Below are 288,358 nucleotides of genomic sequence, written 5' to 3' on the forward strand. Positions count from 1 at the left end.
TTCAATCTGAACCGGCGGGATTCAAACAGAGCAGGGCACTCCCAGCAAGGTGAATTTGTACAAGATAGGTCTCCTAATCCCAATAACGATGCGCGCCAACAAATGACAGACAATGACTTGCACCACAGGCAGCCATGTGCGCTGGCTGGCTCAGAGATAAATTACATAGGCGCTAACCTTGAGAAAAATTCCAGTATTCTGTACCGACGTATACCGCATGATAACTGCATTCAAGTTGAAACTCTCCACACTAGAAAAGGTAAAAGATTGCACCACATTTCACATGTAAAACCGTTTATTGAGAGATAATCTGCTTTTTAACTTAGTCTTTGCTATAAAATTTTTCACTTCACATTACTAGTACGCTTTGACACACTTAGAAACTGTTAACATGCGACAATGATTTAAAGTTAACTATCCAGTCAAGAACCTGGGCAACTTATTTAGATAGTAATTACGAATGCATTGTTGTAGTGAACAGACGACACAGTGGTATTGTGTGTGTACATTCTTGCTTGTTAGTTGCACGATTACGTAACGATTATAAGGCTTACATACTTAGAGCATATACTACTAATGAGATTTTAATGCAACATTTTGGTTTACTTGAAAATACATTCTGGGTTTAAAGTACTTTCTGAGAGATACCAGATGACACAGTGGTTAGTTTATTTGACAGCTACACGATTATATCACGACGCTACTAATGTGTGACACAATTTAGATTGTTGCTTTTGTGGTGTATCTGTTTTATATCTGCACAGTTTTTCTGAATTCTTCTGGAAAGGAAAACATGTTTCAATAGTAACTTATGCGGTATAGCTACAACGAGACAGCCTTTTTCGTAGCACAACAATACATTACAGTATAGTACTTTCTTGATCACGGTACTGTACGTAATAACTTACGATATCTATAAGCATAGCATTTCACTTTTGTTTATTACGAGGTAAGTACACTGACTTCTACAGAATTTTGCTTAAGGACGACGATAATTACGACACTTGGCACATTTTTTTACCCTTAAGTAATGACAGAGGTTATCTTACTACAAGACGCACAGTTTAGCGCTACAGTATACGTATTTGAGTGATTAAATTTGTAGTCAAAACATTTATTTTTAAAGATTTTTGAATTACAAAGATACAATGGTTTTCTGTGATACATTTAATTCCGTTGCCGTAATCTGTAACACTTGAGTGTATAATTTCATTAATTCTTAAGGGGGTACACTCCTATTTTGTGTACTGAGTGTGTAGCGAGCGCTAGGAGCCATAGCTAATATGGTATTTGCTTATACAACTTTTCTCATCGGTACCATATTTCTCTGGGATCATGATTTTTAAAGTACGTTTGAGGTAGATGACACTATTGAAATGAGCAGAGAATTTTTTTTTTTAGGTTTTGAAATTATTGCAGAAATCTACGACGTTCTTGAGATGTGGTTGAGGTTTTATGGTGTTATTATTACAACTATGATGTGTATTATGCTGTTGAGGTATGTTTATGATCAATAAGCTGATGCTATATGAGGAATTTGATTATGCTACGTATTTATTATGATGAAATATTGAACAAGTGTCAACGAATATGTATATCTGTAATAAGGTAAGGAATAATGAGTAGTGGTTAGGGACTCTGATTTGAGAAAATGGATGTTGGAAACCAAGAACCGTACTTTAAGAGTTACGAAATGTGTGTAAATGCGTGAATGTATCACAATGCCGACAAAAAATTTTTGGACACTGTCATATTTATAGGATTTTGTTTCTACACATTTGTAACGCAAATTCTCGACCTGTGAAATTTTTTATATGTGACTGTCACTCTAGCGCAAACTGCTGGCGTAAATATTTCGGTAAGAAAGCTAAGTGACCTTGATGTAATGCATTGTGGGCTCCCAGCTGGGCCAGCCACCTGGAGAAAAAGCCATTAGGTGTAGAAAAAAGAGGCCATTAACCTCGATATTGACATTCCTTTGTAGAAAGCATCGCAAATATGACACACTATTACTTGTAAACATATGATTATACTGTGGAGCACATACTTCGTGCTACTTACTGAAATGCTTATGAATTGATGGGAAATATTCTTACACCTGCACAGCTGATTATGACAAGTGTCTTTCTACGGGAGTTGAGAGAATTTCTGCTGACTTATGAAATGCCACATGGCTATTGAATGATGTTTTTATACTTTGCTTTACATAGTTGCTTATTTCATTTGATATCTGGTTTCCAGCTGTGTTGCAGCATTGGTTTTATAAAATAAAATTAAATGCATTTGCTTATGTGAACACTTTCTGTCAACAGATCTGTTAAATAATAATTTTATGATCCACATTCTTCGAGAATGGAGCACTTGGAAAGGAAAGAACAATAAAAAGGGACTAATAACATTTCTGTTGGTCATAGTATATGGACAATATGTGAGAAGTTGGGACTGTTAGTGTTTGAATATGTGTTAATAATTCAGCAAGGGACTGGTTAACAGCATTGCTGGTTCTAAGGTTCTAAGGTTCGTGAGTGCACAAGTGGTGGTTTATGGACTTGCTATATTGTCCGCAAGACTCTTCGATGGTGATTGTACACCTGCACAATCGCAACAGATGGCTGCTGGCCATCTCTACAAGGACTGCAGTGGGTCTGTACCTTTGATGGTCCACCAATACCATACTCTCTACCAGGACTACAGTGGGTCTGCTCTGTGATGACCTACTTACCAATATTCTTTAACTTCGACTGACTCTGCTGTGGGTTTGCTCTGTTGTGAACCATTACCTGTCTGCATGTCAAGAGTCAGCGTTATCTTTCTGTTGGAAGGACAACACTACTTCTTCAAGACTGCATGGAAATCCACTACTTCCGTGTGCATTTTCTTTTACTGCTCAGACTATGTGCATAAAATTGTAATACATACTGTGATGAATGATCAGGACTGTCTTCATGGACTGTGAGAAAATTTTAACTTTTGACCAACATTGTATCAATAAGTGTGTGCATTTGATTTCTTTGTTATTGTAATTATGAAAAATTTCTTCAAATCTGTATTGGCCAATGCCCAAAACAAATTGTAAAATTTTTTGTAGGGAGCATAGGGGCTACGTAAGTAGGCTGTTTAGGTTCTTATGTTGGTAACGCCATATAGTGCTCTATGTGAAAATCACTGACTGTGCTGTGTGCAGTTTGTGGCTGGTTGGCATTGTTCAAATATTCGCTATTGTAGTGTTGGGCAGTTGGCTGTTAACAGCGTGTAGTGTTGCACAGGTGGAGGTGAGCCACCAGCAGTGGTGGATGTGGGGAGAGAGATGGCGGAGTTTTGAGAGCAGATGATCTGGATGTGTGTCCATCAGAGACAGTAAATTTGTTAGACCAGATGTCATGAACTGATATATATGTTATGACTTCTGAACACTATTAAGATAAACACATTGTTTGTTCTCTATCAAAATCTTTCATTTGATAACTATGCCTATCAGTAGTTAGTGACTTCAGTTGTTAGAATCTTTTATTTAGCTGGCAGTATTGGCGCTCGCTGTATTGCAGTAGTTCGAGTGACAAAGATTTTTGTGAGGTAAGTGATTCATGAAAGGTATAGGTTATTGTTAGTCAGGGCCATTCTTTCGTAGGGATTATTGAAAGTCAGATTGTGTTGCGCTAAAAATATTGTGTCAGTTTATTGATGATCTGAATAAGTAAAGAGAGAAATGACTGTGCACGTTCAGTTTCGCTTAGCTCTTTGAAAATCAAATAACATAAGGGGTTTATCAGCACACTCATTCATAGATTTTTCTAAGGGGAGGTTTCACTGTACCTAATAGCTCCAAAGTTATTGGCCCAATCAATTATTCATAAAACTAATTTCCTCATAAGACCTAATGTTAATGCTGTAAACTATCCTGGCTACAAAGGTATGTGGAAGCTACATTAAATATTACAAAACGAATACAATTTTCAAACCACTTTTTCAGTAAAACTCTGTTAGGAAACAATTCATGCCACTAAATAACACTCGATGCCAGTTAGTGCAAATTTTACTACCTTAATCACAGAAAACTTGTACAGCAGCATACGTATCAAAGACCCCATACATATAATTAAATAGAATTTATTAAAAGATCAGACTATGTCCAGAACTGAAATAGTTAATTATTTCAATATTTAATTATTTCAATAATTATTATTTCAATAGTTCAATAGTTAATTATTTCACATTCTGTGAAAAAATGTATAAACAGGATTTGTGTCTAGCAATGGCTGATCCACTCACTGGGATCACTGCAGAAATTCTGTCTAATCGCCTTAAAAATTGTCCACTACTGGAGGCATATAGTAACAGTGTTGAGCAGATTCAATACTTACGTATTCACTTCACCATAAGCAATAGAAATATAAGAAAACAATTTTTTTAAGCATAACAATAACCAACACACCAGGCCTTGAACATCAGTGTGCACAGAAAACCAGCCAACATAGACACTGTCACTGATGAAGCCTCCCCACTCTGCAACACGAGTAAACAATCTGCATTCATACCTTTCTTAAACAGAAAGCTGAAATTCCAACTGAATATGAGACAGAAATATTCACCATCAAATACACTGCAGATAACAATGCCTACCAATGACAAGAAATAGATGCTCTTTCACAACACATAACTAAAAAAAAGAAAACAAATCGACACAGCCAACACCTACAGCATTTAAAAATCCAAGTACGTAATTATATCATATTTACGAGTCAATTTAGACAAAATAGCCAAGCTGTTTAAGAACACAGTTACCAGGATCACTTTTGCCACTTACAGCTGAAGGGAGAATCTGGTTCAAGACCTCTAACAACCAAAAGAGAAACTGAGCAAATCAAGAGTTTATAAAATTCAATAGTATCATTGTGATAAGTAGTACATTGGTCAATGGGCAGACATTTTAAGACTCATTTTAAAGAACACATTGACTGCTTTAGGCTTGTTAAAGCTTACAGTGAAACACAAAACAAAGCTGGACACAATGGTTCAATAGACAACGATCTTAAAGCACTGCATAGTTAAGGAGAGCTGCAAAATCAATACCTTCGAGGAAATGGAAATTCGCATTTGATCAAAAGAGGAAAATTGAGATCTTAAAGAAAATGATGGGGGTTTAAGAACTCACATTTTTTCAATAATTTCAATACAATATTCTTAAAAAAGAAAATACATAAAAATTTAAATTATGTATGAATCTAGGTTGCAGCAATATCTTTGTAATTCTTTAAAAGAAATTTCTATACTGTCATTTATTTTGTAATACCTTTTTCGACAAACATCAGTGATGTGATAGCAAGATGTTTGGAAGACGTTGCAGATAGCTGATAACACCACAACTATCATGACGATGTTTAAATCGAAACAAGCTCTGTTTTGACTACCATCTTGTTTTTCTGCACTGTTATGTTCAAAGAGTGTAAATGAAATAGAGCAGCTTAACTCCGCCATGTCTGAAGGAAACTGAATTCCCTTCCACCATTTTTCTATAATCAGGTGTCCTCTTTCTCATGCCTCCTTGAAATTAATGTAAATAACTTCATATACCTCATGCTAGCTTAGTTTTGTCCATACAACAGTAAACACCGGCAATTTCTGTGCACACTGACTGGATAAACTTTTCTATGCAGATAAAACAGCAATATGAACCAAAACATGTTTGTCTACTTATGATAACTTCTTGTCGCTCACAAACTGAATGCAAACTGAGTGCATTTTTGACAAGTACTACCTGATGTTATAGTTAGTTACAAACACTGACTGTCATAGAAATCACAATCTCAAAAACGAGCTCACTATAGTCGAAAACGTATTTAAAAATTGTGTGTCACATATAGTTAACACAAGCAGTTCAATAATAATAATGACTTAAAAGATAGTTAAATAATTTCTTGGCGTTTCATTTGTGCAATGTTTTCAGTGGTATTCGATTTTTGTAATGATTTCAGTTACCAATAAATAAAATATGTTTGGCATATAGCTGTCTTGCTATTTTATCTCTTTGCTCAAAAGATTTAGATTTACATAATGATTTATTCTGCAGATAAAGTAATGCTTCAGGTGCAGATTTATGTTTCACATAAAGCACTTCTTTCCCAAATTTAGTAGCTGTAAAAAGATGACCACTGTTTATAAACTAGGAATTTCCCAGTAACTGCAGTGAAACGTTTCTGGGTCAGATAATTTCAGGAACTTTCATTATACACCTTAGCAAAATGAAAATTTAATGTCAGAGACAGCCTCCTTGTTTTCTGGGAATGTTATGATACTTTACCACCAGCTTGAGTTTCAAAGCATTCTTCAACAGATCCGTTACGTTTATACTATTTAACGTATAAGAAACTGAATTACATAGCCTTTTTTTATATAACCAACAAGTCACGTCTCTAACTGCACTATTACTCTTATGTGTCACACACTAAGTTGTTTAATATGCTTCTCTGCCTATACTCTGTAGACTTAAAGACCCTAGCTGTGATCATCATAAACAGGTGTGCTAGATACCAAAAGAGTGAAAGTCCATCATAAGAGTTTAATAATTATTTCACTGCATTATCACGATCTGTCGGTGTATCGAAACTTAATGAAAACCACGAATTGATGAGCCTGGTTTTAGCTCTTTGATGTTATCCACACTACGAGATATTAACTAGCTGGTTATTTGTTTGTGACATCGTGTTTCAGATTACTTTAGGAGATTGTTAACAAGTGCTAACTAGCAGATTAAAACCGTGTGCCCGACCGAGACTCGAACTCGGGATCTTTGCCTTTCGCGGGCAAGTGCTCTACCAACTGAGCTACCGAAGCACGACTCACGCCCGGTACTCACAGCTTTACTTCTGCCAGTACCTCGTCTCCTACCTTCCAAACTTTACAGAAGCTCTCCTGCGAACCTTGCAGAACTAGCACTCCTGAAAGAAAGGATATTGCGGAAACATGGCTTAGCCACAGCCTGGGCTAAGTTCGAGTTCGAGTCTCGGTCGGGCACACGGTTTTAATCTGCCAGGAAGTTTCATATCAACGCACACTCCGCTGCAGAGTGAAAATCTCATTCTGGAAGTGCTAACTAGTTCTAAAGAGACGTAGAAACAGTGGATGGTGAACATATTTCAAAGGCACATCTGCGTGAAGAGCACACTTTATCTAGAAAATACTTAAAACGCCTGCAGGACAAACCGCAGAACAAATGTAGAATTACGCCCTTCAGTTATTTTTGTGAAGGGGATGGCACATTTTTAGTTTTAGAAGTGAGCCATGATGGACACTTTCCTGTGGTTACGGCAGATTTATATGGCGCACCGCCATTATCATTTATATTTTGCTTAATGTAAGTCTCACTGCAAATTTATTAATTATGTGTGACAGTAAAATTAATTAATATTTGTTTCCTTTTATATTAAAAGTTATCCACAGCTCTACAGCGTCTTGAAATGGCAAAAGGTTCAGTGTTCTTTAAATGCACATGAATAGTTCAGTATGAAATATTTCTTGGGTGAGTTAATATTTTCGAAGTCCAATAAAAGACGTTTTCGTTTGAAGAGGTATCCACGGTCGAGTAAAATAACCAGGACGGGCCCACCCACGAAGCCACTGTCAAGTGCGCCAAAGAAGAGAAATGAATTAACAAAAATTATTTATCTTAGAAATTACTTAATTATTTTAGTAAGTGTGTCTCACCCCCTAGCATTTATACAATCGTGATCCTGTCATAATTAATAATAAAAGAAACTTAAAAACATTTTAACGTGACAGCGACGCCAACAGAACAAAGAAAGTGAATATTTAAAATTTTTCATACGAATAGCATACCAACATAGAGACATCGTTTCTTATCAGATTATTATTCTCTTTCTGCACAGAATAATCACAGCACATGCCGAGACCATACAAAAGAAAACTTTAATATATATGGGCACTAACGTTAAATGTCTTCGTATCATGACTGTATCCAGATGATGAGGTCTGACGTTGCAACATGTTGCTAATTACGTAATTTAGATAGTCAGAAGATTTTGTGACTGATAGCAGCATTTCCAACCTTACTGTCTTTGATTGCAGGTTATTGGCGTGCATGAAGCAGCAAATGCAGAAATTTTTCCAGCAACTAGCATAAGACCTTTCCAAAATAGCTCAGGCTCAATGAAATTCTGTTATTGGCTGTCTCATACAGCGTAAAATTGAAGTCCATTTGCAACGGTGACCACACAGAAATCTCTTGACTTGTTAATTGGATCTTCAGTCGGTTTGTTGTAGAAAAACATTATTATAAATGAAAGGCGCTAGTCTGTTTTCGTTCCACAGCATTAGTTTATTGTGTTAATCCGTTTTCGGCTTACATTTACTGAGTATTGTCAGCAAAGAAGTTACAATCTTTATGAACAACATTGGAAGAGAAGTTGCACATCTAGATTGAAGCAGAAAAGTACAGGAAATAACATCTTTGACAATCGTATAGTCACAAATCGTGTAAGTGGAAAGTGATTAAACATATTATTCACTAATCATACGTTACTTAAATTGACAAATGTAGGCTCCTCGTCCTCTGTGTGTGTAAAATCTATGCTCCAAGCGGGTCTGAAAGGAACTTGAAAGTCGCTTGCCCAGTGTCGTCGGATGAATACGATATTGCACTGCCTTTGTTATTGCGAGTTACGATTCAATGTTCCTTCGAACTTGCATGCATCGTAATACGGAAAAAACACAGGCACTGGACAGACGTATTTATCCGCCGACACCAGGCAAGCAACTTTCAAAGAAAATATCTGCTCTGCACAGGAATATACAGGGCTATTACAAATGATTGAAGCGATTTCATAAATTCACTGTAGCTCCATTCATTGACCTATGGTCACGACACGCTACAGATACGTAGAAAAACTCATAAAGTTTTGACGGCTGAAGCCGCACTTCAGGTTTCTGCTGCCAGAGCGCTCGAGAGCGCAGTGAGACAAAATGACGACAGGAGCCGAGAAAGCGTATGTCGTGCTTGAAATGCACTCACATCAGTCAATCATAACAGTGCAACAACACTTCAGGACGAAGTTCAACAAAGATCCACCAACTGCTAACTCCATTCGGCGATGGTATGCGCAGTTTAAAGCTTCTGGATGCCTCTGTAAGGGGAAATCAACGGGTCAGCCAGCAGTGAGCGAAGAAATGGTTGAACGTGTGCGGGCAAGTTTCACGCGTAGCCCGCGGAAGTCGACGAATAAAGCAAGCAGGGAGCTAAACGTACCACAGCCGACGGTTTGGAAAATCTTACGGAAAAGGCTAAAGCAGAAGCATTTCTTAAACAGGAGATTGGAAAACCGATGGATCGGTCGTGGTGGAGATCATGATCAACAATTCATGTCATGGCCTCCACGCTCTCTCGACTTAACCCCATGCGATTTCTTTCTCTGGGGTTATGTGAAAGATTCAGTGTTTAAACCTCCTCTACCAAGAAACGTGCCAGAACTGCGAGCTCGAATCAACGATGCTTTCGAACTCATTGATGGGGACATGCTGCGCCGAGTGTGGGAGGAACTTGATTATCGGCTTCATGTCTGCCGAATCACTAAAGGGGCACATATCGAACATGTGTGAATGCCTAAAAAAACTTTTTGAGTTTTTGTATGTGTGTGCAAAGCATTGTGAAAATATCTCAAATAATAAAGTTATTGTAGAGCTGTGAAATCGCTTCAATCATTTGTAATAACCCTGTACATAATGAATGTACGGATACAGGTTACGGACACATCGTTTACGGCATGTGAAAGTTTGGGCCTGGCGATGAGTCGTGTTCGGGTAGCCAAATGGTAAGGCGACCTCTTGCGACAACCACGAAGTCTGGGTTCGAGTCCCGGTCTGGGACAAATATTCACTGTCGGTATTCCATTATGCAGCTGATGGTTGTCCATATTCGCAACTGCTAATACGTTTCATTTATTTCACGACGGATATAGTCGCCACAATGTCTGTTCCTTTGGACATGCTTGCATTTCTAAAGGAACAGGCACTGCAACGCAGTTCAGACAATGCAAAACCGTATTTTTCGTTAATGGTCATGTTCTTTTGGAGCGAGGAAAGACAGGTCATAATTTCTTCCATTCATGGGAAAATACTATTCATTAGCTATAAATAATGCAACGGACTTGCAGGTCCTTCTCATTCTACCATACGTATGAGATATCATTCATCCAACACATTTGCTGTTTTGTCACTGGGCATTGATGAAGACAATAAAATATAGCAAAAAAGGCAGATAAGCGAGATGATCTTCTAGACTGAATCTTGAACGCTGCTACCCTTCTCCTCCCCCCCCCCCCTCCTTCCCCCTCCCCCCAATATAGGAACCTTGGAATGCTCTATGACCAGGCACACAACATATTATCCTGAGAGTAGAAAAGTTCATTGAATTTGGTCGTGGTCTTTCGAAAAATATAGCACGAACTGTATAAAATCTGTTGTCAAATGGCGTAGATTAATTGTGACTGCTTAAGCTAAGGAAAATCATATTTTAAAAAATACAACTGTCATTAGCACTTAGTTAAGCAAGTTGAAACGTGGTACTCCATTTGCACCATAGCAGGTACAAATTCAGTGAAAGGACTCTTCTGCGAAAAAATTTACGGATTAGCATCTTGCCGGTGCGCTATTCTAACGGCCGCAACAGCAGAGAAATCACTATATCCAATGTAATATTTAAAAAGAATTAAAATTTCCGAATTTGTCTCGTATGATCCGCTCTTCTGACACAAAAATTACCATACTGCTATCTGAGAAACTAAGCTAATGTCTCTATTTCTTTGATTAATGTAGGTGCCAACCCCGCTGGTCACTACTCACAAATCGTGTAAGTGAAAAGAGATTAAACATATTTTTAACTAATCATATGTTACTTGAAGTGACAAATGTAGGCTTCTCATCCTGTGCGTGTGTAAAATCTATGCTCCAAGCGGCAGTTATCCACGGTATTCACGTTATCCACATTTTCTTCCCGCGTAAATGTGTCACTGAGACTACAGTCGCTTACATTGTTGCCGTCTACAGAGAAGGCAGCGTTTATCCCGGAGGAAATACACTGAAGCGCCAAAGAATTTGGTATTGGCACGCGTACTCAAATAAAGGGATATGTAAACAGGCAGAGTACGGGGCTGCTTTCGGCAACGCCGATGGAAAATGAGCGTTTGGCGTCATTGGCGGGGAGGCCCCTTACGGGGCAGATCCGGCCGCCTTCGTGCAGGTCTTATTACATTCGACGCCACATAGGGCGACCTGCTCGCCAGATGGGGAAGAAATGATGATGAAGGCAACACAACACACAGTCCCTGATCGGAGAAAATCCCCGACCCAGCCGGGAATCGAACCCGGGCCCGTAGGACGACAATCCATCACGCTGACTACTCAGCTATAGGGGCGGACAGCAACGCCTATATCAGACAACAAGTGCCTGGCGCAGTTGTTAGATCGGTTACTGCTGCTACAATCGTAGGTAATCAAGATGTAAGTGAGTTTGGACATGGTGTTATAGTCGGCGCACGAACGTTGGGACACAACATCTCCGAGGTAGCGATGAGGTAGGCATTTTCCCGTACGACCATTTCACGGGCGTACCGTGAATATCAGGAATCCGCTAAAACATCAAATCTCCGTTTTCACTGGGGCCGGGAATAGATTCTGCAAGAACGGGACCAACGACGACTGAAGAAAATCATTCAACGTGACAGAAGTGCAACTCTTTCGCAAACTGCTGCAGATTTCAGTGTTGGGCCATCAATAAGTGTAGCGTGCGAACGATTCCCCGTCAACAACGACATTGCACGGTTGCTCACTGGAAACATGTTGCCTGGTGGGACGGGTCCCGTTTCAAATTGTAAAATTGTATCGAGGGGATGGACGTGCACGGGTATGGAGACAACCTTATGAATCCATGGACCCTGCATGTCAGCAGGGGACTGTTCAAGCTGGTGGAGGCTCTGTAATGCTCTGAGGATTATCCAGTTGGAGTGATATAGGGCCCCTGATACGTCTAGATACGAATCTGACATCTGACATGTACGTAAAAATGCTGTCTGATCACCTGCATCCATTCATGTCCACTGTGCATTCCGACGAACTTGGTCAATTCCAGCATGACAATGCGACACCCCACACGTACAGAATCGCTACTGAGTGGATCCAGGAACACTCTTCTGAGTTTAAACATTTCCGCTGTCCACCAGACGCCCTAGACATGAACATTATTGAGCGTATCTGGGATGCCTTGGAGTGTGCTGTTCAGAAGAGACCTCCACCCCCTCATACTCTTAGGGATTTATGGCCAGACCTGATGGATTCATGGTGTCAGTTTCCTCCAGCAGTAATTCAAACATTAGTCGAGTCCACGCCATGTCGTGTTGCGGCACTTCTGCATCCTCGCGGGGGCCCTATACGATATTAGGCAGGTGTAAGAGTGTCTTTGGTTCTTCAGTTTAATGTAAAAAAGCGGGAAGAGATGGAGGAAAGGTAAGAGTATTTTTCTCAGAAATTTTAGTGCGTTTCGTTCTGCTCCTCTGAGCTTTTCGCAGTAGGCGGTACAGTCATTCTCCACTGTAAAAGCAGGTAGTTAATGATGTCCGTCTCGAAATAAGGTAGCTGTGGCAGCATCACGTAAACTACTCTCTCCCACAGGCCAGGAATCCGCCGCACCTGAAACAACGAAAACCAGGCAAGAGTTACTAAACATTTTAAACGATAGCCTTGTAACATGGCTACGGAGCACTCGTCGATATTTTTAAAGTATTGCAGGTGATCATGTTCCAGTTTAGTCTTAAGTGCCAGCTACTGCATGATAATATTGTCAGAACTTCGGCCAGAGTTCAGAAATTTATCCATCACGAAGATAAACGAAGGAGTACCACCAAACTAGTGGAAATAGCTTGTTTATTACTTTATTCATTACAAGGACTGAATAAATGTGACGCAGTATTTTGCTAGCGGGTGGTACGCTCTTCCCTGGCGCACACCCGAAGTTATTTCTACATCTGTCGACAACTCTCCATCCAAGGTAACAACATACTGCGTCCTCTCTACCAACAAATCGCCCATCCAGTCGCAAACTTCGTTTGATACTCAGTACGATCGCACATTTGATAATAACTGGAGGTGTGGTACTGAGTGAAATTTTGAATCTACCTCGCTGCACTAATCTGTTGCGTCGAGGCTGTTACGCAAGAAAAGTGCAAGTTCGATGTTTTCGGAACCGTTAGTATGGAAAGGTCATTCCGTTCGAGCTCAGAATACGTTTTAATATTCTACAACAAAGAGATGGCAAAGATGCTGGACGGTAGTTCTATCGATAACTTCTACTACCCTTCTTCCAAATGGGCGTCACCTAGGTTTTCTTCCAACCACTGAGCACTGTTTGCTGTTCGAAGGACCTGCGATAGACTATTGTTAAAAGAAGAGCTAACTCAGCCGTAAAATCGTTATTGAATCTGATGTTTAGTTTTAGCGAATTCAGCTGTTTTTCAACACCACTGACACTAATATCTGTATCACTCATCTTTGCAGTGGTGAGAGAATTAAATTAGGGAAATACTCCTGCATTTTCATTTGTGAAGGAACGGTTGAAAACGAGGTTCGGAGTTTTTCTTTTGCTTTGATACCTTCAATTTCAGTCCATATGATCAGACTTTCTTTGGATTTATTGTGAGATCAATCGATAACAATCTGCTACGGTAGTCGCCTTCTTGACAGCCAAATATGCTTCGTTCATGGTCTCCCTATCTATAGCCCTTCACTTTTTTCATTCCTACATCGCAGCAGCATCTGCTTCTATAGAACTGTACAGTGACTTTATAGCTACCTTAGAGGGTGCCTCCCATCATGAACTATTGTACTAGGTACATATTTGTTAAGTGCATGGTCAGCCAATTTGTGAACCCAAACCACAGTTCTTCTGTGCGCTCCTGCCTAGAGCTAAATGTTTCGCGTACCTTATTGAGGTGTGACACTACTGCGTCTTTATCTAGTTTGTTGAACACACAAACCTTATAATTGTTCTAGTTGCCTTTTGTACTTGGTAACTGTTGCTACCATGTCTCATGGACATTGATACTAAGTTCGTCCTCAAAGAGGTCAGATCTATTTGTCCCTATAAGAACCGTTATGTTTTCATCACTAGTGGGATTTAGAGCAGTCTTTTCTAGGCAGTTCTCATAGAAAACAGTGAGTGATGTTTCGAAGGAAGTCTTGACACGCATATCACTTATATAGCTACCATTTTCTCAGTTGATGGTTGGATGATTGAAGTCTTCTCCAGTGACGACAGTGTGATCGGACAACTTACGTACTAGTGCACTACGTACACAGTTAGATGTGGAGGAAATTCTGGTGGCCAATAGAAGGATCCGGTATGTTTTGTCTGATACTGAATCTTGCCATCATACTGTCACTGGGTGTGATTTTTTGTCTCTTGCGAACAGAAACCAGACTATCGCCATGTTTTCTTTAATTATGTGTCTACTATGTTACTTGCCTGATTCCTGTGTATTTTATTAACATTGCCAACCCCTTTGCTTTCTGTTTTAACTTTCCCCATTTTTCCGCCATTTTACACTTTAAGTCACCGTTTCATCGCCTGTTTTTCTTGTTTCTTTTCTTCTTCCGTTTTTAAAAAAGTCTGTAGGCTACAGATCAGCGTACTAAGCTGCTGCCAGCCCGCCCCCTTCGGGGGAATTGAAAATCAATAAAGGAAAAAAAAAGCCAAAGGCAGTTCGGAAGGATACAGCAGCCTCAGCCAGACACCTCTTCTAGCTGTCCGATCTCTTGGTGTAATCGACGAACCTCTTGACATTGTAGAACGGTTTGTATTCGCTCCCTGTGAAGAGTCAGGTCTTTTATTATTATTATTATTATTGTTGTTGTTGTTTTGTACTTGTGGCCGGCAGGAGTGGCCAAGTGGTTCTAGGCGCTACAGTCTGGAACCGCGCGACCACTATGGTCGCAGGTTCGAATCCTGCCTCGGGCATGGATGTGTGTGATGTCCTTAGGTTACTTAGCTTTAAGAAGTTCTAGTTTCAAGGGGACTGATGTACTCAGAAGTTAAGTCCCATAGTTCTCAGAGCCATTTGAACCATTATTTTTTTTTTGTACTTGTGTCGATCCGCAGTTGGGATGGAGTCGGTTGTTCTTTTGCATACTGTATTATTGTTTCGTTTTGGTGAATCCAATAAATTGTTTTCGGACTTGTGTTTTCCGCATTTCTATTTTGCTAGCAGTTCTTTTCATTCAGCCATCAAAGCCTATGGGGTACTTCCTATTGACCAAATACCATGAAATTTGGCAAGAAGCAAGATTTCATAGTGCAAGTGCAAGGAAAAACTCCGAGAATAGTTAATTTTCACTTGTATCACATAAATTTTTTTTTGTCGTTTCTTGTCGGTCTGTCTGTCCATCTGGATGTTAAGAGCCCATTTTCTCAGGGACGGGAAGAGTTGTCAAGTTGAAATTTATGTCAAATGTCGAGGTCTACTGCTCCTTGGGGCCGTAAAAAATTTAAGCTTCTAAGTCAATATAGCAAAGATTCAGTCGTTCATATCACATCTTTTGACGTTTGGAAAGTTACTCATTGAAGTCTATAGATGAAGTATCTATACACATGTATGACCTGGTGGTCTAGTGGTAAGGCGCGTGCTTGGATACCAGAAGGTCGCAAGATTGAACCTCGTTTGGACCACGGGCATTTTCAGTGGCCACTGCTGTCTCCATGTTGCCCACAACAGGAAGAGAAAAGCCAGACTCGTTGTCTGTGATGGGATGCCACCTTGAAGAAAGGATAGCGTTAAAGCAGTAATCGCTAGCTGTACGTAAGACCTAAGGCTGTCGTTTATGGCCGGTTGGCAGCTCAGCCCCTGTCTTGACGTACCTGGAAATACCTTCCGATGCAGGCGTCGACGAGCTCGTGGATCACTTTGTCGATACTGGGATTCCTTTTAGCGAGGAACGTCAGTAAAGACATACTTTTCTGTAAAAAAAGGGAAACAAAACAAAAATCACAGACGAAAATGATAACAGTGATTCGATGATACATAGATGTTAGGCGAAACAAGCGCTGTGTCATTGTAAAAAGTACAGGGGCGAGCGAGTGTGTCATGGCAGGGCATACTCCAGTTCACTACTACTAGCGCCACGTTATCATAATGCGCCTGTAGAGGATTGCGCCACAAACTAAGAGTGAAATTAAACATGAAAATAACTTTTACAAACTTTGTCAATGTATGCTTCAGCATATTAATGCTGACATTACGAAGTCTCGGAATGATCATGTGAATACGTTTCACTAAATATATTATTTTAAGAAAAAGTAAGTGGCGCTAAATGAAGAAGTTAAAAAGCTAAAAGTTATTCAGAATGTGCAAACGTATATCACAGTCAAAAGTTTCAAGTCTCAACTTGATCGGAGCAATATTTTGGTCAAAACTGGAGTTTTAACGAAAAATTGAAGGCGCTAAATACTGAACTGACAAAGATAAAAATTCATTCATAGGTTCAGTTTAATCAAAAAACCTAATATCTGAAACACCTATAAGCTACCTCTACTAGTTTTCACGTTATCTACGGAAAACCAAATTTGGGACAAACGTGTCCTTGTTCATAATAGATTAGGTATGATTTGTATTTGTTAATAGAATGCTCTAATTACAGCACTTGACTACATTCATTAAATAAATCAGCTGTACCAGGTTTCAAGACTTTATTGTAAATTACAATCATTACAAGGAGTTTTAAAGAGGCAGTTCAGAAGTCATGTTCTACTGTTCGTTCCGTTCTAAAAATTCCAGCCAACAAAATGTAAATGCAGTCGAGCTAAAACTTTTTCGGTAACTAAAGCTAACTTAACTCTAATTATAGACGACATTTATTCACGATTAATGAGGTCCTTAGGAGCTATAGCCATGGTAAAATTATTCCGTCTAATATGCTTGATATATAAAAAGGGCAAAATATCCTCGGACTTCAAGAAGAATGTAGTAATTTCCATTCCAAAGATGCCAAGTGCTGACTAGTGTCATAAGTGATTTGTAAGGGCACTCGTAACTGCTGTGTTAAGCACGCCAACAAACAAAAACGCTTATAGCAGTAACTGTAGTTTTAGAAAAAGTGTTGAACAGAAAGCAAGATTCGATTTCCGAACCTAGCACAGGTAAACTACAGGGGGTCATCAACAACTTGTATTGAAGATAGACTGCAGCTTTAAGAGTCGAAGAATATATAAGGGGCCATCAAACGAAAACGAGACAAACGGAGAAAAATGTAAGCAAGATGTTTATTATTTCAAAAGTAATCTTCATAACTGTTAATACAATTGCCCCATTGTGAGATAAGATGGTCAGTGCCTTCATGGAAAAATGTTTCTGGCTGCCTACGTAATAATATTTGTACCCAAGCCCGTGCCTCTTCGTACGAAGCAAATCGCCGGCCACAAATACCTTTCCTCAGGGCTCCAAAAATATGGAAACCGCAAGTGGAGAAATCGGGACTCTCTGGAGGACTGTGTGCGGGGTTCCCAGAAAAAAACTTGTGCAGCGTGCTCGAAACAATATTGCCAACTGTCCCGTATAGTAGTGTAAGGAGTACTGCTATATTTTTCTGTTATGACATAGTCTACGGGACTCTTCACGCATCTTTGGTTTCTGGAACTTTCGCAGCTGAGGATGATTTTGTGTGGGGGTGCATTGTCTGACTATTTAGATTCAACACTGCCTAAGTGCTACTGAGCATGCGCGGGTTTGCGCCGCGTGGAGCCGTGTCGTGCATAGATTGAAGAATACGCTAAATAGTTGGTTGCGAGTTTAAACTATTACGTAGGTTCTTCGGGTAAAAGTAAGAATTTGTTTTCTTGGCGGAAAGGCACATTGTTAACTGGTTAGTAGTTAGTTACGCAACGTAATGGAACTTGAACAGATACGAAACGACTTCCGCGAAGAGTGATAACTGAAAAATTATCGGAAGGCAGCAATGGTTACTTCACTGTGAACGGAAAAAAATGAACTTAACTGTCAATACAAGAGTGGGTTAACCTAGGCCTTGTTAGAAAGCGTGTGACACGCCAAAATGGCAATCTAAAGAATTAATATTGATCTGTACTGTTGTTGGCAACGGCCTTGCCGCAGTAGTACACCGGTTCCCATCAGATCACAGAAGTTAAGCGCTGTCGGGCGGGGCCGGCACTTGGATGGGTGACCGTCCGGGCCGCCACGCGCAGTTGCCATTTTTCGTGGTGCACTCAGCGTCGTGTTGCCAATTGAGGAGCTACTCGACCGAAGAGTAGCCTCTCCGGTCGAAGAAAACCAGGAGAGTGGTGTGCTTACCACACACCCCTCCTATCTGCATTCTCAGCAGAGGATGACACGGCGGTCGGATGGTCACTTGTGGCCTGAAGACGGAGTGCTGCTTTTTGTACTGTTATTATTTCAAAGTGACATTCTTTCCTTTTTTAACTGAAAGGCTATAGTATCTGCAACTGTAAGAAACGCATGTTTGTATTAGGCAGATGGTCAGGTTTATTTAGTAACGAAGCGTGATCTTTCTCTAAAGCTCCACTACTCGAGCCCGTTTGCCATAAAACAGGGTAGCTCACTGTTTATCTGGAAATCAGCTTAAATGGTTAATTATGTCATTTCATGCTCATAACATGATTTTTCCTCAAGAATTTCAGTATTAAAAAACCTGGAAATGAAATTCAAATAATTTAAAAACGCACTACAACAGTCCATTTGAGTCGCGTGTTGCCTGTGACGTCACCCACTACCATGCTGCTCCTACTGTCGTAAAGGTCATTCACAGTGGTATCTTGTTTTACACTCCGGAAAGTGGGCTACATATGGTGTGTAGTACCACATTGTACAAATACATCTATAAAAACACCAGAAAATGATTTTTGAGTGTTCTAAAGAATGGAAAGATGCGTAAAATGTGTTTTAGCTCGCCCCTAGAGATCCAGGTGTGATATTGGTCACAACGTGTGTGTTTTTGTGAGGATGATTTTGATGTAAGTAAACACTCTAAATGTACACGACGTCGCTTACAGCGTAATAGGTAGCGTACTGGACATCTAAATGCAATGTTCGCAAGACTGATCCTCGCTCATAACAACTCGGTTTTTTTTTTTCTTTTCGCTTTAAACCGCTGTTTTCTGAACACCCGTGTTCTAGGGGTAGCGTCTTTGGTTAGTGATAAAAAAATCCTCGGTACTGGGCTCGAAACGCGCCACCGCTTAAATTTTGACTAATAAGCAGCATTGGCGGCCGAAGACTTCCGGCACAGGAAGTCACCCTCATTCTGCCTTATCAAAGAGGGCGGAGGAGTGGAAAGAGCTTCAGGCGACTCCATTGTCCTTGGAGTGGGAAACTGCTTCTTAAGGCGGAAGAATCAGCATTGATCAACGGCATGAAGATGCAGAAGGCAATGAAAACCACTGCATTAAAAACACATATCGTTTATCCACAGGACATGTGGCCTGTAATTGAAAAAGTGTCATGTTGATCTCTCTATTGACATAAAAGACCGGAATAGTCTCCCTTTCGGATCTTCGGGAAGGGGGAGGTGACCATGAGAAAATGATTGAATAATCAACGAAAGGATAACGTTCTACGAATCGGGGCGTGGAATGTCAGAAGCTTGAACATGGTAGGGAAGCTAGAAAATCTGAAAAAGGAAATTCAAAGGCTCAATCCAGATATGGTAATGGTCACTGAAGTGAAATGGAAAGAAGACAAGGATTTCTGGTCAGATGAGCATAGGTAACTATGAATAGAAAGGTAGAGCAAAGAGTGTGTTACAGTGAACAGTTCAGTGATAGGGTTGTTCTTGTCAGAATCGTTAGCAATCCAATACCGACAAAGATAGTTCAGGTATACATGCCGACGTTACAAGCTGAAGATGTAGAGAAAGTATATGAAGATATTGAAAGAGTAATACAGTATATGAAGGGAGATGAAAATCTAATAGTCATGGGGGACTGGGATGCAGTTCTAGGGGAAGAAGTACGGTAGAAGAAAAGGTGATGGGACAAGGAATGAGAGAGCAGAAAGACTCATTGAGCACTGTAATAAATTTCAGCTAATTACAGCGAATACTCTCTTTAAGAACGTCCGCAGCTCGTGGTCTAGAGACTAGCGTTGCTGCCTCTGGATCATGGGGTCCTGGGCTCGATTCTTGGCCAGGTTACGGATTTTCTCTGGCCAGGGAATGGGTGTTTGTGTTGTCCTCATCATTTCAGCATCATCATCATCATCATCATCATTCGTGATAGATGCTAGATTGGGCTGAGTAAAACAATGGAGTGTCAAAACACTGGGACTTTGTGCGGGCGCTGTTGACCGCGCAGTTGAATGTCCCACAAACCAAACATCATCATCATCATCTCTTCAAGAATCACAGGAGGAGTAGGTATACTTGGAAAATACCGGGTGATACAGGAAGATTTCATTTAGACTACATCATGGTCAGACAGAGATTCCGAATTGAGATACTGAATTGTAAGGTATACCCAGGCCGTGACTGATGAGTAGTTGGCTGAAGTTCAACAGATTAGTCAGGAAGAATCAATACGCAAAGAAGAAAGAAGTAGGACACAGATGTGCTAAGAGATGACGATACACACTTGAAGTTCTCTAAGGCTATAGATACAGCAATAGGGATTAGCTCAGTAGGTAGTACAGTTGAAGAGGAATAGTCATCTCTAAAAAAGGGCAATCACAGAGAAGAAATACTTCAGTTGATCGATGAAAGAAGAAAGTGAAAAAATGTTCAGGGAAATTCAGGAATACAGAGATGCCAGTCGCTGAGGAATGATATAAATAGGAAGTGCACGGAAGTTAAGACGAAATGGCTGCACAAAAAATGTGAAGAAATCGAAAAAGAAATGAGAGTAGGAAGGACTGACGCAGCTTACAAGGAATGAACGGGAATTCCACTGTTAAATGCAGATGAGAGATCGGATAGGTGGAAAGAGTACAATGAAGGCCTCTAACGGGGAAAGATTTGTCTGATGTCATAGAAGAAGAAACAGGAGTCGATTTAGAAAACATAAGGAATCGAATATTAGAACAGAATTTAATAGAGGTTTGAGGACTTCAGATCAAATAAGATCACCAGAATTCCAAAAATCATTGGGAGAAGAGACAACGTTCGTGTGTAGAATGTATGTGTCTCTCGACATACCATCTGACTTTCGGAAAAATATCACACATACAATTCCGAAGACGACAAGAACTGACAAGTGCCAGAACTATTACATAATCACCTTAACAGCTCACGCATTCAATTTGCTGACGTTAATACTACACACACGAACAAACAAAAAAATTTTGTATCGCCCCGGTTCTCAGAACTCCTGAAGATAGACGATGACTGTGGATATTGTATAACAGACACAGTCCCTTTGATTGTTCAGAGATCTCACTAAAAGCGCCCAAAGATGTAAACAACCATGCATGAGCAGCTCCTATTAGACAGAGGGGGTCCGACAGTCGATCAGTTCCAGTCATTCCACCAGCAAGGAGGTACACGGCTGGTGTTGTCTGTAGTTCAACCATTAATAGACTGTCAATATCGCGGTTCGATCACGTCCGCAATGTTACTTCGTGTCAGGAAGGGCTCTCAACAAGGTAAGTGTCCTTGCGTCTCGGAGTGAACCAAAGCGATGTTGTTCGGACATGGAGGAGATACAGAGAGACAGGAACTGTCGGCGATATGCCTCGCTCAGGCCACCCAAGGGCTACTACTGCAGTGGATGACCACTACCTTTGGATTACAGTTCCGAGGAACCTTGATGGCAACAGCACCATGTTGAATAACGCTTTTCGTGCAGCCAAAGTGCGTCGTGTTACGACTTAAACTGTGCGCAATAGGCTGCATGATGAGCGACTTTCCCGACGTCCATGGCGAGGTCCATCTTTGCAACCACAACACCACGCAGCGCGATACAGATGGGCCCAACAACATGCCGAATGGACCGTCCAGGACTAGCATCACGTTCTCTTCGCCGATGAGTGTCGAATATGCCTTCAGCCAGACAATCGTCGGAGACGTGTTTGGAAGCGACCCGCTTCAGACACACTGTCCAACGAATGCAGCAAGGTGGAGATTCACTGCTGTTTTGGGGTGGTATTATGTGGGGCCGACGTACGCCGCTGGTGGTCATGGAAGGCGCCGTAACGGCTGTACGATACGTGAACGCCGTCCTCCAGTCTGGACCAACACTGCCTTGATGAACTTGTGGATAGTATGCCACGATGAATACAGACAAGCATCAATGCAAGAGGAACTGCAACTGGGTATTAGAGGTACCGCTGTTTACAGCAATCTGGACCACGATCTCTGAAGGTCTCGCTGCATGGTGGTACAACATGCAATGTATGGTTTTCCTGAGCAATAAAAAGGGCGGAAATGATGTTTATGTTGATCTCTATCCCAATTTTCTGTACAGGTTCCGGACCTATCGCATCCGAGGAGATGCAAAACATTTTTTTGATGTGTGTATGTAGAAGAACGGAAAAGAAAATTGAGGATGTGCTAGGTGACGATCAGTTAGGCTTTAAAAAAGGTAAAGGCATCAGAGAGGCAATTCTGACGTTGTGGTTAATAACGGAAGCAAGACTAAAGAAAAATCAAGACACGTTCATAAGATTTGTCGACCTGGAAAATGCGTTCGACAACTTAAAATGGTGCACGATGTTCGAAATAGTGAGAAAAATAGGGTTAAGCTATAGGGAGAGACGGTTAATATACAATATGTACGAGAGCCAAGAAGGAATATTAAGAGTGGACGACCAAGAACGAAGTGCTCGTATGAAAAAGGGTGTAAGACAGCAACGTAGTCTTTCGTCCCTACTGTTCAATCTGTATATCAAAGAAGCAGTGATGGAAATAAAAAGAAAGGTTTGGAGTGGAATTAAAATTCAAAGTGAAAAGGTATCATACGATTCGCTGATGACAATGCTGTCCTGACTGAAAGTGGAGAAGGGTTAAATAATAGAGTGAACAGAGTAAACCATCTAATGAGTATAGAATGTGGGTCGAGAGTAAATCAAAGAAAGACGAATGTAATGAGAAGTAGCAGAGATGAGAACAGCGAGAAACTTAACATCAGGATTGATGGTCACGAAGTCAATGAAGTTAAGGTAATTATGCTATTAGGCAGCAGATAACTAATGACGGACAGGGCAAGGAGCACATCAAAAGCAGACTAGCTCCGGCAAAAGGAGCATTCCTGTCCGAGAGAAGTCTACTAGTATGAAAAACAGACCTTAATTTGAAGAATAAATTTCTGAGAATGTGCGTTTGGAGCACAGGGTTCTGTGGTAGTGAAATATGGACTGTGGGAAAAGCGGAAGAGAAAAGAATCGAAGTATTTGAGATGTGGTGCTACAGGAGAACGTTGAAAATTAGGTGGACTGATAAGGTAAGGAATGAGGAGGTTCTGCGTAAAAACGAAGAGGAAAAGAGTATGTGTAAAACACTGACAAGGAGAAGGGACAGGACGATAGGACATCTGTCAAGACATCAGGGAATGACTTCCACGGTGCTAGAGGGAGCCGTAGAGGGGAAAAAACTGTAGAGGAAGGCAGAGATTGGAAAACATGCACTAAATAATTAAGCACGTAGTTTCAAGTGCTACTCTGGGATGAAGAGGTTGGTACAGGAGAGGAATTCGTAGCAGCCCGCATCAAAACAGTCAGAAGACTTATGACCGAAAAAAAACTACTGATTTCTCGAGAAAAATCTGGAACGGCCTCAGTCGCATCAGAAATGCGAACAGAAGTTGCCGAGCACATTCCTTGTGAGTGGGGCTCCATACACAGACCTAAATGTAACCCTGGCACAATAGAGCAAAAAGTAAAGCATATTATTTGTAAATACCCAATAATTTCAAAGAGGTTGGAACGACATGATAAAGAGCTCTCCAAAGGCTATAGATGATTAAGTTCGTCCGACATGGAGCTCTGATGGAACTGTGAAATTGGTAACGTGTCTGAGTGTTCACATGCTATAACTTTATACTAGTTTGTTATTGTTTTCGTAAGTATGTTTCATGCCTTACTTTCCTGTTGTACGTGTATCATATTTTTGTGTAGTTTTGCCATACGTTGAAGAAGTAAACAATAATAACTGTCTACCGACCATTTAGCCTATAGATGATGTCACGTATCAAAAGAAAGTATTTAGTGTAGTAGTAGAAGTAGGCTAGGAAAGCAGTACTTTTGTATTAAAAAAGCTAGGAGTTTTTAAATAAAAATTCGTCCAAGGAACAGAAGTTTGATGTGAAATTTTGGATGTGACTCACCGTGCACTTATCATCGTAATCAAGTCCGTAAGCCTCTCTCACACTGAGTGGGCGCGTCTGAAAATTCTTCGAAATTGTTGCCTTGAAATGGTCGGGATTGTTCAGACCACTCCTGAAAAAAGAACATTTTTTTAAGGGAATCATCATGCTTATTCATCGTCCGATGATAACTTACTAACTCTTGGATATGTAGTAAAAACATTTGTTAAAACCACAGGATTACAAATATCATATTTCACATCAAAAGAAAAAACAAAAATCCGTTGCGTCTGAAGAAAGGACAAAGTGGCTGAACTATTGTTGTACACACACACACACACACACACACACACACACACACACACAAACACACACACACATACACACACAGACACATTAGATTCTGTAAACAAAACAATCCGCATGTATAAAACATCTTCAAACGTCTAATTAATTTAAAATGAGTTAATGAGTTTAGCTAGTTTACACGCATTTTAATGTTTATGATGTAGGTACATCCTGAACTAAGCATCATACAGTGTTATAATTTAACAGTCCTGTCTGGAGCCTGTGTATCGGCAGAATGACTCATTCTTACAAAGTGACAGATGGTCTGAAGTGGATTCAGTCGAGTACGTAGTTCTACTTTTCATCCACCAGAGCACAGTAGCAGACAGAGACATTCAAGAAACAGGTCAAAAGAATGTTTTTCTGAATTGTTCTGTATATTTCTTGAAGGCTTTTTGTTTATTTGTACAGTATTGTGCAGTATTGTAGATGTTTATAGTGGTGTGAATGATGCGTGATTGTGGTCTAAAGTAAATATGTAGATCATTATTACACAGACAAGCGCTGTACGAACTAGCGTGAGAAATTTTTAAGACAGTGTGAATGCAGACGACGGGAAATTTTGTATCATAATATGTTAAGTAAGTTTATGGTAAAAGGAAAGCTAATTCCAGTGCAAATGAAAATAGTTAATAACGTAAACTAAATAAAATATCAGGAGGTTAAATATTTATTTCGGGAAAAAGTACAATTCGAAAGTGTGTTATTTGTTGATTGGTTATTCATGAAAAGCGCAGACAAACGCGGGAGAATAATCTTTTTCTATTGGCCTTAGACAAAACTGATCAGTCAGAACGGAGTATTCTGCGCGTGTCTTTTCTCTTGGAGACTGACAATGCTTGCAGCAATCTAAAATAGTCGGAGCCCAGCCTTTCAATGGTACGGTCGTTTGTAGTATAAGCTCCGAAGGAAGTTACAGTTTGCCGGTTTTAATGGTGCCGCATGCCTCAAAAGTGCTTTAAAGTGAAGACGAATTTATTTCGGTGCTTTTTTTTTTTTTTTTAGAAATTACGGATTTTTAAGTAATTTTGTGAATGAGAAAAGACAGTAATTCTGCGTGGCATATTGAGCAGATCGGTGACCAAAAACTTGAGTGCTTTAGACATCAATAAACTTAATAGTATGGCGACAATTTTCATTTAAGATCAATTCGTATTTAGTAGCTGTTCAGATTTCGGGAAATACGTTACCATAAATTTGCCAACGTGAATGAAAGTGTTTGTGCATGACTGTGTTAGGATTAGCACGTGCTTGGCAGTGAACTTGTAATTCTAATGTGGCCGAGTGGTCCTAGGCGCTTCAGTCTGGAACCGCGCGACAGCTACGGTCGCAGGTTCGAATCCAGCCTCGGGCATGGATGTGTGTGATGTCCTTAGGTTAATTAGGTTTAAGTAGCTCTAACTTCTAGGGGACTGATGACTTCAGATGTTAAGTTCCATAGTGCTCAGAGCCATTTGAACCATTTTTTTGTAATCCTAAACTCCAGAATATACCGAAATTTTGCCAGTATTTGCACCTTTCATTCAAAATTAAGACCCTTTCCCGATTGTTAGAATAGTTACGTTGTATGCAGCCTGGTGCGAGTCGCAGTACAGTAGGTTTCTCCTTGACTATTCTACGGGGGATCTGCTGCAACGAGTTCACAGAGAGGTGCTGGTTTAATTCCAGAAAGGAACCGCGCCGCCGCACTTGATGCTGAAATTTTACTGCATGGACAGAGAAAATGTAGTAAGCAATAACCTTTTTTCCGTTCATTATGTTATGGGAGCTATCAGCAAGAAATTGTTTGAAGAAGGTTTGAAATCATGTGCACAATTTGCTGGAGGCTCTCAAGTGCCGGAGGAATATGCGCTGTGCTGCGCTACAGGCGTGGATTTGGGGAATTCTTGTAAATCTCGCGCAGCTATGGCTGGAAGGCTGTAGTTACGGGACTGATTGGCACATCGGAGGGCAGGTGTGGACGATGTTGATATTTTGCAAACAATCCTGCGACGCAGGTTTACGTCACCGTTCGTAGGCTAGAAGACACGGCCCGGTGGGCACTGTACACAAATGTGCAGTAGTCACAGCGACTATGAAGAGCACATTCTTCAGTTTCTCCCGGCTTATTTCTTGCTCGAACAGTCCACGGGTATACTGCCGGTTCACAGTGTCCAACGGGCACAATATTTCGGAGATCAGACATGTCGCCATCGTCAGGTACACTGACGAACTGAGCTCCTGTGGGCGGGCGGCCGACTTAAATCCCGTCCCCCCGCGTCCCGCTCTCTTCGCCGTCCGCGCCCGCGCGCCGGCGGTCGCGAAGACCTGGGCGTCGGAATTTGTCGTAGCGTCGATGTGCTTGCTACGTCCGCCCTGGTCGCCAGTTCGTACTTCTTGCTGAGAGTCTTCTGAATTACATTCAATGCCGGGACCCAAGCCTTGCTGAGATTGTAGCCTCCCTTATAACGCTGTTCCAATATTTAGAGGTCTGAGCCAGGATCTTGGTACGCTCATAATCCATCTCGTGTTTGTCGGACAAACAGTGCTCTGCTACCGCCTACTTATTTGGATATTTCAGTCGAGTGTGCCTTTGATGTTCTCCGCAACGATCTTCGATTGTGCGTACTGTTTGTCCGATATAAGTCTTCCCACACTCACAGGGAATTTGGTACATGCCGGCCTTCCACAAACCGAGGTCATCTTTCACACTTCCCAGTAATGCCCGTGTTTTATTGGGCGGGCAAAAGACGGTTTTAACTCGGTGTTTCTTTAATATACGGCCGATTTTCACCGATAGTGCGCCATTGTACGGAATAAAGGCAGTGGCTACCTCTTTTTCCGTGACTTCATCCGTCTCCACAGGTTGTGCTGTGGTCGTGGGACGGAGAGCGCGTCTAATCTGCCATCCCGAGTACCCGTTTTTTCGGGGAAAATCGGCTCCGCGCAGGCCACGAACTTGGGATAACGCAGCAAACCGTGTGGAAAATCAGCCTGGTGACTTCAGTTTTGCACCTCAGTAAACGAAGCACTCAAGGATGGACCTTTCGCCTCCAAGCTGATACTCAGCGACGAAGAAACCTTCACCTTACCTAGAGAGGTTAGTCGCCACACATGGGGCAGTGAACATCCTCATGAAATTGTGGCGCATGAACGAGATTCACCAAATGTTAGTGTTTTCTGTACAGTATCACATATCATTCTCTTTGGGCTGTTTTTCTTCCGTGAGAAGACTGTGCCAGGTACCTCTTACCTTCATTTGTTGCGCTTAAGGATGTTTTCACAACTGACGGCTGATTCCGAGAATTTCACCTTCCAACAAGACGGGTGCACCCCCTCCTTAGCATCATCGACGTTCGTCGATACCTAAACGACGAACTTTCGCATCCTCGGATTGGACGTAGTGGTGAAGATGATGTGGTTCTGTTCCCTTGGACCACAGGTCGTCTGACCTGACGCCTTGTAACTTTTTCCTTTGGTGGTCCATTAAGGACACTGTTTACATACCGCCACTGACAAGAAAAGTGCAACAGTTCAGAGAACGTGTCAGTGTTACTCGCCTGGGCTCGTCAACACCGACATTCGAGTGTTGATGACTGGAAACAAGTTGCGTGGTCGGACGAGTCTCGTTTCAAATTGTATCGAGCGTATGGACGTGTACCGATATGGAGACAGCTTAATGAATTCATGGACCCAGCTTGTCCGCAGGGAACTGTTCAAGGTGGTGGAGGCTCTGTAATAGTGTGGGGCGTGTGCATTTGGGCCCCCTGATACCTGTAGATACGGCTTTGACAGGTGACACGTACGTAAGCATCCTGTCTGATCACCTGCATCAATTCACGTTCATTGTGCGTTCCGATGGACTTGGGCAATTCCAGCAGGACAATGTGACACTGCACACGTCCAGAATTGCTACAGAGTGCCTCCTGGCACGCTCTTCCGAGTTTAAACAGTTCCGCTGGCCACCAAACTCCCCAGACATGAACATTATTGAGCATATCTGGGATGCATTGCAACGTGCTGTTCTGAAGAGATCTCCATCCCTTCGTATTCTTACGGATTCATGGTGTCCATTCCCTCCAGCACTACTTCAGACATTAGTCGAGTCAAGCCACGTCGTGTTGCGGCACTTCTGCTTGCTCGGGGGGGGGGGGGGCAGGGTCCCTCCCTACACGATATTAGGCAGCCAGGTGCGCCAATTTCTTTGGCCCTTCAGTCTATGCTACATAGTGCTGTACATTCACTGTATCTCTCGATCGACCTTCTAATGGATTTGTCTTTTTTGAAGAGACTCTTGTGTGAACGTCAAATGTGAACCCTCATATGTGATGAGGAATTACTGTCGATATAATTATTATTAACACATACGCGTAAATGAAAGTCGATATTGAAACTTACTGGCAGATTAAAACTGTATGCAGACCGAGACTCGAACTCGGGACTTTTGCCTTTCTCGGGCAAGTTTCATATCAGCGCACACTCCACTGCAGAGTGAAAATCTCATTCTGAAAGTCGATATTAGTTGAAGTGTAATTATTGTTAGCAAAGAAGCCCAGTTATTGTAAACAAGGAAGTATCTAGGGGCATATATGAAGTTATTCTTTAACTGAAGATCATATACCACATTCTTGGTGTACTTTTCCTGCTGATCCCTCAGCAGTCGAGCTTACATGTAGCTGGACGGCTCCACCGTGCACACGGAGACGCCCCACTTCTTCATCTCGACACGCAGAGCGTCGCAGTACGAGATGACGGCACTCTTGGACATGCAGTACGGGGACAGTATCGGCATTGCTGTCCTGCCTGTGGAATGAAAAATTGACGACAAATGTACAGAAACTATAAACCGATACAAAAAGACATAGACACTTCAAGTTTCAGAATTAATTTCAATCATCATTTACGTAATCAGGAAGTTTATTTCGCTTTACCGGGTTCAACAGATTAATCTGTCATCGTCAGAAACTTACAAAATTTTGGGTGTTATATGGCATTAGAACTTGGCCATAAATGTGTGTAAAATATAAGAAGTGTATTACAAAAACGTACTTAAGATATGTTTGGTAGACGTCATGATCTTCTTGACTGAAACATAATACCACGACGTACCGAAAAGTGTACATATTGTATCTGATAATTGTAACCATATATTCATAATTTACAGTAAATGATTCACGTTTATGTACTTAGCTTAGTTGTGGTGCTACCTGGAAGAAACATACATAAAAGCATGTTGTTGTTGTTGTTGTTGTTGTTGTGATCTTCAGTCCTGAGACTGGTTTGATGCAGCTCTCCGTGCTCCTCTATCCTGTGCAAGCCTCTTCATCTCAGAGTAACTACTGCAACCTACATCCTTCTGAATCTGCTTAGTGTACTCATCTCTTGAGCTCGCTCTCCGATTTTTACCCTCCACGCTGCCCTCGAATACTAAACTGGTGATCGCTTGATCCCTCAGAACGTGTCCTATCACCCGATCCCTTCTTCTAGTCTAGTTGTTCCACAAATTCCTCACCTCCCCAATTCTATTCAGTACCTCCTCGTTAGTTATGTGATCTACCCTTCCAATTCTCAGCATTCTTCTGCAGCATCACATTTCAAAAGCTTCTGTCCTCTTCTTGCTTGAACTATTTATCTCCATGTTCCATTTCCATGTATGGTTACACTCCATACAAATACTTCAGAAACGACTTCCTGACGCTTAAATCTATACTCGATGTTAACAAACTTCTCTTCTTCACAAACGCTTTCCTTGCTATCGCCAGTCTCCATTTTATATCCTCTCTACTTCGACCATCATCAGTTATTTTGCTGGTCAAATAGCAAAACTCATCTACTACTTTTAAGTGTCTCATTTCCTAATCTAATTCCCTCATCATCACCTGTTTTAATTCGAATATATCCCATTATCATTGCTGATGTTCTTCTTATATCCTCCTTTCAAGATACTGTCAAATCCGTTCAACTGGTCTTCCAAGTCCAACATTTCATCATCATCCATGAAAGTGGCGAGATTATACTAGTAAAGATTGGGACTTTGTACGGGCGCTGATAACCGCGCAGTTGAGCGCCCCACAAACCAAACATCGTCAACATCAAAACGTACAAGTAATCTATATAAAGAAAGTTATGTAAAATAAGTACGAAAACATGGTGCACAGTACTAAGTCAGTTACTGCTGATATTAACGTCTAAAGGAAATTGGCTGACTTTCACCGTTTCACAACAGAGGCTATATAATCAAAATAGTTTTTGTTGTTCAAAACACGCTAATCGTTGGACAAATCACTGGAATTTAGGTAGGAATGTTTAAATATTTCGAGCTCTTATGAGAGTTTCATGTCGTAGCCCTCGTCAATTACATGCAAAATTTAGATATTAAGCAAAGAGGGAGGAGGAAGAGTGTGTTTCTCGATTTTGAGATATTTTGCGAAAGTCGAATTATTTGAATTTTCACGGTCTTTGTTGAGGAAGTTCTCACGAAAGAGGATTTTAAGTGCCTTCCCATTTGGTCCCTACAAAAACTCGGGCACATATTACACAGAATTTTTGTGTGCTCCACATTTGAGAAAGAGCAGTGTAAAGAGCAGCTTGGTGACATTGGTGGTAAAGGACACAGTGATGGCATGATTTTTAAACAAATAAATTGTCGATCTGTGCTTATAATTTTCACATACAATATGTACATTTTCGTAGATGTCAAGGCATTATGCTTCTGTGTAGAAGATATTGACATTTTCTAGACCAATATTAAGTAAATTTTTTAGCAGGTTTTTTGTGCTTTACACATATCTATGGCCAAGTTCTAATGATTTATAATGTCTCAGATTTTGTAGGTTTCTGGAGATGACCGGTGATTAAATGAAACAACAAGTTTACTGTTACCAGTCACTGTTTATTTATCTCCAAGACGCGTTCCAAAGGTTTAAACATCCATCATCAGTTGGATTTACATTTGTTACTATGACATGTGTGTTTGTGTTGTATTAGTAATTTTTGGAGGAACTTGTCATATTGTCTCTAGTGGTCACTGGTTCCTATCATTGCCGTAACATATCACATGTATACTGTCATATTTTGTAAACAAATATGGCGTCGGGAAACCAACCTGTGTTAGGATTCTTCTTCAGGAGTGAACGGAGTCCTTGGACGGTTGAACACTATCGATAGACAGTATCGCGTTCACTTATAAAAGGCGTTCTCCCGTGCTTTTTCGGAGAGGTGGAGATAATGAGTAAAAATCTTCGCGCTGAAGTTCGTCACTGGGTTACTACTGAAGGGGTGTACTGAAAGAGAGGGAGAATTCAAAATATTATTCTTGTTGTACCGCCTCGGTTATTTCCTACCATTTGTTTACGTTCCTCGTCCGGCGTTGTTAGGTGTTTGCCTCCTTGATAGCGAGTAGCCATAAAGCCGGCAGCGTGCAGCTGTCCTCTCTATTGAAACCGCGCTCATTCTTAGATATTTTAACTGTTTCCTCGTCTTTCTTCTATAAATATTACTTTCTCTGTTTAAGGCTCGTAACTTCAATGCTAATTAACTCAGAAACGACGCAACGTACGGATTTTTTTAAACAAATATTTCTCAGCCCATCCTACCCTGCAACACCCTTACAATCTTTTACATACTGTTCCTGACCACCCCCTAAATGCTTTGCCAGAGCCGCGTGTCACTTCATAGATTCCCACAGTCTGGAGGCCGACAGGAACGCCCATTTTAAGTCGGAAGAAGTTTCTTTTATCTCGTGTTGGCTCAAAAATGTGGTCGTTATTACATTCTTCTGAAGCTTTCTGCCTATGCTGTCAGTTACGCTAGCAACAAACGGCAGACTTACGGGGGGAGGGAGTTCACTGTGTGGACTTATGTAGAAGAACGTATCTGTTGTATACATAGTTCCGCGTAGTCAGCGCGTACACAACTTTCCCTCTAGAGCACAACAGCGCAGGCACAGCACTCATCCGTCTCCGCACTACGAGATGGCGCTGCCTTAGAGACGGACCAAATTCTGCTTCCGCCGATCCGTGTATTAATATGTAACGCAGCCAATGAGATTGCTGCTAACGTGGAACCTTTTCTCCTCGCGGATCACACTCGCGCAGTGATACCTGAATGCGCGAGGTATTATAATGAGTGTACAGATCTCCGATTAGTCAATCTGCATTTGTCTGCACCAGTATGTACCAGTCTGCATTAGTCTGTACCAGTCTATAGTCAAGTTTCAGTCTGCACCTAATAAGATTACCATATTCCTGTACATAGCCATGAAGATAAATGTATAGACACTTTGTCAAGTATCAGAGATATGTGAGAATAAAATTAACGTACCAAGACCAAATGAACTTCAGATTGTCTATTGTAAACAGCATCCAGAATCAAGTTACGTAATGTTTATGCTTTTTATTATTTTAATAAATGTGTGTGAAAATTAATCAAGTTCTGTTTAAAGTTAGTCACCGTCAATCTGCTACTCTAAGCGTGCAAGTGGCACTTCTATCGTCTGACCTAATGGCAGAAGATAAACACGCCACGATAAGACCACGAGATATATTGCTGACACTCGCCTATTTCGTTAGAGCGACAAGTCAAGAAATCTGATGGTGTGTGTACCAAAGGTCTTACAGTACGCGCACCACAGTATCTAAGAATTGGAAGCCGACTTCATTCTCTGTATCCGAAGTGAAGATAGATTCAGTTCTGTGTAACTTACTGTCTTTTGCTCTAAATGCTCCATGAAAATATCAGCTGCTACTATCGAACAGAGAAGAAGGCTGAAGTGGAACACGACGCAGCCAGAAGACTCACAAGGTTTTGCTGTCAATGACAACCACTACAAAAGTGTGCAGACTTACAAAGGTTGGTTAAAATAAAACTGGCCCAGAAAATATTTCCCACCCCAGGTAATGTTAAGTTGGGTTGCCTACCTAAGAGTGTATGAAATATTTTCCGACCAATTTCATTTTTGTCACCCTGTGTAAACTTCAGGGAGGTGTAAAGGATATCTTGAGGAGCAAACTGAGCGTAGGAACCCACCCTTTGGAACGCCATCCACCGATCCACCGACACTACAGGCTAGTAATGAAAACAACCTGATGGAAACAATCGTTTTCGCAGCTCTTTCAAAAACAATGGAATTATTCAGTTGTAGGTTTAAGCATCAGTTGTCGCTTGAATCATTCAATCAGCCATTTGACTGAAGCCAATCTAGTTGAGCAGCCAAATGAAAAAAATCGTTTCAGGCAGGTACAGCTTCACTTATGGTTGAACTATTAATTTTGAGTGAAAACAATTTGTGTAAGCAACGGAATGGATACTGCCGATTAAGTTGGCTGCTCTTTTATGCATCGCTTCGCTTATTATTCATTCATTTCTTTGGAGCGAAATCAGAATGTGAGAACAATCCAATGAAAACATTCGATTGTTTTGACAGTGTTAAATAATTATTATTGTTGACATCACTCCGTTATAGCCTTTCGTAGCTGTTACTGCCATTCCAATACATGTTTTTTTTTAACTATGTGCCAATAAGTAGCTTCTAATCCAGTTTTTCGTCCATGCTTATGAGTAGGTGTTCACTTAATAGTGAAATTTGTCTCGATCAATGTGCAAAAACGCTAAGTGGTGCGGCAATGGAAGAAACATTTGACACGATAGAAAATATCATCAATATTAATTCAGTTCGACATACAGAATATGCAAGAATGATTCATATTCTGAAAATGTGTAGCTTTAGAACATTCCAAGAAAATTAAGGAATGATACAAAAAATTTCTCATGAAAAAGATGCTTCCGACAAGTGACAGTCTGTGCTTAAACAGCATTTGATATAGTCACCAAACAATTAAAAAAATATATGATTTGATTTCCGTTCACGTCACCTTAGCATCTACTGAAAGAGAACTTCGGTAATGGGTGCAAACTAATGGGAGGAGGGAGACAGAACTTCAATAAATTTGTATAAAAAGTAATAGTCCTTTTACTTAATCGTAAATTTATAATGTAGTATCATTTACAAACAATTTAAAGCCAACAAAAAATTCATATTTAATGCCAGAAATGCGCAAAATTCGTATTTAAGTAAATGATATAATTCTTGAAGACTCAAGTTTGCCCAAGTCGCTAGTAATTTTTTTTATTACTATTTCCGATTTCGATATATCTATGCTGTCATCATCGGATCTTGTAACATTTCATACACTATACAGAGTGTTTCACAATTCCTTTTACACTCTTCTAGGGTTTGTAGAGCGGTTCGATTTGCAGAATGACCTGCAAAGGATTGATGAATGGGGCAGGCTGTGGCAGTTGACCTTGAACATAAAATAAATGAAATATATAGCGCATAGACCGGAAAAGAAATCGACTATATCTAATACTGTTACAGGATCCAATGATGACAGCGTAGATCTATCGAAACCGATAATACTAGTAATAACAATTACTTGTGACCTTGGCAAACTTGATTCTCGAAGAATAATATGGTTTTCAGACTGTCGCAGTGTGGAACATCTATTAAATAAATAGATACTTAACTTCTGAAAATATTTAATTTTTAGAAATATACTTTTAATTTATCTCTCCTCGAAATTAAATACCTTTTCTGTCTTCATAAAAGTTGGTATTCCAAGTCATAGTTTATATATAACCGAAAAGGTTGAGAAACCTTGTAAGTGAAATAACGTAAACCCAGAGACCGAGTGAAAGCATTCATACAGTTGATCAAACCGCAGGGGCTTGTTTCATTCGTCTGTTCTATCGATAATCCATAGCGTCCAAGTTGCAGGAATCAACGCCTGGTTATAGAGACAGGTGTGTAGGTTTCTAAAGCTATACTGAATACTGTCAGGAACATCGCAAGAATTTCTGCTTCCAGTCCTTCACTTAGAAACTCAAGTCTGCTGCCCGACAGATGGCCTAGTGAAGGTCACTGGCTCCTAACATCATTCTTTGTGATGTCATTGACGTTTCTGGACATGGGTTTCTATCCTCAATTTGTTCCTGTATTTATCTGCTGCAAATAATAAAATATCATCAGTTTTGGTTCTACTCTGATTTGTCGAAAGGTTTTGACTGTGTCAATGACTTGTATTTGAAGAGGGATAATATTTCATTAGAGATGTCAAGTTTCTGTGGAATACATAATTCAGCACATGCGTCGTTTAGTTTTTATTTCAGAAACAAAATGCAGAAAGTAACAGTAGCTTGTCCGAGTAAAACAAAGAGAGACGGCATATCAACTGCAGGGGGGAGAGTCTACAATGGCAGTCCTACAGGGTTCGATAATTGGCCCAATGCACTCGTACGTTCTTAAATTAAAGTGTGGTTTACTATCTTTTGATTCAAAAAATCAATTTTTTTAAATTGCATATTTGTATCCATAAAAGTGTTTAGAATCCACCACTAAAACGGTTTTTCCGAATACGGAACGGAAATGTTTGTTATTCGAGGTTGAACCAAAAAATGGACCTGCCTGAAATTGACCTTTTTCACGCACCGGTTTTTTTCTTTCAGAGGACGAGTTATTGTACCGGTGCTTGGGAGGAAACAAACAACATTCAAATGAAAGTTTGAACGCGCGTGTTTGGAAGTTAGCCCCCAAGCATTTGCATTCTGGTCCGAAGACTCTGGAGATTGCGACTTTCCTGGCAGTGAGTAGCTTCAACGAAGGGTATTCAGCAATTCTGAAGACCATGAAAACGATGGACGTCACTCTGGGACTCTATTCGATGGAGTTCGCCAAGCATTCGGACGACCACCGGACTCAAGCGGCCGAAAACCATTTGTCACCGGCCGTACGAGCGGCTCTGGAGCAGTGCAGGATGGCCAAGATCGAGCAGAACGCCTTCTATGAGGAAGAGGAAGGACTAGTTTATGGATCCGGAATAGCAGATTGAACGTACGTTTCATAATATTGCATTTATGTGTAGTCAAAACTTCGAACGTGTTTTCCTCGAAATGACTTTTTTCATGGTAACTTCAAATCTACTGAACCGATTGGCATGATTCTTTGTTTCCGAAAACGCTAACTAAATTGTCTAGGAGTTGTACTGCTTTTATTCCGATCCATCGGCTATAAATATTTTTACTTGGCCGGCGAATTCGAAAAATCAATAAAAACGATAAAAAAACGTATTTTTTCAAATGGCCGCCATTTTGTTTCCTATGGTACAAATAACTTAAGCGAGGTACAACTCCTAAGGAATTTCATATACTTCGCTAACGTCAACTCAATTTTGATTTCAGACGAGCTGGCTAGCCTGTGACATACCGTGCGTGGAGGTCTACATCGAGATTTTATTTCGTTACGACGGCACTTCCGCCACTGCTCTTCGACATTTCCGGTCGAAAAAATTCCAGTTTTGTAGAGGAGATACCAATAAACATTTTGACATATTTTGATATCGATATCTATAAAACATCCCGAGAAAAAAATTCTCAAAGAACATGCTTTTTCCGGGCCAAAGATAGTAAACCTCCCCTTAATGATGTGGCATTTTATTCGAATCCGAAGAGAGAGAATCAGCCCTGTTTGCAGGTGATACTATGACGAAATTGGAAATGAAAATATTTCACTATATACTAGAAACTAGCCTGACCTAAACGACAGTGTCAGCATAAAGACAGGAATCACAATGACGCTGGTTACTAAAGTTAATAAATCCAGAAAGAACGCTAGGAGAGTATTTTTGCTAGAAAGAGCAGATAAGTAGTTGTTAGCATTCCACTTAGGGAATGAATTGACACCACTTATCTCCAATATGATGAGTGTAGAGGAATTATGGGGCAAGTTTAAACGGATTGTAAATCGAGCTCTTGGGAAGTATTCTGGTGTCCAAAATTGATGCAATAAACTGCTACTTCCCTATCCATTGTCTAATTCTCGATATAGCACGCAAGATGGCATTCTCATTGACGGACAACGACGCCACCTATCAAACGGATTAGTTTTTGCCGGGTAGCCCCGCAACCACAATCGCTGTCTACATAGTCACAAACAGTGCAGTACGGTACAGACAGGACACTTACCAGACTCTCTACGGTGAAGAGTCACAGGAAGAATGGAAGCAGCCAGTCATAAACTGATGTGGCCCGATGGTTCTGTTGCTTCTCGGGTGTGGTGACGGTTCATAGAGACCGAAGCTGTATTCCGAAGACCAGGGCAGGGCCGACCTCATGTTTCATCAGAAAGGGAGGGCCGTTATTTACATGTAAGAGCACGACAGTGCCGCCTTAGTACTGCACAGAAACTGACATTTGACCTCGCAGCATCCACTGGACGTGTTGTATCGAGGCAAACGATGTACAGAAAGCTTCGGCAGAGTGGCCTTTATAGTCGACATTGTTGTATGTGCACCTCTGACATGTCTTCACAGAAGGGAAAGTCTAGAGTGGAATCGTCAGCTTGCCACCTGGACAGTCGAACAGTGGGCCAATCTTCTTTTCACAGATGGGTCCCGAATTGGTCTAGAGAGTGATTCACGCAGATTCGCATCTGGGGGGAGCGTGGAACGCGATTTCTCGACCCGAAAATTGTAGAGAAAGACCGATATCGAGGAGGATCCCTAACGATGTTGGCATAGATTATGCTGACCACTCAAATATCTCTTCATGAAATTGAACAGGTGAATCGGCAAGGTTTAACTGCGGTCAGGTATCGCGACGAGATCTTGGGACCCATGTGCGGTTGTTGCGAGGTGCTGTGGGCTCAGAATTCGTAGTGATGGACGATAACGACCCGATCTCATAGAGCACAGGTGGCTGATGTTTTCTTGCGAGAGGATGTTATGGCACGCATGGCGTGGCTTGCTCGCTCTGCCTATTCGAATCCCATAGACCATGTCTGGGATGCACCTGGGAGACAGGCTGCGTTGCGTCAGCATCCACCAACCACTCTCCAAGACTTGCGAGCAGCTCTGCAGGGAGAATGGGCGTTACTGCCTTGACATAAGACTTATTACATGATCCACAGCATGCCCCGTCGTTGTCAGGCCTGTATTTCTGACAGAGGCGAACACACTCCATACTGAACACATTAACCAGTTCTCGGAATGCATGTGCAAATATGTTAGATTGTGAAAAACAAATAACATTTTTGTCTGCCACTATGCATGTTGCAGTTGTTTACGTTCTTCATTCCTTACATTGTTTCTACTTTATTATCACCTGTTTATACTGCTTTGTGACAAAATAAATGCAACCTTGCAAATTTTCCGTTCGTTGCTTTAATTTTGGACACCAGTATATGTGCTGAGTAAGATCGACAGGAAGCGCAAAATAGCTAAGCAGGGATGGCTAGAGGACAAATGTAAGGATGTAGAGGCTTATCTCGCTAGGGGTAAGATAGATACTGCCTACAGGAAACTTAAACAGACCTTTGGAGAGAAGGGAACCACTTGTTTGAACATCAAGAGCTCAGATGGAAACACAGTCCTAAGCAAAGAAGAGAAAGCAGAAAGGTGGAAGGATTATATACAGGGTCAATACAAGGGCGATGTTCTCGAGGCCAATATTATGGAAATGGAAGAGGATGCAGATGAAAATAAAATGGGAGATATGATACTGCGTGAAGAGTTTGACAGAGCACTGAAAGACCTGAGTCGAAACAAGGCCCCGGGAGTAGACAACATTCCATTAGAACTACTGACGGCCTTGGGAGAGCCAGTCCTGACAAAACTCTACCATTTGGTGAGCAAGATGTATCAGACAGGCGAAATACCCTCAGACTTCAAGAATAATATAATAATTCCAATCCCAAAGAAAGCAGGTGTTGACAGATGTGAAAATAACAGAACTATCAGTTTAGTAAGTCACAGCTACAGAATAATAACACGAATTCTTTACAGACGGATGGAAAAACTGATAGAAGCCGACCTCGGGGAGGATCAGTTTGGATTTCGTAGAAATGTTGGAACACGTGAGGCAATACTGACCCTACGACTTATCTTAGAAGAAAGATTAAGGATAGGCAAACCTACGTTTCTAGCATTTGTAGACTTAGAGAAAGCTTTTGACAATGTTGACTGAAATACTCTCTTTCAAATTCTGAAGGTGGCAGGGTAAAATACAGGGAGCGAAAGGCTATTTACAATTTGTGCAGAAACCAGATGGCAGTTGTAAGAGTCGAGGGGCATGAAAGGGAAGCAGTGGTTGGGAAGGGAGTGAGACAGGGTTGTAGCCTCTCCCCGATGTTATTCAATCTGTATATTGAGCAAGCAGTAAAGGAAACAAAAGAAAAATTCGGATTAGGTATTAAAATCCACGGAGAAGAAATAAAAACTTTAAGGTACGCCGATGACATTGTAAATCTATCAGAGACAGCAAAGGACTTGGAAGAGCAGTTAAATGGAATGGACAGTGTCTTGAAAGGAGGTATAAGATGAACATCAACAAAATCAAAATGACGATAATGGAATGAAGTCGAATTAAGTCGGGTAATGCTGAGAGAATTAGATTAAGGAATGAGACTCTTAAAGTAGTAAAGGAGTTTTGCTATTTGGGGAGCAAAATAACTGATGATGGTCGAAGTAGAGAGGATATAAAATGTAGACTGGCAATGGATAGAAAGCGTTTCTGAAGAAGAGGAATTTGTTAACATCGAGTATAGATTTAAGTGTCAGGAAGTCGTTTCTGAAAGTATTTGTATGGAGTGTAGCCATGTATGGAAATGAAACATGGACGATAAATAGTTTAGAGAAGAAGAGAATAGAAGCTTTCGAAATGTGGTGCTACAGAAGAATGCTTAAGATTAGATGGGTAGATCACATAACTAATGAGGAGGTATTGAATAGAGCCGGCTGGAGTGACCGAGCGGTTCTAGGCGCTACAGTCTGGAACCGCGCGACCGGTACGGTCGCAGGTTCGAATCCTGCTTCGGGCATGGATGTGTGTGATGTCGTTAGGTTAGTTATTTTTAAGTAGTCCGAAGTTCTAGGGGACTGATGACCTCAGAATTTAAGTCCCATAGTGCTCAGAGCCATTTGAGGTATAGAATAGAATTGGGGAGAAGAGGAGTTTGTGACACTTTGACAAGAAGAAGGGACCGGTTGGTAGGACATGTTCTGAGGCATCAAGGGATCACAAATTTAGCGTTGGGTGGCAGCGTGGAGGGTAAAAATCGTAGAGGGAGACCAAGAGATGAATACACTAAACAGATTCAGAAGGGTGTTGATTGCAGTAGGTACCGGGAGATGAAGAAACTTGCACAGGATAGAGTAGAATGGAGAGCTGCATCAAACCAGTCTCAGGACTGAAGACCACAACAACAACAACAACATGTTGATTTATGATGAATTCCCACCGTGGTTTAATAAATAAATTCGGAAAATACCCGAGCACGGAGAAACTGTTGCACTCCAGGTTCAAAAAAGGGCGCACAAATGACGGCAGTCAAAAGTTAGCAGAAATTTGTGCGTCTGGAAAAAGATCGATGTGGTGAGCATACAACAATATTCACCGTCATACGATAGGAAAAGGTCTTGCTGAGAACTTGAGAAAATTCTGGTCCCAGGTAAGCTTGTTGAAGGCTTCTATCCAGTCGCTCGTCGATCAGTCTAGCGTGGCTGTAGAAAACAGCGAAAGGAAAGCTTTAAATTTCGCGTTTAAGAAATCGTTCAGACAGGTGGATCGGACATACCGTCGATTTGGCGTTACAAGACTCCCGTATGGATGACATAGTTATAGGCTTCCCTGGTATAGTCAGGCAGCTGAAAGAGTTGAAAACAAGTCGCCAGGTCCGAATGGAATCCAAATTCGGTTTTAGAGACAGTGCTATACGACATTGGCTTCTTAATTAGCTTAACCCACAATTACTATCGTGGGGTCATTTTTGACCACAGCATAAACATTACCTTATTTATTTCTGTAATGACGCCGCTCTTGTGCCAAAGATTGTATGTATTCTAATAGAAGTCAATTGTTTGCAAGGAAACGCGTCAGTGCAAGTCGTGACATTGTTTGTTATAGAGTAATTGGATTTTGGGGTCACTGAAGACCGCAGGATAGTACTTACGTGCACATTATTTCTGAATATCCCACTGTGTTTTCTGAGTTGTGTGTGTGATTTTACAATGAGTAGTGAATCTATTCGCATCGACGGACATGTTATGACGGCGGAAGAGGTTATGGACTATTTAGATAACACAGAAAATGAATATGCAGAAGAAGAACGAAGCCAGGGGCATGCTTCCGATACAAGTGATTGTGAAAGTAAACACAGTGCTCACAATGAACACACAATAATTTCTCATTTGGATGTCTCAGAAGACGAAATCTCGGAAAATGATTACGGTAGTTACTACTATGGGAAAAACAGGTTCAAATGGTCGCGTAACCTTTCCAGTAGTTCTAGAACGAGAAAATCTAATATTATTGATCAATTACCGGGATTGATTCGACCTGCTCGGGAATGTAAGCCTTCTATTCCATTTGAAGCATGGTCACTGCTTACTACAGATGATATGCTAAACACTACAGTAGGTCACACAAACGCACAAATTCCTAAAGTGAGTGTAAATTACGGTGTGACTGGGACTAGTGTTGATCATGCGTCTCCAGAAGAAATGCGAGCTTTTTCGGATTGATTTATCTCACAGGTGCTTGTAAATCTAATCATGAGAGTGCAGACCCGGTTTTTGCTACGGAGCTAACAGGAAGACCAATATTTAGAGCAACAATGTCCCAGGAACGGTTTCTTTTTCTTCTGTCTGTTATCAGATCTGATAGCCGAGCAACAAGAGAACGAAGAAAACAATCAAGTGAGAAGTTGGCAGCTATTTCTGAATTGCGTAACAAGTTTACATCCAATTCCGCAGCAAATTAGAGCTGCTCACAATTTGCAACAGTTGATGAAATACTAGTAGGTTTTCGTGGAATCTGTTCATTTATAGTATATCTGAAAAACAAACCACAACAAATAGGTTAAAAATTATGTATTTGTGTTGTGCAAAATCCCACCATCTGCTAAACGCTTTTATTTATTCAGGGAGGGCAACAACGCCAAATCCATCGAAACCAAGCATCCCAACACAATCTGTTCTTAAGCTGGTTCAGCCTATTGTTAAGACAAACAGAAATGTAAGTGGAGAGAACTTGTTCACCTCTGTAGAACTGGCTAGTGTGTTACAAAAGATTAGCCTGACATACGTCGGTACACTTCGAAAACAGATACGTGAAATTCTGGCAGAATTCTTGTCCAACGAATCATATGAAGTGGAACATACAAAATTTTGTTTCACAAAGGGTGACAATGTTCTGATACGTCCCCAAGAAAAGTAAATCAGTAGACATGCTATCACCAATGCATCATGAGAAGCGCATTGATCAGGTGAGTGGTAAACCTGATATTATTCTATTTTACAATTCTACAAAGGGGGCCGCGGATGTTCTTGATCAGAAGTGTGCTCTCTATAAATGTGGAAGGAGATGTAAAAGGTGGCCACTAACCATATGGTAGGCTGTAATGGATATTGCTATTGTTAACAGTTACGTAATATGGCATTACTCTAATCCTAACAGAAAGATGTCACGTTGTCAATTTATGAAAGACCTGTCAACAACTCTAACTGAAAAGCACATGAAACAACGTACTACTATATGAATTCTATCAACACGTTTGAAAACATAAATTAGTTCAGCATTTCGTTTGGAAGAGCAGTTCCAACCATCAAATCCATGTGGACCTAAAAAGCGCCAAAGGTGTAACTTTTGCTCAAGAAATAAATGACAAAAAAGTGTCGGTGACTTGTTCAAGATGCAACAAATCTGTCTGCAAAAACCACTCTCAACAGAAGACATTATGTGTACAATGCAACAAAGAGTAACTTTATTACGAACAACAATACCTTAGAAACTGAAATTTTTGTTAAGTAAAGTAATGGCTGTTTATTTCTTTACTATGTATTAAAAATTACATTTCCCCTTTCAGAGATTAATTTGGACCTTAATCAACCAGGGCAGGCAGATGAAGCAAAAATGGTTCAAATGGTTCAAATGGCTCTGAGCACTATGGGACTCAACTGCTGAGGTCATTAGTCCCCTAGAACTTAGAACTAGTTAAACCTAACTAACCTAAGGACATCACAAACATCCATGCCCGAGGCAGGATTCGAACCTGCGACCGTAGCGGTCTTGCGGTTCCAGACTGCAGCGCCTTTAACCGCACGGCCACTTCGGCCGGCATGAAGCAAAAAAGAAGAGTTACTACTAAAATGACAAATTTGTTACTTTAAAATTACCTCTGCATTGAGAATTTAAAAAAAAAATGTAGACATTAAAATGTTACTTTAAAATTACCTCTGCATTGAGAATTTTAAAAAAAATGTAGACATTAAAATAAATATGTTTTTATGAGTTTCTGGGTTACCTCATATTTAGGTTAAAGTGGTTGTAAACGAATTGAAATGAATGTATATAAAACAATTACCATGAACAATTGAATCAAAGTTAACGGAGATACTAATAATCATGATAGTCAAAAATATTGATAGTAACTCAGGGTTAACATCGGTGTGCTGCAGAGTTCTTTAACATATTCTCAGTTTGAATAAAATAAATTTCTTTCAGACGGAAAAGAAGGACGATGCAATTCCCTCGAGCATGCACAGGTACTGCAACGTCGTATTTATTCGGCGATACCAGGCAGCGACTTTCAATTAAAATTTCCTCCCCTATACGGGAATTACGTAATGTGTATACGAGTACATCTTACTGAGCAGGAACAACTACAGACCGTAAGTTGTGCACGGATAGCCCAAGCGATAAGACGACCAATAGCATAAAACGGGAAACCCGGTTTCGAGTCCCAGTCTTGCATAAATTTTCACTGTCGTCACTACCATTTATATCGGATGGTTGTTCCTATTTCCAACTGTGAATACATTTCATGTACTATACGGGGTGTTTCACAATTCCTGTTACAGGCTTCTACGGGTTGTGGAGAGGATCGATTTGCATAATGACCTGTAGAGGAGTAATGAATTGTGCAGGCTCTCACAAGGGCCCTGAACGTAAAGTAATTTTAATATGAAGTTGATGCATAGGAAAAGAAATGCACACCTATGAAACTACACTACTGATGACAAACAGCCGTAAAATATCTACGAGAAACTATCCAGAGTGACTTTGAGTGGAGTGACCATATAAAAATAAAAGTAGGAAAAGAAGATGACAGAGGTATTGAAGGATGAACCATATGGAAATGCAACTCATTCACGAAGTAAGTGACTTACAAGGTGCTTGTTCGATCGATCCTTGAGTATTGTTCATCAGTCTGGGATCCTTACCAGATATGACTGACAGAAATATAGAAGATCCAAAGAAGAGAGGCGCGTTTTGTCACAAGATCGTTTAGTCCGCGAGAGAACTTTACAGAGATGTTCAACAAACTCCAGTATGGCAGAAGCTATAAGAGAGGCGCTGAACATCGTGGGGGGGGGGGGGGGGTTGCTACTGAAATTTCGAGAGAGCGCTTACCGGGAAGAGTCAGACAACATATTACTCCCTCCGCCTACATCTCGCGAAGTGACCAAGGACAGAAATTCCGAGATATTAGAGCTATACAAAGGCTTACCGACAATGTTCTTCCTACACGTCACTCGCGAGTGGAACAGGAAGGAAGGGGTCAGTTAGTATAATCAGAACTTCCCTCCATCACACAATTGTAGGTAGCTTGCGGAGTATGACATAGTTGTTGATGTAGATGTAGACTTGAAGGGAGACCGCGACTGCATGTCATCACAGATTTCGTTCAGATTTATAGAAGATGCGCAAATCAAAGAAGCGGTAGCTTCAGATGGCCAAGCATTGGGGAAAATAGCATTTTTTGGCTCGAGTCCGGCGAGACATGAGCCATTTATGTCATCGGAGTTTCCAGGCACGGCGGGCGCTGAGGAAAGGGTGCAAAGCGGTAATCCGAAGGTTTTGGGAGCGAATTCCCATCCCGAAACTTTTTTGTAATTTTCACTGCAAATGAACCAAAACAATGCTTATATATTGTATTTATTCATATTTTCCATAAATGCATGAAAAGGGAAGGCACAGAAAATTTGAGATTGCAAATAAATTTCCAAGAAAGGATTTTACTTACAGCACACACGAGGAATCTGCAAATAACTTTTGCAGACGGTCTTCGAATTAAAATGTCCAACAAACAGGTACGTTGCGAATTCTCATTCGTCGATGTCAATCTAAATGCTCTTTTTAACGTCATGTATAATAAAATATTTACGTTCGTATGCTCCCTTGCTTGGTTACCGTACCATTTGACTTATAACCGAACCCTAGACCATCGAGGGGCAAAAAACGTTCTCGTGAGATGACGTGATATGAACAACGTAACTCTCTGGACTATGCCGCAATATGTGATAAAGCTTTCTGGAAAATTATTGCTGACAGTCTACATATGACTACAAGAGATACTGTCCCATATGGACAGAGGATTCAAAATATGATGGACGAGTACGCGTCAAAGTGGAAAACTTAGAACAACCCCATACAAAGACTTATTGACGATGTACTCAGGCCCTACTTGCAGGAGAAAAAAATTCTTGTGTTAATTGAGTCGTGGGAAGGAGAAACGAAAACTCAATTATACGACGAGATTTTTCAAGTTGAAGAAGGATTGTTGCTGTGCATTGACTGGTTCTTTGCTAGAACAAAACTGCATTGTCTATTTTTATAGTCAGATAAATAGTACGACCAAAACGCTTCAAAACTGCTCTTATCTCATTTACAGAAAAAAAGACATCACTTACCCAGAAAACTGGATCAAAATACATTCCACTGTACATCACCAGTTATCGTTGCCAATATATGGAAAAATAATGCGTTACGCGTGGTTTACTGCTTAGCTATGGTATGAGAGAGATCCTTTTATGAACGTAAGCCATGTTTGTTTTTCTATAGCAACTTTAAAACAACAATGTAATGCCGCTTTTATAACGGATCCAAGATGCCGAGAAAGTTATTACTCCCCTAGTTTTACGATATCACCCGAGCACTTGTATGCCATGAACTGTAAAGTAATAAAAATATCTAATTTTATACACCAAGTTCTCGTGTACAATCCTTTCCTGAAAATTTATGTGCAATCCCAATTTATCGTTCATCTTTCCTTTTGAAGCATTTTATGAAAACATTAAAAATACAATATACTGAACATTATTGAAGTTTATTTGCAGCATACGTAACGCAGGAATTTAAACATAAATATGTTTCCACAGGACGACTCGACCCCATGACCCTTGGGTCACACTTTCCGTTGCCCTAAACGTAGCCAGGAAACTACGGTAACCAAATTAGTTGACGCCTCCTCGAACCCGGGCCACCTGAAACTCCCACCTCTGTCACTTACATATCTGACCTAGCGCTGTATATACCATAAATTTGAAGAGAATCGGACATGACAAGCAGGTGCGGTTCCCTTGTTAGTATACAACTTTTGCTAAGGAATCGAAGTCCGGAAACGGTCCTGTTTGTATATAAAATCAATGTGAAAAGCGGATCACTTTGCACTCCTCCGTTTCACAGTACACACACATACTGAGAAGAGGGCGCCTTCGTCAGTCCTTGTTGTAATTATGTCGTCACACACCATTTTCTTGCGACTACAACGACTGCGAGAAACTGGTACTTAGGCTACTAGGAGGGTTGATTTTGATGCATCACGGACGTGCCGAACTCTCGACTCTGAAGAGGACGTCCCTTGACACGAAGAAGAGAATCCGACTTTGTGTATGCGAAACATTAGCCATACCATGAAGTTCTGCAGAGCACACAGATTAGGGCTCATTGTCCCCTTTGTCTGCGTACTGTGCGGCGGGAGATTTGAAAGTGATCAGGGTTTACATCCAAGCACCAAACGGTACATTTCCAATGATCGGTTCCATTATGAAAACTTTATCTACCAACTCACGTCTACAACACCTAGAAACCTGCCGTAGGAATTATCTAACACCCTGAGTACTTTTTTCGAAAGAACCGTACCCAGCAGATTTCGAAACAACTCAAGGTGGTGCTTTTGTCATGGCAAAACTCGGTTACATGTGCCGCGATCTGCTGGCGTTAAGTGACAGAAAAATCAAGCAAATACTTAATACAAAATGTGCACAACCATTCTGGGCCGACTAGGAGTAAGACGAGCGAATGTCTAGCATAAAAGAGTTAAATCCTAAGGATGTGTGTATGTGTTCTTGTGTGTGTGCGTGTGTCCAGCATCTCCTCCTAAAACACTGAATCAATTTCAACCAAATTGATTCACTTACCGCTTGCTATAAGACAATCAGAATCAGCACTGTCGGTGTCAGAACTTAACTCCCATAGGAGCAGGGATATGGGCAAAAAAAGTTTTCGTATCTCTGAAATATAGGCTACCCTCCATGACAGGCATGTTGTGTGAGTAGTATTGGCATGCCTTACAGGTGCTGCACATGCTGATATGGACAGCTGAGCAGATGGAGGGGGAGGAGAGGAGATGGATAATGAGAGAGGGGGAGAGAATGAGGTAGACAGGTAAGGGGGGAAGAGGAGGCGGACAGAGAGAGTGTGGAGGAGGCTGAGACGGAGGGGCAGGCAGAGTAAATGGATAGAAAGCGTGGAGAGGAGGATATGGAGAGATGGACATGGGAGGAGGTGTGTTGTGTCGGTAATATCAGCATATCTTGCAGGAACTACATCTATGGATGGACATATCTGAGCAGAGGGTCAAGGGGGGGGAGGGGGAGGAGATGTATAGAGAGAAAGGGAGAATGAGATGGACAGAGGAGAAAGGTGAAGAGAAGATGCACAGATAGTGCGGCAGAAAGAGGAGATGGACGGAGAAAGGTGCTAAGAGGATATACAGGGTGTTACAAAAAGGTACGGCCAAACTTTCAGGAAACGTTCCTCACACGCAAAGAAAGAAAATATGTTATGTGGACATGTGTCCGGAAACGCTTACTTTCCATGTTAGAGCTCATTTTATTACTTCTCTTCAAATCACATTAATCATGGAATGGAAACACACAGCAACAGATCGTACCAGCGTGACCTCAAACACTTTGTTACAGGAAATGTTCAAAATGTCCTCCGTTAGCGAGGATACATGCATCCACCCTCCGTCGCATGGAATCCCTGATGCGCCGATACAGTCCTGGAGAATGGCGTATTCTATCACAGCCGTCTACAATACGAGCACGAAGAGTCTTTACATTTGGTACCGGGGTTGCGTAGACAAGAGCTTTCAAATGCCCCCATAAATAAAAGTCAAGAGGGTTGAGATCAGGAGAGCGTGGAGGCCATGGAATTGGTCCGCCTCTACCAATTCATCGGTCACCGAATCTGTTGTTGAGAAGCGTACGAACACTTCGACTGAAATGTGCTGGCGTTCCATCGTGCATGAACCACATGTTGTGTCGTACTTGTAAAGGCACATGTTCTAGCAGCACAGGTAGAGTATCCCGTATGAAATCATGATAACGTGCTCCATTGAGCGTAGGTGGAAGAACATGGGGCCCAATCAAGACATCACCAACAATGCCTGCCCAAACGTTCACAGAAAATCTGTGTTGATGACGTGATTGCACAATTACGTGCGGATTCTCGTCAGCCCACACATGTTGATTGTGAAAATTTACAATTTGATCACGTTGGAATGAATCCTCATCCGTAAAGAGAACATTTGCACTGAAATGAGGATTGACACATTGTTGGATGAACCAATCGCAGAAGTGTACCCGTGGAGGCCAATCAGCTGCTGACAGTGCCTGCACACGCTGTAAACGGTACGGAAACAACTGGTTCTCCCGTAGCACTCTCCATACAGTGACGTGGTCAACGTTACCTTGTACAGCAGCAACTTCTCTGACGCTGACATTAGGATTATCGTCAACTGCACGAAGAATTGCCTCGTCCATTGCGGGTGTCCTCGTCGTTCTAGGTCTTCCCCAGTCGCGAGTCATAGGCTGGAATGTTCCGTGATCCCTAAGACGCCGATCAATTGCTTCGAACGTCTTCCTGTCGGGACACCTTCGTTCTGGAAATCTGTCTCGATGCAAACGTACCGTGCCACGGCTATTGCCCCGTGCTAATCTATACATCAAATGGGCATCTGCCAACTCCGCATTTGTAAACATTGCACTGAATGCAAAACCACGTTCGTGATCAACACTAACCTGTTGATGCTACGTGCTGATGTGCTTGATGCTAGTACTGTAGAGCAATGAGTCGCATGTCAACACAAGCACCGAAGTCGACATTACCTTCCTTCAATTGGGCCAACTGGCGGTGAATCGAGGAAGTAGAGTACATACTGACGAAACTAAAATGAGCTCTAACATGGAAATTAAGCGTTTCCGGACACATGTCCACATAACATCTTTTCTTTATTTGTGTGTGAGGAATGTTTCCTGAAAGTTTGGCGTACCTTTTTGTAACACCCTATTGGCAGAGTGGAGGATGATGAGATGGACAGAGAGAGAGAGTGGAGGAGGATGAGATGGAGAGAGAGATTGGGAAGGAGGGTTATGGTGGAAGAGGCTAGAGAGAGAGAGAGAGAGACAGCATTTTGGTGGTGTAGGTATCCAGCAGTCATTCGCAATGGGTTGGTTTGGTCAGATCGAGGCTACATAGTGTTGGGATGCAAAACAATGTTAGACCAGTTAGTGGCGCTACGCTACGAGCTCGCCGCAGCTGCTGTGCTGTTGTTTTCCGCTGCAGTGGTTTACGTACCCAGAGGACTGGCGACGGTGATGATGCGGCCCTTGGCCTGCCGGATGAGTGGCAGACAGGCCTGTGTGACGCGCACCACGCCCAATGTGTTGACGGCCAGCGTACGCTCGAACACCTCCAGGGGCACCAGCTCCGCCTCCCCTATGTCCGACATCCCCGCGTTGTTCACCAGCGCCCACAGCTCTGCGGAACACACAGTCAGTCCTCACTCAAGGCTTCTGCCGGTCTGCAGGGCCACTCTGAGCAACCAATAGCGAAGCCATTTCAAGGTTTATCTCTTACTACACTGTGGAGCAGATATTCCCAATTTGGTGGGCGCGCCCCCTGGAGGGGGGGGGGGGGCGTGATGATGTTGCAAGGGGGGCGCGGGTGGAGTTAGCGGTATAAACTTAATATTTCTTTTTAATATCGATATTTTAATAAAAATGAATGTGCAGGTATTAATGATAGATTATGATGCTAAATGCAATCGTTTGGCGTCCCACTTCCCGCAATCCTATCTCAATAACCTGTCCTAGAACATACAGCTTTTGAAGATCACGTTTAGAATGTCACGCTTAGAATGTCACACACAGAAACTCTCAAAATTACGAATACGATATGCGTTAATTCTAATATATCAGTTTTGTAAACAACTTACTTCTGACAATTGGAAAACAAATGGCTCTGAGCACTATGGGACTTAACTTCTAAGGTCATCAGTCCCCTAGAACTTAGAACTACTTAAACCTAACGACATCACACACATCCATGCCCGAGGCAGGATTCAACCTGCGACCGTAGCGGTCACGCGGCTCCAGACTGTAGCGCCTTTAACCGCTTGGCCAACCCGGCCGGCAATTGGCAAACAGAAAAGTCAGTTATTAACTACTCCGTACATCTGTACACATGAACTGAACGGAATCATGTTATAACTTTTAGCCGTAGTAGGCTATGTTCATCAGAGTAATAAGCACTTATACTGCGTAACTGCAAAAATGCCTTTTTATTACCCTGTCAACCCGCTGATCCCCATGTGATGCGATTACAGTGACTTTAACAGACTGCATACGCTTCAAATGAACTAGCGGTTTCGTAATTTGGACGCCAGGGTTATGCCCTTTGTCACCAGAAAAATGTGCACGACGTGTATGCGAAACCACCGAGCGAGGTGGCGTAGTGGTTAGCACACTGGATTCGCATTCGGGAGGACGACGGTTCAATCCAGCGTCCGGCCATTCTGATTTAGGTTTTTCCGTGATTTCCCTAGATCACTTCAGGCAAATGCCGGGATGGTTCCTCCGAAAGGGCGCGGCCGACTTCCTTCCCCATCCTTCCCTAATCCGAACTTGTGCTCCGTCTCTAATGACCTCGTTGTCGACGGAACGTTAAACACTAATCTCCTCCTCCTGAATGCGAAAATAGTACAAGTGTTCGTTCTGAGGAGAGTACTTCACGCCGTTCTGGAAACATTGCCCTGAGTGCTAACAATGTAACATAACCCAGCTAGGTAGACAATGAAGTCCATTAGTGAGGCTGTTTTTTTTTTTTTTTCGAACGGTCAGTACTACAGCTCTTTCATTCGGATTACTTATCTGACGAAATAGTTATTTTTCTTCTGCCTTTTTGAAATACGGCATAATTTCGTTTGAAATTAGTGTACGTTATTTGCTGCGACGGCTTCTTTTGGTACGAATACAGAGATAACTGCTTGGCACTGTGCACAGTTTCCAGCGATGTGTGAGGTGTATCCATGATCTTACTTAATTACTGTGAAATTTGACAACAAATTCATTGATGTTGTCTCAAAACTTGTAACGTTACATTTATAAGTAACGAACGATAGGGGCATGAAAACGATTTTCGCATAAAATCCCAGGCTGCACTGCTCAGAACAGCACCGCAGAACAGGTAGCAAATTCTTAGGGTGCCTGTGGGCTGTTTCCGCCCTAATCCAGGAAAAGCCCGTTTCTCCCAGCAAGAGCCCTGCTCGGCCACCAGGTCGCAGACTAGTGGTGGGCAGGAAATCGCGTATCTGTTAGAAATCACAGTGATTGAGAAGTCACAGATATCACAATAACAACTTTAAAAAATCTAACTGCGATTTCAGTCACAGTTAGCAGTCGCAAGTAGCATTTCACATTCAACGCCGTGAGCCATCTGTTGGCCGAATTCCATGCTCCTGTCTGCGATTTCAGTGACAAGTCGCGGCTAGAAGTCGCAAGTAGCAACTAAAAAGCGCAGTTAACAGTGCCATCTGTTGGCCAAAGTTCGTACTACGCTCATCTCTGCGACACGCTATCGAGTCCAACTGCGATTTCTGTGACAAGTCCCAACTAAGAGTCGCAAGTAGCAACTAAAAAGCGCAGTTAACAGTGCCATCTGTTGGTCAAAGTTCGTACTACGCTCATCTCTGCGACACGCTATCGAGTCCAATTGCGATTTCTGTGACAAGTTGCAACAAAGAGTCGCAAGTAGCAACTAAAAAGCGCAGTAAGCACTGCCATCTGTTGATCAAAGTTCATACTACGCTATTCGCTACCGAGTCAAACTGCGATTTCTGTGACAAATCGCAACTAAGAGTTGCAAGTAGCAACTAAAAAGCGCAGTTAACATACTTTTCCTAGTGCTACCTGTTGACCGACGTACGTACCTCGTTATGAGAGCCTTGTGCCTCACGAGATCGATGTGCTGTGTGTGCATATCAAGGGCTTATTTCAATACTGGTACAAGTCCATTTTTGTTCATTTTGAGATACAGAGTCATAAAGTTAAATGAGTGCAGAAAAATCTGCAGTTGAGATACCAGAAATATTCAAGCTTCTGGCTTCTTGCTAGAGATGAACCTTCATTTATGTTTGTTTGGATCATTAATTTCAGAAGCGTTATAGGCAGAAAAGTGGAGGTAATGGATTTGTACCACTATTGAAATAAGCCCTTCATATTATATGACGACATGCACATTCGGCATCAGTTATCATTGGTCAAACACTGCTGTGACTCTGAATGTATTACATTAATAAGAAACAACATTGCCTTTTTCTCCTGAGAATATCAACTAACGTAACAAATGTGTTTGATTCTGCTTCCAACATGACAGTTTTGGTTAATACTCCACACGCCTACAGGACTTTGCAATGTTAACACAGCAGAACTCAGACATCTGTGTAAGTGTAGTGAAATGAAAACAGTATTATTGAGTCATATGAATGCCTCACTTTTGTTCCGACACAGTTCAAGACTCGGGAGAAAAGTTTTACACCTGTGTAAGTGTAGTGAAATGAAAACAGTATTATTGAGTCATACGAATGCCTCACTTTTGTTCCGACTCAGTTCAAGAGTCGGGAGAAAAGTTTTACACCTGGTGTTCTACATGGCAACTTCACACGCAAGAACTTTTTGCCGACACTACTACCACCTACACAAGTAAGCTTTTCCTGTGTTACTTTCAAGTAATGCACTAAAGCTATTCCTGATTTAACTGGAAGATCTGTACTTCCCACTTTCATATCAACAGCCTCAAAATGCATATTGTAGACTTCGGGAAATGTTACAGGTCAGTGTCACACCAAGATTGTGGAGAAAGAGGGGGGGGGGGGGGGGGCGGCATGTCACTCTCCAACAAGTGTTTACCAATAAGTAAGTGGCGGAAAATTACGGGTATTGGACGGCTTAACATGTGGAAAATGAGATTTTCATTATTCACTTACTGTATTTAACATTTATTATCCCTTTTAAATCGCACAACAACTTCAATGAAACACAGTTTAATCACGCACACACTTATTTCACAATTATTTCACTTTTAAACTGCAAATCCTCTAAGAGCTGTCTTGAATCTTCACGAGTCTCTCTCAACAGCCTTGATGTGGATAGATACGTACAGCAACCAGTAATCAGAGTCAGAACTGCGTCTGCAAAAACACAAGGATTATTACACAATTTTTGCTGTCACTAATTACTAGCTATATAATTGACAGCAATATAACTGAGTGTGCTCCGTGCCGCCGTTGGATGGGCGGCTGCAGCAGCAAGTCGTATACTCCTGGCTCACTCATTTGCTACATGGTTTGGTTCTTAATTTCTTTGCGTGTTTTTGGTGCTTGCATTGTCTAATTCATGAATTTCTGGCGTATTGTAGTGTTTGAGAGTTGTAGCGTCGCGCTTTGGTGCCTGAATGGTGTAAATTCGCATAGTCGTTTGTCTTCTGTTTTTGTTTTGAACGGCCAGTGTCGGTTGGTCACAGTCAGTGTGCTCCGTGCCGCCGTTGGATAAGCAGCTGTAGCAGCAAGTCGTATACTCCTAGCTCACTCATTTGCTACATAGTTTAATTCTTCATTTTTTTGCGTGTTTTTGATACTTGCATTGTCTAATTCATAAATTTCTGGCGTATTATAGTATTTGAGAGTTGTAGCATCGCGTTTTAGTACCTGAATAGTGTAAAATCGCGTAGTCTCCTTCCGCCGCCGAGCAGTGTGTCAGCAGTGCGCAAGTAGCAGCATTACTGCACTTACTAGGCAATCTTGTATTTTAATAACCGTTTAAATTTTGTGTCGATTTGTTTGCGCTCTCTGTAGATTAGTTCAGACGTTCTTTGCACCACAGTTTTTAGCATGGATAGGGACTGTAACTGCTGTGTTCGGATGCAGGCTGAGTTGGCATCCCTTCGCTCCCAGCTTCAGGCAGTGTTGGCTTCGGTCACACAGCTTGAGGCTGTTGCCAATGGGCATCACTGTGGGGTTCCGGATGGGGGTTTGTCGGGGACGGCCAGCTCGTCCCACGCATCCCCCGATCGGACTACGACTGTGATTGCCCGGGATACTGCCCGCATTGAGGCTGATCCCTCACCTGTGGTAGAGTGGGAGGTCGTCTCAAGGTGTGGCAGGGGGCGAAAGACATTACGGAGGGCTGAACGGAAGGCCTCTCCAGTTTGTCTGACGAACCGGTTTCAGGCTCTGTCTCAGGCTGATACTGATCTTCGGCCTGACATGGCTGCTTGTCCTGTTCCAGAGGTTGCCCCTCAGTCTGCAAGATCTGTGCGGTCGCAGAGGGTGGGCTTACTGGTAGTTGGGAGCTCCAACGTCAGGCGCGTAGTGGGGCCCCTTAGGGATATGGCAGCAAGAGGGGGGAAGAAAACCAATGTGCACTCCGTGTGCATACCGGGGGGAGTCATTCCAGATGTGGAAAGGGTCCTTCCGGATGCCATGAAGGGTATGGGGTGCACCCATCTGCAGGTGGTCGCTCATGTCGGCACCAATGATGTGTGTCGCTATGGATCCGAGGAAATCCTCTCTGGCTTCCGGCGGCTATCTGATTTGGTGAAGACTGCCAGTCTCGCTAGCGGGATGAAAGCAGAGCTCACCATCTGCAGCATCGTCGACAGGACTGACTGCGGACCTTTGGCACAGAGCCGAGTGGAGGGTCTGAATCAGAGGCTGAGACGGTTCTGCGACCGTGTGGGCTGCAGATTCCTCGACTTGTGCCATAGGGTGGTGGGGTTTCGGGTTCCGCTGGATAGGTCAGGAGTCCACTACACGCAACAAGCGGCTACACGGGTAGCAGGGGTTGTGTGGCGTGGGCTGGGCGGTATTTTAGGTTAGATGGCCTTGGGCAAGTACAGAAAGGGCAACAGCCTCAACGGCTGCAGGGCAAAGTCAGGACATGCGGGGACCAAGCAGCAATCGGTATTGCAATTGTAAACTGTCGAAGCTGCGTTGGTAAAGTACCGGAACTTCAAGCGCTGATAGAAAGCACCGATGCCGAAATCGTTATAGGTACAGAAAGCTGGCTGAAGCCAGAGATAAATTCTGCCGAAATTTTTACAAAGGTACAGACGGTGTTTAGAAAGGATAGATTGCATGCAACCGGTGGTGGAGTGTTCGTCGCTGTTAGTAGTAGTTTATCCTGTAGTGAAATAGAAGTGGATAGTTCCTGTGAATTATTATGGGGGGAGGTTACACTCAACAATCGAGCTAGGTTAATAATTGGCTCCTTTTACCGACCTCCCGACTCAGCAGCATTAGTGGCAGAACAACTGAGAGAAAATTTGGAACACATTTCACATAAATTTTCTCAGCGTGTTATAGTCTTAGGTGGAGATTTCAATTTACCAGATATAGACTGGGACACTCAGATGTTTAGGACGGGTGGTAGGGACAGAGGATCGAGTGACATTATACTGAGTGCAATATCCGAAAATTACCTCGAGCAATTAAACAGAGAACCAACTCGTGGAGATAACATCTTGGACCTACTGATAACAAACAGACCCGAACTTTTCGACTCTGTATGTACAGAACAGGGAATCAGTTATCATAAGGCCGTTGCAGCATCCCTGAATATGGAAGTTAGTAGGAATATAAAAAAAGGGAGGAAGGTTTATCTGTTTAGCAAGAGTAATAGAAGGCAGATTTCAGACTACCTAACAGATCAAAACGAAAATTTCTGTTCCGACACTGACAATGTTGAGTGTTTATGGAAAAAGTTCAAGGTAATCGTAAAATGCGTTTTAGGCAGGTACGTGCCGAGTAAAACTGTGAGGGACGGGAAAAACCCACCGTGGTACAACAACAAAGTTAGGAAACTACTGCGAAAGCAAAGAGAGCTTCACTCTAAGTTTAAACGCAGCCAAAACCTCTCAGACAAACAGAAGCTAAACGATGTCAAAGTTAGCGTAAGGAGGGCTATGCGTGAAGCGTTCAGTGAATTCGAAAGTAAAATTCTATGTACCGACTTGACAGAAAATCCTAGGAAGTTCTGGTCTCACGTTAAATCAGTAGGTGGCTCGAAACAGCATATCCAGACACTCCGGCATGATTATGGCATTGAAACAGAGGATGACACGTGTAAAGCTGAAATACTAAACACCATTTTCCAAAGGTGTTTCACAGAGGAAGACCGCACTGCAGTTCCTTCTCTAAATCCTCGCACAAACGAAAAAATGGCTGACATCGAAATAAGTGTCCAAGGAATAGAAAAGCAACTGGAATCACTCAACAGAGGAAAGTCCACTGGACCTGACGGGATACCAATTCGATTCTACACAGAGTACGCGAAAGAACTTGCCCCCCTTCTAACAGCCGCGTACCGCAAGTCTCTAGAGGAACGGAAGGTTCCAAATGATTGGAAAAGAGCACAGGTAGTCCCAGTCTTCAAGAAGGGTCGTCGAGCAGATGCGCAAAACTATAGACCTATATCTCTGACGTCGATCTGTTGTAGAATTTTAGAACATGTTTTTTGCTCGAGTATCATGTCGTTTTTGGAAACTCAGAATCTACTATGTAGGAATCAACATGGATTCCGGAAACAGCGATCGTGTGAGACCCAACTCGCTTTATTTGTTCATGAGACCCAGAAAATATTAGATACAGGCTCCCAGGTAGATGCTATTTTTCTTGACTTCCGGAAGGCGTTCGATACAGTTCCGCACTGTCGCCTGATAAACAAAATAAGAGCCTACGGAATATCAGACCAGCTGTGTGGCTGGATTGGAGAGTTTTTAGCAAACAGAACACAGCATGTTGTTATCAATGGAGAGACGTCTACAGACGTTAAAGTAACCTCTGGCGTGCCACAGGGGAGTGTTATGGGACCATTGCTTTTCACAATATATATAAATGACCTAGTAGATAGTGTCGGAAGTCCCATGCGGCTTTTCGCGGATGATGCTGTAGTATACAGGGAAGTTGCAGCATTAGAAAATTGTAGCGAAATGCAGGAAGATCTGCAGCGGATAGGCACTTGGTGCAGGGAGTGGCAACTGACCCTTAACATAGACAAATGTAATGTATTGCGAATACATAGAAAGAAGGATCCTTTATTGTATGATTATATGATAGCGGAACAAACATTGGTGGCAGTTACTTCTGTAAAATATCTGGGAGTATGCGTGCGGAACGATTTGAAGTGGAATGATCAAATAAAATTAATTGTTGGTAAGGCGGGTACCAGGTTGAGATTCATTGGGAGAGTCCTTAGAAAATGTAGTCCATCAACAAAGGAGGTGGCTTACAAAACACTCGTTCCACCTGTACTTGAGTATTGCTCATCAGGGTGGGATCCGTACCAGATCGGGTTGACAAAGGAGATAGAGAAGATCCAAAGAAGAGCGGCGGGTTTCGTCACAGGGTTATTTGGTAACCGTGATAGCGTTACGGAGATGTTTAACGAACTCAAGTGGCAGACTCTGCAAGAGAGGCGCTCTGCATCGCGGTGTAGCTTGCTCGCCAGGTTTCGAGAGGGTGCGTTTCTGGATGAGGTATCGAATATATTGCTTCCCCCTACTAATACCTCCCGAGGAGATCACGAATGTAAAATTAGAGAGATTAGAGCGCACACGGAGGCTTTCAGGCAGTCGTTCTTCCCGCGAACCATACGCGACTGGAACAGGAAAGGGAGGTAATGACAGTGGCACGTAAAGTGTCCTCCGCCACACACCGTTGGGTGGCTTGCGGAGTATAAATATAGATGTAGATGTAGATGTAGACAGAGTAGATTGCTAATATTTGCTGTAATGAATATCACATTTCCAAGAACGATCTCACTGAAGTAATTAAGTCCATCGAAACGCTTGGAAACTAACCTCTCGTCTGACGAAAACGGTCTAAAGACGCAGTGGCAATTTCTTCAGATCTGCTGACAATGATATTTTGAGTTATCACTTTACTGAGTGACTGAAATGTAGTTCAGGTACCTGTGAACATAACAATATGTTAGAATTCATTTTCTAAACACGAACTATTACGGTACTGTATGGCTACTTACATATTAATTACACTATTAATATTTTCACAGTTGATTCTTTAATAGAAAATTAAAGCCAACGGAAGAAAAAACGTAAAAAATACTTACCAATGACAGGTTTGTTGAGATGCAATTTTCTGTGTGGACAGATGTAACTTTTTCATACGGTGGTAGGTCACAGAAATCGCAGAAGTCGCAGAAATCGCGGAAGCAGCAGAAATTGCAGAAATAGCAGTGGCGGAGGGATACACGACCTATGTTCCTCAACTGCGACTCTTAACTGCGACAAATCACAGTTAAGAATAACAGATACTGAAAAGTAGCATTCACAGAAATCACTGATATCGGAAAATCGTAGTTTAGCCCATCACTATCGCAGACAGACAGTGCGCTGACTACCTGCGCTGCGGCTGGGCTTCCCCGTTATTCGCCCCACCCCTCACAGGCAGTCATCTGAGGTGCCGACAGATGACAGTAGCTTTCCTTTATTTCAGTTGGTTGCTTGCAGTTGTTGACACATCTGATGTATTGGATTTTGCTGAAATCGTGTTGAATCTTTCACAGCTGTGCCTCAGTAAAATCAGTGTTAGTGCGAAGTTATACGGTTAACTTCTTGTTTTCTTTTTACTTCACCATGAGTGGCGTGAAAAAACGTAAATATAGTGATGATTATATCAAATACGGTTTTGCTTCTACACAAAAGAATGGTGTTGACCAGCGGCAATGTGTTATTTGGTATGAGGTATTGAGCAATGATTCCATGAGACCTTCTCGTCTGGAACGCCATTTGTGGGCAAAGCATGGACCATTGAAGGAGAAGCCGAAGGAATTTTTTGCTGCAAAATGTGATAATTTGAAACGGATGAAGTTGGACACTGCTGGATCCTTCGCTCAGACATCAGAAAAGGTACTGGCAGCCTCGTATGAGTTATCGCTACTTATTTCAAGGGCCAAGAAAAATCATATAATCGGAGAGACACTAGTCAAACCCTGTTTGTTGAAAGCTGCTGATATTGTTCTTGGGTCAGAAAGTAAACAAAAACTTTCACAAATACCGCTTTCTGACAATACTGTGAAACGTCGGATTGATGAAATGGCCGAAGACATACAAAATCAATTAGTTACAGCCGTCAAACAATTGCAGTTTTTCGCAATACAGTTAGACAAGAGTACCGACGTTGCGAATTGTTGCCAACTGCTAGCTTTCGTTCGCTATATAGAAAATGAAGCAATTAAAGAAGAGTTACTGTTTTCTACAGAGTTAAAGACAACTTCAAAAGCAATTCATATAATGGCAGCCGTCTCTGAATTCTTTTGTAAAAATGACTTATCATGGCAGAAACTGATAGGCGTATGCACAGACGGTGCTCCATCAATGCTTGGATGTCGCTCAGGATTCGTGCAGATGGTCAGAGAAGAAAACCCTAGTGGTACTGCTATCCACTGTGTAATACACCGTCAAGCATTGGCAGCTAAGACACTTCTAAAGGAACTCAATAATGTCTTGAAATTGTGGATCAAAATCGTGAATCATATTAAAAAGGGTGCGTTAAATTCCAGATTATTTACGGCTCTTTGTGAAGACTTGGGAGCAGAGTATAAAACATTTTTATTTCATACAGAAGTACGCTGGCTCTCAAAAGGTAATGTGCTAGGAAGATTATTTGAACTTCGAGACGAAGTGATGCAGTTTTCGGGAAAATAACAAACAAACTGCATTATATGTGGAATTTAGAAAGCCCAGTGTACATGTTGCATTGGCTTATCTGTCAGATATTTTCGAATCTTTAAAGACATTGAATTTGAAAATACAAGGTGGAGAGTCAAACATAATTTTTCATTGGGATGCCATCAAAGCGTTTACTGATGAGTTGCAACTATGGAAACGTAAAATTTTAGCCTGCAATTATTCCTGCGTTCCCAGATTGTTTGGAATCCTGGAAGAAGCCCGATTTCACAACGATTTTAAGGATACTAATACTAAGAGAGATTACATCATGGTCAGACAGAGATTCCGAAATCAGATAATGGATTGTAAGGCGTACCCAGGAGCTGATATAGACTCAGATCACAATATAGTAGTGATGAAGAGTAGGCTGAAGTTCAAGACATTAGTCAGGAAGAATCAATACGCAAAGAAGTGGGATACGGAAGTACTAAGGAATGACGAGATACGTTTGAAGTTCTCTAACGCTATAGATACAGCAATAAGGAATAGCGCAGTAAGCAGTACAGTTGAAGAGGAATGGACATCTCTAAAAAGGGCCATCACAGAAGTTGGGAAGGAAAACATAGGTACAAAGAAGGTAGCTCCGAAGAAACCATGGGTAACAGAAGAAATACTTCAGTTGATTGATGAAAGGAGGAAGTACAAACATGTTCCGGGAAAATCAGGAATACAGAAATCCAAGTCGCTGAGGAATGAAATAAATAGGAAGTGCTGGGAAGCTAAGACGCTATGGCTGCAGGAAAAATGTGAAGACATCGAAAAAGGTATGATTGTCGGAAGGACAGACTCAGCATACAGGAAAGTCAAAACAACCTTTGGTGACATTAAAAGCAACGGTGGTAACATTAAGAGTGCAACGGGAATTCCACTGTTAAATGCAGAGGAGAGAGCAGATAGGTGGAAAGAATACATTAAAAGCCTCTATGAGGGTGAAGATTTGTCTGATGTGATAGAAGAAGAAACAGGAGTCGATTTAGAAGAGATTGCGGATCCAGTATTAGAATCGGAATTTAAAAGAGCTCTGGAGGACTTACGGTCAAATAAGGCAGAAGGAATAGATAACATTCCATCAGAGTTTCTAAAATCATTGGGGGAAGTGGCAACAAAACGACTATTCACGTTGGTGTGTAGAATATATGAGTCTGGCGATATATCATCTGAATTTCGGAAAAGCATCATCCACACAATTCCGAAGACGGCAAGAGCTAACAAGTGCGATAATTATCGCACAATCAGCTTAACAGCTCATGCATCGAAGCTGCTTACAAGAATAATATACGGAAGAATGGAAAAGAAAATTGAGAATGCGCTAGGTGACGATCAGTTTGGCTTTAGGAAAAGTAAAGGGACGAGAGAGGCAATTCTGACGTTACGGCTAATAATGGAAGCAAGGCTAAAGAAAAATCAAGACACTTTCATAGGATTTGTCGATCTGGAAAATGCGTTCGACAATATGAAATGGTGCAAGCTGTTCGAGATTCTGAAAAAAGTAGGGGTAAGCTATAGGGAGAGACGGGTCACATGCAATATGTACAACAACCAAGAGGGAATAATAAGAGTGGACGATCAAGAACGAAGTGCTCGTATTAAGAAGGGTGTAAGACTAGGCTGTAGCCTTTCGCCCCTACTCTTCAATCTGTACATCGAGGAAGCAATGATGGAAATAAAAGAAAGGTTCAGGAGTGGAATTAAAATACAAGGTGAAAGGATATCAATGATACGATTCGCTGGTGACATTGCTATCCTGAGTGAAAGTGAAGAAGAATTAAATGATCTGCTGAACGGAATGAACAGTCTAATGAGTACACAGTATGGTTTGAGAGTAAATCGGAGAAAGGCGAAGGTAATGGGAAGTAGTAGAAATGAGAACAGCGAGAAACTTAACATCAGGATTGATGGTCACGAAGTCAATGAAGTTAAGGAATTCTGCTACCTAGGCAGTAAAATAACCAATGACGGACGGAGCAAGGAGGAATCAAAAGCAGACTCGCTATGGCAAAAAAGGCATTTCTGGCCAAGAGAAGTCTACTAATATCAAATACCGGCCTTAATTTGAGGAAGAAATTTCTGAGGATGTACGTCTGGAGTACAGCATTGTATGGTAGTGAAACATGGACTGTGGGAAAACCGGAACAGAAGAGAATCGAAGCATTTGAGATGTGATGCTATAGACGAATGTTGAAAATTAGGTGGACTGATAAGGTAAGGAATGAGGAGGTTCTACGCAGAATCGGAGAGGAAAGGAATATGTGGAAAACACTGATAAGGAGAAGGGACAGGATGATAGGACATCTGCTAAGACATGAGGGAATGACTTCCATGGTACTAGAGGGAGCTGTAGAGGGCAAAAACTGTAGAGGAAGACAGAGATTGGAATACGTCAAGCAAATAATTGAGGACGTAGGTTGCAAGTGCTACTCTGAGATGAAGAGGTTAGCACAGGAAAGGAATTCGTGGCGGGCCGCATCAAACCAGTCAGTAGACTGATGAAAAAAAAATACTAAGAGTAAAATATCGAACCATTTGCAGCACGTTATTGATGAAGTCGAACGATACTTCCCTAACAGTTGTGGTGATAAAATTTATTATAGGTTAGCGACGGATCCATTTCACGTTGACGTGGATGTGTTGGCAGACAGACTACAAGAGGAAGTCTTAGAAATTAAAAACGATTCTGCAGCGAAGTATGACTTTGAGAAGATGGATAAGCCTTTATTTTGGGTGAAATATCTCACGGTGTATCCCAGCACAGCAGAACAAGCACTGAAACTGTATTTACTATTTTCATGCACTTATTTGTGCGAAAGAGCATTTTCAGCGGTAGTGGCGATAAAAAAAAGCTTAGAAGCAAACTCACTATTGCCAATGACTTACGTTGCGCAGTTTCTACTATTCAGCCAAGAATTCAAAATCTTGTAAAAAATATGCGAGCTCATCTTTCACATTGATTTATTTGTTTGTTTCTTGCCATATGTTTGTGGAAATAATATTTTTATAATAAATACGTCACCTTATAAGAGAACTTGTTATTTTTCTCCTAACTATCCTTACATGTAGGTAATACTGTAAAATTATAAAAAACTACTTCGAAGAATCAATATAAAATAATCATAGTGATTCTGATTTAGATATAAATACTGCGTGTGATCTTTATGGATTCTGATGTTACGTGTGGTATGTTATTTCAACTAATAATAGTATTTCTTCTGGATGAAGACACAGCGAAAGTTTATGCTAGGTATGGCAAGCGAAGAGTAGTCCTAAAATCGTATACTGGTGAAGAAATTGTGTCCAGCAAGGGGATGTAATCAAGGTAAGGAAGTGGTTTTATTCATATTTTTTAAAGTTCCGTATAGTCTGCAAAATTATTTCGTAAAACTTATTTTTTATTTTTTGTTTGGTTCTGAGAACTAGGCGTTTGTAGCCGTTCGGTAACTGTCGTCGTTGACATAAATGCCAACCTATGCGCAATGGCAATGGGGAACGCTATAGGTGTAGAAATCAGTGATGTTCGTTAACACCGTGACTGAGTGACTATTTTTGATAATGAGTGAAAGTAATAAGCTACACTCAACTTAAAGTAATGCCCGCATCCACTAATCTGCAAAGGTCGCAAATATTTTTCCTTGTTTACCAAGGACTTTCTTTACTTTAGGAGTGGCTTATAATCACTAGACTAGACTGATGACGTAATAACTGTGACTCGATACATTAACAGCCACCATGTTACATGACGTCACCATCACACATTTTTCAATAGTTTCTTGATAATTGATAAAAATCTCTATATTTTTAGGGGGGGGGGGGCATCATAGCTAACACTTGGTTCAAGAATCATGAAAGAAGGTTGTATACATGGAAGAATCCTGGAGATACTAAAAGGTATCAGATAGATTATATAATGGTAAGACAGAGATTTAGGAACCAGGTTTTAAATTGTAAGACATTTCCTGGGGCAGATGTGGATTCTGACCACAATCTATTGGTTATGAACTGCAGATTGAAACTGAAGAAACTGCAAAAGGGTGGGAATTTAAGGAGATGGGACCTGGATAAACTGAAAGAACCAGAGGTTGTAGAGAGTTTCAGGGAGAGCATAAGGGAACAATTGACAGGAATGGGGGAAAGAAATACAGTAGAAGAAGAATGGGTAGCTCTGGGGGATGAAGTGGTGAAGGCAGCATACGATCAAGTAGGTAAAAAGACGAGGGCTAATAGAAATCCTTGGGTAACAGAAGAAATATTGAATTTAATTGATGAAAGGAGAAAATATAAAAATGCAGTAAATGAAGCAGGCAAAAAGGAATACAAACGTCTCAAAAATGAGATAGACACGAAGTGCAAAATGGCTAAGCAGGGATGGTTAGAGGACAAATGTAATGATGTAGAGGCTTGTCTCACTGGGGGTAAAATAGATACTGCCTACAGGAAAATTAAAGAGACCTTTCGAGAGAAGAGAACCACTTGTAACAATATCAAGAGCTCAGATGGCAACCCAGTTCTAAGCAAAGAAGGGAAGGCAGAAAGGTGGAAGGAGTATATAGAGGGTTTATACAAGGGCGATGTACTTGAGGACAATATTATGGAAATGGGAGAGGATGTAGATGAAGACGAAATGGGAGATAAGATACTGCGTGAAGAGTTTGACAGAGCACTGAAAGATCTGAGTCGAAACAAGGCCCCGGGAGTAGACAACATTCCATTAGAACTACTGATGGCCTCGGGAGAGCCAGTCTTGACAAAACTCTACCATCTGGTGAGCACGATGTATGAGACAGGCGAAATACCCTCAGACTTCAAGAAGAATATAATAATTCCAATCCCAAAGAAAGCAGGTGTTGACAGATGTGAAAATTACCGAACTATCAGTTTAATAAGTCACAGCTGCAAAATACTAACGCAAATTCTTTACAGACGAATGGAAAAACTGGTAGAAGCCGACCTCGGGGAAGATCAGTTTGGATTCCGTAGAAATGTTGCAACACGTGAGGCAATACTGACCTTACGACTTATCTTGGAACAAAGATTAAGAAAAGGCAAACCTACGTTTCTAGCATTTGTAGACTTAGAGAAAGCTTTTGACAATGTTGACTGGAATACTCTCTTTCAAATTCTGAAGGTGGCAGGAGTAAAATACAGGGAGCGAAAGGCTATTTACAATTTGTACAGAAACCAGGTGGCAGTTATAAGAGTCGAGGGGCATGAAAGGGAAGCAGTGGTTGGGAAAGGAGTGAGACAGGGTTGTAGCCTCTCCCCGATGTTATTCAATCTGTATATTGAGCAAGCAGTAAAGGAAACAAAAGAAAAATTCGGAGTAGGAATTAAAATTCATGGAGAAGAAGTAAAATCTTTGAGGTTTGCCGATGACATTGTAATTCTGTCAGAGACAGCAAAGGACTTGGAAGAGCAGTTGAACGGAATGGACAGTGTCTTGAAAGGAGGATATAAGATGAACATCAACAAAAGCAAAACGAGGATAATGGAATGTAGTCAAATTAAGTCGGGTGATGCTGAGGGAATTAGATTAGGAAATGAGACACTTAAAGTAGTAAAGGAGTTTTGCTATTTAGGGAGTAAAATAACCAATGATGGTCGAAGCAGAGAGGATATAAAATGTAGACTGGCAATGGCAAGGAAAGCGTTTCTCAAGAAGAGAAATTTGTTAACATCGAGTATAGATTTAGGTGTCAGGAAGTCGTTTCTGAAAATATTTGTATGGAGTGTAGCCATGTATGGAAGTGAGACATGGACGATAACTAGTTTGGACAAGAAGAGAATAGAAGCTTTCGAAATGTGGTGCTACAGAAGAATGCTGAAGATAAGGTGGGTAGATCACGTAACTAATGAGGAGGTATTGAATAGGATTGGGGAGAAGAGAAGTTTGTGGCACAACTTGACTAGAAGAAGGGATCGGTTGGTAGGACATGTTTTGAGGCATCAAGGGATCACAAATTTAGCATTGGAGGGCAGCGTGGAGGGTAAAAATCGTAGAGGGAGACCAAGAGATGGATACACTAAGCAGATTCAGAAGGATGTAGGTTGCAGTAGGTACTGGGAGATGAAGAAGCTTGCACAGGATGGAGTAGCATGGAGAGCTGCATCAAACCAGTCTCAGGACTGAAGACCACAACAACAACAACTGTGTCATTAGGCGTTTGATTCTCTTTCTGTGTTAGGCTTTTGTTATATTCACATTTGTTGTTTATTAATACCGTTAATAACAGTAGTTACTTCCCTTGTAGAGTAAGTTTGTGATTATTGTAGTCAGGTTTTTAACATCTTCTTATTGTAGTAGCGGAACTTAGAAAATGGAAAATTTTACCATGAGTGAGAAGTGTGGGCTTTGCCGTAGGTTCGTGAGTAGTGGATTGCGGTGTGAGACTTGTTCGAACTATTTTCACTGGGGGGAATGCAGTGGGGAAGCCAGTTGGCATTCTGGTGAGATCCTCTCCTGGAACTGCAGGTTACGTAGGAAGAGTAAGTTGATAGAGGAGCAGGAGCGTAAGACCTGTGCCCTTCAGGTGCAGTTGAAAAACGCACAGGAGGAGCTAGATAGGATGAGGAGGGAGAAAGGTGTTGGGGAATGGGAGCTGGCTGTTGGCAAGAGATCTGCTAGGAGAAGAAGATTTTTAGATAGTTTTACTATTGGTGTTTATAATAGATATGACCAAGTGTCAGAGTCTAGTGGAGAGGAATCTCTAGTAGCTGTAGATGTAGGAAGTATGCAGCAGACCTCAGTAGTTATGGCGGCTAGAACAGTTGCAAAGTCGAAGAGGAAGAAGAAGGTTCTGCTGTTAGGTAGTTCTTATGGCAGAGGTGTAGGCCAGCATTTGCAGGAAGTGCTGGGGAGTGAGAACCAGGTCACCAGCATTGTGAAGCCTAATGCAGGATTGGCTCAGGTGACTGTTAACATAGGGGGGTTATGTAGGGATTTTACTAAAGATGATCAGGTAGTGATTGTGGGTGGGGCTGGTAATAGTATTGACAGGGATGGTGAGTATGACATAGATGGTGACCTGGAAAAGATAGCCACTCAGACTGGCAACACGAATGTGCATTTCGTGGAACTGTTTCAGCGTCACGATCGGCCTCATCTTAATACAGCCGTCAGGCGTAATAACTTGGGGGTGCGCTGATGACAGAAAGCATGGGTCACATTTCGGTGGTGTCGGTGGAGTCTATCAGCAGGACGTGTTTCACTAGACATGGCCTGCACCTCAACAGGTATGGGAAGGGGAGGTTGGCAAAGCTTATAGGTGACAGCATAGGTGGGGTTGGTGGGATCACTCATGGGAAAATTCCTGCAGTAGTGGGTGTTAGAGCTGCACCCTTTTTTAGATTGAAGTCAGCTGATAGGTATTCCTGCTTATGGGAAAGTTAGTGAACTGCTTATAGATGTTGACTCTGAAATTATTGGTATATCTGAACACTTCTTAAATAAGGAGATAATTCAGAGGCTTCCTTTACCAGGATACAGGTTGGCTGGCAGCGTTTCGAAGAGCTCTTTGCGGTGTGGGGGAGAAGCCATGTATGTGAAAAACGGCATCCCATTTGAGTCAATTGATGTTTCAAAGTACTGCGCTGAAAAGGTGTTTGAATGCTGTGCAGGTGTGATTAAATTTAACGGAGTTAAACTTCTAACTGTTGATATTTATAGATCCCCAGACTCCGATTTCACAACATTTTTGCTAAAGCTAGAGGAGGTTCTTGGTTCACTTTATAGGAAATACAAAAAGTTAGTTATATGTGGTGACTTCAATATTAATTGTATAAGTGATTGTGCAAGGAAGAGGATGCTGGTAGACCTCCTTAATTCATATAATCTTATGCAAACCGTATTCTTTCCAACGAGAGTGCAAGGGAACAGTAGAACAACCATAGACAACATTTTTGTTCATTTCTCATTACTAGAAGGGCATTCTGTTAGCAAAATGGTAAATGGCCTTTCAGATCATGATGCACAAATTTTAACTCTAAAAGATTTTTGTGCTGCAACACGTGTTAAATATAGTCATCAGCTGTTTAGGAAAGCTGATCCAGTTGCTGTAGAGACCTTTGTAAACCTTATCAAGGAACAAGAGTGGCAAGATGTTTATAGCGCTGATACAGTAGACGATAAATATAATGCTTTTCTCAAGACTTTTCTCGTGCTCTTTGAAAGTTTCTTTCCGTTAGAACGTTCAAAACAGGGTACTAACACAAACAGGCAGCCTGGGTGGCTGATTAGAGGGATAAGAATGTCTTGTAGAACAAAGTGGCAATTATATCAAAACGTTAGAAACAGTCAAAATCTAAATACAGCAGCCCATTACAAACAGTATTGTAAGGTGCTTGAAAATGTTATTAGGAAGGCAAAAAGTATGTGGTATGCAGATACAATAGCTAAGTCTCAGGATAAAATTAAAACCATATGGTCAGACATAAAGGAAGTGGCTGGTCTGCAGAGACAGGTCGAGGTTATAGAATCAGTGTGTAGTGGGAATGTCTGTGTTACTGATATGTCGCATATATGTACAGTATTTAATAATCACTTTCTGAATATAGCAGGTGAACTAAATAGAAACCTAGTCCTAACAGGGAATCATATAGCGCTCTTAGAAAAAAGTGTTCCGAGACTGTTACCTGAAATGCTCCTCCATGATACTGACAAGAGGGAGATTGAGTTAATAATTAAATCACTAAAGACCAAGAACTCTAATGGATATGACGGGGTATCTAGCAGAATACTGAAGTATTGTTCTATGAATGTTAGCCCAGTACTTAGCCATATCTGTAACTTTTCCTTTAGGAGTAATCGGTTTCCTGACCGATTAAAGTACTCGGTAGTGAAGCCACTTTATAAAAAGGAAGACATTGTTAATGTTGACAATTTTAGACCTATTTCTATGCCATCGGTGTTTGCTAAAGTTATCGAAAAGGTTGTATATACAAGGTTACTGGAGCATTTAAATTCACATAATTTGCTGTCAAATGTTCATTTTGGTTTTAGAAATGGTTTAACAACTGAAAATGCTATATTCTCTTTTCCCTGTGAGGTTTTGGACGGATTAAATAAAAGGTTGCGAACGCTAGGTGTTTTCTTTGATTTAACGAAGGCTTTTGACTTTGTTGACCACAAAATATTACTGCAGAAGTTGGACCATTATGGAGTAAGGGGAGTACCTTACAATTGGTTCGTCTCTTACTTTAAGAACAGAAAGCTGAAGGTAATTCTCAGCAACATTGAAAGTGGTAGTGATGTTCAGTCCCAATGGGGCACTGTTAAGTGGGGCGTTCCCCAAGGGTCGGTGTTGGGGCCACTGCTGTTTCTTATTTATATAAATGATATGCCTTCTAGTATTACAGGTGATTCAAAAATATTTCTGTTTGCTGATGACACCAGCTTGATAGTGAAGGATCTTGTGTGTAATATTGAAACAGTGTCAAATAATGTAGTTCATGAAATAAGTTCGTGGCTTGTGGAAAATAATTTGATGCTAAATCACAGTAAGACTCAGTTTTTACAGTTTCTAACTCACAATTCAACAAGAACCGATATTTTGATCAGAGAGAATGGGCATATTATAAGCGAGACGGAACAGTTCAAGTTCCTAGACGTTCGGATAGATAGTAAGCTGTTGTGGAAACCCCATGTCCAGGATCTTGTTCAGAAACTAAATGCTGCTTTATTTACCATTAGAACAGCATCTGAAATAAGTGACACTTCAACACGAAAAGTAGTTTACTTCGCATATTTTCATATGCTTATGTCATATCGTATTATTTTTTGGGGTAATTCTTCTGATTCAAAAAAGGTATTTTTGGCTGAAAAACGGGCTGTTCGAGCTATATGTGGTGTAAGTTCGAGAACCTCTTGTCGACCCCTATTCAATAGTCTGGGAATTCTGACATTGCCCTCACAGTATTTATTTTCTTTAATATCGTTTGTTGTTAGCAATATTATCCTATTCCCAAGAGTTAGCAGCTTTCACTCAGTTAATACTAGGCAGAAATCCAATCTGCACGTGGAATGCACTTCCTTGACTCTTGTGAAGAAAGGAGTGCAGTATGCAGTATTTTGCTGCATCCATTTTCAATAAGCTACCACAAGAACTCAAAAATCTTAGCAGTAGAACAAACTCTTTTAAGTCTAAACTGAAGAGTTTCCTCATGGCTCTTTCCTTCTATTCTGTCGAGGAGCTCCTGGAAGGGCTAAAAACTTGAACAAATTCCAGTGTTACATTGTTGATTTTCTTTATTTAAACTTACGACTTGTCACCTGAATATGTTTTTTTTATATTTCATTTTATCTGTTTCTAATATCGTGTTATAATTTCATGTATTGACTCGTTCCATGACCATGGAGACTTCTCCTTAATTTGGTCTCACGGAACAATAAATAAATAAATAAATAAATAAAATGACATGGCTCGATCAGGCCGCCAAGGGCTAATACTGCAGTGGATGACCGCTACCTACGCATTATGGCTCGGATTAACCCTGACAGCAATGCCACCATGTTGAATAATGCTTTTCGTGCAGTTACAGGACGGCGTGTTACAACTCCAACTGTGCGCAATAGCCTGTATGATGAGCAACTTTACTCCAGACGTCCATGGCGATGTCCATCTTTGCAATCACGACACCATGCAGCGTCGTACAGATGGGCCCATCAACATGACGAATGGACCGCTCGGGATTTGCATCACGTTCTCTTCACCGATGAGTGTCGCATATGCCTTCAACCGGACAATCGTCGGAGACGTGTTTGGAGGCAACCCGGTCAGGCTGAGCGCATTAGACACACTGTCCAGTGAGTGCAGCTGGGTGGAGGTTCCCTGCTGTCTTGGATGGCATTATGTGCGGCTGACGTACGCTGCTGGTGGTCATTAAAGGTGTCGTAACGGCTGTACGTGAATGCCATCTTCCAACCGACAGTGCAACCATATCGGCAGCATATTGGCGAGGCATTCGTCTTCATGGACGACAATTCGCACCCCCATCATGCAAATCTAGTGAATGACGTCCTTCAGGATAACGACTGAAATGTGATTTCGCAGGACAGAAAGGACCAGACTGTGGAAGGGGCCCAAATCAGTTGCTGCTAGTTGCACAAACATACCTACTTTATTTGCTAAAAACACTTAATCACACATGTGATTAAAAGAATTCAGAAACAATACGCTGAAGGCCAGAACACGAGTTATTAAATTTTCTTTAAGGAATGCACACGGCTGAAGGCCTTAGTTACAAAACTGAAGAACTGAGGGCTTAAGACCTGAATAACAAGGACTCCAGAAAGGAAATTTTAAAAATTTTAGACAAAGACCTTTCTAATTTTAATTTAAGTAGGCTGAAGGCCTTATCTTAAAATATTTCACATAAGGTTTGGCTGAAGGCCATATACTGATCATGGAACAACTCAAGGCTTAGGACCTGGGTAACAAAATTAAGATAGAGAGAAAATTTTCAAATTTTCATATTATGATTTTTTTTCAGACGGCTGAAGGCCATATCTTAAAATACTTTACATAAAGCTCGGCTGAAGGCCACATACTGAATATTAAAACAAACTACATCAATACACGGCTGAAGGCCTCGCCACTAAAGAAAATCGCAATCTCAAACAACAGAACAGTGGTGTTCAAAAGTGTTTCAAGGGTCAGCCTGGGGAGGAAACTCTAACGACAGGTTAGGTGAGACAGGCAGCCAAATGGAAAACACTAAAAATCAGGTGGCAGCACGACCAACCGACAATCCAATCAATTCCCTTCCATCCAACGAATGGCACGACAACCGAAAATATCAGCGGGAACGAAGATCGCAGCAGCACTAAGTCTTGACAATTGGCTTCTAAACACAGTCAAGGCACAATAACCACTCAAAGAAGAAAACACTGAACAACATCAAAGCTGTCGAACTACGTGCCATGCCAGACAGCATCAACACGGTGAGGAAAACACACTGCAGGAAAAGTACGTTAACAAACAGAGCATATAACCGGAATGTTAACGGCCACAAGGCAGAAGATACCACTCGCGCACTTCACCAATAAGTTACAATCATTTCAATAGTTAAACACCATACAGGAAGATGGCTGCAATATTTTGCTGACTACAGCACACCATACGTTGCTGCTTGCGGGGAAGGCCCAGAAAGCAACAACTTGCAATGAACAAAGAGATTTCACAGCAGTTGAGGTTACATAACAGGTTAACTGACTACTCAACACCAGTATCGAGGTTCGGTGGGCGACGAACTTTGCAGCTCTGGCAGCTACCGCCTCACAGCTCCGACCGCGCTTGCACGCCGCCAGTGGCCCTGGCCTGACCACATGCCGCAGAGACTTCCTCGCTGCTCTGCCGCAACCAACCGACTCCTACTCCAGTACGCAGACAGCATTCATAAATCCTCAGTGGAAATCACAGAAGCTAAAGACAGTTCCACGTAAACACTTGCACCAAGAACTCCGACAATCCTAAAACGAGTCACTGTGGAACAACAAGGAGAAATCACAAGTCGACACACAGAGTTTCCACAAGCGGTCGGCGACCAAATACACGTCGCACGATGAGACGACCGACCGAACGACCAACCCAGGTCGTCCCTACTCAAACTATGTGTGTCGGCAACGGTTAGGGCGAGTCTTGGCTGTCCGGAGCCCACAGCAGCTGCAACCCGACTCAACTAGATGTCCGTTCGGAACTCGGAAACACGGTGACCCGGGCACACTGGCTTGGACCCAAACATGCAGAGGTAACTCTTGCCTGCACGAGGAAGAAACCGACACTCCTCCGGCAATACGACCAACTCACGAGGCCCAGAAATGGTCAATTGAAGGGGTCGCTGTAAGAAAATGCTAGCCATCAATCAAGGATTAAACTGAACTTTATCTGTTGTTTCCTAACACACAGCGTTCTGGGAGATAGTAGTTTCATGTCATAATGCACTGCCTACTCTGTTTATGTCCTTGTCTTTAAAATTAACGAAACATGTGACATACAATAATTCAGAACATGATGTTAACTAGCACTTTCTTCCGCCATCTGCTTCAGTGTCGTATGCTATTTTACACCTGACGTGCCTTAGAAGAAAAAGAAACTGCTGTCATTTCTTACAGCTCGACAGCTTTTAGTGCCTGGAAATTTTCAGCATCCAGAACTGTGTTAAGCGCAAAAAACTTTCATGATACTATATCTGACACAGCTGAAAACAGTAAATGCTTCCCATTTTTTCTCGAGATAACAAATCTCCTCGCAGTAATTTCATTTGTAATAAAGCTCGACCGTCTTAACGTCTTCACTGTCTTATATATATCTGTTCCTAAAACGGTGTTAGCTCAACGATTTGCCGAAAGGCGGAGTTGACGCTAAGTGCCTCGCCTGAATTGCGTGACGTCATAGTTGAGTTGTGATGGCTTGTCCTTTAGGTGGCGACGACGTGTGACATCAGAAGTGGACGACCTGTACTTGGTTGTATGGGCACAACCGTACCGCCTAAATACTGGACGGCAATTGGCATCTTACCTTGCAGCATCGCCTGAACGTGTTATATCGTGGCATACGGTAGAGTGCCCTGGTGTATGTGTTCCTCTAACGTGTCTTCAGAAAAGGTGTGGGGCGGCGGGTGTAAATTATTACTGTTGTATATACACTCCTGGAAATGGAAAAAAGAACACATTGACACCGGTGTGTCAGACCCACCATACTTGCTCCGGACAGTGCGAGAGGGCTGTACAAGCAATGATCACACGCACGGCACAGCGGACACACCAGGAACCGCGGTGTTGGCCGTCGAATGGCGCTAGCTGCGCAGCATTTGTGCACCGCCGCCGTCAGTGTCAGCCAGTTTGCCGTGGCATACGGAGCTCCATCGCAGTCTTTAACACTGGTAGCATGCCGCGACAGCGTGGACGTGAACCGTATGTGCAGTTGATGGACTTTGAGCGAGGGCGTATAGTGGGCATGCGGGAGGCCGGGTGGACGTACCGCCGAATTGCTCAACACGTGGGGCGTGAGGTCTCCACAGTACATCGATGTTGTCGCCAGTGGTCGGCGGAAGGTGCACGTGCCCGTCGACCTGGGACCGGACCGCAGCGACGCACGGATGCACGCCAAGACCGTAGGATCCTACGCAGTGCCGTAGGGGACCGCACCGCCACTTCCCAGCAAATTAGGGACACTGTTGCTCCTGGGGTATCGGCGAGGACCATTCGCAACCGTCTCCATGAAGCTGGGCTACGGTCCCGCACACCGTTAGGCCGTCTTCCGCTCACGCCCCAACATCGTGCAGCCCGCCTCCAGTGGTGTCGCGGCAGGCGTGAATGGAGGGACGAATGGAGACGTGTCGTCTTCAGCGATGAGAGTCGCTTCTGCCTTGGTGCCAATGATGGTCGTATGCGTGTTTGGCGCCGTGCAGGTGAGCGCCACAATCAGAACTGCATACGACCGAGGCACACAGGGCCAACACCCGGCATCATGGTGTGGGGAGCGATCTCCTACACTGGCCGTAAACCACTGATGATCGTCGAGAGGACACTGAATAGTGCACGGTACATCCAAACCGTCATCGAACCCATCGTTCTACCATTCCTAGACCGGCAAGGGAACTTGCTGTTCCAACAGGACAATGCACGTCCGCATGTATCCCGTGCCACCCAACGTGCTCTAGAAGGTGTAAGTCAACTACCCTGGCCAGCAAGATCTCCGGATCTGTCCCCCATTGAGCATGTTTGGGACTGGATGAAGCGTCGTCTCACGCGGTCTGCACGTCCAGCACGAACGCTGGTCCAACTGAGGCGCCAGGTGGAAATGGCATGGCAAGCCGTCCCACAGGACTACATCCAGCATCTCTACGATCGTCTCCATGGGAGAATAGCAGCCTGCATTGCTGCGAAAGGTGGATATACACTGTACTAGTGCCGACATTGTGCATGCTCTGTTGCCTGTGTCTATGTGCCTGTGGCTCTGTCAGTGTGATCATGTGATGTATCTGACCCCAGGAATGTGTCAATAAAGTTTCCCCTTCCTGGGACAATGAATTCACGGTGTTCTTATTTCAATTTCCAGGAGTGTATAAATGTTTGGTTTGTAGAATGTAAAACCAGTTCCTATTATTTAGAATGTTATTTATGCTGTCTTTCGCCGTTCTCAACACTGGCTCTCTAACTACAATATTGGCAACCAGAAAGTGATTAGCAAAACGTGAAGCCTGTAATTAGAATTCCTAGTGCCCACTTCATCTGAGAATACACTTATAGTTACAGCTTATAGCTCTGAGGAATTAGGAGATTGTCTGGGATTTCTAATCAAAAACAGTCGTGAAAAAACGGTCTGTATTCTGAAAGTCACAGATGAAAACAAAAGAATCCACACAATCTAACTAACAGAGCAGTTCAGAGTCCAATGCGCTGATGCCACTATAACTGTCCAAATTAAATATTTAAATGAATGCTCGCCATAATTTGGTGATAATGTTTCATCAAACGCCACGCTAAATAATGGTAGAATGTCTGTCCCGCAGCGGCACGTGAAAATACACTCCTGGAAATTGAAATAAGAACACCGTGAATTCATTGTCCCAGGAAGGGCAAACTTTATTGACACATTCCTGGGGTCAGATACATCACATGATCACACTGACAGAACCACAGGCACATAGACACAGGCAACAGAGCATGCACAATGTCGGCACTAGTACAGTGTATATCCACCTTTCGCAGCAATGCAGGCTGCTATTCTCCCATGGAGACGATCGTAGAGATGCTGGATGTAGTCCTGTGGAACGGCTTGCCATGCCATTTCCACCTGGCGCCTCAGTTGGACCAGCGGTCGTGCTGGACGTGCAGACCGCGTGAGACGACGCTTCATCCGGTCCCAAACATGCTCAATGGGGGACAGATCCGGAGATCTTGCTGGTCAGGGTAGTTGACTTACACCTTCTAGAGCACGTTGGGTGGCACGGGATACATGCGGACGTGCATTGTCCTGTTGGAACAGCAAGTTCCCTTGCCGGTCTAGGAATGGTAGAACGATGGGTTCGATGACGGTTTGGATGTACCGTGCACTATTCAGTGTCCCCTCGACGATCACCAGTGGTGTAAGGCCAGTGTAGGAGATCGCTCCCCACACCATGATGCCGGGTGTTGGCCCTGTGTGCCTCGGTCGTATGCAGTCCTGATTGTGGCGCTCACCTGCACGGCGCCAAACACGCATACGACCATCATTGGCACCAAGGCAGACTCTCATCGCTGAAGACGACACGTCTCCATTCGTCCCTCCATTCACGCCTGTCGCGACACCACTGGAGGCGGGCTGCATGATGTTGGGGCGTGAGCGGAAGACGGCCTAACGGTGTGCGGGACCGTAGCCCAGCTTCATGGAGACGGTTGCGAATGGTCCTCGCCGATACCCCAGGAGCAACAGTGTCCCTAATTTGCTGGGAAGTGGCGGTGCGGTCCCCTACGGCACTGCGTAGGATCCTACGGTCTTGGCGTGCATCCGTGCGTCGCTGCGGTCCGGTCCCAGGTCGACGGGCACGTGCACCTTCCGCCGACCACTGGCGACAACATCGATGTACTGTGGAGACCTCACGCCCCACGTGTTGAGCAATTCGGCGGTACGTCCACCCGGCCTCCCGCATGCCCACTATACGCCCTCGCTCAAAGTCCGTCAACTGCACTTACGGTTCACGTCCACGCTGTCGCGGCATGCTACCAGTGTTAAAGACTGCGATGGAGCTCCGTATGCCACGGCAGACTGGCTGACACTGACGGCGGTGGTGCACAAATGGTGCGCAGCTAGCGCCATTCGACGGCCAACACCGCGGTTCCTGGTGTGTCCGCTGTGCCGTGCGTGTGATCATTGCTTGTACAGCCCTCTCGCAGTGTCCGGAGCAAGTATGGTGGGTCTGACACACCGGTGTCAATGTGTTCTTTTTTCCATTTCCAGGAGTGTACGACATACGCAAACTGAAAATAGATAATTAAAGTCAACCCAGAATTAACACTTCACTCGAAAATGATTTCATGGTTACGCGTATTCCGAGTAACTTAATACGGCACCCGAGGCTGTTTGTAGCAATGATACCGACGCGACGTGACTCCCGATACAGATGGTGTGCTATTCAGCGTCTGGAGAAAACTGGGGCCTTGCTTCCTCGCGCAGCGTTCTTATATATAAGAACGCCTGATCAAATCGGCTCTCCCGACTAGCCGCTGGACTAGTAATGCACCACTTTAGGTTACTGAATAAATCATAGCTTCTTTTGCTGATGGCTGATGAAGCTCTTAATTTAAATGTGCATTCAGCACACAGGTAAGTAATCATGATAAAAGTTTGACGTGGCTAAGTTAAATATTTTGGGCGAGAGAATTAATTTAATTACATTGCACGCAGTAGACGAGCTCTGAACTGGCCCTTTGGAGATACGCTATCGCTATAGTTTTATAGGTATTCAAATGAAACTTCTCACATCTTTATGATTATAGCGGATCTCCATTCTACTTAAATATAAACATCCTAGCCTTATTTATTAGCCTACTTAATCTATCTTGCTTCCTTAATTTTTAAGACAAAACCAGAAAATCATGAATTTCCACTAAAATTTTAATTTGTGAAATCCAAAGTACTGTTTTTATTAAATTATTATGAAAGGGGAATCTAAATATAAATTTTTAACTCTCTATCTCTTTTCTGTTGCGCCAATAATTTTTACAGAAAAACGTCCAAATTTCGAAAATGGTTAAAGTTATCGAACTGATATTCAACACATGTTGATTTAGTATTACTCCTGACATGCTGGAAATGTTTTAGGTTATTTGCTTGATTTTTAAAGTATTGCGCAACATTTATGACGTCAGAGCTAGTTACAGCGGACTGGCTGGCACACAATGGAAAGACTGATGTGCATTTATTACGGCGTGAGTAGGCTGCTTCCCTACAAAGGGAACCTTTACGATGGAGCCGACAACATACCACCTGGGTGTTAGAACAGTGGATCAGTGTTTTTTTCACAGCTAACTCTCTATTTTGTCTGAAAAGTGATTCTCGACGGATTCGCGTCTGGAGGGAGCGTGGAACACAACTTCGGTGCCCAGACATTGAGGAAAGAGACCGATATCGAGGATGATCCCTAATGGTGTGGGCAGAGATCGAGAATGATCCCTAACCGTGTGGGCAGAGATTATGTTGACCTCTCGAACACGTCAGCATGAAATTGTGTGGGTAAATCGGCAAGGTTTATCTGCTGTCAGGTATCGTGGCGAGATCATGGGACCTCATGTGCGGCTGTTGCGAGTTGCTGTGGGCTCAGACATGACCCAGGGAACCACTACAACGTACACGTCTAAATAACGGTGTATTTGCACAAAACATGCAACAGTGTCCATACATTTTAATGTGAGGCGGACATGTTACACCGTCAACAAAATAAGGTGCTTTAGAAATCATATAAATTTTACAGTGTGGTAGTATACGTTGTAGTGATTCACCAACAAATTTGTGCAAACAAAGCTCACAAATGTGCCAAATTATTAATTAAATGCAATTTCATAAAACTGAACACAAATTTTAAACCCACTTTGCCAAAATGAACAACGGCCGAAATTCGACATTGTCAGCAAACACATTCTCCGCCATGGAATTCGTTCATTTAGTTTAATTTTTCCGCCAGCGTGAATTGCATCACAAACTATTTCCTTAATCATTGGAACATTGGCACTGTTGGTATACAACATTCTGATAACTGAATCGCTCTTAACACTGACTTCATTCTGACAATTCTAAAATTGCTTACAATATCTTCTTCTATGAGATGTGGCACACCAAGTTCAAATGCATCAATAGCATTATCTTGTCGACCACAGAAGACACCACGTGCAAGTTTTATACAAAGACTCCATTATTGAAAAGTGTAATTACTGTAGCAGATTCTTGGTTGAACAGTGTAGAGGTTCCATTAGAAGCGCACGACATTATGTGAAAACGAGAATTTGACGTCCCTTATATACTTCATATTTCACGTTGTTGCTAGGGCACATCCTTATCTGCCACTGCATAACACTCACATTTCAAAATTTCTGCACGTGCCAACCTTTTGCTGGCGTGGATGCTTGCCCAGATAATGTCCTAACCGGACTATTATCTCAGCGGGACAGTGACGCCGCCATGCTGACCTCAGTTGACCCCGGTCAACGACCTTGGGTGTCGAAACATGAAACATGGCACTGCGTGCAATTTCGTTTCATGACACCCAAGGCACGCCATATTTATAGGGTTTCCAGGCCCAACATAATCGCTACCTGGTAACGTTAATCCTTTATTTTTCACTCTTTCAATTAATTTCGTTGTCCTGTATGCTACTCCAGTACCTGCTGAAGCTGTTACACCATCAGCGCCAGCTATTTGTGCAGTTGATAACCTCATAGAACACAGGCGGTTGAACTTTTCTTGGAAATGGAAGACACAGAACACATGGAATGGGCTGCTCGCTCTCCCTGTTTGAATCCCGTAGAGTATGCCTGGCATGCACTAGGCAGCACCACGTCAGCATCCACCTACAGGTCTCCACGAGTTGCGAGCAGCTGTGTGGGAAGATGCGTGTTCTTGCCTCAACATGAGATTGATGTCATTATTCACAGCATGCCTCATTGTCGTCATGCCAGAGGTGCTCACACCCCATACTGAGTACATTCAACAGTTGTCGGAATGTGCATGCAAATCCGTGAAGTTAGAAACAACTAAGAACATTTTTGTATACCGTTATGAGTGTTGCAGTTGTTTACGTTCTGTATCCTTTACATTGTTTCTACTTTACTATCATCTGTTTATTCTGTTTTGTGGCAAAATAAAAGCAACCTTGCAAATTTCCGGATGTTGGTTTAATTTTGGACACCAGTTTATTTCAGGGTGGCATTTTTTAGCTGGCCTGTATAGTGTCCTCACTGCGTCACAAGCCTGCAACGCAGGCCGTTGTGGCCGAGCAGTTCAAGGCGCTTCCGTCTGGAACCGCGCGACTGCTACGGTCGCAGGTTCGAATCCTGCCTCTGGCATGGATGTGTGTGATGTCCTTAGGTTAGTCAGGTTTAAGTACCGTATTTACTCGAATCTAAGCCGCACTCGAATCTAAACCGCACCTGAAAAATGAGTCTCGAAAGCAAGGGAAAAAAAAATTTCCCGAATCTAAGGTGCACCTGAAATTTCAGACTCGAAATTCAAGGGGAGAGAAAAGTTTTAGACCGCACTTCCAAATCGGTACAAAGTTGGTCCATTGTAACATGAGACACAATTTATTTCGAATGGATGAAGATACAGCTACAGTAGTTTGGTTCGAGTCGTAAGCTTAACATTTAAGCTTTACCAAGTCTTGTGACAGCCAGAGCGAGAGCACCAGCAGCAGCGAGTACTGTTTGTATAAAGCGTTTATTTTGCATTTTGTTTACGACCTTCCACTAAGGAAGGGATTCTATTTGTGTTTATCTGCTCTGCATAGTAACTAACAGTTCTTGATAAAACTTTACGTAGTTTTCGTGTTAGATTTCTTAGTGTTTTCTTGATCGTTTAGAACAGAAAGCGCCCTAAAACCGTCTTTTGTTTGTTTCGCGGCCGTTAGCCACTAGTCACTTGAATCAGCAGTTGTCTTGTGACAGCCAGAGCGAGAGCACCAGCAGCAGCGAGTACTGTTTGTATAAAGCGTTTTTGTACTTATTTGCTGCTCTTAGCTTTTAAATAGTTTTTCTGGGAAAACCTAGCGTAGTTTTCGCGTCTCGTATTTCAGTGAGTGTTTCTTGATTATCAGAGTAGCTCATCAGAAGATTATCTTGGGAATTTGTCACCGTATAGAGTAGGGTAAACATAGTCATGTGTAGGGACTGTGGTTGTTGTGAGCGGACGCAAGGAGAATTGGCCACTCTTCGGGGGCAGGTGGAGGCTTTGTCTGTTAGGCTCATCAAGCTCGAGGCGCAGGCGTCGGCTCGTAGTGGCGTTGGGGCAACTGTGGTGAGACCTATGCCTACTTCGGTGGCCTTGGAATCACATGGAACCCCTGATGTCGCTGCGTCTTCCGGCAGTGAGCATCTTACCGGTCAGCCATCACTCCAGGGTGAATGGCGGACAGTGGTGGGCTCGCGCGTGCCTGGCCGAAAGGCGAAGGTGGGATCTGGCCGCGTGGCAGCTGCCTTACCCCTTTCCAACAGGTACGGGGTGCTTCCTAGTGGTGATGACATCGTTTCCGAGCCACCACAGGATGCCTCGCCTGTTGGGCCAGTGGCCGATTCTCCGGCAAGGTCCCGACAGTCACAGAGGGCGGGCCTATTAGTTATAGGGAGCTCCAACGTTAGGCGGGTTATGGAGCCCCTCAGGAAAATAGCGGGTAGGTCGGGGAAGAATGCCAGTGTGCACTCGGTGTGCTTGCCGGGGGGTCTCGTCCGTGATGTGGAGGAGGCCCTTCCGGCAGCTATTGAACGCACTGGGTGTGACCGGCTGCAGATAGTAGCACATGTCGGAACGAATGACGCCTGCCGCTTGGGTTCTGAGGCCATCCTTGGTTCCTTCCGGCGGCTGGCTGATTTAGTGAAGACAACCAGCATCGCACGCGGAGTGCAAGCTGAGCTTAATATCTGCAGCATAGTGCCCAGAGTCGATCGCGGTCCTCTGGTTTGGAGCCGTGTGGAGGGTCTAAACCAGAGGCTCAGACGACTCTGCGACTATAATGGTTGCAAATTCATCGATCTCCGTTATTGGGTGGAGAACTGTAGGCCCCCCCTAGACAGGTCAGGCGTGCACTACACACCGGAAGCAGCTACTAGGGTAGCAGAGTACGTGTGGCGTGCACACGGGGGTTTTTTAGGTTAGAGGGACCCCCCCTTGGGCGAAACGATAAAATACCTGACGGCTTACCAGAGAGGACATTATCATCGTTGATAAAGAACGTCCGTCCTCAGAGACCAAAAACAGGAAAAGTTAACGTAATATTGGTAAACTGCAGGAGTATCCAGGGCAAGGTTCCTGAATTAGTATCTCTTATTGAAGGAAATAGTGCGCATATAGTATTAGGAACGGAAAGTTGGTTAAAACCGGAAGTGAACAGTAACGAAATCCTAGACACAGAATGGAATATATACCGCAAGGATAGGATAAACGCCAATGGTGGAGGAGTATTTATAGCAGTAAAGAATTCAATAATATCCAGTGAAGTTATTAGCGAATGCGAATGTGAAATAATCTGGGTTAAGTTAAGTATCAAAGGTGGGTCAGATATGATAGTCGGATGCTTCTATAGACCACCTGCATCAGCAACCGTAGTAGTTGAGCGCCTCATAGAGAACCTGCAGAACGTCGTGAAGAAGTTTCGTGATCATACTATTGTAATAGGGGGAGACTTCAATCTACCAGGTATAGAATGGGATAGTCACACAATCAGAGCTGGAGCCAGGGACAGAGACTCTTGTGACATTATCCTGACTGCCTTGTCCGAGAATTACTTCGAGCAGATAGTTAGAGAACCAACTCGTGAAGCTAACGTTTTAGACCTCATAGCAACAAATAGACCGGAACTTTTCGACTCCGTGAATGTGGAAGAGGGTATCAGTGATCATAAGTCAGTGGTTGCATCAATGACTACAAGTGTAATAAGAAATGCCAAGAAAGGAAGGAAAATATATTTGCTTAACAAGAGTGATAGGGCACAAATCGCAGAATATCTGAGTGACCACCATCAAACGTTCATTTCTGAGGAAGAGGGTGTGGAACAAAAATGGAAAAAATTCAGAAACATCGTCCAGTACGCCTTAGATAAGTTCGTACCGACTAAGGTCCAAAGCGAGGGGAAAGATCCACCGTGGTATAACAATCATGTACGAAAGGTACTACGGAAACAAAGAAAGCTTCATCATAGGTTTAAGAATAGTCGAATCATAGCTGATAAGGAAAAGCTGAACGAAGCGAAAAAGAGCGTAAAGAGAGCAATGAGAGAAGCATTCAACGAATTCGAACATAAAACATTGGCAAACAATCTAAACAAGAACCCTAAAAAGTTTTGGTCATATGTAAAATCGGTAAGCGGATCTAAATCCCCTATTCAGTCACTCGTTGACCACGATGGCACCGAAACAGAGGACGACCGAAGAAAGGCAGAAATACTGAATTCAGTGTTCCGAAACTGTTTCACTGCGGAAAATCGTAACACGGTCCCTGACTTCAGCCGTCGCACGGACGCCAAAATGGAAAATATTGAAATAAACGATATCGGAATTGAAAAACAACTGCTATCACTTAGTAGCGGAAAAGCATCCGGACCAGACGAGATACCCTTAAGATTCTACAGTGATTATGCTAAAGAACTTGCCCCCTTTCTATCAGCAATTTATCGTAGATCGCTGGAAGAACGTAAAGTACCTAGCGACTGGAAGAAAGCGCAGGTCGTTCCCATTTTCAAAAAGGGTCATAAATCAGATGCGAATAATTATAGGCCTATTTCGCTTACGTCAATCTGTTGTAGAATAATGGAACATGTTTTGTGTTCTCGTATTATGACGTTCTTAGATAATACAAATCTCGTTCATCATAACCAACATGGATTCCGCAAACAGAGATCATGTGAAACTCAGCTCGCCCTATTTGCCCAAGAAATTCACAGTGCCGTAGACACTGGCGAGCAGATTGATGCCGTATTCCTGGACTTCAGGAAGGCATTTGATACGGTTCCGCACTTACGTTTAGTGAAAAAAATACGAGCTTACGGAATATCGGACCAGGTTTGTGATTGGATTCAGGATTTCCTAGAAGAAAGAACACAACATGTCATTCTTAACGGTTCAAAATCTGCAGATGTAGAGGTAATTTCGGGAGTACCGCAGGGAAGCGTGATAGGACCTTTATTGTTTACAATATACATAAATGACTTAGTTGACAACATCGGTAGCTCCGTGAGGCTATTTGCAGATGACACGGTTGTCTACAAGAAAGTAGCAACATCAGAAGACTCGTACGTACTCCAGGAGGACCTGCAGAGGATTAATGCATGGTGCGACAGCTGGCAGCTTTCCCTAAACGTAGATAAATGTAATATAATGCGCATACATAGGGGCAGAAATCCATTCCAGTACGATTATGCCATAGGTGGTAAATCATTGGAAGCGGTAACGACCGTAAAATACTTAGGAGTTACTATCCGGAGCGATCTGAAGTGGAATGATCACATAAAACAAATAGTGGGAAAAGCAGGCGCCAGGTTGAGATTCATAGGAAGAATTCTAAGAAAATGTGACTCATCGACGAAAGAAGTAGCTTACAAAACGCTTGTTCGTCCGATTCTTGAGTATTGCTCATCAGTATGGGACCCTTACCAGGTTGGATTAATAGAAGAGATAGACATGATCCAGCGAAAAGCAGCGCGATTCGTCATGGGGACATTTAGCCAGCGCGAGAGCGTTACGGAGATGCTGAACAAGCTCCAGTGGCGGACACTTCAAGAAAGGCGTTACGCAATACGGAGAGGTTTATTATCGAAATTACGAGAGAGCACATTCCGGGAAGAGATGGGCAACATATTACTACCGCCCACATATATCTCGCGTAATGATCACAACGAAAAGATCCGAGAAATTAGAGCAAATACGGAGACTTACAAGCAGTCGTTCTTCCCACGCACAATTCGTGAATGGAACAGGGAAGGGGGGATCAGATAGTGGTACAATAAGTACCCTCCGCCACACACCGTAAGGTGGCTCGCGGAGTATAGATGTAGATGTAGATGTAGCCAATGGTATGTGTCAGGCGCTCAGTCCGTATTTATACGGGTACCCTTCGTTTTTCACATGATTTGTCTGGTTTGAATCGATTGCTTATTTTGCTGTAATCTAATCAGTGGCGCTCTCTTAGTTATAGGTGTTTACGGCACTCTAAACTGAAAATGCATTATTGTACTGTGTTATGCATTGTTTGTCATATTCTGATAATGAGTGATTACGACCTGTCGCCGCTCGAGGCATGGCTTGCTTTTGTGTGCGCTACCGCCGCTTACAATAAAAAGAAGAGAGGAATTGTCTCATAAGCGAAACAATGACAAGTGACTGTTATTTGTTGTTACTTACACTGCTGCTTTCTTTGATAATGATCAACAAGAACCAAATAATAGACTGCATATGATAGATGTTCTGAACGAGAGTTTAGTGAAAATTTTTCTCCGTTTGAAAATCCTTGCAGACTCTTCTTTATTACATAACATTCTGTACAGAAATTAGAGTCGTCTTAGATTTAAAAATCTAGTCGGTAGCCGTGCTTCATTTCTGACTGTATTACTATTCAGCATAAGAATAATACGAATATAAACATGACATGATACGTATATTATTTCGCGCTTGCTGTTGTCTCACTCTAGTTTCGTAGTTTATTATGCAGACAGGTTTTAAATGAGATAGCAGCAAACAAGAAAGAATACATGGCATAATGTTTACATTCGTCTACCTTTTCTTTTAATTTATTTACTGGCGCAGAGGTTTTGGCGCCAGTATTTATCTTTGAGTCTGCACAAGCATGCCTGTGTAGCGCTACATATATTCGACGGCAGAAGTTAGTTGTGGCGGCACCTACCAAAATTCTTCAGATCTTCCGTTTACTCTGCACTCGATTCTAAGCCGCAGGCGGTTTTTTGGATTACAAAAAGCGGAAAAAAGTACCGCTTAGATTCGAGTAAATACGGTAGTTCTAAGTTCTAAGGGACTGATGACCTGAGATGTTCGAGTCCCATAGTGGTCAGAGCCATTTGAACCATATTTGAGCCTGAAACGCCACCAGTCGGCGCTGGGGAGTGGTCATTGTTCAAATGGCTCTAAGCACCATGGGAATTAACATCTGAGGTCATCAGTCCCACAGAACGTAGAACTACTTAAACCTAACTAACCTAAGGACATCACACGCATCCATGCCCGAGGCAGGATTCGAACCTGCGACCATAGCGGTCGCGCAATTCCAGACTGAAGCGCCTAGAACCGCCCGGCCACACCGACCGGCGATCATGGTAATATTCGGCCCATCAGTGTACAAGTTCGAGAAAGGAGCTATTAATCCATTTTCACATTCTACTGTTTTTCGAACAAGCTTGACTGCGCTCCGCGTGCTCCACGTTGAGAACCTGGTGTTGAAGGCGGCAGCAGAGACGTACCTCGTCCGTCCAGGCTGTCGCGGATGCTGGAGACGGCGTCGCGCACCTGCTGCTCCGAGGTGACGTCCAGCGGCAGGACGCGCAGCCTGGAGGAGCACTGCTGGACCAGCCGCTGGGCTCCGGGGCCCTCCGGGAAGAGGCAGCCCGCCACCACGGGCACACCCAGCGAGTCCAGCCGCCGCGCCAGGGCTTCGCCGAAGCCAGAGTCGCAGCCTGGAAAACGTGGCCACCGTCTCTCATCTAAATCCAGCCTTCGTCTACTTACCCAGATGACGTTTTTGGTGAGCGTCCGTGCTGCAACAATTAAATAATGAGACTTTGCCTAGAAACGTAATTAATTGTGAACAAAGTTACTACAGGGAAGTCCACCTGTTGCATTTTATTTAACAGAGATTTACAATCCCTCTGCAGAGTGCGGGCTGGCAGTAGCATCTGTGGAGAGTACTTTCTGTACCACTGTCACTCCCTTCCCTCCTCCTTCCACCCCCCCCCCCCCCTCTTTCCTGCTTCAATCAGCTATAGTCTACGACAAAAATGATTACTGGTTATCTTCTGTGTGAGCTCGAGTCTCTCTAATTTTTCGTTCTTAGCCTTTTCGGGAGTCATTTGTAGGACGAACCAATACAGTTTGGTTGACTCTTTCATGAATGTACGCTTTAGAAATTTTAAGACGCAGTCCCCGCTGGCATTATGCGAAAACAATGCGCTACGTAATATAACGATTAGACACACAAGCGCCCTGCATTTGTGGTGTACGTCGAAAAATAGTTGAAGCGACTTAAGTGATTCACACTGGGGCGACAGCAACACGGACTTGGGGGACTGATGACCTTAGCGGTTTAGTCCCCCTTAAACATCCCAACAACCACCACCACCAGCGACACGGACAACGACTCTTGTCTACATCGTATCGCCGGCGCAACAGGTAATGCTGGTTGCTCCATGCAACTACGTTATAGGGTACAAATTTCGAGTCATTAGAAGTCCCTTGAAAAAAATATTTTTACATCAACGAAGCAAAGCTACATCCTTCTCTTTAATCTCTGTTGATCCGTCATGGACTGGGGACATCAGTTGGTTAAGTAATTGCCAATATTTATAATATTCTCCAACAGTCGTGTAACTAAGATGTTATTTTATTTTATTTTCACGACAACCACCTTCGGCATTCCACTATGCCACCTTCATGCCCCATAAGCATCTCTCAAAATACACTACTGGCCATTAAAATTGCTACACCAAGAAGAAGTGGAGATGATAAACGGGTATTCATTGGACAAATATATTATACTACAACTGACATGTCATTACATTTTCATACAATTTGGGTGCATAGATCCTGAGAAGTCAGTACCCAGAACAACCACCTCTGGGCGTAATAATGGCCTTGATACGCCTGGGCATTGAGTCAAACAGAGCTCGGATGGCGTCTACAGGTACAGCTGCCCATGCACCTTCAACACGATACCACAGTTCATCAAGAGTAGCGTCTTGTGACGAGCCAGTTGCTCGGCCACCATCGACAGACACTTTCAATTGGTGAGAGATCTGGAGAATGTGCTGGCCAGGGCAGCAGTAGAACATTATCTGTATCCCGAAAGGCCCTTACAGGACCTGCAACATACGGTGGTGCATTATCCCTCTGATATGTAGGGTTTCACAAAGACCGAATGAAGGGTAGAGGCACGGGTCGTAACACATCTGAAATGTAACGACCACTGTTCAAAGTCTCCGTCAATGCGAACAAGAGGTGACCCAGACGTGTAACCAATGGCAACCCATACCATCACGCCAGCTGATACGCCAGTGTGGCGATGACGAATACACGCTTACAATGTGCGTTCACCGCGATGTCGCCAAACACGAATGCGACTATCACGATGCTGTAAACACAACCTGGATGCATCCGGAAAAATTACGTTTTGCCATTCGTGCACCCAGGTTCGTCGTTGAGTGTACCATCGCAGGCGCTCCTGTCTGTGATGCAGTGTCAAGGGTAAGCAGGCACGGTCTCCGTGCTGATAGTCCATGCTGCTGCAAACGTCGTCGAACTGTTCGTGCAGATGGTTGTTGTCTTGCAAACGTCCCCAGCTGTTGACTCAGGGATCGAGACGTGGCTGCACGATCCGTTACAGCCATGCGGATGTCTGTCATCTCGACTGCTAGTGATACGAGGCCGTTGGGATCCAGCACGGCGTTCCGTATTACCCTCCTGAACCCACCGATTTCATATTTTGCTAACAGTCATTGGATCTCGACCAACGTGAGCAGCAATATCGCGATGCGATAAACCGCAATCACGATAGGCTACAATTCGACCTTTATCAAAGTCGGAAACGTGATGATACGCATTTCTCCTCCTTACACGAGGCATCACAACAACGTTTCACCAGGCAACGCCGGTCAACTGCTGTTTGTGTATGAGAAATCGGTTGGAAACTTTCTTCATGTCAGCACGTTGTAGCTGTCGCCACTGGCGCCAACCTTGTGTGAATGCAATGCTCTGAAAAGCTAATTATTTTCATATCACAGCATCTTCTTCCTGTCGGTTAAATTTCGGGTCTGTAGCACGTCATCTTTGTGGTGTAGCAATTTTAATGGCCAGTAGTGTAAACTCTAATGCCATAAAGTGCTAAATATCCATCGGTTTCGTGAATTCAAGCAATCAAGTCTTCGAGTGGAGCACTTGTGAAACGGTTTGAATTCACGAAACCCTGGGATATATGGCACTGTATGGCATTATTGTTTATTTTGCATATGGGGCCTGAAGATGGCATAGTGGAATGCCGAAACTGGTTGTTGTCAAAATAAAATAAACATTTTAGTTACACGGCTCTTGAAGAGTTTCATTAATATTGACTATTCCTTCTCTTAAGTTCCTCATTAAAGCTTTCACTTTTTTCGTGAAAACTTAAACCCATGGTTTTTATATTTGCGTGTGTTCTCTTCTATGGAGTCTTTCACATTCGCTTCTAAGGAAACAATTCAGTAAAAAAACTGATTTTTTTACACGACTTGTAGTCCCATACTACATCGTCATAATGGATTGTTTTTCACTTTGCCATTGCCCTTAATTATTACGATATTTCGCATATGAGTAAACCACCGGGCATATTTTGAAAGTTAGTAGTAAAGAATGCAGTCGGCTACCTGTTTAAAGTTTGGTGCGTTTTATGTCATACATACGAAATATAGCTAACATATGGAATTCGTTCGTAACGGTGGCAGAAGATCCATACCTCTTTCGATTCTCGAGAAAATTTGTGAGGTATATTGGATGTCGTCCGCGACGACGTTGCCAGCCACACGCTATTAAATGAGGCTCCTGTTATGCGGAGCGGGGAGATGCCTCGTGTTTCTCTTGTTGTATGCTGCAGATACAAGCCGAAGCTGGAAATGAAAAACGAACTGAAATGAAAAGACACCGGGAGTCATCAGCTGATGAAATTTACTCTATTTTTTTCAGTATATACTCCCTGATTTCAGGAGACTTTCTAACAGGCATAACAGATATTCGAAAGCTAAATTTATGTTACTTCTGAATGTGCAGCTGGACGAAGCCGAGAAGGGCACGTCGGGATTTTCTTTGTCATCGTAGGCTTCTTCCACTTCTTCAAACCCGTTGCCAGCCCATAAGCAGAGTTCATCACCCGCTGCTGACTCATTTCCTTTCAGATACTCCTCAAGTACTAGTTTGCGAAATTGAACAGCTGTAGAAATATTATCCAAGCTTCATTAATCTGTAATCATTGTTTACCTATGTATCACAGTGAATTAAGTAGCGTACTAGGTGGTCTTACAAAAAAATGCATGGTGGCATTTTTAACGTAATTCAGATATAGATCTGATATAATTAAATTTTCCTTGAGACATCTGAGTCTCATCTTTATCTGCGATAATTATAGAAGCTGAAGAAATGAATTAAAATTTGTGCAATAGCCAGAGCTTGCGTCTGGGTCTCGCTGCTTACTAGGGAGGTGTGCTTGCCATTACATGACTGTGTCAGTATGGGTAACACAGTTGCATGGACTACCCTAGTCCAGTGGCTTGCCTAACACAATCCTAACTGCCTAAGAAGGGGAAAATAAGCTGAAGACATGAAAAAAGTTTGCATTAGGGAGAGCACTCGACTAGGCTAGTCCCCGCAGTGGTGTGATGCCTAGCACACCTGTCGAGTGAGAACCAGATTCAAGTCCCGGCTGTGACACAAACCTTAATTCATTTCTTCAGCTTCTATCGGTACTGTAATCCAGATACTTCACTTACGCTGCTGTAATGAGTAGCTTATCACCAAGAAAAACAGCAAGTCGAAAGTTTATGTTTAGCTGATACTAGGAGCTCCAAAAAGGTAGGAACTGTCTGGGTTGATTCTGTAGAATTTGCGAATTTGTGTTTGTGCTGACAGGCCTCACGTGACACCACAGCTATCAGAATGAGATTTTCACTCTGCAGTGGAGTGTGCGCTGATATGAAACTTCCTGGCAGATTAAAACTGTGTGCCGGATCCAGACTCGAACTCGGGACCTTTGCCTTTTGCAGGCAAGGGCTCTACCATCTGAACTGCTCAAGCGCGACTCACGCCCCGTCCTCACAGCTTTACTTTGCCAGTATCTCGTCTCCTACCTTCCAAACTTTACAGAAACTCTCCTGCACAGGAGATTCAACCACAGCTATATTTATAGCGTTGTATGGGTGCACCTAGCATCTCCTTCCTTTTTTCCGTTTTTTGACCTTTAAATGATAAGCTACAATAACATCCTCTTCAGAAGAGCTCATGATTACAGCTGAGGCTGAAACAAAAATGTGATTTTTGCTATCTTGCTATCGGTTCTAGGCTCTCAGTCCGGAACCGCGCGACTGCTACGGTCGCAGTTTCGAATTCTGCCTCGGGCATGGATGTGTGTGATGTCCTTAGGTTAGTTAGGTTTAAGTAGTTCTAAGTTCTAGGGGACTGATGACCACAGATGTTAAATCCCATAGTGCTCAGAGCCATTTGAACCATTTTTTTGCTATCTTGTTGTTTGTCATATTGCAAGCTGCATTGTGTATTGTATCGCACATACCACCCCAGTGGGAACACTGATGTCGCACTGATAAGCATCGTGCTGTGCAACCTGCATTGCATCGTATATGATATTGCTACAGTGAGAACTGCACCTAACAGTAAACAACACTGCAATGCACAACATGTCTCTTGTAGTGCGATCTACTGGAGTTAGCTGAGCATCTGCACGACGCTTTCGTGCTCACTAAAGGAAACTGTGGCCGTCTTCTTTGCATCTTCTCTGTATCCTCTGTCAATCTTATCTGATACAGACTGACTCGCAATAACCTCTTGTAAAGCTACCACCTTGGTTGGCATACTTCACTTCCTGAGGATTTATATAATATATCTGGCACCTGCCTACCTGCAATTAGTTGTATGTCGTTATTTCACCTTAATTCGATCTCTACACATTTGTTGTTGTTGTGGTCTTCAGTCCTGAGACTGTTTTGATGCAGCTCTCCATGCTACTCTATCCTGTGCAAGCTTCTTCATCTCCCAGTACCTAATGCAACCTACATCCTTCTGAATCTGCTTAGTGTATTCATCTCTTGGTCTCCCTCTACGATTTTTACCCGCCACGCTGCCCTCCAATACTACATTGGTGATCCCTTGATGACTCAGAACATGTCCTACCAACCGGTCCCTTCTTCTAGTCAAGTTGTGCCACAAGTTTCTCTTCTCCCAAATTCTATTCAGTAGCTCCCCATTAGTTATGTGATCTATCCACCTAATCCTGTGTGTGGCGGAGGGTACCTTGAGTACTTCTAACGGTTCTCCCTTCTATTCGCCGGCCGGTGTGGCCGAGCGGGTCTAGGCGCTACAGTCTGGAACCGCGCGACCGCTACGGTCGCAGGTTCGAATCCTGCGTCGAGCATGGATGTGTGTGATGTCCTTAGGTTAGTTAGGTTTAAGCAGTTCTAAGTTCTAGGGGACTGATGACCTCAGAAGTTGAGTCCCATAGTGCTCAGAGCCATTTCAACCATCTCCCTTCTATTCCAGTCCCGTATTGTTCGTGGAAAGAAAGATTGTCGGTATGCCTCTGTGTGGGCTCTAATCTTTCTGATTTTATCCTCGTGGTCTCTTCGTGAGATATACGTAGGAGGGAACAACATACTGCTTAGCTCCTCGGTGAAGGTATGTTCTCGAAACTTCAACAAAAGCCCGAACCGAGCTACTGAGCGTCTCACTTGCAGAGTCTTCCACTGGAGTTTATCTGTCATATACGTAACGCTGATTACTAAATGATCCTGTAACGAAGCGCGCTGCTCTGCGTTGGATCTTCTCTATCTCTTCTGTCAACCCTATCTGGTACGGATTCCACACCGGTGAGCAGTATTCAAGCAGTGGGCGAAAAAGTGTACTGTAACCTACTTCCTTTGTTTTCGGACTGCATTTCCTTAGGATTCTTCCAATGAATCTCAGTTTGGCATCTGCTTTACCGACGATTAATTTTATAGGGTCATTCCATTTTAGATCACTCCTCATACCTACTCCCAGATAATTTATGGAGTTAACTGCTTCCAGTTACTGACCTGCTACATTGTAGCTAAATGATAAAGGATTTTTGTTTCTATGTATTCGCAGCACATTACACTTGTCTACATTCAGATTCAATTGCCATTCCGTGCACCATGCGTCAATTCGCTGCAGATCCTCCTGCATTTCAGTACAATTTTCCGTTGTTACAACCTCTCGATATACTTCAGCATCATCCGCAAAAAGGCCCAGTGAACTTCCGATGTTATCCACAAGGTCATTTATATATAGTGTGAATAGCAACGGTCCTACGATTCTCTCCTGCGGCACACCTGAAATCACTCTTACTTCGGAAGACTTCTCTCCATTGAGAATGGCATGCTCCGTTCTGTTAACTAGGAGCTCTTCAATCCAATCACACAATTGGTTTGATAGTCCATATGCTCTTACTTTGTTCATTAAACGACTGTGGTGAACTGTATCAAACGCCTTGAGGAAGTTAAGAAACACGGCATCTGCCTGGGAACCCGTGTCTCGTGGACGAATAGCGCGAGCTGGGTTTCACAAGATCGTCTTTTTCCAAACGCATGCTGATTCCTACAGAGTAGTTACTTTTACATCTTAACATTTCTCCCCTCTGAGAATGACATGTTGTGTCCTTCATACATTCACACAGCTGGTCTAATATTCTGTACGATCCCATTTTGTTCATTAACCAGCAGTTACGATTTCCTGGGTCTCACGAACAAACAGTAGAGTCCACGAAGGATATGGTGGCCGATGGACAGTGACCAGTTTTCATCGAAAGCGTTGGGCGAGTTCATTCGTTTGTTGGGAATGGGAGGCCGATAAGTGTTTCCCACCTTTCGGCCGATCAGCGATGACAGAATCGAGGAGTACTCCCTGCAGTCCTTCTTCAATGATTTTACAGTAACCATTAGGTAAAAAAAATTCAGTGTATTGACGTCACGGCACTGCTTGTCTTCACCCGCATCGGGCTCTGATGGTACATTTGAATCGAAGTGCCCTAATCCCTGCCCCAGATGTTTTTCAGGTTCTCTGTGTCTCTTTGCTTCCACACCTGTTTCTGCACAGTGGGCACTCCGGCGGTCATGCCCCTATTCTGATTTGGTGCACGTTCAACGGGACTGCCCGCATATGGAGGCCATATGTCCGGTTCGCCGCAAAATAGGCCACAGGATGGTTGTCAGAGGCTCCAGTATTTTGACGTCATCAATGTTATCTGAGTTTTCTTGCCACTAGCTCTATCCCCTTCGCCATGCGATCGAGGCCGAGTTGCAGCACTGGCAGGATCTCGGTGTCGTTTTTCTCCTATTTCGACGGCAGTGGGGCACCCCTTTGGTGTTAATTCAGAAATCAGGCGGCATCATGCGGTTTTGTGGTGATTTTAAGCAGTTCTGTGGCCAAAGAAGTTGCTGGCGAAGTTATTTGTGGCCAGTATTCTTCAGGCATCGACTTGCACGATAGATATTACTTGCAGATGCCACTGCACGCAGCTTCTCGGAATTTCCTGGTGCTCAGTACCATCTTTGGGCTTTATTGCTTTAGTCACTTTCTTTCTGGATATTGGTCTATGTCAGAAATTTATCAACATACGTGGAGCAGTTGATTCACGAGATCTCCTGTTGCGCATACTACCTCAGCGACATGTGGGTAATTGGCGCTACACAACAGGAGCATTTACGACATCTACAGGTGGCCTTCCAAGGCAGTTTTTTCTCCCGAAAGGTGCATTTTTGGGACATACCCTCAGCAAAGTGGGTCTCGTCCCTACGGAGGAGCACAGGAAAGGTGGTGTCAACTTGCTGGCGCCCAGAAATCTGAATGACTTTCTTTTTGGGCAAGATTTCTTATTATGATGAGTTCATTCCCCGGCTGTGCACATTTGCCGCCCTCTTAACTGGCTTCAGCAAAAGGGCATCATGTTCATCTGGTCTGCTCACTGTCAGTGGGCCTTACAGTTTGTCAAGCAGTATTTGGCTTCCTTTAAGCTGAGTAAACCATAAACACAGGCCGCCAATATATTTCGGTATGGTACTGGTGCAGTCCAATTCCAATGGCACTGGGCAGCCCACTGCTTATGTTTCAAAGACTCTTTCTGTGGTGAAACATTCGCTCTTGGAAAAGGAGATGCTGGATATCATTTTCAGTGTGAAAACATTTCACGTTAACTTGTGAGGAGCAAAGTTCTTACTCATCACTGACCACAAGCACTTGGTTTCTGTATTCAGCCGGCGCTCTACGGTACTGGTTCAGACTGCCAACTGGTTGTACAAATCGGCTTCCTCCTCACTAATTCTAGTTCATTACCTGTCCACTACCCAGCCCAAATTTAGATGCACAGGGCTTCCAGCAGGTTGAGTTTATGGCGTTTGTTTGCTAAGTGGAGCACATGGGACACTGGCTGGTAGTTGTGACCCTCACTCAGTACATGTTCAGCAAATGCGGAGTCAGAATTCTGCAACCTCCAGGTGTGTTCATGTTCAGCCAGCCTAGTTGCTATGTCTCTGCCTGCCTGACCGATGTAAAATTTGTCACAATCAGTTAACACAATAAAAGTAATACTGTAGAACAAAAGCAAACTGGTGCTCTTGGTTTGCTGTTGAAGTTCACAAGGTCTATATTCCTAGAAGAGTCAGCTAGTATACAGAGTGTTTAAAAACTCGACGGAAAACCTTTAGAAAGGGATTCCTGATATAGCAAGAAGAAAAAAAGTATGTTAAACATGAACTCTAAAATGCATACCTTAAGAACTACGAGTACATGTTCCGCAGAAGAGATGTGTTTCACAGTAGAGAAGATCATCTATTGCTCATACCATTTTAGAGCTGATGTTTACTAGACATTTTTTCCTTCTTTGCCATCGGTTGTATTATTTTCTACCACTTAATGTCTCACAAAAAGACCACGAAGGTCAAATTAGAGAGCGTCGAGCAAACACTGAAGTCTACCAGCGGCAGTTATTTCCGCGAACCATTCGCGACTGGAACAGGAAAATGTGGAAGTGAGAATGGTACACGAAGTATTCTCTTACACACACCGTAAGGTGGCTTGTAGAATACAGACGCAGGTGTAGATGCAGAAATTACACTGTGAAATGAAACTGAGTGTTGGACACTGAGGGAAGGTAGTGCATGTTTATAGAGGTGATGCAGCAGGCAATAATGCCCTGCTGTTGCCCCATGTGGAGTTAGTAAAGTAGGATAGAGCAGATTGTGTCAAGGTTTATAAACTTTAGAAGGCAAGGCGAAATTGGTTCTGATAGTGGGTGGACGTTACACTAAGGTGGAATACAGACCTGTCAGCTAGAGTAATTTCTTACAGAGTGTGGGGCTGTTTTGCAGGCTGTTCTGGAAGTTTAAGGTAACAATCAGACTATACCCTCAGCTGAAAATGTGGGGTGGAGGAAGTAGGTGGTGTAGCTTGGGGTATCAACTGGACGGATTGGAACACTGCTACACTTCAGGAGTCTTTGCAGGGGGTTTGGCCTCGCACTTATGGGACTATGTGGTATGGGCATCTACGGATGTGTTAGTTGATGGAGGATTTTTAAGTGAGAACACTCTTTGTGGAGGTGATGAAATTTGCAGTGAGGAGGTTTGAGTGGGATTTTGCATTTTTTTGTGTAGAGATCATTGTATTGGTGACATACACCGGTGTATACACGTATTCCGTTTTTCAAAGCTATGGTCGCCGGCAGTTCTCCTGTTCAACAACTCTGTCGTTTCTGGTTTTACCTATGACGCATACTGAAAAGTGTCTTCAACGCACCGATCACTTTTGGCAGCGAGATCTGGCGAATACGATAGGTGCTGAAACACAGTTTAATATTTTTTGTGGGATCTAAAATTTAAAAAACCTCTCTCACACCGGCCTGATATAGCTTCACTGATCAGGATAGTAAAAACATGCTTATATTAAGGGAATTTTTATTCAAAAAGCAGGCTTATCACATTCACACAGTTCAATACTGTTCTATCCGGATTAAATTGAGCTTAACTTAAATTCCATAAGGCAGTGAAGCAATTTCGAAGTCTCGGTGCGACGAAAATTGTCAGTCGATCTCCTGAAAACATTTGTAATAATTATTAACTTTCGGTGATCACATGGGGAAGACCGGAGATCTGCTGGTAAGACCGTGTTAGCCCATTTATTTGAAGTAATAAACCGGATATCTTGAGCATACAAAAGGGCAGGTTCGTCCAGTGTAAATCAGACGTTCCCCACTGATCACACAGCGTAGTAAGCAGACACTGTCAATGATAATCAGTTAAATTATACGTGAACACACTTACTTTAGTTTAGTTCATGTATTAAATTCCTTCTCATACAGAATCTCATCAAGATGGCGACTAGCTCAACAATACATACATACACATCCTCCTTCTTTCACGGCTAATCGGCAAGATCTCCCTCATTCTTTTCATAAGAGAAAACATAGATAGCAGAGAAGCTATTCCATGGAGTAAATGCACGCTCCAAGGAATAATAGGGCTTGAAACTACTTTGCATTGATAATCATCGTATATTAAAGTTTAGGAATCGGTAAGATAAGAAGAGATATTTCGAGATATGTAATGAGTCACATAATTTATAAAATTTCTGAAAATATCGCGGAGAGACCGCTGCAAGAGACATTACAACAGGAAAGTGACTGTCCTCTAAGACCTGCTTCACCGTTATGGCATAGTGGGCTGAGGTGTTGTGCTGATACGGAATCCACAGTGTTCCTTGCAAAAAACCGGTCTTTTCTTCGTTACATCTGCATCTATATCTATATCATAATTCGAAAACCACCTAATGGTCTGTGGCGGAGGGTACTTTCGGTATCGCTATATGATCCCTCCAACCCTGTTTCACTCGCGTATAGTGCGTGGGAAGAATGACTGTGGGTAGGCCTCTGTATTGGCTCTAATTTCTAGAATTTTCTCCTCGTGGTCAATACGCGAGCTGTATATGGGGCGAGGGGGGGGGGGGGGGGGAAGTAATATGTTTTCCGACTCTTCCTGAAAAGTGCTGTCCTGGAATTTCAATAGTAACTCTCTCATTGATGCACAACGCCTCTCTATTGACGTCTGCCAGTGGAGTTTGTTTGGCATCTCCTTAACGCTGTCTCGTCAGCTATACGATCCAGGGACGAAACGGCCACACTTCGTTGGATCTTCTCCATCTCCTCTATCAGTCCTACCTGATAGGGATCTCAGATAGATGAACGATGCTCAAGAACCGGGCGAACAAGCGCCTTATAAGCCACTTCTTTCGTACATGAGTTACATTTCCTTAAGATTTTTCCGATGAATCTGAGTCTGGTGTCTGCTTTTCCCACTATCTGATTTATATGGTCCTTCCACTTAAGCTCGCTCTGGATAGCTCTAGATATTTTACGGCAGACGCTGTCTCCAGCTGTTTGTCATCAATAGTGTAGCTGTACAGTAGTGGATTTCTTTTCCTATGTATGCGCAATATTTATTTACGTTCAAGGTCAACTGCTAGAGCCTGCACCAGTGATCAATTCTCTGCAGTCGTTCTGCAAATTCTTACTACCTTCTGGCGTTGCTACTTTGGTATAGACAACTGCATCATCTGCAAATGGCCTTAAAGAGCATCCGACGCTTTCTAATAGATCATTTATATATATTGTAAACAGCAACCGTCCTATAACACTTCCTTGTGGTACTCCGGATATTAACTTTTTGTTCCGTTAAGAGCGAACGGCTTTACGGTAGCTAGATCAAGACTTCTTTGCAGTATTTCCGAAAGGGTAGCCGGTGTCCAAACGAAACCAAATTTGAAACGTGCGTAAGTTGTCATATCTTCTTCAAGCTGTATGTCTTATATGATAATAGCATTGCCTTCTCAGGAGAATTTCACAGAAAAGCATGTGATCTAAAAACTTGGCATTAAAAAAATCCAAATATTTGTCCCACCGTTTATTTGACTGCCACAGTCCTAGAACATTTCAATGAAAGTGGGGTAGTCAATTTCTGTGGAAGGCTTCACTTATATTGATGTTTTACTTTCAGAGAAAATTATACCAAAAGCTAAAAATTTCATACTTTCGACAAAATGTATATAAAGATTCGATATGCTCTGTTCAGTCTACATTAAAAATTAAAACTCACCAGGCACACAGCCGTCATTGTTGCAGGTTTCTCTATTTTCTTATGTTTGGAAGCCCTATCCTAAATTCTGACGTCTTTTGTCATTTGTGGGACAATTTTCTCAGCTTTCCGCACCGTCGGGTGATCAATTGACAAACCCGCATTATTCATGTTCACTGCAGGTTCTATGCCCAAATCGTTCAAAACTTTCAGCCTGCTGACTGAACCACCGTTCAAGTACCACACTGCGTCCATGACACCGATTTTTAGGGTTCCGAGACCCACAACTACCGTTTCAGGCAAGCGTTCCTTACACACAGCTATTGAAACTTTCGTTAGTATTTTGAATTCTTCAATGGATGAATTTAGCAAGTAAGTCTTTATAGATTGGTTTCATTATATCTGGTACTGACATTGGTAGGGGATGGTTGTATCTATAAATTCCACTAGGTACACTTGTTCTCTGGTATTTACACCATCTACATCTCATACTACGCAAGTCACAACATGGTGTATGGCAGAGGGTACCTTGTACCACTACTAACTATTTCCTTTCCTGTTCCACTCTCAAACAGACCGAGGGAAGAACGACTGTATATATGCCTCAGTATGAGCCCTGATTTCTCTTATCACCGTGAACCTTAAGCGAAACGTACGTTGGTGGCAGTAGACTCACTCTGCAGTCAGCTTCAAATGCTGGTTCTCTAAATTTTCTCAACAGCGTTCCGCGAAAAGAACATCTTTCCTCCAAGGATTCCAACTTGAATTCTCGAAGCATATCCGCCCCAATTGCGTGTTTTCGAACCTATCGGTAAGAAATCTAGCAGTCTGCCTCTGAATTTCTCCAATGTCTTCTTTTAATCCGCGTTGGTGGGATACCAAACATCCGAGCAGTACTAAGAATGGGTTGCATCGATACTCTATACGAAGTCTCCTTTACAGATGAACCACCATGTCCTACAATTCTCCCAATAAACCGAAGTCAACCTTTGTTCTTCCCTTCTACCGTCCTTAGGTGCTCTTGCCATTTCATATCGGAAGCACAAACACAGCTGAATTGAAACAGACTCACGGACGCATTCCGTTGTTTGGGAAATGCTTTCTCTTTCCTATCAGTATACACCAAGTACACAAAAACCATACTTTTTCTTGTTCAGGAAGGCATTTTCCTCATTATCTTAATCTGCGCGCAACTACTGCCAGCTCAGGCTTCTCATTCGTAGTGTGTCTGTACTCATGTAGCTTGAGGAAGCCAGTTCAGTATGATCGAAACCAACGTGTAGACACTGAAGAAATGGGAGGATCTAAAAAGCGAACTATGAAGTAAATTTTTTAGTTGTTCACGAAAACAGCAGGTCTGCTGGGTACATATCGTGCATACCTATTCTCTACTTTAATGCTTCCAGTCGGGAACGACTCATTTAAAGAAAAACAGTTTTAAGAAATCCCACACTGAAACAGCTCATTCAGATATATCGGCAGCAATAAAAAACACTATAACGGAAAGAAGTGTTGCAGTGTTTGCCAAAGGTATGGGGCATTGTCATACTGTTTCTGGCGAAGGTTTCAAACAACTAGGCCAAGAAGGTCCAGATGCACATTATGGAGAAACCAGCGTTTCAGATGTCATGTTGCATCCCTGTATTACAAGCAGATGTGCCAAAGGACAGGTTGATGTAATTTGAAACAGATTAATGCCTTCTGTTGTTAACGAAGTTATTAATAAAACATGTGCTGCAACAGTTGATATGTGGGCTGATTCACACAATCAGGTACATTGTCTCAGCACATTTCATAAACAGATTGTTCCCTTATGAATAATGCTTTGTTTATAAAGTAATTCCGGGGTGTTAAGAAAATGAGAGTAAATACTAAAATAGAAATATAAGAGTGTATGGGTGACTGGAACATTTCGCCGGACATGTTGCGTAATTTTGTTTTTGTCTGCGACCAGAGTGCCAACATAATAAAAACACTTGCATATGATGAAAGGCTTCTTTTTGTATCAACACAGCACTCATCCAAACTTTCGATGAAGTCAGCTCCTTGTAACACTCTGCCTCGACGATTGTAGCAACAATAAATACTGGAAAATACATTGCACAGTACATGAAGGAAAGTGGTGTCTGCTTCTCTTGGGAATCATCATTGATAACAGTACGCTTGAGTCCTTATTCAATCAATGTAAAGAAAATTGCTACTTTAGCGACGGAAAAAAGCTCCGGCAACATGTTATAGGGATATGATAATGAATATGCAGGAATAATTGTGGATTTCTTGAAACCATTTAAAGAGGGGAGTAATGACCTAAAAGGCTAAAAGGGACCTACGATGCAGTTAGTTCTTCTTTGGTTTGACAAGTCTGCGGAGTCAAGAACAATCACTGTCAAATAACGTGAGGTGAATTATATTACTGCGCTTACAAGTACTGTTTCTTTATGATAGATTTGTAATCAACTAGCGTAATTGATGTATACTAACATACATGTATTTTTTAATACGAGGTACAAGAAATCAAAAGTCGAGTCATGACTTTCATACATAGACTATCGTAATTATTTCCAGTCATAAAATTGCTTCCTTCCTTTGGTTATCTTTCCGTAATGTCGGTCTACATCTGCATCTACATCTGCATCTACATCTGCATCTAAACTCCGTAAGCCGCCGTACGGTAGGCTATCTTGTCGTTTCCTCGCCTGTTCCACTCAGAGATAGAGCGAGGGAGAAACAACTGTCTATATGCCTCCGTATGAGCCCTAATTTCTCGTATCTTAACCTCACGGTCCTTACACGAAATGTACGATGGCGGCAGCAGGGTCGTTGTGGAGTCAGCTTCAAATGTCGGTTCTCCCAATTTTACGCAGTAGTGTCTCTCGAAAAAAAGTCGTCTTTCTTCCACGGATTCCTGTTTGAGTTCCCAGAGCATCTGCGTAACACTTACTTGATGTTCGAACCTACCGGTAGCAAATCTAGCAGCACACCTCTGAATTTCTTCGATGTCCTCCTTTTATCCGACCAGGAAGTGCTGTAACTTGTATAATAATTTGTGAACATAAAACACACTACTCCGGCGTGCACCTTCATGGAGTTTTGCATTACTTGTCTCTCTGTTGTTTATTAAGACCCAGAACGAGAGACAATAACACATTCTCCGCTGCAGATGAAGTACATCTCTATATTTTAGTGTATATTAATTACATGTTAAAGTGGTGTAACAGACATGAAGAGGATGTACCAGGGATGGCTGGAGTTACCAGACGAAGCACCTAGTTAGCGGTACTTACTTATTAACAAATTGGCACAGCTAATTACAGCCAGATAGCGTCAGTTATCTGCTGTTGATCTACATCAATATCTACACTTATACTCCGCAAGCCACCAAACGGTGTGTGGCGAACGGCACCTTACGTGAAACTGTCATTACCTCCCTTTCCTGTTCGCGGGAAGAACGACTGCCGGAAAGCCTCCGTGCGCGCTCGAATCTCTCTATTTTACATTTGTGATCTCCTCTGGAGGTATAAGTAGGGGGAAGCAATATATTCGATACCTCATCCAGAAACGCACCGTCTCGAAACCTGGCGAGCAAGCTGCACCGTGATGCAGAGCGCCTCTCTTGCGGAGTCTGCCACTTGAGTTTGCTTAACATCTCCGTAACGCTATCACGCTTACCAAGCAACCCTGTGAAGAAACGCGCCGTTCTTCTTTGGATCTTCTCTATCTGCTCTGTCAACCCGACCTGGTACGGATCCCAGACCGATGAGCAATACTCAAGTATAGGTCGAACGAGTGTTTTGTAAGCCACCTCCTTTGTTGATGGACTACATTTTCTAAGGACTCTCGCAATGAATCTCAACCTGTCACTCGCCTTACCAACAATTAATTTTATGTAATCATTCCACTTCATACCGTTCCGTACGCATACTCCCAGATATTTTACAGAAGTAACTGCTACCAGTGTTTGTTCTGCTATCATATAATCATACAATAGAGGATCCTTCTTTCCATGTATTCGCAATACATTACATTTGTCTATGTTAAGGGTCAGTTGCCACTCCCTGCACCAAGTGCCTATCCGCTGCAGATCTTCCTGCATTTCGCTGCAATTTTCTATTGCTGCAACTTCTCTGTATACTGCAGCATTATCCGCGAAAAGCCGCATGTAACTTCCGACACTATGTAGTAGGTCATTTATATATATTGTGGAAAGCAATGGTCCCACAACACTCCCCTGTGGCACGCCAGAGGTTACTTTAACGTCTGTAGATGTCTCTCAATTGAGAACAACTTGCTGTGTTCTGTTTGCTAAAAACTCTTCAATCCAGCCACACAGCTGGTCTGATATTCCGTAGGCTCTTACAGCAACTATAAATTTTATTGAAGTGAAAAGTGTGAATAGTTACAGCTGTAAATATATAATGTTCTTTGTATGTTCTTATTATATTTAAGGGATAGCATTTGTTTAGTGTGTACGTAAGTTCCTCTTATTGACAAACTGGATTAATCTTCCGTTGAAAATGAGTCGTTTTTCTGTGCTTGGACTGAATATCAAATTATTTTCCACATGTTGTATGAAGTTAAGTGTGTCAAGTAAGCGTCCTTGCAAACGTTAGTTTTGTGTTAAGAAAAATAGGGGTAGGGAGAGAACGGAAAAAGAAAGAGAGAGAGGAAGGAAAGGGAGACGCGTCTGGTTTGTGCCGTGCAGCGAGGCGAGATGATGATAGTGGTCAGCTGTGACGTCATGCTCGGTTATTCGTGTCTCTGGAGTCCGGACATCAGATCTGGAGCGAATTCGTGGCCGAGTAGGGTCATCTGAGGCCTGACACAAGTTGCTCGGTTCCCCCTCCAGCAGGCGAGCCGCAGCCAGTCAGACACAGAGCGCTGGAGCACTCTGGACTAGACCACCGTGCCCGACGCACGTGTTCCCCGCGCCTTGAGGCGATAGCTGTCGTTTGCGAGGCGACTCACCCGTGATGAGCACGACCCGCTGGTGCAGGCGGTCGACCAGACGCAGGGGGTGCAGGAGGTCGAGGGCTATGGTGAGCAGCCAGGCGGCCAGCCCCAGCAGCGCAGCGGCCCCCACCAGCTGGCAAGACCACGACCAACACCACCACGCCGCCTCGCACGCCCCGCTGCAACACGCCAGCCTCCGTCAGCTAACCACCTGTTTGGCTCGCAGGCCTACATTCAGTATTCAGACAGCCCCGAAGTGGGGTTTGTTCATTGTGGCATTCTCACCCACGCTACGCCTCATACGAAACTCTTCTAGTTTCTTTTCGTATGTCGTCGTACACTGTTAGCCATTGAAACTGCAACACCACGAAGGACAGCAAGGAACGGAATTTTATTTACCATTCCTGTTCAAAATGGTTCAAATGGCTCTGAGCACTATGGGACTTAACTTCTGAGGTCATCAGTCCCCTAGAACTTAGAACTACTTAAACCTGACTAACCTAAGGACATCACACACATCCATGTCGAGGCAGGATTCGAACCTGCGACCGTAGCGGTCGCACGGTACCAGACTGTAACGCCAAGAACCGCTCGGCCACCTCGGCCGGCCTACCGTTTCTGTACAGTAAGATCTGATTGCTGTTTATTTTATTTGGCATTAACTTGAGCCCCCACTAGTATTATACACTGCCAGAAACGAATGCACCCTTCTCAAAGACGAGGTTATTTTGTTGATGTGACGGGTAGTTCATGATCGCAGCAGAAGATGATACCAAATTCAGACCAAATGAAACAGCCATGTCAGAGTGAAGGGTTTCAGAAGTCGCATCAAAACATTGTGTACCTCCCCTCCCAACTCCCTCCCCCACCCCTCCCGTGTATTCTCACGTGCAAATAACCATCAAGATGCCGAATGGCATCCTGCGACAGTGTCCTAAGCATCTTGCACCTTTTGTTGCAATTCAGCAAAGATTCTTGCAGGCTGTCGAGAACGAATAAGCATCTGCTTCGTCATATGCCATACGTGTTCGGTTGGTGAGACTTGTGGTTCTCTCGTGGACCGGGCCAGTTCTTTTACTCCACGAGGAGCACACTGTATCGTAACAGCCATATGCAGGCGTGTGTTGTACTGCTGTACAAGCACATTACTATCCTGTCGAAGAAATGGCAGCAGCATGGAGTAATAAACTGTCCAATGTTGCACGCACTGCTTCACATACCCGACAAAAACACCAAATGAGACCATTGGTTGTAGGTGATGATGGCCCCCTCGCCATGAATCCCAGGTTGGTTAGGTGGTACGTGTGTGTAGTGGGCAAACGCACTTCGGGATGGGCCGTTAACGACGTCGTTGCTGTACACGTGTACAGTACGTCCGTCATCCGCCTACAGACAGATCACTGAAGACGAGGGACCGTCATTCCACTCTCCAGTCAACTCTTTCACAACGTCAGAGTAGCCTCGCTTGGCGGTGTCATAGTCTCAGTGGTAACCTGGCCAGAGGCTAGTTAGTTCGTTTGTTTCATGTTCCATCAGACATTTTGCGTGATAAACCATAATGATATGGAAAGAGTCATTTTACAGTCACAAGGCAAATTTATTTGTAAATGTGACTACATCAAGAACATTTATAAGTTTATTTTATTTTATTTTATTTTTTCAACATACAGGTGTGAGTTAGTGAGTCTTACTCACCACCTTCAACACATTACAGTAGCAGATATTCTTCTACAGAACACAGAAGTTGTCAAGAAAAATGTTTCAATTTTTTGTTTTTCAAATATTGCTTCGCTGTCTGTCAGATATTTTAAACCACTGGGTAACCGACGAAAATTTTTGTTGCAGCATTGTGCACTCGTTTTTGTGCTAACGATAACCTTATCGTGTAATACTGAATGTCTGTTGCCTACTGGTATTGTAATTACGAACATCATTGTTCCTTCTAAACTGTAATGGATTATTTACAACAAACTTCATGAGGGAATAAATATACTGTGAGGCAGTAGTCAGAATGCCCAACTCCTTAAACAGATGCCTACAACATGATCGTGGATAAGCAGAACGTTTTTGAGCAATGAAACTTTTCTTTCTTGAAGATGAGTGATCCAACAATATACCATATGACATCGCTGAATGATAATATGCAAAGTATCTCAACCTACTGATTTGTCTCTGCCCAAGATTTGCAATAACTCTAAGGGTAAATATGACTCAACGTAGTTGTTTTAGAAGTTCCAAAATGTGCTTTTTCCAGTTCAAATTCTCATCAATATTGACATCCAATAATTTTGAAATTTGCACCTTACTTATCATTTTCCTCACCATGTGTTATACTTGTAGCTGTTGGAGTACCGCTGGATTTGCATCACTGAATACTTTGTGTCTTTTTAAAACTGAGGGTCAGATCATTCACAGAAAACCGGCGAATGATACTTCTAGGAACATTGTTTAGTAACTCATCTGTTTCTGTATATAGGCCTATGCTTGGACTGATTATAATACTAGTATTATCTGCAAAATGAAGTTATTCTGCTTGTTGATATTACATGGAAGATCGTTTACATATGTGAAGAACAAAACTGAGCCTTCGAGAATCCCAAGTGTGATTTTATTTTTCAAAATCCAGAATTACGCCCCCAGATGACATTGGTTGAATTACTAAGTACAACTTTCTGTTTTCTTTTGGTTAGGTATGACATTATCCATTGGTTGACTATACCATTAATCCCATGAAACTTTGAGTTTTTTGGAATACTGTGATTTAAAGTCAAATTCCTTAGGTAGGTCGAATAAAATGCCAGTCGGCTCTATTTTATCATTTGATGGTTCTAAAATCTGGTGAGCGAAACTGTGAATGGCATTCTCAGTGGAGCAACTCTTCTGACCTGACACACAAACTGTGATTTGCACAGGCCATTACTTTAATCCCTCTAGTAACCAAAGTTTTTTTTACATGACTATTTAATACCTTCTTTCAGATAATGATATGAATTCATCATGGTATAGATTAAATTTTGTGTTAGCATTTGGTTCATTGTAAAATTCATCCGAGGTCATCTTCTGTATATTATTATGAAAAACTTTTGTCCTGTATTCATCAATTATTTTAACTCATTCCCACTAAGTAATATGCACACTGTAAGTCACTATATTATTTATCAGAGAGAGCATTTGTTACAGGGTAAACAGTTACTTTCTTGCTTTGAGCTTCACCAAGGAAAACATTATCAACTGGAGTCCTACCGTCAACGTTGGAAAGTTAATTACCGAAATCAAACTATAGAATCGAAATAAGGTTTCCATATCACTTTTCCTATCAGAATCCTTTAGAAAATCTACATGGTAGTCACCATAGACCATTAACTGCTTGCTGCTGTCTGACATATAGCACAGTAAGGAATTCAGATTACTCATAAACAGCTCAAAATTTGCCAGTGGGGATCTGTATACAGTTACAATTAAAAGTGAACTATTTTTCAGTATCTCTTCACAAATATACACTTCTGTGAGCTGATGACTACAGAATGTATTGGTCTACATCTACATCTACGTCCATACTCCGCAAGCCACCTGACGGTGTGTGGCGGAGGGTACCTTAAGTACCTCTATCGGTTCTCCCTTCTATTCCAGTCTCGTATTGTTCGTGGAAAGAAGGACTGTCGGTATGCCTCTGTGTGGGCTCTAATCTCTCTGGTTTTATCCTCATGGTCTCTTCGCGAGATATACGTAGGAGGGAGCAATATACTGCTTGACTCTTCGGTGAAGGTATGTTCTCGAAACTTCAATAAAAGCCCGTACCGAGCTACTGAGCGTCTCTCCTGCAGAGTCTTCCACTGGAGTTTATCTATCATCTCCGTAACGCTTTCGCGATTACTAAATGATCCTGTAACGAAGCGCGCTGCTCTCCGTTGGATCTTCTCTATCTCTTCTATCAACCCTATCTGGTACGGATCCCACACTGCTGAGCAGTATTCAAGCAGTGGGCGAACAAGCGTACTGTAACCTACTTCCTTTGTTTTCGGATTGCATTTCCTTAGGATTCTTCCAATGAATCTCAGTCTGGCATCTGCTTTACCGACGATCAACATTATATGATCATTCCATTTTAAATCACTCCTAATGCGTACTCCCAGATAATTTATGGTATTAACTGCTTCCAGTTGCTGACCTGCTATTTTGTAGCTAAATGATAAAGGATCTATCTTTCTGTATATTCGCAGCACATTACACTTGTCTACATTGAGATTCAATTGCCATTCCCTGCACCATGCGTCAATTCGCTGCAGATCCTCCTGCATTTCAATACAATTTTCCATTGTTACAACCTCTCGGTACACCACAGCATCATCTGCAAAAAGCCTCAGTGAACTTCCGATGTCATCCACCAGGTCATTTATGTATATTGTGAATAGCAACGGTCCTATGACACTCCCCTGCGGCACACCTGAAATCACTCTTACTTCGGAAGACTTCTCTCCATTGAGAATAACATGCTGCGTCCTGTTATCTAGGAACTCCTCAATCCAATCACACAATTGGTCTGATAGTCCATATGCTCTTACTTTGTTCATTAAACGACTGTGTGGAACTGTATCGAACGCCTTGCGGAAGTCAAGAAACACGGCACCTACCTGTGAACCCGTGTCTATGGCCCTCTGAGTCTCGTGGACGAATAGCGCGAGCTGGGTTTCACATGACCGTCTTTTTCGAAACCCATGCTGATTCCTACAGAGTAGATTTCTAGTCTCCAGAAAAGTCATTATACTCGAACACAATACGTGTTCCAAAATACTTGTGACCTTTTAGCCTGTTCCTAATTTGTCCTGTACCATATGGCCTACAGCCCTCCAGTGGCCACAGTCTCTTTTCTTCCTGTTCTCTTTTGTTACCGACCTACACTGAGTTTCTTTGGTAGAAGTCTGCTGCATCCTATCTTGATCTTCAGGTCAAACTTATTCGATACAGTGAGATCAAACACGTGATCTTAGTACTACAGCAAGCAGACGGTTACCAGTGGTCTCTGATGACACAGCAGATATAACATGTGCCTATACTTCTTCCCTGGATGATGTTCGGTGGGTCACCGCTGCTCACATGATGCATCGACCTTGACACGCGCCTGCGTTACGTGACGTCCAGAGCCTGACATAAGGTCTGGGAATGTCTCACAGACCACTGCCGACAGCAACAAAGCACTAGCGGTACGCTGCGCCCAACTTGTGCTGCAATTCGTAGCTACTTCCATCCAGTTTGCTGAAGACCGATAATGTGGCCCCATTCAAATGGCTGAAGCTGTTCAACGGGAGTATATTCTCGTCTGTGGGCATCGTGTACCCTATAATCAATGCTACAGAGTGACACTTAAAAGGAGCTACACTTGCATGGAGCCTGGGCTTATTGACGGGATAACCGGGTTTTCACAGATACAGGCATACTAAGAAGTCTTTCAGTCCAGCACAGATGCTCTGGCGATGCCCATGCCGATAACACATATTTGTGGCTTCAGAGTGCTTCATTAACGCGTTCTGTGGGGACTTTATTTTCAAGGCTGTGGTATGAATGAGAAACGGCAGTGAAATTTGACAGAATGAAAACTTTCAATGAAATTTGGCATCATTTTTAATATTTCGATTAGTCGAAGACGGGAGCAGCTAAGTAAGGAAAACGCCGTTTTAGGACGAAATTTAAAGTGACTAATTTATATTTCGTTACCATTATATTTAAAAGTTAAACATAGAAACACAGAATATCAATCAATATTACTTATTTTACTTTTCACTGAAGAGTCAATGTCTGGTACTTCGTTTCGAATAACGCTAATTCGAAGACATGCTCTTAACTTGAAATCTGCCAGTGGGCCTTTGTGGGTGGATTTCGTTGTCTTCATAGCGTAAAAAAGCAGCATGTACATGTAAGTCTAAACATCGACATAATTAAAGCGGTAAGTTTGAAGACGTGAAAATTTACATTGAGGAAATAGAAATCTACGAGATTAATTTTGCTATGAAACTAACCACGCAAGCGTCAGTCTGTAACCGAGTTTCCACATTGCCAAAGTCACCCTAAAATAAGTGAAAGTGAGCGATCATTTGCAAGGTGGAACGCTGTATGGTAACTTGTCCTAACAGCAGATTAGTTCGTTGACTGTTTCTCCTGAAAACAAAAATGTATTGTCATGCTGAAAATATTGCAAAAAGTATTGAGACATTTATTTCTCTGCTCCCATAAACTTTTTTTTTAATTTTTGCACATCGCTTTCTCGCTGTTCGCCTTCCAAATGACCATAACCTTTTGCATAGAATCTATTGTAATGCTGTTGTAAATCGATTTTTTTCGTTGTGTTCAAAGGTTTGCAGCACATTAATAGAACACTAAGCGTATCAATACACCATCACAGCCGGCCGGTGTGTCCGAGCGGTTCTAGGCGCTACAGTTTGGAACCGCGCAACCTCTACGGTCGCAGGTTCGAATCCTGCCTCGGGCATGGATGTGTGTGATGTCCTGAGGTTAGTTAGGTTAAAGTAGTTCTAAGTTCTAGGGGACTGATGACCTCAGAAGTTAAGTCCCATAGTGCTCAGAGCCCTATTTGAACACCAACACACATAATAGACATATAGACTAGGGATCCTGCAGTGATACGTTGATGTTTCTAACTCGACCATCATCCTACTTTTCAGCGCTTTATAAACAGCTACTCTCCATTTTAGGGGAGACTTCACCCTAAAAGTTCATTTTTTTAAAAAAAATTAGTAGCTATTTCATCTCTTTGGAGTATTTACTCTTAGATCCCAAAATGATTTTGCTGTACCCGAATTACGAGGATGTCTAAGAAATGTTTGAAATACGGACTATGTAAGAGGCTCTGGCACACCGAAAGTTGCCAAAGGTAATTTTTTATATCTGTCACCATCGGACAGAATCATCTTTACCCCAAACTTGGCATTAACTGAAACTGGGAAAAACGAGTTGCAACATTTCCAGGAAAACTGAAATGAAACAACTGGCAGCCAATCGTTGGAAGTAAAAAAATGGTTCAAATGGCTCTAAGCACTATGGGACGTAACATCTGAGGTCATCAGTCCTCTAGACTTAGAACTACTTAAACCTAACTAACCTAAGGACATCACACACATCCATGCCCGAGGCAGGATTCGAACCTGCGACCGTAGCGGCCGCACGGTTTCAGACTGAAGCGGCTGGAACCGCGTGGCCACTGCGGCCGGCGGAAGTCAATTACTTGGCCTGTTGACTGTATTTATAGAAATTTAGGGGGTACACTGAAGTTCTGTTCAGTGCGATGAACAAGCACCAAGGATTTAGGCATTGGCTTACATTCTGATATCCCTCCCACTGCACTACCTAAATAAAATTGTGAGTAAATATTTATTCAGACAATTCGAGGAAAAGGTTACCCTGATCTTGAAATTACAAGATGCAGCCTCATATAAGTAGCAAGGTAAAACGTAATGATGCCATTGAATTTTTATGGGGATGTTTTATGTAGTAACATTCATTTTTTGATAAAATGTTAAAATCTGTTTTACCATAAATTTGTTTTTTTTTCAGTTCAGTGTCATAATTTTTGCAGGAAGTAGTCTTGATGTGTTTGCATACTTCTGTGCATTAATATTATCGAAAATGTAATTTGTTTATTTTATCATCACATTTATGCACTGATAATTAAACAAAATTTAAAGCTGAAATTTGAAATAATCACAAAAAATTATTAATATGTCTCATAAAATGAATGCAGAGAATAGTTGAACTACATGTGGTGAATGTACGCACAAAACTTGGATGTATAAATTGAGGTGTGAATACCAAAATTTGGTTTTCGAGAAGACTTTTAAAATCATATTAAAAATTTAAAAATCGAAAGCCAATGAAGTTATGGACTTCAAAACTTGGGTGTTGCTATATCTTTATATAATAAACGTGATTTTAAAATTTGGTTGCTGTCGGCAAAGTAGAAGAAAAGTTGAAGTGGATTCTCCCCTCAAGCACCGCGCCGTATATACTGTATGTTCGTATTTAACTCCACGCCGAACCTAATAATGGCCATTCCTCTGAAGGCAGCACGTGGTTTTCACTCATTCTGTGCTACCAGTCGGCCTTGCTGGGTTACGTAACGACATCTGACTGTCCCATTTTACTGCGAGCGTCACAACCTAGGCGGCTGGCGTGCGTGAGCGCTCTTGCTTGCCTAGCCACATCCTGAACAAGCCTGCTGTAACCTACGACATGTGTTACTAGAAGATAGTTGTAACATACAGGGTTACATTTATTGAACTATAGAAAAAACGTAAAATAGTTACAAATTACGGCGTGCACACACTTTATTCAACACGTAAACGTCGGTACGGATATTCGAATTTAGGTTATGACATGTTCGATATGCCTGCCATCATTTTCGATGATGTGGCGCACACAAACAGAGAAATTCTGCATGACCCGCTGAAGTGTGGGAACATGGATGCTGTTGATGACCTCCTGAATGGTTGTTTTCAGCTCGGCACTGGGTTTGGGGCTATTGCTGTACACCTTGCCTTTAATGTAGCACCACAAAGAGGGGTCGTATGTGTTCAGACCTGGAGAATGTGGAAGCCAATCGAGGTCCATGTCAGTGGCCTCTGGGTACCACAGAGCAGGAATGCGGTCTCCATAGTGCTCTTCCAGGACATCAAATACTCTCCTGCTTCGATGGGGTCGAGTTCCGTTTTACATGAACCACATCTTGCCGAAATCAGGGTCACTTTGGGTAATGGGGATGAAATCGTCTTTCAAAACATTCACGTACCGTTCGGTATTCGCCGTGCCATCAATTGATATCGCATCGATTATTCCGTGACTGGACATTGCGAACACACAGCCACCCCTTAAGGGCGAAGAGGCTTCTCGATCACGAAATGCGGATTCTCAGTCCCCCAAATGCGCAAATTTTGTTTATTGACGAACCCATCCAAAATAAAAGTAGGCTTCGTCGCTAAACCAAAGTATGCATGCTCATGCTAATTCCCATCATGTCCCGCAGCCAATCGAGCGGTCTGAATATCGTAACGCAAATCGTTCAGAAGCTATAACGATTTTATTTCATATAGCTCAATAATTGTATGTTGACAGGTTGTAAAACAGCTACCAGTCGATTTTTTAGGAAAATTTATCTTTTGCTTACCGGTTTCATTCTGGCTTGCTCGTTTTATAACAGGGAAGAAAGTATGGATTTAATTAATGTCATATGCCTGCGTTTCCGCTGCAAGATTATTGATTCTAAGAACCTCTCAAGACGAATTCTGCGGTTATTCAAAAGAAAATGTTTGGCCTTTGAGATAGTCTTGTCAGTCTTCATTACAGAATATTTTACAAGTTTCAAGAGACATATAGCCGACTTTGTTTAGTTCAAGGAAACATCACGAGGAGGTAGATCCTTTTCGTGTTCCATCAAATTTATTTACAATTTTTACAAGATTGTCAATGATTACATTAAACTACTTTTCAATATTTACAATGAGTCTGACATTTTCTTCCTTACTGTAGCTTATGTGCGTAGGACACATGTGTCAGAAATGATCTCAAGTTCTCATCAGTTTGCATTTTCTTTAAAGGTTCAAATGGTTCAAATGGCTCTGAGCACTATGGGACTTAACATCTGAGGTCATCAGTTCCCTAGAACTTAGAACTACTTAAACCTAACTAACCTAAGGACATCACACACATCCATGCCCGAGGCAGGATTCGAACCTACGGCCGTTGCGGTCGCGCGGTTCCAAACTGTAGCGCTTAGAACCGCTCGGCCACACCGGCCGGCTTTCTTTAAAGGCTTTGCAATCGTTTCGTCAGTCTTCGTTGCTGATTTTTTTCTTCTTTTCCCATCATAGTTTAAAATTAGTCGGTAAAACTCGCGTCCATGGTACTCTGCATCTTCTCGAAGATTTTTTACTAATGAGTAAACATTCGGATGAACTTTAGATATTAATGTATTTATTCTTCGGTGCATCCTTCTGAGACGTTGTCAATGCGATCACGCCTTTCATTGCAATTCCACATCTCTCTTGGCATGTATTCATTATCGAGCCACTGGTCCACAAAATAGTCATAAGCGTCCTGAAGCTTTAGTTTTCAGTCTTGCTCTCCTGAAAACACAACCAACCATCCTCCAACATATCCAGGGGAAGATGTGCTGGAGCAGAAGACGTCCTTACGAGACAGTGTAGTTCCTCGTTTTCCTTATAGACTGGAACGAGGCCACAACACTGAACTTGTTTCCACAGACATTGATTAAAACGATAATTGCAGCCAGTAATGTCTGCCAGAAAACAAATTGCTAGCTGCCTGGACGATGACAATTTCGAAGTTTATCATCAGAAACGCAAGGTTCCATCCGGGCACGTTAGTTTTAATAGTTTTAAAAAAAATCTTCATGTGTTTCTCCCTTTTTGTTTGGCAGCAAAGTGTAAACAACTGGAATGTTGCGTTTTTCTTGCAAAGGACTATTGAAGTCGGCGTGGAGTTTAAACAACTGTCCAAACTGCTTCCTCAGACTCTTGAACGTGCCATTCACAAAGAATTATTCGCGTTTCAGGTTTATCTGGCAAACACCAGTATTCTGTCATTCGGACCCCTATTATCATCTGTAGTTAGATTTTGATAAGCTTTTAAGTCCAACAGCGAAACTTGCTTCAGTGGCGTAGGTACGGGGTTGCGGTCCGCAACGGATTCCAGCCTTCATGGGTGTGACAAAATTTGTAAGTTCTTATGATCCGCATTTAACAATGTGATGAGTGCAATGTTACGACAGTGCTTCGACAATGGCTGGAGTGCATTGAGGAATTCAAGCAAGAATTTTTGAACTTAAACCTAAGGCATTATTTGTACTCAGTGCAAATCGTTCTCTCAATCTGCGTAGAGTACGAGCTTATACATCGGCTTCATTTTGCATAACGTTATCGGGACTTTAGAAAGGTTGTACGCTTTACTCAGCTTCTACTCACGGATGGACGACTTTCCCGAAAGCCGTTGATGTCACGTTTACAAGACTTTCAGACACATGGTGTAGTGCTCACTTCGAAGTTGTTAAGCCTGTGTTTAAGTGTTTGAAAAAGAATATCTCTGCCACTGAGGAATTGTCTGATTCTTTGGAAACTATAGACACCAAAAAGCTGCTCAAACTCTGCTGCCTACAGTGTGTGGTTTCTCGTTTTTTTGTATGGAGTACTGCCTTAGAAGAAGTCTGCCATGCTCATAATTATCTGCAGGTTCCTAGCGTCAGCTGCGGAATATGTGTTACTATGGTTAGAGGTCTAAAGTTCATCTTGAAAGACAACAGAGATTATCCTTATGACGAAGCACTTCCATCTGTGAAGGACACAAGATTGGCTTTCCTGTGGAAATAAGCAGAACTATCAGGAAGCAGGAAGTAGTACCTGGAGAAAGGCTACAGACAAGACGTTGGATTTACACCAGGAACTGAGTGGATCGGTGTTACAGTGCATCGACGGGTCTCTACAAGAAATACCGTGGAAAGTATATCAATCGTTTTGTTATTTTAGAGCCAAGCAATCTGGTTAAACCCTAGAAACGGAACTTCCGAAGACGGTAAAAAGTTTAGTTGACAATTATTATGAGAACTTTGAAGATGGCATTCTTGCAGATATTCCGAATATTTCTGCAAGCTACCAACATTCCGAAAAAAGAGCCTCTTGGTTCGACATTTTTAAGATTGTTACAGATCGAAGTCGAATATGAACCTTCCGAATCCGTTGAAAACCTCATTTAGGCCTAAAGATTTTTCTTGACTGCGTGTGTGTGGTTGGGTAGCGTCATGTGAGACGAATTTTTCGAAATTCAAGAATATCTTAGATCCACTTTGAATCAAACACTACTCTCTAGTATGGAAATTTTCTCAGTCGAAAATGACTTGGCTGAAGATACCGATTTTGATGATGCAGTTTAAAAATTTGCTGCATAAAAAGAAAGAAGTCACCTATCAGTAAAAAGTCTTTGTTTATTAGTACAGCTTCATTAACAGTCAAATAAACTGTGTCATTTATAAAAAGCCTTTTACTTATTTTTTCCCATTCATAAAAATTATTTTCAAAATTGTTAACAGTACACTCTGCTTAACTTAACCATTAGTACAGAAAAACTGTTTCTAAAAAATGAACTTGGTATTTTTGCGGCGTTGATGGGAGTGGGGTTGTGTTAGGGGGTGGAGTAACAGTTTAAAATCCGCACCGTATGCTATACTGCCTAACCATGCCACTGATTTGCCTTAAATGTTCAGAAATATAATTGCAGGTAAGTTATGTTCCATATCTATAAAATCGATGAGTCACAATGGGAATCAGTCAATTTATACAAATACTTGGATGTAACAGCTGATGGGGACATAAATAAGTTGATATGCCTACATCAGCAACATGCAGATTTTGGAGCGGTCACAGAATGCTGAAGAAACTATAAAGTGCTTAAAACACACTGTGCGTCGTTTCCTAGAATATTTCACAGAAATGTGGTTCCCATACCGAATAAGACTAAAAACGAGATATTGAACGTGTACAGAGAAGATCACCACGACTACTGCCCACATGGTTGTTTGATTCGCGACATAGCATCATGGAAATGCTGAACAACCTGAAGTAGCAGACGCTAAACACCCCCTCCCCCCCGTTCATGCACCGTGGAGCTTGCATTTGGTGGAGAGGCTTGCGTGCCTCAGCGATACAGATAACCGTACCGTAGGTGCAACCACAACGGAGAGGCCAGGCAAACCTGAGAGACCAGACAAGCTTGTGGTTCCCGAAGAGGGGCAGCAGCCTTTTCAGTAGTTACAGGGGAAACAGTCTGGATGATTGACTGATCTGGCCTTGTTACATTAACCAAAATGGTTTTGCTGTGCTGGTTACCGAGGACATGCAGCTTTACTGTATGGTTAAATTATGATGGCATTCTCTTTCCGGAGGTAAAATAGTCCCTCATTCGGATATCCGGGCGGGGACTATTCTGGAGGACGTCGTTATTAGGAGAAACAAAACTGGCGTTCTACGGATCGGAGCGTGGAATGTCAGATCCCTTAATCGGGCAGCTAGGTTAGAAAATTTAAATAGGGATGTGAGTAGATTAAAGTTAGATATAGTGGCAGGAGGAAAAAGACTTCTGGTCAGGCGAATAGAGGGTTTTGAATACAAAATGAAATAGGAGTAATGCAGGAGTAGGTTTAATAATGAATAAAAAAGCTACTACAAACAACATATGAACGAATTATTGTAGTCAAGATAGACACCAAGCCCACGCCTACCACACTAGTACAAGTATATATGCTAACTATCTCCGCAGATGACGAAGAGACTGAAGAAATGTATCATGAGATAAAAGAAATCATTCACATAGTGAAGGGAGACGAAAATTTAATATTCAGGGGGGACTGGAATTCTACAGTAGGAAAAGGAAGAGAAAGAAAAGTAGTAGGTGAAAATGGAATGGGGAAAGAATTGAAAGGAAACCGCATGCTAGAATATTTCACAGAGCATTACTAAATCGTAGCTAACACTTGGTTTTTAGAATCACGAAAGAAGGTTGCATACATGGAAGAAGCCTGGAGATACTGGAAGGTCTCAGATAGATTATATAATTGGAAGACAGAGATTCAGGACCCAGGTTTTAAATTGTAAGACATTTCCAGGGGCAGATGTGGAATCTGCCCACGATCTGTTGGTTATGAACTGTAGATTAAAACTGAAGAAACCGCGAAAAGGTGGGAATTTAAGGAGATGGGACCTGCATAAAATGAAAGAACCAGAGGTTGTAAAGAGTTTCAGAGAGAGCATTAGGCAACGATTGACAGGAACAGGGGAAAGAAATAAAATAGAATGGGTAGCTTTGAGAGACGAAATAGTGAAGGCAGCAGAGTATCAAGTAGGTAGAAAGACGAGTTCTAGCAGCAATCGTAGGATAGAAGAAGAGATATTGAATTTAACTGACGGGAAGAGAAAATATAAAATTGCAGTAAATGAAGCTGGCAAAAAGGAATACAAACGTCTCAAAGATGAGATCGACAGGAAGCGCAAAGTGGCTAAGCAGGGATTGCTAGAGGTCAAATGTAACGATGTAGAGGTTCACTAGGGGAAAGATAGATACCGCCTACAGGAAAATTAAAGAGACCTTTGGAGAAAAGAGAACCACTTGTATGAATATCAAGAGCTCAAATGGAAACACAGTTCTAAGCAAAGAGGGGAATGCAGAAAGATGGAAGGAGTATGTTGAGGGTCTGTAGAAGGGCGATGTACTTGACAACAATGTTATTGAAATGAAAGAAGACGTAGATGCAGATGAAATGGGAGATATGACACTGCATGAAGAATTTGACAAAGCACTGAAAAACCCAAGTCGAAACATGGCTCCGGGAGTAGACAACATTCCATTGAAACTACTGATATCCTTAGGAGAGCCAGCCCTGTCAAAACTCTACCATCTGGTGAGCAAGACATATGAGACAGGCGAAATACCCTCCGACTTCAAGAAGAATATAATGATTCCAATCTCAAAAGAAAGCAAGTGTTGACAAATGTGAAAATTACGGACTTATCAGTTTCATAAGTCATGGCTACAAAATACTGATACCAATTCTTTACAGCCGAACGGAAAAACTGGTAGAAGACGATCTCGGGGAAGATGAGTTTGAATTCCGTAGAAATGTTGGAACACATGAGGCAATACTGATCCTACGACTCCTCTTAGAAAATTCATTAAGGAAAGGCAAACCTACGTTTCTAACATTTGTAAACTCAGATAAAGCTTTTGACAATGTTGACTGGAATGCTCTCTTTTAAATTCTAAAGGTGGTAGGCGTAAAATACAGGGAGCGAAAGGCTATTTACAATTTGTACAGAAACCAAATGTCAGTTATAAGAGATGAGGGGCATGAAAGGGAAGCAGTGGTTGCGAAGGGAGTGAGAGAGGGTTGTAGCCTATTACCGATGTTATTCAATCTATATTTAAAATCTATGGAGAAGAAGTAAAAAGCCGGCCGAAGTGGCCGTGCGGTTAAAGGCGCTGCAGTCTGGAACCGCAAGACCGCTACGGTCGCAGGTTCGAATCCTGCCTCGGGCATGGATGTTTGTGATGTCCTTAGGTTAGTTAGGTTTAACTAGTTCTAAGTTCTAGGGGACTAATGACCTCAGCAGTTGAGTCCCATAGTGCTCAGAGCCATTTGAACCATTTTTTGAAGAAGTAAAAAATTTTGAGATTTACTGAAGACATTGTGATTCTGTCAGAGACAGCAAAGGACCTGTAAGAGCAGTTGAACGAAATGGACGGAGTCTTCAAAGGAGGATATAAGATGAACATAAACTAAAGCAAAACGAGGGTAATGGAATTTAGTCTAATTAGATCGGGTGATGATGCGGGAATTAGATTAGGAAATGAGACACTTAAAGTAGTAGATGAGTTTTGCTATTTAGGGAACAAAATAACTGATGATGGTCGAAGTATAGAGGATATAAAATGTAGACTGGCAATGGCAAGGAAAATGTTCCTGAAGAAGAGAAATTTGTTAGCACCGAGTATAGATTTAAGTGTCAGGACGTCTTTTATAAAAGTATTTGTATGGAATGTAGCCATGTACGGATGTGAAACATGGACGATAAAGGTTTAGACAAGAAGAGTATAGATGCTTTCGAAATTTGGTGCCACAGAATAATGCTGAAGATTAGATGGGTAGATCACATAACTAATGAGGAGGTATTGAATAGAATTGGGGAGAAGTGGAGTTTGTGGCACAACTTGAGAAGAAGAAGGGACCGGTTGGTAGCACAAGTTCTGAGGCATCAAGGGATCACAAATTTAGCATTGGGGGCAGCGTGGAGGGTAAAAGTCGTAGAGGTAGACCAAGAGATGAATACACTAAGCAGATTCAGAAGGATGTGGGTTGCAGTAAGTACTGGGAGATGAAGAAGCTTGCACAGGATAGAGTAGCATGGAGAGCTGCATCAAACCAGTCTCTGGACCGAAGACCACAACAGCAACAACAACAACAACAACAACAACAAACCCCACGAATGTCTGTTTATGAATTTACAAGAACGACTATTAGTTGAGTTATGTAGGATTGCAGAGTGCTACAGAATTCTGTGTCTCTCTCCCACAGCGACTGGGAAAACAGGATTAGATTAGTTATAGCAAGCATACGCTTCATACGTGAATGCAACTGGAAGAGATGCTCTTTGACTTACGCAGACTACACAGTGGTTGCATTGGGGTAAAATTGACTCCACAATCAACGACCACATAAATACAGAATCGAAAACCTTAAAAGTCACTGGTCACATAACGATGAATTACTAAAAATGTAGTTAAACGAAAATATTGAAGTTAGAAAAATTTTAAAAACTGTTCTCGCACATAATCCGAACTAGAATTCCTTCTGTCTGATTCCAAGCCTGCAGGGACAGGACATTTGACTTTCTGTGGTTCGGCTCTCAAACTGGCTTCTCTGTTCCTTATAGTTAGGGATCGATAGCAAAAAAAAAAAGGAATAAATGTACAGGATGTTTCAAAATTACATCGACAAAGTTCGAGGGGATGTACGAGATGTCTTGAAGAACAAAATGAGAAAGGGCGTCCATCTAAAGCGGGCAGGTAAAACACAGTAAGGTGGTTGTAGAATCGGTCGGTGTTGTAGTTGTAAATTGTCATAGCTGTGTTGGGAAAGAACCAGAGCTCCAAGCCCTAATAGAAAGCACTGAAGCTCGAATAGTTATAGGTACGGGAAGCTGATTAAAGCCGGAAGTAAGTTCAGCCGAAATTTTTTCAAGTGATCTAACAGTGTTCAGAAAGGATAGATTAAATGCAGTTGGTGGTGGATTATTTATTGCTGTCAAAAGTAGTTTACCTTGTAGTGAAATTGAATTACATAGTTCCTGCGAAATAGTATGGGTAGAGGTTGAACTTGACAATCGGACTAAACTATTAACTGGATGGTTTTACCGATTGCCCCCGACTCAGAAGATATAATTGCTAAACAGTTCAAAGAAAAATTGAGTCTCATTTCAAATAGGTACCCCACTCATACAATTATAGTCGGTGGCGACTTCAATTTACCTTCGATATGCTGGAAAAATTATACGTTTAAAGCCGGCGGCAGGCATAAAACGTCATCCGAAATTGTACTGAATGCTTTCCCAGAAAATTATTTTGAACAATTAGTTCATGAGCCAACTCGAAGCGTAAATGCTTGCGAAAGCATACTTGACCTCTTAGCAACAAGTAATCCTGGACAAATAGGGAGTATCATGACGAATACAGGGATTAGCGACCACAAGGCAGTTGCTGCTAGGCTGAATACCGTAACACCCACAACCATCAAAAAGAAACGCGAAGTACACATATTTAAAAAAAGCAGATAAAAGTGCTCTTAACGCCTTTTTAAGAGACAGTCTTCACTCCTTCCGATCTGATCACGTAAGCGTAAAAAAGATGTGGAACGATTTCAAAAAGGTAGTATCGACGGCAATTGAAATATATATACTACATAAATTAATAAGTGAAGGTACTGATCCCCCATGGTACACAAAGCGCAAAACGGGACAGATCGGTGTTGCAGAAGCAACGAAAAAAGCATGCAAAATTTAAAGGAACGCAAAATTACCAAGTTTGGCAGAGTTTTGCAGAAGTTCGAAATATAGCGCGTTCTTCAATGCGAGATGCTTTTAATAATTTCCAAAATTAAACTCTGCCTCGGAATCTGGCAGAAAACCCAAAGAAATCCTGCTCATACATAAAGCACACCAGTGGCAAGAAGCAAGCAATACCTTCACTACGCGATACCAACGGTGAATTACTGATGACAGTGCCACCAAAGCAGAGTTATTATACCGGTTTTCCGAAACTCCTTCACCAACGAAGACGAAATAAATATTCCTGAATTCCAATCAAGAACAACTGCCAAGATGAGAAACATAGAAGTAGACATCCTTGGTGTAGCAAAGCAGCTTAATTCACTTAATAAAGGCAAGGCATCCGGTCCAGATTGTATACCAGTCAGGTCCCTCTCAGAGTATGCTGATACAATAGCTCCATATTTAGCAGTTACATACAAGCGCTCGCTCACAGAAAGATCCGTACCTTAAAACTGGAAAATGCTCAAGTCACACCAATAGCCAAAAAGGAAATAGGAGTAATCCGCTGAATTACAGGCCCGTATCACTAATGTAGATTAGCAGTAGGGTTTTGGAACATATACTGTATTCGAACATTAGAAAGTACCCCGAAGAAAACGATTTATTGACACATAGTCAGTACGGATTCAGAAAATATCGTTCTTGCGAAACACAACTAGCTCTTTATACTCATGAAGTAATGAGTGCTATAACAGGGGATGTCAAATTGATTCCATAGTTTTAGATTTCCAGAAGGCTTTCGACACCGTTCCTCACAAGCGTCTTCTAACCAAACTGCGTGCCTATGGAATACCACCTCTACTGTGCGAGTGGACTCGTGATTTCCTGTCAGAAAGGTCACAGTTCATAGTAATAGAAGGAAAGTCATCGAGTGAAATAGAAGTAATATCCGGCGTTCCCCAAGGAATTGTTATAGGCCCTCTATTGTTCCTGATCTATATTAACAGCATAGGAGACAATCTAAGTAGCCAACTTACATTATTTGCAGATGATGCTGTCATTTATAGTCTTGTAAACTCATCAGATGACCAAAACGAATTGCAAACTGCTTGAGATAAGATATCTGTATGTTGCGAAAAGTGGCAATTGACCCTGAATAAAGAATAGTGTGAAGTTATTCACATGAGTTTAAAAGAAATCCGCTAAATTTTTATTACGCGATAATTCACACAAATCTGAAGGCTGTAAATTCAACTAAATGATTAGGGATTACAATTACTAATAACCTAAATTGGAACGATCACATAGATAATGTTGTGGGTAGAGCAAACCAAAGACTGAGATTCATTGGCAGAACACTTAGAAGATGCAACAGGTCTATTAAAGAGACTGCTTACACCAAACTTGTCCGCCCTATTCTGGAGTATTGCTGTGCGGTGTGGGATCTATATCAGGTGGGACTGGCGGGACATCGAAAAAGTTCAAAGAAGGGCGGCTTGTTTTGTATTATCGCGAAATAGGGGAGATAATGTCAGAGACATATACGTGAATTGGAGTGGCAATCATTAAAACAAAGGCCTTTTTCGTTGCGACGGGATCTTCTCATGAAATTTCAATCATCAGTTTTCTCCTCCGATTGCGAAAACATAGTGAGAAATGATCATCACGAAAAAATAAGAGAAATCAAGGCTCGCACAGAAAAATTTTTGTGCTCGTTTTTCCCGCGCGCCGTTCGAGAGTGGAACGGTAGAGAGAGAGCTTGAAGGAGGTTAATTGAACCCTCTGCCAGGCACTTAATTGTGAATAGCAGAGTAATCACATAGTGTAGATGTAGGAACCCGAGTCTGGCATAAGGCGCCAGTGCTTGTTTGTGTGTGTATATAGAGGGTGATTACGTGACGATGTTTCACACTTTCAGGGATGAAGGTAAAGGATATATGTACCAGTTTGAAGTAAGGGACGCTGTTCTGGAAAAGGAAGTGTCGGAGGTTATATGCGGAAATCGTTCTGATAGTTCTGACAGTGGAACACAAGTACCGGTACTGTTGTTGCTAACAATATGGGATAGAAACTTGAAACTTCCTGGGAGATTGAAACTGTGCGCCGGACCGAGACTCGAACTCAGGACCTTTGCCTTTCGCGGGCAAGTGCTCTGCCAACTGAGCTACCCAAGCACGACTCGCGTCCCATCCTCACAGCTTTACTTCTGCCAGTACCTCGTCTCCTACCTTCCAAACTTCACAGAAGCTCTCCTGCGTACAATGCAGAACTAGCACTCCTGAAAGAAAGGATATTGCGGAGACATGGCTTAGCCACAGCCTTTGGGATGTTTCCAGAATGAGATTTTCACTCTGCAGCGGAGTGTGCGCTGATATGAAACTTCCTGGCAGATTAAAACTGTGTGCCGGACCGAGACTCAAACTCGGGACCTTTGCCTTTCGCGGGCAAGTGCTCTGCCAGCTGACATATGGGATAGGCAATTCACAGAGGTAGTTGTATGGATCGGAACAAGAAAATAAAAATTCCAGTAAACAAAGGTCTAAAACGCATACTTGAGAAGCTATGAGTACCTGAACATCATCCCTACTGTGAAACACATCTCTTCTATTCAACAAGTAAATTTTATTTCTGAAGACACCTTCTACATCCGCTCAAAGTTGTCGGTGCAATTTTGAAACACGCATATAGTGCAAACCGAAACAGTACTGAAACCCAAACTATCAATGTATGTGAATTAAAATAAAATATCAGTTAGATTCCGTAATAATTTATTATAAATGCTGTGCTATGTTCAGAGTGATACATTCGTATGGATGTATCACACATTTAGTCTCATGCAAAGATAAAGTGTCGCAAAATCGGATTCGAGATGCGACTGATTGGTAATCTGGGTATGTATCACAAGTAGTCGATTTCGAGAAGAAAGTCGCTGGTGTAAAGTAGGCTTAATAGTACATCTCCTGAAACGCATGATGCTAATATGAACGAGAGTGTAAACAAGGACTGGCTTCGATTTGATGCACTCCATCTTCGTTAGAAGTTAAATTCCGAGTAACGGCTACGGAACTACAAGAAACGTTAGTTCTGTTACATCTGTAGGCCACGACAGGTAGTCACCACGTTGTTAGTAACCCGCAGATGCCGTTAGTGTGGGTGTGGGTCGTACCTCAAGTAGCCGATCATGGCGCTGGTGCTGGTGCAGCCGCCTGCCGTGCGCTGTGGCGGACGCAGAACTGCGGTGTGAGGCGGCACAGTTCGTCCACTCCGCAGCCAACTGCCTGCAAGCGCCCAATCATCCCGTCCGACCAGGAGACTAGATGAAGCCGTAGCCTCCACACCCACTGCTGCGTTCCGGCTCCAAGGTCGCCCGCGTGGCCGCGTCTACTTTCCATGTGTATCCCGGTTTCTTTTCCGGGAAAGCGGGCAGCGATCAGATATTGTTACAATCTCTCCCTCCCACAACCCACTTTCTGCCAAGGAATAAAACAATAAATTACCCAAGGCGATCAAAGAAATTACTCAAACGACCTCATTTAAAAAGGCAGTTAAAAGGCACCTGTTAACAAGTGCACTCTATATACCGAGGCATTACTTGGATAACTCAGACTAGAAGTTTGCTAACAAAATTTAAAAAATAGAAATAAAACTGGCCATTAAAGTTTGTTACACCAAGAAGAAATGCAGATGATAAACGGGTATTCATTGGACAAATATATCATACTAGAACTGATATGTGATTACATTTTCAGGCAATTTGGGTGCAAACATGCCGAAAAATCAGTACCCAGAACAACCTCCTGTGGCCGTAATAACGACCTTGATACGCCTGAGCATTGAGTCAAACAGAGCTTGGATGGCGTGTACAGGTACAGCTGCCCATGCAGCTTCAACACGATACCAGTTCATCAAGAGTAGTGACTAGCGTATTGTGACGAGCCAGTTGCTCGGCCACCATTGACCAGACGTTTGAAATTGGTGAGAGATCCGGAGAATGTGCTGGCCATGGCAGCAGTCGAACATTTTCTGCATCCAGAAATACCCGTACAGGATCTGCAACATGCGGTCGTGCATTATCCTGCTGAAATGTAGGGTTTCGCAGGGATCGAATGAAGGGTAGAGCCACGGGTCGTAACACATCTGAAATATAACGTCCACTGTTCAAAGTGCCGTTATGCGAACAAGAGGTGACCGAGACGTGTAACCAATGGCAACCCTTACCATCACGTCGGGTGATACGCCAGTATGGCGATGACGAATACACGCTTCCAGTGTCGCCAAACACGGATGCGACCATCATGATGCTGTAAACAGAACCTGTATTCATCCGAAAAAATGACGTTTTGCCATTCGTGCACCCAGGTTCGTCGTTGAGTACACCATCGCAAGCGCTCCTGTCTGTGATGCAGCGTCAAGGGTAACCGCAGCCATGGTCTCCGAGCTGATAGTCAATGCTGCTGCAAACGTCGTCGAACTCTTCGTGCAGATGGTTATTGTCTTGCAAACGTCCCCTTCTGTTGACTCAGGGATCGAGACGTGGCTGCACGATCCGTTACAGCCATGTGGATAAGATGCCTGTCATCTCGACTGCTAGTGATACGAGGCCTTTGGGATCCAGCACGGAACTCATTACCCTCCTCAACCCACCGATTCCATATTCTGCTAACAGTCATTGGATCTCGACCAACGCGAGCAGCAATGTCGCGATACGATAAACCGCAATCGCGACAGGCTACGATCCGACCCTTATCAAAGTCGGAAACGTGATGGTACGCATTTCCCCTCCTTACACGAGGTATCACAGCAACGTTTCACCAGGCAACGCCGGTCAACTGCTGTTTGTGTATGAGAAATCGGTTGGAAACTTTCCTCATGTCAGCACGTTGTAGGTGTCGCCACCGGCGCCAACTTTGTGTGACTGCTCTGAAAAGCTAATCATTTGCATATCGCAGCATCTTATTCCTGTCGGTTAAATTTCGCGTCTGTAGAACGTCATCTTCGTGGTGTAGCAATTTTAATGGCCAGTAGTGTAATAACAATAATAAAACATGCGTCTAAGAAGAAAAACGATGCACAACGAAGGAATTATCCGAATGGGATGCAAATCGGTAGATGTTATCTACATTTACAAACAAATGATTGTACTTTCAGGATAGATGGCTAATTCATTCAAAACAAAAAGCTTCAGAAATTCAGGATATCAATAACGCCTTGGTCCACCTCTGGCCCTTAAGCAAGCAGTATTCGGCTTGACATCGACTGGCAGAGTTGTTGGATGTCCCCCTACCGGATATTCTGATAGATTCAGTCCAACTGGAGCGTCACACCATCAAAATCCCGAGCTGGTTGGAGGGCCCCGTCCATAATGCTCCCAACGTTTTCATTTGGGGAGACATCCGGTGGTCTTGCTGGTCAAGGTAGAGTTTTGCAAGCACGAAGACAAATACCAGAAATTCGCTCCGTATGCGGACGGGCATTGTCTTGCTGAAATGTAAGCTCAGTATGGCTTGCCATGCAGGCGAACATAACAGGGCGTAGAATATCGTTGATGTCCCACTGTGCTGTAAGGGAGACGCGGATGTGAGCCAAAGTGGTCTCACTAGTAAATTTTAGGGCACCCCAGACTATCGCTCCAGCTTGCCGGGCCGTATGGCTGTATTCCACTACTGTACGCAGTGTCTTCAGACACGTTTCTCCTGGTCATCGGAGCTCATTTCGAAGCGGGACTCATCACTGAAGACAATTCTACTTCAGTCAACGGGATTCCAGGCCGAATGTGCTCGACACCACTGTAGACGAACTTTCTCGTGTACAGAGGTCAACGACACTTGGTGCAACGAGAGCGGTGATCTCGTCTCCCCTTCTGTGAGCCGCCTATTAATGGTCATTGTGGTAACTGAAGCGCAAGTTGCACGGCGGATCGATGATAATGAGGAAACTGGGGCTTTCAATCTCTCTCCGACGATTGTTCGGTCCTCACTTTATGTCTTCTCTCTAGGTCGACCGCTTCCTTCTTGATGCTGCGTTTGGCCATAATTCACTCATTACTACAAACATTGTCGAACAGTAGCATCCATCTTATTCAGATATCCAGTGAGTCGGTGATTATTTTCCAACCTGCTTTTTTGAGCCCACCTACACCTCTTGTCTCAAATGCTGATGTCAAGTGCCTGTCTGCGAGGCATAGTTACTGTCGAACTGAGCGCACGGAATCAAACTCGCAAAGACACTGGTATCTACATGTCCCCTGTTTGCTATCGTTCCCCGCATCACGGTAAAATTGCTCTGCAGCGTCACACATTCATCCACGTCCGCCAGAGTTTACAATTTTGCATTTTCCATTGATACCTTTATAAACATCACTTTGTGGCCAATTTGCACAACCCCTTCGTGGCGCCCTTAGAGTGCGTAATCTATCATCTTGAGCTCAAAATCTCACTCGTTATAGAGGGATTCTAACTCAGCGTTTCCACACGAGCAAATGGAAAGTTTCAGTACACAATATGGAAACAGACATCGTCAGTAGTAGGGCAAGGTTAGCGCCAAGACACGCTGCATTGTTGCCAAATTTATTCAAGATGGCGGTGATGACGTCATCCAAGATGGCGGCATGTAGACTTGGTGGCAACCGCGCATGACGTCATCCAAGACGGCGGATTTTGGCGGGAAAATAGGCCAATTGTGCTACGTCCACTTACCTAACCTTCAGAAAAAAATGGCGGCAATTTTGAATTTTTGTGAGAAATAGCTCAATTGGGCTAAGTCGACTAACCTAAGCCTACAGAAGAAAAAATGGCGGGAAGTTTGAATTCCAACAGGATAATGCACGCAAAAACCATACTTGTCTTTATTAATATTCATTAATATTGATTATCATTTATTAACTTTCATTATCATTTATTACAATTCATTATCATTCATTATCATTTATTATCATTTATTATTATTTATTGTTATTGACCTGCCTCCACTAGAAAATTCCTCCAAATTCAAATTCCAACACGATAATGGCTGCAAAACCTTACTTTTGTTTATTATTATTTATTACCATTCATTATCATTCATTATCATTTATTATTATTTATGTTCATTTATTATCATTTATTATTATTTATTGTTATTATTGGCCTAACTTCACTAACATAGCAAATCGCGCCAAGTTCAATCATTTATTATTATTTATTCAATACGCCTGATTTTGGCGGCAAGAAAGCCAATTCCGTTACAACCATAACAAAAAATCGGTCACAAGTTCAAATTCCAACACGATAATCGGTCACACATACTAAATAGGCCACCTCATCTTATTAAGTTTGAATTTTCTCGCAGTCACTTATTGTTTCACTCATAAGCTATCAAAATCTCGTCAAGTAATAATAATAAACTGCACTTCCACTAATCTAAGTCAACTCCTGTGATTTCGTGGGAAATGGACTGAGGTCTTGATTTCAAACAGTACGGTCATCACCAGTTCTCCAACATCACATCTTCGAGATCGCAGCAGCATCCACCGTGCTCGTTACGAGGTCTGGAGTCCAACTGTGTGTTAGTTCGTATCTCAGGCACCCGAGGACGTCGCCGTGACGTCATTTAAGATGGTGGCAAGAAAGCCAATTGCGTCACATCCACCAAGTTTGAATTTTCGCGGTCATTTATGCTTCCACCGCTAAATTATTAAACTAGCGCCACTTGTACTAACTTAAGTCATCAGGTGGGGAATTGACTCTTTATTTCAGGCATTACGGTCATGCAGGTGTGTCTGACTTCTCCATGCTCACACAGCGAACTCCAGAGCGCAGCTGATGTACGCGCGGCCGGCTGAGCCCGCTCCATGGGCAGCTCCCTGGCCGGCTGACGTCAAGCGACCAGCGGTGCCCGCACAGCCCCCGGCCAGCGCGCCAGGTAGGCGGCGAGCGGCGCCTGAGGGTCCAGCCACAAACGGTCAGCCGCGCTCGACTCAAGAGTCCGGCTGCGTAAACATCTTTACGCGCCAGCGAGCACTTAACGCTGGACAGGATGGAATTTGTCGACCGCGTGCTGGTCAAAGGACACGTTCCACCCCAAATTTATTTTTCTGAACGGGTTCGAACCTGCCGATACCTACCTCACACAACCGCCCGAGATGTCTGGAAAGTTCTATCACGTGACACGCTAAAAGCTATATCGGTCCTAAAGTTCGCAAATTCCCAGCACCGTTGGACAGGAACCGACACACTTGCTTTGTCCAAACCACACTCACGCCACATACCGCGCCACCAGCACGTGTGATGGAGCACAAAGGACGCCCTCATCCCCATAATCTTTGCAATTCAAGATCGATAGACAGGATCCGACACGCTCGAACTGGAACGTTTTTTCTACCGAGTTGGAAACTTCCTTGACGTCACAAGGCGCGATCGACCACGTGGCTCTGTCGGACAAAGAACGCTCTCACTAAGTTAACTGATCACCTGATTCTCATTATTCAGCCCACATGCATCGATTATCTAATCCAGGATCTTGGCGAAAAAACACGTCTGTACACATGAGCCATCGCGCGCACTTAGCTTAGTACCTGCACAAGTGAATGTAACAAAGTCCGAATGACTATTTAATTAATCTGATCAATTAATAATCTCTCTGATGTGGAAAACTGCCACGTCCACCTAGACTTGGAATAAATTTTCGCCACTGCCACACCCACCTGGACTTGAAATGAAATACTTTAAGTCCCTACCAACCACCACGTCCTTTTACCGACCCATGTTCGTTGGCTAACATCTACTAATGCTCGCTTCTGTTTACTAACGTGTACTAACCCACATTAACTTATATCACATTCTGTCTACACAAATAAGCCAAGCTTCAATTCTGATGGTCAGTTCGTGTTTCGCTACCAAAAACAAGAAAATTGTGGCAAACGAAGCCACTAACCTAAGTCACCTGTGGTGACTCAAAATCGTCTGCTTTGCCTCTCTCACACACCGCGAGCGCGAGACCGTCCACATCACAGTCTGGACCTTTATACTCACGTCGGACATACTCCTGTATAAACATTCTAGCTAAACTATGACCCTAATACTGTTGTTCAATCCACACGGTCTAGCACATGGCCAGAGCACACCCCCCGTGCCTAAGCCGAGAACATTGCTGGCCCCATCTTTAGTTAACCGCTGAGAGACGGAGATATGCTGCAATCTTATCCACCTTGAAACACTACCCCGTGTGCCGCATATTGTGGATCCGCATCTGAACACCGCTCCCGATATAACATACGGCGGATCCACATTCGAACGTTAACCCTAGTATACCGCCGGTCCTAAGAGTCTTATAATTAGTCAATGGTTTACAGCATGCTGCACATAGATAAAGTTCGGCGTTTGTAGAGAATTAATTTGAAGTCTATATCTTGGGAATTATGATGAACTAGTGATCGGTAGGATGTAGCCTAGTGCATGATATTGAGAAGTACAGCTGAAATGGTGTAATATTATGGAGAAAGTACATGTGTTCTTCCAGTCTATGAGTCTAAGGATGTTTGTAGAAAAGCGAACAGATAAGGAAGGAGAGACAGTAAGGCGTTTGTGCTGAGAGGGGGACGATACTGAATTTGTAAAAAGAGTTCTGAGGATGACTTAGGTCCGCTGATGTAAGAGGGAAGATTAGCTCTGAGTGTCGGATCTGTAGAGAGAACAGGTTGACGGTGCTTTCCTAGGATTGGAGAGCATTGCTGTATATAGACGCTGTAGGAAAAGGGTATTTTTTTTTTTTTGCATGCTGTAGAGATATACTGGATAAGTGCACTGTTTTGTGTGAAATGTGTAGATACTGTATTGTGAAAATGTGGTTTACATTGTGTAGCGTTTGTATATACTGCACTGTAAAAGCCGGCCGCGGTGGTCTCGCGGTTCTAGGCACGCAGTCCGGAACCTCGCGACTGCTACGATCGCAGGTTCGAATCCTGCCTCGGGCATGGATGTGTGTGATGTCCTTAGGTTAGTTAGGTTTAACTAGTTCTAAGTTCTAGGGGACTGATGACCTAAGATGTTAAGTCACATAGTGCTCAGAGCCATTTGAACCATTTTTTTTTTGCACTGTAAAGTTAATATTGATTATGTTATGTGACGAGTAGAGAGGAAGTTGTAAGGACGGTAGAGATATTTCCAGAGTAATAGCGGTCAGGAGAGTGTATTTCCGATACTTAGGTCATTGTGGAATGCCAATAAAATGAGACCGCGATCGTAAGATTTAACTGTATAAGTATAATGAGATCAACGACTTCGGTATTCGAGAGTGCGAATATAATTTTTTGGTCTGTTTGTTTCTAGTTATTCAGTGGTTTAAAGGATGCTGTACTTAGAAAAAAAATTGGTGTGTTCTTGTAGTCTATGAGTCTGGATAAGTTTGTAGAAAAAAAGGGAGCAGGCAAGGAAGAAGAAGAGAGAGTAACACATTGTGTTGAGGGGAAGCGATCGCCGAATTTGTGGAACAGTTCTGAGAGGGACTTCCGTCCGTTGATGTAGAAGGGCTGATTACCGCGGAGTGTGGCGTGTGTAGAAAGAAAGAGCAGGTTCACAGAGCCTAGTTAATGTGGCTTACATTGTGTAGGGTTTGTATATAATGGTTTGTAAAATTACTATTGCTTATGTTATGGGATGAGTAGAGAGGATGACCGTGTGTGCGTGTGCGTGTGTGGGACACACCTGCATGATCGTAATGCCTGAAATAAAGAGTCATTTTCCCACCTTGTGGCTTAGCGTAGTACAAGTGACGAGATTTTAATAATGTATGTCCGGGTGCTGATTTAGAAATACGTGGCCAAATTTGACTGTCCAGCAAAGCTGGTTGCGACTGGCCTATCGACAGGTGTGACGTCAGGGCAGATTCCCCTCTCGAGCAAGCAACTTTGGTGACGAACGTGTGGCGGGGCGTTGCTTGTCCCACAAAGCCGCGTGGTAGATCGCGAACCGACCGGCCGATGTTTACGCCAGCCGAGTGGCGCCTGTGACGTCAGCGGCGGATTGCTGGCTGGACCAGCGGCGCGCGTGGGCTACCGCCGACCGACCTCTCCTGGCGACGACGTTAACTAAACCATTTGGGCTCTGGAGTTCGTGGTGTGACCATCTCGAAGTCAGTTGGGACACACCTGCATGACCGTAATGCCTGAAATAAAGAGTCAATTCCCCACCTGGTGACTAAGGATAGTACAAGTGGCGCTAGTTTAATAATTTAGCGGTGGAAGCGTAAATGACCGCGAAAATTCAAACTTGGTGGATGTGACGCAATTGGCTTTCTTGCCGCCATCTTAAATGACGTCACGGCGACGTCCTCGGGTGCCTGAGATACGAACTAACTCACAGTTGGACTGCCGATCTCGTAGCGAGCACGGTGGATGCTGCTGCGATCTCGAAGATGTGATGTTGGAGAACTGGTGATGACCGTACTGTTTGAAATAAAGACCTCAGTCCATTTCCCACCAATTCACAGGAGTTGACTTAGATTAGTGGAAGTGCAGTTTATTATTATTATTTGGCGAGATTTTGATAGTTTATGAGTGAAATAATAAGTGACTGCCAGAAAATTCAAACTTAGTACGATGAGGTGGCCTATTTAGTATGTGTGACCGATTATCGTGTTGGAATTTGAACTTGTGATCAATTTTTTGTTATGGTTGCCGCCAAAATCAGGCGTATTGAATAAATAATAATAAATGATTGAACTTGGCGCGATTTGCTATGTTAGTGGAGTTAGGCCAATAATAATAATAAATAATAATAAATGATAATAAATGAACATAAATAATAATAAATGATAATGAATGATAATGAATGGTAATAAATAATAATAAACAAAAGTAAGGTTTTGCAGCCATTATCGTGTTGGAATTTGAATTTGGAAGGAATTTTCTAGTGGAGGCAGGTCAATAATAATAAATGATAATAAATGAACATAAATAATAATGAATGATAATAAATGATAATGAATGTTAATAAATGATAATCAATAATAATGAATAATAATAAACAAAAGTAAGGTTTTGCAGCCATTATCGTGTTCGAATTTGAATTTGGAGGGAATTTCTAGTGGAGGCAGGTCAATAATAATAAATAATAATAAATGATAATGAATCATAATAAATGATAATGAATGTTAATAAATGATAATCAATAATAATGAATAATGCCCGCCAAAATCCGCCATCTTGGATGACGTTATGTGCTGTTGCCAAGTCTACATGCCGCCATCTTGGATGACGTCATCACCGCCATCTTGAATAAATTTGGCAACAATGCAGCGTGTCTTGGCGCGAACCTTGCCCTCCTACTATCGTCGCTACAAACCTGACCTCAGCTGATAGCCATCATCAACATCTGTGTTCTGGCCAAAGGCAGGTTTCCACATGGTAACTCACCATGCACTCCTGTTTCTGCCACCCTAATCAGGTACGCGTAACTTCTGCTTCCCTTGGTGTCGTCTGTCGTCTTGTATCTCCTACTTCCTCTCAGTCTCCACCCACAAACTAATCCTTCCAAAGTGTCGCTAACAAGTCCTCACGTCTCAACGAGTGTCCCATCCAGTTCTTCTTCCCTTCTCTTAAAACCTGCTGCAGCCTTCTCCTTTCCCAACAAGCTTTTGCTACTCACTCTTTCCATCCAGCTCATCCTATCCATTCTCCTCTACGACCACATCTCAAATGTTTCTAACCTTTTCTAATCCTCTCGTCTGATTGTTCATGTTTCTATACCGCAGAGTGTTACATTCCAGACTAAACACTTTCGAAGTCTTTTCCTGACTTTTATCTAGATTACCATATAATTATAACAAAGTATTTTATATGATGGGCATCCGCAGCTATTAAAAGGCATGATGTTGAGAATAATTCCGCTGACAGCTTGTAAAATCGTTGTTTTAGTGACATTAACCCGTTTTGCGGTCTAAGGCCACATGATCAGTTGCACCTTACAGCGTCTTAACTTTGTATAATAAAATGAAGCCGGCCGCTGTGGCCGAGCGGTTCTAGGCTCTTTAGTCTGGAACCGCGCTGCTGGTATGGTCCCAGGTTCTAATCCTGCCTCGGGCATGGATGTGTGTGATGTCCTTAGGTTAGTTAGGTTAAGTAGTTGTAAGTGTAGGGGACTGATGACCTCAGATGTTAAGTCTCATAGTGCTTAGAGCCATTTGAACCTTTCATTAAAATTAACAAAGGTAATATCTAAAATATATTCACAATGTTAAAATGTCATAGGCGTACTCATTGCTCCTAGGCAAGATACATTATTCAGTCAATATTGCCCACCTTTACAGTGGCGAAAGAACGGTGACAAAAATGTGATCCATTAATTTTATAAAAATTGCTGGTATCATGTAGTTATAGATCCTTGCTTTAAAATTTGCCTACGCCTACAAGAAGAAAGACAATATCATGCTGAGGGGACGCTAATATTTGTAAAAAAAAGCTGGATTGCTAATAAAAAATTGTCTCTACAGGTGTGAATAGTCGGGACATAGTGTAAATTATTGTGTGGAATGGTATAAATTGGCACTTTCTTACCGACTTGCAACCCAGTGTTGGAAGCAACTAAGACGGACTAATAGGCTGGCGAAACGGAAAGTACCTTGTGGATCAAGGCCCACGGGAAAGACAGCCCAGGTGCGTACGTTTCAGCATGTTACACTACAGGTGTTACGAGCTCCAACGGGGAGCGAGTAACTATTTCAGACGAGTTTAATAATTCTTGACTGCGTGTTTAAATGCATACAGGTTCTAGATATCGCATGACGAAGTGAAGACTTTTAGGGGGGTACCTTTTCAATTAAATATTGATTTCCTGTGGCCTTGCACGGAGAAGAGCGTTCGCGAAGTGTGACGGATAAGCCGTCAAGTGTGACGGGTCTGTATATCTCGTTGTGGACGATGTGACGTCATGTACTCATGACTAGGAGTGCTGAGTGGCATCAGAACTGTCCAGCGGCTACTTCCTCGGGCTGGGATCCTGGACCCACTGTGAGGCTGGTGCAGACAGACCTACTGGAGCGGTCAACATCCGAGGAGCAAGCCATCTGAAGCGGATCTGAGAGGATGTCAAACATCGTAAGAGAAGTGTTGTCTTTGATTGGCTGACAGTGGTGCAATAGCATCTTGGAAATGAGCAGATAACGCCCAAAGGACGGAGATGGTGTATGGAGCTCACTGGAAAGAACATGGTAAAACTGCACGCAGGGAGCCAGATCTCGCGAAAGATAGAAAACTGTGTCTGGAGGCGTATGTGCGACAGAAAGAACCTGAGAAGTACAATTATTCTGCCCGGAAGGCACAGACGGCTGCTGGAACACTGGGAGTGTAAAATGATTGTGCCCAGAGGTCATACATGGATGTGAGAAAGTAGTGCCCGCGATCACAGGGCCGCGGTCTTGGAGGCGCGCTCTGCCGGTAGCGGACAGCACCTCTGGTGGTGGCTACGTGAGACTTCCAAGGACAACAAGTTTGGGGTTGTTTTCGTTGTCCAGAATATTAATGACCGCAGATCGATTATTGGGACCGAAGGCGCGTGTGCCTGTTGCGACAGACGACAACTGGAGTGTGGTTAGCCACGTGACGCAAGTGTGTTGCAGGTTACTCTCTTGCAGGAACATAGCAGTTTGCATGGTACATCACATCGTTATACACAACGAAGCGCTAAAGAAACTGGTATAGACATGCGTATTCAAATACAGAGATGTGTAAACAGGCAGAATACGGTGCTGCGGCTGGCAACGCCTATTTAAAATAACAAGTCTTTCGCCCAGTAGTTACATCGGGCCGGCCGCTATTGCCAAGGCGTTCTAGGTGCTTCAGTCTGGAGCCGCTCTGCTGCTACGGTAACAGGTTCGAATCCTGCCTCGCGCATGGATTTGTGTGCTGTTCTTAGGTTAATTAGATTTACGTAGTTCTAAGTCCAGGGGACTGATGACCTCTGATGATAAGTCCTGTAGTGCTCAGAGCCATCTGAACCATTTTTTATTCATTTCCGTTTTCTTGTCACAGTCAGTCTTTTATTAATTGTAAATTCGCTTACCGGCAATTAGTACATCCAGTGTTACCAGTAACACTTCAAAATTCAATAAGGAGTGATTCGATTTGATTTTAACAGGAGAGCTACAACAGCTTAGGTCTAACCAGCCACTGCCCGCACCGAAACTAGGTTTTTTGTGCGGTATCGCTCCCTGTATATCTAGTGAAGCCAACCAATGCCCTTAAATAGTTGTTAGACACAATTTCTTCAGTTCTAGTTGTCCCGAAGATTCTATATCTTTTACTCTCCAATGCCATGCATTCAAAGATTAGGTGTGATGCAGTTTCTTTACCCTCTTCACAGGTCCTACAATAGGGTCCTCTTCCATTATAGCCATTGCGTGTAGGTGTTTTTTGAAGTTCCCATGGACGGTCATCAGTCCAGTCATGAGTTTGATCTCTTTCCTGTTCAATCCCAGGATTACAGAGCTTCTTTTAAAACATGGCTTGGGCATCATTACCTTACCATGTTTTTGTTTATGGACCTTGGTCCAATATCCTCCATACTGTTTCCTAAGCCTGTTCCGTAGTTCTAATTTGATCATAGCCTTGGTGATTGTCAAGACAGGTTCCGGTCCAATAAATGGAGTTGTTGCCCCCATCCTAGCCAATCTATCGGCTTGTTCATTGCCACACATCCCTGAGTGGCCAGGGACCCACAGTAGGTACACCCTATAGCTTCCCCCTAGCTCCACCAGAGCCCTGTGGCAATCTGCAACAATCTTAGATCTTGTTGCAGGAGCTGCCAATGGTTTCAGGGCTGCATGGCTGTCTGAATAGATGTAGATGCTACAATCATTGTAGCACCTACTCATATTCTCCTCCACACATGCTCTGATTGCAGTAATTTCGGTTCAAATGGTTCAAATGGCTCTGAGCACTATGGGACATAACATCTGCGGTCATCAGTCCCCTAGAACTTAGAACTACTTAAACCTAACTAACCTAAGGACATCACACAACACCCAATCATCACGAGGCAGAGAAAATCCCTAACCCCGCCGGGCATCGAACCCGGGAACCCGGGCGCGGGAAGCGAGAACGCTACCGCACGACCACGAGCTGTGGACGAGTAATTTCGGCTTGGAATACAGAGGCCAGTTTCCCTAGAGAGATGCTGCTCTCCAGTCTTGGCTGAACCCCGTACAACCCTGCCCCAACGCCTTGATCTGTTTTCGACCCATCGGTGAACCAAACCACGTCCCCCGTATGGTGTCGAACTGTTTTCTGCCACTGCTCCTTACTACCAATTATTATGTTGTAAGGCTTGTCGAAGCAGTTAGGAGTTATTATATAGTCAGCGGGCATTTCCCCAGCAATACCTATATTTACCTCACTTACTATGTTAGTGTGTGATTCTGGATATCCAAATGAGACCCAGTTTTGGCCAAATTTAAGTCTGTATACCCCAACTGCTGCCTCCATCTTAACCCAAAGGTGAAGTGGAGGCATATCCAGCATGGCTTCCATTCCAGTGGTTGGTGTGCTGCTCATTCCGCGCATTATGGCTAAGCAGGCCAATCTCTGCATCTTAGCAAGCTATTTAGCAGCAACCCGCTGTTCTACCTTCTTCCACCACACTACGGCCCCATAGGCAATCCAGTGCATACCCCTGGGGCTTAGGCCCCAGTTTTTGCCACAAGCCCTCCTGGTACTCACTAAAGTGCTTTTTGTCTTGGAGCAGATACTCTTAATATGAGGGGTCCAAGTTACCTTATAATCCAAGGTTACCCCTAGATATTTCACTGTCCCCTTCACAGGAAGAGTTTCATCGAAGAGCTTTAGATTCCAACTTGCATGCTGAATATGTCTCTTCATAAATGGCACCACAACAGTCTTCTTAGGATTAACTCTCAGATCCTGTTTAATGCACCATTTTTGCACAATGTGCAACCCTCCTTGTGCCATATTCCTGACTGTGTCAGTGAATTTGCCAAGTATTACTACGACAAGGTCATCTGTGATAATAATAATAACAATAATAAACTCACCAATTTCGTAAGAAATTTTTTTCATTTTCTTTTTTTTACCTGATCTCACTAGGGCCATCAGGCACTTTCTTATATCAGACCAGGGTTTCACATGTTAGTACCTTTTTTACATAACCTAAGAAGTAAATTAAGAATTAACATGACATATAATATTTTAATAATTTGAGTGTCAATAGTGACAATATAAGTAACTGGTACTGAGTATCAACTAATAATGTTAATAGCGGCAGCAACTGTACTACTGCTGCTGCTGCCACTAATGCTGATACTAGTAATAATAATAATGATAGTAATAATAATAATAATAATAATAATAATAAACCCTGTGGAGGCCCGGCAAAAGAATAGGCCTCCGGTATGTTCTGCCAGTCGTAAAAGGCGACGAAAAGAACAAACCACTAATAGGGCTAACCCCCCTTTTAGTGTGATTAGTTGGTTCAGGACAGAACTAAACATGCCTCGGACAAGCGCCGTCATGGTCGGGGACGACGCTTGAACCCTATGCCCGCCCACAATGGTAACGACACTGCTAGCCAACTGGAAAATGATTTAAATCCGAATAGAGGTGTTTTGCAGGATATGCTTCCTGCAACCACCCTAGAAGGAAAACAAAGACAGAGGATGAGATGGTCAGATGAAGTTAACCGACACCTCATGTTCTGTTATTACCAAGCAACAAACCTAGGAACCAACACAACTGGATACAGATCACAAGTACACACAACATTTATTACCAGATACCCAGAATTAAAATTTTTAACAGAACAACGACTAGCTGATCAGATCCTTGTAATAATCAAAAATAGCAGGATACCCCAGTCAGAATTAGAACACATCAAACAACAAGTACAACAAATACTGGAACAAAATAATGTGCAATCAGAAGAAGAAGAAAATACAGTAATGGACTCAAACATCCCGGAGCAAACAAACAAAGAACAACACACATCAATTAAACAATCAGAGGGAAACGAAATCTTAAGACAGCCACCAGAACAAGCACAAATAGAACACGAAGTGACACACATGTTAGATATAGAAGAAAAATTTCAGCTGACATATATCGAACACAAAGACACAAATACAGACATTAGACCATTCTTGCATAGACCACCAAATAACCCACAAGTCGAAACAACAATAACAACTATCAACACAATCATACACAACAAAATACATGAAAACACAACTATGGAAGAGTTACAACTACTGGATTATATAGGAGCATTCACTACACTAAATATACACACTAGGCAGAGATCAGAAACAACGAACACACAGAAGAAACCCACAAAACCAGCATGGCAACACAGGCTATAGATCAGAATAGAAAAACTGAGAAAAGACATTGGACAGCTAACACAATTTATAAGGAATGAAATATCAGACAAAAAAAGAAAAAGCTTAGGTAAAATCTCACAACAAGAAGCGATAGAGCAATTAGATGAAAAGAAGCAGAAATTACAGGCATTGGCCAAATGACTTAGAAGATACAAAAAAAGTGAAAATAGAAGGAAACAAAACCAAACATTCAACACAAACCAAAAGAAATTTTACCAGACAATAGATAACACACACATTAAAATAGACAATCAACCAAACATAACAGACATGGAACACTTCTGGAGCAACATATGGTCAATCCCAGTACAACATAACAGGCATACACGGTGGATACAAGCAGAAACAGACACATACAAGACGATACCACAAATGCCTGAAGTGATAATATTCCAACATGAAGTCACCCGAGCAATTAATTCTACGCACAATTGGAAAGCCCCTATAAAAGATAAAATAGCAGATTTTTGGATAAAGAAGTTCACCTCAACACATTCACATCTAACTAAATTATTTAACAGTTACATTGTAGACCCATACACATTCCCTGATACACTTACACGTGGAATAACGTATCTGAAACGTAAAGATCAAGCAGACCCAGCAAACCCAGCTACGTATCGCCCCATAACACGACTACCAACGATATACAAAATATTAACTTCAGTAATTACACAGAAATTAATGACACATACAACACAGAACAAAATTATAAATGAAGAACAAAAAGGCTGTTCCAAAGGAGCACGAGGATGTAAAGAGCAACTGATAATAGATGCAGAGGTGACATATCAAGTTAAAACCAAACAAAGGTCGCTACACTACGCATACATCAATTACCGAAAAGCTTTTGATAGTGTACCCCACTCATGGTTACTACAAATATTGGAAATATACAAAGTAGATCCTAAATTGATACAGTTCCTAAACACAGTAATGAAAAATTGGAAAACCACACTTAATATCCAAACAAATTCAAATAATATCACATCACAGCCAATACAGATTAAGCATGGAATATACCAAGGAGACTCATTAAGTCCTTTCTGGTTCTACCTTGCTCTGAACCTATTATCCAACATCCTAAATAATACAAATTATGGATACAATATTACTGGAACATACCAACACAAAATCACACATTTGCTATGCATGGATGACCTAAAACTACTGGCAGCAACAAATCAACAACTCAACCAATTACTAAAGATAACAGAAGTATTCAGCAATGATATAAATATGGCTTTTGGAACAGACAAATGTAAGAAAACACTAAACAAGAAGATTACATATTGGATAACCACAGCGATTGCATAGAAGCGATGGTAAAAACAGATGCCTATAAATATCTAGGATACAGACAAAAAATAGGAATAGCTAATACAAATATTAAAGAAGAACTAAAAGAAAAATGTAGACAAAGACTAACAAAAATACTGAAAACATAATTGACAGCAAGAAACAAGACAAAAGCTATAAATACCTATGCTATAACAATATTGACCTACTCATTTGGAGTAGTGAAATGGAGTAACACAGACCTATAAGCACTCAGTACACTTACACGATCACAATGCCACAAATATGGAATACATCACATAGATTCAGCAACAGAAAGATTCACATTAAGCAGAAAGGAAGGAGGAAGAGGATTTATCGACATAAAAAACCTACATTATGAACAGGTAGACAATTTAAGAAAATTCTTTCTAGAACGAGCAGAAACTAGCAAAATACACAAAGCAATCACACCAGATATTACAGCAAGCATATTATTAAAGATCCCAATACCACAACAGATAAATTCAGACTTTACAAACAACAAGAGGATGTACAATACTAGCAAATACAGAATACCCCAGAAGACATGACAATGTAGCAAAAATAATACATCAACAACTTGCCATATAACATAAACTAATAAACCAACACGTTCCCACATAGAAGTACACACCACAAAATGTACTAGAGAATGATGAATACAAATTATACTGGAACAGACCCATTATAACAGATAAAACAACACCACATAACAAACCTGACATCATACTCACCAATAAAAATAAGAAATTAACACAACTAATCGAAATATCCATACCCAATACAACAAATATACAGAAGAAAACAGGAGAAAAAATTGAAAAATACATCCAACTGGCTGAGGAAGTCAAGGACATGTGGCATCAGGATAAAGTTGAGATCATACCAATTATACTATTAACTACAGGAGTCATACCACACAATCCACCAGTACATCAAAGCAATACAGCTACATCCAAACGTATATATACAACTACAGAAATCTGTAATTATTGATACATGTTCAATTACCCGAAAGTTCCTAAATGCAATGTAACATGTACCGTATATACCGTACAGTTAAAAGGAAGTCACGCTTGATCAAGGCCCGTGTCACTTTCCATTTTTAACCAGACATAACGTCTGAGACAGGAAAGAGAAATAAAAATAATAACAATAATAATGGCAGATATAAAAAAAATTTTAGGTATACAACTACATTTCTTCGGATGTAGCGAGTTATGGGGAAAGGAAATTTAAGAAGACTGCTCCAGCTAAGGACACTGCGAAATCAGAATGACCTGGTTGGGAAGAAGGAGCTACAAGGATAACGATTCTGTACAGTACGGCAAAAAAAAAAGGAATGAAAGGTGAGATAGTGTTAATACTTTCATCCTTCTTTACCTCCTCTGCATTACTGTAGATGAGGAGTCACTGAGCACATTTGTACTGTGCATGCAGTACACGTGAGGTTCCTAGTTGTTTCCACTGCCCTGTGTGGAATACGTAAGTTCTTGTACACTTCACTAACCTGCTGTCTTCATGATGATGATGTCCCCAGCGCAGAAAACAGCACGCAGGTCGTGGATTCTTTTTCTTGAGGCTGAAATTAACTTCACAAGGAACTGCTGCTACGAATAAACTATAACTCATTTGGGATGCCACTCGCGTTTTTATTGATATAGACACGAGAAACTATTCTTGATCACAACGTATTGAATATATCTTTCCACAGTCATTATATCTGGCTAAAATAACATTAAATACATCCTGCCACAAACAACATGTCTGTCTACTGGAACCATCCGAACTGGAGAATAAAATTACATGAATCAAATACTACTATTACAGACAACATGTCTGTACCTAGCGGTGGTCGGAACGGTAGTAAATAAAATTGCATGAAAGAAATACTGCTATAACAGACAACATGTCTGTCTACTGGAACGGTCAGAACTGGAGAGCCGGACTGCCCGAGACACTTCGCGCGCCAAGCCAGCAAGGCGTGACCCGAACTACACCGAAGTGCATCGGCAGTAATATCGTCAGCCTTTTGTTTTAGTAATACTTTGATTTTAATAATTTTGAAATGACTGATTGATAGCTGGCTGTTGAGAGATATTTATTTTAAAAAATGAAGTAATTTGGAAGAGAGGTTTAATTAATAATAACAACTAAAGTTTAACGTTTTGGTGCCCTACCGCCGAACACAACAGCCAATCACAGAGCAGCAGCATCATGCAGGCGGTCTTTCTCACGGGAATGGTACCGAATCTAACATCTGTCACCGGTACCTCATCCCACATTGCGTCATCTCTATGCTTCTCCCATCTCCACTGCCCTGGGAATAGCTTCCTGGAGCCTAAAATGATGACTGAATAAGCCAGAAATATTACAACAGGGACAATGGAAATCATTAATGCTGCTTTTGTAGTTATGTCATTAACTATCACCTGAAGCCGAAGATGTTATCCAGTTCTCTAATATAACGTGGGAGATTATTCCAGAGGCAGGTTCCTGCTACTGAGAAGGAGATGGCTAGGCGATGGTGTGGGACAGGTAAGGAACAGTTGTTTCAGCCATATAGTTCAGAGAATAGCTTTAGGGTCGACGGCATTGCATGTTGATAAGACAGGAGAAACGACAGAGGGTATGGAAATCTCTGCTCTTGTCAGCACTCAGCCAGGATGGCAGTGCATATGATGGTGAAATACAATCAAAGAGTCGAATGTCATAGATAAAACGAACACCGTCATTCATAACTAGTTGCAGTCGCCGTGAGCTTTTGGAGAAAGGTTACACAGGACAACATTGATGTAATCAGTAATCGTAAGTGCTAGTGTATGTACAAGTTTCTTTAGAGGTCATAAGGGAAGACCTTTTTATATTTTTGTAGGGCATGGAGAGATGCTGATGCCTTTTTGCACATTTCAGTTACAAGCTCAGTCCAATTTAGATTTTCCTCTATTATTGCTCCTGGACTGTTTGCTGAAGGAAAGAATCTTATATTTACGCCTTTCAGGGTTGAAGATTGTTGGGATTCCCAATAATTTGTTCTAATGAGCCAGTATGATCAACCAGTACTGCTTGGGTTTTGTACAGGTTGACCTTTAACCCTGTATCCTGCACCCATTTTTGATAGTGCACACAGATCGGCACTGAGATTTTGGATAGCTGTCTTCAGGTTTATTGGTTTTGCACTTAGACACAACTGGAAGTCATCTGCTCACATATGGTATTTGTAGTAGTACAAGACTGATGACATAACACTGATGTACAATGAAAAGAGTATAGGACCTAATACCGAACCCTGAGGGATGGCAGATACTACCTGCTCCCTAACTTCATGGCGCCGGACGTTGCTGGCAAGACATCAGGTATGAACAAAACCATTGCGCTGCACTTGGCAAGAAATTTAGGCTGGTAAGTGAGGGAAGTAAATTGTCGAGGTCGGCATTGCCAAAAGCTTTGCTGAAGTTTAAGAAGCTCTAGACAGTCGCCTTTAGTGCATACATGGCAAGCTTCAGGTCTCTGCAACCTTTATTAAGGCATACTCTGTGCCGCAATGTTGACAGAAAACCTGACTGGTATTCCTCTAGTACATTGTTTGTAGTTAGGTAGTTTGAAGCTCACTATGGGCGATATATTCTAAGGCTTTGGACAGTGCAGGAAGAATCCAATAAGTCGGTAATCAGAGGGTCTGTGGACACGTCCTGCTTAGATAGTGGCCCATCTAGTCTCATTTTCAGGCTTTAGGAAAACACTTGTGGTTGAGAAATGGTTGAAGATCTCTGTTACAGGCGAAGTAGTAAGTGAACAATAAGCTTTATCATTTGGTCTGTGATGCCTTCTTGTGCAGTGAGTGCTGATCTGATATGTCTGTTGGCTTTATGACGGTATTGCAAGTAACATACTTTAGGCAGAATCTGTCGTCGCTATAGTCGTTTACTCCCGTGAGGTAATCAATAAGACACTGTTTCGTTTGTGCTTCAGTGTTCTCTTTTTTCCATTTTAGGTCTTCACCATCATCCTGCCATCATGTGTCCATATATTTTGTAGCCCAAATCTCGAAATCGCGTTGTTAAAAATGATTAAGCTTTCACAGATAGTCGGCCGCTGTGGTCGAGTGGTTCTAGGCGCTTTAGTCCGAAACTGCTCTGCTGCTGCGGCCGTAGGTTTGAATCCTGCCTTGGGCATCGATGTGTGTGATGTCCTTAGGTTAGTTAGGTTTAGGTAGTTCTAAGTCTATGGGACTGATGACCTCAGATGTTAAGTCCCATAGTGCTTGGAGCCATTTGAACCATTTCTTTCAGAGGTGAGATCCTCTAATATTGTCGGAGCTGACTTAGTGAGTTTCTTCTTCGCTCTGAAGATTTCTGATCTCTTCCTGTACGAAACGAACTTCAGTATCATTGATCTAGGTTTTGCAGATCCGGTATCCTACGTCGCACACTATGACTTATGTGAGTGTCGCTCAGCGTCACCTCCACGTCTAGCTTCTCACGGACATGATTCGACACTAACGTGTGTGTATTCTCTCCTCTATTCTCTGGAATCCCCAGCAGTCCGAGATTATTGCGTCTCTGATATTGTTCAAGACCTCTCGACTAGTTTCTGCTAGAACAATAGTCGCCCAATCTCAGTTTATTTGAATGATTTGTTCAGAGCACTGTTCTCGTTCGCATTCGTCTCCGGAGCTGCAGTATTTTGTACGTCCCTACTTCAGTGACAGCATCGACTCTCGTCTTAGAACTAGGCCGAGCGTGTCTCGTGCTTGAGAAGTGGCACTGTTGTACCCTAGCCAGTAATGCCACCCGAGCCCGCTGCCAAAAGGTTGGCAGCATCAAAGTCCGGACGCCGTCCGCATAAGCAGCGCCAGCGAGACAGGAAATCGTCGCAAGTCTGCGCGCGCCACCGCTGGCTTCTGGCTTCTTAAGCGCTGGAGTCGCGAGCGCTAGGACAGTTTTGTATTCGCCGCTCAGTTGTATACTCGCCACCGAATTGTGTACTTGCTAGTCAGTTGTGTGTTCATCGCAGCAGAGTTGTTGTTTGTCGTCAGCCGACGCTGACCTAGCCGCTCCGACTCGAACTAGACAGATTTCTGTAGACCCCGAGCTCATTACTGTGTTTCTGTATCTTCATTAAATAAAGATAAGTACCGACTTTTATTTAATCAGAGTGTTTGGGGCTTCATCTTTCTGTTTACTGTTCCAGCGGACCGGTCGGCCCGCTATTAAAAGTGTGGCGGTGACTTCGTAAGCCATTTCTACAGCCAAGTGTTTGTCGCTACGAACACCGCCACAAAAGGCACCAACCACAGCCGTGTGATGAGTGCGGTACGTCAGCGATGCCGCACCGAGATCCCACTAGATATACAGGCCGAGGCGCGTACGTCACAGCACGTGACACTGAAGGTCTTACGACTGTCAGCAGCCGTCTCCGGCGGGTAGCCAGTAAATGTTTCAGACGAATTTAATAATTCTTGACTGCATGTTTTAACGCACGCAAGCCCTCGATAGGAAATGACAAAGCTAAGACCTTTAGTGGGTACCTTTTCTATTAAATATTGATTTCCCGTGGGCCTTGCAGCACGGGGCCGGGTGTTCGCGAAGTGTAGCGGACCAGCCGACTAGTGTGACGTCACGAGTTCATTCCAGGGTCCGTATTTCCCATGGAGCCCCTTGGCGGGCGACGCGGCCGCAACAGTCTGGCCGCAGACGATGATGAGCTTTGTTCAACGATTTTCCATTTTGAGAGCAGATTCACGTAACATATACTCAAAATAAATTGCTGATGTGACACTGGGTACACGTTACACGAATCTTGAGTCCATGGAACAGCTTGAAGCAAGCTTGCGAACCGAACTACTACACGTCGCTCACTCGCCGCCATATTACGCTGAGTTATTTAGTCGAATTCTTGAACTAAGTCACGATATACTCACTCCATCATAAACTCACGACGAAATCCAATATTTGTTCAGCTACAGACAAAGGCTCGAATGTATTACACACAAGTAGCAGAGCACACCATGCTGAGAGCGATTGAATAACCGTACTTCTATGTTGCGTACTTGCTTGCTTTCATAAGGTAAGAGCTACTTTACATTGACACAGGCAAATCCACAAAATTTAGTAGCCTCATAACTTGATGTAATATTCGACTGTGCTACTATAGCAAAGGCTTTCATCATGTACTCTGTTTTTCTTTTTCTTTTTTATTCCCCTTTCCGAACAAAGACTCCTTCACTACTACAAAGCCGTCCGGGGTGGCCGAGTGATTCTAGGCGCTGCAGTCTGGAACCGCGCTACCGCTACGGTCGCAGGTTCGAATCCTGCCTCGGGATTGGTTGTGTGTGATGTCCTTAGGTTAGTTAGGTTTAAGTAGTTCTATGTTCTAGGGGACTGATGACCTCAGATGTTAAGTCCCATAGTGCTCAGAGTCATTTGAACTACTACAAATTTTTCCCGTTTAGATTTCATTATGATACTGATAATTTCTTCTTCTTTCGTTACATACACATAAAATATCAATCTTTAAAAAGATTCTTAAGTAACTGTTACAAGGGATTATCAGTGTTTCTTACTTTTGAATGTTTCGCCTATTTACTTGATACCTTTCTACATTATAAGCTGTTCTGGTTATAAGGTTTCTTATGTATTTAGTTGTAGTGAAAAGGCTCTACTCTACATCTACATCTACATACATACTCCGCAATCTACCATATGGTGCGTGGCGGAGGGTACCTCGTACCACAACTAGCATCTTTTCTCCCTGTTCCACTCCCAAACAGAACGAGGGAAAAACGACTGCCTATACGCCTCTGTACTAGCCCCAATCTCTCTTATCTTTGTGGTCTTTCCGCGAAATGTAAGTTTGCGGCAGAAAAATTGTACTGCAGTCAGCGTCAAATGCTGGTTCTCTAAATTTCCTCAGTAGCGATTCACGAAAACGCCTCCTTTCCTCTGGAGACTCCTACCCGAGTTCCTGAAGCATTTCCGTAACACTCGCGTGATGATCAAACCTACCAGTAACAAATCTAGCGGCCCGCCTCTGAATTGCTTGTGTGTCCTCCCTCAATCCGACCTGATAGGAATCCCAAACGCTCGATCAGTACTCAAGAATAGGTCGTATTAGTGTTTTATAAGCGGTCTCCTTTACAGATGAACCACTTCTTCCCAAAATTCTACCAATGAACCGAAGACAGCTATCCGCCTTCCCCACAACTGCCATTACACGCGTGTCCCACTTCATATCGCTCTGCAATGTTACGCCCAAATATTTAATTGACGTGACTGTGTCAAGCGCTACACTACTAATGGAGTATTCAAACATTACGGGATTCTTTTTCCTATTCATCTGCATTAATTTACATTTATCTATATTTAGAGTTAGCTGCCATTCTTTACACCAATCATAAATACTGTCCAAGTTATCTTGTATCCTCCTACAGTCACTCAACGACAACACCTTCTCGTACACCACAGCAACATCAGCAAACAGCCACACATTACTATCCACCCTATCCAAAAGATCATTTATGTAGATAGAAAACAACAGAGGACCTACCACACTTCCCTGGGGCACTCCAGATGATACCCTCACCTCCGATGATGGTGGTGGCAGGGTTTCATGAAGCGTCTGAAATACGTACCTGTAGGTGTGTCCAGCTTACAGAGTGCGTTCTATTACTTCAGCGTTTTAACACAATTTGTCACGACTCGTGTTCTCCTGCCTACACAAATGTTCACCGCTTAAATCCATTAGCAAGTTTAAGATTTCATATTGTTTTAATTTTATATCATCATAATTTGTTTAAGATTTCGCTGTATCGTCTTTGTTTGCTGTGAAGTTCTACACTCCTGGATATGGAAAAAAGAACACATTGACACCGGTGTGTCAGACCCACCATACTTGCTCCGGACACTGCGAGAGGGCTGTACAAGCAATGATCACACGCACGGCACAGCGGACACACCAGGAACCGCGGTGTTGGCCGTCGAATGGCGCTAGCTGCGCAGCATTTGTGCACCGCCGCCGTCAGTGTCAGCCAGTTTGCCGTGGCATACGGAGCTCCATCGCAGTCTTTAACACTGGTAGCATGCCGCGACAGCGTGGACGTGAACCGTATGTGCAGTTGACGGACTTTGAGCGAGGGCGTATAGTGGGCATGCGGGAGGCCGGGTGGACGTACCACCGAATTGCTCAACACGTGGGGCGTGAGGTCTCCACAGTACATCGATGTTGTCGCCAGTGGTCGGCGGAAGGTGCACGTGCCCGTCGACCTGGGACCGGACCGCAGCGACGCACGGATGCACGCCAAGACCGTAGGATCCTACGCAGTGCCGTAGGGGACCGCACCGCCACTTCCCAGCAAATTAGGGACACTGTTGCTCCTGGGGTATCGGCGAGGACCATTCGCAACCGTCTCCATGAAGCTGGGCTACGGTCCCGCACACCGTTAGGCCGTCTTCCGCTCACGCCCCAACATCGTGCAGCCCGCCTCCAGTGGTGTCGCGACAGGCGTGAATGGAGGGACGAATGGAGACGTGTCGTCTTCAGCGATGAGAGTCGCTTCTGCCTTGGTGCCAATGATGGTCGTATGCGTGTTTGACACCGTGCAGGTGAGCGCCACAATCAGGACTGCATACGACCGAGGCACACAGGGCCAACACCCGGCATCATGGTGTGGGGAGCGATCTCCTACACTGGCCGTACACCACTGGTGATCGTCGAGGGGACACTGAATAGTGCACGGTACATCCAAACCGTCATCGAACCCATCGTTCTACCATTCCTAGACCGGCCAGGGAACTTGCTGTTCCAACAGGACAATGCACGTCCGCATGTATCCCGTGCCACCCAACGTGCTCTAGAAGGTGTAAGTCAACTACCCTGGCCAGCAAGATCTCCGGATCTGTCCCCCATTGAGCATGTTTGGGACTGGATGAAGCGTCGTCTCACGCAGTCTGCACGTCCAGCACGAACGCTGGTCCAACTGAGGCGCCAGGTGGAAATGGCATGGCAAGCCGTTCCACAGGACTACATCCAGCATCTCTACGATCGTCTCCATGGGAGAATAGTAGCCTGCATTGCTGCGAAAAGTGGATATACACTGTACTAGTGCCGACATTGTGCATGCTCTGTTGCCTGTGTCTATGTGCCTGTGGTTCTGTCAGTGTGATCATGTGATGTATCTGACCCCAGGAATGTGTCAATAAAGTTTCCCCTTCCTGGGACAATGAATTCACGGTGTTCTTATTTCAATTTCCAGGAGTGTAATAGAATGTTTTTCATAAACTGTTCTGGTATTTCATAAAGTGTTATTATGTCTTTTTGTGTAGGTAAAATGTTATAAATGTGTTTTAGCAGTATTAATGATGCGTGAAAGTTGTGTAAGGTTAATATGAAGATAATTGATTAACGAGTTATGTAATGGGATTTAGTGTTGGGACATTTCGAAGAAGTATGGATGTGCACAAAGGGCATTTTTGTAGAATAGATTTATAAAGTAAGTTTATGGTAAAGGGAAAGTTAATTCAGGTATAAATAACAATAGCAAATAATTTTATGCGTAAACAAAACTTCAGCATATTAGATAATTATGTCGGTAAAAGGTGCAGTCGTTAGGTTTACTATTTTGCGATTGGTTATTGATGAAAAGCGCGGATTGACGTGGGAGAATGTTGTTTTGTTATTGGCTGTTGAATAAACCGACCAATGCTAAAGCAATATTCTTCGCGCGCCTTTCTCTGCTGGTAAAGAAGACCTACACTATTCTAGAGAATAATCGGAGCCTATCCATGAAACAGCTCGGACATGTGTAGTAGTTCTTCTGATGGAAATGATAAGTTGCCGGATCTAGCAGTGTTTCATACATCAAAAGTGTTGTAAAGTGATGGCATAATTATTCCGATGGGTGTGTAGAAATTTCGGAATAGAAAAGACATAAATTCCACGTGGCGTATTGAGCAGGTCGGCGGCTAAAAACTGTGACTGCATTAGGTACCGACAGACTTAATATTTGGCGAGTATTCTCAATCAAAAACAATCCGTATTTTTGTAGCTTTTACGTTCTCGGGAAATGCAACACCATAAACTTGCTAACGTGAGTGAAAGGGATAGTGAGTGACTGCCGTAAGACGAGCACGGGCTTGGCAGTGATACTTGTTCACCTAAGTTTCAGAATATATTAATTAAGGAAAAAATTTCCAACCTTTCATTTTGTGTGAAAACTTTCTCCCGAAACGTAGATTTAGTGACTTTAATTGCAGCCTGGTTCACGTTGAAGTACAGTAGGTTGCGCTCGGCTTACATACTGATGATCTTCGGAGACAATGTCCGCATGTAGGTGAAGGTACGTCGTAAAGGGACGGAAATTACCGCGCCGCCGCAAAACGGCCTTCAGCCGTGTTATGTAAATTTTTATCTTAAATGGTTCAAATGGCTCTGAGCACTATGGGACGTAACTTCTGAGGCCATCAGTCCCCTAAAACTTAGACCTACTTAAACCTAACTAACCCAAGGACATCACACACATCCATGCCCGAGGCAGGATTCGAACCTGCGACCGTAGCGGTCGCGCGGTTCCAGACTGTAGCGCCTAGAACCGCTCGACATTTAACTGCCCAAAGGCAGACATTGTCCGCATGTTAATTTACAAACGCCAGAATGAGCGACTTTTACTTTACGTGGTTGCTCATTATGTATAAAGTGATACTGTATCTTGTCATGAGTGGTGTAACCTACTTTAACATTACAGCTCCTAAAGAACCTAGCGAGCCGATACGAAACGTAACCGAAGAATGCTAAGACAACACCTCTTCAGTTACCAATTAACAGCTTGCGTGAATCATCACACCAAACGATTCGTTTCAAGTCGTCGACTGTAGAGAGGCGTCGGTCTTTACTCCACTTCGAGCACAGTTTATCACTGACTTCAGAAATGAGGAACTGCTCGACCACTGCACCTGATTATTTTCAACTCCTCACGCACCGTCATTACGCTAGCTAGACTGCTTTTAGCGTCCTTTCGAACTGACTACTGACACCTTTCATTGATTTCATGCGATATTTTAACAACCACGTTCCGCAGTGATCGATGGCCTGCATCCGACACTACATGAGGTCTGCCCGGTATTGGTTCTTGTGTGGTCGTTCCTTCACGTTTCTACTTCACAGTCACATCCTCAACACTCAACGTGGATAGGATTGATATGTCCGTGACGGATTCGCTACTAAGGTGACATCCAGTGCTTTGGTTCGAAGGCACTGACCTCTCCACACCGATTCATTCTGCTGTTACCATTTCTCTACTTACAAAACACCCCGCCTCCTTGTATGCTGGCGACTCCGCCTCTTACGACACCCAGTGGCCAGTGCCGCATTTCATAGGGTTGTCCGGATAGTTTTGATCACGTAGTCCACGTCTAAAGTAACTATTGATTGGACAAGATGTGAACATTATTTTCTAGAGAACAGATTGTTTGCCGGCCGCGGTGACCGAGCGGTTCTACGCGCTTCAGTTCGGAACCGCGCGACTGCTACGGTCGCAGGTTCGAATCCTGCCTCGGGCATGGATGTGTGTGATGTCCTTAGGTTAGTTAGGTTTAAGTAGTTCTAAGTTCTAGGGGACTGATGACCTCCGATGTTGAGTCCCATAGTGCTCGGAGCCATTTGAACCAACAGATTGTTTTCAGGAAAAGGATTTGTGGCTGAGGTAGATCGTGTTTGAAACGTACAAACATGCTGTGTAGTTACAGCACAAGCAATGCCAATATAAACTGCGATAACTCAGGAATACTACAGCACGACAACGTGGTGTGGTGCTGTTTACGGCAATGCGTGATCTACATAGGATGTAAGCAGCAGTGTACTTACAAATCACCTAAGCCTGCATCTAGGACCTAGGGAGGAGGATTATGAACTATAACATATATACTAAGTGTCCTAATTGTCACTACATGATACAGGCAGGGAGTTGGTCTTTCGAAGCTTTGAATTAGGCACTTCTGGAAATATTGCTGCATGAGACAGAGTCTCATCGAGCATATGTTTTTGTAGGATGAAACTACAGCCTTGACACGTGTATGCGTTGCTAAGCGTCTGCAACAGCTACTTCCCTGTTACACAAGCAGAGAGAAGTTCAGTGATGTCAAGGACACAACTGCCCTGGAGCTGTGCAATGAAATACGTACATGGAAAGCGTCGCCCTTGCGTGACCTACGTGTAGCTTGATAGCTCTACGAATTCCATTCAGTGGTTTGTTTGATAAGGTTCTGAGTGAAGTGTTATTCGTCCTACCGCAGTAAAGTGCCTAACATTCCTAATATTTTCCCCTATAAATACCTTACATACACATAAGTTAAATTCTGAGACCCTACGAACACTATTTTTGTACTACATTTGTGTATCATATACTGAGTCACCGACAGTCTCTCACTTTGTCGTGTCGATAGCGGAAGTAGCCAATTAACACACACACATGTACAAAAAGATAAGTTTATTTGTGCCATGTGCACTTAATAATTGAGTAGTACAAAACTTTGAATGCTGTAGGTTCTTCGGTGGTGTCGAGTTATACACAGCAACAGTAATATTCCTGTTAGAACCAAACAGACTTGAGGGCTGCTACACTGGTGTACAGGTTATAGTCAGTGAACTATTTGAAATAAAATCGCCATTACTCCAGAACTGTTTGCGTTAGGACGTTCAAATTGCACTGTTGCCCGTGGGGAATGATGGGAACTAGTCTGTTTGGTTTATTGACGAAGCCCACTTTTATTTGAATGGGTTCGTCAATAACCATAATTGGCTCAATTGGGGGATTGAGAATCCGCATTTCGTGATCGAGAAGTCTCTTTACCATCAACGGGAGACTGTGTGGTGTGCAGTGTCCAGTCACGGAAAAATCGGTGCGATATTAATTGATGACACGATGACTACAGAACGGTACGTGAAGATAATTTCATCCGCGCTATCCAAAGTGACCCTGATTTTGACAATATATGGTACATGTAAGACGGAGCCCGACACTGCCCCATCGAAGCAGGAGAGTGCTTGACGTCCTGAAGGAGCACTTTGGGGACAGTCGTTTTATGTCTAGGGGACTGATGACCTCAGATGTTAAGTCCCATAGTGCTTAGAGCCATTTGAACCATTTTGAGCTGTGTATGGGTCATGGTGCACTTGCTGCGGTTTATGAAGACGCCGTTGATACCCCTCACCTGATGATTTGCCGTGTATGATGACCGAATGTTGCGTCTAGAAGCGTCGTACGGTGCGTTGTGTAGCCCCGGTATCTGACCAGTCTGTTACAATCAGTTGTGTAGTGAACGTAGAAGGAGTAGCATTTCTATATCACGCTCCGTATGATCCCTTTTGTATATTTGCTTGTGAGGAGTATTTGATTTTTCTTTATTTGTTGAATAATATACTTATACGCAGATTGTTTCAAAAAGGACTTTATAAATTTAAAAATTCATACAAATTCATTGAAAGGAGGTATAGAGCTGGATTTACTGTTATTTTGCAGGGAAACACATCAAGTTTTTTTTAGCCTTAACCTGAAGATGTTGTGTGTGGCTTCCGTTAGTTATCCTACACACAAGTCAATTTCTTCCCAAACTCGTTGTAGCACTGCAGGTGTAACTTGCTCATTGGCGGCGTAAATTCTTGCTCTAAGTTCAGGTAGAGAAGCTGGTACAGAAGGCAGTAACACGGTATTCTTGATGACTCCCCATAAAAAAATCGAATTGTGTCATGTCTGGGGAACGTTGCTGCCAAGCAATTTGGGGCGCCATGGCCAATCCAGTGACCTGGAAAGTGGCCACTGAGGAAATTCGTGACGACTGCCAGGTAGTGGCGTGGTGCATCATCTTGCATTTCGTTCTTGGTCATCCTCATCTGTGGCACCAAAGACTGTTGTAACATATCCAGGTACATTATCCCGTTGACGGTTCTCTCACGGAATAAATGGGACCATACACTTTGTTCTTGCTCAATGCACGAAAAACGTTCATTTTAGGGCTATCACGAACATGTTGCAAGGTTTGATGTTGATTTTCACTGCCCCAAATCCTACAGTTATATGTGTTAACCTTGCCACCCAAGTGAAACGTCAACTCGTCAGGAAAGATGATTTTGTCCAAGAAATGTTCATCCTCATGTAATCGATATAAAATATCTGCACGGAGGTTCTTGCGAGCAATTTTATCAGTGTCTTTTACTGCTTCTACGATTGTTAATCTGTACGGTTTCAAACGCAAACGGTTTCTCAACAAACGCCAGACAGTCGTATGTGGGATTTGGAGTTCGCGGGACGCACGCCGGGTCGATTTCTTAGGGCTGTTGACAAAACGTTGTCTCACTCGCTCAACGACGTCGTCAGATGTGCTGGGACGACCTGATGGTTTCCCATGTCTTACCGAGCACCCTGTTTCTACATTTAAGCCTCTCATAAACTGTAGGCCTACTAGGAGGATTTTTAGCGTACTTGGTACGAAAAACACGCTGAATTGTTGTCGCCGACTTCTGTTCTTCAAACCAAAACACACATCTATCACGCAAGGGCCCAGTGATGGCAGCCATCTTCAATGCAACTGCCGCTAGCGCTCCTTACGGTGCGATTCACGGACTACGCGAGACAAAATTTGATGTATTTCCCTACAAATTGGCACTACAATCACTTCTGTAAGTAATATGTATTAATTTATATGAATTTTCAGAGTTGTAAAGTACTTTTCGAAAAACCCTCTACACATATTGCGGTTACACACATCGTATACCATGTTGGTATACTTCTCAGGTGTTATATTCTTTATTTTTCTACAGTGAATCAATCAGTTGAGATTAAATATTTCTTGCTGGCAACCTTGCTCTTGCAAATAGTTTTCTCAATAGGTTAAGGGTCCACAGACTGAAAGTAAAAAGTCGGAAGTTTAGTTTGAAATGTAACTGTTGTGCGAACAGTTTTATATTTCTGGTTCGCAAGTTTCGAACGACAAAATGTCGGAAGAATATGAAAGCAAATATCGAGTTCCATTTCTTGACGGAAGCGGTTTAGGAAATGAAATTTCGAATCAAGGTGTGTTAGGTGAATTAGATTTGTCGGTTCTCAAAAGAATACACAGAAAAAATAAAGTTTCAAGAAAGTGACACGGAAAAGGAACGAAATGAGAAAGACAAATCTCACGAAGCGTTAAAAAAGTATCGTGTAAGAATAATAGAATGGACTGCGGACAACCATTTGGAATATGTGAAAGACTCTAACAGTGCTTTTCGAATGTGGAAAAGCTTGTATGCTTCATTTGAGAGAAAAATCATCGCTCGCCAGTTATTTCTATCTAGGATGGTGGGGTTTCGGGTCCCGCTAAATACGTCAGGAGTCCATTACATGCAGGAAGCGACTAAATGTCTAGGAGGGGGGGCAGTGTTGCGTGGACTAGGAAGATTTTTAGGTCAGAGTGTCTCGGGGAGACACAAAAAGGGCTTCAGTCACAAAAGGTGTAGGTCAGACAAAGGAAGAACGTAGATCTAGGAACCATCGGTGTAACAGTTGTAAATTGTCGCAGCTATGTTGCGAAACTACCAGAGCTCCAAGCGCTAATAGAAAGCACTGATTCTCAAATAGTTGTAGGCACTGAAGGCTGGCTAAGGCTTGAGATAAACTCAGCCCGAGTTTTTGCGATGGACCTAATGGCGTTCCGAGAGGATAGGCTAAACACAGTTGGCGGAGGCGTGTTTGTTGCTGTTAGTAGTAGATTATCTTGCAGCGAAACTGAAGTAGATACTTCCTGTGAATTACCATGGCGACTGGAATAAAATAATAAAATGGGAGCTTTTACCGACCTCTCAACTTAGATGATACTACTGCTGCAAAGTTCAAAGAAAACTTGAGTCTAATTTTAAACAAGTACCCGAATCATACAATTATAGTTGGTGGTGACTTCAATTTTCCCTCGGTATATTAGCAAAAATACTTGTTTAAATTCGGTGGTGTGCATACACCATCCGAAATTACGCTAATCGCATTCTCTGAAAATTATTTCGAGCAATTAGTTCATGAGCCCACTGGAATAGTAAACGGTTGTGAAAACACACTTGGCCTCTCAGCAACACTTAATCCTGAGCTAATAAGGACCACCAAAACGGCTACAGGGGTTAGTGAACACAGTGTTGTTGTAGCGAGACTGAATACCGTAACTCCCAAATCAACAAAAAATAAACGAAAAATACATCTATTCAAAAAAGCAGATAAAAATTCACTTGTCCCCTTCCTGAGAGACAATCTCCATTCCTTCCAAATTAACACTATAAGTGTAGACCGAATGTGGCTTGAATTCAAAGAAATAGTATCGGTAACAACTGAGAGAATTATACCAAATAAATTAACAAACGACGGAGCTGATTTCTCATGCTACGCAAAACAGGTCAGAACACTGTTGCAGAAACAACGAAAAAAGTATGCCAAATTGACAATCTTCTACAGAAATTCGAAATTTAGCGCGGACGTCAACGTGAGGTGCTTTTAGTAGTTTTACAACGAGACTTTGTCTCGAAATCTGGCAGAAAATCGAAAGAGATTCTGGTCGTATGTTAAGTACGTAAACTACGGCAAGTCACAATCAATGCCTTCTCTGCGCGATAGTAATGGAAATACTATAAATGACAGTGCTGCCAAAGCAGAATGACTAAAACACAGCTTTCCTTCCCCACAGAAGACGAAGTAAATATTCCGGAATTTCGGTCAAGAATAGCTGCCAACATGAGTAACGTAGAAGTGGATGTCCTCGGAATAGTGAAGTAACGTAAATCACGTAATAACAGCAAGTCTTACGGTCCAGATTGTACATCAATTAGGTTGTTTTCAGAGTATGCTGATGCAGTAACTCCATACTCATCATATACAACTTTTCGCTCGACGAAATATCCGTACCCAAAGACTGGAAAGTTGCACGGGTTACACTAATATTCAAGGAAGGCCATAGGAGTAATCCATTAAATTACATGCCCTTATCATTAACGTCGATATCCAGACCGATTGTATTGTGTTCGAACATTGTGAATTACCTCGAAAAGAACGATCTATTGACACAGTCAACACGGATTTAAAAAACATCGTTCCTATGAAACACAACTAGTTCTTTACTGACACAAACTGTTGAATGCTATCGACTTGGGATTTTAACTTGATCCGGTATTTCTATATTTCCAGAAGGCTTTCGACACTCTACCTCACAAGCGGTTTATAATCAAATGGCGTGCTTGTGGATTATCGTCTTAATTATGAAACAGGATTCATGGTTTCTTTTCAGAGAGGTCACGGTTCGAAGTAATTGACGGAAAGTCATCGAGTAAAGCAGAAGTGTTATAGGCTCTCTGTTTTTCTATATGTATATAAACTTTTTATGAGACAATCTGAGCAGCCATCTTAGGTTGTTTGCAGATGTTGCTGTCGTTTATCGGCTAGTAAAGTCATCAGAATATCAGAAACAATTGCAAAATGATTAAGAAAAGATATCAGAATAAAGTAGAAGTGATTTCTGTAGTTCCTCAAGGTAGTGTTACAGGCCCTCTGTAGTTCTTTATGCATATAAACGATTTAAGAGACAGTTTGAGCAGCCGACGTAGGTTGTTTGCAGACGATGCTGCCATTTATCTTCTATCTTCTAGTAAAGTCATCAGAAGATAAATAATTCCAAAATGATTTACATAAATATCAGTATGGTGCAAAAGTTGCAATTGTCCCTAAATAATGAAAAGTGTGAGTTTGTAAGTGTATTGTCATATCGCTGGCTTAGTTGTGCAGCAGCCGTCGAGCACGGGACACGGAACTGTTATGTTGTGTTATGGGTAGCTCTGCATGTAAGAAGCATTGTTAGTATGGAAGTTGAAGTGTTGCTACAAGTGTTATTACAGTAAAGTGATAAAATATGCAAGTGATTCAGAGAAAAGTGCATCAAGAAGTAATATAAAAATGAGCAGTGCTGCTGATAACGTATATTCTCTCGTTGCGTGTCGTACCGTACTGTAACAATCATCCGCGCCGTGTTCGGTCTCCCAGAATGAACTGATGTGAATCAGTAAAAAAAATTAGTTACCATAAAAGAGTGGAGTCAAGTGCCAGTGATTTGTAGCGAGCGTGAGGACGTGCGTTCGATCATCGTTTCCGCATCATCAACAATCACCCGCGTCGTGTCGGTTACGCGTACGCTCGTCCGAATGATATTTTGGACTGTTAATGATCAAGATTGTTAATTTGGATAAACATTTACGATTTATAGTGTAAACAGTGCAACCTGTGGTACATATCGTCTCAGAATGTAGATGTTCATACCAGACATAGGACAGTGTTGTGTTTTTGACGTTGAGTGGCTCCCCTAAACCCGCTTGCGTAATTCGATATATAATTTCAGGCAAGCCAGCAGCAGTGTGGAACAGAACAGCACGACCGCCGCGGGATTATCAGGTACGTGCTGTGGACAGGACGCACGGTCAAGAAACAGTCCGAAACGACAAACAGTTTAAAGGTACCACTCCACCATTGTACTCCCGGGCGTGTTACAAGTTCATCACATGAGTGCTACAAGAAGTCCGTTAAACCTCGGTTATACGGTAAATAAATCAAATCTAAAGGCCCTAAATTCAACTAAATACCAATGAATTACAGTTACTTAAATTGGAAATAACTCATAGAAATTGTTGCTGGAAAGGCATACCAAAGACTGGGTTTTATTGGCACAACAGTCACAAGATGCAACAGATCTACTAAAAGGACTGGCTTCACCACGCTTGTCCGTCCTGTTTTTGAGTACCGCTGCGTGGTGTGGGATTCTTACCAGATGGAATTACAGTACACCTAGCAAGCTCAAAGAAGGACAGCGCGTTTTGTATTATCGAGAGATAGGGGAGTGAGTGTCACTGACATGATACAGGATATGGGGTGGACATCATTAAAACAAAGGCGTTTTTCGTTGCGGAGGAATTTTCTCATGAAATTTCAGTCACTAACTTTTTCGTCCGAGTGTGAAAATATTTTATTGATGCCGACCTATACGGGGAGGAAATCAGAGCACATAGGGAAAAATATACATATGTTTGTTTTTTCCCGCACGCTGTTCGAAAGTGGAATAACAAAGAATTATTGTGAAGGTGCTTCGTTGAACCCTCTGCCAGGCACTTACATGTGATTTGCATAGTAGCTATGTAGAGGTAAACAGTTACTGCAATTGGAATTGAATCAAACAAACGGTACACTGACTGAGCATTGCTTAGAGTTTGACAAATTCACACGTGAGCTTCGGTCGACTGGTGCGACAGTGGAAAAAATTGATGCAGTGTATCATCTTTCACTGACAATGCCACAGGAATAAGATAATGTTGCAACTGCAATAGAGACATTGTCCACGGAAACTCTGAAGTTAAGCCTCGTGAAAAATAGGCTCTAAGACCACGAAAATAAACGAGCAAAGAATTACAAGAACAAGAAGAAACATACAACAGACTCAGGACAGAATACGGTGTTTAATTCATACACGAATGGTTTATGTCACGGCAAAAAACAATGGAAGGACAAATTCGCGTATAACGATGAATACACAGGGCAGAATAAAGTATTTAACACGTACAGGAGTGGTTTGTCATGGGAAAAAACAATGGAAGGACAAAATTGGCGAAAATCAGCGAGAGTGACAAACACAATTCAGGTACAGAATAACAGTTTAGTTTTAAATGTCATAACTGCGTTGAATTTGGACATAAATGACTGTAATGAAAGAAATAAAAACAAGAAAGGCTCTGCAAACTCAGTAGGTTGTGACTCTCAAGAAGTTTCTGTGAGCTCGGATGCGTATTATTTTTGTACTGGTGTTTTCAATGATTCGGTTCCTTTGCATTTGGAGTCTGGTGCGGGTGAACACTTTGTAAATGACTTGAAAGACGTTGATAATGTGGAAACGCTTGAAAGACATGTAGTGATAAACGTTTCAAAATCTGGATTTGTTTTGAAGGCAACGCAGATCAGTTAAATGAATGTTGTCAGCTATATCAACGGAAAGGTAGTTCCAATTTCGATCAGAAATATTTTATTTCTTCCTGCACTGGCTTACAACTTGCTGTCAGTGCACATTGTGGAGATCAATAGTTTTTGAAGCCACATTTGAGAACATAGTAGAGGAAAGGATGTTGTTGCCATGGAAATGAAAAATGAGACGAAAATGTACCCTCTAAAATTCGGCAGAAACCCTGCAAGGCGTTTCTTATCAAAACACTACAAGTCTGGTATCAAATGTTAGGAGACGAATTACACCGATCTAAAGGTGCTTCGAAATACGCGGAAGGAATAAACATTGTAAATCTGAAGAGACCAAAATCGTACACCATCTGCATGGATTTCACACAATCAGAAGAGGACAATATCAAAACGTCCACTCTAAATAGTAGATAGTTATGTCATGAGTCCTATTACTTCCACGTCTTACGATGGAAGTAGGTACGTCATTGTATTTAAATATGATTATACTCATTTCAGAGTTGTGTATGTGATGCAGAATAAATCTGAAGTATTGGAATATGTTAAACAGTATGAAGCAAAGACAACAGTTCTTTCGCTTTTGAGGATTAGAAGATTACGCTGTGACAAAGGAGGTAAATATTTGTCAAATGAGAGAAAAGATTTCCTTAAGGAGAAAGGAATCCAAAATCGGAAATACAGAAGCGTCCGATCTTACCCGTCGGCTTTGACCCATGACGTCACAAATGTAGCGGAAACGACTATAAACGACAATTCCAATATGGCGGATATAAAAACATCGCATACGTATTATCCAATATGGCGGATATAAAAACATCGCATACGTATTATAAACACTGAAATACACAAGTTTCACAAAAAGCCTAATGACTCTAACGGGACAAGCGTGGGAAATTGGGGGTTTTTGGGTGGGGACAAACTAAATATACACAAATGTAGCCACCGACCGCCATACAAAACCACGCAAAACAACGAAATAAATCAACATCACAAAACTGACCAAATACCAAAAAACACATTCCTATCCAGAATCGGACACTTCCCTTGACCTATATAGCTCAACAGAACCTACCGATCACATCCTCCAATACAAAAAAAAACGAACACTTCCCTTACACCTACATACATCTACAACAGCTCCCAATCACATAAATTACGATCGAACACTTCCGTTGACCTATATAGCTCAACAGAACCTACCGATCACATCCTCCAATACAAAAAAAAACGAACACTTCCCTTACACCTACATACATCTACAACAGCTCCCAATCACATAAATTACGATCGAACACTTCCGTTGACCTATATAGCTCAACAGAACCTACCGATCACATCCCCCAACACCAACCTAAAAAACCAACACTTCCCTTACACCTACATACATCTACAACAGCTCCCAATCACATAAATTACGATCGAACAAAGATAATAATAAACAAGTGGTACTCGAGGCCAGGCAGGGGGGGGCTGCGCCCCCCCCTGACCCCCCCCCCCCCCCCCCCGCCAAAAAAAAAACCGCCCAACCTAACCTCGTATTCAGGGCTACGCTACAGATCAATGTGTAGGTCCCTAACGTCACGGGTCAAAGCCGACGCGTGAGATCGGATGTTTCTGTTGACACAAAACATACATCAAAAACAAAAAAAAAGGAACCTACCTCAAAAAAGTTCCAGCCCCACAAACTAGATTGGCCACCACAATCACGCACAAATGCACACACGCACGCACGCACGCACGCGGGAAATACAGAAGCGTCCGATCAACAACTTCGGCGATTAAACCGAATAGTTGTAAGAACTTGATAACTTTTAACGGTGTCTTTCATATCCATTCCTGAACAAAAAACCACAACCAAATACACTCAATAACAAACTCACCCGACGTACAGCAATGAGCATTAAATTAAAACAAACGAAAACCATGAACACACCACCAGAGAGCACCACAAACAAAAACAAGACATCTACAAACACGCCACAATCGCAAAACAAACTCCGCGCCGTAATGACGTCACACACCACAACACGCTTACGTCACGGGTCAAAGCCGACGAGTAAGATCGAAGGTTTCTGTTGACCGCCAAAATCAGTTGACTGTAAGATACACTTCACAACGAAATGGAGTGAGTGAGCGTAAGAATAGGAACATTATAAACCAGGCTCGTTGCATGCTGTTGAACAGCAAACTTGAAAAATGTTTTTGGTCAGACGCGGTAAAGTCTGCTGTTTACTTGATAAACAGAACACCAAAATGTGCACGGAAAATGACATTTGCTGCTACTCTGTGATATGATGAAGTATCAAAGTTGCAAAAACTGAAAGTGTTTGGTTGTGCAGCATATCTACGATTTCTTCCAGAAGTGATTGCTGGAAACTTTGATTCCGGAATAAACCAGTGCTTCCTGGATGGATACTGAGCTAATGGCTTTCGGCTATGGTGTCCAGAAGAGAGACGAATCATTTCATTAATTTTAATAATGAAGATTGGTTTTCTTGCAAAGAAGACACAAACGACGAAATTATCATTCATGACGAAAATGTCAATGACTGCAAAAATAACTCCATATCAAGTGAAAATGAAGAGTCTGAAGGTGTTAAAACTCCTGAAATCTGCAGAAGTGGCAATGACAATCTTGGTATACAATGTTTTGGTAAGTTTGTTACAGATTCAGGCTTTCTTCAAAGCAATGCTGATCGGTGTCTGTATACGTACATATATAAGTACAGTAACTTAAACACTAGGGTATATGTCTTGTTATATGCAGACGACATTATCATTATATTCAATAAGATGAAAATTAAAGAACTAAATTTAGCTTTAAGAAGTGAATTTAAAATGAAAGATTTGGGCGATCTGAAACTGTTCTTGAGAATTAAGATAGGTAAGTGCGAGAATGGAATAACGTTGAGCCAGAAAAAGTATTTGGAAAATCTGTTGAAGTTTGGTATGAATGAATGCAAGCCAATCAACACAGCTATGAAACTGAATTACAGAGAAATAGTGGATGATACGAAATTACGTGAAAAAGTGCCGTCCAGAGAATTATAGCATATTTGCTATATGTAGCTTCTAGTATGATAAAAAAATTATTAGGTTAAATATATTTCAATTCTTTCAATTTAAATCTGTGTTTCATACTAGAATGTCGTGTTCCCAGTTTGGCACAGCTTTGCCACAGGAGACACGATAGAGGTCGAAGACGTCCGTCTTCTGGTCGGCTCCTGATCGTTGTCAGAAGGAGGCTAGTTTTTGATTACGCAAAGACTTCTATTATTTGGAAAAGAACAACCCGGATTTCTTTATGTAATCAGTATGAATTTTATAGTTACCTATAGGGACCTTTAACAATGAACAGTAAAAAAAATTGCATTTGCAAATTAAATCATTAGTAAATGGAGCAGCTACGAGTTGTATAGAAGACAAGGAGCGGCTTTCTGTCTACGACCAGGATGCCGCAGTATTCTCTGCTGTAGTAAAGGCTGTTTGATATCTATAAAAAATAATATGACATGGAGGTAAAAAAATAAATAAATAAAAAGAATAGAATAAGAAATCTGGTAAACACTAAATATATTCTAATAATTCTCACAAGCAATTACAGCTTCTTTGTAAACAGTATAACTTACATAAGTAATTTTCTAACTGTATGGTGCGATCAGATTTCAGCCTGCTCTTTGCTGTCTCCTTGGTTTACGTTTTTGTCACAAATTACAGTCATTACTTTTCTCCCTCGTTAAAGACAATTCTTGCACTGTTCAACACCTTCATAACAATAACTCGCCGATTTACAGTTTCGAACATAAATTACTTGAATTTTATTAATTAATAATCTTGTCTGCACGCTGGCAAGACCGCTCGCTTTTCTAGCTTAGAGTCGACCTTCTTTTACGTTTTCACAATACAAGCACAAGTAGTACATTAAAATCTGAAGATCTACAAAAGTTTATTTTTTTATTTTTTACTGTCATCTTTTATTTAGATCGAAGCGGAACGTCGGTTCAGCTTCTGTTAAAATGTTTCTTTGTCTGCGCAATCGATGTATTAGCGTCCGCGCTAGATGCGCATCTTTACAGTTATGTAAATTATTTAAAACAAATGTCTTTCAAAGAATAGGTCTCATCTCATAGGTTGATCATTTAATATACAGATAGGTGAATGCCTTTTCAAGAGTACTCACAGCTTTCATACTACGGAAACCCCAATAATATTACATCGCTTCCCGCGTGAGGAGTAATGATTCTGAAAGATCGTTACGACTCACGCGCAGTCGTAATATTATTGGATTCACGTACTTAGTGAATGAAGTATTTAAGGATCTCTCCTTGTAGGGAGCAAAACAAAGATAACATAAGGCATATAGAATTATATACGTTTCACACCAAGTCGTCAAAGCTACTCACAGTTGCTTGATCATTAACAAACTTGGTTGTGGCGTGATGCCATCATAAGTGTTCAAGGATTTAACACAGGTTCCTTTTTCGCGTGTTCTCAAGAATTACTCTCATTAAATCAATAGAAACATTGAAATACTAACATAGATACAAGTACAAATCAAATACACATACAGATACATATATATTGACAAGAAGAAAAAAATTCGATTACAGTATTGGTGCATTTCCGCCAATTTTGAACAGAACATAAAACTTTTATCAGTCTTTCTCGTAGCGACATCACTCTTCACTTTGTAGTTTGGAGTATTTCCCATGAACTCGGTTGATTTTCACAGGGGAATTCTTTCATCACCTTTCACTTTCCACTGCACTAAAACTGGGGATCACCTTTTATTCTGGTGGAAAACACTGGGAATTTCACTATGTGAAGGGAGAAGTGATATTTCTTGACTCGACGATCCATCGGGTCATGTCGGGAATCAGGAAAGTTGATGTGTTTCAGCACGCGAAAATACAGAAAAAAAACTGTATTAGGACTTGCTCATTAACTAGCATCTTGATCTAAGGGAATATAGAGTAAGAATTTAAGAAAATAAAAATTGCTACATAGACTATGTACATATACATAATATATTATTCATATTTTGTATCTAGGTTTTATATTCTTTCATTAGCAAATATTAGCAAAACACGTTTCGTCTTGTACAGGTCTTTCTTAAGCAATGTATTTAGCAATATTGCCGTAGCAATTTTCATAGTTAAGGAAAAGTCATCATTAGTGTCCTTTTAATGTAAATATAGTAAAATCGTGCGTAGTTTATCAACGTTTTATTATGTTTATGTCCATTTTCATCCCAAATCTGGAGCACGCTCGCGCCCGTTATGGAGAGGAGTGCTTATTGTTGAGTACGGGCCGGCGAGCAGTCATTGAATGTTGCCACAGTGCTTCACAGTCACGTGATAACGAACTGGCGGTTTAACAGCGTTGGCAGTCCGCATCCTGCACGAGGCAGATAGTTCAGTGGCTACCAATCGTTTTATAACTTGTGCATTTTGTTGAATCATGGGTACTGGAGCAGCTCGTCAAGGTGACACAGTCAACCTGGACGGTAAATTGACTGCACCAGCGACGAAGAACAGTCATCGATGAAAATGACTACTGTCACCTATTGCAGTGAGTACAATAGCTTGTCTATCCTTTGACTGATAGTCACTGTATCGTCGTTGCAACGTGAGAATACTTGTAATGCTACTAGCTCTACCAACAAGACCAGATTTAAGTTACGCTGTTAATTATTTCAGTCGTTATCAAAATGAACCAAAAGAATCACCTTCGAAAGGTTTAGAAATAATACTACGTGCAGAAAAGGTGCAGTAGGTTGTGGGATGCATTATAAAACTGAAGAGGCTAATGAAACTGTAGTAGCTTATGTTGATGATGATTCGTTCAATAGTTCAGATAGGAAATCAGCATCAGGTTATGCTATGGAGGTCTCTGGTAAACTAAAAATAAAGTAAAGTAGTTTATCTTCTACAGACGCAGAATTAGTATCACTTGCAACATGTGCCGTAGAATGTTTGTGGCTTGAGAAGCTATTCCAGGACTTAAAAATACTGGAAAATGAAAATATTGTAACTTATGTGGACGATGAGCGTGTAATACGTATTTTTGTAACTAGGAACATAGTGGACAAAAACATTTAGATGATAAGTATGAATCTGTTAGAAACTTCTGATTGACAAAAAAAAACAGGTGTCAAGTATATTGCTACAGAAAATAAGTTAGCTGATACTTTTATAAAATGCTTCTTTTTTTTTAGTCATAAGTCTGCCGATCTATTCATCTCAGAGCAGCATTTTCAACCTACGACCTCAATTATTTGCTCGAGGTATTCCAATCTCTGTCGTCCTCTACATTTTTTGCCCTCTACAGCTCTCTCTAGTACAATGGAAGTAATTCCGTGATGTCTTAACAGATGTCCTATCTACTGTCCCTTCTCCTTGTCAGTGTTTTCCACATATTCCTTTCCTCTCCGATTGTGCACAGAAGTTCATCATTCCTTACGTTAGCAGTCCATCAGATTTTCAACATTCGTCTGTAGCAGCACATCTCAAATGCTTTGATTCTCTTCTGTTCTGGTTTTCCAACAGTCCATGTTTCACTACCATAAAACAGTGCGCTCCAGACGTACTTTCTCAGAAACTTCTTCCTCAAATCAAAGTTTGCATTTGACACTAGTAAACTTCTCTTGGCCAGGAATGCCATTTATGCCAAGGCTGGTTTGCGTTTGATGTCGTTCCATCCGTCATTGGTTATGTAGCAGAATTCCTTAACTTCATCTACTTCGTGACCCTCAGTCCTGATGTTAAATTTCTCGCTGTTCCCATTTCTTCCACTTCTCATTACTTTCGTGTTTCTTCGATTTACTCTCAATCCATATTCCGTGCTCATTAGACTGCTCATTCCATTTAGCAGATCCTGTAAATCTTCTTCACTTTCACGCAAGATAGCAATGTCACCAGCGAATCGTATCATTGATATCCTTTCATCTTGAATTTTGATTCCACTCCTGAACCTTTCTTTTATTTCTATCATTGCTTCTTCGATGTACAGATTGAACAGTAGAAAGAACAGGGAAAGACTTCATGCCTGTCTTACATCCTTTTTAATCCGAGCTCTTCGTTGTTGGTACCCGACTCTTCCTATAGCTTACCCCTATTTTTCTCAGAATTTCGGACATCTTGCACCTTTTTACACTGCCGAACGCTGTTTCCAGGTCGGCAGATACTATGAAAGTTTCTTTTTCTTTAGTCTTGCTTTCATAATCAACCGGAACGTCAGAATTGCCTCTATGGTTTCTTTACCATAGTTAAAGCCAAACAGATCGTCATCTAACACATCCTCAAATTTCTTTTCCATTCTTCTGTATATTATTCTTGTCAGTAACTTGGATGCATGAGCTGTTGATGTGACTGTGCGATAACGCTCGCACTTGTCAGCTCTTGCAGTCTTAAGAATTGTGTTAACGATATTTTTCCGAAAGTCAGATGGTGTGTCGCCAGACTCATACATTCTGGACACGAACAAGAATAGTCGTTTTATTGCCACTTCCCCCAATGACTTTAGAAATGCCGGTGGAATGTTATCTATCGCTTCTGTCTTATTTGATCTTAAGTCGTCCTAAGCTCTCTTTAATTCTGATTCTTGTACTGAATCCCCTGTCTCTTATAAATCGACTCCTGTTTCTTCTTCTATCACGTCAGACAAACTTATCCCTCGCAGAGGCCTTAAATATATTCCATTCTCCTATCCGCTCTCTCCTCTGCATTTAACAGAGGAATTCCCGTCGCGCTCTTAATGTTACGATCCTTTCTTTTAGTTGCACGGAAGGTTGCTTTGACTTACGTATATGGTTAGTCAGTCCTTCCAGCAATACCTACGCAAACAAAAACTTAAAAAGGGTCACAAGGATTGGGACTGTGTAAAATTGTTGACTAGCATAGGATAAGTCTCAGCCAGAGTGAAGGAACAGCAATTCTATATGACGCTCCTTATGATCAAATGGTTCAAATGGCTCTGAGCACTATGGGACTCAACTGCTGAGGTCATTAGTCCCCTATAACTTAGAACTAGTTAAACCTAACTAACCTAAGGACATCACAAACATCCATGCCCGAGGCAGGAGTCGAACCTGCGACCGTAGCGGTCTTGCGGTTCCAGACTGCAGCGCCTTTAACCGCATGGCCACTTCGGCCGGCCCTTATGATCACTCTGATATATTTGCGTTACCCCGGTTCCCAGATCTCCTGAAGATAGACGTTGACTGTGGATATTGCATCACAAACTGCTCAGAGATGTCATTAAACACGCCCAAAGATGTAAACAACCATGCATGAGGAGCGCCTATTAGACGGAGGCGGTCCGATAGCCGATCCACCAGGATGAAGGTCGCTCGGGGTAGCCGTGCGATCTGAGGGCATCTTGTCATGGTTCGTGCGGCTCCCCACGTCGGAGGATCGAGCCCTCCCTCTAGCATATGTGTGTGTGTTGTCCTTAGCTTAAGTTAGTTTAAGTTAGTTTAATTAGTATGTAATCCTAGGGGCCTATGACCTCAGCAGTTTGATCCCATACTCCTTACCACGAATTTCCAATTTCGACCAGGAAGGAGGTACATGGCTCTTGTTGTTTGCACACTACTGGCCATTAAAATTGCTACACTAAGAAGAAATGAAGATGATAAACGGGTATTCATTGAACAAATATATTATACTAGAACTGACATGTGATTACGTTTTCACGCAATTTGGGTGCATAGATCCTGAGAAATCAGTACCCGGAAGAACCACCACTGGGCGTAATAACGGCCTTGATATGCATGGGCATTGAGTCAAACGGAGCTTGGATGGCGTGTACAGGTACAGCTGCCCATACAGCTTCAACACGATACCACAGTTCATCAAGAGTAGTGACTGGCGTATTGGGACTAGCCAGTTGCTCGGCCACCATTGACCAGACGTTTTCAGTTGGTGAGAGATCTGGAGAATGTGCTGGCCAGGACAGTAGTCGACCATTTTCTGTATCCAGAAAGGCCCGTACAGGATCTGCAACATGCGGTCGTGCATTATCCTGCTGAAATGTAGGGTTTCGCGGGGATCGAATGAAGGGTAGAACCACGGGTTGTAACACATCTGAAATGTTACGACCACTGTTCAAAGTGCCGTCAATGCGAACAAGAGGTGACCGAGACGTGTAACCAATGGCACCCCATACCATTACGCAGGGCGGGACGCCAGTATGGCGATGATGAATACACACTTCCAGATTAGATTAGATTAGATTAGTTTTTCGTTCCATAGATCCGTGCTGAGGAGATCCCGTGGATGTGGAACATGTCAATTTTTTTTAAGCTGAAATAACAATACTAATAGTATGAATATATACAATACATCATTTGTCTCTATTAAAAAATTCGTCAATGGCGTAGAAGGAGTTGGCCACTAGTAAGTCTTTCAGGCTCCTTTTAAACTGATCTTTATTTGTAACTAAATTTTTCATGTTTACTGGCAAATTATTGAAGATGAGTGTTCCTGAGTAGTGGACCCCTTTTTGAACTAAAGTAAGTGCTTTTAAGTCCTTGTGCAGATCATTTTTGTTCCTGGTATTGTATGTATGAACTGAGCTGTTTGTTGGAAAAAGAGATATATTATTTAGGACAAATTTCATTAATGAGTAAATATACTGAGAGGCAGTAGTTAGTATACCCAGTTCTTTGAAGAGGTTTCTACAGGACGTCCGTGAATTTACTCCACAAATAATACGTATTACACACTTCTGGACTCTGAAAACTTTTGTTTGACTTGAAGAGTTACCCCAAAATATTATACCATATGACATTATGGAATGGAAGTAGGCAAAGTATGCAAGCTTTTTCATTTTTATGTCGCCTATGTCTGCTAACACTCGAATTGCAAATACAGATTTGTTAAGGCGTTTCTGCAGTTCTGTGGTGTGCTCTTCCCAACTGAATTTATTATCAAGTTGTAATCCCAGGAATTTAAGACTGTCAACCTCTTCTATCTGCTCTTCTTCGTATTTTATGCATATGCTGGGTGGAAACCTCTTACAGGTTCTGAATTGCATATAGTGAGTCTTATCGAAGTTTAATGTCAGTGAGTTGACTTTAAACCATTTATTAATATCCATGAAAATGTCATTAGCAGATCTTTCTAGAACTACACTTGACATACAATGTGCGTTCACCGCGATGTCGCCAAACACGGATGCGACCATCATGATGCTGTAAACAGAACCTGGATTCATCCGAAAAAATGACGTTTTGCCATTCGTGCACCCACGTTCGTCGTTGAGTACACCATCGGAGGCGCTCCTGTCTGTGATGCAACGTCAAGGGAAACCGCAGCCGTGGTCTCCGAGCTGATAGTCCATGCTGCTACAAACGTCGTCGAGCTGTTCGTGCAGATGGTTGTTGTCTTGTAAACGTCCCCATGTGTTGATGCAGGGATCGAGACGTGGCTGCACGATCCGTTACAGCCATGCGGATAAGATGCATGTCATCTCGACTGCTAGTGATACGAGGGCGTTGGGATCCAGCACGGCGTTCCGTATTACCCTCCTGAACCCACCGATTCTATATTCTGCTAACAGTCATTGGATCTCGACCAACGCGAGCAGCAACGTCGCGATACGATAAACCGCAATCGCGACAGGCTACGATCCGACCTTTATCAAAGTCGGAAACGTGATGGTACGCATTTCTCCTCCTTACGCGAGGCATCACAACAACGTTTCACCAAGCAACGCCGGTCAACTGCTGTTTGTGTATGAGAAATCGGTTGGAAACTTTCCTCATGTCAGGACGTTGTAGGTGCTGCCACCGCGCCAACCTTGTGTGAATGCTCTGAAAAGCTAATCATTTGCATATCACAGTATCTTCTTCATGTCGGTTAAATTTAACGTCTGTAGCACGTCATCGTCGTGGTGTAGCAATTGTAATGGCCAGTAATGTAGTTTAACCTTTCCCAGATGGTCAGTACCGCAGTTCGATCGCGTCTATTGTTACTTTGTGCCAGGAAGGGCTCTCAACAAGGGTAGCGCCCAGGCGTCTTGGAGTGAACCAAGGCGATATTGTTCGGACATGGAGGAGATACAGAGAGACAGGAACTGTCGATGATGTGCCTCGCTCAGGTCGCCCAAATGCTACTACCGCAGTGGATGACCGCTACCCAAGGATTATGGCTCGGAGGAGCCCTGACAGCGATGCCACCATGTTGAATAATGTTTTTCGTGCAGCCACAGGACGTCGTGTTACGGCTCAAACTGTGCTCAATAGGCTGCATAATGCGCAACTTCACTGTCGACGTCCATGGCGAGGTCCATCTGTGCAATCACGGCAACATGCAGCGCGGTACAGATGGGCCCAACAACATGCCGAATCGACCGCGTAGGATTGGCATCATGTTCTCTTCACCGATGAGTGTCGCATATGCCTTCAACCAGACAATCGTTTGAGACGTGTTTGGAGGCATCCCGGTCAGGCTGAACGCCTTAGACACATTGTCCAGCGAGTGCAGCAAGATGGAGGTTCCCTACTGTTTAGGGGTAGCATTATGTGGAGCCAGCGTACGCCGCTGGTGGTCATGGAAGGCGCCGTAACGGCTGTACGATACGTGAATGCCATCCTCCGACCGATAGTGCAACCATATCGGCAGCATATTGGCGAAGCATTCGTCTTCATGGACGACAATTCGCGCCCCCATCGTGCGCGTCTTGTGAATGACTTCCTTCAGGATAACGACATCGCTCGACTAGGATGGCCAGCATGTTCTCCATACATGAACCATATGGAACATGCCTGGGATAGATTGAAAAGGGCTGTTTATGGACGACGTGACCCACCAACCACTCTGAGGGATCTACGCCGAATCGTCGTTGAGGAGTGGGACAATCTGGACCAACAGCGCCTTGATGAACTTGTGGATAGTATGCCACAACGAATACAGGCATGCATCAATGCTAGAAGTCTTGCTACTGGGTATTAGAGGTACCGGTGTGTACGTCAATCTGGACCACCACCTCTGAAGGTCTCGTTGTATGGTGGTATGACATGCAATGTGTGTGGTTTTCATGAGCAATAAAAAGGGGTTAAATGATGTTTATGTTGATCTCTATTCCAATTTTCTGTAAAAGTTCCGGAACTCTCGGAACCGAGGTGACGTTTAACTATATATTTTCTACGGTGGCTAAATCAGTTCTTGCTTGCAGCCACACTCGGCAAACAGTTTTCTTTTCCAACAAACGTTGCAGTTCGTTGCGAGGTAACTGAATTCTAACGTTAGATGGTATTACTTGGTAGACGCGTGGATCGGAGCATATTTTTAGTTATACAGGACCTACGTAAACAGCCGCACAGGACGATCACAAGTGCTCGGAAAACGTCACATCGCCTCTGCAGTGCCGTACGGGGCGATGGGATGACCTGCTATGAGTTAGATCACTACCGATTTGGATGTGGGGCGTAGGAAAGCATCTGTACCAGCAGTGTACGGAGCTAAAACCACTACAAAGGTTTCAGCATCCGACGAGCCACACCACATCATTTGCCTTACCACGGCTTTCGGTCACTTAGTGCACACGCTGAAGTGTTTCCTTCCCGATGCGCACTACACTCATGCTCATAAGTTAAGGATAATTGCAGATGTGGTGCCACACAACGTGATACTACAAAAAACTGGCGCTAATAGCATAGGCACATAGGGAACACACACAACAAGTCCGCGGTATCGGTGATAAGGTGAGAAAACTGTCCCGAAACACATGTCCTACAAAACGCCACTGTGTCCTGCGCATGTACCCCGACATTGATAAGGGTATGATCACTATGCACATGTACACAGGCCGCACAACGGGTTGGCGTACTCTGGATCAGGTGGTCGAGCAGTTGCTGGGGTATAGCCTCCCGTTCTTGCACCAGTGCCTGTCGGAGCTCCTGAAGTGTCCTCGGGGTTTGAAGACGTGCAGAGATACGTCGACTAAGAGCATCCCAGACGTGCTCGATGGTGTTTAGGTCTGAAAAACAGGCAGGCCACTTCATTAGCCTGATATCTTCTGTTTCAAGGTACTCCTCCACGATGGCAGCTCGGTGGGGAAGTGCGTTATCATCCATCAGGTGGAAGATGGTACCCACCACACCCCTGAAAAGGCGAACATACTGGTGCAAAATGGCGTCCCGATACACCTGACCTCTACCAAAGACATACAGGGGTGTACGAGCTCCAATCATAATCCCACCCCACCCCTCCCCACACCATCAAACCACGACCTCCATACAGGTCCTTTTCAAGGACGTTAAGGGGTTGGTATCTGGTTCCTGGTTCACGCACGATGGAAACCTGGCGCGAATCACTGTTCAGACTATACCTGGTCTCGTCCGTGAACACAACCTGGGACCACTGTTCCAATGACCATGTGCTGTGTTCTTGATACCAGGCTTTACGGGCTCTCCTGTGACCAGGGGTCAGTGGAATGCACCTTGAAGGTCTCCAGACGAATAAATCATGTCTGTTCAATCGTCTGTAAACTGTGTGTCTGGAGACATCTGTTCCAGTGGCTGCGGTAAGGTCCCGAACAAAGCTACCTGCAGTACTCTGTGGCCGTCTGCGGGCACTGATGGTGAGATATCGGTCTTCTTGTGGGGTGTACACTGTGGACGTGCCGTACTGTAGCGCCTGGACACGTTTCCTGTCTGATGGAATCATTGCCCTAATCTTGAGATCACACTTTGTGGCACACGGTGGGCCCGTTCTACGACCTGCTGTGTTTGACCAGCCTCCATTCGCCCTAGTGTTCTACCCCTCATAACGTCATTAATATGTGTTCTTTGAGCCATTTTCAACACACAGTCACCATTAGCACGTCTGAAAACGTATGCACACTTATTCGCTGCACCGTACTCTGACATGCACCAACACAGCTCTGCGTATGTGACCGTGCGACGACCGCAGATCAAATGCACCGCATGGTCATAACCCGAGATGATGTAAGCCCGCAAACCGCCCACCAGAGTGTTGTTTCGCCATGTATCAGCATTATCCTCAATTTATGAGCATGAGTGTAGATATGACGTGCTCTGTTGGTAAACTGGAGTACATATAGTGTCGTTATGCACTGGTTTCCGACAGCGACACTTTCAGCACCATTTGTGTGTATTTACAGTAGCTCAATCGTTATAGTATTTCATAGAAAATAGTCAAGAGTTATATGATGAGGACTTTGGCCACAAAACACACCTAACTGTAACATTTCATTGATGTGGATATGTGACGTCCAGGTGTTGGCGCACATTTCCCTCTCAGCAAGTTGAAGCTCCAGATGTGCCACATGATTGAAAAAACTTTCGATGGTTCGTGCCATTACTTAGATGTATCTGTGTGTGTGTATTTACAATACCTCAGTCGTCGTAGTACGAGGGTCGGTCAATAAGTAATGCCCCACATTCTTCTTCTCAGAACACATTTATTGTTAGGAGTTGGAATTTTGTGGCAATATACATCAAGATGCCTTGTCCATGTCCTATTTTTCTACATAGTCTATATCACGTTCTATGGTCGTACGGTAACGTTGTGGAGGACCATATATTCCCTGCTGGTAAAAGCTCTTATCCTGTAGACCTAGCCATGTTTCCACTACATGACTGACACTCTCGTCATCTTCAAAACGTGTTCCCCGTAGAGAATATTTAAGCGGCCCAAAGACGTGGAAGTCCGAGGGTACCAGGTCTGTACTGTAGGGCGGATGATGCAATGATGTCCAACCCAATGTGGCGATGTGTTCCCAGGTTCTCAGACGTGCGTGGGCGTTCATTATCGTGTTGGAGCAAGATTTCTGCTGGATTCTTGTCCGATCGAACACATCGGAAACGATTCTTGAGTTTATTGAGAGCCTTCACGTATGCCTCTGAATTGATGGTTGACCTTCTTGCCATCACATCCACGAGAATGACGCCATCACAATCCCAGAAGACTTTCACCATGACTTTTTCGGCAGAGGGGGTTGTCTTGAATTTCTTCTTTTGTGCTGAATGAAGATGATGCCACTCCATAGAATGCCTTTTTGTTTTCGGCGCAAAGTGGTGCACTCAGCTTTCGTACCCCATAACGATCCGTGACAGAAAGGCCTCTCCGTCGGTCTCAGAACGCTCCAACAATTCAGATGAAATGGCCTTTCTTTGAATCTTGTGGTCCGCTGTGAGCATACATGGAACCCATCGTAAGCACCCCTTTGAATATCCGAGAGTCTCCATCATTGCAGACATACTTCCAATGCTGACCGACAACCGTAGAGCCAATTGTCGAGTTTTGATGCGAATAATGGCATCCCCACTATTCAGCATGTCTGGAGCAGCGGCTGTGACAGGACGTCCCGAGCGTGGCTGATCATGGAGCTCTGTTTCTGCACTTCCCGAGACTTTAACTTTCTTTACCCATCGCTCAACTGTACTCCTGTTAACTGCAACATCGCATACGCTGCACACAAACGTTTATGAATGTTCACCACGGTTTATTTTTCTGCGCACAAGAATTCAATAACAGCACGCTGCTTGTAACGTGAGTCATATGTAGACGCCATTTTGACGCTGTACTACGGCTCTGCCATCTGCCAGAACGGTTCGAAACTTCACCGGTGCACAGTTCAATCATCAAATGTGAAGCACCAACAAGGACGTTTGTCTATGTATATTATGGCTATAACAAAAATGCTGGGCATTACTTATTGAACGACCCTCGTATTTCACGGAAAATGGTCAAGAATTGGAAGATATGGTGATAACGACGGCCACGGAACAGGTCTGCTTCTATCATTTCATCAACGTGGGTATGTGACGTTCGGGTCCACATATATGCCTTAAAGCGGGTTGGAGCTCCATCTTTTTGTAGCCACATTAGATAACGAATACTTAGTTACCGTTCGTGGCTACGATGTCACGTCACTCTAAAATTCCTTCAAGAAAGCCTAACAAAAATTTCCTACACTGTGTGAAAATTCTACCGGCAAACATAGGGAATTATCTACCGAAAAATAAACGAGACTCTGGAAGACCGAGGACAATTCGAACTTTCAGTATTATGCACGTATTTGGGAGAAGGTCGTTTGTCAGAGGAATACTTGCTAAGAATAAATACGAGGGATGCTCAAAATAATAATGGGAACATTTGTTTTTTTTAATAGAATTTTATTTATTCTTCTACATCAATGTTATTACCTTTGAAATGACCCCATTAGATACTACATATGCCAGTGCTTCTTTCAATGCCCGAAATAAGTGTCGGATATCTTTTGTTTTCTAGCGATGCGACTTTAATCTCGTCTATGCACGTAAAACGACAGCACTTCAGGTATTCTGTATGTGCTGACGAGGTGCGACATCCTTGGCAGGCAGTTATCGATAGCAGGTGGCCTGCATATGTCTCTGCTCCATTCAGTTGCGCGGGAAGTTTGAGTAGCAGGCCTACAAGAGGACATGTGGAGGTATATCCGGGAATATGGAGGTATATCCGGCAAACAGAAGCGGTGAGTTGAAGGCAACAGTGTGGAGAGATGGAAATCCGGTTTTACCTAGGACATGTGAGGGCTCTGATCGGTCGAAAGTAGCTGGACGGTGGCCTATGCTGTGGAGCGTTAATGGCGCCATCACAATGGTTGGAGTTCACCTCTCACTCGACCGTTGGAGGAAGCGAGCCTGCTCAGGGAACCTTTGCATGCCTAAAATGTGGACTTTCTGGTGAACCTTTTTCTGTAACGGAAAGGAATTTTATTCTTAACTGACGTGCTACCCACTACTTCTTGTTTCCGTCCGAAGCTAGCTGATACCTGCGGTCGTTCCTCCGATATTCCGTTATGAGCGAAGGCGTTCGTTTGCGTGTTTCTACCAGGCTATGTTTAGCCGATTTTCTGGACACATATTCGCGATTTATGACGAACGTGGATTGTATACTGGATTTTGATTCCTAGTTTCGACGCTACTGGGTAGCGTGCTTTCTTTGACTGTGTACCCAAGCCCGTGCTTACTGTTGAAAATTATTTTGTAATTTACTTGTCTGGCGTATCACCTATACACATCTTGACAGACTTGTTTTATTTATTGGTGTTTTGTATTTTATTACAGTAGTGTTTAATTCTACTTCCGTATATGTGTGACGGGACAGACTAGCCATTATTTATTATCTTCTTTAGTGAATCCGACAGCGAAACGTGTGCTTTAGTTGGTCTTGTGGCTTTCATCAGATCATTTTTAGTAATGTAGATTTCTTGTACAATTGTGGAAAAGGTATCTAGATGGGCTAATTGGAAAGTGATGTCCGATCGGGCGCGAAATAAAAACCGTAGTTAAAAATCCGGTGAAGTTTTGCACCGATGTGTCGTACAGTGTCTATAGTAGACCCGTCGATCGTGTCACGTAGCTCTTTTCAGTTCTGGGCGCAGAGTGAGGGCATAAAGATGCCTCGAAAATAATGTCTCCCGCCAAGTAGGACTGCCTGCCGTGAGATGTCGCCTGATTTCATACAGCCCACATAACGTAACTGTCATTCGTTTACTTCTTCATGACAATTCTCTGCAGGGGCAACTAGGAGCCCCCTTGCAGGGTTTTCGATGGGAAGTGTTTGATCACCCCTAATACAGCCTGGACTTGGCTCCCTGTGATGTTCACCTCTGCTCGCATGAAACGCTGGTTGTGAAGACAACATTTTGGCACAAGCACGCTATGACAAATGTCTAAGTCAGAGCGGCGACTATGCAGAGGGGCATTTGAAAAGTCCGAGCAAAGTCCGAGAGATGGCACCACTGGCGCGTATCGAGGTCATGTTTAGTTAGTATCATCTTTGGAAAGAACGCACACCAAGTATCAGCCACATTGGTCTATTTCTTTGTGTTTGGCACTCGTGTGAATCAAGGAAGTCGAGTGATCGGCAAAAAATGGAGAAGAAGAATTTCGTGTGGTGATTCAACATTACTTTATGAAAGGAAAAACTCCTCAGGACTCTACAGAGAAGCTTGATAAACATTACGGTGACTCTGCACCTTCGATTAGAACATTTTATAAGTGGTTTCAAAATTTTCGGAGTGGCCATATGGGCACAAGTGATGCTGAACGTTTTGGACGCCCTGTGGAGTTTACGACTCCAGAAATCATCGATAAAATCCATGATATGGTAATGGATGACAGAAGAGTTAAGGTGAGTGAGATTGCTAGTGCTGTGGGCATCTCGAATGAATGGGTACATAATATTTTGCATAAACATTTGGACATGAGGAAGCTATCGGCAAGATAGGTTCCGCGATTGCTCACGCTTGACCAAGAACGGAATCGTGTGAAGTGTTGCAAGGATGGTTTGCAGCAGTTCAAGAAGAATCCGCAGGGCTTTAAGCGTCGTTTCGTCACTTGGATGAAACATGAATACATTACTACACTCTTGAGACCAAATAACAATCTAAACAATGGTTTACCGAGGGAGAATCTTCACCAAAAAAAGGCGAAGACCATTCCTTCGGTCGGAAAGGTTATGGCGACTGTCTTTTGGGATTCGCAAGGGATAATCCTCATCGACTATATAGAAAAGGATAAAACTATTACAGGTGCATATTATTCATCGTTATTAGACCGTTTGAAAACCGAGCTGTAAGAGAAACGCCGGCGATTGGAGCGAAAAAAAGTCCTTTTCCATCACAGCAATGCACCAGCACACACCACAGCAGTTGTGGTCGCCAATTTGTTCCCCAATTTGAAGTAGTGGTGGAGGAACAAAGATTTTATTCAAACGAGGAGGTGATTGCAGCAACTAATAGCTGTTTTGCAGACTTGGACAATACCTATTATTCGGAAGGGATCAACAAATTAGAACAGAGTTGGATGAAGTCTAAAAGGAGACTATGTCGAAAAATAAAAAAGGCTTACCCCAAGCACGTAAGTAGTTTTTATTTTTGCACGGACTTTTCAAACGCCCCTCGTAGCTGGAAGCTGTAGCTAACTGTTGCAAATAAAACATTTTTCATTTTCACTGTCATTTTATTTCGCGACTGATCGGACCTTGCTTTTCGAATAGTCCTCCTACTTTGGTAAGACAGCTGGCCAGCTGATTCTAGTAAATCTACATTACTTGTTACTAACGTGAGTAATAATTATATTGTGATTTGTTTGTTTGTTGTTTCTGCCCGCCAGGCTTCTAATTCTTTCTACATATTTCATCGGCCACTGACGTTGTTTGCTTCCCTATATTTCCCTGAGGTTAAGAGTTTTCCTTACTTTGGAGTATATATTTCAGTTATACGTTACATAAGCCGGGGGCCTTCATATTTACAACAAGTTTCCATTACCATTCACTACAGCTAATTCCTTCTAAATCCTGTTTAAGTAACTGTGTTTATAGGCCTGATAGTCTGCCTGTCAGAAAGGCGTGTTGGGACGTATGCTTAAGTGCCTTTAAAATATTTACTAATGGGCGTCTTGTATTCTTAACTATTTTTGTGTAAACCCTACAGCACCTTAGCCCATTGAAGAACTTGTCTGCATGGCTGCCGGCCGTTGACTCTGTTATTCTGTATCTGTCTTAAACGTTACTGAAGTTTCTTGAGTATTGAAATATTGTTCACTTAAGATTGGTCAGTGTAGCCGTAAGCTGGTATTCAGTGGCAAGGCATCTTGTTCCCTAATTAAATATGTGTGAAAAATTTATTTACTTGAAAGGTTTTTTTGTGGTAGGCATTTATCATTAAACCCTGAGTCGTTTGTGCAGTTGTTAAGCTTTATTATTTGCTTGATAAACAGAAGTTTTTGTCAGTTAACGAGAAACGCCACATGGTAATTAATAATTCTTGCTGCAACTGCTTAGTATTTCAAAGGCGATTTTATTCTGGATATGCCAACCTGCAGTGACCATTATTATTATTTTTTCAAATTATCACATTGGACATATGCATTTTAAGAATTGCATTTATTGATGTGGTGAGCCTTGAGTTTAACTTTTTTATTTACAAGTCATCAGCGCTCCCAATGTTAAATTGTGTACTTTACTAATTGGAAAGTGTTCAGTCGTTTTTTTACAATAATAAACTGTCGCCTCAGTTTACCTTTGGAAACAGAGAAAGTGCACTTCTGACAGTTATAGAGGCTGGAGCATCGTTAAAGTATTGTTTTTGGAGAAAAGTTAACGAACAAGCAACGAAGTATGAGCAGTTACAATATCGTGCTTGCAAAACCCATGAATTTTTTCGCCACAACTCCCCGATTGTTTAATGTTTTACACATAAAATATTGAACTTGTAAGCAGTGTCCCTTGCTGATCGTGGGGCATTGTGACAAGGGGTCACGGTACACTACGCTGTAAAAATCGAACAACACAATCAGAAGAACCTTCAAGCTTTACCTCGTTCGTTGAGGTTGTTTCGGTCTTGTCGATCCATAACGCTTCCACTGGGACGACTGAGTCTTCGTTTGGACGTCATATTCATAAACCCATGTTTCATCAACCAGTATGTACATTTAAATAATTTCGCAGAGTTGTCTTCGTCTAGCGACTTCAGAATACCTAGCAACGGCCGCTATTTTTGCTCGGAATTTAACTCATTTGGAACAAAGTTTGCTGACACACATGTCATACGCAAAAAAATGCAGAAAAAGTTCTTGGTATGCGCCAATTAATATGCCGACTTTACAAGCGACTGTCGATTGTCCGTATTCTTTTCTTTTACTTTTACCATGATTTCGTAGTGTGCTGGGGAGCCCCGTGAGGTCGTCAGAGCCTTCACGACCTTCTTCTAACGATTTTATTCGTTATTGAGTAACCAAAAGCAATAGTTAACACTCCTAAATCGTTATTGCGTTCTTCAATAAAGTTTAGTCCATGTTCTGTGATCCACTTATACACTACTGGCCATTAAAATTTCTACACCAAGAAGAAATGCAGATGATACTCGGGTATTCGTTGGACAAGTTATATTATACTAGAAGTGACATTTTAACGCAATTTGGGTGCATAGATCCTGAGAAATCAGTACCCAGAACAACCACTTCTGGCCGTAATAACGGCCTTGATACGCCTGGGCATTGAGCCAAATAGCGCTTGGATGGCGTGTACAGGTACAGCTACCCATGCAGCTTCAACACGATACCACAGTTCATCAAGATTAGTGACTGACGTATTGTGACGAGCCAGTTGCTCGGCCACCATTGACCAGACGTTTTCAATTGGCGAGAGATCTGGAGAATGTGCTGGCCAGGACAGCAGTCGAACATTTTCTGTATCCAGAAAGGCCCGTACAGGACTTGCAACATGCGGTCGTGCATTATGCTGCTGAAATGTAGGGTTTCGCAGGGATCGAATGAAGGTTTAGAGCCACGGGTCGTAACACATCTGAAATGTAACGTCCAATGTTCAAAGTGCCGTCAATGCGAACAAGAGGTGACCGTGACGTGTAACCAATGGCACCCCATCCCATCACGCCGGGTGATACGCCAGTATGACGATGTCGAATACACGCTTCCAGTGTGCGTTCACCGTGATGTCGCCAAACATGGATGCGACCATCATGATGCTGTAAACAGAACCTGGTTTCATCCGAAAAAATGACGTTTTGCCATTCGTGCACCCAGGTTCGTTGTTGAGTACACCATCGCAGGCGCTCCTGTCTATGATGCAGCGTCAAGGGTAACCGCAGCCATGGTCTCCGAGCTGATAGTCCATGCTGCTGCAAACGTCGTCGAACTGTTCGTGCAGATGGTTGTTGTCTTGCAAACGTCCCCATCTGTTGAATCAGGGATCGAGACGTGGCTGCACGATCTGTTCTAGCCATGCGGATAAGATGCCTGTCATCTCGAGGCTGTTGAACCCACTGATTCCATATTATGCTAACAGTCATTGGATCTCGACCAACGCGAGCAGCAATGTCGCCATACGATAAACCGTAATAGCGATAGGCTACAATCCGACCTTTATCAAAGACGGAAACGTGATGGCACGCATTTCTCCTCCGTACACGAGGCATCACAACTACGTTTCACCAGGCAACGCCGGTCAACTGCTGTTTGTGTATGAGAAATCGGTTGGAAACTTTCCTCATGTCAGCACGTTGTAGGTGTCACCACTGGCGCCATGCTTGTGTGAATGCTCTGGAAAGCTAATCATTTGCATATCGCAGCATCTTCTTCCAGGTGGTTAAATTTCGCGTCTGTAGCACGTCATCTTCGTGGTGTAGCAACTGTAATGGCCAGTAGTGTACGAATTAATACTCGCTGTTAGTACCAAAACACATGTAGCCTTATTAACAGCTGACAACAGACTAAATGTCTGATATGGCTGAAGCTATGCTGGCTGGCCTCAGACATGTTTACCAACGCAACTATGAAAGAAATCGCGCGAGTATGACTAATATAACACCTGAAATTACAACGTTCCCGTTACTTTTTTCACCACATCTCGTACCCAAGTCATCTGAAAGTATAATTCCCTTCAAAAAAATTCCCTTTATTTAGAAACCGCGTCATCGATTTTATTGAAGCATGTCATTGCCATAGACTCACAGGATACATATTTCACCTATTTCCCTAAGTAGCTTCGTTTTAATTAGTAATATATTAAATGGGACTCTCACAGTATGTATTTCGTACTACTGTCCGCAAGTGGAACACACGGACACACTTCTTCTATTGTTAACCAAATAATCCAAAGTTCATGCTACAAACAGGGTACCCGGCTTCCAGGGAACAATCATGGCGCCTGCAAGTGAGGAACCCATTGAAACTTCCGTGTACGTTTGGTTGCCTACATTCCGTCGTGCAAGTGACGCAGGATAAGTGCTTTACCTCAGGACAACGTGCATCAATGCTCAAACACGAAGACAAACAGGAACATCCTTAACGTTTATTTTTAGAATTATTTTGTTTTATCAGTTCGATACCAGGTTTTATTAGAGTACTCCACAATGTTTAAGATTTTGCATTCGGTTTACATCGACGAATTCATTAATAAAACATCCGAGTACTGATGCGCAACAGTGAGGGTTTCTTTTTCTAATCACTGTGCTAAAGTCGGTCCCATCTTAGCAGTAATCTCGCACATGCCTTGGTTTTATAGTACAAAGGTTCGAGATTTTCAATCATAGACACTAATTCGGTTCTGAGTAGACGAACGAACTTCTTCATACTCCTGGCAATCTATGTATGAAGCGCCGCAGCCGTCAAGCTCTCAGCTGGATTTCTTGGAAGTCACTGTGTTCCCTGCTAACCGATGTTGCTAGAACAGTGTTACTTTCTGAATGAAAGTTCCAGTAGCATGCGAAATGCACATAATCGATTAAATGTTTTTCTTAAATTACATTATGGGAAAATGCCTATCACATGTATCGTATTGTAAATTTACATTATTTTTTATGAAAGAAAACGCTGTCACACTGATAAAACTAATGAAAACGTTAAGTTTCAGACTGACAAATAGTTGATTTATATGTGATTTCAAATTCAAATGTGGTGAAAAGTGAGGGTGATGAGTACAATTAACTATCGCTATTTTATTGTAATGGTGTCTGACGCATGTTGCCGATTATAATTGTATATTTGGAAGAAAGGTTATTTATTACTGAAAAGTGTACTAAAATAATGATTCGTATACCTTTAGACAATAATATGATAGTCGTGCTATTCCCTTTGTCCGTTTGGACTCACGAATGACACTGATATTGTAAAAAGGCACATTCTAAAGACTTTTTTAAATTTTTTTGGTCATCATATTGATAAATACATGTTTCATCAGCTAGTATGACAAATTTAAATAATTCTGTATAGCTGTTGACTTCGTCTAGCGACTTCTAAGCACTTTGCATTCTCCGCTATTTTTGTTCGGGATTTAATAGTTTTGGAACAAATTTAGCTGTCACACATTTCATACCGAAAAAATGCAAAAAAAGTTCTCGATAAGAGTCAATTAATATGCTGACATTATAAGCGACAGCTCTGATTATGACTTGGCGATTATCCGTAATCATTTCTTTTGGTTTTCGCATGATTTCATGATGCGTCACATCACGAATTCCTCTCCTGTCGCAACCTCATCATCTCAGAGTAGCAGTTGCACTCTACGTCCTCAATTATACGCTGGATGAATTCCAGTCTCTGTCTTCCTCCCTCTAAAGCTCCTTCCAGTATCAAAAAACCATGGAAGTTATGACCTGATGCCTTAACTGATGTCATATCATCCTGTCTCTTCTTCTTGTCAGTGTTTTCCATCGGTTCTTCCCTCGCCGATCCTGCGGAGAACCTCCTCATTCCTTTCCTTATAAGGCCGCCCAATTTCTGTAGCACCACATCTCAAAGACTCAAAGGCCTGAAACGTTCTTAATATGTTTGATGAATGGCGTCAAAAAACAAATAAGACATAATTCTAACAGAATACCTTTAACCTCCTTCAGGAAAATCTCCATTTCCCACAAAACAGCTTACGAAATTTTAAAGGTTTTTCTAATGGCATAGGTAACCTAATACTAGTCCATAAATTCATATTGATCTAGCGTAGAGCTTAATGTAAATGTTTTTATTAACCTCTCATATAATGAGGACAGTTCAAGTCTCTCAGCGTGTAGTACAAGATCCTTATATGGATCTTTCTGTTTCCTTTTATTTCTAGCATAATTTCCGTCTTGTAGTGATGCTATAATGTGACATTATTTTAAAATCTGTTTAACTGGGAATGGTTCACTCAAAAGCCTCCAGTCAGTGTCAACGTCCCTGCTACTTAGACTGGCTGATTATTCGCTTATTTGCATGCCACATTGACATATACCTATGGTTCTCATTATAGAGTGATATTCGGTAATATCGTTATTTATAATACAGGGTGATTCAAAAAGAATACCACAACTTTAAAAATGTGTATTTAATGAAAGAAACATAATATAACCTTCTGTTGTACATCATTACAAAGAGTATTTAAAAAGGTTTTTTTTTTCACTCAAAAACAAGTTCAGAGATGTTCAATATGGCCCCCTCCAGACACACGAGCAATATCAACCCGATACTCCAACTCGTTCCACACTCTCTGTAGCATATCAGGCGTAACAGTTTGGATAGCTGCTGTTGTTTCTCGTTTCAAATCATCAATGGTGGCTGGGAAAGAGGGCCGAAACACCATATCCTTAACATACCCCCATAAGATAAAATCGCAGGGGGTAAGATCAGGGCTTCTTGGAGGCCAGTGGTGAAGTGCTCTGTCACGGGCTGCCTGGCGGCCGATCCATCGCCTCGGGTAGTTGACGTTCAGGTAGTTACGGACAGATAAGTGCCTATGTGGTGGCGCTCCATCCTGCTGAAATATGAATTGTTGTGCTTCTTGTTCGAGCTGAGGGAACAGCCAATCCTCTAACATCTCCAGATACTGTAGTCCAGTTATAGTAGCACCTTCGAAGAAAAAGGGACCAAAAACTTTATTGGCCGAAATGGCGAACAAATGTACAACTAAATGAAACTTTATAGCTACCATAATTCGCCGACAGATAGTGCTTAGCTCTGCCTTTTGTCGTTGCAGAGTTTTAAATTCCTAAAGTTGTGGTATTCTTTTTGAATCACCCTGTATATTAATAAACGTTCCATCAGAGTCATACAAAAACTGTCACAGCTCTGTTTTTTTCTTTTTATAGATCAGTTGTAGGCTGAAAAGATATATTTATGCGAAATATTTTTTGATGTCACACGTCTTTGCATATTTGTCGGAATGTAATGCAGAAAGCTGCGCAATTCTAACGTCTTGGTTCCTGAATATCACGAGAAACATTAAACAAACCGTTATCCACCATAGAATCCAACTTAAAATCTAGCTGTTACATTCGAAACTTCCGCTATTTAATATGCAACTTTCACTAATCAATTATTTCGCTTTTTTATAAACGAAGGATTACAGAAAAGACACAATTCTATACCCAGGTACTGATTGAGAACAACATAGTTTATCTTTGGGTCAGTTTGTGAGCGAGTACAGGAAGTATTATTTGAGTTGCAGCTGACGTAACCAATCAGGTCTCAGTCCGCCTTGCGGCGAATTGTGCGTCGCGTGTCTGAAGAGGCACTCTTGTTCTAGTGAACTTAGGGAAAGGTCTTATTTGGAGTCTGATAGGGCGGTTAGCTGGTTGCAGGACAACGTCGCGGTGAGATGCAGTTTGGCTGTGTGAAGGAAGAGCTCGCTTGAAATACAATTTGGTTAATCATGTACAGCGAGAGTGTAGTTAACACGTATCTAATTACTAGGTTAGTACTGTAAAGTGTAAGTAAGTGGGTTTCACTGAGCCGGCCTCTGTGGCCGAATGGTTCTAGGTGCTTCAGTCCGGAACAGCACTGCTTCTACGGTCGCAGGTTCGAATCCTGTCTCGGGCATGGATATGTGTGATGTCCTTAGGTTAGACAGATTTAAGTAGTTCTAAGTCTAGGAGACTGATGACCTCAGATATTAAGTCCCATAGTGCTAAGAGCCATTTGAACCATTTTGATTCGATTTCACTGAAACTTGATGACCTAGATGCGTATCTCCCATGTGGAGATCTGGCTTTTGGGTCATTTGAAACTAGGATTCAATACTCGGCCCATTACAAATAAACTAGTAGGAATACGACTGTCTAAGGCTCTTATCAAACGGAACAGTGATTTCCAGTTGGATTCTGCGTGGAATCCTGTCGTAGAAAAATTACGTACTTTGCGTAGCCAGTGACGTACGATATTACATCTTGAAGACGATCGATCTGACGTGGATGAGGCGAGTTTTCATTACAGGCGGTGCCCTCAGCAGCACACGGACTTACAGTAGGCGCGCATGCGCAATGGCAAGGCATGCTCAGTGATAGCTGGGTACACCACGCAAGTGGCGGCGGGGTTTTAAATGTGAGAACGTGAACACCCTATGACGAAATATCGTGAAAGCAACTTACTAACAAACATCTGTAAGAATTGCTTGTTGTAGAATGAGTTTGGAAACAAACACATAGGTACAAAGAAGCTAATTGCGGAGAAACCATGGGTAACAGAACATACTTCAGTTGATCGATAACAGAAGGAGGTACAGCAATGTTTAGTCACTTAGGAATGAAATAAACAGAAAGTACAGGGAAGCTAAGAAGAAATGGCTGTATTAAAAATGTGAAGAAATCGAAAAAGATCTGCTTGTTGGAAGGACTGACTCAACATATAAAACTCAAAACAAAATTCTGTGGGTTAAAAACCAAGGGTGGTAACACTAAGAGTGCAGTGAGTATTCCAATTTTAAATGCAGAGGAGAGAGCGGATAGCTGGAAAGAGTACTTTGAAGGCCTCTATGAGGGGGAGGGGGACTTGTCTGATGACGTCACAGAAGAAGAAACAGGAGTCGATATAGAAGAGATCCTGTGTTAGAACCAGAATTTAAAAGACTTAAGATCTTATAAGAGAAAAGGGGTGGATACCATTCAATAGGAATTTCTAAAATTGTTGGGAAAGTGACAACAAAACGACTATTCATGTTGGAGTGTAGGCTGTTCGTAGGATTTGTCGACTTGGGAAAAGTGTTCAACAATTGTAAAATGGTGCAAGGTGTTCTGAATTCTGAGAAAAACAGAGGTAAGCTGTAGCGAAAACGGGTAATATACAATGTGTACAAGAGCCAAGAGGGAATAATAAGAGTGGGCGACCAAGAACAAACTGCTCGGATTGAAAAGGGTGTACGACACGGGTGCAGTCTTTGGTTCCTACTGTTCAATCTATATATCAAAGAAGCAATGACGGAAATAAAAGAAAAGTTCAAGAGTGGAATTAAAATTCAAAGTAAAGGGTACCAGTGATTAGATTCTATGATATTACTATCATTACAGGATCTACCGAATGCAATGAACCGTCTACTGAATACAGAATATGAATTGACAATAAATCGAAGAAAGACGAAAGTAATGAGAAGTAGCAGAAGTGAGAACAGCGAGAAACTTAACATCATGACTGGCGACCACGAAGTAGTATAAGTTAGGAAATTCTGCTACCTAGGCAGCAAAATAACTCACTGCGGTCGGAGCAAGAAGGACATAGAAAGCAAGCTAGCACTGGGAAAAAGGGCATTCTTTGCCAATAGAGATCTACAAGTATCAAAAATAGGCCTTAATTTGAGGAAGAAATTTCTGGTAATGTATGTTTGGAACATAGCATTGTATGATAGTGATACATGGACTGTCGGAAAACCGAAAAAAAAGAATCGAAGCATCTGAGACATGGTGTTACAGACGAATGTTGAAAATTAGGTGGACTGATAAGGTAAGGAATGAGGAGGTTCTGCGCAGAATCTAAGAGGAAAGGAATATGTGGAAAACTCTGAGAAGGAGAAGGACAGGCTGGTAGGACATCTGTTAAGACATCAGGGAATGTCTTCCATGGCACTAGAGGGAGCTTTGAGGGCAAAAACTGTAGAGGAAGACAGAGATTGGAATACATCCAGCAAATAATTGAGGACGTAGGTTGTGTTACTCTGAGATGAAGAGGTTGGCACAGGAGACGAATTCTTGGTGGTCTGCATCAAACCAGTCAGAAGACTGATGATTCAAAAAAAGAGTGAGTTTTCTGCACTGTGTCGTGCCATCAGTCAACAGGGGTAACTTGATGATGGTAAGTTATGCAATCGAAAATTCGTTCAATCACAGCTAATCCATCCGGCTGCATACTCAAGAGCTTTTCAAGCATACCAAGGAGTCATTTTCTCAAATATATCACAATTATGAGGAGTATGCAATTTTATTTTTGCCGACCTAACCTCATGGCGTGTTCTTCTAGGAAAACTACGTACGAAAATTTAAAAATTATGTTTTCTAGAAGCATCAAGTTCAGGAGGAGTAGCAGACAGTGTATATTTTCTAATGTAATTTTCTCCTATATGAAATTCCTTTTCTATGTAAGATCTTTTTAGCTGTGGGATAATGCCACCTGAGGGAACGTGTAACTTTTGAGAACTGCCGGCCGGAGTGGCCGAGCAATTCTAGGCGCTACAGTCTGGAACCGCGCGACCGCTGCGGAAGCAAGTTCGAATCCTGCCTCGGGCATGGATGTGTGTGATGTCCTTAGGTTAGTTAGGTTTAAGTAGTTCTAAGTTCTAGGGGATTGATGACCTCAGAAGTTTTGTCCCATTGTGCTCAGAGCCATTTGAACCATTTTGAGAACTGAAAATCAGAGCCTGATCATTGTCCATGGGGGCTACTCACGCAATCTCTACTCGTTTTGAGGCATTAGTAACCGAAAAGTATTATCATCACATACCACATGTTTTTCCGCATGCAGCAAGACGAATATGACTACTTCACATCCGACGGCGCTCCATCGTCTTACAATACAGACGTCAAGTCATACCGCTGGGTAACCATTTCTAACCACTAGAATGCTAGGAAAATAAGTTCTTGTTCGCTATTTATGGGCACCGATGTCACCAGACATTATCTAAACTGATTTATGCATTTGAAGTTACACAGGAAATAAAGCGTGAGTGCGAGCAGCATCTATTATAATTCACTTGCAGAAATGAGATGTAGTTTTGGCTCACCATCGGGAACACAAGCACAAGAAAGCTGAGTGTGGTACAAATGTTAACAGCGCTGCACATGGCGCTTCGGTGTATAAATTCTCAGCGCGTACCGAACTTAGGACATTACTCCTTCAATATATGTCCGATTTATGGTTTTCCCGTGTGTATTTTAGGGAGAAAAGTAGATTCCAAAACCTCTCTCCTTCCAAACATCCTACACAATACTTGACCTGTAACACAAAACAGTACCTCACGATGTAAAATATTAACGCAAGCGCTAATATAGAGCTATAGAAAACATTGTATTTAGTAGAACTGACGTTTTGTTTATTTCTACATTTGAAATACGAGTATGCGGTACTTACCCGCCAGTATCTTGTACAGGGTTATTACAAATGATTGAAGCGATTTCACAGCTCTACAATAACTTTATTATTTGAGATATTATCACAATGCTTTGCACACACATACAAAAACTCAAAAAGTTTTTTTAGGCATTCGCAAATGTTCGATATGTGCCGCTTTAGTGATTCGGCAGACATCAAGCCGATAATCAAGTTCCTCCCACACTCGGCGCAGCATGTCCCCATCAATGGTTCGAAAGCATCGTTGATGCGAGCTTGCAGTTCTGGCACGTTTCTTGGTAGAGGAGGTTTAAACACTGAATCTTTCACATAACCCCACAAAAAGAAATCGCATGGGGTTAAGTTGGGAGAGCGTGGAGGCCATGACATGAATTGCTGATCATGATCTCCACCACGACCGATCCATCAGTTTTCCAATCTCCTGTTTAAGAAATGCCGAACATCATGATGGAAGTGCAGTGGAGCACCAACCTGTTGAAAGATGAAGTCAGCGCTGTCGGTCTCCAGTTGTGGCATGAGCCAATTTTCCAGCATGTCCAGATACACGTGTCCTGTAACGTTTTTTTCGCAGAAGAAAAAGGGGCCGTAAACTTTAAACCGTGACACTGCACAAAACACGTTAACTTTTGGTGAATTGCGAATTTGCTGCATGAATGCGTGAGGATTCTCTACCGCTCAGATTCGCACACTGTGTCTGTTCACTTCACCATTAAGAAAAAATGTTGCTTCATCACTGAAAACAAGTTTCTCACTGAACGCATCCTCTTCCATGAGCTGTTGCAACCGCGCCGAAAATTCAAAGCGTTTGACTTCGTCATCGGGTGTCAGGGCTTGTAGCAATTGTAAACGGTAAGGCTTCTGTTTTAGCCTTTTCCGTAAGATTTTCCAAACCGTCGGCTGTGGTACGTTTAGCTCCCTGCTTGCTTTATTCGTCGACTTCCGCGGGCTACGCGTGAAACTTGCCCGCACGCGTTCGACCGTTTCTTCGCTCACTGCAGGCCGACCCGTTGTTTCCCCTTACAGAGGCATCCAGAGGCTTTAAACTGCGCGTACCATCGCCGAATGGAGTTAGCAGTTGGTGGATCTTTGTTGAACTTCGTCCTGAAGTGTCGTTGCACTGTTATGACTGACTGATGTGAGTGCATATCAAGCACGACATACGCTTTCTCGGCTCCTGTCGCCATTTTGTCTCACTGCGCTCTCGAGCGCTCTGGCGGCAGAAACCTGAAGTGCGGCTTCAGCCGAATAAAACTTTATGAGTTTTTCTACGTATCTGTAGTGTGTCGTGACCATATGTCAATGAATGGAGCTACAGTGAATTTATGAAATCGCTTCAATCATTTGTAATAGCCCTGTATTTGCATGTTAAACAAATTTCGTATTTCAACCACAGCTTTACAGTGCGCTTATTCCCTAACGAGTTTGTTCTTCAGGAGGAGTTACAATGACCTAACTTATAAAAGGAGAAGGGAAAAAACGTTCTCCAACAAATCTGATTAGAGTTAACAACGTATTTTACATGATAGCAGTCGAAATATTTTTTCCAAATATATTGGCTAAATTACGAACTCTTGTAGCATCAGTTGTATTGGTTGTAGCAATAGTGCGCAGGTTAAACTATGGCATAAGGATGTAGACAGCGTGACATGTGGTACCCTGGGTGGGTCAGGGGGACGTGCTCAGATAGCCGGACAGCTTAAGTGGTAAGGCGACCGCTAGCGATCAGCAGTAGAAGGAGGATCGAGTGCCTATTCGGCAGAAATATTAATATGTCATCGGTGGGTAGTGTGACTGTACCCAATGCAGGTGTTGCTAAAACAATGCGTAACTAAACGAATGTATTTCGTAAAACTAATCAGCTACGAGGGGGTTAATAAACTCAGTACTACTAAAAACCTTGATCTGGTACCAAACTTTATAAAATTAAAGGTAAATAGCTGAGTAATCTCGAAACAGATTCTTCTGGATAATTCCTTATACCCCACAGAAACCATTTAACTTGGTTACTTGTAGATAATTAGAGCAAAGTCGTACACGTATTATTTTGTTCATTAAAATAAATATTTACTCTTCTCGTAATGGTCAAAAAACAGGAATATCTAAATACCATTTCTGTTTAATAACCTCTAAACAGGTTGGCTCCATATCATAGCTGTATATCTCATAAATGATTCACTCATCCTCAGCTAAGATCGAATAAGCCAGTCGAAAACACTTTGCGCAGACTCATAATAAGTAAGAAATTTAAATTAAAATCACTGATCTAAGGTTTCTGTGGAACACGTTTATAAGAATATCGGAATTTGGTGGCCTTGGACAAAAAACGGGATGAGTTGCGGCTGCAAAGTGCATGTTTAAGTTTAAGTTTTTTATGTGAGGCAGTCCCCTGTGCCTTGCAATTTTGTAGCAGTCTCATCATATATTACGGTGAGGACAGGCTAACCAAATGCCAAGAAAAATAACTTCAGAGCCAGTGTTAGTTTTTCCAGTTATTTTTATTTATGTAACATTTCTCGTAAATAGAGAATAACAACAAATAACAAGAAAGTTTGATGAAGAGACGAGTGAGATGTACAGTGGTGCACGAGTGAAGTAGCGGCGCCTCGTTGTGCTGGTCCCTAGGTCAGTGACCCACCGACCGGTGTGGTCTCCGGGCCGGCGCTCTGAAACAGGGTTGTAAGCACATGAGCGGTCAACCACGCCGCATCTCCTCTTAATGGCAGCACTCCGACATCAGCATAGAAAGTTTTTCACAGCGTCGGGCCCTCTTCCAGTCTTATCACTGCCTCGCGTGTGCGAGGTGGAGCGATCGCGGTAAGTGTTTGCTTGATAATTATGTGTGTGTGTGTTAGAATAAGATCACCAGATTACGTAGAGTGTTAGTATGAGATCTACTTCGTTTTGTTTTCGTTGCTCCAGGGTAACGGTTGGTTAACTTTCATCCCATCTATCGAAGACCTATTTTGAATCCCCACATACCACAAAATCTTTAGGTACATTATATAATTGTCATGTAGTGTCTTTCGTTGCTGTATGTTTTTGGGTTTTTGAGACAGGACAGAAATGGACATAGCAAGGGAAATGAAGGAGCTAATGACAGGTTTACCTTCAGTAATATATGAAACTGTCGCAGCATATCCTGTGTTGCAGTATATTCTTGGGTTTGCAGACCAGGCAGAAACGCACACAGTGGGGAGAATGAAGGACATTATTCACATATTTCAGTCTGCTGTTGTGTTTTCTATCAAATTAAGTAGAGTGGTGCTGTAGTACTTACAAATTTGGTACGCAAAAATACAGACAAACAAACTTAAAGAATGAGGGAAGAAGCAGTTAGCAACAAGGGAGAGACTTAGGAAAATGAGAAGAGTTAGAAGAGAAAGTTAGAGAGAGTGCCAACGGAATTGAGACAGGCATGAGAGAGGCATTGGGAAGGAAACAGAGGCGAAGGATGTGAAAGAGAGAGGCAGAGAGACAAGTGGAAGAAGGAGCAAGAGGAGAGAGTGAGAGTGAATGAGAGAGAAAGAGAGAGAGATATATATATAGAGAGAGAGACAGACAGACAGAGAACGGAAAAGAGGCCCAAAAAGAGAGAGATGCTTAAAGATCAGTCTTCTACAATAACCACAGTCGGAGAGAGGCCCCAATAATTAAGTATAGTTTTCAGATTTGTGCACCAAAGCCTTATCGTGAAATTTCAAAATGCACTACATGTTCTTTACAGTGTGTGTGTGTTTGTGCATATATAATGGGTGTGTAGTGGCTGTCTGTAAAACAAGACATCCGGTTATGGTAGGTTTCGTGTTGTAAATCACATTCTAGGACATGATTGCACCTGACAAAGCTACTGATGCATGTAAATTAGCGGAAATTGATTGTACACTTGAAACAGGCTGACAGTAAGTAATGAAGATCAGTGTTGGATCTGTAGGGAATTTGTGAAACATTGGGTGTTTAGAGTCGCCGTCCACGAGTTACGTTGCAAGTGTCAAGGATTGGCCCCATTTTGTAGGAGAGGCGTCAGGTCCTCAGTCACGTCGTCGTCGGACGGAGTCGGTGTCGGGGGCGGCGCCGCTCAGCGCCCCGACGCCATCACCTCGTCGAAGACGTCCTCGTGCTCGGTGCGCGTCAGCATGTAGCGCGGCAGCGTCACCTTGAGCACGGGATCGAAGACGAGCCGCGTCTCGCTGCTGTACAGCCCGTCCGGGCTGCGGTCCGCCTCCGACAGCTCCGGGGGCGGCGGCTCGGCCTTGGAGGCGGCGGGGGTGGCGGCGGCGGCGGCCAAGCCGCGCTGCTCCTCCTCCTCCTCCGCCGACGCCTCCCCCGCCTCCGCGACGGCCTCACGCCGCTCCGAGCCGGCCGCTACCGCGTCGTCGGCGAGCGCCGACGGCGCAGTCAGCGTCTGGCGCGTCGTCGTCAGAGTCGTCAGCGTCGACTTGGAGGAGCGGCGCGTGATGCGCACCTTGCGGGCCTTGGTCGGCTCGGCCGCCACCGTGGGCTTCGCGACGACCGACGAGGAGGACGCCTTCTTGAAAAAGGTCTTGCGCTTGCTCTTGGCCGCGGCCGCAGCCTCGGTCGAGGTCGTGGGGGTCTCAGAGGTCGGGGAGGCGGTCGTCGTGTCGTTAGATCGTCCCGAGTCGGTCTGCTGGTCGACGGCGGAGGCGGCGCCGGTCGAGTCCTTCCCTGCGGCCGCGACGGGGACGCCCGGCGGCGGGGGCAGCCTGCGACCAGAGGCACCGGGCACAGTGTCAGCGTCCACGTGGCGCACAGCGCTTCACTGCCGCTGCCGCTTAACTCACTAGTACTTACTTCTTTATGCTCCACAATACTCTCAACTCCTAGACGTACCGACAACACGTCGCAATATACCCTTTGAATCGCACATCAGATATTGCATTTTGGACTGACTGGATTGGTTGTCAGTTGCTCGCATTGTTAGCCAATCGCCGGCCGTTGTGGCCGAGCGGTTCTAGGCGCTTCAATCCGGAATCGCGCAACTGCTACGGTCGCAGGTTCCAATCCTGCCTCGGGCATGCATGTGTGTGACATCCTTAGGTTAGTTAGGTTTAAGTAGTTCTACGTTCTAGGGGATTGATGACCTCAGATGTTAAGTCCCATAGCGCACAGAGCCATTTGAACCATTTGTTAGCCAATCAAAAGCCTGTAATAATACTTAAAAAGTGTATTTTTGTGCAAACGTACACTTTTTAATGGAACAATGCCTTTTGACATTGCTGCTGTGGTCTTCAGTCCTGATACTGGTTTGATGCAGGTCTCCACGCTACTCTATCCTGTGCAAGCTCTTTCATTTCCCAGTATGTACTGCAACCTACATCCTTCTGAATCTGCTTAGTGTATTCATCTCTTGGTCTCTCTCTACGATTTTTACCCTCCACGTTGCCCTCCAATGCTAAATTTATGATCCCTTGATGCCACAGAACATGTCCTGCCAACCGACCCCTTCTTCTAGTCAAGTTGTGCCACAAACTTCTCTTCTCCCCAATCCTATTCAATACCTCCTCATTAGTTATGTGATCTACCCATCTAATATTCAGCATTCTTCTGTAGCACCACATTTCGAAAGCTTCTATTCTCTTCTTTTCCAAACTAGTTATCGTCCATGTTTCACTTCCATACATGGCTACGCTCCAGAAAAAAAAAATACTTTCAGAAACGACTTTCCGACACTTAAATCTATACTTGATGTTATAAAATTTCTCTTCTTCAGAAACGCTTTTCTAGCCATTGCCAGTCTACATTTTTTATCGTCTCTACTTCGACCATCATCAGTTATTTTGCTCCCCAATTAGCAAAACTCCTTTACTACTTTAAGTGTCTCATTTCCTTATCTAATTCCCTCAGCATCACCCGATTTAATTCGACTACATTCCATTATCCTCGTTTTGCTTTTGTTGATGTTCATCTTATATTTTCCTTTCAAGACACTGTCCATTCCGTTCAACTGCTCTTCCAAGTCCTTTGCTGTCTCTGACAGAATTACGATGTTATCGGCGACCCTCGAAGTTTTTATTTCTTCTCCCTGGATTTTAATACCTACGCCAAACTTTTCTTTTGTTTCCTTTACTGCTTGCTCAATATACAGATTGAATAACATCGGGGATGGGCTACAACCCTGTCTCACTCCCTTCCCAACCGCTGCTTCCCTCTCATGCCCCTCGACTCTTATAACTGCCATCTGGTTTCTGTACAAATTGTAAATAGCCTTTCGCTCCCTGTATTTTACTCCTACCATCTTTAGAATTTGAAAGAGAGTATTCCAGTCAACATTGTCAAAAGCTTTCTCTAAGTCTACAAATGCTAGAAACGTAGGTTTGCATTTCCTTAATCTTTCTTCTAAGGTAAGTCGTAAGGTCAGTACTGCCTCACGTGTTCCAACATTTCTACGGAATCCAAACTGATCTCCTCCGAGGTCGGCTTCTACCTGTTTTTCCATTCGTCTGTGAATAATTCGCGTTAGTATTTTGCAGCTGTGACTTATTAAACTGATAGTTCGTTAATTTTCACATCTGTCAACACCTGCTTTCTTTGGAATTTGAATCATTATATTCTTCTTGAAGTCTGAGGGTATTTCGCCTGTCTCGTGCATCTTGTCCACCAGATGGTAGAGTTTAGTCAGGACTGGCTCTCCCGAGGCCGTCAGTAGTTCTAATGGAATGTTGTCTACTCCCGGGTCCTTTCAGTGCTCTGTCAAACTCTTCACGCAGTATCGTATCTCCCATTTCATTTTCATCTTCATCTACATCCTCTTCCATTTTCATAATATTGTCCTCAAGTACATCGCCCTTATATAGACCCTCTATATACTCCTTCCATCTTTCTGCTTTCCCTTCTTTGCTTAGAACTGGGTTTCCATCTGAGCTCTTGATATTCATACAAGTGGCTCTCTTTTCTCCAAAGGTCTCTTTAATTTTCCTGTAGGCAGTATCTATCTTACCCCTAGTGAGATAAGCCTCTCCATCCTTACATTTGTCCTCTAGCCATGCCTGCTTAGCCATTTTGCACTTCCTGTCGATCTCATTTTTGAGACCTTTGTATTCCTTTTTGCCTGCTTCATTTACTGCATTTTTATATTTTCTCCTTTCATCAATTAAGTTCAATATTTCTTCTGTTACCCAAGGATTTCTACTAGCCCTCATTAACAAACTAAAATTAGGGTAAGTTACATTGTCAGTGGTCTTTGTTGCAAGATTATAGTTATAATCGTTTACGAGATGCCGTATTTTGAAAAGTTTCCATCCCGACTCTTGTCTGTGCCAGTCAACCTGGGTAGCTGCAAGGTACGAAGTTGTTACGTTTGCACACAGTGTGTTTCCTTGAGTGTACTGCGACTGGCCAGTCAGCTAGTGTGGGACAGTCCAAGCAGCAGGTCGTGAGTGGACGATTGTATTTACCCATGCAGAAAAAGACGACATGGTTATGGTGTTGGAAGAGTGCAGGAAGAATGCAGTTCGTTCTTCTACAGTGTGTTCTGCAAGGTGTCACCTATCTCAGTAGCTATGTATCAACTTCGTCAACCAGATACGTGAAAATGCAACAGAAGGAAACCAATGACTACAGTAGAGGGGGAAATTAATGTTCTTGCTGCTGTTGCATCCGATCCGCACGTTAGATCACTCTCAATCGCACGAGGAAGTGGCATGAGTCAGGGATGTGTCCTATGCATTCTCCATCGACATAGGGGTTCCAACCCTATCACATTTCTCTCCACCGTGAGACACATGGAAACGATTATGAGAATCGTGTTAACTTTTGTACATGGGCGTTACGGAAGGATACTCCAGATGTATCGTCTGTCTTGTTTAGTGATGAAGCCACTGTTACCAATCATGACCAGGTAAACCGCCGAAACATGCGCAATTGGTATGTTGACAATCCCCGTTGGCTTGGTCAGATGGAACATCAGAGTTCGTGGAGTGTAAACGTGTGGTGTGGGATAGTGGAGCATGAGCTCATGGTCCTGCGTTTCGTGGACGGAACACTGAACGCGAGCAAGTATCGCAGCCTTCTAGTGAACCATCTGCACACTATGTGGAACCTGTGGTACCAAAATGACAGCTATCCAGTCCATACTGCACGAAGTACTACAGCATGTCTTCAAGAATTATTTTCGAATCATTGGACTGGACGCAGAGGACCTGCACCCCGGCCAGCCCTTCCCCGGATTTGACGCTGTAGACTTATTTTCTGTGGGAAAAACTGAAACACGCTGTCTACAAGGACATACCAACTGTACCCGATGATATGCAACGATTTATTACTGCAGCTTTCTCGGACATCTCCGCCGAAATGTTAGAACGTGTACAGAAGTCGTTCCATACCAGTCTTGAAGTGCATATTGGTATTGCAGGTGACTATTTTGAACACAGCCTGTAACAGTGAATTGTCTCTTTCCTGGCCAGAATCCGCATAATCAGTGAATGCCGTTGTGTTGTTCTCTGGTGCGTGCTACCACAGATACTGTACAAGTGTCGGTGTGGGAACTTTTCAAAATACGGTACCTCGTAAACGACTCGCACTAGAATCCTACAACAAACACCATTGACATTCTAATTTGCCATGCTTTCAGTTTATTAATGTCGGCAGGCATCATTCCGCTTAAAAAGTGTATGATTGCACACGAAATACACTTTATGAGTATTATTACAATCTGTTGATTGGCCAACAGTACGAGCCCCTTATTACCAACCCATTCTGTGAAAACCGCACATCAATAGCGCTTTCCCTTTCCTCGCTGATTGCAGTGCAACTTTTAGGTGATTCACCCTGTACACGTAGCAATTGACAATGACCATTACGGCTGAAATTGGTAAATCGTGCGAAACATAATAAAGTAAATACTTGTTAGTTAAGCTACAGTCGAGGTGGACAATGACACTGTTTCTTAACAAATTCACTGGAGTGGTACAATGAAAAGCTGCCAGCACCTTTCCGTCAGTCAGTTAGTCAAAAATTTTACTCCACTCTTCCCCGCCTGTCTCTCTGCATTGTAAGCTTATCGCACAAAATACACCGATGTGCAAAACTTAAGAACGAAAAAAATTTCGCATTGTGTGTCTCTGCCATGCATATGTAGAAAGAGCTGCTGTAATATAGCGCAGTAAAGAAAGTATTTGAAACAATCAAGCATTTCGTGGGAAGCTAATATTTTTCTTAATTTATGGCCAACTTTGAGCTTGACAGCATGTTAGGTGTCCTGTAATATATGAAGGTTCGAACTTAAATAGTGGCAACTATTTATTCACAACCGATACAGAAGAGTTACATGTTTGCGCTTGTTACAATAATGGATCAGTTGCGTTCCTCCACGGCAGACCGTCAATGCACGGTATTACTGTTCGGTTTAGGAGCATCACCTGCGACCAGCTTTGCGCAGGAAGCGGCCACAAGTTTTGCGCAACCCACCCATCATTCTGCACGACAATGCGCGGGCGCATACAGCGCAAGCTGTGACTGCTCTGCACGGTCGATGGGACTGGGAAGTACTGTACCATCCACCATACTCCCCGGACTTAAGTCCTTTTGACTTTGATGAAAAGGGGTAGACCGTTCGCCGGGTGCAAGTCTTCCGATTTGACGCCACTTCGGCGACTGGCGCGTCGGTGGGGATGAAATGATGATGATTAGGAACACAGAACACCCAGTCTCTGAGCGGAGAAGATCTCCGGCCCAGCCGGGAATAGAACCCGGTCCCTTAGGATTGACATTCTGTCACTCTGACCACTCAGCTAACCGGGGCGGACTGTGACTTTGATTTGATTCCGAAGATGAAGGAACCACTTCGTGGCATTCGCTTCAGAACTGTTCCTGAGATTCGACAGGCAGTAGATCGCTCCATTCGCACCATCAACAGAACAGGATCTGATAACTGTATACTACACCTCCCACATCGCTGGCAACGGATTCTGCACAATGCTGGTGACTACTCTGAAGGACAATAACAGATGAAAACGTATAACTCTTTTGTATCGGTTGTGAATAAATAGTTGTCACTATTTAAGTTCCAATTGTCGTATGTTAAGGGCACAAAATCAAATACTTGAAAGTGGTATAAAAGGCCGAAACCTGGGTTGTACTTAAATAAACAATAAAACAGTCAAATGGTGGTGTATTCCCTAAAAAAAGAGTATATATGACACTTTTCTTCAAAGGCGATATTGAAGTCTTCTCGATTTGTGATGGTCCTCTAGACATTCTTAATAGGGTGTCTGAAGGCAATGCACGCACTGAAATGTGCTCCCACGCTGACCAAAAGGTTGGTAAGGAGTTCTTATGCTAAGGCTTTCCATTCCTCCACCAGTCGTTGCCAACTTCTAGATAGTCTATGGTGCATATGGACAGGCTTCAATATGTCTCCCCGGCGCATTGTGGAGGGTGAACGGACAGGCCAATCCATTAGTTCCCACAGCTCCTGTACATGCCCCGTTTGATGCGGTCGCGCATTGTCTCCACGGATGCACTCCTGAAAATACGAATATCGGGAAGGTGTACAGTGTCACAATAATGTTGACTGTTGAATGTCGCATAGCCAACGGCCTCGCCGCAGTGGTAACAGCGGTTCCCATCAACTCAACCGAAGTTAAGCGCTGTGGGGCTCGTCTAGCACTTGGATGGGTGACCGTCTGGATCTACCGAGTGCTTTTGGCAAGCCTGGAGCACTCAGCCTTTGCGAAGCCAATTGAGGAGCTACCTGATTCAGTACGGAACTGCTCATGAAACTGGCAACGGACGGGAGAGCAGTGTAATGACCACATGCCATACCATATCCACATCCAGTGACACCCCTGGCCTGAGGATGACACGGCGGTCGGTCGGTACTGTTGGACTTCGGTATCTGTTCGGATGGAGTGTGTGTGTATGTATGTGCATGTGTGTGCGTGTGTTTGTGTGTGTGTGTGTGTTGAATGTACTGCATAGAAAGAGCTGGAGGTCAGTACACTCGTGCAAAATTTTGTACCCTCTGCCCTCCACCACACACAACAACACCTGGACCAACACAACAATTATGTTAAGCAATATTCCTCGGTGCATTACGTGTTCACACATCTCGCCTTGTGAGGTAACGTGCAGTAATCTTTGAACCTGTCATCGTTGCTGAGACACTGTACTCCTTCCCGTGACCTTTTCAGGAGTGCATTCTGCCATCATTTCAATTTTATGGCTGATAATGTGCGACCACATCGATCAGCTCAGGTAGAGAAGCTCTTGGAAGGAGAGGATATTCGGCGAACTGGACTGGACTGCCCGTTGCCCCACAACTCAAGCCCCACTGAGCGCATGTGGGATAGAAGTAGCCGACAAACAAGAGTGTAATGAGCTTCAGCAGGAGCTTCAAGGCCGAAGAAGGTATATGGAGCTGCTACGGCGGTGCCAGCAACGTGAGACTATAGGTTCGTCCCTGTACAGAAGACGAGGGGCAAACACTGTTGGATGATGCAGCTCGGAGCGGCCCACCAGCGACTGCATTGACGTCACACAACGTACAGAGTGTCGACCAAATTATCCATGACGACCGCCAGGCATCAAAAGATAAATTGTGTCCCCAGTTATGCAACGGTAAAGGCAGTGCGATGTAAATTATTGAAAAACTGGACTACTCCAATACTTGTCCATTTGTCCTTGCTGCGTACCGAAAATGTTGACCGATACGGATAAAGAGGTAGGGAAAGCAACTGAATCCGGTCTGCTGAGGCATCAGACATTGATGGAATGGGACCATTCAAAGATGCTCATCGGGAGCATCACTTTGAAGTCGCGGAAACGTCGAAAATTTCTGTGCACCAGTGACTGAAGAAGCAGTACCATGATTTTTACTGAACAGGTGTACATGCTGTTGTTGTAACGTGGAAAGAAACTGCGAACAAAGGTAGTGATTATACTGAAAAGGGAAAAATCAATCGTGAATGTTATAGCTGTAATCCTATGTATATACGGTGTTCGGAAACTCTAGTTACGAACTTCTACGACTTGCAGAGGGGTGCGAGTATATAATATTTTGAATAGGAACACTTGTTCGGAAACGTATTGTTCCCGAGCTACAGCCACTTCAAAACATGTTTGCTAGCTAGATATGCAGCAGGATAGTCACGTTTGGGGAGGGAGGGGGGTGGGTACATCGGATCTGCTGGTGTCATTTGACGTCTAACCTACCTCTCCGATCTGGTTCGAGCGTCATTCGAGTGTCTGCGAGTGTTAGAGCAACATGGTTGAGTACACATTTGCAGAATACGCCGACATGATCCTTCTGAATGGCGAAGCTCACGGTAATGGAAGAGCTGCTCGTCACCTTTATCAAGGTCCGACTCCATTGCACACCCCTTTTGCCACAATTACACAACTGCTTCGAGAAAAGGTACCTTCACCGTCAGCAGGCGTGGATATGGTGCTCCAAGGAGAAGTCGCACCTCCAAATTGGAAGAGGCCGTACTGCATCACGTTGAAGAGAGCCCGTCAACAAGTAAAACAAGTAATGTAAAACAATTGATGTACTGGGTCACGACTAATTATTTACTTGTAAAAGTGGCCTCTTTATAAACTTGTTTTCAAATGGCTGTAGCATGGAAACGGTAGTTTTCCGGATATGGGATCCAATTCAAAATATTATCTACTCACACGCCTCTACAAGTCCTATGAGTTTGTAAAGGGAATTTCCGAACACCCTGTATAGTGTTTACTTCACATGTAACATAAAAATAAAAGAGTAGGAGGCGTTGCTTTCAGACTGATAATCGTAATTTTGACTCTGTAGTGAAAAAATCAAGACGCAGTTCACAGATTACTCATTGTCTTACAGGTAAGTTTGCAGTTGAACCACAGTGTAACACAACAGTCGCGACACTCCATGTCATTTTTGTTACCCACTGCGATACCAGCGCCCCAAGGGGCCAGCAAGTGGCACTGTTGAGATCGGCGGTATCTTGTGAAAGCGAAGGCGAATCGTAATTGTTTATACTGGTTTGCAGAATAGTTTTTACAAATGGGACCGACTGCAGCCAATAAATTGTAATAACAAGTAGAAGAGACACCACATTTGTCTTTTTTTAGGTTCCCTAAAGACTATTCTTCTTCTTTCTTCTTTCGCTTGCGCCTTTATCCCGCGGTTTCGCAAGGTCGGCATGGTTAAGATAGGATTTGGCAGGGTTAGTGTTAAGGGGTGGCTGTATGCCCTTTCTGCCGCCACCCTGTACCTCCTGGAACGTAATTAGTGTACCCCAGCTATCTGGGTGTAGTGTAATCCATGGAATAGTGTGAACGTGTTCAGATGTCTGCGAGTCGTGTAACTGAGGCGGGACATAGGGGCCAGCCCGTTATTCACCTAGTGGGATGCGGAAAACCGATTAAAAACCAGATCCATGCTCGCGAACACACCGGCCCTCGTCGGCAATCCCCCGGGCGGATTCGATCCGAGGCCGGCGCGCCTAACCGAGTCCAGGAAGCAGCGCATTAGCGCTATCGGCTAACCTGGCGGGTAGGTTCCCTAAGGACTCTGAGAGGTAGAAAACATCACTTTACTATCTCCATCGTCAGGGTTCGCTTGTAACGTACTTATTTGTTACTGTGGTATCAGTATTGTTTGGCAGTCGCTTATCGCAGATAAGGGGTGTTCAAAAAGACTCTCCGCAGTGGCATATGTTTGTTAGGCGCGCGTGCCGTATGATTGCTAGCCTGCTTGGGTTACTTCCCTTCAAGTGGACTCTCCCAACATTCCAATGTTTCGTTTATCTCAGCCAGCGTCAGTAGTATCGTTGGTGTGTGTCGTTACGTGTTGACGTGAACGTTTAAGTTTAGTACTTTTGTTCGTTTGTTCTGTTTTTGTGACTGTTAAAATGCTAACCATTGAAGAACATGTGTTTTTAGTCGAACAAGTGTTCAAAGCTGACGGCAAATACACAGTTTCAGTTCGTCAAATATTTATTTCAGTTTTCCCGGAGACAATACTCCTACATCGCGATACTGTGCGAGATTTGATTAACAAATTTCGAAGTACGGGTTCAGTGACAGATACACCGAGAAGTGATCGTCCTAGCGCTTTGTCTGAGGATAAACTACTCGATATTTCCGATAAAATGTCCATGAATCCGAACAAGTCAGTAAGAAAACTCGCCCAGGAAATCGATGTTAGTGTCGGAATGTTCCACACAGTTGTAAGGAAAAAATTAGAAGTTTTTCCATACAAAGTGACAGTCGTGCAAGAACTGAAAAATACTGATCATGGCAAGAGACTGCATTATTGTTAATGGTTCAAAAATTTCGTTCAAGGAAATGGAAGGGATATTCTTAATGAAACGTTTTTCATTGATGAGGCGTGGTTTAATTTATGTGGGTACATGTACTCGCAAAATTCTCGTATGTGGAGTACTGCAAATCCATTGTGTATTCATGAGGAACCACTTTACTCTGTGAAAATAGGAGTTTGGATTACAATTTCTAGACATCGCATTGTGGGTCCCATATTTTTCAACGAAACAATAAACGCACAACGATACTGCAGTGATATTCTGCACCCATTCATAGGAGAACTTGTGTTAAGTGAAATACTGAACGGCTATTTTCAACAAGATGGTGCAACCGCGCATGCAGCTCGCGATTCAATGTCACAGCATGCTGATGTTTTTGGTGATCGCATAATTTCACAGGGACTTTAGCCTCCACGATCGCCTGTCCTAACACTACCTAGCTCTTTCCTCTGGGGTGCATCGAAAGCAACTGTCTATAAAAACCGTCCAAAATCCATCGATGAATTGAAAACTGCAATACCCATTTCATTTCTGTTACAGAAGAAATGTTACAGCTTGTGTTTGCAAACATGATTAGACGAATTGAATTGTGTATTTAACAACAGAGGGGACACTTTCAACATTTAATGTGAAAATTTGTAAGTAAAAATAAATATTCAATAAATTAATAACTTGTATTTCACAGAGTTTCATTTCGGTATATTCACTGCGGCATACGGCACGCGCGGCTAACAATTATACGGCACTGCGGAGAGGCTTTTTGAACACCCCGTATAAACACGAAGGTCATACACGTGGCGATAGACGCCAACGACTAAAACCCAAAACGAAACGCAAATAGGGTGTCGATCCCTGATGCACTTGCAGGTACAAGTCCGTGCTGCTTACGTCTGAATCGGCATTTTTATATCATTTTGGTATCAACGTGATAGGCTGCAGTTGTGTCGACGTCACATGTTGTTCTTTACGAATATTTTGTAGCTTGTCACCGAATTAGTGAGTTTTAGCAATATTTTCACTTATTTTAGGATAATCCACGTCTTCTGATATTATAAAAACTCTGGGAAGCAAAATAATAAAGAAAATGACAAGCTACCTGTTCGCATCTGTCACTGGTTCTTCGACCGAATTCGTTTGATCAAACAAACACGAGGCACAAGCCAGCAGTTTTAATGAACTTTCGTAAATAAGGTGGAAAAGGGACGAAAAACAAACAGTACCCTTGTGACGCATGTGACAGTTTGCCCTCTCACCGCTTGGAGCGCTAGTGCCACTCCACCTGTCAGACGGTAAACAACTTTCGCACCAGAGAGTGTCGCGACTGTACGCGTCAGACTGCGGCTGGACTTTTGCGCCGGAGCAGCGGCCGACACTCACTTGAACTGCTTGTGCTCGTGGTAGGCGAGGTGCTTGCTCTTGGGCTCGGAGGCGGCGACGAACATGCACTCCTCGTGCTGGGTGCCCGTGGCGTCGGCGCACTGGTAGCACGTCATCTTGTCGCGCTGCACCTTCTTGCAGGCGGAGCGATCCTTGCGCGTGAACTCGCCCAGCACGGCGTCCAGATCCTTGCGGTCGGCCACGGCCGCCACCGCCGCTCCCGTGGACGGCGCGCTGTAGAACTCTGGCCGCGAGCCGCTCTGTCCACAAAACACGGGTCCGCCAGTCAGCACGCTAACCACTCTCAAGACAAGAAATACAATAAACACCAAAGACACTGGTACAGGCATGCGTACCCAGATACAGAGGTATCTAAAGAGGGGCAGAATACGGCGCTGCGGCCGGCAACGCCTATACAGGGTGAAAAGTATTTAAACCGACAAACTCTGGGAGGTTGTAGGGGACATCAAAACAATTACATCTACATCCACACTCCGCAAGCCACTTGACGGTGTGTGGCGGAGGGTACCCTGAGTACCTCTATCGGTTCTCCCTTCTATTCCAGTCTCGTATTGTTCGTGGAAAGAAAGATTGTCGGTACGCCTCCCTGTGGGCTCTAATCTCTTTGATTTTATCCTCACGGTCTCTTCGCGAGATATACGTAGGAGCAAGCAATATACTGCTTGACTCTTCGGTGAAGGTATGTTCTCGAAACTTTGACAAAAGCCCGTACCGAGCTACTGAGCGTCTCTCCTGCAGAGTCTTCCACTGGAGTTTATCTACCATCTCCGTAACGCTTTGCGATTACTAAATGATCCTGTAACGAAGCGCGCTGCTCTCCGTTGGATCTTCTCTATCTCTTCTATCAACCCTATCTGGTACGGATCCCACACTGCTGAGCAGTATTCAAGCAGTGGGGGAACAAGCGTACTGTAACCTACTTCCTTTGTTTTCGGATTGCATTTCCTTAAGATTCTTCCAATGAATCTCAGTCTGGCATCTGCTCTACCGACGATCAGCTTTATATGATCATTCCATTTTAAATCACTCATAATGCGTACTCCCAGATAATTTATGGAATTAACTGCTTCCAGTTGCTGACCTGCTATTTTGTAGCTAAATGATAAGGGATCTATCTTTCTATGTATTCGAAGCACATTAAACTTGTCAACATTGAGATTCAATTGCCATTCCCTGCACCATGCGTCAATTCGCTGCAGATCCTCCTGCATTTCAGTACAATTTTCCATTGTTACAACCTCTCGATACACCACAGCATCATCTGCAAAAAGCCTCAGTGAACTTCCGATGTCATCCACAAGGTCATTTATGTATATTGTGAATAGCAACGGTCCTATGACACTCCCTTGCGGCACACCTGAAATCACTCTTACTTCGGAAGACTTCTCTCCATTGAAAATGACATGCTGCGTTCTGTTATCTACGAACTCTTGAATCCAATCACACAGTTGGTCTGATAGTCCATATGTTCTTACTTTGTTCATTAAACGACTGTGGGGAACTGTATCGAACGCCTTGCGGAATTCAAGAAACACGGCATCTATCTGTGAACCCGTGTCTATGGCCCTCTGAGTCTCGTGGACGAATAGCGCGAGCTGGGTTTCACACCACCGTCTTTTTTCCCTAGTGTCATTTTTTCCTATGAGGTTTATTTACACCGGTAGAGGAAAGTTTCTCTGGTGGCAAATTAATTAAACCAACAAACACTTTTCCATTGTTTTATGACCGAGAGACAACACATTAACACAACCCAATTTCAATTACAGTAGATTTTCAAAAATGCCTCCATTGACACGTAAAAGAAGGTTACACCGACGGATCATGTTCTGTCTGACACGGGCAAAAACCCCAGGAGTATCCTGAATTGCTCCTGCTGCTGCTACTATCCGGGCAACCAGATCCTCTTCTGATGCAACATGAGTTGCGTAAACAAGGTTGCACATCTCTCCCCACACAAAAAAGTCCAGAGGGGACATATCTGGGGATCGAGCAGGCCATGGTACAGGACCACCTCTGCCAATCGACGTTTCTGGGAACCGTCGGTCCAGGAATAGACGCACACGACGACTCAAATGTGCCGGCGCCCCGTGATGCTGGAACCACAAGCGTTGTCTTGTAGGTAGCGGGACGTCTTCCAGCAACTCTGGTAATGCTCAGGCGAGAAAATTGTAATAGTGCCTGCCGTTTAATGGCCTAGGTAGCAGATACGGCCCAGTTAAACAGTCCCGAACAACACCGACCCACACATTAACGAAGAACCGCACTTGATGAGCGCTAGCAACTGTGGCATGTGGTTTATCCTCACTCCAAGCATGCGTATTGTGCATGTTGAAAACTCCATCACGCCCGAACGTTGCTTCATCGGTAAACAACACAGAGGGTGGAAATGTAGGATGCATTTCACACTGTTCCAGGTACCACTGCGAAAACTGTGCTCTGGGTGGATAATCAACTGGTTATAGGCTGTGGACAGGCTGTAAGTGAAATTGACGTAACAACTGCTCTCGAAGGACTGTTCTTACATTCGTCTGATTCGTCCCCATGTTACGTGCAATTGCATGAGTGCTGATTGAAGGATCCCGCTCCGCGTGCTGCAAGACAGCTTCCTCAAATTGCAGCGTTCTTACGGTGCGACGGCGTCCCTGTCCAGATAATCTGCTAAATGACCCGGTCTCACGCAGACGATGGTGCACAGCAGCAAAGGTCGTATGAAAGGGGGGGGGGGTACGGCGATTAGGATATTGTTGTTGATAAACCCGCTGTGCGGCTCGTCCGTTGTTGTGTGCTACGAGTACACACCAACCATATCAGTGTTTTCACTCCAGGTGTATCGCTCCGTTGGTAAACAGAGACAATGCACTACTATATTGGTGGACAGGAGTTGCCTACAACTGAAGAGCGTAATACGCCCTCTAACAACTGAAGATCGTAATACGGCCTCTAACAACTGAAGAGCGTAATACGGCCTCCACCGGTTTAAATAATCCTCATAGGAAAAAATGACGTTAGGGAAAAATATTTGTTTTGATGTCCCCTACAACCTCCCAGAGTTTGTCGCTTTAAATAATTTTCACCCTGTGTAAGACAAGTGTCTGGAGCAGTTGTTAGATCGGTTACTGCTGCTACAATGGCAGGTTATCAAGATTTAAGGGAGTTTTAACGTGGTGTTATAGTCGGCGCACGAGCGATGGGACACAGCATCTCCGACGTAGCGATATGCACATGAGCACATGAATTGTGGGGTGTTAACACTGACTGACAGGGGAAGGTAGTTTCGCCAGCCGGTACGGTATGACGACTTGTGGACGTGTGCAGCGGTCCTACCTTGCTGTAGTCACCGGAGGCTTGGCTGGCGCTGGGCTGTGCGGCGGAGCCGGCGGCGCCCAGGTCGGGGAACAGGTGGCGGAAATACTCCTCGTAGCTCTTGTAGGGCGCGTAGTAGTCGGTCTTGTAGCGCGACGAAGTGTCCGAAGACGCCTGCGGGTCGTACGATTCGGCCTGGCCGTACAGGAACGGGTCCAGGCCCTTCACCTCGGGCAGGTTCAGCCCCGAGCTGGGCTGGTCGGCGCTCGCCGCCTGTGTCTGTAACAGTTACCAGGGTATTTTAAACATAGCTGCGCAACAGCAGCGGTTCCACGTAATAAGATTAAAAACAGCCGACCAGTTGCAAAGGATAAAGTAATCTTTACCTAGGTTTCGATAGATTTAAATCTATCTTCTTCAGAAAGCGGCCTGAGGACAATGAACATCGTAATTTATATTAAAAGGTACGAAACCAAAGTCAAGAATAGAGTTTAACATATATTAGGAGAATCTTGTACTACAAAATATGAGAAGGCTTCCTGGTACTTACAGTATTACATTAACATGGAGTGATATGTCATTGTCGTTTTTACAAACATCTTCATAGCTCCATTAGTCAAAATAAAATATAGCCCTGAGAATAGGATTTGTCAGACAAATAAAAACAAGTACATGGAAGTTGGAGAGCGCATAAGCGACTGAGCAAAATCGGCCAGCGTAGTAGCACTGCAGCCAGGGCAGGTGGCGCTCAGGTCGCGAGCTATGTGCCGATTGGCGTACTGAAGCAACATGTAAAATATCAATATTAATTGCGTCCTTAGATAGCGTGACAATAAATAAATGGAAAGCATTTAACACTCCCGTTATGACATTGTGGGAGCCTTAGGAACAATAGCGTAGATACATACATCAAAAAGGCAGGTGGCGCTTACGCCGTAAGTTACATGCAGTGGCATATGCAGCCAGAATATAAAAGTTATATTACCATATTAGTGAAGCACACAGAACGTATATAAATCAAAACTTTAAGAATAATCAGTAATGGCTCTTAAGACATAAATTACGAAACCTGGTCAACAATCCAGTTAGTTTACATTCTCATGGAGCCAAGGTTTTAGAATAAGAGAAAATTACATGAGGGCCGATGTAGTCGCAGCCATAAATCGTGAGAAAACCACATTACATAAAAGGTAGTGAGCTTAAAGATTTGAAAGTGCATTATAGCTTCCTGAGGAAATAGACTACTGAGGTTACCAACATTAATGTTATATATTAAACACTACGGGCTTAAAGCCTTCGAAAAACTGTCTACAGGCAAGGTTAAACTGATCGTTCAGTATATTACCGTCTTTGAGCTCTAGATGTTTAAAAATAAATAACTCTTCCCACAGATCTAGTCTCCGTCCTTTGACTTGTCTGTGTAGGATAACCGTGTCTTCTAACTGTTTGGGCGTATGGCCAGCTATCAAGAGGTGTTCAGCAAAAGTAGAGTTGTGAATATTCGCTCCTTTTTTACCTAATAAATGTTCTTTATATCGTGTTTTCACAGCTCTGCCTGTTTGACCAATATAGTATGAGGGGCAGTTATTACAGGTTAGTTTGTAAATACCTGATTAGAAAACCAATCGCTGGCAATCTCTACTGACTGTACAAGATTTCTTTTTAAACTGTTATCTGTAGAGAAGGAGACGTTATAGTTAAATTTTTTATTTAGAAGACGCTTAATCCTATATGATATGTTACCCAAGAAAGGGATGGAATTTTTTTTTTTTTTTTTTTTTTTTTAGTTTCTGTGGTATCTGTGGGGAGGTTATTGCTCAAAGTCGAACAATTTTGGGAAATTTTCTTATTGAGCAGGTAATCGATCATATTCTGGTTGTACCCATTATTAACAGCGATTGCTTTGATGACATTAAATTCCTTTTGTTGATCAGCAGGCGATAAAGGAGTGGTTACCATTCGGTGGATGGCGGAATGAAAAAACGCCAGTTTATGAGATTTTGGATGAGTTGAGTCAGCAGGAATGACATTATCTGAATATGTATCTTTACGGAAGATATTGAAATGGAAGGTATTATCTTGTATAGAAATTGTTAAATCGAAAAAATTAAGTTCACGTTTATCATTTTGAAGTTCTTTTGTGAAGGAAATTTTTTCATGCAGAGTGAAAATCTCATTCTGGAAACATCCCCCAGGCTGTGGCTACGCCATGTCTCCGGATTATCCTTTCTTTCAGGAGTGCTAGTTCTGCAAGGTTCGCAGGAGAGCTTCTGTAAAGTTTGGAAGGTAGGAGGCGAGGTACTGGCGGAAGTAAAGCTGTGAGGACGGCGCGTGAGTCGTGCGTGGGTAGCTCAGTTGGTAGAGCACTTGCCCGCGAAAGGCAAAGGTCCTGAGTTCGAGTCTCGGTCCGGCACACAGTTTTAACCTGCCAGAAAGTTTCATATCAGCGTACACTCCGCTCCAGAGCGAAAATCTCATTCTGGAAACGATAGTAATGACTGTGACATTTTCGGCGTGTATCGGTTATTACAGTGCTGGTTTGGGTCGTGTATCGGATACTACAGTACTGTTTTACTGTGCGTCGGGTACTATAATATTGTTTTTCACGATGAGATGCCACGTTGGCCACAAGGTTGGTAAGGAGTCCTTGTGACAGAACGTTCTGTTCCTCCATCAGCGCGGTTGAAACCTGTTGGGTGGTCAATGGCGCACGTCAGAGTGCTGGAACACGTCTCCCCAATGTACCCACACGCGCTCGATGGGATTTAAATCGGGATAACGGGCAGACCAGTCCATTCACCGATTATTCTCTCACTTCAAGAAGTACACCGCATGTGTAGTTCGATGCGATCGCCGATTGTCATCGGTAAAAATGAAGTCAGGACCGAATGGAACCCTGATAAAAAACACACATGGGGAAGGAGTACAGTGTCTCAGTAACAATGACCGGTCAGTTTACAGCGTTCAAAGATTTGGAGGTCAGTATGCCCAGGCAACGTTATGGCTCCCCACACCATAACACCTGGACCGGCCGAAGTGGCCATGCGGTTCTAGGCGCTGCAGTCTGGAACCGCGAGACCGCTACGATCGCAGGTTCGAATCCTGCCTCGGGCATGGATATGTGTGATGTCCTTAGGTTAGTTAGGTTTAAGTAGTTCTACGTTCTAGGGGAATAATGATCTCAGAAGTTGAGTCTCATAGTGCTCAGAGCCATTTGAACCATAACACCTGGACCACCAAAAATATGATAATCGACAATGATCCTTGTTGCGTTACGTTTTCCCACCTCTCGCCGTTTTGGGATTGGTAATGGTTCAGTCACAACAAACTGGTAACAAATGAAAGTAAGATAGTGGCACTAAACTTCTATAATGTTAAAGAAGGTGAGTAAACTGTTCAGATTCCGGTATCCGACAAAGACCTTCAGAATGTAGACAACATTAAGTTCTTAGGAGTATGGCTCCAAGATAATCTTAAATGGGGGACGCATACTGAAAAATTTTAAAAGAAATTAAGCACTACATGCTACTTAATGAGAATAGTACAGGGATGTTTCAACAAAAATTCTCTGAAAACTGTGTGTTATGCCTATACATGCTCACAACAGAAATATGGAATTATTTTCTGGGGTAACTTTTGTCTTAGCCAAAACCTCTTTAGGGTACAAAAAAGAATCATAAGAATAATGGAAGGTGTAAAATGGAACAAAACCTGTGGTCCACCCTTTAAAAAGCTATAAATCTTTCCACTTCCATGTATATATGTGTATGAGATAACCTTGTTTGTGAAAAAATATTCAATGGAAAATCCCACTCTCTTCCAGAAAAATGAAAATACCCATTCCTATAACACCAGGCAAAAAGCAGACTTTCATCAAGAGCCCACCAACACCACCCTGAATATAAAAGGAACCCTGTATTATGGAAAAGTTATTTATCATAAACTTCCCCCACAAATATCAATAAATGATCTGGCAAATTTCAAGTCAACTGCTATGGCATATTTGACTGTAGCCTCCACGAGCTCCTTCAGAAAGTTCACTAACGATTTGTGTCTTTGCCTTAGTGACGTATCATATAAATGCTACTAGAACTTTAATGATTTACCATGAAAATGTTACTGTAATACAAATATTAGTCTGCCAGTACAGTACATGCTCTTTCTGCTTTAAAATATCTACTCTTTGTTTTTGTACAATATTTACTCTGTATATTGTAACTCAGTGATCATTTAATGAAGAAATAATGACATTAATGCAAATTTAATATTATATTTTGTTACACATTGACTTGTCCTACATCAGAATGTACTATTTGTGTACTATATGATTACCAGGACCAATAAAACTCTACTCTACGGCAGTAGAGAACGTGATCGTTTTGGTTCAGGTGTTACGGTGTGAGGAGGCATAATATTGCACGGGCATACTGACCTCCAAATCTGTGAACGCGGTACACTCACTAGTTAGTGTTATGGTGACAATGTACCCTTTCCGCATGTACGACTTTAAAGGGGTGGATTCCGCCCTGACTATACTCTTATGGATGACAATGCGCGACCGCATCGAACTGTGCAGGCGGAAGAGTCGTGGAACGAGAGGATATTCTGCGAATGAACTGGTCTGATCGTTCCCCCGACTTACTTCCCATTAAGCACACGCGGGATGAGGTGCGCAGACGTATTACAGCACGTCCACATGCACCGAAGACCATCTAGCGTTCTCAACCGCATCTCAATGCGTATTTAGTCCAGTTAACTTCTGTGCAACACTGTAGCAGTTGTTTCTATGCATGGTGCAAGTTTCATCGAACTTGGCAGTCACACATCACGCGAATGTTGCTTAACCGTTGCACGCCAGTACCGTATGTGTTTATGGTTTTTGCACCGTGTCATTTTGTGTATCATACGGAGCACGCCGACTCCACGCGGTACAGCAGTGTCGTTTTGGTTGCCTGCACAGCAGGCGTTAAGCGGCGAAGCGACATATAGCTCAATCCGTGGTCTCAGTCTGATCTACAGCGTGAGACAGCTTTTCCGCCCTAATTTGCATTGTCTGTGACAAGGGCGGAAACAGAATCTCGTACATTACCATTCCGCCAGCTGCCGGTTCTCTAAGATTTTTCAAAAGTGTTTCGCGGAAAGAACGTCTTACCTACAGGGATTCCCAATTGAGTTCGGAACATTGGCTCTGAGCACCATGGGACTTAACATCTATGGTCATAAGTCCCCTAGAACTTAGAACTAATTAAACCTAACTATCCTAAGGACATCACACGACACCCAGTCATCACGAGGCAGAGAAAATCCCTGACTCCGCCGGGAAGCGAACCCGGGAACCCGGGCGCGGGAAGCGAGAACGCTACCGTACGACCACGAGCTACGGACAGTTCGGAACATTTCCGGAACACTCGCCTCTCGAACGAACCTACCGCTAATAAATCTTGCAGATGGCCTCTTAATTGCTTTGATGTCGTCCTTTAATTCGACTTGATTCGGAACCCGAACACTCGAGAACTAGTGTTCTATACGTGGCTCCTTTATAGATGCAATGATACTCTACCCTAGAGTTATCCCAATAATCCGAAGTGGACCATTCGCTCACCCTACTACCTACCTGACGTGGTCGTTCCCCTTGATATCGTTTTCCAACTTTGCGACTATGCAGGGTGATTCCGAGGTGATGTTACAAACTTTCATAGACTATGGTTAAATGTATCGGTATGAGATAAGGGATCCCGGGCCGGAAACGACCAAATCGTACACATGTCAGTGGACGTCTTCTGCAGCAAGCTCTTTGCTTTCGATATTTTGGGAAGAGGTAGTGAGGACCAAAAGAAGAAGAAAATTGTCTACTAAATATGAGCTCTAAAGTACATACCTCAAAAGCTATGAGGACTTGTTAAGCAGAAGAGACGTGTTTCACTGTAACAAAGATAAATGTCCTCGTAGCATTTAAGGCATACACTTTAGAGGCCATGTTTATTGGAAATTTTTTCTTATTTTGCTCCATACTATCTCCTCACAGAATTCGGAAAGCAAAGTGCTTGCAGCTGAAGAGATCTACTGTCAGAGGTATCGTTTATAACTTTCGACTCAGTCGTTTCCGAACCAGGGTCCAACAGCTCAAATTGATACATTTACTCTTCTGCATCATCGCTGAAAGTCTGTAATATCGTGAACGTATCACCTTGACTGTGTCAAGCAGCACACCATTGATGCGGTATTCGAAGATTACAGTATTTTTGTTCCTACTGTTCTGCATTATCTTGCATTATACTACTTTTAGAGAAAGATACCATTCATCACGGCAAATAAAAAGTGTAAGCGACCCTGTATACTTCTATAGTCACTCAGCGACTAAACTTTCCCGTACACCGCAGCGCCGTCAGAAAACAGATAGCTGCTCAACTTATGCGTCAGGTCGATTATGAATATAAAGTACAACAGTGGTCCTATAACACTTCTGACTACACTCTAGTCTCTGATGAACACTCGCCGTCAAGAACAACTTACTGAGTTCTGTTACTAACATACACTCATGTTCACAATAAACAGATCGCCTTGAACGACTAGATCTAGAACTTTCGTATTCCCAAGACACGTAAATTATTATGTTCTGCAGAAATAATTAGCATTTGGACCACGTCGGTCAACATCGATATCGCGGCGAACATAACCTCCCCGAAAAATGTGCCTGCGGCTCTCTTTGTCGCTATAAACCGAACGTAATGGATCGGAGTGACTTGAGCAGACATGTAGCATTCCTTGCAGACGTATGCGCGAACCGTGCCGTCAAATCAATGGGTTTGAAAGAGGGTTCATTTTGGGAATGAGAGAATCTGATGAATAAATCCGGGAAATTCGTGTGGGAGCGAAATGTTTCGGCAGTGCAACAACGGTTGTGTGCTGAATCGTTGAAGGAAGGCCGACGAGATGGGTCAGGTCATACCAAGCAGACCAGCCCCCCCCCCCCCCTCCGAGATGATCGACACCTAATTCGAATGGCATTGCAGGACAGATCTGCGTCCTCTTCGGCTCTGGTGCAGCTGTGGAACAGTGTAACACATCATTCACTATCAGGGATGACAGTCCGTCGCTGTTTACTATGGCATAGGTTACGTGCGCGTCGTCCACTTCTCTGCCTACCTATAACGAATATGTAGAAACATGCTAGACGGCAACGGTGTATGGAACGACGTCATTGGGGACAGGCGTGGCATCAGACGGTGTTTTGGGACGAATGCAGGTTCTGTTTGTTTGAAAATGTTGGCCGTATTTTGGTTCGCCACAGACAGGGGGAGTGGTATCACATTGATATACAACGCCCACTCAAGGCCTCACGCTGTGGGGTGCTACTGTGTACAACTACAAATCACAGCTGGTGCCATGGCACTGTGACCAGTGTGACCTACGAGAATTACATCCTGCGACCCGTAGTCATACCCTTTCTGCACAACACCCCAGACGCCATTTTTCAGCAGGACAATGCACGACTACATGTTACTGTGCGAACATGTGCCTTCATGGTGTCACAAGATGACAACCTTTTTCCCTGGCCCGCCAGATCACCAGACTTGGATACAGTGAAGAGACGGGTGCAGTGGTCTGAGCCAATGCCAATCACCAGGTGAAAGCAGCATGGATGGCTATACCACAGGACGCCATTCACGCCTCATGCGTCGATGTCGTCTCACACACGGAACAAGTTATCAGGGCCCACGGCAGACCCTGCACCTACTGGGCTACAGGACACGTGTTGAACTGAGGTGACTGAAATGCTAATCATTTCTGCAGAGCATGCTAATGTACATGTCCTTCGAATATGAACGTCCTATCTCTAATCGTTCAAGGTGTTCTGTCTATTCTATGTAGGTGCTAGTATGAAATGAAGAACTAACACAGGAGAGGAAAGCCCAACCCGTCAATTCTAGACTGGACACAGACTAAATCCACCGGATTGCTTAATGCCTGCTATTGTGAGTGTAACAGCCAAGAGGACGACTTCGCGGCGTGGCCTGTAGCAAGTTGTCTGGCGTGCTGCCCGCAGGAGCGGCGGGGTACTCACGAGGTCCTTGCCGGGCAGCTTGGCGTCCCGGCGCTCGCTGGCTCCGCCGCGGCTGTCGTAGCTGGAGCTGGTGGAGCGCGTGGGCTGCTTGCTGCCACTGCTGTACGAGGACTGCTTCTCCACGAAGTAGTTGTTCGACTCCGGCTTGGTCGAGTACGAGCACTGCTCGGACGAGCCGCCCGTCTTGGGGTCCTTGCACACCTGGCACGTCATCGAGTCCTTCACCACCTTCTGGCAGTTGGCGTTGTCGGCGGCTGCCGACAGCCGCTCCGAAGGGCCGTAGCCGCTGCTGCTCGGACGGAAGGCGTAGCCCGAAGACGTGTCAGACTTGAGGAACGCGTCCAGCTCGCGCTCGTAGTCGGACGGTGCCTGCGGAAGCGAGCGAGTGCGGTCAGCAAAGGGCATAGTAGCCGCACTACAGGGTGACAATTATTGAACCACATGAAATAAAATCGCCATAACTTCTGAACAGTTTGCGTTAGGACGTTCTAACTGCACAGTCGGCCGCGTGGCACGATCGAAATTAGTGTGCGCATGCGCACGCACCTCGGTTTGGCCTAGCGACGAAGCCCATTTTCATTTGAGTGGGTTCGTCAATAAGCGAAACTGGCGCATCTGGGGGACTGAGAAACCGCATTTCGTGGTCAAGAAGTCTCTTCACACTCGGCTGTGTGATCGCCACTGTCCAGTCGCGGAATACGTGAGATACTCCTTGACGGCACGGTGACTGCCAAACGGTACGCGAACGTTTTGGAAGATGATTTCATCCCCATTGTTCAGAGTAACCCTGATTTTGACAAGATGTGGTTCATGCAAGACGGACCTCGACCGCATCGAAACAGGAGAGTGTTTGATGCCCTGCAGGAGCACTGTGGACCGCATTCTGGCTCTGGGTTACCCAGAGGCCACTGCCATGGGCCTCGATTATCCGCCATTTTCTGCGCATCTGAACACGTGCGACTCCTTTCTGTGGGGCTGTATTAAAGACAAGGTGTCCATCAATAGCCCCCAAACCACTGCTGAGCTGAAAACAGCCAATCAGCAGGTGACCGACAGCCTCGATGTGACGACACTTTAACGGGTCATACCGAATTTCACGTTTCGTCTGCGCCACATCATCGCCATTGGTGACAAGCATATAACGTCGTAACCTAAATCCGAATCTGTAGTGACGTTTAGCCTGCCGGTGTGGTCGAGCGGTTCTAGGCGCTTCAGTCTGGAGCCGCGCGACCGCTACGGTCGCAGGTTCGAATCCTGCCTCGGGCATGGATGTGTGCGATGTCCTTAGGTTAGTTACGTTCAAGTAGTTCTAAGTTCTAGGTGACTGATGACCTCAGATGTTAAGTCCCGTAGTGCTCACAGCCATTTGAACAATTTTTGTAGTGACGTTTACATGTTGAATAAAGTGTGCACACGCCGTAGTTTGTAACAAATTTACGTTATTCTTCGTGTACATCAATAATTGTCACCCTGTCAGTAATAATAATCTGACTGCATCAATTATTCCCATTTGCAAGACTGCTTTTGTAGTGATCTATGCCAGTCATGGAAGGGTATGTATCACGTACGTCAAATATAGAGTTCAGAGTAAAGATGTGCGCAATCGCAACTAGTTTGTAAATATCGGGCCACATACTATGGGAAAGTATTACTCAACAGGCGCGGAGCCTACCTGCTGGAAAGCATTTGTAATCTCCTTGCAGCAAGGAGGAACGAAGGAGCTCTGTTGCTAAGAAAGATTTCCGGCACCTAGGAAGAGGAACATGATGTATATAACCGACTGTTGTTATTTACCATTCACAGATAGAATGTTAACTGGAGGTCTTTGAGACAGTAATATTAGTTGGTTCCCACGTAACTCGTAATCTTTTGGGAACGTTTGTGACAATATACAGAATTAATTGGAGCCGATGTACACTCTATTTAAGTAGAGAAGCAGAGTTTCGTTTTAAATCCACTTCATTTATAGAAATCTGCACGGAAGAAAGAAGTTCGATGCCGAGGAAGAACAGGGCACAGCTTAGCTGGACCCAGAGTAAATCACAAGAGTTGTAAGGCTGAATATCTAGGCCAATCTAATAAGGGAGTGCTAAGTGGGCAGTGTTAGATGTAGCTGCATGGGGTATTAGGTCTAGAACAGACATTGCTAAAGCAGTCAAAACATCTCGACACGAGCTAAATACAGCAGCCATCAGCCACTAAATAAACACTCCATTTTCTCTTTATACTATATCATTTATGCCATTTTTGGTTAGTTATCGATTTTTATCTGTAGTTAGTGGCGAAATTTGGAAGAACTTTTCTTATGGCCCATTTGTGCAGAATCTCACACATATTAAACATCACACAGAATTTTCATTGCACAGTGTGCATCGAGAATAACTTACGTAAACAAACAGTTACGTTCCATACTCTGTGGAAGACGTGTAACATTATCTCTGTCAACTACAGCTAAAAACATCTTTGCAACTGTTTGTTTTTATAAATTATTCTCGATGCGTACTGTGAATTGTAAATTGTGTGTGATGTTTAACATGTGTGAGACTCTGCACAAATTCTGCACAAATAGACCATAAGAAAACTGTAAGTACAAATTCTTCCAAATTTCGTCACTAACTACATATAAAAGTCGGTAACTAACTAAAAAATTATGCATGTTTTATACATTGAAGTAAAGGCAAAAAACAGAGGAGAACCTCACACATCGAAAACAGTAGGTAAAAAGGACATAGTACAAAGAGGAAACACCCTTGAAAATGGGAATCATTTCCCGAATCGCGTCGCGTGAAATATGAATAAAAGGAAATCGTGACTGGTAGCAGAAAAGTTATTTACAAATAAACCTGTAAGTAATAGCAGTACTAGTCGCGGAGCAGTCTTTCCGGAGGCCGGTATGTTGTGCATTTGAAAAGGCGACGTAGCATGGTATGGAAGTGCGTTATAGCCAGTACGCAAATCGTAAAAGAAGACAGTTGAAGAAGCATTGTGGTGTTGCAGCACACTGAAAGTTGAGTGGGCGAATGAGAAAAGAAAAGAGGTGCTCCGCAGAATCGCTCAGATGTGGAAAACACGGTCTACGAGAAGAAACAGAATGACAAGTAAAATGTTTATATGTCATGAAATACGCAGAATGTTTCACATTTCGTGATACAGGCTTCTAGGAGTTTTAGAGGGGACTTAGATACGTTTTGGTAAAGAATCCATGTCCGGAAACGTACCGTTTGGATGTAAAACATGATTGAAGATCGGATCACTTATAAATCTCTCACTTTATGGTAAGCACAAAGAGGAGTCAGTGACCTGTGTGCTGTGCGGTACGTTTCCGGACATGGGTCCATTATCAAAACTTTATCCGTTCTACAACTTCTAGAAGCCTGTAATTCGAATAGTCAATCAGGCTGTCTTCAGTGCTACTGGAAGAAACCGCAGCGCGTAGTGGGTAAAAACTGTAAACTGATTTTATCCATAATGGGTGCTGTTGGACTCCAAAACCCTTTAAAGGATAATCTAGAAGAAAACGCGTTACCAATCACTTTTGGGGACTCTTTCTTCAAAACACGACCGGTTTCGGCTTTATCCCGGTTTCGGGTGATTACCTTCAGTTTCATTTAAACGAATATAATGCTGGAGCTTACTGTTTAACGCAAAACGAAAGCTGCATTATTGAACTAAGGAGATATGAAAGCACTGACAGTGCCAAATTGACAAGGCTTGAATATACTAGTGCACTTTCCGATATTCCAAAGCATTCACTGGCTCGAGATTACTTCCAAGACCGTAAGTTCTTGTTCCAAAGTGGTTGTATTTGGGATTTCCTATCAGCTCCCGCAATTGGTGCGGAACTGTTAGAATCCACCTGTATAAACAAAGTGTAGTGATCTACAGAATGGCCAGAAAGTAACTCCCCATTTCCGGGCGTGGTGGCCGAGCGGTTCTAGGCGCTACAGTCTGGAACCGCGAGACCGCTACGGTCGCAGGTTCGAATCCTGCCTCGGGCATGGATGTGTGTGATGTCCTTAGGTTAGTTAGGTTTAAGTAGTTCTAAGTTCTAGGGGACTCATGACTTCAGCATAGTGCTCAGAGCCATTTGAACCATTTTTTTAACTCCCTATTTTGAATTTTATTTTTCTAGTGATGTTATGTGTAGATAACAATGAAAGGTACCTTGTTTTATAGACTAAAGTATGTCGTGTTTCTTCACTTTTTTCACATCCTGTGAAGCGTTTGATGCCCCTTTGAAGCCACAGAGATGCCAGGACGATTTACCATGGAACAATGAGCGAAACTTTCAGCGAGATTTGAATAATTAAAAGTTATCGCAGGAAATTAATGAGTACCGGAAGTGTGGTCATTAAGAGATCATGGTGACCAGAGGATATATGGCCACAGTAAGCGAAATGTGCGAGCGAAGCCCTTTAAAATCAACAACGCAGGCTGCAAGACAGAGTGGCATTACACTTGCAATTCTGTGTGTGTAATCCTCCGCAAAGAGCTACATGTAAGAGCGTCGAAGCGTAATTATCGCCAAATGTTTTACGCAGATGAATGCCAGAGGCGTTTCGAATTTTGTGAAATGATGCAAAAAATGGTTGAAATGGCTCTGAGCACTATGGGACTTAATTTCTGAGGTCATCAGTCGCCTAGAACTTAGAACTAACCTAACTAATCTAAGGACATCACACACATCCATGCCCGAGGCAGGATTAGAACCTGCGACCGTAGCGGTAGCCCGGTTCCAGACTGCAGCGCCTAGAACCGCACGGCCACTCCGGCCGGCGAAATGATGCACGCATGGTGTGAAGTTCATACATACCCGTGTGAAAAAATTCTGTATTGTGATGAAGCTGTGTTTCATGTAGCGAAGGTCCGCTAATCGTCATGACAGCCGTTGTTGGGCAGAAGGTGACTACAAAGATATCGCCGAAAAAAATGCAGGCAAACCGGAAGTGACAGTGTGGTGCGGGCTCACTTCTGCCCTCTATATTGAGCCCTATCCCTTGACAGACGCTATGAGCTCTGAAAGACACCTGGAAATGTCATAAAAGTTTCTATAACCTACAATTTCCAAATGGAACGAGCCACATGAAGCTTTACTTATGCATAATGGAGCTCCCTCTCATTACGACCTATTTGATGAAATCTTCGCAGGACGCTGGATCGGTCGCTGATGTCCCACAAAATGGTCAGCGAAGGTCTCAGTCGTCAGCTAATGCGATTTCTTTCTTTGTGGCGCAATGTAAAGGAAAAAGTGTATCGCAGCAAACCACCAACTCTTGGTGAACTTCAGAATAAGATCCATGAATTCGTAATCGGCGTTACCGCTGAGTTCTTGAGGAAAGTTGTAATAAACGTACCTGTTCGTTGAAGACAGTGTCTCGTAAATAATGGACCACACAGTGAGTTGTAACTTTTAGTGAGATAAAGGTATAGAATAAATTACATGTGTGTCAATAATTAAGTTTATAGCTACAGTATTTTAGGAGAGAAAAATATTTTCCGCGCAAGGTATAAGGTGCAACTGAATTCCCTTCAGTCTTTAAGGAGTCGCAATGGTGACCAACACGTTGAAGCTTAGCAAAGGACCTCATGTACGGAAATATGCGGTTTCTCTGCTACACGCATAAAACGACAATATCCATTCAGATCTCTCGCATTTTCGGCGCCAGTGACTAGGGTATTATATTAGTCATTCACCGATCAACCTGATTTCCCAAGCTCACTACAGGTTTGTTTACGTGCCGTTGAGTTTATCATCCGCCCAGAGAGTTTTTCACGTGCGTTACGAGGTCACCTGGACTAACGATTTTGGCAACAGTGGATAGGTAGTGGTAGCTTGGCTGCTTGGCTTGCTCGATCTGAATCCAACAGACTAATACATGTAGGGTCACATAAAATCCTTGATTTACGGGACTCCTGTGGCATCCGAGGAAGAACTAATGGCGCGCGTTATGGCTGTGGCCGTTGCTGAAGGACCAGGGATTGTTGATCGCGTTTACCGGAAAATAGTACAAAGGTATCGTATTTGCGCTGGTGTCGGTGATCATAAAATGGAGCCCCAAATCTAAGTGGACCCATATCACTAGATGAAGAGTCAGATCAGAAGGCAGATTGTGTTGTGGTATTTTGTGTGTAGCGGGGAAACGGTACTTTTCCAGTCATGAGTTTCTACGCTAAACCTAACCGTGTTGGTCCCCACTAGAAGTCCTCAACGTCTGCAAAACCAGATTAGTTACATCCTATGTACTCAATAATGAAAAGTTCTGTGTAACTTCATATGTAAATACATATTTAAATGAGGAATTTAATATTTCTGCACTCTGTTTTCTGTCTTTAGTTCGACTCTAGGCGGATCGACTTGAGATCTAATGGAAGGTTCGAACCCGACCAGTGGCCGTACCTGCCGGTAGACGCGAGCCTCGGTCTCCATGGCGGCGAGCTCCGGGTCGAGATCGCGGCGGTAGCGCAGCGACGTCTCGGTGGGCTTGGCCTTGAAGGAGCGCGAGCTGCCCACGAAGTAGGCCTCCTGCTTGGGCTCCGCGCCGTACGAGCACTCCTCGTAGTTGCCGCCGGTGGCCGGGTCCTCGCACACGAAGCACGTCATCGCCTGCCGCCGGAAGCGTCCGCTCGCCACGTCGTCCGCCGTCACCTTCTTCTCCACCTACCGGCACAGCACAGTACTTCAGTTTGTGGCACTTACCGTCACACAGGAGTCTCTATACATTCCATGCATTTGGGTGCAGACTAAGTATAAAGTCTCTCACCGATTAGAAATACTTATTTCTAGGCAACTGTGCTAGATACATACAACTGAGGCGCCAGAAAAACTGGTATAGGCATGCGTAATCAAATACAGAGGTATGCGAACAGGCAGAACGCGGCGCTGCGGTCGGCAACACCTATATAAGACAAGTGTCTGGCGCAATTGTTAGACCGGTCACTGCTGCTACAATGGGAAATTATCAAGATGTAAGTAAGTTTGAAAGTGGTGTTATAGTTGCACACGAGCGATGGAACACAGCATCTCCGAGGCAGCAATGAAGTGTGGATTTTCACGTACGACCATTTCACGAGTGTACCGTGAATATCAGGAATCTGGTGAAACATCAAATCTCCGACATCGCTGCGGCTTGAAAAAGATCCTGTAAGAACGGGACCAAGAACGACTGAAGAGAATCGTTCAACGTGATACAAGTGCAACCCTACCTCAAATTGCTGCAGATTTCAATGCTGGGCCGTCAACATGTGTCAGCGTGCGAACCATTCAACGCAACATAATCGAGATGGGCTTTTAAAGCCGAAGGCCCACTCTTGTATCCTTGATGACTGGACGAAATAAAGTATTACGCCTCGCCTGGGTCCGTCATTGGACTGTTGATGTCTGGAAACATGTCTCCTGGTCGGACCAGTCTCATTTCAAATTGTATCGAGCGGATGGACGTGTAAAGGTATGGAGACAGCCCCAGGAATCAGCGGACCCTGCATGTCAGTAGGAGACGTTCAGGCTGGTGGAAGCTCTGTAATGATGTGCGGTGCGTGCGGTCGGTGTGATACGGGATCCCTGATACGTTTAGATACGACTGTGACAGGTGACACGTACGTAAGCCTCCTGTCTTATCACCTGCAGCCATTCATGCCCATTGTGCATTCCGACGGACTTCGGCTTTTCCCCCCACACGCCCAGAACTGCTAGTGGCTCCAGGAACACTTTTCTGAGATGAAACACTTCTACATCTACATCTGCATCCATACTCCGCAAGCCACCCGGCGGTGTGTGGCGGAGGGTACTTTGTGTACCTCTATCGATTCTACCTTCTATTCCAGTCTCGTATTGTTCGTGGAAAGAAAGATTGTCGATATGCCTCTGTGTGGGCTCTAATCTCTCTGATTTTATCCTCATGGTCTTTTCGTAAGATGTACTGCTTGACTCCTCGATGAAGGTATGTTCCGGAAACTTCAACAAAAGCCCGTACCGAGCTACTGAACGTCTCTCCTACAGAGTCTTCCACTGGAGTTTATCTATTATCTCCGTAACGCTTTCGCGATTATTAAATGATCCTGTAACGATGCGCGCTGCTCTCCGTTGGATCTTCTCTATCTCTTCTATCAACCATATCTGGTACGGATCCCACACTGCTGAGCAATATTCAAGCAGTGAGCGAACAAGTGTACTGTAACCTACTTCCTTTGTTTTCGGATTGCATTTCCTTAGGATTCTACCAATGAATCTGTCTGGCATCTGCTTTACCGACGATCATTCCATTTTAAATCACTTCTAATGCCCACTCCCAGATAATTTATAGAATTAACTGCTTCCAGTTGCTGACCTGCTATATTGTATAAAGGATCTTTTTTTCTGTGTATTCGCAGCACATTACACTTGTCTACTTTGAGATTCAATTGTCATTCCCTGCACCATGCGTCAATTCGTAGCAGATCCTCCTGCATTTCAGTACAATTTTCCATTGTTACAATCTCTCGATATACTACAGCATCATCCGCAAAAAGCCTCAGTGAACTTCCGATGTTATCCACAACGTCATTTATATATATATTGTGAATAGCAACGGTCCTACGACACTCCCCTGCGGCACACCCGAAATCACTCTTACTTCAGAAGACTGCTCTCCATTGAGAATGACATGCTGCGTTCTGTTATCTAGGAACTCTTCAATTCAATCACACTATTGGTCTTCCGCTGGCCACCAAACTCCCCAGACGTGAACATTATTGAGCATATCCGGGATGCCTTGCAACGTACTGTTCAGAAGAGATCTCCATCCCCTCGTACTCTCAAGCATTATGGACAGTCCCGCATGATTTATGGTATCAATTCCCTCCAGCACTACATCAGACTTTAGTCGAGTCCATGTTACGTCGTGTTGTGGCACTTCTGCGTGCTCGAGGGGGCCCTAAGCGATATTAGGCAGGTGTACCAGTTTTTTTCGCTCTTCAGTGTATGTCCGTGACACTCTCTTCCCTGTTTCTCAGTTATACAAAACGAGCTGATCTTCTACGAACTTTCTCGATTTCCTCCGTGAATCCTGCCCGGGATGGACCTCAAGCCGCGCAGCAGTACTCCACTTACCCTCTTGCACTTCTTGCCGCCCTCGCCGGAGCCGCCGCCGGCGGCCGCTTTGCCCTCCTTGGCCACAGCCGCCACCTCTTCGTACGCGGCCTCCTTGTAGTTGCTGCCCTTGTAGCCTCCGACCGCCTTGTCAGCCGCTGCGGCCGCCGTCTCGTAGCCGTCGTCGTGGTAGCGCCCAGCGTCAGCTTTCTCAGGCTGTAAAAGAGACCAGTATTTATGAAGCTGTTGATTCTAAAAACAGTCTCTTCAGATACCCAGCATAAATGGCTTCTATCTCCTAGCCACCCGGGCAAACCATCGCTGTGAGTAAAGGGACTGAGACAGAGATCACTTCGGAGCACTGCTAAGTAAACTCCACGGGACTAACATCTTGGGGTACTTCTTGAAGAGCAGAGTTCTCTAACCCAACCTGACTCTCCCTTATCTCAATCGAAATTCTGTTCCCCCTTCTTTCACCCAACCACCCACAAATTCCTCATATCATAAAATCCAACAATTGAAGCCCACTATCCACCCTAGTACCATTGAAATTGAATTTCATGTAATAACCTCCTGAATACCTACATAGAAATACTCCTCTAAATTTACATCTGTACTCCACGGGCTACCTTTTGCTGTTTGTTGGAGGATGCTACTGGTATCACTATCATCCCCTCCTCACCCCCACCCCTACCCATCCATCTTACATTTGCGAATGGTGCGTAGCAAGAAAGGCTGTCTTAGCAAATAAGTTACCTAAATGAGTCTACAGTTATTATCAAGTTTTGCTAATAAAGTGGCGTAGATAGCATAAATCATTGTGAGCCAAATAAAAGTGGCCTGGGAAGTATCTCACTTGCCTTAAGACAGGCAAACCGACTTACATCTGCACCAGGAGCACACGTGTTAGTTAAGTTACCTATTTTAAGGTGCATGAAATATTTTTCCGAGGCACTTTGATTTTCTCCGCCATGTACTTTTTCATTGTTTATTATGACCTATCGACTACCCTCATCATCAGATTAAATCTTATAACTGACAAAGCAAAGTTCAGTATCAGTTACAATGAAACATATGCTTAGTCACAGAGGAACATACACTATGTGATTAAAAGTATCCGGACACCCCCAAAAACACACGTTTTTCACATTAGGTGCATTGTGCTGCCACCTACTGCCAGGTATTACATTTCAGCGACCTAGGTAGTCATTAGACATTGTGAGAGAGCAGAATGGGGCGTTCCGCGGACTTCGAACGTTGTCAGGTGATTGGGTGTCACTTGTGTCATACGTGTGTACGCAAGATTTCCACAGTCCTAAACATCCCTTGGTCAACTGTTTCCAATGTGGTAGTGAAGTGGAAACGTGAAGGGACACGTACTGCGCAAAAGCGTACAGTCTGACCTCATCTGTTGACTGACAGAGACCACCGACAGTTGAAGAGGGTCGTAATGTGTAATAGGCAGACATCTATCCAGACCATCACACAGGAATTCCAATCTGCAGCAGGATCTATTGCATGTACTATAACAGTTAGGCGGGAGCTGAGAAAACTTGGATTTCATGGTCGAGCCGCTGCTCATAAGCCTCACATCCGATGGCAGGTTGTGGGTGTGGTGAATGTCCGGTGAATGTCATCTGCCAGCGTGTGTAGTGCCAACAGTAAAATTTGGAGTCGGTGGTGTTATGGTGCGGTCGTGTTTTTCAACCCGTTGTTCTTCTGCGTGACACTACTACAGCACACGCCTACAATGATGTTTTAAGCACCTTCGTGCTTCCCACTGTTGAAGAGCAATTCGGGGATGGCGATTGCATCCTTCAACACAATCGATCACCTGTTCATAATGCACGGCCTGTGATGAAATGGTTACACGAGAATAACATCCCTGCAATGGGCTGACCTGCACAGAGTCTTGACTTGAATCCTATAGAACACCTTCGGGATGTTTTGGAACGCCGACTTCGTGCCAGGCCTCACCGACCGTCATCGATACCTCTCCTCAGTGCAGCATTCCGTGAAGAATGGACTGCCATTCCGCAATAAACCTTTCAGCACCCGATTGAACGTATGCCAGCGAGAGTGGAAGCTGTCATCAAGGCTAAGGGTGGGCCAACACGATAATGAATTCCTGCATTACCGATGGAGGACGCCACGAACTTGTAGGTCATTTTCAGCCAAGTGTCCGGATACTTTTGATCACATAGTGTAGCATAACCCTCACGTTTGTAGCAATGTTCTTTCCGCGAATGGGAGGGTTCTGTGTTCCCAGCCAGACATACAGTTTTAATCTGCCAGGAAGTTTCGAGATAAGCCACACACCGCGCCAGAGCGACAGATTCACTCTGCATACAATATCGCCGATTTTAATACTTCTTACAGCTCATTCCTTAGATAACCCTTAACTCTCGAGTGAACACTTCCGTAATTGGAAAGCGAGGATCCCAGATTTCGTGAGCTCTGTGCAGCTGCCACCTTCCAGCCAACGAGATTCAGGTTTGGCGCCGCTGTTTCCTGACTCTGCTGGGGCTCATCTTCGCAGTACTGCCTATGACAGGCCTACTCGACATCACTATTTCCATATTAATATTCTGAAAAGTTTTTATCCACCTCATGCAGATGACTCTGATGGTTAGACTGTACTTGACCTCCGCAATAGCCATGTGTGAGCTCTGGAACACTTCTGAATGCTAACTACGTGTGGAACGAGAAAGAAAATGGCTATTAGTGGTACAAGGTACGTTCCGCCACGCACCATATGTTACGGCGTAAAGTCAAGCGCAGGCACACCATTCGGGAAGGAAAGGGAAGAGATAGCTATGAGAAGAAGTCAGCCAATCGCACGCTGACCGTACCTCCTTCCAAGACGACAACGCGACAGCTGCGGCCCCTGTGTGGACATAAGCGCCTCGACCGACGGGTGAAGGCCCAGTTCGACAGCATCTTCAAGAATAGCGACTTGGATAGCAGCGTCAACGTTAGGCACTTCGGTAGCAGTTCAGGAAAGATTTTCGTCAGTTAGAGATCAGAAGTCACTGCAAAGAAATTATTTCGTATGTCGCCCTTTGCTTGCGACACATCTGTGTAACTGCCAGAGTTAGTATTATATTTGACTAATTGTAATAAAACTTATTAATACGACTTGTTTGATTGTTTGTCTAGCGAACCGAATATGCAGGCTTCCTAGACACAACAAGATTGACGACGAGGCTGGACGTTGCAGCAGCAAGGACTATCAGCTCGGAGACCATGGCTGCGGTTACCCTTGACACTGCATCACAGACAGGAGCGCCTCCGATGGTGTACTCAACGACGAACCTGGGTGCACGAATGGCAAAACGTCATTTTTCGGATGAATCCAGGTTCTGTTTAAAGCATCATGATGGTCGCATCCGTGTTTGGCGACATCGCGGTGAACGAACATTGGAACCGTGTATTCGTCATCACCATACTGGTGTATCACACGGCGTGATGGTATGGGGTGCCATTGGTTACACGTCTCGGTCACATCTTGTTCGCAGTAACGACACTTTGAACAGTGGACGTTACATTTCAGATGTGTTACGACCCGTGGCTCTACCCTTCATTCGATCCCTGCGAAACCCCACATTTTAGCAGGATAATGCACGACCGCATGTTGCAGGTCCTGTACGGGCCTTTCTGGATACAAAAAAATGTTAGATCGCTGCCCTGGCCAGCACATTCTCCAGATCTCTCACTAATTGAAAACGTCTGGTCAATGGTGGCCGAGTAACTGGCTCGTCACAGTACGCCAGTCACTACTCTTGATGAACTGTGGTATCGTGTTGAAGCTGCATGGGCAGCTGTACCTGTACACGCCATCCAAGCTCTGTTTGATTTAATGCCCAGGCGCATCAAGGCCGTTATTACGGCCAGAGGTGGTTGTTCTGGGTACCGAATTCTCAGGATCTATGCACCCAAATTGCGTGAAAATGTAATCACATGTCAGTTCTAGTATAATATATTTGTCCAGTGGTCAGTAGTGTAAGTAAATGTCCAGAGCGAGTAGAGAAAGGGGGGAAGGGATTGTTCACCACGTAACGCGTAAATAGGATGGAGGAAATAAGGTGAATTGACCGACATCAGGCGCCCGAGGGGTTTACATCCTGTTTGGGTCAAGAGTTTGAAAGAGTGGGTCAGCAGCCATTTATTACATGACAGTTTCGTACTTTAAGAGGGTTGTGGGGGACGCACCTTGAGGTACTTTCCGTTGTAGCCGGCGGTGGGCGTGCCGGGGTAGGAGGACTTGCCGGGGCGCGGCTCGCTGGCCTCCGCCTCCGCCTTGGACGGCTTCTGGTAGGGCACGATGGACGCTTTGAAGCTGGCCAGGCCCTCGTAGTCCGCCGGGTCGCCGCCAGGGGCGCGCGCAGCCTCGTAGCTGCTGCCGCTGTAGTACTGCGGCTGCTCCCGCTGCAAAAAACAAAAACCATGGAGGTAGAATAAGTGGAGATGGCGCTACAGACCTACGCTGTAAGTTGTTTTGATGCCAGTGGGCGTGGCCTGTCGCCGTCTTGGTTCCCCCAAAACGTTAGCAGACGAGTGTTTACAGTTGCTTCTTGTTCGTTATTTCTGTCTTGTGGACGCGATATTTACTTTATATAGTAAATGTTATACTGTTTTAGTGAACAACACAGCATAAGGAACGCAACTTGAAACGTTTTTCTAGTCTTAAATGCGTATTCGATACAGTAATACGACACGAAAATATGACGCTTCTGGCCCCAGTAGTGTAATTCCTTTTTGTTTATACACTTCGAATTAACGAGAAGAGAAGTATGTGCTACAGAAAGCGTGCTTTCGTAATCCACTTCTATTCACTTTCATTGCGTTTGTGTCGATAATTGATAAAGCCAGAACTCCAAAAGCAATGATTGACAGTTTAGACGCACCGATTTGTACTCGTTGCATTTTCAAGTAAAATGCAAATTTTATATGTTGAAGTTTGCAAGAAACTTACCTTATTTCCTTTGGTGTCCCATAGATGGATGCAGGGATGATATAAACAAGCCAGCTGTCGTGTCAATAGAGTGAAAGATTCTTTAAATTACGAAGGAAAAGAACAGAATTTAAGACTGTCAGGCCCATTGTAGTTCACATCTGCTTTGTTCTTAAATTGTATCTACCTAGTGACATTCAGTGTGGTAAATAACAGCAACTTACAGGGTAATATGACACCACGGTGATTAATGTAATGATCTAAATAGCTTGGACTTAGATAGGGAACTTTGCTTTAACAAATTTCTAACAGGTGTTCCACACATTTTGCTGAAGATTTAATTAACTACTTTTATTGCATTACTATTACATCAAAATATCGCATTTTAAAACATTAGTCCCCAATTCCAGGATATTTCTTGCCAGGACTTTCCAGTTACTTTGGAACAATCAAACACTGAAAACCAAGTGCATTGCTCACCTCCAGAGAGCTCTTCGCTTTGGATTGATAGGAAATCTAAAGTCAAATCACAGAAATAAAACCATACTATAAAACTTTTCAGTGCATCAGAATTTCAAGTGTATATGAGAAAATAGCGCTTAAATAAGTCCACTTACGAATGAAATGTGATTTGTTTAAACTATAGACTACAATCAGAACGATTAGTACACCCTTAAGCGACTCAAGCCGGCATTTTTTATCAAAACACTTCACGACTACACGGAATCAAACGACCAGAAGCGAATGTCTTGCGGTAGCTAACATCGTGGATCTTCACTTGGGTCGACTACAAGTTTGTGACGTCATGAAAACTCCTCTTATTTTTACCTCAATGAAAAAATCAGCCAGGCAAGTCTCAGGACCCTCCAAACACACTGTCTACAGCTTTCTGAAAGCATGACTTCCCAGAAGTCGCCTATGTGATAGTTGGTCTCAACACCACAGTTGTTCACTATGCAGGATTAGGATCACTTTCGTCCTACGGGGAGGGCTAACCTTGGAGGCCTTGCCTAACAAACTGACCCCTGCCTTGCGCCAGGGAGATCTTAATGACTGGCAGCACGAAAGCTGAAATGTAATTCGATAGTGTATTTTTTCAAGCTGCTGTTCTGTTTACAAGACGTAAGGCTTCCTGACTTCATACGTATGCTAGAAGAATCTTCGAAGGCATTCAGAACGAGAATGTGAACCTTCCAGGCGAATAACATTTAGACGGGTTGAACCAGAACTCCACCGAAAAACTCTTTAAGAGGTTGCTAAGGGATACTTTCTGAGTACTTTTGATAAAAGGGACCCTCGGTCTCTTGTTGCACGATGCTGCGTTTCGTTTGATTTCGTGCCCCAGTTAGTTTTCTATCTACACTGCACTGAAAATAGTGCACAACAGTGCAAATGTCAGCGGTGTGCGCTGCGTGTCTTTTTTCCGTTCGCTCAGGGCACATGTCGTGGACGACAGTAATGTCCTCGTCAGCCCTTTGAGCCCCAGTAGTTTCTGCGGCAATCCATCATTCCATTGATTTTGTTTTGAAATACCAGAGTCTTTAGCTTGAAACCACCGAAGTTACTGTTTCATCCTAGAGGTATTGGTACTTCTAAGCAAAATGAATAAAAAGTTGGCTTGCGGCAGAAACCACTGTGGTTCAAAGAGTAAATTCGTTGCCTTCAGCTTTGCATTCAGTTTTACGTTCTGGCCATTATATATTACATGCGTTTTGCCGTTCTGAAAAATCTTCACTGAAACAAAGGAGTTTGAGTAACAAACTAAATAAACCATAATTGCTTTACTACTCAGTAAAGAGCCGCCAGAGACCATGGGTCCCTGATACCAAAATTCTTAGAAAGTATTCGTGAACAACTACTGACAGATTGTCAGTAGAACTCTGATTCGCCCTGTGCATTTATTTATGCATTTATTTTACCTGGCAAGATAAGGGCTCTCGGCCCATCTCTTTACACCTAACCAGACGTTCACAGAGAGTTAACAATGCAACATGGACAGTTCATGAGCTGTAGATATTAAACATTCACATAATAAATTACATAAAATTATATAAAAGATAAATATTAATATTAAATAGATTTTACTATTGTTGTTGTTTATCTTATACCTCTTTTCAAGACGCTAACCATTTCGCCAAAACGTTTATTTCTTCTCCCTGAACGTTAATTTCCTTCCCAGATTTCTACTTCAATTCCCTATACTGCTTGCTCAATGTTGAGACTGAATAACACCAGAGGTAGGTTACAACCCTGACTCACTCCGCCGGTCGGTGTGGCCGAGCGGTTCTAGGCGCTTCAGTCTGGAACCGCGCGACCGCTACGGTCGCAGGTTCGAATCCTGCCTCGGGCATGGATGTGTGTGATGTCCTTAGGTTAGTTAGGTTACAGTAGGTTTAAGTAGTTCTAAGTTCTAGAGGACTGTTGACCTCAGATGTTAAGTCCCATAGTGCTCAGAGCCATTTGAACCATTTTGACTCAGTCCTTCCTGAACTACATCTTCTCTTTCATGTCCTTCGATTCTTGTAACTGCAGTCTGGTTTCCGTACAAGCTGTAAATGACCTTTCGCTACTTGTATTTTATCCCCGAAATTTTCAGATATTCGAATAGCTAGTCAACATTGTTAAAAGTATTCTCTAAACTTAGAAACGCTTACGAACATAGCTCTGCCTTTCCTTAACGTATCTTCATAGATCACAGAGTGACTATTACCTCGCATATCTCTACATTTTTCTGAAACCCAAACTAATATTCGCTGAGTCCCGTTCTACCAGTTTTTCCGTTCTTCTGAACATGGTACGAGTTAGTAAATTTGAAACCTTGACTTGCTAAATCACCCTGTACATGTAAGTTCATTGAGTTGCCCCTATCTCTGGGATTTATGCAACCATCAACGCCTGCAAACACCAGGGGCAAGATTTTCATGCTCTGTCGCTCGCTACGCCCAAACTGTTACTCCTACAGAAAAATATGAACAGGATCTTTTTATAGGAAATTTAATGTAGTCAAATTTTGTACTGGCATATGTTTCCGCTAGAGGCCATAGTTTTCAAATAATTTAATAAAAACATACAATCCCTATCTCTGGGATTTATTCAACCAGCAACGCCTGCAAACACCAGTGGCAAGATTTTCATGCTCTGTCGCTCGCTACGCCCAAACTGTTACTCCTACAGAAAAATATGAACAGAATCTTTTTATAGGAAATCTAATGTAGTCAAATTTTGTACTGGCATATGTTTCCGCTAGAGGCCATAGTTTTCGAATAATTTAATAAAAAAAGTACAAAAGTGGCCTTCAAAGGCTTTTTTCTTTAATAACTCGAAAACCATGGCCTCCAGTACAAAATTTAAATGTATTCTCTACAAAAAAAGGCCCAGGGAATATGAAAATATTACGCGATCTTTTTAGAGGCGTTGCAGGTTGCATAAAACCGATCGGTAGGAGCAGCTGAATCACCTTTTGTAGTTGTGGACGTAGAATTAGCCTCACCTTGGTGGCTTGGGCGGGTCTGTAGTAGTTGCCAGACGGGGCTGCAGCGACGATGCCTTCCACCTCGGGGGCGGCGCGGTATCCCACGTACGGCCTGGGGCGGGTCTGGGCTAAGGCGACCGGAGCTCCGGGCAGCAGCTCGACGGCGGCGGCGCGCAGGCCCGTTCCGGCCGCGTCACCGGAGGCGGCGGCCGCCGCGCCGGAGGAGGCGGGGGCGGCGCGGTAGCCGGTGTACGGCTTGGGCCGCTCTTCCAGCAGCAGCGCCGCCGGCCGCGGCACAGAGCCCGTGGCGGGAGCGGCGGCAGGGGCCGAGGCGGGGGCGGACGCGGCGGCAGCGGCGCGGATGGCGGCGTCGTAGTGCGTGGGCCGCAGGCTGTAGTCGCGCTGCAGCTTAGCCAGCGACGGCGAGTACGCGTCCTGCGAGGGCGAGGCGGCGGCCAGAGGCTGCGCGCCGCCCCCGGGGGCGGCTGCTGACGCTAGGAAGTCCTGAGGGCGGAAGCCCGCCTCCGAAGCGGAGCCCGCAGCGTCGAACAGCGACGGGAAGCGGACCTGCACACCGCACCAAAAACACACCTCTTACCTCTTCAGTTGTCGGTCACGCTGTACACCAAAATATAAACAGCACTCCGTAGCTCAGCAGTCAGCCTATCTGACTGGTATGCGGGGGACGCCTATTCGATTCCCATCACTACCGAGGACTTGTGCTTGGCGGAAGGACTGGGACGGGGGTGCACTCAACATTGTGTTGTCAACTGGGGATCTACTTGCTTGAGAAGTAACGACTCCAAGAACAAGAAAAGTGACAACATCCATGAGAGCTGTGTGCTGGCCCGACCCTCCTCAACACCGCATCCAATGGCGCCATTAACGGAGGGTGACACGGTGGTCGTTCGGTCCCAAATGGCCCATCAGTTACAGATTACTACAGCAGGTCAAGCAGCTTTAATTGAATGCTGCACTACACTTGAAAGGAACTCATGTACATGACACTATTTTTCAACAAAGTTATCAAGTTTCTGTAAACAAGAATTGGAAAATTCCACCAGTCGTTCAGTTACTCGACAACAGAAATCCGCTTCTTGGCTGCGGGGCCTTGGAGAACTAGTGCGTGAACATCCTCACCGTCGCGATTACCGCGAATCAGTTCCTCGGTTGCCTGGACACCGTTGTCTGTGGCCGCTGGCTATGGCATTGCCTCGCGATCAGCATCACCCAAGTGTGTTGTTGTCACCATTCCGCTACAGCTGGACGCAACACAGCATTTGGTTCATAAACCATCAGAATTTGACCGTCAGTCTTTGAGCAAGTTAGACGTTTTGCCTTCAACAATGGAATTGTTCCGCCTGTTTCAACTCTGGAGTACGTCTCTAGTTGCTGCGCCATTTCACTCCCATACTGTGATGCTCTTGTTTTCCGTACCGCAGCAGAACTGTGTCCGTAGGAAAACCGGAACATGTACTATATTGCGACAAAGCGCCACCCTTACTGCACTAATGTACGAGGATTGTTCGGAAAGTAAGGAACGATCGGTCGCGAAATGGAAACCACAGTGAAAATCAAGTACCTTCGAAGTACTTCTCTACATAGTCGTCCCTCCGACTTAGACATTTGTCGGAGTGTTATACCAAATTTCCAACACCATTCCGATTATTATCTAAACCACTATTATGAAACCCGTCCGCCGGATCACGAGTTTCCAGGAAGAACTCTCGCGCGTTCACGAATTCCCAGGACAAAGTGATTTTCCGCTCGGTGTCGTCTTATGATCAGCTCGCACAACCTATTTCTGTACCAGTCACTGAGGGGCTTCTTTAGCTTTTTATGAAGTTGTATATACAGTGTGGCTTCGAAAAAGTATTAATATCTCCAGATGACTTGCTTAGATTCTGACTTTCTCAGCCCATATTTCTTGAATTTCGGAATCATTTTTTATATTTAACTAGCGAACCACTCGGGCTTTCCAAGACTAGCGCTATCTGTAACCGGATGACTTGTCTGGCTGGCATAGCGCTACTAAATTACATGCACAAACTTTCCTCGTGAATAAGTCCATCTCTTGGGTGGTCAAAATACATCGCACATAAGAATTAAATGGTCAGTATCTTGAAAAACCGCCATTTTTCTGCGTTGGGACGCAGAGCAGGGTAACTGAAACTTTACTCTGAACTGGTGCAAATGCGTGGCTCCCCGCAACACCAACCTCTTGTTTGGTGACGCTTAAAACAGCTAAATGCCGACATCTCAGAAGTTCGTGGTAGGTAGGATAACGCTGTCACATTGCCACAAAATTCCATCACAATTATACTCAGTGTCACATTTGACGTGTCACACAATGGCAAAATCTTCACTTCTCCTCCCTGCCAGCATCTCTCGCCTTTCCTCTTGACTCAGCAGGGATGGAAGTCCGAATCGTGATGCCCAGTGTTGAAATCACACGAAGTTGTTCTACGTAGTCGAGAAAACACTGCCATTCAGAACTGGAACGAAAGAGCCTCAGGAAGTAGGGTAAACGGCGTCACTGAAGCGACATCTTCCCTCGGGTCATTGATTCCCGTCGAAAAAGGCAGTGTGGAACAAGAACAACATTCCTGAAACCTTTGCCATGGCCAAAACCCCTTGCAGATGATTCAGCCCTCCTCTAAGAACATCATGCGGTTGCAACCTCACTGAATATGTTCCCACCCCTTTGGAGTGTAGTACTACCGCAATTTTTGTCCTGGAATACAGGGTCGTGCCACTAGGGACTGTATAAAGCCAACTGACAGCAAAAATTTGTTTATGCCTTTTCAGCACTCTTGTTTGTACCATTCTGTGGTGTGATCGTGGAGGAGTGTGACACTGACACATGCATGAATAAAACATCAACCCCCCCCCCCCCTGCCCTCCCAATAAGATTCAGTTCGGCAACACCCATGGTGACACCCACACACTTTTGTTTTGCACTTTAAAAATGTAGCTATGTTGAGAAACAACCTTTTCTGACTCCTAGGCGCCTGTGGGTGGGAAACTCCTTCGACAATCCTCAAACTCCGCATGTCTGCAACCAGGCACTACGACAGCAGTGTATCGCCACTTAACTGTAAGTCTCCAGTAATCCATCAAGGACAGTGTGACAGTAGCGAGACGTGAAGTACTTGAATAATGATTATTGAAATCAACAGCTATAGTGTAATCCAACGTCCATTGTTCAAAACATGTTACCAGTTTTCGCTACGGTCGCAGGTTCGAATCCTGCCTCGGGCATGGATGTTTGTGATGTCCTTAGGTTAGTTAGGTTTAACTAGTTCTAAGTTTTAGGGGACTAATGACCTCAGCAGTTGAGTCCCATAGTGCTCAGAGCCATTTGAACCATTTTCAGTTGCATAAACAAACGCGCTTGGACATCTGCAAATAACATTTGGATCGCTATGGTCGCGAAGGGGACAACTTCTTAGACAGGATCATTACTGGTGACGAAACATGGATCCATCATTACGAGCCGGAGGGTAAACGGCAGAGTATGGAATGGAAATATCCAAATTCGCCGTGCAAGAAAAAGTTCAAGACCAAACCGTCCGCATAAAACTGATGCTTACGTTTTTTTTTTTTTTTTTCTTTTTGGGGAGGGGGGGGGGGGGGACGCACAAGGTCCAGTGCGGGTACATTATCGGGAAAGGGGCACAACAGTAAATAGTGTAAGTTACAGTGAAATGCTTCCTGACGAGCTGAAGCCTGCAATTCGAAGCAAACGCCGAGGGTTGCTGTCAAAAGTGTTCTGTTGTTGCACGACAATGCCCTTTCGCACACTGCTGAAACGCTCCAGAAACTCAGATTTGGATCATCCTCCATATAGTCCCGATCTTGCCGTTTCTGACTATCACTTCTTTGGTCCATTCAAACAAGCATTAAGGGGCCGTCGATGTGCCTCGGACGAAGCAGTGAAAGAAGCGGTGCATTCTTGGCTCGCAGCTCAAACGAGAACCTTCTTTTATGAGGGCATCAGGAAATTTGTACAACGATGGACCAAGTGCGTTGAAACGCAAAAAGACTATGTCGAAAAATGATGTTCTTGTAAGTTTCCTATTTGATTACAATAAAATTTTATAACTACTTTGCTGATCACGTACTCCAGTGATGTAATGTACCCAAGAGGAACCTACACATACAACGAATTACACCAGCAAAGCAGTCAGAGTCATGAATATCCCTAACTGGAACACCTACAAATATGGATGGTAAAAAAAGCGAAAGGAACTAATATCGTAACATCAAATGACTGAAGTAAAGACATGGAACAAAAACCTAATGAACAAATGTTCATTGGATAATGCAAACCCACCGAAGCAATAACATATGCTCTAATGAACTCTAATATAGACACAAAGTAAAACATGGTCTAAAACCTAGTAGACGAAAAGTGTTGCAGTCACAAATAAATATAAACAAGTGCATGTGACTGTACAGCAACCCAGTCATATCCCTAAGGTCCATGACCACACTGGCATAGCCGATGTATAATTTGTATAAGCAAAAGACCCTAAATGCACTGCCGGCCGAAGTGGCCGCGCGGTTCTGGCGCTGCAGTCTGGAACCGCGAGACCGCTACGGTCGCAGGTTCGAATCTTGCCTCGGGCATGGATGTTTGTGATGTCCTTAGGTTAGTTAGGTTTAACTAGTTCTAAGTTCTAGGGGACTAATGACCTCAGCAGTTGAGTCCCATAGTGCTCAGAGCCATTTGAACCTAAATGCACTATCCCAAAAGTAATAACGAAATAAGTCACCAATGTTTCTACTAATTCCAGAAAATGAACTGGACATAAAACTACTAATGTTGGTAACATTGTTTTCTGTTATAATTCGTTGTACGAGTGCACTTCCCTCAGGCACATTACGTCATTGGAGTATGAGAGTACTGGATTAAACAAATTAAGCAATTAAATCAGATGCTGAATTTTGTTTTGTATGGAAAACAATAGTTCATTTTTATTACATAATTTTATGACATGATTTATCCTCGTTTTGCTCACAACCTGTGATATTTGTTGTTTGTACTCTGGTACTTTACTACCTGCATATGTTTCCATATGCAGGGGCCTGAAGATGACGCTTTTTAGTGTAGAAACTGATAGCAGGTTGTGAATAAACGTCGTTGGATTAGGATACTCCGGTTGGTGACGATTATCATTATTCAAGTAACCAACTGTAGGATCCCACGCATCGTGTTCACTTGGATGTGTTGACACTTTGCTGTATGCAGCATCGACAAGCACGGGGACGACGTAACGGGGTTCCACGCTTTTGCACCATTACAGAGGAGGGTTGTAGGCACCTTAAAGCTAAATTTCACACTTGCGCGTCGCAACTGGGAAAATCACGGGGTTTCCTTTTGCTCAGTGTTAAACTGTCTCAGAAAATATCTCATGAGCCGTAAGGACCTTTTTTTTCATCAGTCTTCTGACTGGTTTGATGCGACCCGCCACGGCTTCCTCTCCTGTGCGAACCTCTTCATCTCAGAGTAGCACTTGCAACCTAAGGCCTCAATTATTTGCTGGATGTATTCCAATCTATGTCTTCCATTTCAGTTTTTGCTCTCTATAGCTCCGTATAGTACCATGGAAGTCATTCCCTGATGTCTTAACAGATGTCCTATCATCCTGTCCCTTCTTCATTCCCTTCCTTATCAATCCACTCAATTTTCAACATTCGTCTGTGGCACCACATCTCAAATGCTTCGATTTTCTTCTGTTCGGTTTTCAGTCTTAAGACAGGCGACCTAATTACGTTATTTGGCCTACGTGGGGATGACGTAAGGTGGGTAATCTGTCTTAAGGTTCACGAAATATTTCCCGACTCAGTTTATTTTCCTCAGATTGTGTTACTGATTGAAAGACAAAGTGTAGGACGTCAAGCGGGCCGACTTGGAGCAGGAGAGGCACCACAGGACATTTTAATTTCCACTGTCTATACTTTTACAAATAAATTCATAAAACTATGTCAGCATGACCAGGAAGGATTCAGGATTCACACTCATAGCAGTGGAAGTTCGAAAACATAACGTAATAATTTTCTTTACATGTGAAATTTCATCATTTTTTCACTTACTAATGGCAGCATTTGCTACAGTGGGTACACTTTTCTTCATAAGCAAGAGAGATTCTTCGATGAATTTTGCACAGCGTACAAACCATACTTAAAGGTGTATGAAATTATAGAATTTTCCAAATCTATTAAAAACTGTGGTAAAAATTTAGGTAATTAACTATTAAATTTGTGTTTTTTCTAAACATGAAGTTTAAAATATAACTGTTCATTCGTTTTTCTCATAAATTAAATAAATTCTAGAGTTTCATACACCTGTGCAAAATTCATCGAAGAATCTCTCTTACTTATGAAGAAAAGTGTACCTATAGCAACAAATGCAGCCACTAGTAAGTGAAAAAATGATGAAATTTCTCAAATTAAAAAAAAATTATTTTGTTATATTTTCGAACGTCCACTGCAATGGGTGTGAATCCTGAATCCCGCCTGGTGATGCTGCCAATGTTTTATGAATTTATTTGTAAAAGTATAGATAGTGGAAATTAAAATGTCCTGAGATGCCTCTCCTGCTCCAAGTCGGCCCGTTTGACGTCCTACCACCCTTAAAGGACGAAGTGTGGCGCACCTGGTCGCTGGTGAAGCCGGCGGTGCCGTTGCTGTTGGAGGCGGCGCCGGTGGCATCCTGGAGGCCGAAGATGTGGGCGCCGGGGCTGGCGAGTCCCAGTCCCTGCGGCTGCAGCTGCAGCAGCGCGGCAGAGCCGGGGGCGGCGTCGGAGGCGGCGGCGAACAGCGCCGAGAAGTCCAGCGGCCGCACGAAGCCCGCCGAGTCGGCGGCGGCGTCCTTTTGCTGTGGGTCTGCGGGCGCCAGTACGGCCAGGCCAGGCGCCGCGGCGGAAGCAAAGTAGCGCGAGTAGTCGGGGCGCGCCGGAGACGGAGCGTCGTCGTCCTGCGAGGCGGCCGCGTCGTCGCTGACGGCGTACTGGCGAGCCGGCGCCGCCGGCAGCCACAGCGCCAGCACCGCCTGGAAGGCAGAGCAGGGCGGTCTATCAGCAGGGTCAAAGACGACATCAACAGAGGGGTGGATAAAAATATGGAAACACCACAAACACATTGTCATGCCTAATACGGTGGACGAAAGTCGGTGGCATCCCAAACAGCTTCCAGCCGTCTCGGAATGAATAGGTACAGGTCCCGCATGCTTTTCCGGGGAATCGTGTGTGGTGTCACTGCCAGACACCACACTTGCTAGGTGGTAGCCTTTAAATCGGCCGCGGTCCGTTAGTATACGTCGGACCCGCGTGTCGCCACTATGTGATTGCAGACCGAGCGCCGCTACACATGGCAACTCTAGTCTAGAGAGACTCCCTAGCACTCGCCCCAGTTGTACAGCCGACTTTGCTAGCGATGGTTCACTGACTACATATGCTCTCATTTCCAGAGACGACAGTTTAGCGGAGCCTTCAGCTACGTCATTTGCTACGACCTAGCAAGGCGCCATATTCAGTTACTACGAATGTTTTCAGAACGGATAATACTGTGAATCATGTACCGTCAAGAGCGACGTTCATCATTAATGGATTAAAGTTATGTATCAAACTAATTATGTCAGCTTTCTGAATTCTAATTCCTCGTCATGTTCCAGAGCTCACGTCAGTATAGTTCTTCCCCCCTCACGCCAGCCTGCGTGAGCTAAAACGCGTGCATCTCGTCCTCCTCTCGTAACACGGTGTTGGCTCTTCTGCCAACACAACATCGTGTACCATTCTTCCCGCAAAATAATGACAAATCCAGGTAACAATGTTAGAGGTGGATAGCGATGACGCACGATTCTCTCCAAAGTAGATCACAAACGCTCAGTAATATTGAGGTGTGACAGTTCTTCCGCGTCCTCAGAAGACCAGTCTTTCTTTCTTAATTGTTATTTCATCCTCCACGCCCCATATGAGGGGGGCGGGGTTGTCAGCAGCTCAGTACTCCACTCTTCAGTGAAGAACGTTCATTAAGAGATAACAAAGATTATAGAAAAATATAGATATGAGGACCGTTTACGTTTTAAATTAGAAATACTAATGACAGACAGCTAAAAGGACCAAAAGTATATACAATTTAAAAAACACATTTACAATGAGGTGTCTTTCTTCTATTAAAAAGGCACCAAAGCACTGCACATGAACTTAACATCTGAGGGACCTCCACTGGGTAAGAATTATTGTAGAAGGAGAGAATGTGTTCCTTAGAGGTTGAGGGGTTTGGTTAAAGAGATAGGGGTCTGTTAGGTGGGGAAACTAGGGAGATGACAGATAGGAAGTGAATAGTGGGAATAACGACGGTGGGAAGAACAGAGGGTGAGGAGGAGTCATGGTGTGTGGGGAGAGTAGTGGTAGAAGAACAAAGGTATAGAGTTGTAGAGTTGTGTGTGGAGGGAAAAGGAGAGAGGAGTCCTGCTGTAGAGTGAGATAGGTTGGGAAAGGAAGTTGCGTTGAGAAAGGATATGTAACGTGTGCAGGTGTAGGGATGGAGGAACGTGTTTGTGAAGGCACGGGAGCATACCAGGTTTGTTGCTCAGAGGCGAGACAACGGGGGTAACCGGAAACTAGTTCACGGATAGTGCAGAAGATGTTGATAAGTTTCATGTGTGTAAACAGGGATGGGAATTTGATAAGACAGCAGAAGGTTCATGTGGGGGAAGGAAAGCGGATGTGAGCGGTCTAAGGCGCTGCAGTCATGGACTGTGCGGCTGATCCCGGCGGAGGTTCGAGTCCTCCCTCGGGCATGGGTGTGTGTGTTTGTCCTTAGGATAATTTAGGTTAAGTAGTATGTAAGCTTAGGGACTGATGACCTTAGCAGTTAAGTCCCATAAGAATTCACACACATTTGAACATTTTTTGAAAGCGGATGTGGAAAGCGAGGCCTAGTCCATGGCGTTCGAGGATCTATAGGTACATTTCACACAGCCAACGATCTTGCCGCAGTGGTAACACCAAGCCCTGTCAGATTACCGAAGTTAAGCACTGTCGGGCTTGGCTAGCACTTGGATGGGTGCCCATCCGGGTCTGCCGAGAGCTGTTGGCAAGGGGGATGTGCTCAATTCTTGTAAAGTCTATTGAGAAGCCACTTGACTGAGAAGTAGCTGCTCTGGTCACGAGAACTTACAATGGTCGCAAGAGCGGTGTGCTGACCACGTGCCCCTCCATGTCGGCATCCAATGACACCTATGGTCTGAGAATGACAGGGCGGTCGGTCGGTACGGGTGGGACTTTATATGCCTGTTCGGATGGAGTACTTACGTAATCAGTACACACAAAGATGTTGTACATGTCAGAGATATGCTATGTTTGCATTGAGTACAAAGATGATTGGTTACTCCTCCATCAGATTTCGTCGCAACGAAAAACGCCTTTGTTTTAACGATTGCCACCTCGAACTCGTATATCATGTCCGTGGCACTCTCTCTCCTATTTCGCGGTACTACAAAACGAGCTCCCCTTCACTGAACTTTTTCGATATTCTCCTTCAATCGTATCTGATGAGAATCCCATACCACGCAGCAGCACTCCAGTACAGGACGACATGCGTAGTATAGGCAACTCCATAGGCGATCTGTCGCATCTTTTAAGTGCCCTGTCAATAAAGGGCAACCTCCAGCATGCTTTCCCAACACAACAATTTCTATTTGTTGTTTCAAGTTTAAGCTGTTGCTAATTGCAATCCCCAGGTATTTAGTTGAATAGGTAACCTTTAATTTTGCGTAATTTGTCGTGTAAGCGCAATTTAGTGGATTCCTTTTTAGTGCTCATGCGGATAACTTCACAATTTTCATTATTTACAGACAGCTGCCACTTTTCGCGCCATACAGACATATCCTTTAGACGAGATGTCTGTATGACATTTTCACTTTGCCAGCGGAGTGTGCGATGATATGAAACTTCCTGGCAGATTAAAACTGTGTGCCGAGCCGAGAGTCGAACTCAGGACCTTTTACGAGTTCGAATCTCGGTACGGCACACAGTTTTAATCTGCCAGAAAGTTTCGTATAAGTGATTTTACAATTGGTTTTGATCATGTCATGACTTTACTAGGCGGTAAACGACGGAGTCGCTACAAACAACCCAAGACGGCTGTTAGTATTGTCTCGTAAATCGTTTATGTAGATCAGGTATAGCAGACGGCCTATAACACTTCCTTGTAGAGCGCTAGATATCATTTCACCTTTCTGACAGGAAATTAGGATTCCAGTCGCACAAGTCGGACGATACTCCTTAGACGTACAGTTTCATTAGAAGTCTCTACCGAGGAATGGTATAAACTTGAGATTCCCTGTAAATTGCACTCAATACTTTGTGTAAATAATGAGGCAGTTGTGCTACACAAGATCGACATCTCAGAATCCCTGTTGACTGTGTGTCAATAGATCGTTTCCTTCGAGGTATATCGCAGTGTTTGGACACAGCAAATGTTTCAAAATCCTACTGCAAATTGCTGTCAGTGATATGGGCCAATTATTCAGCGGGTTACTTTTACTTCCTTCCGTGTGTATTTGTGTTTTGCAGATTACCAGTGCTTAGGTACGGGTCTTTAGTCCAGCGAGCGGTTGTGTGTGATTGCTAAATATGGAGCTATTACGTCAGTGTACTGCGAAAGGAATATAATTGGTATACAGTCCGCACCGGAAAACTTGCCTTTATTAAGTGGCTTAAGTTGTTTCACTGCAAAAAGGATATCTATTTCTAAATTACTCATATCTGGAATATTTATTGCATCTCTTTTGGCGAGTACAATTCGGACGAACGCGTTTAGTAACTCCACTTTGCGAAAAGGTCAACGGACTCACTTTGTTGAAAACCTTGGTGTGATGGAATCTAAACAAAGGTCGCTTAAGTTCCTTGCCACTGCACCTGTTTTTAATTTTTGCTTGTGTCTACATATATCCTCCTGCGTAGTATCGTTTACGTTGCTTCACAACTGTCTGCAATATTCATCCGTCGGGGAGGTTTATCTCACTTGTAGATGTGTCGTGTTGTTGTTGTGGTCTTAAATCCGATGACTGATTTGATGCAGCTCTCCGTGGTACTCTATCAAATGCAAGGCTCTTCATCTAGAAGTAACTACTGCAAACTACATCCTTTTGAACCTGTTTGCTGTTTTCATCTCTTGATCCCCCTCTACAATTTTTATTCTTCACATTTCACTCCAGTATTAAATTCGTGATCCCTTGACGTCTCTGACTGTGACCAATACACCGACCCCTTCTTTTAGTCAAATGAAGCCACAAATTTCTTTTCTCCTCAGTTCTCTTCAGTGACTCCTTATTGTTTAGGTGAGCTACCCAGCCGGCCGGTGTGGCCAAACGGTTCTAGGCGCATCAGTCTGGCACCGCGCGACCGCTATGGTCGCAGGTTCAAATCCTGCCTCGGGAATGGATGTGTGTTGTGTCCTTAGGTTAGTTACGTTTAAGTAGTTCTAATTTCTAGGGAACTGATGACCTCAGATGTTAAGTTCCATAGTGCTCAGAGCCATTTGAATCATTTGATCTACCCATCTAATCCTCAACATTTCTTCTCTGGTACCAAACTTCAAAAGCTTTTATTCTCTTGCTGTCTGAACTGTTTATCGCCCACGTTTCACTTTCATGAAAGGCTACATTCCGGACGAATACCTCCAGAAAAGACTTCCTAACAATTAAATTGATATTCAGTGTCTTATTCAGAAACGCTTTCCTTGCCAGTCAACATTTTATATCCTCTCTACTTTGGTCATCCTGTTATTTTGCCACCCCAATAGCGGAACTCACCTACTACTTTCGGTGTCTGTTGCCATTCCGCTCAGTTGCTCTTCCTAGCTCTTTGTTGTCTCTGACAGGATTAGAGTGCCATCGGCAAACCTGAATGTGTTATTTTTTTCTCCATGAACCTTAGTTTCTACACCAGATTTTTCTTTTGTTTCATTTACTGCCTGCTCAGTCTACAGACTGAATAACATTTGGGATCTTCCATAACCCTGTCTCGCCTCCTTTTCAACCACTGCTTCTCTTTCACGTACCTCAAAACTTATAACAGCGGTCAGGTTTTTGTACAAGTCGTATATATGTTTTCACTCCTTGTATTTTACCCCTGTTACCTTCTGAATTTCAAAGAGAGTATTCCAGTTGTCATTGTCAAAACTCTACATGTTCCGTAAACTTACGTTTGCGTTCCAGTAACCTATCTTCAAAGGTAAATCGTAGTGACAGTATTGCCTCGCGTGTGCTCGCATTTCTAGTTCTAATTAGTATTTTGCATCCATGGCTTATAAAACTGATACTTCGGTGCTTTTATTACATTCTTCTTGGAGTCTGTGGGTATTTTAGTGGTGTCATAGATGTGCCTTATATGACGCCTGAATGCTGCGGATAGACGTGGCTTATGTCGAGAGAGTAGACAGGATATCCGAATAGTGTGTTACAGAGAGGCGGGAAGCCCATCACAAGTTAGCCGACTTTGAACTTGACCTGATAACCGGTGCAAGACACACAGCGTATCAGAGATTACACAGTTCAATTGTGTAATGTCGTTGATCTTGATCACTTGGCACTATGATCTTATCATTGTGGATTTTTATGTTTGACATCGTTTGCATCATCAACTTTGTATTTTCATCGTCTGATGATGGGCTATGCCCGAAATGCGTAATGTAATGAAGAAGTTCAGTTAGCATCTTGTAGCTGTTATCAGTGACCTATCAGCATTGGTTATAATTTTTATAAACGCCGTCAGATCGCCGTCAACTTCAGTGCGAGGCGTAGGGAATCTATTTTTACCAGGACCGTGCTGAGAGGAATGGTGACAACCGGCGTTACGTTCAGTGTCTGCCTGCATAGTTCTAGCATTCAGTGCATTTACAAACAATTTGGGACATAACCAAAACTTTCAACATGATCAATTAATAAAACGTACTTCCAAATACGAACGGGTGCTGAACCGTTGGAATTCACCGGAACACGAATGGCATGTCTGAGAACAAAGAACAGAAGCAGCGCAGCCTCTCCTCCGCGGTGGGGTTTCTCTGCCCGCTGGCCGCCACTCTCTCTGGCGCCAGTTTTTGCTGCAGCTGCCGCGGTCTGCTGGCGCCCCCCGCCGCTTTTCGTCGCGTTTCTCCGTTTCTGTTGCGGTCGCCACAATTCTCGGGCGACATTGGTTGCGTCACGTCCACTTCTCGCAGTTTCGTGCAAAATATTCAGACCAGCCACTATATTTCCTAACTAGATGTCCAGGTGCCACACTGAAATGTTGCACACAGGGTTATTTGGGCTCCGTCGTGATGCAGTCTTGCAAAGGACCGTTTTCGTCAGGACCAAATGTTCAAGCTAAAAATCATGAGTATCTCGTGAATTTAAACTGCCTGAAGAGATTTTTCTTCTAAAATATCAAAATGTTTTGGACGTGTAACCGCATTCATTGAACCGAGCGGAATGGCTCAGTAGTTAACAGACTGGACTCTCATCCGAGAAGTCAGTGCTTCAAATCACGCTAATTAATATACACCTGAAGATAGCACAAAGTCTTGTTGGTAAAACAGAGCGGACAATCGACTTTTCCTCGCTGAACACCTGTGTAGTCTGTACTCTACTTCATTCAGAAAATATACTTCTTTAATTTCTTTGAATTGCACCTACACCGACGATGATTGGATGTTCTTCACAAACAGTTTAAGCGCCTTCAAAGGTCGGTTCTGTATGTCAGACAACTCAAAATCTGAAAGCAATAAGCTATCGTGGCTGCTATTGCAGTCGTCTTAACTGGGGCTTGTAAAAAAATACTGGGGCACTGGTGGCGGTTATAAATGAATTTATGTTTTGATCCTATTTATCTCTTATTCGTTTGTGAATGCAAATAAGACAGAGGATGGAAAAGATTTAATATAAAAGAAAGTACAATTGTATTAAAAGATAAAGCAGTTAGAAATTAGCATGCTCTAAAGAGAAAAACACAGCCGTCTTCAGTAATAGATAAAGGGATTGTTCGAAGAATCTCCTAAAATCGAATCTACGCTGTGCGACACATTAAATGGTACCTTTTTCGAAACCCTTTAATCGCCTCCCATTGCTACGCAGAAGTATTAAATTTGGTTCAAAGGTGCGTGCAATCTACCTCTGTTATGGTACAAAAACGTGGCGCCTTGTGACGTCACCCTCGGTAGTGACACATGCGAAATAAAGGCCAGAGCTCAGAAATTCATATCTACATCATCTACATCTACATATATACTCCGCTAGCCACCAAGCGGTGTGTGGCGGAGGGCACAATTCGCGCCAAAGTCATATTTACCCCCCTCTGTTCCACTGGCGGATGGCGCGAGGGAAAAACGACACTCTGAACGCCTCCATACGAACTCTCTTATTTCCCTTATCTTTGAATGGTGATCATTGCGCGATTTGAAAGTTGCTCTACGTCCTCGGTGAAGATCGGATTTGGGAATTTAGTGAGCAGCCCCTTCTGTTTAGCGCGCCGTCTATCTCCAAGAGTGTCCCACTTCAAACTTTCTATGACATCTGTAACGCTCTCGCGATGGCTAAATGTAACAGTCACGAATCTTGCTGCTCTTCTTTGGACCTCCTCAATCTCTTGAATCTGACCCAACCGGTAAGGGTCCCACACAGACGAACAGTACTCCAAGACTGGACGAACTAACGTATTGTAAGCAATTTCCTTTGTTGAAGGACTGAATCGCTTCAGGATTCTACCAATAAACCGCAATCTAGAGTTCGCATTACCCGTTACTTGTGTAATCTGATCATTCCATTTGAGATCACGTGAACAGTAAGGTGAGTTAATGACGTCACATTTACACCGAATTTCATCACAATCCTGCCCAGCATCACCGTGAACGTGTCACACGATGGGAACGTTGTTAGACTCCCTCCTACGCATATTTCAACTATTCTTTTGACACTTATATGATGGAGGTCAGAACCGCGACGCGCAGTGTTGAAATGACGCGGTTTTCGAATGGATGGCCGAGGGAACCATTTCAGATACACCGCAGCTCACAATCGACACGGATACTCTTTAGAGGTTGAGATAAGGACGTCAATGAAACCACTCCTTCCATTGGAGAAATGATTTAACACATTTCACGTTTGGAAATAACAGTTTGCAGTGCGAGAACAAGGGAACAACGTTCTTGACAACATTTGATACTTCTGACATCCTTTGCACGATTGAACGCTTCTCAAAGGAAATAGCAGGCCATCGATCGCATTGGAGATATCGAAATAGACGACAGAGGGATAGAGAAACAATTAAAATCGCTCAAAAGAGGAAAGGCCGCTTGACCTGATGGGATACCAGTTCGATTTTACAAAGAGTTCGCGAAGGTACTTGCCCCCCTTCTTTCAGCGGTGTACCGTAGGTCTCTAGAAGAGCGTAGCGTTCCAAAGGATTGGAAAAGGGCACAGGTCATCCCCGTTTTCAAGAAGGGTCGTCGAACAGATGTGCAGAACTATAGACCTACATCTCTTACGTCGATCAGTTGCAGAATTTAGGGAACACGTATTATGTTCGAGTATAATGACTTTTCTGGAGACTAGAAATCTACTCTGTAGGAATCAGCATGGGTTTCGAAAAAGTCGATCGTGTGAAACCCAGCTCGCGCTATTCTTCCGAAAGAACAGATGCCATCTTAATTAAGGCTCACTGGCCACTTGACCATCTTCTTCTTATATGCGAATGCACAAACAGAGCCCGAACTCTTACGGGAATCGGTAACGCGCCGCGAGTAATGAGTATAATGGGCGGGGGCACTACGAATGTAGTGCGGGACAATACGTTGAGAATGTGAGTTTCGCGGGAGGCGTTCTAGAGATAAATCCCTGCAGTCACGCTATCCTCTGTGTCCTCGGTGGCTCAGATGGATAGAGCGTCTGCCATGTAAGCAGGAGATCCCAGGTTCGGGTCCCGGTCGGGGCACACATTTTCATCTGTCTCCGTTGACGTATATCAACGCCTGTAGGCAGCTAAGGGTGTTCATTTCATTGTAAGATCATATAAATTTGATCGTCGGTAAAGCAGATGGTTACAGTACGCTTGTTCGCCCACTGCTTGCATACTGCTCAGCAGTGTGGGATCCATACCCGATAGGGTTGATAGAAGAGATAGAGAAGATCCAACGGAGAGCAGTGCGCTTCGTTACAGGATCATTTAGTAATCGCGAAAGCGTTACGGAGATGGTAGATAAACTACAGTGGAAGACTCTGCAGGAGAGACGCTCAGTAGCTCGGTACGGGCTTTTGTTGAAGTTTCGAGAACATACCTTCACCGAAGAGTCAAGCAGTATATTGCTCCTTCCTACATATAACTCGCGAAGAGACCATGAGGATAAAATCAGAGAGATTAGAGCCCACACAGAGGCATAGCGACAATCCTTCTTTCCACGAACAATACGAGGCTGGAATAGAAGGGAGAACCGATAGGGGTACTCAAGGTACCCTCCGCCACACACTGTCAGGTGGCTTGCGGAGTATGGATGTAGATGTAGATGTAGATGTAGGGGTCAAGCGCGAACGCAATTTTTGCTCTGGCGTACATAGAAGAACCACTAGGGGCTGTTCAAAACCATTCGACGAAATCTGAACACGATCCAAACCAGCAAAAAGTGTTTACGCTTTTCCAGCCGCGGAATGTGTGGGAATCAACACCCATAGGGAAGGTTTCATGTCTAGTCTGTATGGTGGTGTGTCTGATACGCTGTACTCGGCCACCCATCATAAAACCGTGTCATTTCAACGCTGCGCATCACAATACTGAGCTCCATCACAGATGTGTAAAGGAAGCGGTGAAATATGGGTGAGAGAGGGTGTGACGACATTTCCCACTGTGTGTCACGCTCACAGTTGCATTGTTCGGAGTTCTGGCGAAATTCAGTGCCAGTGCGACATGATTAACCCACTTTACTCGTCACATGGACTTCTCAGCTCTGACCGTTTTTTCCCTTGCATTGACGGCTTACTGTTTGAAGTGTCGCCGAGCCCGAGGATGACGTCACAGTGCGCAAAGCTTGAGAACCATTACACAGGGAGCTTGTAGGTGCCCTTGAGCCAAATTTCATACTTCTGTGTCGCAGTGGGAGACAATGAAACTGATTCGAAAAAGTAATCCCTTAATTGTGCTGTGCAATGTACTTTTCAAATCAGTTACTAGATACATTCACGCTGATTAAAAATATACGCATTTAAAAAGGTACCCACTAAGTGGACGGATGAGAGAGAATTATATTTCACAAAAGCTCTGGCAAAAGGATGCAAGAACGAAAGCCGAAAAGAAAATGGAAATTTCAGTTTATGATTTGTGCAGGCACACAAAATCAATATATTCTTAGTTTTGATAGTGTTGCAAATCACTGATTCTATCTAAGAACCTGTACTTGCATTACGTCAAATGGGAAAATGTAGAGTAAACAATTTATAAGAAAACGTAATTGTGTCGCTATATGCATAAAAAAGTATCTGTCTGTTGTTGTTGTTGTCTTCGGTCCTGAGACTGGTTTGATGCAGCTCTCCATGCTACTCTATCCTGTGCAAGCTTCTCCATCTCCCAGTACTTACTGCAACCTACATCCTTCTGAATCTGCTTAGTTTATTCATCTCTTGGTCTCCCTCTACGATTTTTACCCTCCACGCTGCCCTCCAATGCTAAATTTGTGATCCCTTGATGCCTCAGAACATGTCCTACCAACCGGTCCCTTCTTCTTGTCAAGTTGTACCACAAACTCCTCTTCTCCCCAATTCTGTTCAATACCTCCTCATTAGTTATGTGATCTACCCATCTAATTTTCAGCATTCTTCTGTAGCATCACATTTCGAAAGCTTCTATTCTCTTCTTGTCCAAACTATTTATCGTCCATGTTTCACTTCCATACATGGCTACACTCCATACAAATACTTTCAGAAACGACTTCTCACACTTAAATCTATACTCGATGTTAACAAATTTCTCTTCTTCAGAAACGCTTTCCTTGCCATTGCCAGTCTACATTTTCTATCCTCTCCACTTCGACCATCATCAGTTATTTTGCTCCCCAAATAGCAAAACTCCTTTACTGCTTTAAGTGTCTCATTTCCTAATCTAATACCCTCAGCATCACCCGACTTAATTCGACTACATTCCATTATTCTCGTTTTGCTTTTGTTGATGTTCATCTTATATCCTCCTTTCAAGACACTGTTCATTCCGTTCAACTGCTCTTCCAAGTCCTTTGCTGTCTCTGACAGAATTACAATGTCATCGGCGAACCTCAACGTTTTTATTTCTTTTCCTTGGAGTTTAATACCTACTCCGAATTTTTCTTTTGTTTCCCTTACTGCTTGCTCAATATACAGATTGAATAACATCGGGGACAGGCTACAACCCTGTCTCACTTCCTTCCCAACTGCTGCTTCCCTTTCATGTCCCTCGAATCTTATAACTGCCATCTGGTTTCTGTACAAATTGTAAATAGCTTTTCGCTCCCTGTATTTTACCCCTGCCACTTTTAGAATTTGAAAGAGAGTATTCCATTCAACATTGTCAAAAGCTGTCGCTAAGTCCACAAATGCCAGAAAGCTTCTTGATACATGTCAGTAAGGACAGAAAAATGCTATTACGTTGTGTAGGAGGTGCCTCTTCAAAAAGTTAATTATTTGACGCTAAGAACAAAGTACATTGTGGATGTGTTACTCTACAACTGGCAAATATTGAATTGTGAAATTTAAAATTTACCCTGCGAATTAAATATTCGAGGAGATTTCGGGATTGCAGCCGGTCGTCGTAAACTACACTCCACGATACTTCGACAGGACTCTTCGATGACTCACCTGAAGACGACTGGCAGGTGTCCAGTCGAAATATCGTTAAGTTTACGACGACCGGTTGCTATCCCGAAATTTCTTCGAACAAATATTAAATTACTGACGTACAGTGAGTTGACGAAAGATATTGGATAGCGATATGTACAGCTACAGATGCTAGTGGTATTGCGTACACAAGATATAAAAGGGCAGTCCATTTATGAAGCTGCAATTGTACTCAGGCGATTCATGTGAAAAGGTTTTGAAAAGGTTTCCGAAGTGATTGTGGCCGCATTACTGGAATCAACAGACTTCGAACGGAATGGTAGTTGGAGCTAGACACATCGGACGTTCCATTTTGGAAACCGTTAGGAAATTCAATATACTGAGATCCGCAGAGTTAAGATTGTGCCAAGGATACCAGATTCCAGGCATTACTTCTCATCACGGACAACGCAGTGACTGACAACTTTCACTGAACGACCGAGAGTAACGACGTTTGGGTTTAGTCGTCAGTGCTAACAGACAAGCATCACTGGGTGAAATAACCGTGGAAACCAATGTGGGATGTACGACAAACGTATCCGTTAGGACGGTGCGGCGAAATTTGGCGTTCATGAGCTATGGCAGCAGACGATCGATGAGAGTGCCTTTGCTAAAAGCACGACATGCAGTGCCTCTCCTGGGCTCGTGACAAGGTCTGTTAGACCCTAGACGACTACGATACCGTGGCCTGGTCAGAAGAGTCCCGATTTCACTGGTAAGAGCTGATGGTAGGCGTAAAGTGTGCACAGACCCCATGAAGCCATAGACCCAAGTACTTAACAACGCACTGTGCAAACTGGTGGTGACCCCTTAATGGTAAATGATTATCTTCGGCTACCTGGAGACCATTTTCAGTCATTCATGAACATCATGTTGCCGAACAACGATGGAATTTTTATGGATGACAATGTGCCAAGTCACCGGGCCACAGTTGTACACGACTCGTTTGAAGAACATTCTGGACAATTCGAACGAGTGGTTTGGCCACGCACATCGGTCGACATGAAACCCATCGAACATTTTTGGGACTTAATGCAGGGGACAGTCCGTGTAGAAAATCCTGCACCGGCAGCACTTCCGCAATTATGGATGGTTATAGAGGCAGCATGGCTCAATATTTCTGCAGGGGACTTCCAGCGACCTGTTGAGCCCATGGCACGCCGAGTTACTGAACTGCGCTGGGCAAAAGGAGGTCCGACGCGATATTAGGAGGTGTCCCATGACTTTCGTCACCTCTGTGTAAGATGCCTAATACAGTGTAATTTTCATCTATTTATTGCCAGCGCTCATGCCCAGCCGGCCGCTGTGGTCGAGCGGTTCTAGGCGCTTCAGTCCGAAACCGCGCTGCTGCTACCGCCGCAGGTTCGAATTCTGCCTCGGGCATGCATGTGCATGATGTCCTTAGGTTAGTTAGGTTTGGTCTGGTGACCTCAGATGTTAATTCCCATAGTGCTTAGAGCCATTTGAACCATTTGATTTTTGAGCTCATACCCATAACCGGCATTTCATAGAAGGCGTTTCAAGATGAGTACTAAATGTTTTAAAATGTGAAAATGTAGACTAATTCGGATATAATATTCCATATAACATGTTTCAAATTTTTATTGGTCACAGAGACAGTGCTCTTAGAACGTCACTCGATCAAATAATCACAGAAGATTTTAATTTCTAGCAAATGATTACTTTCAAAGTAGATTTTCGTAAATGCCACTACTGACTTCAATGTACTTTCGAATCCTCTTAAGAAAATCGCGGGTAGCTCTTCTGACGTCGTCTAGGCGTTCTTTTACGAGGATAGCACTGTATATGAATCTAACCATCAATAATAAGAGAAGAATTATTCGTCTCTTGCGTTTACTTTTTGTTGGTAGACTTTACTTTTTAGCCGTTGCCACAGGTAAAAATCCAAAGCCGTAAGGGCCGGCGTCATTGGTAGCCAACGTGCAGGAGCCCAGTCATGTCGGAAGAACGTCCTTGCAGCCAGAGGAAATTTTTCCAATAATACTGCAAGCTCGTTTTCAAGAAATTCGATGTAACGGGACCGTATAGGACGATGTGGTAACACAAGAGGCCAAATCAACTGATTGGATGTCATCCCAAACCACACATTTAGAGAGGAGCGGTCTTGAAAGCTTGTCTCTACAGAGGCATGTGTGTTCTCGTCTGACCGCCGATGTGAGTTTCGAGTGACATTGATACCGTCACGAGTGAAAGCGCTTTCTTCTGTAAGCAGCATTAAGGGGACGACTCAGGGATTTCCAATTAGCAAATGACAGAATTCGTGTCTTATACCTTCATCACCTTATCGAGGGTGTTGAATTCGCTGTAAATGATAAGGAAAGAGTCGTGTTCCGCCTTACCCTTGTTTGTAGAACACCGATACGTGGAGAAATTCTGCGTGTACTTGTCGAAGGACTATGTTCTGTCAACAGAATAATTTATTATACTTCGTCCACACCCTGTTCATTTGCTTGTTCAGATCAAATATGACTGGCGGTAACTTCAACAATCGCACGCAGTACAGTGAAAACACAAGTAAACACTCTTGAATCAGGCACTCTGCTTTTAGGAACTCGTATGCTCTAAAACCAGCAGCAGCGAGTTCCTTACAAAAGTCGTACAAAAACACCATATAGACACATTAATTATTTGTGAATAAATGCGGCATGCTTAAACGATATACAATAGAATTATCGAAATCACACTGTCGATCTCAGAACACTGAATTCCCTATCGATTTCCGAAATGAAACGTGCCATGCGTCTAGCTCCAAGTACCAGTCCGCGTTCAGAGTCTGTTAATTCCAAACGTGTGGCCACAAACACGTCGGAAACATTGCCACATCAATCGCCTGCGTACAATCGGTAGTTCCACCAATGGGTTGCCCTTTTATACCTTGGGTATACCGCCGTCTGTATGCGTGCGTATCGCTATCCCATGACTATTGTCAACTCACTGTACGTGAATAGTTCAATATTTGTTCGAAGAGATTTAGGGACTGCAGCTGGTCACCTTCAACATTGCTCAACGATATGTCGACTGGGCACCTGCCAGTCATCTTCAGGTGAGCCTTTGAAGAGTCCCGTCGAAATATCGTGGAGTGAAGTTTACGACGACCGACTGCAATCCCTAGATCTCTTCCGACATTTAATTCGCCGGGAAAATCGTAAATTTCACAATTCAATATTTGCAGTTGTAGAGCACCACATCTACAATTTAGTATTTCTTAAGTGTTAAATAATGTACTTCTTGAAGAGGCACCTTCCACACAACAAAGTAGCATTTTTTCTGCCCTTACCGACTGATATCAAGAAGATTAAGTCAGTGTTTTGTGTTCCGTTAATCGTTTGCAGTCAGAATTAACGTGTTTCATACAGAATTTTTTTATGCATAGAGCGACACAATAACGCCTTCTTATACACTGTTTATTCTACATTGTCCCATCTAACATGGTTCAAGCACAGATTCTAAGATTATGCATACTCAAATATGACTTCAGCTTAAAAACTAAACTGACAGTCGACAATTAAAAACTAGAGTAGCAACACGCGAAATGAAAACTTATCTTCCTAACCAATAAAATTTGGATACCTGTCATATGGAACGTTTCATTGGGATTAGTCTGTAGTACCATCCTCTAAAAACCTGTCAAATGAAACGTTTCATTGGGATTTGTCTGTAGTACCATCCTCTAAAATGTCTACTATTCCTCCTGAAACACGTTGCATGTAACGCTTTCTTTGTATATGCCAAAGGCATTTTGCTGATAACGTTCATATAATTATCTAATTGTATGACTGTCGTAATCTGCATTAAAATTTGTATATTCTGTGATTACCAATGGTTATACAATAACAAGATTTATTTTCAATATAAAATGTAAGTAAAGTAAAGTTCTGCGTTCCGAACATAGACGGTCCAGTCGCCACCGACCGGCCGCCCTGTCGTCCTCTGCCAATGGCGTCATTGGATCCGCTGTGGAAGGTCACGCTCTTACGATCGTTGTCGAGTTTCTTGATCTCGTAACCGCTATTAATCCGTCGACTAGCTTCTCAGTTGCCTTCACGAAGCTGAGTAAACCACCCACAAAAGGAAAAATCCCTGGCAGTACCAGGAATCGAACCCAGGTCACCTGCATGACAGTCAGCCGTGCTGAGCAACGGGCACCGGGGCAGAAAATATTAAATGTACGCTTGATTAAAACTGGAAAATATCCTTAGAGCGACGTAAGACATAACACATCTAAACAAGAAAATATGCGTTGACTATTAGCTTTTTGTGTTCACGCGAAGGACATTATATAAAAACCGACGTGTTTCGAACCCTTCTTTAGCGCCTCGGTTTGTTTCGATAACTTTTCGGCGTTTTTGAGAAACAAAGTACACTTGACAATTCACGTTAAAGGATGAAACTGATAAACATTTGAAACTTGAAATAAGAACGTGTAAGTATAATGGAACTGTACACAGCGTAATTCATAGATATAATTTCATACTGATTTAATCTTAAGCAGAGTATGGAATCAACAATAACAAATAAGTACAGAAACATAGTGATCGGTTTCATTAGATCAAAAATCCGTAAAACAAAAAAGTTCTATTTCCATCAGTCTTCTGACTAACCTGATACGGCCAGCCACTAATTCCTCTCCTGTTCCAACCACTTTATCTCAGAATAATACTACATCCTCAATTATTCGTTGAATTTGGTCCAATCTTGCCTTCCCCTCAAATTTTTACCGTGTACAATTGCCTCAGGCATCAAGGAAGTTATATCGTGATGTCTTGAAACACGTCCAATTATAGCGACTCCTCCTCTTGTCAACGTTTTCCACTTCTTTCAATCCTCGTTGATTCTGCGGAGAAACTCCTCATTTCTTATCAGTTCACCTAACTTTAAACATCCTTGTATACCATCGCATATGAAACACTTCCATTCTTTCCCGGTTTCACCATATTCCACGCTTCATTACCATACGATACTGTGCTCCAAACGTATACGTACTCTCAGAAATTTCTTCCTCAATTGAAGGCTGATGTTTGATACTTGATGACTCCTTTTGGACAGGAATGATCTCTGTGACAGAGCTAGTCTGTTTTTATGACTTCCTTGCTGGCGTCCGCCTCGGGTTAATTTTGTTTCCAAGGTAGAAGGTTCCTTCACTTTGTCTACTTCGTGTTCCCCAATTTTGGCGTTAAGTTTATCGCTAATCTCATGTCTGAAACCCCAATTTTGGCGTTAAGTTTATCGCTAATCTCATGTCTGAAACGAAGGCAATGTCAGGCCAATACGGTCTTTGCCAGTAAATACCGTCAGCGGCGCAATATCTGCCTTGGGACAATTCCCGCTGGCTGATCGGCTTCGCTTTCCTCTCGCCTCGGTTCCAATACGTGCAAATCTGTCAGCCGTAAGCGTGCAGTCGCGGTTTACGGACACGGCGGAACCCGCTCTCAATGAAGTGGAAATACCACTTCTCGTAATTCACGGCCCACAAATATAGCGTTTGACCAGTTCTTGCTTAATGTTAAATGTTTGTGTAATATCAAACGACTCATGGCTGTTCGTGATCTTGTTGCAAAATCCCACATTATTCCGGTTATTGCCAATTCAGTTCGAAGAACATTAGCATTTCTGTTTAGTATCTGTACTACATTTTTATCAACATCCTTAAGGTCGAACTGATGACGGCACGTTGTCGCTTTCTGTCAGATTTTTGATGGTTCAAATGGCTCTGAGCACTATGGGACTTAACATCAATGGTCATCAGTCCCCTAGAACTTAGAACTACTTAAACCTAACTAACCTAAGGACATCACACAACACCCAGCCATCACGAGGCAGAGAAAATCCCTGACCCCGCCGGGAATCGAACCCGGGAACCCGGGCGTGGGAAGCGAGAACGCTACCGCATGACCACGAGATGCGGGCTCAGATTTTTGAATGTTGCATACTAGTCACCAGAGATAGGCTACTAAACGCCAGCGCATTCTTGTTTAAACAGAGGAATATATCACGTAAGATCTTTAACGGAGAGGTTAAAAAAAGTATTCAGTAGCGGAAAAAAACTGAATCACCATGTTATCACCAACGAATGTGACGTATGAAATTAAAGCGAAAAATCTACTTGTAATGTGCCGCTAAACGAATTAAATTTTATTGAAAGTCATTTGTTACAACATGACTTTCAAGGTCAGATTTCACAATTATGGTAGGTAGTGTGAACTTGATAATGGAAGCAAGACAAAAAAAAAATCAAGACACTTTCATAGGATTTGTCGACCTGGAAAAAGGGTTCGACAATGTAAAATGTTGCAGGGTGATCGAAATTCTGAGAAAAATACGGGTTAGCTATAGGGAGAAACGGCTAATATACAATATGTACAAGAGCAAAGAGGGAATAGTGAGAGTGGACGACCAAGAACGAAGTGCTCAGATTAAATAGAGTGTAAAACAGGGATGTAGTCTTCCCCCCCCCCCTACTGTTCAATCTGTACATCGAAGAAGCAATGATGGAAATAAAAGAAAGATTCGGGAGTGGAATTACAATTCAAGGTGAAAGGATATCAATGATACGATTCGCTTATGACATTGCTATGTCAAGTGAAAGTGAAGAAGAATTACATGATCTGCTGAACTGAATGAACAATCTAATGAGTACAGAATATGGACTGAGAGTAAATCGAAGAAAGACGAAAGAAATGAGAATAGCGAGAAGTATAACATCAGGACTGATGGTCACGAAGTAGATCAAGTTAAGGAATTCAGCTACGTAGGCAGTAAAGTAACCAATGACGGACGAAGAAAGGAGGACATCAAAAGCAGGCTATCAATGGCAAAAAGGGCATTCCTGGCCAAGAGAAGTCTTAATTCGAGGAAGAGTACAGCATTCTATGGTAGTGAAACATTTTCTATGGGAAACCCGGAACAGAAGGGATGAAGTGGTACAGGCGAATGTTGAAAATTAGATGGACTGATAAGGCAAGGAATGAGGTGGTCGCGCAGAATCGGAGTGGAAACGAATATGTGGAAAACACTGACAAGATGAGAGGATAGGATGATAGGACACCTGTTAAGACATGAGGGAATGACTTCAATGGTACTAGAGGGAACTGTAGAGAGCAAAAACTGTAGAGGAAGACAGATATTGGAATAAATACAGGAAATAATTGATTATGTAGGTTGCAAGTGCCTCTGTGAGATGAAGAGGTTGGCACAGGAAAGGAATTCTTGGTGGACCGCATCAAACCAGCCAGAAAATTGATGACCCCCAAAAAAAAGTTGAACTTCCAAGGACACTGAGCTTGACAACGTATTTATCATGTAATGAACTGTCAACGCCCGTGAAACACAATAAGTAATACAGACAACATTTTTTTATATCCCGGAAGTTAATCGTCATCACTGAAGAGTGTTGTGTTTATGTTGTCGTTGACACTGGGAAAGACAAGAGGGTAAAAATTCGAGCCGGTACGTTGCTTGGTTCCTTCAAATTACATCAAAAGAGTCCCTGGGTTTTACGTTCTCAACCGACAGATGTACACTAATTGACCAAAGGATTCGACACCTATTGCGGACGTTACTATTGGGTGGGTCTACGCTTCACCTTCGCCTTCTAGTACCGTGCCTGAATGTTTGTGACGAATGGCAGCCCGTTATTCCTCAAGAGCAGAAACCAGAGAAAGTAGTGATGTTGAACGCTGGAGCTTGAAGCGAAATCGACGTTCTAACTCATCCCAAAGGCGTTCCACTGGGTTCAGTTCGGGACTCTAGACATGCCAGTGTATTTCAGGAATGTTATCTTCCACAAGCCATTGCCTCAACGATGCTGCTTTATGTCAGGATACACTATTTTCTAACTATTCTTCTGTTGTACACAGTACACAATGCCGTAAAATGCCTCCTTATTCTTGCACATTTAGCATTTCCTTAAGTGCGATCAGTCCACAACACCCTAACTACGAAAAACCCCTGTAACATTATCGAGATGGTGTCAGTACATTCAGTAAAACTTTCTAGTTCATCTTTACTATCCGATCACACGACATTTCGACAGTTGACACCAGTGGACATCCTATAAGTTCTATAGCCGAGAAATGTAATTCGGATTTTACACCTTACCGAAAATTATGTTCAATATAGATTTACAACCAAATTTGCAACCAAACAATTTTCGAGAAAACATAAATCTTGAAACAGACAAAATGCGTATTACACGTAAACATACCGCTGAACGTTGACATCATAGAAAAATCCATGTTATTTTCAGTAACCAACCAAAAGATGAAAATTACAAATCGTGGAACAATGTTAGATAATTAATTAAAGTACCTTTTGGATCTCTATGTCTCTTCTAAGACTTAGGAGACAGGGAAACCGAAATGCTTCCTAGCTTTTGTCATTCTTATCCAAAAAAGAAAATATCTAAATTTCAAACATGAAAACTGCATCGTAAATTTGAATTAAAAAGCATCGCTGTTCACACCAAAATTACTTTTATTATTTGTAAATTCTGGTATGGAATATACAACAGATGTAACCTATCTGTAGAAAAAAACAAAACTGGAAAACGCCTTTTGACAATCAGAGTGGAAAACACGCCGAAGTCAAATTAAGTATACCACTTTCAACATATTATTAAAATCAAAATGTTCAAATGTGTGTGAATTCCTAAGGGACAAAATTGCTGAGGTCATCGGTCCCTAGACTTACACATTACTTAAACTAACTTAAAGCTAAGGACAACACTCACACCCATGCCCGAGGAAGGACTCGAACCTCCGTCGAGAGGGTTCGCACGATTAGTGACATGGCGCCTCTAACCACACGGCCACAACGCGCGGCTATTATTCCCGTAAATAATTACCAATAGTTCCTGTAAGCATTATTCTCAATCTGTAAATTTTAGATTTTTCTGGTTTTTGCAGCAGTATTAACCTGTGTCAAAAGGTTGCCAAAAAATTCCAGAATAACAACTCCAGCCTGATCCTGGAGGTTATGCGGAGTGTTTGACATCTTGAACCAGACGACGTCCTTGGTTGTCACGGATGATAGGAAGTGGATGTGTTTTGCGGGTTGCAGTAAAAACTGTTATCATCACTAATACATGTGATTATTACAACCAGTAGTGAAAGTGTAATCAGAATTTGGAAGTAAACCATCTGTTAGAAAATGACATCATAGCCAAGACTTTTTATTTAAGGGCAAATGTCAAACATCTTACCAGAACCCATTTTTATAAACTGGCACAAGAAGCAGCGCAGCAGCTTTGGAGACGTCGACCAAAACTTCAACAACACCAAAAAGCTAAGTACAAATTAATTCAGCTACGCGTTCTTCACTTTGTTGAAATTTAAATACATTAGGGTAGAAGAAGACTACTGGAACTTGATCATACCCAAAAGGTGTTGGGACTGGTGGATGAACTGACGCTAGAACCCTCAAACCCAAATACTGTTGGCAATACACATGATGGCAGGTAAAGTTTTCCACGCATTCGTCAAACCCAAACCCTTCCATCGCCTTGCGACCGGCTTTTCCGTTATTTATCACTCAAAATCACTTGTTTCCGGTACTGCAGCGTCGAGAGACGTCGATCTTTTCACAACCTCAAGAGTTGCTTTGCATTGATTACAAAAATGTCTGGCTTATGAGCTGCCTGCCATTCGATGACATCCTTTTCAGTTGCCCCGCTGCCTACGCACAGCCGGACTAGTGGTAGCACTTTGAAACTCACGAGTGATCCGTTCCGGTTGTTTCATGTGATGTTTTACAACCACCCATCGCATTACTCGACCTTTCCCTGTCCGTATACAAAGGGCAGTCAAATAAAAACGAGACATATGGGAAAAAAGTAATTAAACTGTTTATTATTTCAAAAGTAATTCCCATAACTGTTAATACATTTATCCCACTGTGAGACAAGGCGGTCACTACCTTCATCGAAAAATGTCTGCGTCTGCCTGCAGAACCATGGTTGCACCCAGGCGCGCCCTGTTCGAAGCAAATCGACGGCCACCAGTGCCTTCCTTCAGGGCTCCAGAAGTTTGAAAATCGCATGAGGAGAGGTTGGGACAGTATGGAGCATGTGTAAAGTCTTTTCAGCGAAAGTTCTGCAGCGTGGTCGGAGAAACCTCGGCAACATGTGGCTGGACATTTTGTTAGCAGCACGGTTTGCCACGGGTCCGTGTGTTATCCGTGCTGATGACGTTGGTGCAAAATGTACTGTTCCTCTCAAACTACATATATTCATGTCATTTTCATCTTACATTGACATATTCAAAGAAAATTTAAAACTGCCCGTTTTAATTGTGTCTATAGATATCAGTGAACAGCATATAAATAATTATTACCCACCATGAGAATAGCAATTATAAGATTGACACTTGTCAGTCATATCCATTGACAAAATGCTATTCTCAAAGTAGTTGGACGTGAAGTAGTGCTCCTTTCATATGGTATGACAGCAGTGTATCTTATACGTTTTAATTCTGACGTAATCTGTACAGCTTTTCGACTTATTTTCATTATTGCCCATCTTGTGGATCTGAACCAGTATTTTCTTACTGAAATTATATTGGACAGAAACCTATTTCAAAAATATCGCTGACGTCTCCAGTACGATCTAAATGTTGTTCTCTCCAAACATTAATTTGTGAGGAACAGGGTGAATCTCTTGGATCTTGTAAAAATGACTGCATAAAAATCAACGGCGATAACAAATAGGTACAGAATTACCTGGAATTAGATTTCGTGAAAGTTTGTTACTACTTTCTGATAAATTTTGTACGAACAAGAGGCGATAATAAAGGTATAAATGTACTTACTTCAAATTATTTAGGGTCACCTACAATAAGACTGCACATTCAGTAAGGGTACATCTTGGTAATTATTAATTCAGATTCTGAAACAAGAACACTGTCGATTTCCTTCGCTGCCCTTCTTCTCTTGGCATCTATGCTCCTTTTCCTTATTTTTGTTCCTTTTTTTCTTTTTCCACCCATGATTATAGGGGATGGACTGTTGTAGGACTGGGTTCTTTTCAAACAAATCAAGTGAGAATATTTGGGAGGGCATTTCCAGTTCTGGTATTCGACTGGTAACCAAAGGAAATCTACCGAAGACCTTCTTCGGTGCCGGGTGATTGGAGCTAACAATAATTTGTTTCTGAGACTGTGTCGATAGGGTGATGCAACGTTTGCTTTTTTTGCCCCACATGCATTTTGATTCCTGGCGGTAGAAAAAAGTTTCCGGTATACGCTAAATAATAGTTTTCAGGAGAGATTTATAGCCCTATATCAGGTCCTATTTTCGAGTTATATTATGTCAGAAACAGAACCGAGGAAGAACTTTAGCTTATGAAAAAAGTCAGAAACACTATTAAGTGAGGTATTAGGAACTGAAGTTCGGCGCTGAGAAAGGAGCAGCGTTTCTTTGGCTTGGTGACAGGAGAGAGTGCTAGGCAGGGTGGACTGCAAAACGACGGGAAATGAAAGCAGAAGCCGAGGCAGGGCAGAAAGTGGTCGCTACGACAAGAAGCGCGATAGACCGCACTCCCCAGGCGTGCCCAAGTGCGACGGCAGCGAACCCCCAAGTCACGCCCAGAACCGGAAGGCAATTGTCGAGCCTTCACCAGAGTTCTCCCAGATGTCCCAGCGGCCTCAGTTACACATGAGTGGATTCCAAGTAAGCCATAATTTCGGTAGAAAGCCCAGTCCTACAACAGCATTTTTTTTTTCGAGCATTCCAACTGTTAAAATAATTCCGACTACAGCACACTGCTAATTGGCTCATACATGCGGCCATTGACTTCGCTGCGAGTGTGCAACACATTAATCCCTTTTCCCCTGCTGTGAAACATTTCTAAAGCTTTTAAATATGCATTTCGTTTGGCGCCGTTATTCGGTGAGTAGTTTGAGGCATCTTCCTGGGCGCATTGATCTTTTCCCTTTCTTGTACTCTGAAAGTTGGACGCTCAGTTTTTTGGAAAGTTGACTGCTGATTCTGGTGTTGCGCACATACACAAAGTCTGAGTCTGAGATATTATTATCGTGAGTGATAGCGAGAGAACAGTGGTTGTTGGTAGTTGAACGTAGTGTGGCATGGAGAGAAGCCGCATGAGGAGAGGCCGCATCCTGCCCGGAGGAGGAGATTTTTGTATTAAACGAGGATTTTTGGTAATTTGTCTTGTTTTTTGCTGCTTGTAATTTCTGCTTGCTTGCGCAATGGACAGATTTTGTCAGATTTGTGTATGCATACACTAAAAGTAATATTCACATCTCTGTTGTGACCGGATACATGATTATTGATTAAGACATTGTGAAATAATCAAAGTTTTTGCTAATCAAACTGTCCAAGGAAAAGAAAGGTTTGAGTGAAGTTTTTCAGTGCATGAACCTTTAGTTTTCAGAATACAGTAAATTAAACGTTTGTATTGATTCCTATCATTTTTCTACTATGCCTAAGGCTTGTTTAGTAAACATCTCCTGATTGTTTAATTTCTATAAAAACAAAACAGTAGTTCTGACCATGCATTGCTCTCTGCTTGGATCGTAGTATTTCTTCTGAGTTATTTTAGCACGTGCCTGGATACAACATATTTATGCAGTTGCAGCGGCAAGTCGAGGTAAGTCATCTGTTGCGCGCAGGAGCATTTCACTGTAACTGTTAGGACACGTTAGAGGTTATTTTTAAAAAAGTCTCAGTCAGATACTAGAGAACTGATTTTTCATAAATTATGGGAAGAGTAGTTAGTTTCTGTTTCTTTTTTCGGTATCAGGATAGTGTCATGTCGGAAGAATGGTTTCCATAATACAAGTTATGTGGCTACATATAAGATTTTATGATAACGATAGTAAGGTGTCACTAGATTGCCTTGCTATTTTAGAGAAAAAGGATGGGTAACAATGATATTGTGAGAGATAGAGGTTTACACTTTTCTGTACGTCTTTCACTAGGCTAATATTAATTACAGTTTTTGATAGTACACCTTTCGACTCCGTCCAGATTGGTGTTGTTTTTAGAGGAGTAAGTTTTGAACTGAAGTTGCGGTCGCTTAGAGGTCTAAGCAGGAAAACCAATTACGTATCTGATAGTCATCGTGCGGTGACTCTAGCAAAAGAAATGAATTTTCAGTATGCACGTTTTCTGCAAAGCCTATGACAGAGTACACCGCCTGGGATCTTAAAAAAATCGTGAAATACCAGAGTCGATTGATCCTTCTGAGAAAGTATTTGAAGCATGAAAACACAATGAGATTAGGAGATATATGGTACCGTAGCTGAGATAATTAAGGTACGTTAACACAGTGGTGGTCGAGTGTGAGGTAGCTGACGGGAGCTGCGCGAAGTGACCGCGTGGTTTGAGGCGCCATGTCACGGATTGCGCGGCCCCTCCCGCCGGAGGTTCGAATCCTCCCTCGGACATGGGTGTGTGTATTTTCTTCTTAGCATATGTTAGTTCAAGTAGTGTGTAAGTCTAGGGACCGATGACCTCAGCACTTTGGTCCCTTAGGAATTCACACATATTTGAACATTTTTGAGCTGACTGTAATTCTCCCAGGAACACACAGTTTTGTCGCCTAGATTTGACCGGTAAGACGATGATGATGTGAAGTTCCTGATCATCGGACTTTATACCTTTCCTCCATCGTTGCTACTGGTAATATGAAACCAATATTACACAACATGTACTTCTCGTAGTGACGGACACGAAACGGTTGCACTTTAGATACAATCCTTCATCTTTTATTTGTTGTATGAAGCTCTACAGGTAAGTGACACACCAGTTAATAATGGCAAAGATTTTTCAAAAGCAGTGAAGTCTTCAGACTTCACTACAACCACATATGATGGTGTATCGCCAGTGGTCTGTAGTACTGTACTGGAGAACACGGTAGTTCAGTAGTCGAAGAACATCTGCGAACAATAACGACATGTGACATGTACCGGAGGTCAAGTGTCTATCTTCATCTGCAATAGCTAATCGCCGAGCTAGTTGGTGCAGTGGTGCAGTGTTTAGCACACTGGACTCGCATTAGGGGGGGGGGGCTGTTCAAACCCTAAAGAGCTTCAGGCAAATGCCGGGATGGTTCCTGTGAAAGGGTACGGCCGACTTTCTTGCCAGTCCGTCCCTAATCCAATGGAACCGATGACATTGCTGTTTGGTCCCATACCCCGAATCACTAGCTGATCAAAACTATCCGGCCACCCATACGTGGTGCAGAACTGACCACCAGATATCACGGCAGGCGCACGTGCAAGGATAAAAGGAGACGGGGAGTGTTGTGTTGTACGAGTATACAGAGAAGCAGTATCGGTCGCTCAAGAGAGCTCTGTGCTTCGAACGTGGACTAGTCATTGGCTGTTATATCAGGAGCACTTCAACCTTCAACAGCTGCGGAAGTGTACTCCTGTGAAGCGGTAACGCGAAGAAACAAACCACAGAAAAACCAAGACCAGACGAACTTCATATGAAACCGGCATGAAATCACCGGAAGAAGTCATTCCTGAATTGCTCTATCAGCTAGCACAATGATTACCAGTACGTTCGAACATTACGAATTGTCTCGAAGAGAACGGTCTATTGTCAGACCGTCGTCAAGGATTTAGAAAACATCGTTCTTGTGAAACACAACCATCTCTTTACACACACGAAGTGCTGAGCGCTATTGACATGGAATTTCTAATTGATTCAGTATTTCTAGATTTCCAGAAGGATTTTGACACTGTACCGCATAATCGACTTGTAGTGAAATTGCTTGCTTTTGGAATATCGTCTCAGTTATGTGACTGGATTCGTGATTTCCTGTGAGAGAGGTCACAGTTTGTATTAATCGACGGAAATTCATCGAATAAAACAAAAGAGATTTCTTGCGTTCCCCAAGGTAGTGCTGGAGGCCCCCTTGCTGTTCCTTATCTATATAAACGATTTAGGAGACAATCTGAGCAGCCTTCTTAGGTTGTTTGCAGACGCTGCTGTCGTTTATCGTCTAGTGTTGTCGTCAGAAGATCAAAACAAATTGCAAATCGGTTTAGAAAAGATATCAGAATGGTGCGAAAATTGGCAACTGACCCTAAATAATGAAAAGTGTGAGGTCATCGACATGAGTGCTAAAAGGAATCCGTTAAACTTTGGTTACATGATAAATCAGTAAAATCTAAAAGCGTAAATTCAGCTAAATGCCTTGGATTTAGAATTATGAACAACTTAAATTGGAAAGAACACATAGAAAATGTTGTGAGGATGGCTAACCAAAGTCTGCACTGTATTCACAGAACACTTAGAAAAATGTAACAGATCTACTAAAGAGGCCGCCTACACTACGCTTGTCCGTCCTGTTTTGGAGTACTGCTGCTCGGTCTGGTATCCTTACCGGATAGGATTAACGCAGTACACCGAGAACGTTCGAGGACGAGAAGCACGTTTTGTATTATTGAGAAATAGGGGAGACAGTGTCACTGACGTGATACAGGACTTGGGGTGGACGTCATAACAGCAAAGGCGTGTTTCGTGGCGGCGGAATCTTTTCACGAAATTTCAATCACCAACTTCCTTTTACAAATGCGAAAATATTTTGATGACGCCTATCTACGTAGGGAGAAACGATCATTACAATAAAATAAGGGAAATCAGAGGTCGCACGGAAAGATACAGGTGTTCGTTTTCTCCGAGCGAGGTGGCGCTATGGTTGCTACTGAGAACTCACATTAGAGGGGTCGATGGTTCAAATCCGCATCCGGTCATCCAGATTTTCGTTTTCCGTGAATTCCCTAAATCGCTCCAGGCAAATGCTGGGATGGTTCCTCTGAAACGGCAGAGCCGGTTTCCTTCCACGTCCTTGAAACCATCCGAGCTTGTGCTCCGTCTCTAACGATCTCCATGTCGACGGGACGTTAACCGCTAATGCTCTTTCCTTCGAGCTAGCACAATGATTGTTCCTATGGAGTTAAAAAGAATGGCCTACAATCGCGTGCATCTCCTCCTAAGCCAACATTTCTGTAGTCGATACTTGGCGACGCTTGAGGTGGTGTAAAGAGAGACGGCACTGGACAGTGGATGACTGGAAACGAGTGATGTACACTGATGAATCACGCCATGTTCTATGGCAGTCGGATGGACGGATTTAAAAATTTAAAATCCTTTCATAATCCAATCATTAACAGGTATAATTTTAAATGAAAGGTTTAGCACAGTAAGTCAAATGTTAAAATTAAAAACTACGTATATGTTTTGAGGCACGTACTGAATTACCCAGACCATATTCACGTAGTATTTCTGACTGAGAGCACTTAACGACTTCCAACAGGTATGACGTTTTAATATATCACTCCTTTACTACTAACTATATTCGCAACACATTTTACAGACAATATCCACATACACTATGTTATCAAAAGTATCCGGAAACCCTCAAAAACATACACTTTTCATATTAGGTGCATTGTGCTGCCACCTACAGCCAGATACTCCATTTCAGCGAACTCAGTGTCATTAGACGTCATGAGAGAGAGAGCAGAATGGGGCGCTCTGCGGCACTCACGGACTTGGAACGTGGTCAGGTGATACTGTGTCACTTGTGTCATAAGTCTGTGCGCGAGATTTCCACATTCCTGAGCATCCCTAGGTCCACTGTTTCCTATGTGATAGTGAAGTCGAAACGTGAAGGAACACGTACAGCACGAAAGCGTACGGGCAGACCTCGTCTGTTGACTGACAGAGACTGCCGATAGTTGAAAAGGGTCGTAATGTGTAACAGGCAGACATCTGTCAATATCATCACACAGGAGTTCCAAACTGTAAGTACTATGACAGTTAGAGGGGAGCTGAGAAAACGGATTTCATGGTCGAGCGGCTGCTCATAATCCACACATCACGCCGATAAATGCCAAACGACGCCTCGCTTGGCGTAAGGAGCGTAAAAATTGGACGATTGAACAGTGGAAAAACGTTGTGTGCTGTTCCGAATCACGATACGCGATATGGTGATCGGATGGCAGGGTGTGGGTATGGCGAAAGCCCGAGGAATGTCATCTGCCAGCGTGTGTAGTGCCAACAGTAAAATTCGGAGGCGGTGGTGTTATGATGTGGTCGTGTTTTTCGTGGAGGGGGCTTGCACCCCTTGTTGTTTTGAGTGGCACTATCACAGCACAGGTCTACATTGATGTTTTAAGCACCTTCTTGTTTCCCACTGTTGAAGAGCAATTCGCAGTCGCGATTGCATCTTTCAACACGATCGATCACCTGTTCACAATGCACTGCCTACGGCGGAGTAGTTACACAGCAATAACATCCCTGTAATGGACTGGCGTGCACAGAGTCCTGACCTGAATCCTATAGAACACCTTTGGGATGTTTTGGAACGCAGACTTCGTTCCAGGCCTCACCGACCGACATCGATACCTCTCCTCAGTGTAGCACTCCGTGAAGAGTGGGCTGCAATTCCCCAAGAAACCTTCCAGCACCTTATTGAACGTTTAGCTGTGAGATTGGGAGCTGTCATCGAGGCTAAGATTGAACGTATGCCTGCGAGAGTGGAACCTGTCATCGACGCTAAGGGTCGGCCAACACCATATTGAATTCCAGTATTACCGATGGAGGGCGCCACGAACTTGTAAATCATTTTCAGCCAGGTGTTCGGACACTTTTGACGACACGGTGTATATCACTGAAAGGACTTTCACGACATATGACGCCATAAAAATTGAGATACGTGAGCAACCAGCTTTTCTTAAAACGGACTCCTCTTGCACATAGGAGTTCGACTTTTTAAAGAATTAGGAATGTGAGAGTGACTTGTCGGATTCCTAACTGCAGACATCCACATCAACGTACCTTTGTTGCATTTCGTTAATACTTTATCGAGGAACAGGGTATCTTCCTCCTGAGCCAGAGAGTGGTGGAAAAGTACGATACCGTTTGAGACCATCGTATTTTGAGGATGCTTTTTTTTAGAACAGTTTAGCCACGTACCTTCAACCAATATGCGTGCTGTGGTCCGCTCTACGTGTAAACGACACGTAATAGTATGGAGGGTATCGCTGGAGTACAATCTAAAAGTGCCGAAAGGTTCAGATTCCGGGATCAGCCGAGTCCACACCCCTATAAATTTGCGAAGCTTATAAAAAAAATGCTAGTGTTGATGCCCACTACATACATGTGTTCTTCACAGACGAGGTCTACTATCGTAGTGTCGGTTAGGTTTACAGTTGGAATAGGCGCGTCTGGAATTACTCGTATTAGGACCCATAGGTAATTGCTCGCTAACAAAAGAAAAGAGAGTAGGGTTTAACAATCCGTCATGACAAGACGAAGAAGAAGTTCGATAGAGCGAGAACGGCAGGAGTTCGGAAGTGTTCTTCCCAAGCGATTCTTTTCAAATAAAAGTAAAGTATTTGTCGTCTCTTTAGTGTAGCCTCTTATAAATACGTAAGACTCTCCGCACTACAGAACGCCTTTTAGGTAGTTCAGAATTTCTATAACACTATCATCTTTAGTAAACGCACCCTTTACGAACTGCGCAATTCCCCTTCGAATCTTCTCTGTCGGTTCAGTTAACGCAGCTTCGTAAGTATTCAAGACAAGACTAAGAAATTGGCCGAAGCAAGGTTTCTTAAGCGATCCCTTTCATGCGTTAATTGTACTTTGTAAGGACTCTCCCAGTATGTCTAAGTGGCATCGTATGGTTACGAGTAAATTTACATGATTGTTCCACTTCATTCACTGACTCCACTGTTCCACTAAAAAGTAAATAACGCCGTAGGGCATTCTTAGCTGAGAGACCGCAAGGGGTGTCCAGTAATGACGCCTAGTCATAAGGGGTTTCTTTCTCCATACGTAGTTGTCCCTTTCCTGGAGGATGTGCTTGAGTGCTGTCTGATGTGTGTTTCTGCAGTGTAGGTGGGTGTAATAGGTGTGTGCGAAGAGTGTGGTATTGTGCTTGTATTGTATGCTAATGCGAGAAGGGAGGGGGTGAAGCGCAATGCCGGCACATAGCGTACTGGTCTCCTCTACATCTATACAGATACTCCGCAAGCCACCGTACGGTGCGTGGCGGAGGGTACTCTGTACCACTACTAGTCATTTCCCCTCCTGTTCCACTCGCAAATAGAGCGAAAAACGTCTGTCTATGTGCCTCCGAATGAGCCCTAATGTCTCGAACCTTATCTTCGTGGTCCTTTCGCGCAATGTATGTTGGCAGCAGGAGAATCGTTCGGCAGTCAGCTTCAAATGTCTGTTCTCAAAATTTTCTCAACAGTGTTTCTCGGAAAGAACGTCGCCTTCCCTCCAGCGATTCCCATTTGAGTTCTCGACGTATTCCAGTATCACTTACGTGTTGTTCGAACCTGTTGGTAACAAATCTAGCAACCCACCTCTGATTTGCTTCGATGTCTCCCTTCAATCCGACCTGGTACTGATCCCAAACACTCGTGCAGTACTCAAGAATAGGTCACACCAGTGACCTATATGCGAAATGCGGAAGGCGGAAAACTATTCTGAGCACTTTACGTATAAATGACTTGGTAGACGTCCGTAGCTCCAGGCGTCTATCAAGCCGTTAGCAGACGACGCAGTTGTGAACATGGGAGTGACGTCGTTAGTAAACATTTACGATATGTAGAGTGACATGCAGATGATCGTAACCTCCTTCAACACAATATCTCATCCTCAACAAATGAATTTAATGTAATGCAAGGCATGAGGTAAAAAAGTCCAGCAGCATTTGATTACGTGGTCGCCAACCATCCTCTGGAATTAGCGGTATAGTACCAGACTGTGTAGCTGCCGAGGAAGTGCTTCGCAGCCTTACGTCATTCATGTATACAACACTTTGCTTCGTCCTCGTCCGCCGCACCCCTTGGTAACCAAGTTGGGCAGCTCAATTTTCCCACGGTATGGAGGACCCACGAACGTGCAGTCAACGTGATTTTAAATTGTCACCATCACCGTGTCCACGCGTGAGAAACACAGCCAAACTTCCACAGAGCCCTCTTTGTAATCATTCTCAAATTCCCGGTATTACAGAACACCGATTCTTGTGTCGGGACCAAAACGTCATTTGGAAATGGACGTGAAAGACACTGGCCCTCTACACCAGTACTCGCTTCCCGCGCCCGGGTTCCCGGGTTCGATTCCCGGTGGGGTCAGGGATTTTCTCTGCCTCGTGATGACTGGGTGTTGTGTGATGTCCTTAGGTTAGTTAGGTTTAAGTAGTTCTAAGTTCTAGGGGACTGATGACCATAGATGTTAAGTCCCATAGTGCTTAGAGCCTGTATCTGTACCTGTATCTTCACCAGTACGGCGCTTGGAAAAATCACGACATCACATTTATTACAACCGGACTGGGAATTTTTCCCGCCCGCCATACATTACAGTTACGTTTGGCAGGCTGCGCGCTTTGTGTACTATGCCCTTTAGACTGCACATCCCGATCCTGAAGACTGCGGGACCCACCATGAAGATCATCACTGGTATCTAACGAAGCGCGTACGAACAAGACACAAACGTACTTTCGTAATGGAGGACCCACGAACGTGCAGTCAACTTGATTTTAAATTGTCGCCATCACCGTGTCCACGCGTGAGAAACAGAGCCAAACTTCACCCGCATTATACTGTACAGTATAATGGAATGTAGTCGAATTAAATCGGGTATTGCTGCGGGAATTAGATTAGGAAATGAGACGCTTAAAGTTGTAAATGAGTGTTGCTATTTGGGGAGCTAAATAACTGATGATCATCGAAACAGAGAGGATACAAACTGTAGACTGGCAACGGCAAGGAAAGCGTTCCTGAAGAAGAGAAATTTTTCGACATCGAGTATAGGTTAAAGTGTCATGAACTCTTTTCTGAAAGTATTTGTATGGAGTGTAACCGTGTATGGAAGTGAACTGATAACTGGTTTGGAAAAGCAGAGAATAGAAGCTTTCGAAATGTTGTGCTACAGAAGAATTCTGAAGATTAGATGGTTCAAATAGCTCTGGGCACTATGGGATTTAATTTCTGAGGTCATCAGTCCCCTAGAACTTAGAACTACTTAAACCTAACTAACCTAAGGACATCGCACACATCCATGCCCGAGGCAGGATTCGAACCTGAGACCGTAGCGGTCGCGCAGTTCCAGACTGTAGCACCTAGAACCGCTTGGCCTCTCCGGCCAGCGAAGATTAGATGGTTAGATTGCGTAACTAATGATGAGGTACTCAATAGAATTGGGAAGAAGAGGAATTTCTGGCACAACTTAACTAGAAGAAGGGATCGGTTGGTAGGACATGTTCTGAGGCGTCAAGGGAGCACCAATTTAGTAATGAAGGGCAGCGTGGAGGGTAAACAGTTTCAGAAGGATGTAGGTTGCAGTAGTTACTCGGAGATGAAGACGATTACACAGGATAGAGTAACATGGAGAGCTGCATCAAACCAGTCTCTGGACTGATGACCACAACCACAACAACAGGATTGAATGAGATAACTACTACTTTTGTATCAGTTTATAAGAGTGCGTTATCTCGGCTACGGAAACTGGTTTTTGGCCGATAGTATGCACTCGTTCGGACATATGCCCCACCACAGTTTTCTGAATTTATACGTTACACGTTTGTATTAAGCCTCCGACAGTCACTACTGGAGTGTCCTTTCAATATGAAACAGACGACGAAAATTTAAACTGAACTACTGATGAACCCAAACGGTTGACTTTAAGCTCTCTTTCCCGTTACCGCACAGCAGCTCCTCAGAGTTCATCCAACTGTAGCCGTTACTAATCTGCTGCTGACTTACGCGATTAATGCGTATCAGCACATCGTCAGTCACAGTAATTTGTAGGAAAGTAAGGCTCCATTTATGATTCGCTAACCCTACAACCAGGTACGGCTAAGTTTTTCCCTTTAACGAAGGACAGATGAATACAACTTCGTTTTTAATTTCTACATGTTGTCAAAGCCTGTCTCCGTTAATGTGTATATTTCTGTAGTTAACACAGAGTCAACATCTGTGAAACTAAGGAGTGTTATCGACACTGTGTAGTTGATGTAACCCACCGTCAGTAGTAGCAGTCCAATTACACTTTCATGAGACACACCCAAAGTATAGAAAATCAGTGCAAATCTTGTTAAGTATCTGATGTGTGCTGTTCACTTAGTGAGTGTTTTGTTCTTGGTAGGCGTATCAGCAATAGCAGTAGTAGTAGTAGTTTTATTCACCGCAGATCACTTTTACAGAGTTCTTGGACATATGTCGGTGTTAAAATTTGACAACAATAAAAATAACGGATTCACATATAAAGACATTTACATACTTATGGGTCTAGTTTGGCAAGGGTGGGACAGGTAGTGGGCCGTGACCGTACAGTACGAATGATCCCCGTATTTTCTGAACTAATTTAGGGAAACCACGGAATAACTGAATGAAGACGCCCGGATGAAAATCGGAGCCTCCATACTCTCGAATAAGAGGCAATTATGTTTAAAACGGCACTGCCTCGTTCGGTTTATCACTAGTCTACTATACTGTTCTACAAAGAAGTTATTTGATAACGTCCAAAGCTAGTGCTGCACTTTTCATTCGTTTCTCACCCCCGGCAATGCCTACATGCTCCACACAGTTCACACTTGTTTCATAACGTAGCACTACTCACACTGTTAGCTGATGTCAGGACCATAGCGACGATTCTGCTGGCTAAATAAACAAGAAAAGTTGCTTCGTTAACTGTTGAAAAATGTTAGTATAGTATCTCCACTCTGCAAGATCCCAATTTCGACAGTATTTGTCCTATATTTTCCTAGACCAGAGACATTTTGGTTGCATACTTACATAATGAAACTCTTGTGTAATTTCGTTACTTGTGGTGGGAATGGGAAAATTGTAACTACTTCTGTCTCAAGCTTCTGAATATGACTTTTCCTCTGTTAAGTCGGGTACTTATGCCATTTTAATACGAAGCCACAGAAAGTGTCAGGAAACTGTTGATTTAATTACGTTTCCTTACCACTAGCATAGTTTACTTCTGGGTGCGTTCTCATAAAGCACAGAAAGTGTTATAAACTAGACAGGACGGAATCAAAATGACTCCAGAATTTAATCATACTTTTTAAGGATGATATATCTGTATGGCACAGAGGCAACAAACGCTATAAATAGTTTCTAGGTTGTGCTTAACTTAAAAAATGTACGAACAATCGAGTCACTTCTTTCCGTTTACTGTCTACACTAAAAAGCAACACCACAGCGAATTTAGAATCTGCTCCACTAACTGCAGATTTCGCGCAACCGGTTCAAATAGCTCTGAGCACTATGGGACTCAACTTCTGAGGTCATTAGTCCCCTAGAACTAGTTAAACCTAACTAACCTAAGGACGTCACACACATCCATGCCCGAGGCAGGATTCGAACCTGCGACCGTAGCGGTTGCGCGGTTCCAAACCGGAAACAGACCTGTCAATACAAGCATTGACATAAGAGCTCACGATAGAACGACAAGCGACTCTTTTCATCACGGGATCTTTCAATCGGTGAGGGAGTTTCACGGATATGCTGAAAAAACTCCAGTGTCTCGAGCCACGAGAGAAGCATTGCGCATGACGGAGGTGCTTCCTGTTAAAACTCCGGGTGCGTATTTTTCAAGAAGAGCTGGGCAACATAATATCTCCCCCCATATAACTCTCGCGAAATGACCACGACTAGAAACTCGAAGAAATTAGAGCTCATACGTAAGTCATCGGCAAACATTCTTCTCACGGACCATTCACGAGTGGATCAAGGAAGGGGGAAAAGACAGTAATACCAGAAATACTCTCCACCACACACCGAAATGTAGCTTGCAGACTATTGATGCAAATCAAAGTGACAGAGGACCTCCCTTGCTTGCAACTCTCAAAGACTGTGTAAACACCCTTAAGTCTTACCATGAGCGCAATGCTACATGTACCGCTTTCAAATTCAAATTCCTGGTCCGACATCGAAAATGGATTTTGCACGATTTTCCTACAACACGTGAACACCAGCTTATGCGGCGTCTCTAAAGACTACAATTTCGACGGTAGCTTAAATTCTAACCATTCTGTCCTATCAGAGCTCAATTTGTCTGAAGAATGCTGCAAACTTCAAAGACAGCTTAATTACTGTTCCCGTCACCGTGCCAATACAAGGCGTCATTTCTACTCCGTCAGTTATAAGCGACATTTGTTCTTGAGGAATGGCACATTATTTCACTCAGATTACTTCCTGAAACGAACGATAACAGTAGCTACTGATGAAGGTACCAGAGAGAGAGCAAATGCTCGTGCAGAGAGACGAAACGCAGGACCAGTAGAGAGGTGAGGTGATGTGACGTGTGGTGGTACTCACGAGAGCAGCTGCGATGGGCGTGGCGCGCATCTCGGAGCAGAGTGGCGGCGGGCGGCGGCAGCGCCGCTTTATAGCGCGGGCGGGCGGGGGCGGGGGGCGGCCGCAAAAACAGCAGAGCGCCGGCGCTTTCCCGCCAGCGGCGCGTGGCTGCCGCGGCCGTTTGTGTGGCACACGTCAAAAGTCTAACAGAGGAGTGTGCTCCTGCTGTTGTAGGGAGCTTATGGCACCACTTCGCTGGCAAGCACTGTGCGTGGTGCTCGACACGGACCTGATACACGTCACCAGCAGGTACCGAACTGCGACGTACCGACTCAAGGAATCCTGGACGTGAACAGGAAGCATTTTCATCCCATACTTGAGGCTACATTGCCCTTGATCTTTCTTCTCGTCCTTCTTCCTGGCCTTATCCCCTGTCTTCGTGTGGTCGGCACGTTACGCAGGATCTGGAAATAGTGTTAGTGGTAGACGGTGGCTGGATGCCCATCACCACCCATCCTCCAGGTCCCCGGCGCCCTCTACACACGCATACGTTGTGGAATTTGTGCACTCATCTTCCTATTCGGGAGGACGACGGTTCAATCCCGCGTCCGTCCATCCTGATTTAGGTTTTCCGTGATGTCCCTAAATCGCTCCAGGCAAATGACGGGATGGTTCCTTTGAAAGGGCACGGCTGACTTCCTTCCCTAATCTGATGAGACCGATGACCTCGATATTTGGTCTCTTCCCCCAAACAAACCCAACCCCTCATCTTCCTGGTGTTATCCATGCGAAAATTTGAAATTTAGATACGTTTGTGAACTGTGCAGCTGTGGCAAATCAGCTCTATAAAAATCAACGAGGAATCCGCAGATAAAGATCTTGCTAAACTCAGCTCGCTCTGCCCCTCCATGAGATCCATAGTCCTGTAGACAACTGCGCTGAAGTTGATGCCGTGTTCGTTGACTTCAGGTAGGTAGTTGACACCGGCCCGCACTGCCGCGTAATGAAAAAACAAACGAGCTTACGAGTATCGGTCCAGATTTCCGAGTGGATTCAAGGCTTTCTTGCATGTAGAACTTAACAGGTCGCTCTTAACGGAACAAAATCGACAGATGCAAATTTAATTTTCCGAGTGTTTAAAGGAAGTGTGATTGGAACGATACTGTTTACAGTGTACTGATAGTGACCGGGCCAAATATCTCACGAAATAAGCATCAAAAGAAAAAACTACAAACAACGAAACTCGTCTAGTTTGAAGGAGGAAACCAAATGGCGCTATGGTTGGGCCGCTAGATGGCACTGCCATAAGTCAAATGGATATCAACTGATTTTTTTTTCAAATACGAACCCCCATTTTTTATTACATATTCGTATAGTGCGTAAAGAAATATGAATCTTTTAGTTGGACCACTTTTTTCGCTTTGTGATAGATGGCGCTGTAATAGTCACAAACGTATAAGTACGTGCTATCACGTAACATTCCGCCAGCGTGGACGGTATTTGCTTCGCGATACATTACCCGTGTGAAAATGGACCGTTTACCAATTGCGGGAAAGGTCGATATCGTGTTGATGTATGGCTATTGTGATCAAAATGCGCAACGGGCGTGTGCTATGTATGCTGCTCGGTGTCCTGGACGACATCATCCAAGTGTCCGGACCGTTCGCCGGGCAGTTACGTTATTTAAGGAAACAGGAAGTGTTCAGCCACATGTGAAACGTCAGCCACGACCTGCAATAAATGATGATGCCAAAGTAGGTGTTTTAGCTGCTGTCGCGGCTAATCCGCACATCAGTAGCAGACAAATTACGCGAGAATCGGGAATCTCAAAACGTCGGTGTTGAGAATGCTACATCAACATCGATTCCACCCGTACCATATTTCTATGCAACAGGAATTGCAGGGCAATGACTTTGAACGTCGTGTACAGTTCTGCCACTGGGCACAAGAGAAATTACGGGACGAAGACAGATTTTTTTCACGCGTTCTGTTTAGCGACGAAGCGTCATTCACCAACAGCGGTAACGTAAACCGACATAATATGCACTATTGGGCAACGGAAAATCCATAATGGCTGCGACAAGCGGAACATCAGCGACCTTGGTGGGTTAATGTATGGCGCGGCATTATGGAAGGAAGGATGTAAGTAGGCTGTTTAGGTTTTTTTATTGGTAACGCCACCTCTGTATGAAAATCACTGGCTGTGCTGTGTGCAGTCTGTGGCTGCTTTGCATTGTTGTAATACTCGCCATTGTAGTGTTAGGCAGCTGGCTGTGAACAGCGCGTAGCGTTGCGCAGTTGGAGGTGAGCCGCCAGCAGTGGTGGATGTGGGGAGAGAGATGGCGGAGTTTTGAAGTTTGTCATGAACTGCTATATTTATATATGATGATATCAAGGTAAATACATTGTTTGTTCTCTATTAATATCTTTCATTTGCTAACTATCCCTATCAGTAGTTAGTGCCTTCCATAGTTTGAATCTTTTATTTAGCTGGCAGTAGTGGCGCTCGCTGTATTGCAGTAGCTTGAGCAGCGAAGATTTTTGTGAGGTAAGTGATTTGTGAAAGGTATAGTTTAATGTTAGTCAGGGCCATTCTTTTGTAGGGAATTTTGAAAGTCAGATTGCGTTGCGCTAACAAAATATTGTGTGTCAGTTTAAGCACAGTCATGCATAATTGTTCAAAGGGGACGTTTCATAAGGATAATTGGTCCCCATTTTATCGATGGCAATCTAAATGGTGCATTGTATGCTGATTTCCTACGTAATGTTCTACCAATGTTACTAGAAGATGTTTCACTGCAAGACAGAATGGCGATGTACTTCCAACATGAAGGATGTCCGGCACATAGCTCGCGTGCGGTTGAAGCGGTATTGAATAGCATATTTCATGACAGGTGGACTGGTCGTCGAAGCACCATGCCATGGCCCGCACGTTCACCGGATCTGACGTCCCCGGATTTCTTTCTGTGGGGAAAGTTGAAAGGTATTTGCTATCGTGATCCACCGACAACGCCTGACAACATGCGTCAGCGCATTGTCGATGCATGTGCGAACATTACGGAAGGCGAACTACTCGCTGTTGAGAGGAATGTCGTTACACTTATTGCCAAATGCATTGAGGTTGACGGACATCATTTTGAGCATTTATTGCATTAATGTAGTATTTCCAGGTAATCACGCTATAACAGCATGCGTTCTCAGAAATGATAAGTTCACAAAGGTACATGAATCACATTGTAACAATTTATTTATGTACTAAACGAATATGTAATAAAAAATTAGGGTTCCTATTTTTAAAAAAACGCAGTTGATGTCCGTTTGACCTATGGAAGCGCCATCTAGCGGGCCAACCATAACGCCATCTGGTTTCCCCCTTCAAGCTAGACAAGTTTCGCTCTTTGTTGTTTTTTCGTTTGACGCTTATTTCGTGAGATATTTGGCCCGGTCACGATCAGTGGACCACCCTGGATAAACGGTCCAGTAGAAGGTGTCTGTAGCTCTTTAAGACTTCACAGACGATACGTTTGTCTATAAAAGGAAGTAGCAACACCAGTAAGCATGTATTTGCAGAATGACCTGCAACGGATTGATGAATGGATCAATTCATGGCAGTTGACTCTGTACGTAAATAAATGTAACATATTGCACATACACAGGAAGAGAGATCCACTACTGCACAGTTACACTAGTGATGACAAATCGCTAGAAACAGTGTCTAACGTGAAATATCTAGAAGTAATTGTCCAGAGCGACCTTACTGGAATGACGCCATAAAGTAAATAGCAGGAAAAACAGAGGCCAGACTGAGATTTATAGGTACAATCTTAAGGAAATGTAGCTCATCCACGAGGTAAGTGGCATACAAGGCGCTTGTTCGATCGGTTCTTGAGTACTATTCATTTATCTGGGATCCTTACCAGGCAGGAGTGATAGAAAAGTTAGCCAAGATTCAACGAAGAGAGTAGCGTTTCGTCACGGGATCGTTTATCGTAGAGAGAGCGTTACAGAAATGCTAAAAAAAAATGCAGTTACAAATGTTACAAGAGAGGCGTTATGCATCGCAGAGAAATTTATTATTGAAATTTCGGGAGAACACTTTCCAGAAGTGTCGGACACAACATATTACTCTCTCACACATACAGCTCGCGAAATGACAAACACGAGAAAATTCTACATCTACATCTACATCTATACTCCGCGAGCCACCTTACGGTGTGTGGCGGAGGGTACTTATTGTACCACTATCTGATCCCCCCTTCCCTGTTCCATTCACGAATTGTGCGTGGGAAGAACGACTGCTTGTAAGTCTCCGTATTTGCTCTAATTTCTCGGATCTTTTCGTTGTGATCATTACGCGAGATATATGTGGGCGGTAGTAATATGTTGCCCATCTCTTCCCGGAATGTGCTCTCTCGTAATTTCGCTAATAAACCTCTCCGTATTGCGTAACGCCTTTCTTGAAGTGTCCGCCACTGGAGCTTGTTCAGCATCTCCGTAACGCTCTCGCGCTGACTAAATGTCCCCATGACGAATCGCGCTGCTTTTCGCTGGATCATGTCTATCTCTTCTATTAATCCAACCTGGTAAGGGTCCCATACTGATGAGCAATACTCAAGAATCGGACGAACAAGCGTTTTGTAAGCTACTTCTTTCGTCGATGAGTCACATTTTCTTAGAATTCTTCCTATGAATCTCAACCTGGCGCCTGCTTTTCCCACTATTTGTTTTATGTGATCATTCCACTTCAGATCGCTCCGGATAGTAACTCCTAAGTATTTTACGGTCGCTACCGCTTCCAATGATTTACCACCTATGGCATAATCGTACTGGAATGGATTTCTGCCCCTATGTATGCGCATTATATTACATTTATCTACGTTTAGGGAAAGCTGCCAGCTGTCGCACCATTCATTAATCCTCTGCAGGTCCTCCTGGAGTACGTACGAGTCTTCTGATGTTGCTACTTTCTTGTAGACAACCGTGTCATCTGCAAATAGCCTCACGGAGCTACCGATGTTGTCAACTAAGTCATTTATGTATATTGTAAACAATAAAGGTCCTATCACGCTTCCCTGCGGTACTCCCGAAATTACCTCTACATCTGCAGATTTTGAACCGTTAAGAATGACATGTTGTGTTCTTTCTTCTAGGAAATCCTGAATCCAATCACAAACCTGGTCCGATATTCCGTAAGCTCGTATTTTTTTCACTAAACGTAAGTGCGGAACCGTATCAAATGCCTTCCTGAAGTCCAGGAATACGGCATCAGTCTGCTCGCCAGTGTCTACGGCACTGTGAATTTCTTGGGCAAATAGGGCGAGCTGAGTTTCACATGATCTCTGTTTGCGGAATCCATGTTGGTTATGATGAAGGAGATTTGTATTATCTAAGAACTTCATAATACGAGAACACAAAACATGTTCCATTATTCTACAACAGATTGACGTAAGCGAAATAGGCCTATAATTATTCGCATCTGATTTATGACCCTTCTTGAAAATGGGAACGACCTGCGCTTTCTTCCAGTCGCTAGGTACTTTACGTTCTTCCAGCGATCTACGATAAATTGCTGATAGAAAGGGGGCAAGTTCTTTAGCATAATCACTGTAGAATCTTAAGGGTATCTCGTCTGGTCCGGATGCTTTTCCGCTACTAAGTGATAGCAGTTGTTTTTCAATTCCGATATCGTTTATTTCAATATTTTCCATTTTGGCGTCCGTGCGACGGCTGAAGTCAGGGACCGTGTTACGATTTTCCGCAGTGAAACAGTTTCGGAACACTGAATTCAGTATTTCTGCCTTTCTTCGGTCGTCCTCTGTTTCGGTGCCATCGTGGTCAACGAGTGACTGAATAGGGGATTTAGATCCGCTTACCGATTTTACATATGACCAAAACTTTTTAGGGTTCTTGTTTAGATTGTTTGCCAATGTTTTATGTTCGAATTCGTTGAATGCTTCTCTCATTGCTCTCTTTACGCTCTTTTTCGCTTCGTTCAGCTTTTCCTTATCAGCTATGATTCGACTACTCTTAAACCTATGATGAAGCTTTCTTTGTTTCCGTAGTACCTTTCGTACATGATTGTTATACCACGGTGGATCTTTCCCCTCGCTTTGGACCTTAGTCGGTACGAACTTATCTAAGGCGTACTGGACGATGTTCCTGAATTTTTTCCATTTTTGTTCCACATCCTCTTCCTCAGAAATGAACGTTTGATGGTGGTCACTCAGATATTCTGCGATTTGTGCCCTATCACTCTTGTTAAGCAAATATATTTTCCTTCCTTTCTTGGCATTTCTTATTACACTTGTAGTCATTGATTCGAGAAATTAGGACTAATACAGAGGCTTATGGACAAACATTCTCCCCACGCGCCGTTTGCGAATGGAACTGGAAGGGGGGGATCATTTAGTAGTACCAGAAGTTTCCTCCGTCACATACCGTTAGGCTACTTGCGGAGTCTGATGCAGATGCAGATAGTTTAGAGTCAGTTGGTAACGGACGCACGCTCATTTTTTTCCCTTGTGGCAGGCACACATTACTGACCGAGCTATAGCGGCACTGCATCTTTACCTGAAATAAAGTACAAAGAATTATAATGCAGGTAACTTATTTTCTCTTTTAATTTCGGATAACTTTGTGTAGAACACAAGCATGTACGTATTTCTTTGCCTACATCATGTTGCGATGACACAGCATACATACTCCGTACAGCTTACAACACATGTCAGGTTTTTATGTATACTACCTCAGAAGTCTTCTCATTAGTCAGCTTTGACAGAACATACAAAACAGTGCAAAAAAAATTCGCAATCATAATCCCACCAGCCAGCACGGTCATTCACTACCCACTAAATTGCTGATCTGGGGCACGCCAAGTTTCTGAACGTCGCCTCTTATAAAAGATTGTACTCTAACCTATCCTCATCACTGATAATTTTAACAATTTTCGGGTGGTCACTGACACACACTGAGTGACAACCCATTACCACAAGGTGTGCAGGATGATTGTTGAACAGAGAAGCTACCTTTGAGAAACTCTCATGTAACTGTCACCACTTGTATGATCAAAGCATAACACTCTTACCGTTAAACTGAGGGTTGTCGAATTCTACTGGAGCACTGAACTCATGGTGGGAGGGCATGCAGCTAACTATGTTACCTGTCACATGTAGACTGTTCGTAACTGTGAACAGAAACACATTAATGTGTGTGCTATGTCATTGTAACGACACGAAACGTGGCGCTGACGTAGGTGATAGCGGTAATTCACGATCATAGAACAGTTCCACTGCATCGTCCAATGATATGTCGTCAGCACACCACTCCTGCTGCTGCGTCAAGGAGTCAGAGTTGGATGAAGCAGGTGGTGGATACCTGAAGTCTGCCAAATCAGACAAGTGCGGTGGAAAATCGAATGGCTCCCAAAAATCAGGCTGGTCGACTGTACTGTGGCAGAAGGGAAATATTACTAAACGACAAAATAATAGTAACAATAACGAAAAAGAGATGGAGGAGTTAATAACACTTACATAAGAATGAAACAGTTTTCTTCTTTTTCTTCTCGTCAGAGGCGGTGGATGATCACTGAACCTTCATGGTTTTGTTCGAGTGAGGTACAGATAAAGAATGGCACTCTCATGATGCTGAGAACACTAAGGGTTAGAGTGGGCTATGGCGGGGGAAGGACTAATAGGAGCACAGTACTGGTGGGGGAAGAAGGATGTCGTTTTCTGGTTGTTAAATCCACATTAGTTAAATGACGGTTATCACTTTACGTTGAAAGCATTTGACCTTTAACCTGGGTAAACACGGACTCAAATGCCTTACTCGACCGCCAGCTTCTCTATAAATTACTTGCATTATCACGACAGTTACTACTAATTACTTGCAATTATCATTACATTTATTGCCATTAATTACGTCCTAAATATTCAAGACATGTGCTTAAGTGAATGGTTTGTCTACATGAGGGGGCTAGGAAAATAGGGTGGTTTATTTACTTAGGAGATCGGAGAATTTACCCGAAACCCGTCTTCGCCCACTGTGTAGACACGCGGGATATTATGGTGAGAGCGTTGATTGCGTGGGCAGCCTTTATCCGCAGCAGTATTAGGTTCTTCGTTCGGTTTTACAACGTGGTTGGAACACGGGGCAATCAACATCCACTTTCTCTTTATCCATCCATATCTACATGCTGTCTGTCTCATTCCTTTTCTACTAATTAAATAGTATTATGGGTGTTAATATGAATATAAGATTATTTTTTCTGCTTTTTGTAAATGTGTGGTCATGTTAAGTTATGTGGTACGTCGAAGGGCATTGGCATCCAAAATTAAACCAACATACCGCTATTTCCCCGTCCTGTGTCCAATTCACGATATAACCATACGAACTCTCAACAGATGTCAGTGCAGTGGTGTTCTGCTCGGAAGATGGCATTCCAGTCAATGGACAACCATGCCAAAGATGACGTCAGTGCATCTATCAAACGAAATAGTGTTTTCCGTGTGTCCCACATTCACTATCGCTGTGTACACAGTCACAGACGGTTCCGTATGGCACAGAGAAGACGCCTACCAGACTCTCTGCGATGGAGGGCCATAGAAAGAATGGAAGCAAAAAATGATTCAAATGGCTTTGAGCACTATGTGACTTAACTACATAAACCTAACTAACCTAAGGACATCACACACATCCATGCCCGAGGCAGGATTCGAACCTGCGACCGTTGCGACTGTAGCGCCTAGAACCGCTCGGCCACTCCGGCCGGCAGGAATGGAAGCAGGCAGTAGCTAACTGATGTGGCCCGATGGCTTAGTGTGATACGTTGTTTTTTCTCAGATATGGCGACAATTTCATAGAGATCGAAACTGTATCCCAAAGGACAGGGCAGAGCCGACCACGTGTGACATCAGAAAGAGAAGACCGTTATTTGGCTGCAAGGGCACGACGGTGCCGCCTTAGTACTGTACGGCAACTGGTATCTCACC

The 288,358-nt window shown here is 43.2% G+C and overlaps 2 protein-coding genes across 2 annotated transcripts in view; both read right to left on the bottom strand.

Moving 5' to 3' along the window:
• Positions 1 to 12,517: 12,517 nt before the first annotated feature.
• Positions 12,518 to 130,663, bottom strand: LOC124778677 (short-chain dehydrogenase/reductase family 9C member 7-like). The gene is made up of 9 exons (XM_047253660.1): positions 130,653 to 130,663; positions 130,370 to 130,540; positions 104,537 to 104,700; positions 86,927 to 87,139; positions 50,339 to 50,521; positions 29,314 to 29,446; positions 24,338 to 24,449; positions 15,914 to 16,012; positions 12,518 to 12,693 (listed from the first exon to the last, which is right to left on the bottom strand). The coding sequence occupies exons 1-9, from the start codon at positions 130,661 to 130,663 to the stop codon at positions 12,535 to 12,537; spliced, it is 1,245 nt and encodes a 414-aa protein (XP_047109616.1). The 3' UTR covers positions 12,518 to 12,534.
• Positions 130,664 to 194,223: 63,560 nt separating this feature from the next.
• Positions 194,224 to 288,358, bottom strand: part of LOC124778694 — a 100,958-nt gene continuing 6,823 nt past the window's right edge. The window contains exons 2-13 of the mRNA XM_047253661.1: positions 286,639 to 286,814; positions 279,349 to 279,536; positions 242,836 to 243,231; positions 236,193 to 236,741; positions 231,961 to 232,176; positions 227,770 to 227,964; positions 225,082 to 225,342; positions 218,685 to 219,053; positions 210,641 to 210,898; positions 207,296 to 207,555; positions 195,976 to 196,384; positions 194,224 to 195,912 (exon numbers count right to left, since the gene is read on the bottom strand). Coding sequence (XP_047109617.1) covers positions 195,739 to 195,912; positions 195,976 to 196,384; positions 207,296 to 207,555; positions 210,641 to 210,898; positions 218,685 to 219,053; positions 225,082 to 225,342; positions 227,770 to 227,964; positions 231,961 to 232,176; positions 236,193 to 236,741; positions 242,836 to 243,231; positions 279,349 to 279,536; positions 286,639 to 286,814 — 3,451 coding nt within the window. The 3' untranslated portion in view covers positions 194,224 to 195,738. The remainder of the gene's footprint in view (positions 195,913 to 195,975; positions 196,385 to 207,295; positions 207,556 to 210,640; positions 210,899 to 218,684; positions 219,054 to 225,081; positions 225,343 to 227,769; positions 227,965 to 231,960; positions 232,177 to 236,192; positions 236,742 to 242,835; positions 243,232 to 279,348; positions 279,537 to 286,638; positions 286,815 to 288,358) is intronic.

Source organism: Schistocerca piceifrons, chromosome 1 (assembly GCF_021461385.2).
Source record: "Schistocerca piceifrons isolate TAMUIC-IGC-003096 chromosome 1, iqSchPice1.1, whole genome shotgun sequence".
In the NCBI taxonomy this organism is placed as follows: Eukaryota; Metazoa; Arthropoda; class Insecta; order Orthoptera; family Acrididae; genus Schistocerca; species Schistocerca piceifrons.

Excerpts from the sequence above, each read along its gene's own strand:
- LOC124778677 (XM_047253660.1), bottom strand. Across the intron at positions 29,447-50,338 it reads CACCGTCGCCAGTCCTCTGG|GCAGGACAGCAATGCCGATA; the intron begins GTACGTAAACCA and ends TTCATTCCACAG. Across the intron at positions 12,694-15,913 it reads GCATCGGAAGGTATTTCCAG|GTGCGGCGGATTCCTGGCCT; the intron begins GTACGTCAAGAC and ends TCGTTGTTTCAG.